Raw genomic sequence first — 268,742 nt, 5'->3', positions numbered from 1 at the left:
CCGCGGCTGCAGGTTCACGCGGGTCCCTGTAGCAGCACGGAAAGCCGCTCGGCGATAGCAGAGGGCGCCAGAGGCAGCTGCGAGCTGCTGCGGGGTAGCGCGGGCTGCCTTTGGGTTCGTGCCCCTCGGAGGGTTGCAGGTGGTCTTCACTTGGCACGACGAGGCGTAAACTGTGGTGTTCTGTCAGCTCGGTGGAGCTTGTTTCAACGCGTTTTCTGCAAAGCGAAAAACGGGCAGGACCACCTTTTTGTTGAACAAATCACAGGACCCCCAGCAGTGCCAGTGGCAGGGCCTTCCGGAGGTCTCCAGACGAACATCCTGCTCAGAGCAAGGCTATTGCCAGCAGTAGGTGAAGTCAGCTGGGGTTTTGTTCTGCTGAGCCTTGAAAGCTGCCCAGCATGGGGATCTCCACCTCCCTGGTGCCCTGTCCCACATTCCTGAGGAAGGAGTTTCCTCACATCCATCATCAAACCAGTAGAAGTGGCTGGGCAAGCAGGTCTGGGCACCATCCAACATCCCTCAAAGTTACATGTGTTTCTTATGAGTGGTGAGTCCACCAGCCTGGAAAGAAACCTTGGAGCTGCCCTGTAACCCTGTCTCAGCCAGCAGCGGTGATGGTGGGAGGGTTCAGTGTTGTCCTTTGGTATGAACAGTGACAGCAAGTACTGACCTTGCTGTTCCCCTGGCCGCTGCAGGCACCTTGCTCACGGCTGACTGGAGAGGGCTCAGTGGGCATCAGTGACTCACGGGGTAAGCAAGACTGACAGCTGACCACGCAAAATCCTGCCGGCGGACTGGCAGACGTGCACGTGTCTGGTTAGCCCTGTGAGCCTCAGAGTGTGTCAGGGACACTGGGTGACACTCAAGTGTTTTTCAAGTGCAATAAATAACTCCTGCCAGTAGCCCTTAATGCTACTATTTAATAATAATGTTTATTTTGTCTCACGAAAGAAAAGGCACTGCAAGGAGAAGTGAACCTACATTCTTCTCATTGGTTAAAACTACTTCCCAACACACACGTGCAGCACTCCCACTTCCCTCAGCCCTCGTGGTCTGCTGATTTCAGCGGCCTCCAGTGCTGCTTGGTGGGTTGCCAAAGGGCTGGTCTGTGGAGCTGGGCTCTTGTCCAGCGTGTTTGGATGCTCCTTCGATGTTCATTCAATTGCTGCTCACAGGTACTCTTCCAGACCAATATGCCAGCTGTGGCCTTTGAAGCAGTGTACCGTGTCCCATCCTTTGACCTCCGACAACACCGCTGTTCCTTAGTCTCAAGACTGGCACTCTTCTGTGAGATCAGACGCTGCATGTGGCTGTTCCTCTTGGTTTGTGTTGAGGCTTGGACAAGCTGGACCTCACCAGATGCATATTTTGTCAGGTGATCCCACGGACTATAGCTGTTCAATGCTACATGCAAGCAAGCGCACATGCTTTTTTATTACTGGCCGTGGTGAAAAACAGCAGGGCATGGTCTCGGTTTGTGATGCTGTGCTGAGAGAGCAGAAACAGGAAGAGAATGCCCAGGAAGTATGGCTGTTGCCATCAGTGGGAGAGTCTGCACTAGTCTTTAAAAACTGAAATAGACAGCAATCTCTGGGAGCAATCTTGAATCTGGACAAATCTACCTTGCTTTGGGAGAAAGGAGTTTCCTTTTTCTGGCAAGACAAGGAGTGGACTTCAGGTCTCTCTTTCTTTGCCCTTCCCAAGTGGCTTCCACTAACCACCTGAAAGCTCCTTTGCAAGATGGGCATCACTTTCACCATGAGGAAGGTCAAGGAGAAAGAGTTATCCTGCAGTCAAGGTGCATGACCAGGGACATCTGCCTCCTCTTTATTGTTCACTGTTTCTCAGTTCTTTCTGACACCTTCTGCAAGTCAGTCCAATAATCACTTTGTGCTTTGGTTAAACCTGACGTTGTGAGCATCAGGATGACCACACTGGTGTCCATGACACTAATGCCATCACTGCTGATATTCTCAGTCAACGTTCAACTAAGAACCAGCTCCTAAGTTGCCTTCTTCAATGAGCAAACCCCGCTTTCGAAGCCTCCAGGCTCTCCAGGCATCTTTTATGGATCAGTTAGCAAAAGGCAACCAGGCAATGTGACTCTCAGCAGACAATCCATTCTTCAGAACTTGCAGGTCGGTTCAGAGTTTCCATGTTTCACTGCTATCAACAAATACCTGGACTTGTGCTAGTAAAATATGTCTTTCCTTTCTTGCAGCTTTGAACTGGGCACTTGTAGGGAAAGTTCCCTGTGGTGCGTTGAGAATCAGATCTCAATTGTGACTCAAGGTAGAGTCAATTTTATTTCCCATGACACTATTATGTAAGTTGCATCTTAAATTTAGCAAGCAATAGCAAAAGAATTTACAGTACAAACATAAGAGGGTAAGGAAGTATCTCAACACATTTTTCCACAGGTCCGTTGTAGCACCCTACCATGAATGCTTGCTATGTTTTGTGTGAGTGGTATAAAAACATTGCCTTTTTTTCTGTGGGACCACTGTCTTGCTCACACTCAACACGGCTCTGGAAGTAGAGCGGGGCTTTGTGATGAAAGAAGCCTCTGTTGCAGCCAGGGGTCGTTTGCACTCTGCACACACGCAAGCATGCAATCATGTGTGTATGAGTAAATATAGGTATATAAATCTGAGTACATAAGGGCACACCTATTTTTGGTATAGACGTAAGATATGTTATTGAACTCATGAATGAGGACATAGAAACACAGGGCTGAAAGGAAAAATGCATACACGCACGTCCTTAGGCAAAGTCTGGCTGTGCACTCTACACATCAGCCCTTTCCAGCTTTTCACCGTTGCAATCTCCACCCCAGTCCAACCTGTGAAGGGTCCTTGGAGATCTCACTTTACCAGTCATACCCGAATCAACTTCTAGCTCCCTGGCTTCACTGTGGTGGTGATGTTGTTTTTTGGGGAAGCTAATTTTTAGCCTTTTTCTCCCACAAAAAAAACGCTGCGTAACTATACTGCTTTGCTGCACATGAATACATCTGTCCATCCACCATGCCTAATGACTTATAAGTCTGATTTTAATCAAACTTGGCAGTCGGAAGAGATCATAAACATGCAAAATACTTGCTGAAACAATCCATCGGGGTGCAACAGAGTGAAAGTTCACTGGTAATGTGGCAAGACATTTGTAGCTAGGCATCAAAGTACAAGGGGGCAGAGGAAGGTTCTCAATGAGCATGGCAGGATCCAGGAAAAGATGTGAGCATGTGCCAAATGGGGGTTTACGAATCCTGCAGCTCACGGAAGGATTTGTTTCAGTGTGATTTATCTTTCCAGGTCCATGCTGCGGTCAGTGTTTTAGCCATGGGGGTAGCACCAAGTGCTGCCACGGGGCAACCACTCCTCGCCTGAAGAGCAGTGTGTGGTCATCACCAGCAGTGCAGGGCTGTGTCCACATGGAAAGGCCCTGTCCGCTGGTCCACAGCAAAACATGGCCCCTCTGAGTGCGTGGCCTTGTGGAGTTGAAGGCGGCTGGGGCAACGGGGATGCAGGAGCTGGTCTAGCCCTTCTGAGTATCTCTGTGTCAAGCCTCACGAGCCCTTTTCTGGCCAGGGAGGGCACAGAGAAGCACAGCCTCCCACAGCAGCAGCTCTCCTTCCAGCTTACCCCAAGCTCACCATGCATCAAGTCAAGTTGTTGCCTTCTCCAGGGAGAGTGGGAGTCTGGGATTGTCACCCCGCTCTTCAGTGTGGTTGCAGCAGCCCTGAGCATCCCTGGGGGCAGGAGCAAGCCCCGCACGTGTGGGCAGCCTCGGATGGCACTGGGGTGAAGCCCACAGCCCTGGGTTGCTCACAAGAGCAAAAAACCACGCAGCACACCTCCTCAGGGCATGGAAGCGGTGCCTGGGATGAACACGGCTCGGGCAAGAAGCAGGCAAGGTGAGAGGCAGGAAGGTAAGGTCGGGGTGTGGGGAAGGGTGGGATGAAGAGGGCCGGTGGGCAGCAGTGGGTGTTGGCAGGGCCATGCACCCCGCGCTAGTGGGGTGCGTGGGGTGCCCCGGATCACAAGTGCCCTCTGCTGGTACCATGCACCCCGAGAGCCGGTGACAGACCCCGCGCGTGCCTGCACGCTGCGCACTCCAGCCCTGCGCCGTGCTGTGCAGCTGCGCTCTTGGGGTAATGTAGTGCAGCTCCCTCAATAGAAACGCTGCTTTCAGGAGTGCCAGCGGGACACATGTGTGCTCCCTCTGCAGCGGTGTGGGATGGGGGGGACCCTCTTTGAGGTCATCACTCCCTTCAAGGCATGCAAAACCCCAGGGATGTCCCCAGTGCAGTCTCTCTCCCCCCGTCTCTCCCTCCCTCTGGGGCATGCTGAGGGGGTGGGTGGGCGAGCATCACCGGTGCGCAGCACCGCACCAGCCAGGCACATTCTTCTGTTTTTTGCCAGTGCCGTTGTGGCATCAGCAGTGTGGAGCTTCACATTTCTGCAGGGAAGGGGCCAGAAGCAAGGGCATTGCTCCGTGCTGAAGGTGGGTCACCCTGCCGCAGAGCCATGAGGCCAAGTGTCCCAGCATGGCCCTCTGCTCTCAGGATCCTGCTCTGCGAGGCCACAGCTTGCTGCTGTGGGGGCTGCAGAGCTCTTCCACCAAGGCACTGGTTTAGGACAAGGGTTAGGAAGAGCTGACTTCAGCCGGCAGGATGGGTAGCAGGCAAGGCAGGCAGACAGCAGCGGAACAAGTGAAGAGAGGCAGAAAGCTCTGGAGATCCAATAGCAACATCCAGCTGCCCTTTGCTGAAAGCCCAGAAGAGTCAAGTCAGAGACAGCACTGTCTTGTGGGAAGAAGTCTCATGAGAGACCAGACAGCAAGATTTCTCTACAGTGTGCAATGCTCATCACTTGACATAAAGGCTTGAAACTGGTCCAGCTTGGCAGATTGCAAGACTCACATTTGACGTCATCTTACAAACCTGTAAGTCTTTTTGCACAGTTCGTCTTTAATTCCTGCTACCAAGAGTGAATCAGTTTTGTGGGGTGGCTTTGCACAGTGCAGCAATTTGGGAAAGGTGCGAAGCAGCCCTGAAATAGCGTGTGCTGACATAGACCAGCTCCTGCTAACCTCCTTGCCTCCTGAATGGTGCCAGCGGGTCCTGCTGCAGGCTGAGGGTGGCCCATACTTGTGACAGGAAAGGTGCATGATCCTGTATCTCCCTACCAGGCTTGTGGGGCTGATTGCCCCTTTTGTTTCAGTTGTAGCCAGTCCTGTGGCAAATGCACGTGTGCCTCTTTTTAACTGGATGGTGCTGAGCTGTGTCTCACGTCTCAGGTCCTATTTCGTGTGGTCACCTTGGCGGAGAAGTGAGGATAATCCTCTGCAAGAGGCCTGTCAGAGTACAGGGAGGTGCCTGCAAAGCTTCAGTTGTGTGTGGGTTGAGGAGCACAGGAGAAAAAAATAACTTCATGTACTTCATGTACAGAGAAACTCATCACCAGGCAAGAAGCTGTATTCTACCTGCAGTTACATTCATCTAAGTGAAGAGAAACTTCCACCATTTCTTAGTTGCAGTCTTTGACATTTTTAACCTGAATGGTTCCTTTATCTGTTTTGGAGTTTTTGTTATAGCTAGACATCGTGGCTCAGCCCAAGGTATGGTGCCAGAACAGCATCTGTCCAGAGGTGCCAGGACCTGGCTGGGCCCTTGAACAGTGTATTTTCCAGAGCAGAATCTGGGATGAAGGTTACGCACAAAGATGTGGTTTGGTGCCAGTGTTGAGCTCATTTTGCCTGACAGGTTCACAAACTTTGCATTCTGGCTACTCAAAAGTAAGCTGCTTGCAGTGCTTCTAGTTCTGCTCTGATCTGCCAGCACAGATGTATGTGGCCATAGTGTGAGAGTAAAAAATAAAGCAAAGGTGTGAGTTAACTGAGGATATTGCTATCTCAACATAAACGCCATGTCTCAGAGAGAACTTTGCCCTGCAAACGGCAAAGTTCACTCTGCAACTTTTAAGAGGAATAGAAACCAAAAGCTACAGGAATGTGCTGGAAGAAACAGGATGGGTTTCACTGGGGGTGATGGTGCCCTTCTGTTCCATGATATTTGTTGTGGCTCCCTCCCGGTGTTGATTTGTACATACCTGTGTAGTTAATAGGTCATTTGGAAAAAATGATACCTGTATAGCAGGTGGGCTCTGAAGTCAGAAGTAGCAGGCAACCTCAAGGACACATAGTTCTCCTTTTAGTATCTGCAGTTAAGACTTCCTTCTTCCTTCTCTGGCAATTTAGCTAAAGGGAAAGTGCTGAGCCGTGTGCGTGCCTGCACTTTCACTGTATAAACAGCGCACTGGAGAGCATTCCATTCCTTGAATTTTCTTCAGGTGGGTGCTGCACCCCTGGACGTGTAGAAGGAAGTTGAGACAAGTGTGAATGTTACCAGCAGTGATGTGGAAAGTTGGCCAGGCGTGACTGGGTGACCCTGCTGCCGAAGATCCACGCAAATGCAGTGTCGCTGAACAACATGCCCTCGATGCACAGAGAAAAAAAAAGACTTCTCTGATTCTGTTACATTGCATCCCTCTTTACATTAATTCATTCTGGGGTAGCTTCGGGGGCTTTAGCGACTGGCAGGCTGGGAAGACCAGGCCTTTGCTGCAGAAGCCAAGGGACCTCCTCCGCAATACTTGCCAAGAGCAGCTGTCACTTTGAAGGGGAGAGCTGGCACATGTGCTACCCGTTTTCCTCCAGCATGGTGCTAAGTGCAGGATGATGACAGCATTCAGTCCTACACAAGATGGAATCAGCAACACTGAGAAAGAAGAAGGTATGAAAGACTGAGGCCTAGCAGAGGTTTGTTCATCCAGAAACAAACTCCAGAAAGAGACTCTGAAATCTGATTTTTTGGTAAATTACAGTGAGTGCAAGTTCCCAGATAAACAAGAGTGAATACTGGTATGCTTGGGACGGCCAATATACCTACCCCGGCTGCCAGCATCCAGGTTAACTGTGTCAGCTCAGTGGGAGGGCACAGTCCTGCGGCTGTCCCATCCTGGCTAGCTCAGAGCTCTGCCCATCCAGGACCAGGAACACAGCCTCATCCCCTCCCTGACACCAGCACAGTGGCTTGTTTTACCCCATGCTGAGCATATACTGGGCAAAAAGTAAATCCGTGGTTTTCTGCTGTTTTGTCTGCTGCACTGAGGATCTGGAGATCCATCCCTCATGTGGGAGCACGTGGGAAAAGGAAAGGTCAGCACCATCCTTAAGCTGCCAAGGAGCTGCAGGGCATTTGCAGACTGCAGGTGCATTCAGAGAGTCTCTTGCAGTCCAGAGTCACGAACCGGCAGAGGCAAACCCATGGGAGAGGAGAGGCAGGTGTCCTCAGATTGGGGCGAGCTGCTGCAATTCCTGCCCAGATACAGTGACTCCAGCTGGCAGCTGAAGCAGGGGGAAAGGGTGTTCAATGAATGCTCTCCACAGCCTGATGCACCTCCGGGGTCCGGCGCACAGCCTGGCTTGGTGGGAAGCTCTGATCTTCTCCAGGTCGATGCCACCTTGTCCCTGTCCCCTTTGCTGGTGGGAGTGTCAGCAGGCAGGAGGAGTCATCCATGTACTCACCCTGTGTCACCAGGAAATTTTGAATCACCAAGGAAGTAATGAGCGTTACTCACTGCCTGCCACGTGGGAGTATTTACCCATAGTAATAAAGAAAGGAGGGAGGCAGCCGAAGGTGTGGTCTGGATCCAGAAAGTCTGGCGAAACTGCCGGGAAGTGGTGATGGCTGATCCTTGCCCCAATTACGCAGGGAGACCTCCTCAGATGTGAGGTTTTGGCTTCCCTGTGTATCCAAAGGAAAACCTCTGGTCACCTGCATCACCACATTCTTTGCATGTAAAGGGGAAGAAATGAATCAGTCCTTCTTCCTCCTACTCATGGGGAGACCTCAGGGTGAGCGGAGAGGCAGAATGGAGACTATCATCATCTCTGTAAAACCCATCTGGAGGCAGGGAGGGAGCTAAGGATGAAAATGAGTGTGGTACTTGCCCTCCTCTTTTTGACTTGCCCCCTCGTGCAATGGGAGGATAGACTGCTTGGGCTTGGGCTGCACGAGCAAGGCAGCGCTCTGTTCCCGGGGTACTGCGGTGTTTGTGGGTCCCCAGCATTTGCTGGTATGCAAAAGCCCTGGGAGGAGCAGCAGAACAGGAGTTAAAATATCAGTGCGAGCACAGCAAGCTGGGAGGCTGAGAATGGCCGTGAAATCCAGGAAAGGCAACAGATAACAGCAAGGAACTGGCAGGTGCTGGGTGGAGGAGTGACGACACCAAGGCCACACCACAGATAAGGCCACCAGGCAGACATGGAGCAAGAGCGATGTGATGCAATCCAGCTTGGCCTCCTGCCATCGGTGCCCAGCCAGATGGAAAGCCTGCAAACAGCGCCGCGGTCACCCGGGAGGCAATGACGTGATAAGGGCTCACGATGCGACGAGTGATCCCGGGTGGGTGGTGGACACGGGTGGGTGGGTGCCAGTGAGCTTGTGGGAACAGGCACAAAGGCAGGGGCAACAACACGAGGGAAAAAGCATGACATTGGTTTTGGAAGTAGAAGTCTCCTTCCACATTGTTGCCATCTCCAGAAGAGTTTCTCTGCCTTGCTAGCAGTGAGACTAAGCCTCCGTCTCTGCAGGTGAGCCTGGGACCTTCACACCTGCCCGTCCTGCCCTTCTTGAAGGGCTGCAGCTGGCAGGGTGTGGGGAGGAGGCAGCTGAGCCAGGACCCTCGCTCCTGCCCCAGGAGAAGCTGGAGGGGAGTCTAAGGGCAGTGCCAGATAAAGGGGATGAGAAGCAGCTCCCCCATGTGCTGCTGTACTGCTGGGAGCCCAGGACCCACTGGGAACAGGAGAAGAGTGCCTCTCTTCATGATACCTGCAGCACGGAAGAGGAAAACAGAGGCTCAAATGCGTGACTGTCTCAGACGTAGCTGGAGCTGCATGGCCAACGTGAGGGCGAGCAGCCACCAGAAAACCTCCTGTCCCACCCAAGGAAGAATTTCCCCACCTCTTCTTTGATGGGGGACAGCAGGCAGGACTTTCATCAGGGGCTGCAAGCCTGTGCTTGAGAAAAAAGCAGGAAAAGACAAAATCAGTTTGCAAGAGGTGATTTCCCCTTTGTCATCTATCTCTTCATGTGTCATTTTAATGTGCTCTGTGAAGGCAGCAGCATTTCAATACCACTGAGGAACCAGGTGGAGGAAGATCAAGCTTCATATTGGCCAACAGCTTTTCCCCAGCAGCGCACGCCCAGCTGCCTCCAGCACAGAGGGGACGCAGAAGTTTCTTGCCACCCTCCATCCGAGGAGAGTGACCTGGAGCACACAACATATCCCAGCTGCACAGCCCCAGCCCGTTGCTCCTGCACTGCTGCTGGCATGACCTGAAGAGCCAGGCCATGCTCGGGACCGGCAGCACAGCATAGTTCTCTGCAGTGGCAGCACCAGTGGCATTATGATCAGCATGTGGGTGTTTTTTTTGGTAGTAAAAATATTGAAGAAGACCATAAGGGCCCATGATAGCTCTCATCCAGGGCTGTGCTGACTGTCAGTGTGGGAGCAGCTTGCAGGAGGTGGCCCCATGATGTCCACCTAGTTGAGTGGTGGCTGGGACCAGATTTGCAAGGTAGGCACCTAAGGAAATACATCCGTGTGTGCTGGAGAGTGACAGCCGCTGTATCTCCAGGACCCAGCGTGCTGGTGGCAGGGCCCTCCAGGGCTTGCCCACCAAACCTTGTGCACAGCAGGGCTTGGTCAGGGCATCCGCGGCTTTGTACATGGCCCACTGAGGATGGAGATCTCCCACTTCCTTGCTGGTCTGGGTTGCTCACCCTCTGGGGCAAGGTTTCTTTCCTAACTCCCGACTTGAACATCTCAGGACTGCAGTTTGTGCCTGTTGCTTTTTATTCTGCCATCTGGCACTACTAAGAAGAGGTTGGCTTCATCAACTGCCCTTCCAGCAGTTGTAGGCTGCTATCAGATCCCCCTTTGGCCTCCCCTGTACTAGACTAAACAAGTCCAACAGGCCCCCATGTGCCTCAGGAGCAACTGCTAATGCAGTTAAATATTTACTTTAGTTGAGGGATTTCCAAAGTGGAATAATAATAAAAGCCAAAGGTTATTGAACTGTGTAAACTCCATAAAGAGGGAATATAAAACATGGGCACAGCCGCCTCGGCAGACGGGAGGAATAGTTCTGCAAGGGGGACCTTGAATCAGTCACCTTCCCCCTTCCCAAAACCCAGTCACAGACCTGCCGAGTTGGGTGGAAGGACCACCCAAGGGCAAGGATGGAAGGAGCCCCGTGCAGGACCCATAACCCTCTGGCCACGAGGGATACTCACCAAGCTGTTCCCTCTTGTCTCAGCCGGTTGGGTCCAGCGTGTACCTTCCTAAGCCTCAGGTGAGACTGTGGGGAAGAAATGTCCTGATCACAGTCATGACCAGATCCTCAGCAAGTGCAAGTGTGCATGCTCTGAGTGTCTGGAGCTCTCCCAGCCTGCTGGTGGTTTCTGTAGGGCATCTACACTGACTGCCCCTTGCACACACAGCACCTCCTACCCGCTCCCAGGGTGAAGGAGGCCCTCTGTCACTTCTCACCCAGACTTCATCTTGGCAAGTCTGTCCCAAAGGAGGTTTTGGTCACCACTGGTCTTCAGCTGTGACACCAGCTTTTCACCAGTGGTCCTATTTTCCATCCTTCACCCTTCACCAATTGATATTGATTCACCAGTGGAAGGTGGGGACAGATGTGGAAAATTCAGCTTCTCAGAAAGAGGCGGGGAGGATGCTTACATAGAAAGACTGATTGCAAGCATCCAGTCTTGTATGCGAAGTAGCTGGCATCTTCTGAGGTGGTGATGTCTGCTGAGAAGTCCTTTACTGAAGACCTGGTGCCTCTTACCACTGAGGATCCTCTTTAGCCGCTCTGTCCCCTCCCTGCTGTATGTGCCACCTCTGCATATTTAAACTTTAGAAGAGGAGGCTCCAAGGTGACCTTATTGCAGTCTACAACTACCTGAAGGGAGGTTGTAGTGAAGTGGGAGTTGGCCTCTTCTCCCGGGCAACTAGCGATAGGACAAGAGGGCGCAGCCTCAAGCTTCGCCAGGGGAGGTTCAGGTTGGACATCAGGAAGAATTTCTTTTCAGAAGGGGTTATTAGACATTGGAATGGGCTGCCCAGGGAGGTGGTGGAGTCACCATCTCTGGATGTGTTTAAGAAAAGACTGGACATGGCACTTAGTGCCATGGTCTAGGTGACAGGGTGGTGTAAGGGCAACGGTTGGACTCGATGATCCCTGAGGTCTCTTCCAACCTGGTTGATTCTGTGATTCTGTGAAACTGGGTATCCACGCACACAGTCCCCTTCCATCACACTGAATCTTATGATAAAGATCATTTTGCTCTGTCAATCTCAGCTGCAACCATTAATGTGATCAACCTGGTGAGCAGAGCAAGGTATTAAACCACCCGTGATGATGGGCAGAGGAGCACAGGCAGCAGCTCCCTGCTCCTACTTAGCCAAATTTCATTCCCTCCAGGCCCTCTGCACCCTCATCCTGTCCCATCCCACCCAGCAATGCAGTGGGCTTGCCAGAGCATGACGGCAAGCCTCCTGTGTGTTTGAGATCCCCCTCCTGGAGTCCTGTGTGTCAGCCAGCTGAGAATCCGGCTGGCCGGGTCTCATGGGATAAAGCTCAGGCCACAGTGCAGCCACCCAAATCAGCCTGAATTTCCTGGCTTTTCCACATGAAGTCTCACAAGCCAAATGGAGATACCTGCCACGTACGAAGAATGGCAGCTGCAATGCTGGAGGCCTGGTTTGGACAAGATAAACCTGGAGGTAAGCTGGCTGGGTTGCATGGAGAAGAGCAGCATGGCCCAGCCCAGACTACACTGCAAAGGGATCGTAAAGCAGCCTCCAGGGCCAGCACCTGGAGCTAGCAGGTGGCACTGGGAGGATTTATCAGGTGCATGAGAGCGCCCAAGTGATCCCTTTGGGTGCACAGTCCAGCTGCTCCCAGTGCAGATCAAACGCTGCTCAAAATGCTGCGTTTCCCAGTGCCGCCGAGATAAGCCGGTGCCTTCCCCTATAAAGGCAGCCACGAGAGGAGCAAGGTGCATGTGTGTGCACCTGAACCTGCCATGCCTGCGAGGGAGCTGGTGGTGGTGGTGGTGGCGGCACTGGTGACTCTTGTTGCTGCTGGGGGTAAGTCTACTCTGCTGCTGGCAGCCAGCTCTTTGGTGGCTGGTCGGGAAACACAGAGGGACCAAAAATGGGTGGGAAGGCAGAAAGACCCAGAAACTCCAGTACGGAGAGGAGGGAAGGAGGGCAAGCAAACACAGCAGCAATGTGGTGGGGAAGAAGGACTGGAGCAAACACACCATGCCTTATTAGCAGTTTGGGGCAAGGGTTACGGGCTGGTTTATTGGCCATATTGCACTTGGGAGAGGGATGGGAGAGGGGACAGCCTGTGATGCGAATGGGAACCGAGATCTGGGGGGACAGCACATACACTGGGGTGGCAGCTACTGTTGTTTCTGCCTCCATGAAGATCTGCAAGCCTTTGCAAGAGCACTACATGCTCAGCATGTTCAGGTGGGAAGCAGCTGTTTGTAGGCTCTGGAAAACCAGTGCTACCTAGGTGCACGTAGTGGTGGAACTGCAGCAGCCTGTGTGCAAGCCCTCATGCTCCCAGGACACTTGTGCACCACGCAGACTGGCTGTGATCTGTTGCTACTGCTTTGCCTGACTGCAGAAAGGGAACCCACCAAATGCAGCTCTCCCTGGGGAATGACTGTTGTCTGGCTGTGCAGCGTCACACAGCCTCAGCCCTCCACAGGTACCTCATGTCCCCATGCAGCACTGCATGGGTTCAGGTTTCCCAGGATGTGTTGGATGATCTATGGAGCTCCTGGTCCAGAGACTGGGAGAGAAGGCTGTCAGGAGAGGGGTTAGGATGTGGGAACAGGCATTCACAGCTTTGTCTGAGCCAGCTCAGCTGCGGATGGAGGCTGTGCACTGTGCTGCTGGAAGGGTAGAGGATGGCATGCAGCAAACTGATCTCCCCTCACAAAACCCACACAGCTGTTCCAGGTCCTGAGTGGGCCCTGCACAACCCTGCCTTCCCTTTGGTTTGGACATGACCTTCTGTCGATGCCTCATGCTCCTGCCACCAGTCACAGGTGTGCCACACTGATGGGTCTCTGCTCTGTTTCAGGGGCAGAGCTGAATGAAGGGAATGGCCTGAGAAAGGTAAGAGGTTTCTGGTTTTACTTGTTCATGACCTGAGACAGGATTTAGTGCCTGGCATGCCTAGGAGAAAGGCTGTTCCTAGCAATCATCCCCAGCCTTATGGGTACTGGTGCTCCAGCATCAAACCCGCATCAAAGCCCAAGCTGTGAGTCCCACTGAGGGATGCTTTCCTGCTCTGTGTGCACGTCCTGCCCTGTCTGGGGCAGAGAGAACCAGGTCGCCAGTGGCACTTGCTCCTGCCGTGGTGCTGTGGAAGGAAGACACGAGTGCTGCTGGCACTGAAGCGTGTGCTGCGGTTTCTCCCTTCCAGCCAGTGTGTGGAGACATGGTCGAGCTGCAGGCCTGCCCCCTCCTGCACTTGCCTGTCTGTGGGACTGATGGGAACACCTACGCCAATGAATGCCAGCTCTGTGTGCAGCAAATGTAAGTTCATGCCCTTGGCAGAGACCTCCAGGGGCTCTAATTTTGGCTGTCTGAAACCAGGCTTGTGTCAAATACCATCATTCAGGCTCCCCCTTTCCCGGGGAAAGCCACGGCAGATGGGAAGCACACGCGTTCCTGCTAGCAAAGTGGAAGAGGAATTTTTCATGTCAGTTGAGCTGGGCGCTGGGCTGTGAAGCCTGTGAGATTCACCCTCCTGCGCTGGCAGTGCCCGCGGATAGGTGGAGGCATGCACCCAGCCCTTGCCTGCAGGTCCCTGCCTCATCCTTGGCACCATGTTTAGTGACTACTGTGCGGCTGCAGGCCGAGGGATTTAGCTCATTGTGTTGGCAGGGGACTAATCCCACAGAAGAGATGAATATTCATCCATTGGATTAGCTTGCTAAATCAGACCACTCTGTGGCTGCATGATCAGCAGATCCAAAAGGTGAGGTCAGCAGTCTGTGGCCAGGAGACCCTCCAACACGAGTGCCTGCAAGCTGGCAACAAAACAGATGCTCTGTAGAGGATGGGGAAGGTCTCACCGTCTGTGCTGCCTGCAATTAGAGAAGGGAGAGTTGAACTTAGATGGGCAAAATGTTGCTAGTCTGGGCAGTCAAATAGCACCACTAAGTCCTTCAAAGAGACCTCTGTGAATGCAGATGCCCAGTTATGTGCCTTACGGCTTTTTTGGCAGAGTTTCAAGCCAAAGGTACTGCCAGAAACTTGAGAACTAGGACAACAGGGACCTCATGAGAAGCACAAGGGTTGCTTTGGGACAGTGATTTGGTCCCGGTTGGGAAGTGACTGTCTGAGCAGGGGATCCTGCTGGGAAGGGACCGAGGGTGAAGATGAGGTTGAACACAACTCAGCAATGAACTTGCATGGCAAATAATACAAACTGTGTTCTGGGCTGCAGGAGGAGAGGGATGACCAGCTTGTCAAGGGAAGCTGCAAGGAGGTGTGAAGGAGCTGCGTCTGGCTAGTCTGGGGACAGAGAGGCTTGGGGGGATCTAGCAGCAGCCTACGGTTGCAAATGGCATGAAGCCACACTCTTTGTGGTAGCAGGTGATGCAACACAGGGAAACAGCCACAAGCAGCAGCCCCAAAGGGTACAGGCTGGACATGGGGGAAATCCCTTCCCCAGGATGGGGAGGTAAAGGGGGTCTCCATCCTTGGGGAGGTGGTGGTTAGAGCTCAGACAGAGCCACGGCCACCATAACCTCACACTGGGGACAGCCCTGCTGTGAGCAGGTTGGACTGGAGACCCAGCATCAGTGCTGCATGCCCAGGGAGGGGACATCTGTGGACCAGGATGGCTTGCAGTCACCTCAGCTTTTTAGACTGGAAAATGAGCAAGCCAATTTTATAATAGTCAGCTCCATTCCATGGGCTGGACAGGAGCCAAGGTATGACTTGGGGAGGATTTTTTTGAGCTCTTACTCTTTTTTTTCCTACGTTATTCTAGGAAAACCAGGCAAGACATCCAGATTTTGAAAGACGGGGAGTGTCAAGCTATCTGAGCTTTCTGGTAGCTTTCCTGAGCCTAAAAACAGGTGATTAATTGATCCTGGGTGCTCTGTGCTGATGGCACATTTAAGGTAGCAATGGTGAATAAAATGATATGCACAATCACATTTCAACAGCACTTTTTTATGTAAGGCTGAGGAAAAACAGCACAAGCCCGTTTCCACAAAGGGCTACTAAAAGCGTACAGTCAAAGCATTCATTTCAAATCCACATCACATACTAGGGCTCTGCACTGTGAGTATTATTTCACCCACGTTCCTGTGAGAAAGGCCACGTGGGAGTAGCAAGAAACACACAGATCCTGGTGAAGAAGGTGCTGAACAAGTGCAGCGTTTTGCTGTAGGAAGCAATTTAGCAAAGGGAAAATAAAGTTTCTTCAGCGTGGGAGAAGATCACTCCCTGGCTCGCTAGTCAACAGCACCGCTTCCAAAGCTAATGTAAATTGCAAACAGTGTCATCTGCACTTCACATATTAGATGTTATTCAGGTTTTTATTCAAGAGCCTTTCACAACCGGAATCAGCCCAGATAATACACGGGGGCATGGAAAGAGCCAGAGCGGAGACCCTGAACGCAAGGGACACTGGATATCTGCTCCAGCACTTGAGAGCAACCTCCAAACTGAACTAATTACCCAGAAATGCTCTCTGGGAACTGCAGATTCCCAACCAGTTGCCAAATGTCAGGTCTAGGTTGCTTGTGGTGTCAGGGCCATCTTTGGGACTGTGGCAGGGCACAGTCCAACCAAGGTAACAGTGTAAGTGTGCATCAGCAGTCCTTGGGGCTGCCTCTGCTCTTTCACCTCCCACTTCTACCAGATGGGACACAACCCACCTTTCACAAGATACCTGTATCGAGGTTGTACAACTTGGGTATGCAAGGGGCTCCCTTTGCTCGCAGCTGCAGAGATCAGAGGGCACTGGCTAATCCAGGACTTGCCTCCTGAGTTCAGTTCAGTCCTGCACCACATGTTGTATTCCTACAGAATGACCGGTTGAGATTTCTGATCAGCTTTAGCAAAAAGTGCTTCAGTGTGAACTGAAACCCTCCAAGGACAGGCCTGTGCTCACCCATGCTGCTCTGACTTGCTACTATACTCACACGACTTATTCACAGGTGTCTGGGGAAGGGTCCGTGGTGCACCATACAGTCAAGAGAGCTCCCTGAAGTCAGTGACCACCCTGCAAGTCTGCAAGCTGTGCCAGCATCATGGCTACTGTTCTTGGCCAGCTGGCCATGTAATCCATCCCCACACACCTCTTCCAGTTCTGCACCTTCCTGGAAGCACGAAGTGGGACACCACAGCACCGTAATGCATGAGAAGGCCATTCCTGCTAGATTTAATGCTGCAGCTGGAAATAGTATTGAGGAGCATAAAACAGCCATGCTTGGTCAGATGGGAGATCCACCTGACCTAGCATCCACCATTTTCTGGCCCAGAGGAAGCTGCTGTCATTAAAAGATTTTCTCTCATTAAAAGCCCTTCCCCAGGCTGAAAAGTCCTAGCCCAGCTAGTTGCTCATACTGTCCGCCTCTGTTTTGCTTCCCTGGACCCTTTCCACTTCTGCAGAGGAAGGGACACATCTTGCCTACCTGCCCACTGCTGCTGCTATTACACCATCTGCTCATTTGTCCCTGGGCTCTGCAAGCCCATGTGCCCCCTTCCAGTCCTCATGTAGTGAGGGAGAGGTGGTCTGGCTGCGTGTTGCTCTCTGCATTGCCAGTCCTTCTATGCAGACCTTCAGATGGTGTCTCCCCTGCACTGTAGGGAAGGGTTTTGGTGGGGTTATCACCCTCAAAACAATTCTGTGGTGAACAACACAAATGCACTGCTCATCTGCCCCGTGGAGCTTTGCTCCTGCCAAACCAGCCGCAGGCAGGATGTATTTGGGCAGCTCTGTCCCAGTCCTCTGCCAGGGCTGAGGGGAATCACAGAATCGTCTTGTTTGGAAAGGACCTTTAAGATCATGAAGTCCAACCATTAACTTAACACTACCAAGTCAACCACTAAACAATATCTCTAAGCACCACATCTACTCGTCTTTTAAATCCCTCCAGGGATGGTGACTCCACCGCTTCCCTGGGCAGCCTGTTCCAATGCTTGACAACTTTTTTGGGGAAGAAATTTTTCCTGATATCCAATCTAAACCTCCCCTGGCACAACTTGAGGCCATTTCCTCTCATTCTATCACTTGTTACCTGGGAGAAAAGACCAACACCCTCCTCGCTACAACCTCCTTTCAGGTAGTTGTAGAGAGCAATAAGGTCTCCCCTCAGCCTCATTTTCTCCAGGCTAAACAATCCCAGTTCCCTCAGCCGCTCCTCATAAGACTTGTTCTCCAGACCCTTCATCAGCTTCGTTGCCCTTCTCTAGACTCGCTCCAGCATCTCAGTGTCTTTCTTGTAGTGAGGGGCCCAAAATTGAACACAGGATTCAAGGTGCAGCCTCCCCAGTGTTGAGTACAGGCGGACGATCCCTGCCCTAGTCCTGCTGGCCACACTATTGCTGATACAAGCCAGGATGCCGTTGGCCTTCTTGGCCACCTGGGCACACTGCTGGCTCATGTTCAGCTGGCTGTCGATCAGTACCCCCAGGTCCTTTTCCGCTAGGCCACTTTCCAGCCACTCTTCCCCCAGCCTGTAGCACTGCATGGGGTTGTTGTGCCCCAAGTGCAGGACCCGGCATTTGGCCTTGTTGAATCTCATACAGCTGGCCTCGGCCCATTGATCCAGCCTGTCCAGATCCCTCTGCAGAACCTTCCTACCCTCCAGCAGGTCAACATTCCCGCTCAACTTAGTGTCATCTGCAAACTTACTGAGGGTGCACTCGATCCCCTCGTCCAGATCATTGATAAAGATGTTAAAGAGAACTGGCCCCAACACTGAGCCCTGGGGAACACCACTTGTAACCGGCCACCAACTGGATTTAACTCCATTCACCACAGCTCTTTGTGCCCGGCCATCCAGCCAGTTTTTTTACTCACTGAAGTGTATGCCCATCCAAGCCATGAGCAGCCAGTTTCTCCAGGAGAATGCTGTGGGATACTGTGTCAAAGGCTTTACTGAAGTCCAGGTAGACAACATCCACAGCCTTTCCCTCATCCAGTAAGCGGCTCATCTTGTCATAGAAGGAGATCAGGTTAGTCAAGCAGGACCTGCCTTTCATAAACCCATGTTGACTGGAAGGTTACTCCAGCATAGCACGGTGCATAACCGGGACCCGTTCTCCTCCCGGAGTGGGGGCCCTAGTATCTCAGCCCCATAGAGTGACTCGAGCAGTGCAGGCAGAGTCGCTGCAGCCCGTCACTGCATTATCTCCTGAGAGCCATGTCTATTTATTTGCAGAGGCTAGGAAAAAAAAACACAGACAATTCATGGGCTCTTCTGAAGAGGGAAACCACATGCCTCCAGCATGATGTGGAGTGTTTATCCAGAAACTGCAGAGCTAAAGCACACACTTGAGGGCCAGACATGCCAGGTCAAAGTGTGGGCAGCCCCAGGACAAGGTCAGGGTTGACTCTACATGCAGCGAATTCAGAGATACCGCCCTTCCTGGGGACTGGTGGATTTACCGGTTTACTTCACACGGCTCAAGAGTGAACGTCAGGCCGAGGGGAGGCGAAGGGAGTGATTTAAGGCCACGACAGACCTCAGGGGCTGGTGTTGGACAGCTGGATCCAACCTGGTGCAGAGCGCCTGACTCTGAAGCCTGGCAGATCTGTGTTTGGCAAGGTCAGGCAAGACTCGGGAGGGAGTTAGTGGACAGCAAGACACCTGCAATGCACTGGTCTGTGGCAGGGGGTATGCATGTGGATTTGCAATTTTGTATATAGTTTTGCCTGTTGAATTTATCCATCTGTTTCCCACCGTCACGCTTCCATCAAGGCAGAGGGAGGAAGGGATTATCTGCTTTCACAGGCACCATAGTTCATCACACAGAGCTGCTGGCAGTCCTGCTCCCAGAGAAGCATGTTGCAACCAGGCAAGTTGCCCCCAAACCTGCCTCAAGTCAGGAAGTGAATGACAAGCCTGGAAATTGCTTCTCTGTTGTTGTCATGCAAGATAAAACTGGAAGAAGAGCCCTGACACCCTGCTAGAGTGACAGCAGCATAGCTGCCCCAGCTGCCCATGCTGAACCCCCCCCAGATAACCTTGGGTTCAGGGCTGCGTCCATGACTGCAGGGAGGGATAGGCAGGTCTCTGGATATTGCCTTGCAGTAGCAATGCCAGATGGGGGTAAACAGAGATACCACTGAGACTCGTAAAGAACTTTGACTTATACGTAGATCCAAAGCCTGGTGTTGCTGTGTCTGCAGTGACAGCAGTCCCAACAGTGCCAGGAGACAGGCCCGGTATCAGGATCCAGCTCTAGGTTCAGCTGTCCTTTGGACAAAGCGTTCCTAGGGATTTTGTGTAGTGAAAGCCATGTAGGGGACTGGCACGAAGAGATGTACCCAGGGTTGGAGGAGTTCCACTACTGAGCAGCTCCAGTGACACTCCAGGATTCTGTGACACTGGAGCTGCTCAGGTTGCTGGACACCTGGTTGAGCTCCTCCAGGTCCTCATCTAGGAAACTAGATGCATCAGGGAAGGTGGCCCAGGGACAGCTGAACAGAAATGTGGAGAGAAAGGGGAGGGAAGCAGGACCTGGCACACTGTAGTGTTCAGCTGCAACAGTTCATGCAACCGAGACTGGCCAGAAAGTTTAACTTACTTGCACAAATTCATCCATAGCAAAGGGGATGCAGCTTTGGCCACATCTGCTAGAGAGCTCTGCTGGAGAAGAAGAGCCTGCTGTGTTGCTGGTGCTGGCGGGGGATCGGGAGGCAACACCGGGCTCTGAAATGAGCCCAGTGGTCCTGGCATTGTGAGCTAGTCTCTGCCTCTCAGTCCCTCCACTTCAGAGCAGAGACAACTCAACATCAGGTGGTGGAGTCTGTAATTTCCACACCGTTATCCATCACCAAAGCCTTCCCATGGGATAATAAAACAACTTCCTTGGGATTTAAAGTAATTCATACACAAGAGCCAAATCTTTACAGGGATTTCATTCCTGAGGGATGCAAGTGCAGGCTCTGTAAGATTTTAAAGCCCATCTATTCCATTAAGCACCACTAAAGACTCTGAGGGGACTGTGACTCTTTCTTTTACAAACATTCTTTACAATTTTTTTTGTTTTTACCCAGCTAGAAGATGGCTGGAATGGAGGAACATTCACAGTTCCAGCTGTGCAGTGTCATATGGCAGTGTTTTGCTGAGTCAAGAGTGATTTATCAGACCTCACCAGGCTCTGGAGTGACTGAGTAGATGGGGGGGTGTGAGAAGCTGCATTAGCCACAGCCTGAGCACACACTCAGTTCCCATGCAGCACTGAAACACACAGGGATTTCCAGCCTTTCTTACATGTTTCATATCACCTGCAAGCAGCCCAGAATACGTCAAGCTCTTTGCAAGAGTTTTTCCAGATGTGATGTCCCCCTATGGCCAGCCATATAGAATCTTAGAATAGAATCATTTAGGTTGGAAAAGACCCTAAGATCATCAAGTCCAACCGTTAACTTAGGACTGCCAAGTCCACCACTAAACCATGTCCCTAAGCACCACATCTACACATGTTTTGAATCCCTCCAGGGATGGTGACTCCACCGCTTCCCTGGGCAGCCTGTTCCAATGCTTAATAACCCTTTCAGTGAACAAATTTTTCCTAATATCCAATCTAAACCTCCCCTGGCACAAATTGAGGCCATTTCCTCTTGTCCTATCACTTGTTACTTGGGAGAAGAGACTGACACCTGCCTTGCTACAACCTCTTCAAGTAGTTGTAGAGAGTGATAAGGTCTCCCCTCAGCCTCCTTCTCTCCAGACTAAACACCCCCAGTTCCCTCAGCCTCTCCTTATAAGACTTGTGCTCTAGACCCTGCACCAGCTTTGTTGCCCTTCTTTGGACTCGCTCCAGCACCTCAATGTCTTTCTTATAGTGAGGGGCCCAAAACTGAACACAGTGTTCGAGGTGTGATATGTTTTCCTCCTCCTCAAGCACTGTCTTTGCATGGTAGACCATTCTGCAAGATACAGTTTTCAGGATGTCTGCATGAGGCAGGGTCACACAGTGCTGGAACATGGACACCCTGACCAGCATGGGAGACCTTGCCTTCACTTGTGACTGAGCTACAAGAAAGTCCCCTGTGAATGACTTGGAAGCCTCACATCTCTTTATGCCATCCATGCTCCTGGCCCACCCTTTCATATCAGAGCCTTCCCATATCTGCTCTGCTGCCACCACCCTGCTGCTTCTTTTGGGGCTGTTAAACATGCCCCACCTCTCTGGAGGTACCATGTAATCTGCAGTGGACACAGAGGAGGAGCCCTAGAGTGAAGTGGTAACTCAAGGGATAAGCAGAAAGGGTGCAGAGATGACCACAGACCCCCAGGTTATGTCTTAAGAAACCCACATGCACGAAATTTCAAACTCTGGAGCTTCCAGAAACCTAGAAGAGAGAACCTGCAGAGAGCAAAGGCTGTACATTAAAAAAAAAAAGCCTGGCAAAGACTGGAGGCAGGCCAGATCTGCTCACCCCTGAGGAGTTGCTCTGCTCCAGGGCAAGTCTTGGGACTGCACAAGGAGGTGGGATCATACCTGTCATGAAAGGTGGGCAATTCCCAGAGGACCTGGGGGTAGACACATTGTTGGGTGCTTCTATCAACCTTGGAGCCACTTTGAATTCATTGCAGGGGGCAGTTAGGGGCACTAGCACCCCACCAGAGCATAAGCAGTTAAGTATCTCATTGAGAAAAGTTCTGGTAAAAGCTGAATCCCAAATACTCTTGCACTGAGTGTGTTAGAAACTGGCCAAAGTGGTGACATGTCCCTGCTCCAGCAGAATTGTTATGCACAGGTATAATCTTAAGCTTTTCTGTGCTATCCCAGCATGAGAAACTCTGAAGGCAGTTTGCAGAGGAGGCCAGGATTCCCACCCCATCTCATTTGCAGGAAACTGAGGCATGCTGACCTGGGGGCCTGGCCATGCAGACCACAGAGCAGGGAGCAGGATCTCAGGATTGAAGCCATTGTACCAAGCAGAAGCTTCCCCTTTGCAGCCATACTGGCCCTGAAGATGGTCCTACAGAGGCTGCATGAGCCTGCATGCTGTGCAGGTCTGGGGCTGCGATGGGCAACAGGGAGCAAGGAGCAACCACTAAAGGATATCCTCCTGCGGGAGCAAGGGACCAGCTGGGTCTTCCCACTGGTTTTACTGGGGCTGCCCATTGCCATCCTGCTTCATGAGGGAAGTGCTTTGCACATACCCTTGATACAGCAGGTCCACTGGACCAACGAGTCATTGGTACGTCCCCAACACACACAGGCCGTTGGCTGGAGTCCCAATATGGATTCATTATTCTCTCCGGATTACCCAGGAAGGTGGTGCAGTTCTTGGACAGGTCACATGAATTTGGCAGTCTCCACCCTTGGGGGTTTCCAAAGCACGTGATGCCACAGCTGCCCTGACCTCATGCAGCAAACCGTCCTGCTGTGAGGGGGACTGGAGTGGAGACAGAGGTCCCTTCCCACCAACACTGCTGTGGTCCTGTGCAAACACCTTTCAAACAGCATACGTCCCGTTTCAGACCTCGCGAGGGGCCCTCAAGGGCTAAAAACACCTCCCTGCATCTCACTCTGAAACCAGCAGCGAGGCAGTTCCGCATCCTGCTCTGCCACGCAGCTTCTCTCTACTATAAAGGAGGGCATCTGAGTCACAGTTTAGCAGCAGTGAGTGTAAATTTCCTGTATCTGAAGTGGAATTATTTGCTATATAAAAGCACTAACATGTTTTTAATCCACACAGTAGATCCTGGGCAGAGACTCGCACACCTTTGCACTCTGATAAGGAGAATATTGGTGGCCTGGCCAGATAAGAGCTTTTGGGTGGGCAGTCCGCATTTTTTTCAAGCTCTCATTATGCTGCACCAGTATCTCCAGATGCCGTTCCCAGGAAACTTTAAAACTGCAAAGAGCAATGGAGAGTTTAGGCAAAGACCACGCTTATTCGGACTCTTCCCTGCCACCCTCTGCCACCCGTGAGGAGTATGCTGTGCCAGGTAATGGTGAGACCACTCCTAACTTGAGTTTTCAGAGAGAGGAGAGAATGATCTTTGTCACCAGCAGTTTGTAAAAAAGGAGTTAATAATTACCAGTGTATGCTTGGGGGATGGAGGATGTACATTTAACTGCAAATATATGTGGCTTTTTCTGTGTTGTGTTTCAGATCACAAAGGCAGAAGCACCTATAAAGGCTTTTCAACTCAGACAAGTCCCTCAGGCAGCATCAATATATTGTCTGTTTGCAGACTGGCAATACTGTCTCATTGTTCTCTTAGCTTGATGGATTTTTTTTCCCTTTCATTTCATCTTTGTATCTCTGTGTCCTCTGCTAAATAATTTTTCACCAGGATGCAGATGTTTTACCGTGATGTTTCCTGCCTAGTGCTAGCAGGTGACAGCTTTGGAGCAGCTGTGGGAGGGCTCTGTTGGACTGGTTAAAAGTGCGTGAGAGGTGTTCGCTACCTGTGCAAAACAATTTGCTTGGAGTGGGTTGGGAAGGGCACTCATTGCAAGCAGCTAAAAATGCTTTTATGGCTCACAAGACGTTTTGAAAGGGAAAGAATTTTATCTTGGCTGCAAAGGGATGTGCAAGGGATTATGTGCTTCAGCAGTTAAACTGAAGTCCTGTGCAGATCCTGCTACTGCAACTTGTAACCTCGTCTTCCCAGGCAGCTCCCTGCCTTTTGCTATGTGGATGCAGAGTCATCTCCCGCCGGCTGTGCCCTGCTTCCTCTGACACTGCTTCATGTCGGGGAACAGCCTCCCGTTTGGGGAACATCTACTTGGCTGTACATTGTGCAGTCCAAGTGCAGTGTTTTTCATCTCAGAGGCTGACACCATCTCTGGTCATGCTGAGATGCCCCTGCCGTGACTGAGATGATACTCTGGCACTGTTGTTGTGTGTGGCCTTCACATCTGTATTGCATCCTGCTGTGTGTGCCCCTTCTCTTTGGTCTGGTTAGGCTGGAATTCTTCACTGAAAGGGTTGTCAAGCATTGGAACAGGCTGACCAGGGAAGTGGTGGAGTCACTAGCCCTGGAGGGATTTAAAAGACGTGTAGATGTGGTGCTTAGGGACATGGTTTAGTGGTGAAGTTGGCAGTGCTAGGTTAATGGTTGGACTCAATGATCTTAAAGGTCCTTTCCAACCAAAATGATTCTATGATTCTGTGATTCTATGAATTCAAGAGAGGAGCTCTCTCCTCCTGTATGGCTCTACTGTGCATAGACCAAAGGGGGCTCCTGGAACTACTGTACAAAAAACAGCAGTAAAAGAACAGAAAAACTAACAGGCAACAACAGAAAATAGGATTATTTTTTATTTTGTTGTTGTGATGGTGGCTGTTGTTATTATTAGACAGCACTTGGAATACCATGCCCAGATTTGGGCAACTCAGCACAGGAAAGACAAAGGCATGCTGGGATGAGTCCAGGGCAGGGCCACCAGGACTGCTAAAGGCTGGAGCAAATCACATACATGGATAGGCAGAGGAAACCAGGCTTGTTCAGCCAGAAGAAAAGGCTGACAAGGAGATCCTCTGCCTAACAGGTGTTACAGAGAAGGGAGAGCCAGACTCTTTTTAGGGGTGCACAGGGAAAGGACAGGAGGCACCAGGTCTGCATTGCAAACATGGCTGGATAGAAAGCAAAAAAAAATTAACAGTGAGAGTGGTGCAGAGACCAGAGAGGTGGGCTTTGAGGTATTCCCAACTTCTCTGGACAAGGTCCTGGACAGCCTGATGTAATTTTAAAGTTGGCCCTGATTTGATGTGGACATTGGAACAGAGACCAAAAGAGATCCTTTCCAAGCCAAGTTTCTGCAAGATTATTATTAATTACCAGAAGTGTCTTGTGGAAAGATCTACTTTGGGTATAGGTTGTCTCCTGCTGTCAGTTTTGCTTTTTTTCTGTCCTGGACTACGGTTTTTCTTGTGTTCAACAGACATCTGGATACAAGAGCTGAAGTCCCAGCTCAGCCTTGGAAGTCTCACCTTGTCAGTTCTCCCAGCTGGACAAGGGAATGACAAAATGATCATTCTTCACTGATGTGACTTAATACTTTAGTGTGAGCTGAGGCTCTTTGTGGAAGGAGCTGGATCTAATTACATCTGGAAGGAGCAGGTCACAGTTTTGCTTTTTCATTGTATGGGTTTTGTTGAAACTATGAAAATCAGCGCTTTTGTGACCTCTTTGGTGTATACATGGGAAGAGTCTCCTCTCTCTCCAGGCCCCAGGGAAGCAGTGTTGTTCCTGAACAATGCCGTTTGTCTCAAGGGAGCGGTCTCGTGCTACTAGATCTAAGCCAGGTCTTTAATACTACAGGCTGGAGTCCAAGCTAGAAAACTCAGGGCTGACTGGATAAGAAACTGCAAGACATATTGCCAGAGTGTCAGGGATATTGTCTGTTAGGACAAAGACATGGAGAAGGAAGTTCAGTGCTGGCTTCAGTTAAGTTCAGGAATTCATTTGCCCATGTGCAGATGGCTGAGATGTCTTTGCCTCAGGAAGCCATTTGGAGCCCTTTGCAGCCAGTGAAATGGGCACAACTTACCTTGGCCTAAGAAGGCATTGCACTGGGTGACTGGGACCCGGAGGGTGCCCCTTTATCCTGGTGGCTGTAGGTAACCTGCACATCTTGCCCAAATGGTAAAGTCAGTATTGGAGCTTTCTCACATGAGTCAGTCTGTCTTCAGCCCTGCCATGGCCTTCTTCATAGCTGCAGACCAGCTTGGGGCTGCTTGTGTGGTCTTTGGGACCAGTCTCCTCACTCACAGCAGTATACTAGCCCTGTTCTGGTCTCTGGTTGGGCCACCAGCCAAACACACATGAACATCTGTGCATGGGAAAGCCTGTGCCTGATGGCTCACCCCCTCACCCCCACAGACCTATTCCTCTGTTGTAGGGCTGGCTGTTCTGCAGGGCAAGGCTTTCTCCTTAGTTAGTTAGTTAGTTAGTTAGTTAGACGAGCATCTTAATCGCAGAGGTGGCCAGTTGCAGCTATCTGGGGAAAAGGGTAACAACAGAGCAAACATGAAGAATTATCTTGCAGCCTGCAGTGACATCTGGCCAAGGGATTTCATGGTGTCCTTATAGCATGGGAAGCCTGCCCCGTGCTTCCATCAGGCCCCAGGTCTCTACAGTGGTGAGTAGGTTGGACAAGGGCCACCCCAAGGCTGCAGCAGCAGGAAGAAAATCTCAGCTAGAAATTTAAAGTAACTTTCAGCACAGGAGCCTGGGAGCTTTGGGGTGTCATCGGAACCTACCCACTGAGCCTGAGCTGGAAGTACAGTGCCCAAGCAGTTTCGTATCAAGACACGCTTCATGACAAAAAGAGCATGGCCTCTTGCATTAGTGCTCTGTCACCAGGCAGGGAGGGATCAAATTGTCTCTTAGCCAGGATGTCATGTTAGCACTCAATTTGTGCTTGTAGATGTCATCATCACCCGCCGCTTGAGAGACCGGGAGCTGCTCCGGAAAAGAAAAGCAGAAGCCCAGGAGAAAGATTCAGTTCAGTGGGTTCTGAGGTAAATCTTGCTTATGCTGTGGAGTTGTTTTCTTGGTGCACCTAACCTGAGCCCAGGCATGGCAGCCCAGCTCCTCCATCTTTGCACAAGGACAGAGCCAAGATGGGCTCCATCAGTCTTCAGGTGGGAAAGGTGACCTGCAGCTGGTAGCTACTGAAGGTCTAGGCAGGTGTTGGGCAGCAGAGATGGATGAGGGGTGGGTTATGTAGGTGGTGGGTTGGGTGGCAAGCAGTCCTCAACCACAGCGTGGGGTTGGGGGAAAATTTGGTGCCCAAGCTCCCACCCCACAGTGTGGCCACAGGAGGCTACTGTGTGGGGCTGGGGAGGAGGGCTGCAGAAGTACAGCTTCTGCTGGGATGGAAAGGGTCACCATCACAGCTGGGAGCCTGGCAAAGCAGCCTCGGGACAGGAGGGAAAGTCCTCCATCCGATGTCCAACTCCTCATCCCTGTGAAATCCCCTGGCAGGGAGCAGGAGAAGAGCAAACGGCAAAGGAGAGGCAGAGGAGCCAGGCGAGGACGGGGCCGCCAGCCAGCAGTGGAGCCCATCCTGGAGCCAGAGCTGGAGCCGGACCCCCAGCCCAACCCACAGGGGACTGAGCCAGCACCCCCTGAGCTGGCACCACCTGAGCTGGTGCATCAAGAACAGCTGCCCATGCTGACCATCCAGGACCTGGGCAGTGGGATGCAACTGGGAGTGGCGGAGGGAGAGCTGGCAGCAAGGAGCCAGGATCCCGTGGGTGAGCTGCTGGAAAGCCACTGGCCCAGTGGGGGCTTGGGAGGCAGTGCAGTGCTGCCTCTTGAGGACTGTCAGCCAAGGTTGCTCCCCTTATCAACAACCAGCCTGCAGCATCATTAGGGCATGGGTCCCTACCCCACCAAACGTGACCTGGGTGGCTGTGAAAGGGGGTGGAATGTGTGTTGAGGCTTTGAGGGCAGATACTGCTCTCCAAGTCATGGGGAGTGATAAAAAGCCCACTGCTGTCAGTCAAGTCGTTGGCATGGGGTCTGTAGTCCATGGTCCTAAATGGCTCCTTGTCCTATGGACACCTCTGTGGCTCTGCCAAGAGCCAGGTTACGGCAGGGATGCTGTGGAGAGAAGATGCGATCTCTTGAGGCCAGAGTCAGTCAGGGAGACCCGAATCCCAGACACCCTCTGTCCACAGTCCACCCAGTTTCAGGGCTGACACTGGCAGGGGAGAGGCAAAGGTGGGCACTAGGGGGAGGGGGGGTGTCTGCAGGGGATTACACCTTTGGGACCTGCCAGGACCAAGATATGAAGGGCACTAAACTGGTCTGAATGGCAGATTGCTGTCTGGGCTCAGGAAATCCTTTTACAGCTAACACAGCTTGGGCCAGCAGGAGTTGCTCCCAGATCTGTCTTGGGCAGAGAAGAGCACACTTACTTTAGGGGTCAATGGGCCAAGCACACAGGTTGCTTCAAAACCAGGAAAACCTAGCATCTGCTTCAGAGGAGGTGAGCATCCTCTGACCCCCGATTACTGCACTTCCAGCAATGTCTGTGTCGGGGCAGGGAAGAAGAGGCCTCTTGCTGCAAAGTGTGCAATGCTCTCGTGCCATGGAAAACAACCATTCTGCATCTTGGGGCCTGGGGCTGACCAGGGCACACCACACCAGTCCAGCTCCCAGCCCTGAGATCTTGAAATGAGCAAGCATCAGGGCTGTCTTTATTTGCCTCCTGCCTTTAAATCCGCGGGGGTTTTATCCTCTCCGGCTCCCCTCCGCAGCCCCTGGGACTGCCGTGTCCTCTGAAAAGTGGGCAGGCCACCAGGAGCTACCTAACATCACAGGTCATTGCAGGACCCTGGCCACAGGGGTTTTAGCACAGCATGGAGGGGTAACGTACGAGAGGCCCCCAATATGAAATGATCTGTCTCTTACATGCCTTATAGGTGAAGAGGAGCTGCTGAAACCAGCAGAAGCAGAAATACCAGAAGCTTTGAATAATCCTCTGGAAAATGACCACCAGGAGAATGAATACAACACACACATTCTATTTTAATTTTCTGTTTGTGGGGGGTTTTTTTTTCAAGTTTTGACTCCTGCCTGACAAACTCTGATAAGTACTTCAGAGTGATTTTGACCAGCTCCTTCCTTGTCAGCAATAAACCCCACACGCTCCTGGTCACTCCGCTTTCCTTGCTTCTTGCAGGTTATGATGAGGGGGAACGAGGTCGCTTGTCCTTTGGGAGCTGCATGTTGCCTGCGGGCTCATAAGCCCCCCTGCCCTCTCTGCCGTCAGGCTGTTTCACCTGGGTGGTGGTCCCACGGTGCTCCACCACACTGCAGTTCAAGCATCCATCCGCATTTCTGAAAGGTATTTCTGATTTGCAGAAATGCGAGTGGAGTTGTGAAGCTGAAACCCAACATGATTTTTAGCTGGCTGGAGCTGTCTGGCTGGGGCTTTTTCCTACACCCGATAGACCCTACAGCCCCTTGTGTTATTATCTTCAGCCTGAAGGTCTTTCTCACAGTCTGTTTTGCTCCCCAGTAAACATCTTGCTTTCCAAAAGCCTGTTTTGTTTTCAATTTCTGGGCAACCTCACTCCAACCTCGCTGAGCCGCCACGTTAGACAAACAAAAGATGGCTAAAAACAGCTGAGTGAGACAGGCTGAAACTTGGCTGAACCATACACTTTTGTCAGGGAAATGCCATTTGGGGCAAAGACAGGAGCCACTCTGCACAGCTACTGTGTCCCCGGCTCCCCAGATACGCACCCAGGACTTCTCCTGAAGCCAGGAGGAATGGGACACCCTCTCTCTCTACCCACATTTCAGGTGTTGTGGTCTTCTCTCCTGTGCATGGCAAGGGGAGTGGCTCTCTTACATTCCTGTAATAACCTGACACAGAGGTTCCTTCTCCTCTTGGAGTAGGGTGGAGGTCTCTATTGCCATTATCTGACTTAGCAAGGACCTGTCTCGCAGAGCACAGGGCTGGCCAGGCCCTGAGGTCACCCTCGATTGGGGGATTTCCGGATTTTTTGTGGCTCCGGAGATGTCGCTGCCGCTTTCCCACAGCCCTGCAGGCTCTGCATCTCAGCAGGTGTGTCATCTCACCAGTGACACCAGTAACACCATCTCTTCAGTGACAGGATGGACATCACTGACTCCCGCCCCCGCTTTGGTCCCAGGGACGTCACATGAGGGGCAAGCACTCACAAGCGATTAGCACAGCCTTCTCAACCCAAAATCCTGGGATGACCTCTGCAGTTACACCACCAGAAGCTTGAAAGCACCTGGTGGGTGTCAAAGCAGAAAGCTTCCAGCAGCCCTATGACCAAGCAAATGGAGCCCATTCCCCACAGGTAGCTCCTGGAAAGATGGGTCTCCCTACGCAGGTGTCCTGGCACTGTTTTGGTCTCCACAGACATCTCAGCTAACGCAAGGTTGCACTCTCCCCTTGAGTGACTGATACCAGTGGAAGCAGAGCAAGAATTCTCATCTTCTAGCATGAAAGACCCAAACCTCGTTCATAACGCCAAATACTCAAGGATTAACCAGAGTGCCTCGTGGAATACCTGCAGCACAGAGGGAGCTGTAGCTGGGGAGGATGCTGACCCCAGGCCAAGGCACTGGGCAAAGACAGCTCAGGCTGCACTGGCCTGAAGGGGAGCTGGAGGCAGGAGGCCCTGTTATGGTTGAGCACTATCACAAAAGCTGTGCTGGGGTCCTCCTGCAAGTGTGGTATCCACACCATGTTGCAACGAGGCTGGGCTGTAGGGTCTGCTGCTGCCAGGCAGGCCAGGAGACCCTTCTGCCTGGCGGAGCTCCACACGTGCCGTGGTGGAGGCCAGCACGAGCTGGTGGCTCTTTCCAGCTCTGCAACCCTCTGCAATGCTCACAGGGAAGGGGAATCAGCTGCACTGCCCACCTCCACATCTGCAGACATGTAGGCTCACCTGGTTCCCAGAGCTCTTTAGATTTTGGGGAGAAGCAAATTCTGGGAGGCTTTAGACTCATCTCACAGCCCATATCAGCCAAGAAGGGCACAAAACAACCATGTCCTCCCTCCCCTTGTGTTGAAGTGGAGCTGTAGGAGGTGGCAAAGGCCTGGCAGCATGAGGTCTCCGTGAACACAGGGCAACGCTTGCTGCTGAAACACACGTGGGCAGCAGTGCCGATCCTGCGCTGCAATGGCTGGGGATCTCCCTGTGGGCAGAGGCTCCCGGGAACCAGAGAAAGCACCTCTGTCCATCTCTGCAGAGATGCCTTTGGTGGCCACGAGGTCCTGGAGTCACTCCGGGTACCGCATGCTCTGTGTCAGGACTGCTGTCACTCTAACTGGCTTCTTCAGCAGCAGGTGAGAAAGGTGTGCCTGCAAGCAACAAATCTTATCGCAAAATAAAACCCTCCTTATCAGCACTTTCACTCACAACACACTGTTTCTTTCTCTGAAGAGAGGACAGATAACACAGCTTTGCTTAAACAGATGAGGTTCAAGTGCAAAGCCAGAAACATGGAGGTCCACATGCATCCCCGAGGTAGGTCCTGCTGTCTGAACGGAGCTGGGGACGGGCTGGCAAGGGTGGCTGTATCTAGAGGAGTGAGGCTGCTGTTTTGCAGATGTCCTTCTCCCTCCCTTCTCCCTTCCTGAGCCCCAGAGAGATGTCTTTACCTAGGGCCATTAACAGTGTCCAATAAAGGAAATTTTCACCCTCTGGGGTGACAAGTAGGGCCCAGGTCTGACATGAAGGGGAAGGTCAGAGACCTTTAACTGACTTTAGCCTTCTTGATGAAGAGCAGATGATGGGTGCAGGGAGATGGCTTCTGAGCTATAGGGCCAGCACAGGGAGCTGGGTCAGTGCTTGACACAATGTACTCCTCCTTGCTGTACTGTACCAGTGAGAGGGCTGCATGAGGCACTTCCAGGATGCTCTGACCTGCTGCGACCTGAGCCACATAGACCAAGGCAGGCATGCTGTGATATGCAGTGGGTACGAGCACTATGATTGTCTCCTCACTCCTGAGATTCAGCTTGGTGTTTGTTAACGTCAACTGGGCTGGCCTGACCATGCTGCTGTGAGCTCATCTCAGGGCCACAGGTCCTATTCTCATGTCCTGCAAAGCATGGGGAGCCATCTTGAGGGCTGACAGCCATGACAGAAGAGCTAAGAAGAGGGAAGCTGACATAATCTGCAAGAGAACCAGACCCTCCCCTCTCCACTGCCTATTACCTTTCAATATCCTTCCAGGAAACACACTTCCAGCTTTACGGGAGAAGAGAGGTGGTTTGGCTTGTGCACCATGGCTTCCCACTTCTAAAATTGCTCTTGTGAAATGGGGTCTCTGCATTTCCAGAAAGTCAAGGGTGATTTGTGGCAGGCTGTTGCTTGTGGTTGATGTTTTGAGATGGGTGGGTTTTCTGGTCCTTAGCAGAACTGAAGGCATAGCTAAGCCTGAACAGAAAGAAGTGGGCCAGCAATGTAGAGCCAGAGGCCACCAGGGATCAATGAAAAGCCATTCCACGCCCCAAGAGCCTGATCTTGCACAGATAAGAAAACTTTCTGGTTGATTTACCAATATTGACTTTAAGCAGTAACTCCTGGTGTCCGCAAATACCCACTCCCTCTTCGGCCACCATTTCCTGCTCAGAGCGTGTTAGCTCTGATCCTTCCCGTTCTGTGTTCACCATTTAAATACATACATCTCTAATACTGCCAGGGCTGCCATGGACTGCAGCTGTGTGCCCAGCTGGGCTCAGCAGTGCTCCACTGGCTGGCCTGGATCTCCTGTTTCACCAGCAAATCATGGAACTGTAGAAAAAGTTAAGTGGGAAGAGATCTCTGGAGATCTTGAATCCAACCCCTGCTCAAAGCATGGCTAACTCTGACCAGACTGCTTAGGGGTTTTCCAACCAAGTGTTGACCGTCTCCAAGTCTGGAGATCCCCCTCTCTCTGGTCCCCATATCAGGGCTGCCCCACTCTCAAGGGAAGGTTTTTCCTTATGTCCAACCAGACTTCCCCTCGTCACAGCTTTTGCTCCTTTCCCCTTGCCCCATCACGGTGCACTTCAGAGAAGACCGCCGCTCCATCTTCTCTGTAACCCTCTTTAGGACTGCAAGTTAGACTCCACGCTCGCTTTCTCTTCTGCAGGTGATCAAACCTGATTCCCTCAGCCTGTCCTATGCTCCAGCTCCCTCTTGATGGCCTCAGCTGGGCTCCCGTGTCTTTCCTGTACTGGATTACGCTAACTGGATCCAGTATTACGGATGTGGTCTCATCCACATCCTGCAGGGGGAATGGCCACTTGTCTCAGCCCTCTGGCTGAAACTCAGTCCATCTGGATGGACTTGCAGCTTTGAGCATGATGGTGCCTTTGTCTCCCTCAGGCTGCTTGAGGCTTTCACTGATGAAACACAGAAAAGGCAGAGCAAAGAAACCAGGACATAGCTTGTATGGTAAACAGGGTGGGCTGAGCTGATTCTTGTTTCAACCCTCTTCTGTACACACCATCTTCCAAGTAATTTGCAAAAGCATCAAATGTGGCTTGAGTGCAGTAACGCCCCTGGAAGTTACTGCTTGCCTGCCGACATGTTTCATTGCAGACTGAAGGTGCAGCTCCGGCACTGCGTTTCTGCAGCTGTGAGCACCGCATTCCCTGCAAGGATTAGCCGCCGATTTTCAGGTACCCAAAGCAGCAGCAGCAGCTTTGCATTTCCAGTGGCAAACACCCCGAGCAACGACCCGGAGACAGCCCTCTGTCCTTCTCCGTCCGTCCGTCCGTCCCTCGCTCCCGCGGACCCGGCGCCCCCGGCAGCGGCACGGGGCCGCGGCACGGTCCCGTAGTGCTCTCTAGCGGCAGCACCGCGGGCGCTGCACCGGCGGGCGGGGGGCGGTCCCGTGCCCCGGGGGCGGCTGCACCGGCGGGCGGGGGGCGGTTCGGTCCCGGGGGGGGCTGCACCGGCGGGCGGGGGGCGGTCCCGTCCCCCGGGGGGTCTGCCGGCTGGCGGGGGGCGGTCCCGTCCCCGAGGGGAGGGTGGGGAGGCGTGCGTGGGGTCTCCGTCCCCGGGGGACGGTGGAGTGGCGGCAGGGCTCGGTCCCTGGGCTGCGGGCGCGGTGCGAGGTGCCCCGGCTGCTGTGGGGGCTGCGGTGCCCTTCGCAGAAGTGAAGGGTGAAGTGACGTCCTGGCCCCGCGGAAAGGACGGCAGGGAGATGAGCGATTGCCCTGGTGGCTGTTAGGGTCCTGTGCGGGGTTCAGCTCGCCGTTGTCTCAGTTTGTCAACAGCGGGGATGTGGTGGCTGTTAAAGACGAGGAAGGCACCTCATTTTTATGAACGTTTTGCTCTGCGGGAGGTGCAAAGGTGAAGATTTAGTTAGTACGCTGTTAACTGTTGCACTGCTGGCAACTTTTGCATGTAGTAATGGTAAACCCTTGGCTGCACTTACGTGTTCCCTTTTCTGTCCATAGCAAGATTTTGAGTGTTACACAGGAAGGGATAGAGGCAGGAGCTAGGAAGATAACGAATTCACAGTGGCACATCTATGCCTACATCCAGCTGGCTGCTGCTTAAACAACTGGACCATGATCCATCCCACTACAGCATTCAAGCAAGGGGAATATTTGTAGAAACAAATACGGTCTTCCAGAGTCCAGCATTGAGCTGTCACTTACACAACTCAGTTTTTGAATGCACATAGCTAAATAATGTGCCATTTTGCCACGGCTCTGGGGATCCCCCACATGCTCAGATGAGATGGCCAGATCTTGATCCGCACAGTAAGATCTTCCCGTGGGCTCACTGCTTCCTGCTGCTCCCATCACAGCAGACATCTTCGCAGTTGCTATTTCTTGACTAGTCTATCCCAGACTCAGAATGATGGGTTGGGATGGGGTGGCCAGGGAGCCACTGTTTAATCGGCCAGTTCTAGGCCCAGCACTCCAATGAGCACTAACCTGATGACAGACTATGTGCTAAAACATATAGCTACAGAAGTGGTCTGAAGCCTAGGACATAGTTTGTTAACCTCAGAAGGTGACAGCCTGGACTCGTGAGCACGTTTTCCAAGTGGAAGAGGTCAACATGGGGTGCAGACCATCTCCTTGCAAGACCCTGCCACAGGTTTGCTTCACTCAGAGGGCTTCATGCACCAGGCGAGCTGCATCTCTGCCATCAGACCAAGAGCTCTGGTGCTGGCTCAGGACTGCCTCTGAACAAAAAGGCCAGAAGCTGTTTGTTAGCTCCTTTGTCAATTAAGATCTCTTTGGGTAGGTCACATCCAGACAACAGCTTTGCAAATTCCTAATTGGCTAGTAAATCTGAGCTTCCTGACATCAGAGAAAGAGAAGGGATAGCAGTGGGCTCAGTGAGCTCCTCTGAGCCCGCCCACAGCTACCAGTCCTGCTTACTCCATGGCCACTTTCAGCCAGACATCTGGCCCTGAACATACAATAACCCTATGGACTTCCAATCAGCAGAAGAGGCAAGGATACAGCCTCCTTTTCCTCTTGGCCCAAGCAGCGTGGCCAGAGTACTTCATGTTCACTACATTATTGGTCCCTATACACCCTAGGACCACCAGCTGCACCCCCTATTCAAATACTGACAGAGGTGGTGGGAGTTCAGAGTCCGGCAGCCCTGAGCTGGGGCTCCCTGCCAAGACCCCCATTCCCTCACTCCGCCTGCACAAGGAGGGGTTGGTGTGACTGCTCTAGATCAAGTAGCTCCCAGAAATAACCCCAGCTTTCAGGTACAGCTCATGCCACCATCTCCCACCTTGACTTCTTGGCCTCAGACTGAGAGAAGACATAAATTCGAACAAGAGGAGTGAGTTGAGAAATCAGCTCTGCTGTCTAGATGGTGCTTCCTATGAATCAGGGCTCCAGGCCCACACCAAGGCAAGCATGTGAAGCAACTCCTTATGCCAACATGGGCCCCTGTATCCCCATACACCAGACTCTGTACAGTCAGTCCCCCAAAGAGCATCAGCCTTCACATTAGTTCACACCCAGGCGTTGCACGAGCGGGATGTCCTCTCTGATCACTAATGCTAGCATTGCAGTTCTAGGTAAAGGATGCAGCTAAAGCCCATCTCCAGCTGCGCAGACTGGCCTCTAACTACAACTCACAAAGCTTTGGACTCCCTGCAAGGTACTCCCTCCTAGACAAATGGCAGCTGCCTCCCCTGCATACTCTTTCTCATAAATTTGATGCACTTCTTGGCCTCTTCCAAAGGCAGATAAATCATACCTGGGAGTCCCGGAGCTATTGAAGTAGACCTTCCTGTCTGCTCTTTGATAATTTAGCAGATTAAACTACCTGTTCCCATCCCATTCACAGCTCTCCAGGCAGCTTGGGCTGTCCACCCGGCACTAGCTGCAGGGGTCGCTTTCCCTCAGGAAGCTGGTCACCACCCTCTCAGCAGGAGAAGGGGCAACATCTGCCATTGTCTTAGCCATGTGCAAGCCAGACCATCGCCCTGAGGTGTGGAGTTACCCGAGTTGCCCCTGAAGGCCTGTTACACCCTCCATTAGCTACAGTTGTTGCTTGATTAATTGTTCCCACAGATGTTGCTCTTGCACAAGGTGAACACGGTGTCAGCCTGCGGAGGTCCCTTCCAATCCCTAACATTCTGTGATTCTGTGATTCTGTGATTCAGGAACTCCGTCTCTGCAGCCAAAAAACTCTGGGGTGCAGGAGGCAAGACCAAGCGTCTCTGGTGGTGCTGCCACAGGACAGGTAACATAATGCTGTCTCCAGAAGTAAAACCTTCTCCAGAAGGCCTGGCTCCACGCTGCAGCAGAGAGTCATTAATGCCAAGCATGATTCCCGTGCCCACCTCTCAGCTTGTGTTCCTATCACAGGTAGTAGCCTTGGCTTCCCTGCCTGCCCCTTTTTAGCAGAGGCATCTGGCTGGGCTGGAGCTTCATGCACTGATGTCTGGGGCACGCTTGTGGCCTGACAGGAGACCTTGAAAGCAGATTGGTGACTTGGGGGGGTTGCAGAAGTTCGATAAGCCACCTCCAGCCTGGCCTTGCTGCCCCCTCCCTCCCTCCGATGCCTTCAGCGATCCCAGCAGACCAAAAAAAGCCAAGGTAAGACAGACACAGCGAATGCAAGGAGCAGCACGTGGCGCACATCTTGCTCTGTTATCATCGCTCTCCTGGTCTCAGGAACGCAGAGGCGGCTTGAAAAACTCAGAGAGACACTTCATTACAAACAACAGGACAAAGATTTATTTCCATTACAAGTGAAGTAGAAGAGTAAATGCAAAAAATCTCCAATATGTAATAAAATGTTCTCCTAGGCTTTAACAATCCACCTCTTTCTCAAAGCCAGCGCAGGGCCTGACCCTACCAGAACTCAGGCAGAAAAGGAACCAAGAGGCTCTGTCCTTCGAGGAATGAGCACTTCCAAGGCCCTTCTCTCATTTCATCAGCACTTACTTACACTTAGTGTTTCCTACGGGGTTATAACCCAAACCTATTGGACTCATTTCCCAGAAATCAAAAGACTAGTTTGAAACTTAGACTAACTTTGCTAAAAGGAAGGCCCTCAGATATTCACAATAAAGCTTCCAGAAATCAAAATGTTCTGTATTCTGGGTGGTGCCTGAGAATTACAAGCAAAGTGCCAGCCAAAAATACATCGAGATCCAAATGTTTAACATATCCCCATGGCACAAGCATACATTGAGATCCAATCGTCTAACATATCCCCATATCCTCACAGACATGCCCAACCCCACGGCACCCTAAGGATGAGACAACCGTATCTTCCTCTGTCAGTGGTCACACAGTTGCATGAGACACCTAGCCACACGCACAGGCGCAGGACCAGCACATCCTGCTACCACAAGGTAGAGCCTGGTCAGACCTGTAATGTCCAGCGCACCCTTTGTGTCTCAGCCTGCACGACAGCTCAGAGAGGTTGCAATAGCCACAAAACCATGGCAGTGCTGGTGAGAGGGGATCTCTTGAGTATCCAGGCCTGCCACAAGCAGGAGGCTGGAGTATTGCCAGCACCAGCAGAGGGCAAGTGAAGCTTTGTCTATCTTCGTCTCGAAATCCCCAAAGGATAGAGACCCCACATAGATGTAGAGTCCCTTGAAGGGTCCATATAGCTCTTCACTGAGCACAAAACTCCTGCCCAGGGTTTCCAACTGCTTGTGGCTGAAGTTTAAGCAGTTTGTGGCCATGTGTCTCAGGTCCTTGATATAACAGGCTCACCGCTGCACCTGCTGCAGAAAGCATACTATCTAGGTATGTCTGGTTTCCCTAGCGTGTAGGTATAAAAGATTTGGAGAGAAATAAGAATAAACATCTAGACCTTATCTGCAAACAATACACAACTGAACGTTCCCAATTTGTGCCTTCTGAGTCATCAACATCTATCATGCATGTCCTCCAGACACTGAGTTTTGGTCCCTGAACTTGCTACAGATACTATCTGAGGTCAGGTGCAGCTTACACAAGACCTGTCTCACCACTGGTGACCTCTTTTTTTAGGTTGAACCTTAGAGTAGCACCAGGACTAGAGCAGGAAATAAAACCATGTTGAAATAACGGGGAGCAAGGGCCAGAAGACGTCTAGGCTCAGGAAAATGATCCAGTCCACCTTGATAACTGCTCCCACAGGAAGGAAGGAAGGCATTAAGAGGCAGGACAATTCCTCTCCCAGCTACCCGCAAACCAGAAACAGGTCAGCATCACCTGCTAGTAAAGGGACGCAGTCCAGTCCTTGCAGGCGATGAAAGCAGAGAGCCAGCAGGCAGCTGTCAGAAAACTAAGAGCTGGCACAGCAAGGTCTACAGATTCTCTTTCAGCTGGGAGGGAGAAGTTGGGAGAGGAGCTAGCATGGCTGCCAAGGAGACCTGCCCCAGGCTGAGGCAGCCAAGCCACAGGGGCAGGATCTGCTTTGTCCAGGATGGAAGCGGCTTCTGGACACGCCAGGACCAGGAAGAACATTGAAAGAGGCAATGCAGCTCTTCAGGAGGGAAAGCAAGGAAGGGAAAAATCTGACTCACCTCGCCACAGCAAAAATCTGAATGAGGCCTGCACTCGCTGCCTGTGACCCCCACTGACAGGAGCACAACCTCCTCAGCTCCGTGTACAGGCAGCAAGTTTCCTGCAGTACCACAAAAAGGTCCAGGTGGACAAGGGGCAGCAGTACCAGACCAGCCCCAGCCTCCCAGCCCACGAAGCGGCTTACCCACCACATGCCATCCTGATCGCTCCAAGAGAGGGAGGGGTGCCTTGAATCCAACACTCATCTCCTACCCCAGAGCCCCATGGAAGGCAGCCATACAGCTTCTCCTGTCCACCTACTGCAGAGGGGTTGAGCCTCTCCATCCCAGACTGTGCTGTGGGTACACCCAACCCCCTTCCTGCTCCACTCCATTTCCTCCCTCTCATGTCCCACTTGGTCACCTGGACCTTAGCACCCAGAGAAGGCAAGGAACCTGCCTTTACACAAATTTCATCCTGCTGAGGACCTCATCTGAAAAAAATCCTCCATGGAGCAGAAGCTGCAGGTGTCTTCACGGGATCAGAGCTCGTTGCAGCAGTGCGTAACAGCAGGACAAGAGACAGTAGATATGAAATGAAACTAGAGAGGTGCTGAATGGATACAAGGAGAAACTTCTCCCCCATGAGGGCAGCCAAGTTGCCCAAAGATACTGTGCTGTCTCCATCCTTGGAGGTTGTGCCTGGGCACTCACCACCTCTCCAGGCACCTTCCAGGGGTGGTGGGATCTGTTGGGAGGGATTTGCTGGAGTTTTCCCATGGATCTATTTGTCCCCTTTTTTCCATCCTAGGAAAGCTTGAAAGGGGAGCAATCAAAGATGAAAAGGTACCATGTCCTGCCTCTCTCACTTGTTTCAGGAAGGAAAGTTTTCCCCTATAGATTCTGATTTCTCTACAGACAGAGCTGGGCTGACCTTAGGATCAAAGTAATTTAGGATGTAAAGATCTCCATTGACCTCTGGACCAGGTCTCCACTCAAAGCAGGTCCAAATTCAATGTTGGATCCAACTCCAAAGACAGATCGGGTCACTCAGGTTCTGTCCAAGTTGGAAACACCTCCAAGGGCAGAGATCCCACAGCTTCGCTGGGTCCCTCTTCGAGGGGCTGAGCATGCTCACAGTAAAAGTTTTTATACTTCCAATCCCACCATTCTCCCACCTCTGCAGCACAGAGCGTGACCCCTGGAGGGATCTAACTTGCTGAGTTTGGCTGCAACCCCAGCATCTAAACCTTCCCCAGCCCTGGCCACGTTGTTGGTGCGAAGCCTGGCACTAATGCGACAGCCCTGTGTCACATCAGGGACACACCACCACGCTAGTGCCACGCATCCCGCTTTTACGGCTTTGGCTGCGTGAGGCTGCGGCAACGCTTCCTCCTGCCTGCCTCCTCCCCAGCCCCAGCAGACGTTTTGTTCTGTAAATAAAATCATCAACAGCGGAGAGATTTTTAAAAGTCAGATCTTCCCAGCTAGACCAGGGTGCACAGTCGGGTACACCGGGAGGGGGGAAACCTGCCAGGAAGCTTTGACCGCCTGTCCCAGGAAAGACAGTAGAAGAGGAAAGGGCTGTTCGCCCCATCCAGGCACTTGGGAGCCTCTAGGGCTTCTCTAACGAAAGCGGATGGGGCTGGACAGGGCCTCCCGGGGCCCCAGGGCTGGCGGCGGAGCTCCTCGCCGGGAGGCCCGGGCAGGTGACAAGACGCGGAGGCTCAGCACAAGGTCCTCCAGCATCTTCCTCTGCGGCCCTGGGTCCAGCGGCGTCGGGCGAGCCCCGCTGCCCGCTCCTCTCCCGGGCTCCGGTCCGCACCGTCGGGCTGCCCGGCCTCCCCTGGGCTGGGTCAGAGCGCCGGGACGAACCTGTCGTGGCCGCCGGGGTACGCGCCGTGCCGCGGCCCGGGATCGGCGGCGCCCAGCTGCCCTCCGGCGCCGAAGGCGTGCGGCAGCGGCGGGTAGGGCGCGGGGGAGCGGCGGCCGTAGAGCCCGGGGGGGGCGGGCGGCGAGGCGGGCAGCACGACGCGCCCCGACGGCGCGTACAGCTGCCCGGGGCCGGCCGGCGCGTAGGGCCCGGGGGCGGTGGGCAGCGGGGCGTAGGCGTGGGGCAGCGCGGCGGCGGCGCAGCCCTGCGCGGGGTACGCGGCGGCGAAGGCGCAGGAGGCGGCGGCGGGGGCCGGGGACAGGTCGGCGGCGGGCGGCGGGGCGGGCAGCGGGAAGAGGCGGCAGGGCGCGGCGGGGCGCTCGGCGAGGAAGGCCGGGTAGGTGGAGAGGTCGCTGCGCTTGAAGCGTTTCCTGCGGCGGAGGAAGGAGCCGCTCTCGAACATGTCGCGGGCGTGGGGGTCCAGCGTCCAGTAATTGCCTTTGCCGGGGCGGCCGGGCTCCCGCGGCACCTTGACGAAGCAGTCGTTGAGGGTGAGGTTGTGGCGGATGCTGTTCTGCCACTTGCGGGGGCTGTCGCGGTAGAAGGGGAAGCGCTCGGTGATGAAGCGGTAGATGCCGCCCAGCGTCAGCCGCCGCTCGGGCGCCTGCCCGATGGCCATGGCGATGAGGGCGATGTAGCTGTAGGGCGGCTTGCCCCGCTCCGCCGGACGCTTGCGCCGCCGCCGCCCGCCCCGCGCCCCCGCCGCCGCCGCCGCCGCCGCCTCCTCCCACGGCGGCGCCGCGTCCGCTTTCAGCGGCGGGGGCGGCGGCGGGGGGCCCGGCGGCAGCCGGCTCTCGGCGGTCATGCGGCCGTCGGGGCGGCCCCGAGCCGGGCCCAGCCGAGGAGGCGCAGAGCCCCGCCGCCGCGGCTTTTATGCGGCGGTGTCCGGCGGCGGCTCCGCGCCCGGGCGGCCGGCACTCCCCCTGCAACGCCCCGCGGCCCGGGAGGCGCGGGCAGGGCCGGGCGTGCCGCCGCCGCGGGGGGGGCCAGCGCCCTGCCCCGGCACCCCCTCCGCCGCCCGCCCTTCTCCCGTGGTCCCCGTCCCCAGAGCCGTCGGGGCGCGCCGGTCGCGCCGCCGTCGGGAGCGCCCAGATGCGGGGGACCAAGCGGAGCGGGGGTGTCTCCAGGGTCCCGGCACGGGCCTTTCCAGAGCCTCCCCGTACGGCTCAGTGCGTTTGGGGGCCGGTTCTGCTGGCGGCTGGTGGGGCGAGGTGAAGTGAGGGGCCACCGCGGTCGGAGGGGATGCTGCCGGTCTGCAGCACAGGGCAGCCAGCTCCGGGCAGTGTCTCATGCATGGAGCCCCACGATCCTTCACGTAGTGAAGTGGTAGAAACGAATCAACGTGCAAAAAACCCGGTGACAGATCTACGTGGGGAGAGACAGTAAGCATGGGCTTAGGCAACGCAACTTGCCTGCAGAGCTGCTAGTTAAAATACAGTCAGCTGGGGCCCTCACCTCTGGCCACCAACAGCGATTTGGCACGGAGCTGGGCTCCCATGCCCCTGCTTTACCCCTGATCTGACCTGCTTGTCCCTGATCCTTGCACCACAGGACCTTCAGGTACATGATCCTTCCATCCAGGAAGGACTCCAGGCTCTCCACGGGCTGCTGCTGGGACGTACTTACCTGCCAGCTCCCTCCCTGCTTGCTCGAATACTTGGGGCTGAGGGTCAGACCCCAGGACTGTGGGTCAGAACGAGTTCCATGAGTGCGCCCAGCTGGCAAGGAATGCTTGCCCGGGACTCGTACCCTTCTGGCACTCACCTGGAGGGCTGGGGGCCACACAGCCTCCTCACCTGCTGGCATGGTGATCCTCAGGAGCCAGAGGATAAAGGGGATGGCAGGAGGTCCTAGAGGTAGGGTGGAAAGGGTCAGCGTGTGCAGGTGTGTACAGGGATGTGTGTGCATGGGAGGGTGAGCACACACAGGTACATGGGTGTGCAAGGGCACCGGTGTGGGGTTGAGGATGTGCATGAGAGTTCTTGGGTGTGCACTGACATGCCTGTGTGCATACAAACACGTGCCAGGGTGCCCAGGTGTGTGGCTGGACCCAAGGCATGAGCGTCCACAGGTGTGCGAGGATGGATGTGGGCAGATGGGTGTGCAGAGGAACGGGTGTGCAGAGAGGTGGATGTGCATAGGTGCGCAGGTGCTTTGCATGGCTGTACAGCTCATCCTGCCCATGTCTTGGTGCCTCCTGCCAGTTCTCCCAAAACTCACCTCACCAGTGTGCTGCTGAGCCTATCTCTGTGGGAAAAGCTTTCCCAAAGCTCTCCTGTCCATTGCACAAGTGGTGTTTAAGGGAGCAAGGGAAGGTGGGAGGTGTTCATCCTAGTGAAACAGGGCTTCCTTGGGGCTTTCCAACAAAGTTGTTTCTCTGCTTGGAGAAAAATCAGAGGATATATTTGCATGCAGCAAACAAACCCCAGCCCTGGTTTCTAGCTAAATAAGGGGACCCCAGAGTCTTTGGCCACCTGCTTGTTTGTGCAGCTTCCCAGCGATCTGGGAGGTAGAAGAATAAACTGTGAAGCTAGCAGAATAAACCATGAAGTGGCACTCTCTGAGGACCCACATGTGCGGTCCCAGTAGCTGGATGCAGACGTGTGGCAGTATTTCAAATTGCATGCTGCAGAGTTTGTGCCGAAAGAAAAATCAGCCTCCCATACTGACACTCATGTTCTTGAAATACTCAAACAGTAGGCTAGTAGTATCCTGGAGGAACCAAGAAACCGACTCCTTCAGCGGGAAAGGGGAGCGGCAAAGCTGCCTCTCCTGCAATGCTCTGCCCCCTGGCTCATGGGAAGCGGTAGCTGGGGATGAATTTTCCTATCAGATTTTCCAAAGGCAGTGCAGTAGCTCAGTCACCTCTGGGGCTGTCTCTCTGCGCCATGCCAATTCCGTGCCTCCAGAGGGCAAAGTCAGATCAGGCTTTGCTTTGCCCTTGTAGAGGATGGGGAATGAAAGAGGTGTGTGCTGAGGTGGGATGGTGTGCTGAACAGCTGCTTTTGCCCTCCCTCCTGGTGATGAAAAACCTTTTCCAAGAAAGCACTTTCCTTGGCAGAGCCCAGCATGTAGGCAGAGTGAAATGGATGCCCAAACAGCATGTGCTGGCTCTTGTCTCTTCTCCTTTCCTTGTCATGTAGGTTAAGCTGTAATGCCAATATTTGTGAGTTAAGTGGGAGTTTTTTAATGTGGTGGCCTGGAGACTATCATCAATCTGACATTATCATCAGCCTATTTAAAAACATTTTCAGCTCTCCATTCTGGGAGCAGGAGTATGTCCCATTTTAAGCATTGGTGTCTCATTTGAGTACCAGTTCCCATGAGGAGGGAACTATGGGGAACCTGAAACTCAGACTCATGCAGGTGGATCTTAGACTGCAGATCTCCTCCATCAATAAATCAAAGTGGTGCCTGTTGCTGGAGCAGAAGAGTTGGTGCTTTTCAGGTTTGTGAGCATTGTGTTTTCTCTTTTTATTCAGCTGCACTGCAGGAGGGACAAAGGTAAGTAAAGTGGAAAATGCCATGCATTGATTAAACATTTGGAGTTAATAATGCAATAGAAAACGTATGATATCTACAGGAGTATAAGCCATACAACAGCTATAGCTCGGACTTTCTTCTGGTCCCTGGGACAAAGTTGAGAGTCAGCATTTTTCCTGTCTAAATTGCCAAGCTCAGATTCTGCCTACACTGCAGCCTTCAGCTGAGCAAAGTGCTCACTGATTTTGAGACCAGGCACTGTAGAGTGTACCCTGCACAAGAGCGTTGTGCCTTGGCCTCTCAAGACTGGGGTTTGTTAGTACCAGTAGGTGCCAGAGAATTACCCCAGCCAAAATCCCATCTGCTTGAATCTGCAAGAGCAATTTCCACCCATGGAAAAAATCCAGTCCTTTAGGCTTCATTCCCCACACAGTTGCTCCTGTGTTACAAACTTCACTGTTGAGATCCTCAAGAGTAAACTACTGGGAATCCCTGCTCTCTCTTAGCCCTGAGACCTGAGTGGTTTCTCCCACCTCAACCAAACCAGAGGGAAGTGGACATTAAATGTGTGGACAGCCCCTTCAGGTGCAGCACACTCATAGTTTTGGTTCCACCATCAGAGTTCCTCTCCTCTTTGAAGGGAGGAAATGTTTTGTTTTGCCTCTGTGTCCCAGGTACAGCAGAGATGTCTTTAATGTGCACCAAGTCAAGGGTTCAGCAGAGCCAAAATCCCAGATCAGATTGGCTGAACACAAATAAAGTGAGAGCACCTACCCCATGGCACAGCTTGTACCCCAAGCTCAGCTGCCTCTGCGATGGGATGGCAAGTTTTTTTTTTTATTGGCTCTGTGTTTGGTGCAAGGACTTTGCTGCTGGAAGTGTGGAGAGCATCACAGCCAGACACTCCATGACACTTTGTGACAAAGGAGCCCTACCTGCAGCTCATGATGAAGATATGAGAGGGGACCACAAGCCTGAGTCTCTTGGAACAAGACAGGTGGTGGGGACACCCTTCATTCACTTTCAGAGCATGTGTCTGCACAGAAGTGTCGGAAGTCAGTGAGCTTAAGACATCTTGCACCTGACTGGAGTTAGTGGGAGACAAAAGCAGAGAGGGATGATCGCATGGATTTTGGAAACACTTTATATCCAGAGAGTGGCGTGGGGACCAAGGTGAAACCTCTGAGGGAGAACTAATGTCCAGCTGCCACATGGAGTCCAGTCACACGGCAGAAGAGGGGCTGGAAAGCAACAGACTAGTGGGATGTGTCCATTGTACATTTGCATCAAATGTTCACATGCCTTGTCTTGTGGGAGCAAGGTTTCACTCTGCATCAGTGGCCTGTTGTTTATCCCCTGTTTTTCCAAATTAATGCTGCTTCTCATCCCCTGGTTGAGTTTTCTGTGGGAACTTGGAGCTGCAGGTGAGAAAGAATTGCTTGCTGAGAGCATCATGTGGATATAGTCAGGTTCATGAGGGAGGCTTGAGTTAGCTGTTGTGGTCATTCTTCTGTGGAAAAAAAAAAACCAACATGGTTTTAAAACAGGCTGTGTCTCAGGGCTGTGGGAGAGAAAATTTGACTGGGGCGAGAGGCATGGGGAGCCTTAGTCTCCATGCAGCATGATTCCACTTGGGCTGGTCTGGAGGGCAGCAAGAAAGGCCACCCAGCGTGCTTGTCTGACAGCCCAGCAGCTCCCCTAACTCATGGAGGGCGACCAGGATCTGCAGAGGGTCTGCTGTGACAGGTGAAGGTGCATGTGGGCAGGGCAGGCTCTCTCAGAGCAGATCATCACCTCTGCCCACTCTCTTGGGACCCCCGGCCCCACTTGTGGGGATTCGGTGTGAGTGCAGAGGGATTGGCACACGGCATGGGTGGTGTGTGGCATTGGTGCTGTGGGGTGACAATAGCCCTGAACTAGAGGGAGGGTCTGACATGGGAAGAGGCAGAGCCTCAACCTAGAGGAACCACCAGAAATGGGAGCACTGGACCACCAGGAAGCTCACGAAGGCCAGAAAAGGAAACGTGCCAGTGGTGCACTGGGGCAGGATAACCCCGTGCATCGGTCCCAGATGGGAAGTGACTGGCAAAGCTGGGGCCCTGCTGCAGAGGAGCTGGGGAACAGTATGCATGAGGCTGAACATGGGCCAGGGGTGACTCTTGCTGCGAATAAGGCACACTCTGTACTGGGTGTCATGAGGAGGAGCACGGCTTGTCATGCAAACCTAGATCTGTGCCAGCACTGCCTAAACAGCGGGTTAAACACGCAACCTTGCTGTGCAAACTGGCAACGAGAGACTCATTTAGCTGAGATACGGAGCCACAAACTGAAGCAGTAGGAAACACCACATGTGACGGAGGCAGCAAGGAGAAGACATATTCCTGGTGGAAGTGGAGTGGATCCAGCCTGAGCTGGATGGACCCTGACACATTAATTCGTCCTCCTGCTGAAGCAGTTCTTGGAGCTGGTCTGTGAGAGGATAAGCTGCCCATTCATGCCTTTGCACTGCCAGGAAATCACTGGGAGTTGAGCAGATCTGTCAGGTGCTGTTAAGAGGAGGAGCTGACTTTTTCTGGGAACATGCAAAGCAGAGTCAGGCTCTCTTCTGTAAGCTGAAAATCACTTGCTGTGCTTCTGTTTTGCAGGTGTCGTGATGTTTGCATGGGTTTTGCTCCCCTGAAGCCTGTGTGTTTCAGCATGTCATGAAAATCTTCCGGATGGGTATCTTTGGATAGCCATCAGGCTCTGTTGGCATGGAAATAAGTTCTATTTTGCCTATCAAATGTCCTGTTTGGCCAATCATTGGCCACAGTTTCGAGAGGTTTAATCCCCTCTAAGAGTGGCCTAGGTCCTTGGTGTTCACACTCCCTGTAACGAGGTTCACCTTTCTCCTCCGAGTCTTCCCTGCCACTTGCAGCCTCCCGAGGTCACTGCGGGCAGCTGTGTGCATGGCATGGTGTCAGATTTGGGTATAGTTTCCTCTATTTGTGTCCCGGTGTGATAGCAGCAGTAAGGCTGTTGCAGAAGGCAGGGGGTAGGGAAAACAGCCAGCCAAAAGAATTTCTTGTGCATGTGGGGCCACTGTCATTAGTGTTCCTTATGCCACTAACTTTGGAAGGGCAGGCAAAGGCCAAGCATGTAGGACATAGCAGTGGCTCAGATCTTGCAAGATGAACACCTCCTGCTCTTAGTTTCCCAGGTGCCCTGCTGGGATCTGTCTGGTCTGCTGGCTCACAGCTGGCATTGCTGCCATCTGATGGGAGCTCCTGCAAGGGGCTGGCAAGACCCTGAGGCTTGTGGAAGGGAAGGGTGTCTGGTCATCTGAAGCCAAATTTTGCTTGCTGGAGCACTAGTTCATCCCTCTCTGCAGCTGGTGGTGAAACCTGGTGCATCATAGCAGACGATAGGATGCAGCAGTTTAGAGAGAATTGTTTATGACTTGCTTTGGAAGCTGGGAATTTTATTTAAGAATAATTATTTAAATTAATTAATTGCCTTACTATGAACAAAATATCTCTGCAAATATCCTGCTTTACTTCAATAAGTTATTTGGGAAGAAATGTTGTTTGTTTTCTTTTTCCTTTGTTGCAGACAGAACCACATTGCCCTGGACATTGGCTTTTTATAACCAGCACTTCAGCGTGGGATGGAGAGGGGACAGGTCATTTTGGCCAAACTCTAGTGTTAGGAAATGAATTTTCCAACAGGCAGGAGAAATTTCTTGGTTGTGTTCTTTGTTGGCAATGTTCTTCATGTTGCTCCACCCAAATATGGATATTTAAAAGTCTTTAACAAATTGCAGTGGAGTTGTCCTATAATTTAGTAACCAATTTCCTCTCCCATGATGTGTTTTGCACTGTAGTCCTTGCAGAGGACTTTCCCCATAGTCACAGAGAGTAGGTCAGCCAAGGAGGGAAGCAAAGGAAAGAAAAGGTGTTGCGAGTAAGTAGATGGGAGCAGCGAAGGGAGACTGGGAACATGTGAAGCAGGGGAAAGAGAAGGAGGAGGAGGAGAAGCACCATGGAAAAGCAGGGAATGTGGAGAGGAAGCGTTGGGGCTGGAGCTGTAAGAAGATGAAGAGCCTTTGCTGGAAGACTGGTTGGGAGGTTTATTTTGTGGAAAAGATCTTTAAGGGGTAGACAAAAAAAAGCTGTGGCCACCAGAGCGTCTTCTCCTCCGGGTCTTGGCCTGGAATCAAAGACTTTCACTCTCAGCATTGCTTTGGTACAAGCAAATAAACATGAAAAGTAATGTCACAGCTTTCTATGACTGGTCTACACAGAGGACGAAAAGCTTCTAGTACTGTGAGCCGCCCTGTTGGGTTCTTTTCGTTCTTATTTTTTTCTTTAAACCAAGGAAAATCACTGATGAAACGCTATTACTGAGCATTATTAAACAAAGCAGATGTTGCCCTTCCTTCCCTGGAAACTGCATCTTTCAGCATGCTGTGCGCAACTCTACTCGATTAACAAAATAAGGTGTTTCAGTAGGTAGGTTCAGGCACCCAGCGCTTTTTTGTGTCAGGTTTCCGATGCTTTGAGGTTTTCTGGGGAAGTCCTCAGTGACAAGGCAGGTTGGAGGCAGAGCTGGGAAGCCAAGACAGCAGGTCAATGTCTGCACCGGGGGTTGCAAGGAGGGGCACAGGCACAGCTGCAGTGTGGGTCTGGGGATGGAGGCAAAAGCCCCAGCTTAAAAGTAGCTCCCAGTTAAAGCTGAGGAGCCTCACTGGGCTCTTCACTGGCCTCGGGCACAGCCAGCTGGATGCCCAGGACTGGGACTGTGCATCGAGCTGGGGCAAGGAAAAAAGTGCATAAAAAGGCATGTGCGCATGCACTAGTGTGTGTGTGTGCCTGTGCAATGAATAAAGCACTGCTGAATGGTAAATCACACCTGGCTATACGGTGAATTGTGAGTACCACTGCCATCGGTGAATTCAGATGTCAGGTAGACACTGATGAGGGATTGGTAAGACCCAGTGCTACCAACTGCTGCAATTCCATGAGTGGGGTGATGTAAATAGCCTTTATTTAGAAAAAAAAGTAAGGTGGGGATAGTTTGAGCTTATTGAGAGTGGCAGACAAAACCTGAATGCTTTTACACAGAGCTCCTGTTTTTTTCCCTCATCCTTTATGTTCTCATCGCCACTCTCTGACCCTTTAGCAATCACCATGGTAATTACCAAGTAATGCCCAATTTACAAGTACCTACAGAAATTTGCTGGAGTTTTGCTTGAGCCCGTAGCAAAATGTCTAGCCCCAGATGAGGAGACAGGTTATTTGTCCAGTTCAAAACTTTTCTTTAACAAGACTGCAAAGGCTGCGAATAGCTGGAGTCCTGCTGAAGTTAACAGTCCTGTGGGGATTTACACCAGATAAGCATCTGCCAAGCGTTTACCTGAGGCCACACATGTTTCCAAAAGTGTGTAGGTCATGGTAATCTGGATAGAAATAAAAGTTTCATGCTGCTATTAAAAATATATGCTGTACTTTGTGTATTTCCAGGGACAGCAAAAAGTTGCAGAAATCGCTCTTCATTTTAGACAGTCTGGTTTTAATTGTTCTGTGACCAGTCCGTGTTTAATGTGTGAAATCTGTGACGTGGGACAGGTTTCCCAGGGGGATGGTGGGGTCTCTGTCCTTTGGAGTTTTAAAAACTTGTCTGGTCATTGCTCTGAGCAAGGTGACCTAACTTGGGGCATAACCCTGCTTTCAGCAAAAGGCTGGACCAGAAACCTTGTAATTTCTGCAGGTTTCTCTGTTACTGTGGGAGAAACACAATTTCCAGGAGTTTCTGTCCAGTCGGCTCAAATTATGTCAATGATATAGGAAAATGACCCATGGACACAAGCAAAATGACTTCTCAAAATGCCAGGTGCTCAGATCTTATTCCTCCAGCTGGGTCTGATAATTTTGTTTATGCAGTTTGGATCTTCATATGCAAATCACAGATTTGCCACCATGCTGGACCATTATCAGGAAACAGATCTTCCAGAAGTTTTTTAAACAATCACTTCCAGGATCATGTTTTGGACAGGGAAAGGGAAAGAGAGCGGCATCTTCTTGAGACCTTCAAGTTTCCCTCCTCTGTATTCCACTGCAAGACAATGCAATTTTGCTATGTGAGAGTGTCTTTATTCAAAAAACAAAGTGGTGCTGTGCTGTGCAGAGGGCTTGGTTGCCCCAGTAAGATGGGGTGGTCCTTGCTGGTTCGGTGTAAATAGCTGAGCACTGGAGGTAATTTCTTTCAGTCACTTGTTACACAGCTTTATTGAATGGGGAGTGTCAATTTTTTCTCCTCAGAACTAGTCTGGGCAACGCTGACAGAGGAGTTGAAAAATAAGAGCTAATCCTACAGGAATGACTCATTCTGGCATAGGATTTGCAGAGCGGGATGAGAAGTTCAGGTAAAACAAAGGGAAATGGAGGCCGTAGTAAAACTCTGTGGTTTGGAGCACGACAGTTTAACTGCTATGGAGTCAAAGTTGGAAACCCCCTCCCAACAAATTGCTGTACTCAAAACCTTGGCAATGTCTAGAGCAAGTCAATATTGGAGCACACTTGTTCCAGAAACAGAGGCTCTTTCCCATGGGAGCTGTAGATTGGATTGCTAATTACCATGGGACTGGAAAACAATTATTATTATTATTATTATTTTTAATTAAACACAAATAAAACAATGGCTGTCCCTTTAAAGTTTGACTTTGAAATATTTTCTGCATTTTTTAGCAGGGGTTACACTGGCCAAGTCCAAACAGAGCAGCATTGGAGGTCTGACAAAGATTTAAGGTTATTTGCAACCAGACTTCTCTAGCAAAGGCAACATGGTAGTTGGGGTGAAAGCACAAGCCCAGCCTAAATATCTGGGCTGGAGAAAGGGAGATTGGATTTCTTGAAGCTATAGTAGACATAGAAATAATTTTTCTCTGCATCCTATGGCAAGTCTTTTAACTACTTTAACTTGCTTTCTTCACCTGAAATCTTTGCAGAGACATCCAACTCATCACAAGAGTAGTAGCTCAAGAGAGCTCCCCTCCAGAGCATGGATTAGAGAAGTTCATTTTTCCATTATTATTTAAAACATTTCACCTTGTCAGATAAAGATGTTGGTAATAGCAAAAAGCAAAAGCATCACAGAGTCATGGAGAAGAGGGCACTTTTCCATCCCAGCCTTTCCCACACCTGTTTATTAATAGAGCTGTGGCACTTGCAGAAAAGTCGTGCTCAGATGAGGCGATCACTTTAAAAAGTTCATGTGCTACAAGGCATAAAACACTAAGAAGTTTTAAAGGAAGTTATTTCTGAAATGGCCAGAACATTAGCAGAAGTGCTGCAGCCTTTTGGTAGATGCAGGTCTTGTTCTGCAAGCCAGGAGGGGAGAAAACCAGTTGGCCTTCATGGACGAGCTGAGATGCGGTCGATCTCTTGGTGCTTACAGCTGGCAGGCGGTGAAGCGCTGGAGTCCCTGCGGCAGGTCTTCTGCAGAGACAACTGGTGTCTTGCCGCTCTTCAGACTTTGCTGTGGGCAGATTTGAGCTGCAAAGGAGTCTCCAGCAGCAACAAATGGGACAGGGCTTGCTGGAGCTGTAAGACTACCCAGGACTTGGTGGGCACCTCCTCAGGTCCCTTATGGGGCTCAGGCCAGTCAAGGCCAGTGCAGGCTGTGTCTGCCGCCTCCAGCCAGGCTGGCAAAGCTCGGGGCTGCCGTGCATACTGGCACATTCCCCCGCGGATTAGCCCTGCACGGAGTGTGGAGCTGGAGGCATGTCCTCCTGGTGCAACCTGAAACCAGTGAAAAACTGGGTGGGTCGTGGCCACTCTGGCTGCACCATGACCCCTTGGTCCTGGGTTGGGGCTGTGTCATGGGGGACGCTCTCTGGGTGCCCGGACACCTGAGGGACCTGGACCGGGGTGGTGGCCTTGCATGCTGTGTGGCTGGGCTGGAAGGAGCATCCCCCAAGAGCGAGGGACCCAGGGTGAGGGCATTGCCTGCCGGCTTGGGTTCGTCTGCTGGTACATTCTGACGATGGCTGTGGCACCGAGGCTCGGACAGTTGGTTATGGGGAAATGCATTTTCATTTCAACACCCTGGGGCTTGAGGGTCCTCTCCCCTCCTTGCTACATCCAGCTGCTTGGCACAGCTGTCAGTGTAGACGCTGACCTAGCTATGGTGCCCTTATCAGTGCGGCATCAAGAGGTGTGTGCTGCTGCGTGCCCTTTCCTACAACACCCCTTGGGCAAAGAGGGTCGTCGCTATGGCCAGGAAAGCAATGTTAGCTCATGTTGCTGTTTTAAGGACAGCTAGCAAGTCCAAACTAAAACTCAGTCAATGTCTGATGCTCATCTCAACTTCTTCCATCACAGAGTTCAGCCTCTCCCCACAGTGCTCATTCCGGGGACTGACCACAGCTGGCTTTCTGATCCCAAACCTTCTCCTAGCCCAGGCACTGTGCAGCTTGGATGGCAGTCAGACGGTGCTGCCTCACCTCTCTGCTGAGTGACGGGTGCTTTGGCACTGCGTGAGTCTCCGGCACCGTGGCTGGGTGTGGAGGGGAGCGTGCCTCGTGGGGCTGCTGTGCACAAAGCCGGTTTCTGATGAGCTCACGGTGGGGTCAGCGCCAGAACGAGAGCAAACGGAGCATAAAGAGGGTTTGTACCCACATGCTGTCTTGATGCAACCCGTATTTGGTAACTGGGATTTAGTTCCCGATCAAATTCCTGCCTCCTTGTAGGGGCAGCAGCCACATGCGATAGCTGAAGGCGTTTGGCCTGGTCCAGCTACCACACAATATCTTCTTGGGCAGCAGCTGCTTTGGGGTTTGCCGCTGCTCCCTGTCTGGAGGAGCTGCCAGACCCCACTGCGATGACCGGGGATCCTTTCCCTTACAGGCAGTTCAGCAGGCACATTTCCAGCAGCACCCAGCTTTGCGAGTGGCTGTCTGGCAGATAGCTTGTCCCACTGCGTGAAGCAGAGACGTAGGAGTTAGTCCAGCACTAAATATGCTGGGAGCCTCAGGCTTGGAGCTTACTTGTCCTCCTGCTTGATGGAACCCGATGAGATCTGTCTCAGCTGCCCAGCTCCTGTCTGGGCAGCTAAACACCAAGGCAGAGTCCCAGCTAACAGTCTGGAGACCCCATGAGATGGAAAGCCGCACATCCAGCTCATGATCTGGCTGAGAACATCTCCAGCTCTTTTTTCACTACAGACCTGGGGGCAGGTGAGCCTTCGGAGCTGTTCAGCAGGAGATGGGAAAGGAAGGAAGGAAGATCTGAAGGCACCACAGAAAAGCCACAGCAGACCCAGGGAGTGCCATTTCCATTGTGAGTTGATAGGAGGAATAAAGCATGGTCCTTCTGCCTTCCCTGTAACACAGGACAACAGCTGTTGCTCGAATTTGGAGTACCTACCACCACAGGTGGCCCTGGGACCTGCCGGTGACAGGAGCTGCTGGACTGAACTGCCTCCTGACATCCCCCTAGCCTGCCAAGAACTGCCAAAGAGAAGTGGAGGCTTCCTCATACTGATGTGCAGAACAAACCCTGGTAGGGCTGGGGGCATGGCCACAGAGAGGCTGAAGCAAGGGTGCGAGCTGATCTCAGCCACATCTTCCAGGGCAGAGCATTGCTCTTTTGCTCTGCCCTCATTCCTTTACCATTAAGAAATGGTTCTGCAGCAAAAGCATGGCATCGCCTTCCCTGCTTCACCCTACCTTCCCACTCCCAGGAATGAACAAACCAGCAGTGGCTATGGGATTGGGATGAACGGTTTTCCACCTCCTGCATCATATGCCCCAGGAAGGCTGAAACCTGTACATTTTCATCTGAGACCCTCAGCCGATTCCTGGCATTGTCCTGGGCACATATTCCCTCTGCTCAGCTCCTGTTTCCTCTCTGGGAAACAGGGATAATGGTATTCTGTGTCCTTCCCCAGCAAGGTCTGGCATGTTTGGCAGGTACTGGGTAGGAAACATCTGAATCCAAACCTCAGCACTGACTCATTACCACTCAGGCCCTTAAAATGTTCCCGCACAGCGGACTTTTCTCCCAGAACCTTTCCCAGCCTTCTAGGCATTGAGCATAGATGGCACAGTGCCGGAGCAAGACACTGTGCCTTTCCTAAATGATGCCTGAGGTTCTTCTCCAGTTTTTTGGTTTTCATCATATTCCATTTCTTTGATTTTTGTTTGTTTGTTTGTTTGTTTTGGAAGCCTAAAGGGCTTTCAGGAGGGGTCACTTAGGGAGAGAGGCAGCAGAAAGACAGACATTTCTTTCTGGTTTTATTCTGAGTCAGAGTAGGAGGTTTGGTGTACAGATTTACAAAAGGACTTGGGATCTAAGTCTGCTGCCCAAAGGCCTCTCTTGGCCCACTGATGAAGGCACCTGAAGCTCATAGGCATGCCACTTCTCCTGGGCTGTATCTATACTACTGTGCAGGGCAGCTGTTGGTCAGGTGGAGAGCAATTTACAGCTGCTTGCAGAACTGGAGCTGAGCTGGGAAAGATGTTCTGCTCCCAGTGCTCAGAGCAAGTTCTCTGGGGGTGCCTGGCACTGGCAGCCCCCAGCCCTCCCTGCCTGAGCCTGCAGGGATGAGAATGGGAAGACTCTCAGGCTCCTGGCCCTGTGGGTGGACTGTAGATAGGATGGCTGTCAGGTCCTGTGACCCCTGGGGTCTGAGTGGACCCAGGGCACAGAGGGGTGGATTAGCAGCAGCACAGGGAAGTACACACCCCTACATGCAAGGATGAGCCCAGCAACTTGTTCAGCTCTTGGCATGGAGCAGGGGTGAGGGACAGCAGCTAGCACTGCTCTGGACACTCACTGACCATGGTGGCAGTGGTGGCAGGTGCCAGGTCCCTTAAGGGGCTGTTAGGGGTACAGGAGTGGCTCTCCTGGATCGCCCAGCATCATCTTCCTGACCAGCACAAGTGTCCATTGCAGAGGACCAAGAGCCAGGCCATCCCACTACAGGCTGTGCTACATGCTGCTCTGGGGCTGGAGGAGCCCCAGTCTCCAACCAAAATAACACAGGATTCTGAGAGGGTCACCTGGCAGTCTCAGTGGCCCTGCCAGAAAGGGTCCATTGTGCCCATCCTGCTCCAAGGACTTCTGGAGTGCTGTTACATGAAACAGCCGATGCATAAAATGCGTAAACACTCCTCTGAGCAGGAGCACAAGTGGTGCTGACCCTCGGTCCCTCTTTCTGGCCCACTGATCTTTAAATAGGTTAGCCTTAGCAAAAAGGGTTCAGGCACCTCCTCCCCATGCCCTCCCACTCATGGGGCAGTGTGTAGCCTGGAGGAGCAGGAATTGCTCTTCAGAGGGAGGAGGTGTGAGCCCTCAGGATCTCCCTCAGGCATAGAAGGGGTCAGCATGGGGAGCCCAGCTCACCAAGCACTGGGCTTGGGAGGGAGAGTGCTCTGCATTTAGGAGGCAGAGCAAAGGTGCCCTCAGGAGAGCGGGGCATGGTGTCCATGTGGCAGGATGCAGGTTCCCATGGCAGACAAGCTCCCAGTGCTCCCCATTGCCCAGAAGAGACTGGATCCACTCTTGTCTGCTCACACCATGATGGGACAAAGGTCCAGCATGCACCTCAAGCACAAGGTGACTTAGCAGCTGCAGGAAGAAAAGCCTGGTTTTGGGGCTGGGTTGGACTCTGACAGGGGAGTGTATTCATAGATCAACACCTGAGCGTCCTCGCTGTCTTCATGCTTCATTGCCAGCAGGCTGCTGAGTAACTTCTGGGTAACAAGAAACAATATTCCCCAAATGCAGCCCTGCAGTGATTCATCAGAATAATCCATATCTTCATCTTTCAAAAGCTTTAGTCATTTCTATGAAGAAACAACTTCCTGCTGGCTGGATAGGCGGCTACCCAACACAAACTGCAGATACTGAAAGAGAAGAGCCTGTGATCCATTAGTTGGCTAAGGGCTATTCTTCAGCCCGAGAGACAGGATAATCCTAGGTGGGAACATCCGCAAAAGGGTCAGCTGTTAGAGGCTTTTAAGTGCCTTTACTTTGGTATCTAGAGACCTGCTGGGAATCTGAACCCTATGGAAGACCTCCAGTGACCTCTTTCACAAGTCTTGGGGGTAGGTTTCTAAATCACTGAGGCACGTCTTAAGTCTTCACTCTCTGATTTCTCTGTCACTGGGCTTTCAAACAATTGCATCCTTGTCACACATTTGTCAAAGAGAAAGGGGGAGATGAAGAAAGAAATTTCAATAGTCTCAGGGTTTTGCTTACAGCTGCGTTAAAGCTGAATAGCACACGGAGGCAGAAGGGATATCCTGAACAATGTCTGGTTTCCAGGCAGAATCCGTTTCCCATGACAGTGCCTTTCTGAAGCAGGAATGCCAGCAAGAAGCAAAACTTGTTAAAGTAGTAAAGGAAGAGGTCTCTATTGTGTCCTGCGTGACAGAATAATCCTCCCTCAAGAACAGACTGATGTCGTTTTCCCTCCCATCTGTGAATTTTGGCTTCAGCCAACTTTTGTGATTTTCACAAAGTATAAAATTAAAGTTTCTAAGCCTTAAAAGCAACCCAGCCATCCCTGCAGACAAGTCCACGGCTGTGGATTCAGTTTTCCTTTACGGACTCTAAAATGTCTGACCGCATCAAGCTGAAATAGGGTTCCCTGATAGGAGATATACTTGACAAAAAGAAACGTTTTCCATGTGTCCGTCTGTTCCACCAGCTAAACATCATTCTCCTTTTTCAATGCTTTGTTCACAGGTTATCATTCTCCTCCTGATTTCTCTTTAAAACTTTCCTCTCTGAAGTACCTGTGAAAACCTGCAGACAATAATTTGGACTTATCACGTGAGTAATGCTGTCTCATTGCTGTCTCCCTGTCTCCAGCTCCTTGTGCCCTGTCCTTGTTCCACCTTTCTCTTCAGTGTTTTTACCCTGGACAGAGGTGTCTCATCAAACAGCTCAGCCTCTTAAGTGTTGTATTAATAATTAATCACAAGCGTTATCCGTATTGTCAACATCTCTATACAGGAGCTGAACACACCACATAAAAGTGAAACAAGGCCTTAGCAGGGAAATATGACTGTTTCTTTCCCCCGTTTTCGTTCAAAGAGCTACTGACGGTCATGTCCTTTCCACTTATCTTGTTTTTGTAGGCACGTAATTCCAGCAACACTCATCACAACCAGGTTGACCCCAGAAGCAGCCCCAGGAGGGCTCACCAGTGAGTGCAGCACTTGAAGCTCAGTGTGGACACCATTCAGGGCTTCTCCTTCCCACCCAGAAGCAGACCATGAATGCAGTTTTGGAAGCTCTTGTGAGCTCTGAGGAGCCATAGAGCCTCTGGCTGCAGGCTTTTCATGAACACCGTCCACAGGACCAGGTCAGCCAGAGTGCTGGATGGCACCGGGCAAACCAGAGTCCCAGACGAAGTGATGCCCAAGCATCCCATGCTGCCACAGTCCATCAGGCAATCTTGGGGCCAAGGCAAGAGAGGTAACAGGCTTTTGCTGCCGCTGCTGAGGTGTACCAACAGACTCTGCAAAGGCAGGGCACTGAGCAACCTGTTTAAGCTTTGAGGTTAGCAGAAGGTTGGACCAGACACCTCTGGTGGTTACTTCCAATGTAAATCTTCCTGTGATTTGGTGACAAAAAATCTTAACAGGACCAGCAAGCAGCTGCTTGAATGCTCTGTCTGCACATTTGGGTTCTTTTGACTCAAAATATGGCATTTTCTTGGTGGCAGATGATGCTTTCCTACCAGTGGAAGCAGGCATGGCAGCTTTTCTTCATGCAGTCCAGCAATTCACTCCTCCTCTACAGTGCCAGGTTCACCCCTGACATGGCTCCTGTCCTTAGCCAGTTGGTTTCTCCTCCGGGCTCACAGGTGTTCCCCTCTCCTGCTGCAACCACCATCAGCCGCCTGTCAGCCACTGCTGCAACTGCCTGAAGAAAACCAACTGCAGGTAAAAGGCCCTCTCTGAGCACACCCACCGGGATCCCTACGGGCTCCGGGCAAAACCCATTTGTTGTGTTTTGACTGGAATAAATATGAAATACTTGCTGTCTGTGTTGGCGAGCAGCAATCTCTTGAGAAGGCAAACACTGAGAGCATTATAAAAGCAGACCAGTAAGAGAGAAGTTGCTATTTATACTATGACTGTGATTCTGCTATTAAAGGAAAACCAGTTTATTTTTTCTGGGGATGGAGAAAATCCTAGTGACGAGTCTGGTACTGCTCTTAAACAGTCTTCTCTGAAGTGGAGCATCTCTCCAGGTCCCCGACCGCAGGCGAAAGGACACCCATAGGCGAGGCCCACCTGGTGGGATCCATGCTCTCAGCTCAACAGATTGCATAAAGGACCCCCAAAGACAGGGATTTTTAACTTCATGCACCCAGGGCAAGCCCAAGCCCTGGGACACCAGCCACCACAGAGGAGAGGGTGTCAGAGAGAGCCCTGGGACCTGGCCAGGATCATGTGTGGTTCCTGCCCAGGGACCGTTGGGCAGGTGGGTGCTTCTGATGTCCTCACATTCCTGTCTTGTGAGATCAGGTCAGGGATCTGGTGAAGCAGCCTGGTAAATTTGGAAGGAAGCTACCATGTCAAACACCAGTGCCAGTACTGGTGGGACCTTTGCTTTGATGGTAAATGCTATTTACCATCTAGCTAGATTTGGCTCTGGCACTGAAGGCTTAAGTGACTTCTTACAGCCTTTGCACACAAGCAAAACAACTCCTCCTTAACTTGCACAGCTACACGTCTCCAAAGCTGATGACAGCTCTGCACTGTTTACTTAGAGATTTCTTGCATTTTTGAGACAGAAGTCTGTCAGCAAGGAATCAGACCATGGATCACTCAGGTACTAGTTCGTCAGTAATTTAATTATGTAGCCTTAAGATTCAGACAGCCTCTTTTTGAAAGATTTGCCCTAGCTGAAGCAGATGGGTTTGGTGAAGTAGTACTGTACTGCACTCGAACCCTGTCCATACAGTTTCACATATAGTGATGCTCCTACACACACCCCTTCATTGCACACAGGAACACCGTGATGGCAGACAAGCAGGGTCAGCACCATGGCTGGAGACACACAGTTTGGCCAGTAAAGGTGTGCTTTGGTGGTGAACCCTAATTATTTCTTGAATTTGATCCAAACTGACAAATAGGTTTAATTGAAAAGAGGGGAGTAAAAGTTCCTGAAAGCAGAAACAACGCATTTTGACATTTTCCAAATGGCCTCCCTTGCTTTCTAGTTTCATAAGGAGCTTTCAGTTTGAAATGCACCTTGAACTGTATTTTCTTATGTCCTGGTTTGGCCCAAACCAGGCCAATTAGTCTTAGAGAAACCAAGGTCACTGCTAAATTCCTCACTGCTTATGAGTGAAGAGCCGAAGGGGGCTCGCACCTGCAGGGAGGAGCAGACAGGGCAGGTGGCCCAGAATTGACCAACAAGGTATTCCATCCCATACATGTCATTCTCACTTTCCTATTTATCACTAACCCACTGCCTCCTGGAGGTGGGGCCCAGGAGGGAGGGGCCCTCCTGTCTCCCACTGATTGGTACCAGCTTTGCCAATTCTCCAGTTAAAAGCCTGCAGGTGTGATGGCAGGGGAGCTATTGCATTTTCCCCTCTGCCCATGCTGGGGAGAGCTACTACATTTTCCCCTCTGCCTGTGCTGGGGGGAGGTACTGCCTTTTCCCCTCTGCCTGTACTGGGGGGAGCAACTCTGCCTGAGGAGGATTTCCAAGCTCTTGATCTTGGTTTTGTACATATTTGTATATATTTGGTTATTTCTATTATTATTGTTATTATATTCTTTTTCATTATTATAGTTTATTAAAACTGTTTTAACTTTCCAACCCATAAGTCTCTCTCCCTTTTCCCTTTCCCTTTCCCTTGGGGGGGGGGGGGAGAGGGTTAACAGAGAGCATCTGCCACCTGGTTAATAGCTGGCCCAGCTTTAAACCATGACAGATTTATTGGTGCCCAACGTGGGGCTCGAGAGAAGCTCCAACAGGTTACTCTGATAAGTTGAATCCTGGCTCTGGTGGGAGGAGACCTGGAGAGCTCAGCTGAGAGAATATCAGATTTCTTCCTTTGAGATTTACCAGGAGTTGGAAAGTTAAAACAGATAGTGAAGATGGTGATGTCATTTTTGAATGCTGTGTTATCTCATCTTTTTATGGAGTTTCTTTCACAATTGAGTATTGCAATGATGCCTTACCTGCTGTGGGCACTGTGTTATTGCTTGCTTCTTATGAATGTTTACATGCAGTTTAGCAGTGGGCGCTGGTCGAAATGTATTGTTTTGGTATGGGGTTTGATACTGATTTATGCTGTGATAAACTGGGCAGTTAATATTCCGATCTCTTATCTCTATGACACAATGATGGGCAGCTTTAATCGCGAATCAGTAGCAGCGACTTCATCTGCACGCTCCAGGCGTCCTTTAGCTGATTCTGTTAATGATTACACTTCCAGTTTTACTTTGGGAAATAGTACCTTCTCCTTTTCTGCCAAGCTGATTCCACCAGATTTTGCGAAATTAGGATGGTGCTGTCTAGGTGGCATGTTTTTATTTTTGGTTGTCCTGAATGTGTTTCTGATGTGGGATAAGATTAAATATCGGTGCAGGGACAGTTGTAGGTGTTATGCAGCCACCTCAGATCCTACAGTGTGTACTGCCGCTACAGCCACTAAACCCACTAACACCTCGGCAGCCTGTACCACAGCTGCTACACCCCCCAAGATGGCCACTGCAGCTACTCAGACTCTCAGCACTCCCACGACAGCCACTGCATCTACTCAAGACTCCAGCATCTATCGAATCTGTACCAATTGCTCCTGTAACCAGGAAGAAATACCAAAAGAAATCAGCTCGTGAAGAGAAGGATGATGACTCAGAGCCTTCTAAGGCAGAGCCATCATATGACCCAGGTGAGGGCCCTTCTCAGGCAGAGTTAGGGCCTGACACAGATGGGGGTTTCCTTGATCGTCTTTTTAAAGCAGACCCATCACAGAAGAAAGGTCCTTCTAAAGCAGAACTATCACAAGAGGAGGACTCGGACGTAGAGATAACCTACCACTCTTTATCCCTGAAGGACCTGAGAAATATAAGGAAAGACTTCAGCCGTTATGATGGTGAGCCTATTATTACCTGGTTGCTCCGATGCTGGGATAATGGGGCAGACAGCATGCAATTGGATGGCAGAGAAGCCAGACAGTTGGGAACCCTGTCCAGAGATGGTGGTATTGATAAGGCGCTCGCAAGAAAGTCAAACACTATCAGTCTCTGGAGGCGACTCTTATCAGCTGTAAAGAGCAGGTATCCCTATAAAGATGATGTTATGAGCCACCTAAGCAAATGGACCACTATAGAAAAAGGTATTAACTACCTTAGAGAACTGGCTGTGCAAGAGATCATTTATAGACACCCTGTAGACATTGTAGATCCTGTAGATCCTGATGAAGTGGAATGCAACCGATCCATGTTCCGGAAGGTTGTGAAGAATGCTCCACCGACATACACCCATACATTGTCAATATTAGTCTGGCGAGAAGATGCTATGGCACGATCTAGTGTGGGCGAAATGGCTAACTGTATGCGACAGTATGAAGATAGTATTTCTTCCCCACTGCAGGCACGCATCTCGGCTGTGGAAAAACTGACTAAGGAGAACAAGGACTCATTTAAACAACTGTCAGACAAACTGTCCATGATCGAGAATAAACTTGACTCTCTACCTACACAGGCGCGCGTTGCAGCCGTTAAGAGAAAACGTTCTCCTACAGGACCAGCTCAAAGGAAACGGAACACATCACGAGGTGTCCTGTGGTTTGCCCTGCGTGGTTATGGGGAGGACATGAGCAGATGGCATGGACAACCTACCAGTACCCTACAGGCACGAGTACGTGAGTTGCAAGCTAAAAGAAATACCAGAGAGAATTTTTCTAGAAGGATGGCTGCTCCAGTTACCAGTGAGCAGGACCGCAGCCAGGGTAGATGGGCTTCAAATTCCTTTTTCCCAAGTGTGAATAGGAGAAATGAAGGTCCAGTCCCTGTGAGCAGCACGAATCCATTTCTTAATTAGGGGGGCCCTGCCTCCAGCCAGGTGGAGGAGAGGGACAACCGAGTTTATTGGACTGTGTGGATTCGATGGCCTGGCACATTAAAACCACAAAGGTATCGAGCCCTGGTAGACACTGGTGCACAGTGCACCCTAATGCCATCGGATCATAAAGGGACAGAATCTATCAGTATTTCAGGAGTAACAGCAGGATCTCAAGTGTTATCTGTATTGGAGGCCAAAGTGAGCCTAACTAAAAATGAATGGAAAAAGCACCCCATTGTGACTGGCGCAGAAGCTCCGTGCATCCTTGGCATAGACTACCTCAAGAGAGGGTATTTTAAGGACCCAAAAGGGTACAGATGGGCCTTTGGTATAGCAGCTGTAGAGACTGAGGACATTAAACAGCTGTCTACCTTGCCTGGCCTCTCAGAGGATCCTTCTGTTGTGGGGTTGCTGAAGGTTGAAGAACAACAGGTGCCAATTGCTACTACCACGGTGCACCGACGACAATATCGTACCAATCGAGACTCCCTGATCCCCATTCATAAACTGATTAGACAATTAGAAAATCAAGGAGTGATTGGCAAGACTCGCTCACCCTTTAATAGTCCTATATGGCCAGTGCAAAAGTCTGATGGAGAATGGAGATTAACTGTGGACTATCGTGGCCTAAATGAAGTGACGCCACCGCTGAGTGCTGCTGTGCCAGACATGCTAGAACTTCAATACGAACTGGAGTCAAAGGCAGCCAAGTGGTATGCCACCATAGACATTGCTAATGCATTTTTCTCTATTCCTTTGGCACCAAAGTGCAGGCCACAGTTTGCTTTTACCTGGAGAGGTATCCAGTACACCTGGAATCGACTGCCCCAGGGGTGGAAACACAGTCCTACTATTTGCCATGGACTGATCCAGACTGCACTAGAAAAGGGTGGAGCTCCAGAACATTTGCAATACATTGATGACATCATTGTGTGGGGAGATACAGCAGCAGAAGTTTTTGACAAAGGGGAGAAAATAATCCAAATTCTTCTGAAAGATGGTTTTGCCATAAAAAGAAGCAAGGTCAAGGGACCTGCCCGGGAGATCCAGTTTTTAGGGATTAAATGGCAAGATGGGCGTCACCAGATCCCAATAGAGGTGATCAACAAAATAACAGCTATGTCCCCACCAACTAACAAAAAGGAAACACAAGCCGCCTTAGGTGTTGTGGGTTTCTGGAGAATGCATATTCCAGATTACAGCCAGATTGTACGCCCTCTTTATCAAGTGACCAGAAAGAAGAATGATTTTCAGTGGGGCCCTGAACAACGACAGGCTTTTGAACAGATTAAACAAGAGATTGTGCATGCAGTAGCCCTTGGACCAGTCCGTACGGGACAAGATGTTAAAAATGTGCTCTACACCTCAGCTGGGGACAATGGTCCTACCTGGAGCCTCTGGCAGAAAGTACCAGGGGAGACTCGAGGTCGACCCCTAGGATTTTGGAGTCGAGGATACAAGGGCTCCGAGGCCAATTACACTCCAACTGAAAAAGAGATACTGGCAGCATATGAAGGAGTTAGAGCTGCTTCAGAGGTAATTGGTACTGAAGCACAACTTCTCCTGGCACCTCGATTACCAGTACTAGGCTGGATGTTCAAGGGTAAGGTTCCCACTACCCATCATGCAACTGATGCGACGTGGAGTAAATGGATTGCATTAATTACACAGAGGGCTCGAATAGGAAATCCTAATCGCCCAGGAATCTTAGAAGTGATCATGGACTGGCCAGATGGCAAAGACTTCGGAATGCCACCAGAAAAGGAGGTGACACGTGCTGAAGAAGCCCCACCATATAATGAACTACCAGAGGATGAGAAGCAGTATGCCCTGTTCACCGATGGATCCTGCCGTCTTGTAGGAAAGCATCGGAAGTGGAAAGCTGCTGTATGGAGTCCCATACGACGAGTCACAGAAGCCACAGAAGGACAAGGTGAATCAAGTCAATTTGCAGAAGTAAAAGCCATCCAGCTGGCTTTAGACATTGCTAAACGAGAAAAGTGGCCAAGGCTGTATCTTTATACTGACTCATGGATGGTGGCAAATGCCTTGTGGGGGTGGTTAAAGCAGTGGAAGCGAAGCAACTGGCAGCGCAAAGGGAAACCTATTTGGGCTGCTGAATTGTGGCAAGATATTGCTGCTCAGCTAGAGGAACTAGTCGTGAAGGTACGTCATGTAGATGCTCACATACCTAAAAGTCGGGCAACTGAGGAACATCGAAACAACCAACAAGCAGATCAAGCTGCTAAAGTGTTCCAAATAGATTTGGACTGGGAACATAAAGGTGAACTATTTTTAGCTCGGTGGGCTCATGACACTTCAGGTCATCAAGGGAGAGACGCAACATACAGATGGGCTCATGACCGAGGGGTGGACTTAACCATGGACTCTATTGCACAGGTTATCCATGATTGTGAAACATGCGCCGCAATTAAGCAAGCCAAACGGTTAAAACCTTTGTGGTATGGGGGGCGGTGGTTGAAATATAAATATGGGGAGGCCTGGCAAATTGACTATATCACACTCCCTCAAACCCGCCAGGGTAAACGCTATGTGCTTACCATGGTGGAGGCGACCACCGGATGGTTGGAAACATACTCCGTGCCCCATGCCACTGCCCGGAACACTATTCTGGGCCTTGAAAAGCAAATCTTGTGGCGACACGGCACGCCAGAGAGAATTGAGTCGGACAATGGGACTCATTTCAAAAACAGTCTCATAGACAACTGGGCCAAAGAGCATGGCATTGAATGGGTATATCACATCCCCTATCATGCACCAGCCTCTGGGAAAATTGAACGGTATAATGGGCTGTTAAAAACTACCCTGAAAGCAATGGGGGGTGGAACCTTTAAAAACTGGGATAAGCATCTGGCACAAGCTACCTGGTTAGTTAACACCAGGGGATCTATCAATCGAGCTGGCCCTGCTCAGTCAGACCTTCTACATACAGTAGAAGGAGATAAAGTCCCGGTGGTGCATGAAAGGAATCTATTGGGAAAAACTGTCTGGATTCTTCCTGTAACGGGCAAAGGTAAACCCATTCGTGGGATTGCTTTTGCTCAGGGACCTGGATGTACTTGGTGGGTGATGTTGCAAGATGGTGAAGTCCGATGTGTCCCTGAAGGTGATCTGATTCTGGGTGAGAATACTTAATTCTGAACTGTATGTTGTTACTGCATAAGTGTCTTTCAGGTTAAGACAGTGGTGATGAGACCGGTACTAGCTTCATCAAGTGGCGTCCAGTAACCTCCTCGAGTCTGACATCTTTAACCTGCAACCCGTGGGCACGAACCATGACGAAAGAGAGACTGCTAGCCAGAGAGACTGCTGAGAGACTGCTAGCCAGATGGAAACCCACAATCCTGAACCAAATGAACTTAATGAACTTTTTGTATAGAGAAGAATCATAAACTAGTGATATGTGAATATATATTTGAAAATGAAAAGGTAGTGGTGATCTGAGTATGACGTGAATGGTATGGAATAAGGGGTGGAATGTCCTGGTTTGGCCCAAACCAGGCCAATTAGTCTTAGAGAAACCAAGGTCACTGCTAAATTCCTCACTGCTTATGAGTGAAGAGCCGAAGGGGGCTCGCACCTGCAGGGAGGAGCAGACAGGGCAGGTGACCCAAGATTGACCAACGAGGTATTCCATCCCATACATGTCATTCTCACTTTCCTATTTATCACTAACCCACTGCCTCCTGGAGGTGGGGCCCAGGAGGGAGGGGCCCTCCTGTCTCCCACTGATTGGTACCAGCTTTGCCAATTCTCCAGTTAAAAGCCTGCAGGTGTGATGGCAGGGAGCTACTGCATTTTCCCCTCTGCCCATGCTGGGGAGAGCTACTACATTTTCCCCTCTGCCTGTGCTGGGGGGAGGTACTGCCTTTTCCCCTCTGCCTGTACTGGGGGGAGCAACTCTGCCTGAGGAGGATTTCCAAGCTCTTGATCTTGGTTTTGTACATATTTGTATATATTTGGTTATTTCTATTATTATTGTTATTATATTCTTTTTCATTATTATAGTTTATTAAAACTGTTTTAACTTTCCAACCCATAAGTCTCTCTCCCTTTTCCCTTTCCCTTTCCCTTGGCGGGGGGGGGGAGAGGGTTAACAGAGAGCATCTGCCACCTGGTTAATAGCTGGCCCAGCTTTAAACCATGACATCTTAAATGACTGAAAACCTTCTAAAAGGAAGAAAGAGGGAGGTTTCCCTCTGGTTCAGGTGAAGTGGAACAAATGCTCTGGCTCACCCGCTGCCATGCACGGTCAGAAACTTGCCCTCCCTGGGTGTTTGCATGCTGTGAACAAGTCTTCTTTTCATGGGGAGGATGGAGCTCAGGGGAAGCGGGGTGATGGGCACACCACCTCTCAGGCAGGGTCTTGTAGAAATCGTTCTTCAAAAACCCTTTAATTACTAATTACTTTAAAGTGTGGAAGGATGCAGTTTCTGATTACAATCCCACGACCATTGTAATGTTGTTACAAGTGGGCTGGTCTATCGCTACTGAAGAGCCAAAGCATGATCCTCTCTTAATTAGAGCGGCACAGAGAGGACCACCTGCTCTCATGGCTACCTGTGACCCTTTAACTCTCCCAGCCATTGCTCCCCTGTGGGCTGCTCAGGTGGTTTCACTGAGTCCTTCTTATGCATTTCAGCAAGTCCCCACTCTCCAAGAATTGCTGACAGCCTTGCATCCTCCATGCGTAGGAGGTGTGGCACAACACCATGTGTTTGCATAGGTACCACTCTGCTTCTGCCTCTGTCATCAGCTGTAAACTTCACCAGAAACAGCATCTTCTAGATCTTCCGCTGCTTTACTTTGGAGCAATGTGCTGAAAACAGATGCCTGCTGGATCCGTGTCAGGAATAGTCAGAAATAGAACTTTGCACAGAGAGTTATTTTTTATCAGTTGCCTGCTTTTTAATCCATGTGACAAGCGCATCACAGATCTTCAAGGGATACTAATTAGGCACCTAAAATGAGATTAAGTGGAAGATGCCGGCAAAGCCATTCGACTGCTATAATTACCATCCTCCTGTTTATGCTGTGCTTTTAGCTGGAGTTTGGGCAGGAATGGTGAGAGTCCAGGATCACTCATGGGTGTACGTTAGCGTGAGTCACATTTCCCCGGTTTCCTGCACGGCTGCTGCAGATTTCAGATGGAAGGCAGGCAGAAAGGGGAGAAAGCTTAGCACTGCTTCCTCCAACCCAGGATCTCTTCTACACTTGGGATGTTTCAGCATTTTTGGGGTGGCTCATACATCATTGGGTTGTTGTAGGTCTTCACACAGGCTTTGCAGCAGTATGAAATCTACAGTTTCTGCAGTTTCTTTGCAAAGGATGGGGAACCCATAGCCCTCTGAGGAGTATGCAGTGGGAATAACCTCAGGTAGCACTTGCTTGGCTCAGTCTATGTGAGCGAAATGTCATGCATCATGATATAAGAGATACCAAATACCATTTTCTTAATAGAGTTAGCTCACTCTGACAAATATGTCGGGTGATATGACAGAGTGATGAGATGGAGAATGGGGTACTGAGACTTAATTATAGATTTCATGCTAAGACACAGTTCAGTTTAAAAGGAGATCGGGTCATAGTGTATGGATATAGTCCCCATGCTGCCATCCCAAAGGCATTGTGTGGGTGCAAAGCAATGGGATGTAGTTTGGGAGGCAGTTCCTAAAATCAGTGGACTTAACAGCACTTAGGAGAACAGCACAAGACTGGTGCCAGGCTTCACCTGGGCCTTGTTAGACCTGGATTTAACAGATGCAAGAGTCCTCAAAATTGGTCCGGTAAAGTTTGCAACTGGAAAGAGAGGCCTCGACTGGAAAACCTGAGACGTCTGACAGCCTTTTCAAAAGAGCAAAAGTATGTGAGCAAGCAGAAGGGATGACTGCACAGGCATGGGTGTGTGTGCATAAATTTTCCATTTTCAGAAGGACTGTTGGCAAAGGCTTTCTGGGCTTTAAAAGGAGAGAGGCCCAAAAGTTCAGATGACGTATGCTGGAGAGAAGAGGAAGGAGCTGGTGGGCAAGCCTCAAGCACAGGCAGTGTATTTAGCTTGTCATCGTCGTTTCTGGGGCATTTCTGTTACGAGGGGAGAAATCTTGGAAAGCAGAAGGAGCTTGTGCTTGTGATAACATACAACGGTGCAAGCCAGCTAGATGTACTGAAGTACTTCCAGGTGGGTCACCACCCTAACCTTTGCCTTGGGTGCAAAGACCCTAAATTAAAAAAAACAAAATAAATGAAACCATCTGTTCAATGCACACTTTGTAGCAAGGGTTACGGTGTGTGCCACTGTGCTGAGAGAGCTGAAGAAGAGAAACTGGCAGCAAATCTGCGATGACTAGCCAGAGCAGCAACCTGGGAAGCGACGGCATCCTGCCCTGAGGAGTCCAGGGAAGCAGGCAAGGAGAACTTGGGTGTTATTAAACTTCAGGAGAGGACTTGTTACTCATCGTGTCCTGCCTCTCTGTAGTCTATCTCCTTTGTCTCTTCTGGGACATGGTGCCGTAAAGACTTTTGAGTTTAATTTCCCTAAGCCTCTGAGTGAAGGCTGAAGCCAGCATACATTAACTGTCAAAAAATCTGACCTTTGTTGGTGTCACTGCAGTGTCAAGAGCAAGCACAGAGATGCCAGCTGCTGGGTGCTCCACGCACAAGGGCTGGGGACACCAGCTCACTTGAGCAAGGCACTGGGTGCCTGAGAGTCATCTACCAGGACAGGCTCTGCTGCAAGACAGCAGGTGCTGAGCCTCCCTGGTGAGGTCTCCAGACGTCCCATTCTCCACCTCCAGCACTGTTGTACCTCCTGTGTCTGTCACCCCCAGGAAAACACAAAATGATCCCCAAACTACTTCCAGTTTCTGTCTCATGGTGCTGAGATCAGAACATGGTTCAGCTTAATGTCCTGCAGCTTTGCCTGGCTTGTCTTCCTAGGAAAGGGGGAGGATGGGTCTAGGAAAGGCTCAGAGGGAAGGGGAGAAACCCATCACTTTGGCAAGAGGGAAGCTTCTCTCAAAAATGGAAAGTCCTTTGTTAAAAGGTGGGAAACTTCGGAGACGTGGTTTTTTTTTGTTGAAAAATAGTTGAGAAATTTTGTGCAGGAATTGTTAACAAACATTTACGGTTGAAAGACAAATGTTTAAAGACTAAGAAAAAAAAGAAGAGAACTTCCACTGAAAAACCTGAAGCTCGAATGCAGACTTACACACCCACGGAGAGCTGCTTCCCGGTGGGCAGAGCAAGCTGCAACCAGGTACTGCCATCCTGATGGAGCTGTGCTCCACAGTGCACAGGAACCACTTGCACACACGTCTGTGTGGGGGGATTCTTGCATGAGCCATTCCTCCAGCTTGCTGGTGACTCACAGGCACACAAGACAGATGTAGTGAGAAATATGCTGCCGGTGACAGCCCCATTTACCTCCAGACCATCTCCATAAACCTCCAGAGCCTACCTATGCCATCCCAGCCATGCTTGGAGAGCTCCCACTTCCTTTTGTCTGCTTGCCTCCATCCTTCCTGAGGTGTATGGTGATGGCACCACTGGCCTGTCTGCTGCTAAAGCCCCATCCCTTCCACATCTGGTCCCCATGGGTCCTTCTGGGAAAGAGGACTTCACACAGTTCCCTCTTGAGGAGAGGTAGGGCAAGCCTGGCCGCCCACAAGCTCCTCTCACACCACATAAATCCAGGAGGGGCTTGCCTCTGCTCTGAAGCAGTCTGTGGGATCAAGACCTTTTCAAATAGTGGAGGAACACAAGCACATGCCTACCACAAGGTTTTCCATTCAGCCAGTTAGCTTGGACAACAACTTCTACCTGTGTTTTCTGCAGTAAAGCCAAAACCTGCTGGGGCTTTCTGATTTTCATTTTCCCTTGTCATCCCCATGCAGCCCTTAGTGCAGCATCCCACTGTAAGCTTAGCAGATCCTTCCCAAGTCTATTGACACTTCCAGTCGATCCGTACTCAGCAACTTCATCACTGCCTTTCCCACTCTGCAGAGCCCCCATCTGTCCCTAGTTTCCTTGTGTCCTTCATGCCTCAGCTGAGGTCTTATCCATATGCTATTTTGGCCATGGCATGGCCGTTCCTCCAAAGATCTGTGACGTGACAGGCTTCACTCTGCAGAAACCAAACACCACTAGCATTCATGACACAAGTGTTTTACACATGGCCATCAGGCACATCTGGTAAAAGGTTTAGCTTTGCTTTCTGAGGACTGTTTAAGAGTCTCCAGGGGGACAGTAGCTGGGAAGGACAGCAAAGGAGGGGCTTTTCCTTCAAAACACAGTGTTGGACACATTTCTTCTCAGTATGAGGCATGAGCTCACCTACATCCCTACATCTCCCTATAGCCCAGGCTCTATCCTCATATATATAGTACAATGTATTGCTGTTGAAGCTTATGGGATTGAGAGAGGTCTCAGAAGGATCACTGGGGAGCTTCTTGAAGAATCGCAGAAAGATTTACATCTGATGGTCTTCAGCCTGACCCCCTGCTCAAAGCAGGGCTCATCAAAGCTAGGTCAGGTTGCCCAGGGTCTTGTCCTGTCTGTCTGGAGAATCTCCAAGGACAGAGATCTCACCACCTCTCTGGTGCCTGTCCCAGACCTGCACCACTGTTTTGGAGGAATTTTTTCCATACATGCAACCCAAATTTTCCCTGTTGCAACCTGTGCCCATTGCCTCTTGTCCTTCCCCTGTGGACCCGTGAGAAGAGTCTGTCCCTCTTCTCTGTAACCCTGTGAGGCAGTGGATGATGGCAGCTAGGTACCCCCTTGGGCTTCTTTTCTCCAGGCTGAACAAGCCCAGCGCCCTTCTTGTCCACCCCTTACTCTTTACTAAGTTGCGCATCAAAGTATTTTGCATCAAAGTATTTTCTTTTTTTTTTGCCACCACTTCCTTGTATAGCATTCTCCTAAACGTCTCTCCTGTCATAGGCTGTTCAAGATTTGGTAGCCCAAAAGGACCAGTTCTGACCACCTTCAACAAGAAAGTGAATCATGCTAGCAGCCCAGAGAACCAGCCAACACCCTGTCATCAAGATCAGAAGAGATGTGCTCCAGAGAAGTGCTAATCGCAAGAGAAAGCCCATTTAATCTCCCTGTTAGATCTCTTCTCTGCTCCTTTATTTCTGTCCTTCCCACACTCCTCTTGCTGGTGCTTAGCTCCAAAGAGCTGCACTGCTCTTAGGGCAGCAGCAGGCTGCCTTACCTCCTCAAGAACACTTTGTCCCCGGCAGATCCTCTTTCCCATCTCCACTTGGGTGAGCTGTTGAGTGGTTAAGTGTGGATTCAAGCCTCCTTCTCATAGCTCTGCTAGACAGGCATTTCACTGACATGGTTGTGCATCGTGCCAGAGAGGAGTAGGCCCTTGAGTTGGTTGCAGCGGTGGAGCGTGCAGACCTCAGGGACCTCTCCTTTCTACTGTGCTTGATTAAAAAATGTGCTGTGGCCTCAAGCACCCACAACTCACATCTGTGACATAGAATCATAGAATGGTTTCGGTTGGAAGGGACCTTAAAGATCATCTAGTTCCAAGCCCCCTGCCACGGGCAGGGACACCTTTCCACTAGACCAGGTTGCTCAAAGCCCCATCCAGCCCGGCCTTAAACACTGCCAGGGAGGGGGCATCCACAACTTCTCTGGGCAACCTGTTCCAGTGTCTCACCACCCTCACAGGAAAGAATTTCTTCCTAACATCTAATCTAAATCTACCCTCTTTCAGTTTAAAATCGTTACCCTTTGTCCTGACACTACATGCCCTTGTAAAAAGCCCCTCTCCTGCTTTCCTGCAGGCCCCCTGCAGGTACTGCAAGGCTGCTAGAAGGTCTCCCCAGAGCCTTCTCTTCTCCAGGCTGAATAACCTCAACTCTCTCAGCCTGTCTTCACAGGAGAGGTGCTCCAGCCCTCTGATCATCTTCGTGGCCCTCCTCTGGACTTGCTCCAACAGGTCCATGTCCTTCTTATGTTGGGGGCCCCAGAGCTGGACGCAGTGCTCCAGATGGGGTCTCACAAGCATGGAGTAAAGGGGCAGAATCCCCTCCCTTGACCTGCTGGCCATGCTTCTTTTGATGCAGCCCAGGATATGGCTGGCCTTCTGGGCTGCAAGCGCAAATTGCCAGCTCATGTTGAGCTTCTCATCAACCATCACCCCCAAGTCCTTCTCCTCAGGGCTGCTCTCAATCCATTCTCCACCCACCCTGTATTTGTGCTTGGGATTGCCCCGACCTTATTGCAGTCTACAACTACCTGAAGGGAGGTTGTAGTGAAGTGGGAGTCGGCCTCTTCTCCCGGGCAACTAGCGATAGGACAAGAGGACACAGCCTCAAGCTTCACCAGGGGAGGTTCAGGTTGGACATTAGGAAGAATTTCTTTTCAGAAAGGGTTATTAGACATTGGAATGGGCTGCCCAGGGAGGTGGTGGAGTCACCATCTCTGGATGTGTTTAAGAAAAGACTGGACATGGCACTTAGTGCCATGGTCTAGTTGACATGGTGGTGTCAGGGCAACAGTTGGACTCGATGATCCCTGAGGTCTCTTCCAACCTGGCTGATTCTGTGATTCTGTGATTCTGTGATGCACATGCAGGACCTTGCACTTGGCCTTGTTGAACTTCATGCAGTTCGCACAGGCCCAGCTCTCAAGCCTGTCAAGGTCCCTCTGGGTGGCATGCCTTCCCTCCAGCGTGTCGACCACACCACACATCTTGGTGTCATCGGCAAACTTGCTGAGGCCGCACTCAATCCCACTGTCCATGTTGCTGACAAAGATGTTAAACAGGACTGGTCCCAATACCAACCCCTGAGGAACGCCACTCGTCACTGGTGTCCACTTGGACATCGAGCCATTGACAGTAACTCTTTTTGAGTGCGACCATCCAGCAAATTCTTTATCCACTGAGCGGTCTATGCGTCAAGTCCATGTCTCTCCAATTTAGAGACAAGGATGTCGCACGGGACAGTGTCAAATGGTTTGCACAAGTCCAGGTAGATGACATCAGTCGCTCTGCCCCTATCCACCAGTGCTGTAACCCTATCGTAGAAGGCCACCAAATTTGTCAGGTACGATTTGCCCTTAGTGAAGCCATGTTGGCTGTCACCAATCACCTCCTTGATTTCCATGTGCCTCAGTATAGTTTCCAGGAGGATCTGCTCCATGATCTTGCCAGGCACAGAGGTGAGACTGGCTGGCCTGTAGTTCCCCAGGTCTTCCTTTTTTCCCTTCTTGAAGATGGGGGTTATGTTTCCCCTTTTCCAGTCAGTGGGAACTTCACCAGACTGCCACGACTTCTCAAAAATGATGGATACTGACTCAGCAACTTCATCTGCCAGTTCTCTCAGGACCCATGGATACACTTCATCAGGTCCCATGGACTTATGCACCTTCAGGTTCCTTAGATGGTCTCGAACCTGACCTTCTACAGTGGGCGGTTCTTCATCCTCCCAGTCCCTGCCTTTGGCTTCTGTGACTTGGGTGGTGAGGCTAGAGCACTTACCGGTGAAGACTGAGACAAAAAAAGTCATTGAATACCTCAGCCTTCTCCATATCCCAGGTAACCAGGTCTCCCGTTTCCTTCTGGAGAGGGCCCACATTTTCCCTCATCTTCCTTTTATCACTGAAGCATTTCGTGTTGCCCTTGACGTCCCTGGCCAGATTTAATTCTATCAGGGTTTTAGCTTTCCTAACCTGGTCCCTGGCTGCTCAGACATTTTCCCTGTATTCCTCCCAGGCTACCTGCCCTTGCTTCCACCCTCTGTGGGCTTCCTTCTTGTGCCTGAGTTTATCCAGAAGCTCCTTGTTCATCCATGCAGGCCTCCTGGCGTTTTTGCCTGCCTCCCTCTTTGTCGGGATGCATTGCTCCTGAGCCTGGAGGAGGTGATCCTTGAACACTAACCAGCTTTCTTGGGCCCCTCTTCCCTCCAGGGCTTTGTCCCAAGGGACTATCCCAAGCAGGTCCCTGAAGAGGCCAAAGTCTGCTCTCCTGAAGGCCAGGGTAGTGAGCTGGCAGCACACTCTCCTTGCTGCCTTACGGATCTTGAACTCCACCATTTCATGGTCACTGCAGCCAAGGCTGCCCTTGAGCTTCATGTCCCCCACCAGCCCCTCCTTGTTGGTGAGAACGAGGTCCAGCATGGCACCTCTCCTTGTCGGCTCCTCTGTCACTTGGAGAAGGAAGTTGTCATCCACGCATTCCAGGAACCTCTTGGATTGCTTGTGCCCAGCTGTGTTGTCCTTCCAACAGATGTCAGGGTGGTTGAAGTCCCCCATGAGGACCAGGGCCTGTGAACGTGCAGCTACATCTATCTGTCTGTAGAGGGCCTCATCCGCTTGGTCTTCCTGGGTCAGGTGGCCTGTAGCAGACACCCACTATAATGACTCCCGTCCCTGCCCGCCCTTTCATCCTGATCCATAACCTTTCCGTCAGCTCCTCCTCCATCCCCAGACAGAGCTCCATGAACTCAAACTGATCATTGACATAGAGTGCAACACCCCCTCCTTGTCTCCCCTGCCTGTCCTTCCTAAAAAGCCTGTATCCCTCCATTCTAACGCTCCAGTCATCAGAGCTATCCTACCACATCTCCATGATGCCAATAAGGTTGTAGCCTTGCAGGTATGCACACATCTTAGAAGGCAATGAGAGACACAGCTCTTTCTGAGCCAGTAAAGTCAGTCACAGAACAACTGTTAAGACTGTTTGTCTGGAGCTACTTTTCCATGATGAACCACAAAATATAACCTAGTTAGTCAATGGGAGGATTTAGCTGGTTTTGATGCTTGAGAGCAATTCCAGTTTCTGCTGAAATCATTGGAACTCCCACTGTCACCTGGACCAGGCCTCCAAAGCCTGTGGTTCTCCATGCTAAGATGCTATAACAAACCATCCCGATGCATCCTGGTAGCTTGGCTACCAGGCCACTAAATGTTGCTTGCCAAAAAGTTCCAGGTACCTGCTGGTGCTACTCTCATATCCAAAAGCCACCAGACACAACAGTAGAAAAACCTGAGAAAGACATTTTTGTGTAAAAGCCTACCCTTTCTCATCACTTTGGGATTTCTAGGCAGGTCACATTTTGTGTTGTTTGATTGTCCAAGGAAAGAAAAGCACTGAACGTTCAGTGATTAGATCTAATGTGATGAATGAGATTTTGGGGATGCTGGGATAAACTGAATAGGGAGGCAGAAATGTTCTGCAGCATGTTGCAGGTGTCCAAGATGGGCAGCTGCAGCAGGTTTCTTGGACGTGCTGCAGAGAAGGTGATGCAGGACTACAGCGCACTGCAGAGGGACACAGCTTTTCTGAGTTCCCTGTGTTTCCTCGCCTCTGTCCTCCTTTCTGTGCTTTTTGTTTTGTGACTGCAGGAAAGACGCTTTCTTTGAGGAGGCCTTGAAAACACAGAAGCATGGATCTTTCTAAACTTTCCAGTTAAATATTTACTGTCCTAGACAGAAAACGCTTCATTCATCAATTGTCTGAATGCCCCCGCCTGGAAAAGAAGCACAGAGCCCCAGAGATCCTTCAGCAAACAAATTCCTTCTCATTACCGACTCCATGGGCATGACTGCTCTCAGGAAACTTGAAAGTCGAGCTACTCAGAAGTGCTGCCCATACATGTTTACCTTGGACTCCAGCTTCCCTCTTCAGACTAAATCAGGTACTTTTTGACTGATTTGCCTAAACAAGTGCAGCTGAGGAGCGCGCACTGGAGCATTCCAGGGGGGTCGGCCATGCTAGCCCCATGTTTCTGAAACGCAGTGCTGTGGGATTCCTGTAAACTCCAGGTTAACCAGCAACACCCGCATGCTCCTCAGCACCGCACACAGGTATCATAAACGCTGTTGTATTGGTTTTTAGGTGTACTTCACCTTACTCTTACACCCTGCTTCAGGCTTGTCCTTTTACATGAAGCACAGCTGACATCTGCAAAAAGATACTTTAACCCAAGATGAGGCTGCGGGCTGCCCTGTCTGTGGAAGCAGGTATTTAACACCCTTCAAACTTCAGCTGCTTCTCTCTGAGAGGCCGTCAGGTTAAGCTGGAAGTCGCAAAGGTGGCTGTGAAGTGCAAACTGTTTCCCCTGCAGCCTGGACTGGTCCTGTCAGAGCTTCCTGGGAAGGAGCAAGACCCCGTGGTGTTCTGCAGAGCTCTGGTCACGATCCCCCGAGCATAACAAATAGGCTGAAAGATGCAGCATTCAGCAGGAGTAAATAACTTTGCCGTGTGCTGGGTGGAGCACGTGGCTGCAGTGTGGTGAGCTTATTTAAACTATAATATTGAGTGCGAGAGCTGAAATCAGCGCGTTAGGTTAAAACCATCCATACCCCAGTGACTGAACCTGTGAGCAGTGAATGCGCTGTGATGAGCATAAAGAGCTTCGTGAATAAACAGTTTCACTGAAATTTCAAAGACTGATACCAAATGTTTTTCTCTCTTAGCAATTCAGTATATTTCGACCCTCAGATACTATGTGGTATGAATGTATTTCAGAGTGTCACAGAGAGAGCCCCTGCATTCTTTTGCTGAAATGGTAATGCGGATTCATACCTGATACTGTGCTGTTGGCATGGCTGGAGTAGCCATCGGGAGAGATGTGGCCCACAGATTTTGTAGCATTGCTCAGTAGTCATTGTCTGAAGCTTGCACCTATACGGGAAAGCCTCAGATACGTGGCAATACTGCAAGCAAATAGCTGTTTGCCTGAGCTGGACAGGTTTCTGTGTGGCTGAGCAGTACTTGGAGCCAGAGTGTCATGACCCCAGTAGTCAATGCTCGTTAAAGGAAGGTGTGCAAGACCATTTTGTCAGGAAAAAGAAGTAAAGAAAAAAGAGAAAAAGACAAACGAATAAAAGAGAGAAGAGGACATGCATAACAGAAATGTAGCGTGCTTTATCTACAGAGTTGTTCGGTACTGACATGGAAAGAGCCCAGGCTTTCAGTCAAAGCTGATGCTCAAGTCCCAGGATAAAATCCTGCCTCTAAGCTTCCTCTAACCTAGCCAGAGTCCAGAGGGCCATCGCCAGCTGACCACAAGGTCCCACGCTGCCCACACTCCTGCTGCTTAACACCTTGCATGGCAAACAGCACCTCTTTCCTGTGCGGGCTCACGCTGTTCCCTCTTTCAGTCTCACATGGGAGTGGACACATGCTATGGCATCATCACGGGGAACAACTCTAGTCAGTACTGACAGAGTGGTACAGCCATATGAGCATTAAAATATCATCAGAAGAGCATTTGTCTTTGGAGGACAGCTGCAGTTCCTGTGTATACATCAGGGGTGGAGGCAAACATCGCTTGTTGGCAGATTTGAGAGACATCAGTGCAAGGCCATGGAGATGGTCAGTGGGGCTGAAGCACCTGATGTATTGAGGAGAGATGGAGGGACCCCGGCTTCGTCATCCTGGAGAAGAGATGTCTCAGGGAAGACCTAATTGCAGATGTCCACTGTCTCACAGGTGGTTGCCAACCTCCTCTCAGAAGTACACAGGGATGTCCTGTCTTAAAACGTCTTTTGTCCCTTGTCGTAAGGGATGAAAGGGACACATTGCAGCATGGGAAATACTGGTTGCACATAAGGAGAAAAACTCCTTCCCATGAAAGTATTGCAGCCCTGGGACAGGATCAAGAGAGGTGGTGGGATTTCTAGTGTTAGACATGTTCAAAACTTAGCTGGACAATGCCCTATCTGACCAACCTGACCCCGCTTTGAAGTAAGTTGAGCTTGGAGAGGGGGGTTGGAGCGAAGACCTCCTGATGTGCCTCCCCACCTGAATGTTTCCGTGATTCTGTGCACAAAGCCTGCAGCTCCCAGTCATGTGTTAATAATGTCTTAAAAATTAATTTCTGAGTAATCCTGAGGATTATTTATGTGACCCTGGGGCTTACTCACATGAGTACCAAGTGTAAGACTTGCTCTTAATTGAAGAGCTAAATGTAAATCAGCAGCCCAACATGATTATTCAGCCTGCAGATGGGCACGCATGCTTTCCACCCATTCCTTCTCAGATGTTGCTCTGATACAGCATTTTCTCCAACATTGTATAGCTATGTAGGAGAATGAATCAAATAGGCAGGCAATTATCCATATGTTCCTGGTAGGAAAAAAGGTCATTTGCCAAACCCAAACTACCATTTTTTAGTGTCTTCAGGTCTATTTGCAGTGTGTGTTTCAGTTTTGTTTCACTTCTGTCAGGTTAGAGAAGTGCTAGAAATGAAGTTTTACACCCTTGACCTCCTGTTGATCTCTGTATAATCAGAATGTGTGGAGGCACCCACAGGAATCCCAAGTTCACCTTTACCAAGGACTCAGTGCTTTTTGATTTCTTGGGAGTGGGTCTTCTCAGCACCTCTGCAACCGGTTGATCTGCCTCAGCTCATACAGAGCAGGAAAGCCACTTTAATTTTAAGCAAAGCTGGTTTCACTTGCTCTTACTCATTCACATTTCCCCTACCCCCTCACACCTATGTGTTCACAGGCACGGAGAGGTGTGTACCCAAGCAATCTAGCCAGGATCACTTGGGATGACACAGTGGATAGGGGACACCAGGTATCAAGTTCTCATAGAGCCTCCTGGGCCCCTCTTGATTGGTGATGGTAAGCTGGTTTTGGGGCAGGTCTTGTATACTCTCTAGGATCCAGGGGTTACTACAGGGTGATAGTTTTGCCTCAGAAGTCTAGTTACTTCAGCATCGTTTCTCCTTGGTTTGGGTTTCTTGAGGTATCAGAAAGAGGAAAGGTACAAGTGTGTTCTGGGACCTTGTGGCCATCCTCCTGTTGTCAGAGCATATGGTCTCCTGTTGGTAAGTCACCACCTAATCTCAGCATAGGCCTCCTGGGCATTGCACAAGAAGTTGCATTCAGTCAAAACAAATTCTGCATCTCAACTTTAGTCATGCTACAGCATTCCTGTGAAATGTAATTAAAGGAGCTCAGAAAAATTTAGATTGGAAGGCAGCTCTGGAGGTCCATAGTCCAACCACCTGCTCCAAGCAGGGCTATACCACAAAGCTATATGAGGTTATCTCCAAGGATGGAGATCCCACCACCTCTCTGGGCCCTGTCCCAGAGCTGCACCATGCTTGCGGGGAAGTTTTATTCCTGTTTTCTCAAAACTTCTCTTGGACTGGATGTCCCAAAATTGGACTTAATTCTGGATACCGCCTGATGAGTGCCATGCAGCAGTGCAGAAGCCCTTCCCTCCACTGACTTGCAAGGACCACCCAGACCCTGGTCAGCCACCAAGGCCACAGGGTCCCTAGCTGATGCCTGTGTCCCTTGCTGTCCACCACAACCGCAGACCTGCTCTCCAGACCATGGGTCTCATCCTGCACCACTGCTGGGCTCCTCTCAGCCAGCAGCAGGACACATCATTTGCCCAGGCTCTGCTCCAGGAGGTTCCTGGTAGCCCATTTCTGCAGCCCACTGAGGCCTCTCTGAAGGGCTGCGCTCCCCTCCAGCTGCTCCCCCAGTGTGGTACTATCCCCAGTGCCCTACATACCCTCTTCTAGGTTGTTGCTAAAGATGTTAAAAAATATTGGCCTGGTAATGACCCCTGAGAAATGGCACCTGTAAGTGTCTGCCAGCTCCACTTTGACTGATGGACTGCTATCCTTGAACCTCACGGTCCATCCAGTTTTCCACCCATTTTGCAGTTCACCGGTGACATTCATAATTTCATCAGTTTAGCTACAAAAGTAATGCTCAAAAACTCAAAACCAACTCTTGCAAAAAGATTTCCCTTTCTAGAACATCATCGTTTGCAAACAGAAACTTTTCTTTTTTATCAACTTGATGCTTTGGTGTTGGCCCAACCTGGGAATCAGCATGACAGTATTGTGCCTGCTGTTCTGAATACCCTGCTATTGTAACAAAGAACACCCACTCATAATTTCATACTGGCACCAGCAAAAAGGTTTTGTCATATGTGGAAAGTAGCAGGGAAATCCATCTCTTGTAAACCCCTAGAGTTAGAAAGTTCATGTATTGTTGACCAGACAATAAAACAGATAGCACGAAGGAAATGGACTGACGCTGCCTTGTAAACATAGTTTCACTAATTAGAAAAAAGGAACATTGATGCTTTTATTATCTCAGGACAAAAAGTGAGCTACTGGAATGAGTTACATGCAGCAAAGAAACCTGGCTTTATCCGTAGGTTCGGCGTGCTTTAATCTGACGTCCTGACAAAGCTGTATGGTGAGTAATACCTAGAGTATGCCTGACAAAGCTCTGCAGCCAAAGCACAACTCTACCTGTCACTCCAAAAAGGCCCAAATGAATAGCAGCACGCTAATCCCTAGGGCACCACATCGCCTGCAGCATCTGGCTGTTTCAGTAGGGAGCAAATGTTGCTTCCTTTCAGATTACTACAGGTGTGGAGCTCACGCACAAGGCAGACAAACATGCAGTTGCTCTTTGCTTGGGGTTTGCTAAAGATCTGGTGTGGAAACTAACATGCTCAAACTCCCAGGGCACTTGCAGTTCACTGCCCACTGTAGAGTTTCAGAACAAAAATCTTTCTCGGTATGACCCCATACCTCCATGCATTTCAAAGTTTGTTTTGCCATGATGAAGTATTAGGTGGCAAATTTAGACAGTCTTTCTCTGCACATTTCTCTAAAAGCTTAGGTTTCAGTGCTTTGCTGGCTTTTTAGGGAAGAACAGTATACTGACAAACCCATGAGTAGCTCATATAACTAGTGAACACCATAAGTTATTAGATCTGAACCAAGAAATGCCTCTTCCAAGTGAGATATATGAAAACTTTGATTTTACTTCACAGGAAATATATCCAGAATTGTTCTTACAGCACAATAAAAGTTAAGAGAAGAGGTTAGCTCTGTACCTGGTTCTTTCTGTAGGTCATCATCAAGTTCATAGCAGTGCTTACTGTGTGGGGGACCCTCTCGATCAGCATTTCAGGGAATCCCTCACAGAAGACCCTGAGAAGACCCAGCACCACCTTCCTCCTGGAGAGGTCCTTCAACTGGGCTTTTTCTATCAGTTTCTCACTTCCGCCAATTTTATTTCCTTAACTAGCTGTTAGCACTGTGTGAGCTACGTGAATAGCTAGGAAGCTCTGCTAGTAGCTAAAGGCTGTGGATTTCACCTATTTTAAAAGACAAACACATTTAATCATACCTAGAATAACTCCACTGCAAACTAAACAACAAATACAAGCTCTTGCCTGTGGGAACTCTCTGAGTTATGTCACCATAGATACAGCACTGTTGTACCATTCTCACAGCTGAGAAAAGAACCACACTTTAACTTTGAAAAAGTGTTCACAGACAGATGAAATGAAACAATTGGCTCAGTCACTGCCTGGGTACAACAGATTGCAAATCCATGGGACAGCGACAGCTGCTGGGAGCTTTCCTGTAACTGCTCTCAGAAAAAAAAGTCATTTTAGTGCGGAGTCAACTTTGGATATCTGCTTCTTCCATGGCCTGGAATGGCAGAACCTGGATTTGTTTGGGTCATTTACTTACTGTCATGTACAGGACAGAAGGAAAAAGGTGTCTCAGGCACATATTTCAAATGGAGTCGTTTTTACTACCAAATCAATTAAGTGTACATGCTATCACAGGGCAAAACATTTCAGGGAAAAAGGATGAGGCAGGAGCATTGCACCTGCCATCAGGATGGGCCTCCTGACTTGCTTTCCTCCCCAGCCAACCCCACATCTCAGGTGTAAAAAACTTTGTATCATGCTTTTGGGGTCACAGATTTGAGCTCTGCTGGTTCAGATCCCAGAGGTGTGAGAGGTGTCAAGTTAAGGGTCAGCTGCAGGACACAGACCTTGAGCAGCTTACCCCTACTAAACCAAAAGGCCTCTCTGTTGAATACTTATTTAGTAGATCTGAGACAGCAGGGCACAAAGGCTTTACTGGTCAGAAGCTGCATTTCGAACTCCACCCTGAAACCAGAACCACGCTATGGTGTCATGTGCATGCAGAAAAATACCCAGCTTAGCAAGGAGCTGCCATATCCTGCCCTAACTTCAACTTTCAGGCTGATTTAAGGTGGAGCTCATGTGGAGTGACTGTGATGTTGAATCTCCAGGTGATAACTGCACTGCTGCTGAAAAGCAGCGTCAGCATCTAAAGGCTGTGGCTGTGGTCTGCTGGCCAGTAGGAAGGAGAAGAAAGTCCCACTGGACTCATGGCTACTCAGTCCCCCAGGAACAGCAAGGAACACAGCTCCTTCACCTGGAGAGAGCTGCAGCTGCAAATGAAAACACCTCTTGGCTACGAAGCAGATATGCTTTATCCCCATCTTCCAGGAACCATCCAACATCCCTTGTGTCGCAGCTGGATTAAGCTTTGACTCCTTTCTCTCTTCTAGGCCCCACACTTATCCATGTGCAGGGAAGAGCACTGAACTGCCCTGCCTGTGCTTGGCAGCTGTGGTAGAGCTTGGCACTGCTGGTAGACAGGAGACAGCGCACGCCATGCAGGGAGAGAAGTGCAGTTGTGAGGGGACGGAGGCGGTGGCAGCCTGGGGCTGCTGCACAGTAACTCCCTGTCCTAACAAGCTCCCCCAAACAGAGATCCCAACAGCTCTTCCACCCAGGAAGAGACGTGGCAAGTCTTTCCATTATTGGCCCCTTGCAGACCAGTGGGCTGCAGGTCCTGCTGGTTTTGGCTGAGATGTGGGCTCTCCCACATGCCTGGTGACTAGAAGCATGGAATCCCATCTCGGGCATTCCAAAGCAGAAGATACAAAAGCATAGCTCGCTGCCCTTAGTGATCCTGTGTGTGTGAGCTGCTACCAGGGAAGTGATTCATGCAAAAGTGGCCAGAGATCGTAGAGGAGTCCAGATCCCAGCCAGATCCTGCACTTGAGCTGTGATAACTTTTGGGGGTACATTAAGCATACCACATTCAACAGGTTTAATTTTTGTGGTGGAAATATCTCTTTTGCTTATCTTTGGAAGCATTCCTCTCCCCTCCCCTGCATTCTGAAGGCTTGGGTTTCAGGTTCCCATCTATCAGAACAGAAAATAGCAGGACATGCCCTATCATGTCCTGGACACCCTAAGCCAAAAACAAGGGAGCTGCACCCTTTTCCCCTCATCCAGATTCTATCTATCTTTTATATGCACTTAAACTGTGCACATAAAACTTTATCACGCCCAAACCATTTCCGAAGCAATGAGCAGTCACATTAACTATTAGAATTTTGAAGGACTGTAATTCCAGGGCAATTTTACCACTCCCTCTGACAGTCTTTTTTATTTGTGATATTTTATATGTCTCATAAACAAAACAGCCCAGAACATATCAATCAAATTATCAGCATAGAGAGGATTACTTAGGCAGGCACTTACAATTTGCTCTGCACTCCCGGTGAGTCCAGAACAGCAGGTAGCCCATCTTACTCTGTAACACGCTTAACACTGATGGGAAAACTGTAGTACCTTTCTGGTGCATCTATAACTCACTTCTCCTATTAAGTTAGAGATGCATAAAATAACAGATATTTAAGTTAGATATGCATTTGAAAAAAAACACCTTGGAGTAACTAAACCCATTCTTCATGTAAACTCCAAACTTTGAGCTGAAATGGTGTTTTCCCTTGAGCAGTTTTCAGGACAGTATGCTAATATGGTTTGTGAGCCCAGAAGTTTTACTCCTTCATGTTTTTTTCTGCCAGAGAATTGTTTTATTTTGGTGTATCATGGGCCATTCCTTAAAATGAGCAATAACTTTGAGGCTCAGCACTTCTGGAAAGGCTGCTTTGGGTGCACACACACTGAGGATCTCAAGCACCAGGAGATTCAGTCCTTCCTGAATCTTGCAACCACAATGCAAAAGGGCCAGGTGAGTAACTCCAGGAGCTAAATGATTGTAACCAAACAGGTGGAATTTAGCTTTTGCCTGCCTATGTGTCTCCTCAGGCATAGAGATGTGAGCACTTTCACAGCAATGAAATAAAGCTGACAAAAAAATTCACAAAGATCTAGTGATTATTGAATAGTTACAGGCATGAGCCAAGCATTACCTTCCTCTCTGTCTCCAGGTAAAATTTAATACAAAAACCACAGTGAATATTTTCTTAGAACATGCCTGCAATGTTGCTAGACACAAGTGTCATACCCCAGAGACAGAGGCATGTTCCTGGTTTGAGAAGTAATCTTCAGGTCCTGAAGAGCCCACAAGGCTCTGCTGAGGTCCATCTAATAATAACATCAGAGTATTATCACCAGACCACTATGGCAGAAAGGCATGAGAAGAGAAATTTCTTGACCCTGTAGCAAACATAATCTTTGGGATAAGCCTTATGGGTTTTTGATGGTGGTCTGGGATGTCCAGTCCAAACAGCAGCAAGGTTTTCCTTAACGTGCAGAATGCAACATGCAAAACTCAGAGCAAGAAGCGTCAAAGAACAGTCCATGACTCCCCTCTCCCTTTCACCTTTGCCTTTCTCAGTAAGAGATCAGGGTTGCAGGTCAGCCCCTTTCCTGATGAACTCCTGATAACTTCATGTGCTGCGTCACCAGCAGCGCATTTCTGTTCCTACCCCACGGGGATTTCTGCACCTGGGGAAGGACAGGGATGACCTTGATGGTTACAGCCTGAGCATGACTGCAGGCAGGATCACTTGCAATGATGTCTTCTCACATGTCTCCTTGTGTGCTGGTGCACCTTTCATGAGTTGAGTGACTCTCAGTGGGCCTCAGTTCATTTTAGCACCTAACCACCAAAACGTGCTACAGCGTTGTGGCAGCCAGCACATGGGGGGTGTGCTGCCACAAGCTCTGTTGGATTTATCAGAGCCTTACATTGCTCCACACTCTTCTAAAAAACCCTGCTTCCATAGACATAGGATTATATGAGGATCTCAGCTTTCAACTGAACAATAGCAGCAATGGTGGTAGGGAAAATATGTGACACTTGAACCCAAAGGTTTGGGGAAAAAGGAATTTAACTTCCATTATTCATTAAAAATTCACTATTATAAGACAACACCTTGCCTTTCATAGATACTTCATAATACTTCATAGAGGCAACACTGGGCATAACGCCACAATCAGATATGGCTGTGTATGTATTACACTACAAAGTGAAGACACACACATCCAATTTAACTACAAGCAATTACATTATATATAACTGGCCACTCTGAAGGGAAGATACATAGAGCTGGAGTTCACCCTAGATGCCTTTGCTGCTTATTTCTGAAGCCTGCCTATGTAGAAATGAACTACCCTGAACACACAAGCACAGCTTGACATGACTGTCTTATGGGCATCTGATCTGTTCCCAGCATTTTAAAGCCATTCAGAGATACAATGCACTGTCAAAGCACAAGGAAGCAAAAGAATCAACTTGTTAGATATTCTTAATACATGAGCTCCTGGGATTTCAGCCATTCCTGAAATCTGTTTAACAAGAACAGATGAGTAATCTGCTATTCTGACTACAAAAAGCTTGAAAATAACCCAGAAGTCATTCGTTTCCAAAAGGTGAAAAAAAGCTGCTCCTAAACTCCACCTGCTTTGTGCAATCCTGGAAAAAACCTTGATTGCGAAGAAATACACATCAACTTTAATACTGGAGTGCTCAGCAAGATCACTTCCAATCACCTCTGGGGAAATGCAAACTTGCTTTGCAGAGTACAGAATTCAGTCAGCTAGCAGCTTACAGGAGCAGCTTCTGGTTTTGGAGGATCACAAGTGACGAGTCAAATCTCTTAGCTATTTCTGTTAGAAAATAAATAATTTTCTGCATTTAAAAAAATCTTTCTGGTGGATGGAGGGGAGCAGGAAGGCTGTACAAGAGACTTGATCCTTTTTGGTTTGTTTTTTTTTGTTTCTGCTCATGTTAACAACATCTCACTTCTCAGAGACAGATGAATCTTCTGGAACCTTGTCTCTTCCTTGCCTTGTACTGCTACAGAAACAGGAGCAAACGAACAGAAATCTGTATGAGAAGACAAGACCCATGTACAAAGGCTGTTTTAACCTCTTCAACAACCCTTTTGTTACAACGTAGTGAAGCAAAAAAATAGTTTTTCCTAGACATAGGTTGAAGAGGCAGCTATGTCCATGTAAAACCTGTGCCGTAAACAAAATCCCTGATGCTGGTATGGCATCTGTTGCTTTAACAGAGGACTGACTACACAACTGCTTGGGGTACTCCACAGCCTCAAGTGCATTCCTCCAAGGAAGACCAGCCCAACTGAAAGCTGGGATCAGACTCCAGTGTGCTGGACCATCGTGCCTATAAAGAGACGGACAACTTGACTGCGTACGCAAAATGTGTATCCCACAGTACAGCAGCTAAAAGCAGTGGGAAACAGAAAAATGTAGGTGCAGCTATTTCTTCCCCACAACCTTTCCTAATTAAGTCTAAAAATGTCTGTAAGGCGAGCCCTGCCCCATCTTTCTGAAACCAGTAACTACATGTGCTTGTCAAAAGTACTTCTTGCACTCTGTTCTGTAAATAAATGCCAGCTAGAAATCGCAAGAACATAGAGTGAAATGATGTAAATATCAAATAATACAAAGCCTTTAAGGAACGTTTCCAAACACAGGGACAGTGGAAGTATGTCAGGCATACTGTACTTCCACAGAGGATTTCTAAAACCGGTATTAGTTCATGTAAGAGTCTGTAGGATGGAATACATGAATTGGGCAAGCAATATAGCCCTGTGCATCTAGAGGTGCGTACAGAACTCTCAAAATGCGTAAAGCAAATAATGAGAGCTCTGAGCCAGCTTCGTGCTACTGTACCTGAGCATAATCCACTGTCCCAAACTCATCTAGACAGTTTCCAGCAGCTGAAGTCATACACTGTGAAGATGTGCCATCACTTTCCTTTCTGCACAACTTCTACAGACCCAGCAACAAAAGATGATGTCAGCACGTCTTGAAAACTGGCTAGCACAAAGCATACCCAAACCTTGCACAGAGCGACTGTGCCCCTCTGCTCAGCACATCTAGAGTTTTGAGACAAGTTTTGGTTTTCCCAAGACAGGAGGGATGTTGACAAACTGAAGAGTTCAAACACAGGATCACAGAGATGTCCCGGGTATGGGAGTGCAGGACATTATGAGAAGAAGTGGAAGGAACTGGGCTTGTTCAGCCTGAAGAAGTCAAGGCTCCAGTGGGATCTATTTGCAGTCAGCAACTGCCTACTTGAGCAAGACAAAAGACAGAGATAGACTCTTCTCTGAGGTGCAAGAGGAAATGGCAAGAGACAACAGGCATGGGTTGCAACAGTAGAAATTCTGGTTGGATATAAGGAAAAAATTCCTTCCCATCAGTGGTGCAGACAAGGCCCAGATAAGAGGAGGTGAGACCTCTGTCCTGGGAGATATTCCAGACTTGACAGGACAAGGACCCGAGCAACCTGGCCTAGCTTTAGTGAGCCCTGCTTTGAGCAGGGGGTTGGACCAGGGCCCTCCACGTGTTCCTCTTCTAATCTATAATTTTCCATTATTTTTACGACCCGTAGGTGTGGATTTGACCCTTGTTCAGTTTGGGGATATAGGGAGGCTTTCAGCATTTCTGAGCTTCATAGCCTTTGGAGTAATTGAAACAGGGCTTGTTTTACACAGGTCTGTGAACTCAGCTGGGGTCTGAGCATCCCTTGTGAGCCACCTCTTGCTCAGCCACCATCACTGTTTGCCATGAGGCTTTCAGAGCCAGAATTTAAAGAGCAATTCTGGACATGAGATACAAGTTTAAAAGACCTCAGCTCACTCTTTCCACAAACAGCACTAAAAAAACTAAGTTGTTTTCCCTCCTCTAATCTCTCCTTAGCTCCAGTCCCTACCTTCTGTGGTGGCCCTCTGCATCTCAGTCTGCCACCAGACCCAGAGCCTCTCCTGAGCCACCCTGGCAGCAGGCTCAGCCAGGACAGGGACACAGACCCTCGCACTGCCTCTCACCCCATCCCTCCCAGCCCCTCCTCCAGCCTCCTTGCTGCAGGGTGTCCCCTAACGAACCCGAGCTGCGGAGCTGGTTTGGGCTGCCCAGGGAGCAACGGCATCCGGGAGAGGGGAGCTGGTGCTGGGGAGACCGTATTTCTCCTAGTCTTTGTGGTCCATGCCTTCCCTCAGGCCTTTCCTTTCCCTCAACCCCACTCATGTATTTCCATGCCCTCCTGCAGCAGAGGTACCCCCCTATGCTGTTTTCCAAAAAACAAAGCAGCAACCCATCCTTCAGCTTGTTAAGCTTGTTAACCCACTTAACAGCACCGCTAAAAGGGGATCAAAAATGAAGGTCTGGAAGGGAAATACCTCTTCCACTTGTTTGTAACAGAAGTTTTTTCAACTAAAACATCAGGCACGTGCTAGTCCCACTCTTCCTTGTTTAATACAAAGCAAAGAGTTGGAACAAGACGGTACGATATGCTGCAGGAGGCTCGGGGGCACAGCCACTGTCCAGAAAGGTTTGGTTTCACAGGCGTGTTTCTTGGACTTGAAACATTACTAGTATTCTAGATGGGTTGACAAAGCAAACAAGCACAATTGCTCCATAGGCAGTCAGTACGGATGCTGAAAGCAGAGTCCCTTTGCCCATCCCTTCCCCGGACAGCTAGTGCCTTCCCGCAACGTTCCCAGCACAGAGCTCGTCTAACACGTTAGTTTGTATGAAGAGTTCAGCCAAATGAACTGTGAAGCAATGAGACAGGCAGAAATGAAGCAAGTACAAACCATGCCCCCAGAAGCGATCAGACAGGTTGAGAACTGTCTGCTTCTCCTTCATGGACGCCGTGATGAAGACCTGGCTGCACCAGCACTACAGAAGGACTCTCATGAATGCTTTTTTCACCAGCAGTAGAGAGCAGAATAGCAAAGATATATCCTCCTTGGCCCTTCTTCTCCCTTGCTGGCCCAAGCTCCCTCTCTCTTTGGTTTCCAGCTCCACTCTCTTTGCTGGGCACAGCTGAAAAGCATCTCTGCCTGCCTGAGCAGCCAGATGGCACCTGCCCTGGGCCAGTGCTGCACGGTGCCATTCCTGCTGTTTAAAGGGTTTTCGGGTCCCTGCAGCAGGACTGGCAATACAGACAAGCCTGTTCTTACTATCATTAACTTACCCTTAAGTTTCCTGCTTATCCCCAAGAGCTGGGGCACATGGCAGAAGAGCTAAAGCTGGGAGCTGGATCATTTGTGTGGCCCATCTACAGAAAGCACCAAAGCTGTGCTTACCTGGGCAAGGGCATGGACTGCACATTGGTGTAGGTCTGTTCCCCACAGCCCTGGCAGGAACATGTCCTATCTCCTGGATGATGCTGACTGCAGGGCACCCCTCCAAGTGACACGGGACCTAAATATGTATAGAGACATGTACCGTCTGCTTAGCCAGCGTTGCTGCTCAAGAACTTGGGGCTGGCTTCAGTCAGTGGAATGAAGGGTGAAGGAAAAAGGTACCCAAGGCCCAGGAGTGCAGGTAGTCTGGTGGGACACCTCTGTGATTGGGACCTTGGGTGTGCTTGAACTTGGCCTGTCTTTGGAGGGATGCAGGTAAGGGATAGTCACAGGAGTTTCACAAAGGATCCAGGACCATTCCACATCTTGGAGGCCAAACAGTGCAGCTCTACCTATGTCTGCCTGGTTACATCCCCTTTTCCCTCCACCACACTGGATGGCCATGTCCAGGCTGCGCATGGGGAGCGCTCCCAGGACTGGGCATTGTTTAGGAGTGTCTGAGCCAAAGCAGTGGCAAGGACAGTGAGAAACACTGAACAGAAATGATGGCAGTGTGCTCCGGCCAGCACCCAGGTCTTGTTTCACTGACCAGTGCAGACATACCTTGGTGTTCCTGTCTTGACAAAGCCAGTGCACCTTCCTGTCTATCTTCTTCCTCAGCAGCGCTATATGCCACAGCGTAAAACATCCATACCCCAAAGACTGGGGCTTCCTCTCCCTTCCTCCAGCCCAGTAATCTCCACAGACTAAAAAAAGCTGGCAGAGCTGCTACAACACACGGTCAGATAGATATCCACACAGATGCAGAGGTTGTATGAATATCTCCCTGCACCAGACAGCTCTCCTCCACCCCTGGGAGTCTGGATGCTACCTACCCCAGTGTTTCCTCTCATGGCATGTGTTTCAATTGCTGCCAGGAGAAGCAGTTTTATCCTGCCAGGACTTTGAAAGGAGGTTCATCTCCAATGACTCCTTGAACAAGAAAACAACCTGATTCCCTCAGTGAGCATGTGTTTGCTGCAAGGAATAACAGGGGAGCACAAAACCTCTGTCCATCTTCTGTGTTTGTTAAAACCCTTTCTTGGGTATGCAGCCAGAGGAAGAAGCTCTCATACATATGAGATCCCCAGCAGGATTTTATGGAAGTTAAAGGAATGCACAGAGATGGTATTGAGGTGAAGATTTGGGTCATCAAGCAGAACTGGGAGATGGGGAAGGACAGCTGCCATGGGATTTAAGGCCAAAGCAGCATGCAGGTCATGTAGTCCCTTATCACAGGTGATGCAGATTTCATGGCGTTACACAGCTGCCCATTATTGTATGTGCATCTAAAGCACCACCGTAACTGTTGTGCCTTGAACCATGGGGATGGCTCATGGGCAAGGAGACCAGGAACACTAGTTTGAAAAAATGGTTTGCAAAAATCCACTCTTTGCTGCTCTCTTGGCTACTCTTAAAGCAGCCTTTTTGCTTTTCAGACGTATTTTATGACTTTGAAGGAGAAAATATTTCAACTGCAAGAGAGGATAATTCTGTAAAAATCACAGGGCATCTCACTAGCATATCATTCCTACTAGAAAATTACAGGCTACTGTTTCACCTGTTCTTCTGCTGCCCCCCCCGAGTGCCCGTTGCTTACTTTAGGACAGCCACATCTACACAAAAAGCAGCTCTTGTCCAGCACTGGGCTGCCACAACACCCACACAATAAGCTTCTGAGATCTGGGCTGTTGCCAGCAAAAATGGGGGCTGACTCCTGGGCCAAATCCAGACCCATGTATTTACAAATATTTAATAAATGCTGAAAGCAGACAGAAAATGCTGCCAGCCTTCCCCCATCTACAATCCTGAGTGCTTCTCAGCCTGAGCTGAGCTTTAATGCTCCTCTCCACAAACACACACACACACACGTCTCCCATAGCTATTTCCTCTGCAGAAGGCAACTCAGAAAATAAAATAGCTCCATTTCTTCCAGGCATGTCTAAGAAGCCGTTTTCTAATAGCAAAACCAGCAGGTTCAGCTGCTTTAATAACTGTGGTATTAGCTTGACCTGAATTGCTTTCAGGGCTTGAGAATTCTGCTGTGACCCTCACACACGAAACTGCTTGCAGGGGGAATGACTCCAGCGTTACCTGCTGTGGGGCCTCCAGGGTCCATTGCAAGTCACTGCAAGAACTCTCTTCTCCTGCCAGATGTTTCTCCAGCAGCCTCACTTCATGGGTCACATCATCTCTGAAAGTTTCTTGTACTTTCCAGTCTTCCTAGTCCCATTGTAGAGTAACTCTTGTGGGTGCCTCTGCCTTACAGGCCATCACTGAAATGCCCTATCTCATCTCAACATCTGGACCTCACAAAGCCATTTTCCACACACAGGATAGGTCCAGATTCTGAAACTGGCCCCAGCAACAGTTATGGAAAACATCTCCACATCTCCTGATTATGTCTGTGGGGCAGTCATGGTACAATCTGTGTTAACCTCCCAGTGGCAAATGAGTGAGAGTAGTTTTCAGATGCCACCTTGAAACAGTACCTGTTGACCATTCTGGACAGGAAAGAAAAGAGGGGAATGGAATAAAAGGAGCAGTTTTTCTTCAAAAGTGCTCTCTTAAGAATACAGTTCTTGTCCTCAGGGCAGGGGAAGGGACTGTCTCTGTTTTCAAACACATCTTGGCAGGCAGCAAATTAGGCAACATGGAAATGGCTATAACACCACTGGGACCTTTACTGAAGATGCCTAAAGGACCAGGGCCTGGACAATGGAGAAGGTGACAGTGATGCTGGTAAAATCTTGTCCAGGTCATCATTTTTGCCTACATCACTGAGAAGCCTTCAGACAACCAGAGAAAACATTAGATAAACAACCAGCAACTGGCCAATTCTCTCCTCCTTGCTAAACATATCCAAACACCTCCTTTTAAGTCTCCTCTTTCATATGCCTCTTACAATGCCACTGGAGTAATATTTAACCTTTATCTCCCTGGCTCGGAAAGGAGATGCAAGAACTGGAAAAGGACAGAAACATATTGGGAGAATGATGAGGAGCAAGGAAGAATTTCTTCATCAGCGAACTACATCAAGACACATCAGTCTGGAAAAGAGATGACCAGAGTGAAAGCAGATCCCACCAGTAGTTAGAGGCAAGGAGAAGGTCAATAGGGAATAACTGCTCATGTGTCTGTCAGTACAAGAACAAAGAGGCAACAAATGAAACTAGCAGATGGCAGCTTCACACTCAGCCAGAGGAGGTATTTCTTCTTACCATACACAATCCAGCTGTGTGACACATTACTGTTAGTTATTGTAGATCCAGCAGTTTTGCCTGGCTCAAAAACCCACACGACAAATTCATAGAAGTGGATGGACAAAGTTAAGGCAGAACAGAAAAGCCACCAAATCCATTATTGCTGTGGTCAGGAGGAATATACCCTGATCCAGCAAACTGGGCCAAACTGTAATGCTGAGTGAGGAGGAGCACGAGACCCCCTCCTGAGGCAGCCAACTGTGGCGAATCATTCACAGAGAATTATACCTCCCCCTTGCCTCACCTCATCCCCACACATCATTAAATCATTACTATCATCATTAAAAACTGGCCACAGTGACTTCCAATCAGCAGGTTGCCTCATGCCATCTAAAGAAAATGTGCCCTGCCTTCATGCTGCCTGTTGCCAGCTCCTGACTTGGAGATTAATGTATTCTTAACCATGTTAAAGAGATGTTCTTGGCTGAAGCCATTCTGCAAAACATAATGACTTGTACAAAGGAAAGTTTCCTTAGTGTGGAAAGGAGGCAGCAGAGGGGGATCCTAATTACAGTCTCCAACTGCCTGAAGAGCATTAAAGAGAAGACAGACAGAGCCAGACTGTTCTCAGAGGTGCACAGTGACAGGTCAGGAGGCCCGGGGGCACAAGTTGCAAGAGAGGTTGGATGCAAGGAGAAAACTCTTTCCCGTGACAGCAGTGCAGCCCTGGGACAGGCACGAGACAGGTGGTGGGATCTCTATCCTTGAAGATACTGATCACTCAAACAGAGGGCCTGAGCCACCTGACCTCGCGTTGTGTTAAGCCTTGCTGGGTGCACAGGTTTGGACTAGAAACTTCCAGAGATGGCTTCTGACATAAATCTTTGACAGATTCTGGGAACCATATTCCATCCAGTGTGACCAGCCTTACAAGCCAGGGCTGATCATCCATGTTTAATCAAACATGTAAGTGTTTTTGACAGAGGAACAACAACCTCCATGCGCGATTGAGACACCAACCCACAGACTTCTTGGGTGGTTCGGTGCTCAGCCGTCAGCTCTCTGACTCATACAGTAGCTCTGCACTGCTGCCTGCCCTGCAGTACTGGAGAGGATTTGTGTGAGGGAGGAGCTGTACCTGGCACACACGCTGAAGCACCTTCAGCCACTTTTCTGACTATCTCATTGAAGGATTATCTGTAATAGCAATTCCCACGTATCTCACAGATGTCGCCTTGTCCATAGCAAGAATAGGAAGCCGTCAAGAGTCATCATTAGGATCCTGCATGCAGCAGCCTTCACATGGTGCCCTCTGGGGAGCACTTGAAGGTTTTAAAGAAAATAGAAGCAATCTCTTTTGTTTCTAATTACTCTTTAAACAAAAGTATCACCTACCAGCTCTACCCAAGCTCAGTGCCCCGTTGAGCCAGGTACACCAGGCTCTACAGCACCTCTCTAGCCCCGAGGCACTGTTGTCCAGACAGAAAAGGTGGGAACAGGCAACGACACTATGCCTGTTGTCCTGCATGGAATCAAGTGGACACTGGGAAGTGGTTCCCGTTACCCCTACAGGAGAAAAACAGGCAGCTCCTGTGATTCAGCTCCTTCCTAAGACACAGAGTCCAAATCATCTTTAGCAGTCTCCCATGGACCTCAGTTAACATCACAGACAGTTTAAAGGGCCAGCTTAGATGAGAAGCCTGAATTTTTGCATGGCTGCAAGAGATGATGAAAATCATGGCTCAGACACTTGATGGAGCTAACAAAGGAGGTATGGTACTTACATGAGAGCTCAGATCTGCAGTCTTAGCTAAATTCCTTGATGAAAATTCCCTCTACTCTTTCAGTAATAACAATATTATTTTTCTCTTTCTCTCTCTCCCCCTTCTGTCTGTAATTTTCTCTTCCTGGTGGAAGGGCAAAGAAGCACAAATTATTGCAACACTGACAAGAGATGAATAGCATCTTCTGTCACTAACAGCAAACCTTAAGAAGCAGAACACACATCTGACAGAGCTTTGCAGAAGCTGGAGATGCTATCCATGTGCTTGTTTACTGACTGAAAAGATAAGCATGAAAGCAATTCAAAGCATGTACCTCTTTTTTGTCTCACTTATTTCTCCAGTTTCTGGCACATCTCAGGTGTTTACTAAGCAAATTCACAATTGTTTAGCACTGAATGCACTGAGATGGGCCAGATCTAACTACTCAGGCAGGCAAACTCTAATGCCTTGTCCCTTTTGCAACCAAGGGCCTCAAATTACTTGCTCTTTTTATGCAGCTGGAGGGCTCAGAAATGATAAAACCTGACCCAGCAATGTGCAGACGGCAGCCTTACAACGGTGGTCAAATGTTGTTATCTTGTGAAAGAATCTTTACACATTGTGGCTGGAGCCAAAATGCCTCAAACAGAAGTCTGACACAGTTTTTTTCATCCCGAATCAGACTCTCAGTTGGGGTAATGACATAATAATCACTAACACTTTTGTATAAGGCTCCCATATTTCTACCAGATGATGTCTAAACGCATACATGTTGTGCAACAGTTGCATAGTGAGCACTACATATGCATGCTGGATTTACTGAGCACACACAGAGGGTGATTTTACGGGTGTGCCCAGGACACCCAGGACTGTTTGAGCACAGGCAGGTTGACCACAGAAATCATCGACCAAGGTTTTGAAGCTTTCAGGTGATTTTGGATTGACTGATTGTACACAGAAAAAATAGGTGCACACACATGTTGTGGTTGCCATTCAGGATGCCTGGATATTGACCATGCATTTGGAGACATTTATTGCTGCGTTACACAGCACTACTCTTTGAATAGACTACCAGACACTTACAAATACTGGAAAAACAGCCCGGATTCTTTTTTTTTTAGCCTGGACAAAATTTCTGCATAGGAAAAAGGAGACTTGCTCAGGAATCCTGGTTCTAGAGCCCAGATACTCCCCAGATGCTCAGGTCTCCAAAATTTAAGAAAGGCTACGCTTATTTAGCTTATCCTGAGTGGTTCTCCTCCTCCTTAGCTGGACTACACACTGCTAATCAACTAGAGCTAGAGTATGAAGAGAGACAAACAATGCATGAAAATCCACCAGGGAGCCATTTTCTATAGAAGACAATTTTAATGTAAGGATTCCAAGTCCTTTAAGATCCTGTGAGCCAGCAGGAGGACACTTGGAGCAGACTCTGTTTAATTAATGAATTCCTTGCTTCTGATCGGTGTCCAGAGATTTTTACTAGAACTAGAACAGAGATTTTTACTAGAACTGCGCTCCTAATCTTTTATGTCATCTTGTAACATCTTCCTAGCAGCTGCCTTCACTGGTGGTGCTAGATACTCTAATACTAGACACTCCTAATAGAGAGTTCAATGAAGAGGTTATCATTGGGGGCTGGAGGACACTGTAACATGTGCTCATGACTTACACATGACTTTTGTGCTGACTGAAAGTCATATTAAGTACAGAGGAGTATACCACTGTTCACTCTGGGGAGTGCACAGAAAGGATGCACTTTTCTTAGGTGTTTGCCTTAAAGACCTGTATTTTTAATCATTAGTAAGAAAGTCTAGGAAATACTCTTCGACAAACTGAAATGGACAGAAAGGGCTGAAATGGACAGAAAGTACCAATTTCAGTGAATGGAGTAGTTACTCATTTTGGAGTAGTGTCAGGTCAGCAGGGGCACCTCCAACATGGCAGAGCAACTCCATGCTGCTAGCCCTAGCACAGACATGGCCGTTCCCAGCAGAGGCAGCCCGGTGCTGCTGGAGGCCCCTTATAAGGATGGGACAGAGCCTTCACGGCACTGCCATGATGGGTGGCAGTCCCAGCATGCAGACAAGCCCCTGGACTTCTGACTCCAGAGTGCCATAGCTGTGGTTTGGGTTAATTCAACAGTACAGCAGCTTTCGTCTCAGTTGCAGTGCCTCTCAGGGCTGCCTCCTTTCAGTTTCAGAGAAAGAGAAAAAAAGAACCAGCCAGAAGCTGGCTGCTTCATTCAAAACTGCACAGTGTGACTTACAGCGGGAGTAAAGCTCATCAGCTTCAGCTTCTACAGAGGCAAAATTCCCTCCTCTAGTCTTGATGCTCTTTTGTCAGCAGCACGAACACACAGAAAACTGAACGTTGCTACCATTATTTGCATCTATTGTTCTATAAACGACAGATTCAGAGGAACAGGATTTGAAAAAATAAAAAGGAAACAACCCAAAGGTCTGTCAATTGTGTAAAAAGCATTCCTGCACTGCAGGGTGGGTGGTCTGCTTGGAAGTTGTTATGGTGTCAGCACAAACTGGCACAAAAGATTAGTCATGTGTGTGCAAATACAGCAGTCTGATCATGGTGTTTGGAACCAGGTTAGCCAAGTGGCTTACCTGTGTATTGAATCATGTTTAACACATGGACTTCACTAACTGGCAGTCAAGTGGGAAGTGACGCTCTACCATTGCATCTACTCCCTGTTAGGAATGTAAGCAGCATTTTAAAACCAAGAATAAATCACTAACACGATGGAAAGCAAAACCAAGTCTTTTTGCAGAAGGTCGTCCAGTACAAAAACTTGACTGCTTTATTTGCAGTATCAAACACTGAAATTATTTTTCTTTTTGGAAAAGAACTATTGCTTTTTGTATCAAATATGAAACATTTTAATATGTACTTCGTAGGTGTGAGACTTGTAACTAAAGTAAATGAAAATTCTTGCTATTCTTACAGCTGTGTTTGTGTAAAAAACCAATGCATTAAAGTGAAGCTGCGCAACTGAAGATACTCTCTGGCTTAGTCTCAACTTAGAGGAAAGTGTATTTGGGTGGGGATTATACAATCAAAAATATGGCTAGTTTCAAACAACTTAGCAAGATTCCACTTATTACGAATTCACTTAAATTTTTGTAGTGTTAAAATTAGTTGTCTCATTAGCTCTGCGGATGAAAAGTCCAACGGCACTCGTGGAACAGTAACAAGAGCACCCTCTTGTGGTCATTATCACAGATATTAATTAAACCTTTTTAAGTAAGCCGTTAGTGTATCTGCTTTCTCATGCAAACAGGGTACCCAGAAAGTTTACTAGAATATGGAAGGGAATACAGTGTATGTTATTCATGCTATATCAGTCAAACAGACACAACTGCAAGGTTTTATCTTGTTCATTCATCAAAAATGCTATGCATCTAATAAAAATATTTTAACACTTTCTGTAGCTTGGGGCTCAATAATTCTTTTATTTGCAGTTTTCAAAATGGTCAAGGAAACCCACAGGAAGGACACAAAAAAATGACAGAGCAGTGAGCTTGGTCTCCATACCAGAGACCTTAGTAGAAACTATAACAGAGAATGGAATTAATGTACAGCTGCATAAAGATGATCTGTTGAGAAGAAAGCAATGTAGCCACTGTGAAAGGGAGTCACGATTTACTAATCTCTACAGATCCGTTGCAGTTCTCTGAAGCAATACAGAACATGTAGACTTCTCATTTAAACATAACTTTTTAAAGACGCCTAAGTATAGAATTTACTATAAGATAATATAGAAATTAGAATCCGATAATCATTAAACATAAAAGCAGAATCAGAACGTAAGTACTAGGTTGGAATGTATGACTAACCTATGGCAGCTTCAGTCAAGTTAGCTTTAGTTAAACTAAGCAGGAGTAAAAGCATCAAAAACTGTCAAGTTAAGGGATGGATTGAGTCTTTCCAGAAGAAAAAGATTAGGAAGAATAGCTTGAATGCCAAGTAGCCAGCAAGCATGCTTTGTCTGCATTTGATTTCCAAACACACCTTCTAGACAGGTGCCACAGCACAAGCATATGCCATACCATATTAGTATCACACTGGTCTTCATTTAATCATTGTGTTGTGTGATTAAGTTAGTAAGTAAAGTCCTCGTTATCTGCTACCATGAAAGCATACTACTTACAGGGTGGGTCCTCTGGGATTTGCCACCTAAACCTGTGAGTCAAGGGAACTGATGTCCTGCGTGAGGAACTTTGCAACCAGGATTCTGCCTAAGTTAAGATCATTTTATGTTGTATAGAAGTTTGCTGCAGTGTGTAATTCTGAGCAATCACTTTGGGAAAGGTAAGAAGTGGCAAGAAAGTAAGTTTCACAGTATCAAGTGAATTAATGAAATGATGAAAGAAAAATAAAAGGAAAGTATTTAAATTATCAGGGTACTAGGGCAGAAGCTGAGGTTGTACATCACAGCACTGAAATGTTGCAGAAGACCACCCCTATGGACAACAGGAGGGACAGACTCAGAAAATAAAGAAATTGGGATAAAGCATTCCAGTGCTTTTGAATGTACCATGAGAAATTACATTGCTCAGAGAAGAGAAAAAAACCCAAAACTGGAAAAACAAGAAGTGAAAAAATGTGACTTGAGGAAGATCCAGACTTTGACAGATCAAAATCCAAGCTGGTTGAGTTTAACACTAACCACGCTGACACACCCTAGAGACAGAGCACATCCAGACTCATGAAAAAGTAACACATCCCTCCCAGCGTGGGGCTGCACCACTGGTGTATCAGCTGCAATGGCTCGTGGCTGCATGTGTCAGGTCTCCAACCAGAGAACAGACAGATGCCAGACAGAGGTGAGGATGCTTTCACTCAATGGTGAACCTTTTCACAGCCTCCAAATTCAAACAGGATGCTGAAAACAGGGAGCCTTTGACCTCTGTTGTAATCAAAACTCTGGCTGAGCAAAAACCAAAGAAGTGCACTCTCCTGCAACAAAAGTGCCCTGTCACTAACTAGATCCCAAATCTGGTCAGGAAGAGAAATATATTTATCTCTATTAACCCTTTTCCTTCGTCCCAGAAGGGGAAGGAAAAAAGGGAGAGAGACTTACGAGTTGGAAAGTTAAAACAGTGTTAATAAACATCAAGAAAGAGTATAATAATAATAATGGCAATAATGAAATATATACGAATACCTACAAAACCAAGATCGAGCTCCCCTGATGATGATCGTGTCACCACTGGCACTGCAGGGCAGGCTCCGGGAAGGCCCAGGCTGGGCCTGGCGACGGTCGAGAGCTGGATTCAGGGATGCACGGATCGGGATCGGGGGCAGCAGGAAAACGGACAGAGTCCTCTTCAGACACCGGCCATAGCAGAAGAGAGCGAGACCCTCGTGATCCCCCCCTTTATACTGAGAATGACGTGTGTGGGATGGAATACCTTCGTTGGTCAATTTTGGGTCACCTGCCCTGTCCGCTCCTCCCTGGAGGTGGTGACTCTTCTATGGCCTTTCTCTTGTGGACAATGAGGAATTTAGCAGTGACCTTGGTTCCTCTAGGAATAAGTATAAGCAAGAGCCTCTCTGCATACCATTCCCACTGTTACCTCAGCGATAACTATAAACTTCGAGCGTTATCAGTCCTGGAAGCAGACACTGTCTGCACAACATGCAGTGAGTTTCAGAAAGTGCAGTTACTTAGAAGAAACTTAGCTGAAAGGGAAAATCTCTGAAAGGAAAATTGATTCTGGTCTAGTCCAAACCAGGACACACGCTCTTCAGAAAAAGGGTTCTAAAAAGGGTTCTAGCTAATGGCAAAGTTCAGCTTACCTATACCACAAAGAAAACCAATTCTGAAAGACAGCAAACCAATCTCAAAAATAAGTGGGTAGGGGATCTGGCCTTACCTTGCTGCTGCTATGCAAAAGTTTGATTTGAACAGATTAATCAGGAACATAAAGATGAAGGGGAAGTAACACAGGAATGTAGTATATGTCTCAAACCTGTAAGAAAGAAGTTAGGGGCATCAGGAACTCTTTTAATTTTCCTTCACTTATGAACAGTTCCAACTGATTCAGGAGTATTAAAACCTTTAGAACCCATTATTCCCTGTTCCAAGACAGAAATCAATTAATGTTGCATGTTAAATTGCTATGGTCACCACTACTCTTTCTGGCCAAGCAAAGCCAAAAGGTATAATACATTGAATGATATAAAGCAGAAATTTGAAGAATTTCTTTTTAAATACTTACATTCTCAATCTCCTTAAATACTTCAGGAAGAGCAGAATTTTACCCTTTTCTCCAGAATGCTCAGCCTTTCACCATCCATACGGCTAGATCTCGTGTCTCAGAGATTAGTATAATAGACGATGTACTGATTTTCTGTCTCAGAAATGCCTGAGATCCTCTTAATAGAAAGAAAAAGTGACTAAAGCATTAGGCAAAATTTCTTAATGTTTCTAAGTTGCTACAGGAAAGGTTCTTGCATGGATTAAATAACAGGCCAGATAGGAATATTGAGAGGGGGAGAAAAATCTGCCAATACACACATCCCTTTTATGTGATATGCGAATATCCCTACACATGACAAGCCTTGCACATTTAGAAATAAAACAAAAAAATCTGAAGAGTTTGACTTCATTACAGTTGAGATAGGTCTTCAAACCTATTTCCATAGCATCTTCTCTGCCAGCCGTTAGTGGGGCAAGAAAAACCTCCCAGTACCTTAGTTTCAGAAAAAAATACATAGTTTCCTACTTTCCTACAATATGTTTAGTCTTTGTGTTGAAGATATCAAATCGTCAAAGGCTGTTATGCCGCAGTTACAGAACATGCTTGTTGTTTTGCCACAGTTTCCCATTCTTTATGTGCATAGAAGAGAAAGATTATTTTCCTGGTAAAACAGTGAAAGAGGATTTCTCTTTCTGGATTGCCAATCAACAACAAAAGTGTGCAGTCAGCTTTGTGGCGATCTCTGGAACAGTAAAAAGCAGCATTTTTTCATCATGCCTTGACATTTTGCTGTTCACAGATGTGAAACCAGTGTTTTCTATTGATATTAAAAGCAAACATATTAAAGTCCTATTCAGTAAAAGTAATAAAACAGAAGAGTCATGTACAATGCTAGCAAATAAAAGAGATTTACATTGTAATTTCACATTCTGTCATCTCCTGTAACAAGAAAATAATAACAAACTTGCGTTAAGATCTCCTGTCAGGGAGGAATGCCAATTTTTACCTTTAAACATTTGCACTTCAATTCTTGCCTACCTGTTCTTTTCAGATCTGTTGCTCAAGCATTCAACACTTTACGTGTTTCTTCCATTATCTATCTGTTCAACCAAGATTATACACATCAATTGGGAGATGATAAATGGAGCGTGAAGACAGGTCACATTACTATGAAAATCCCCTCCTACAGGTAGTGATCAAATGAGAAAATCTCACACAGAGATGACAAACTTAATTTGCTCTGCGTGTCCCGTTCTGTCCAACAGGATGATTCACTGCGTATCTCTGATCCATGAGCTATGTCATACGTGAATTCAGAAAGAGAATATACAAATCCAAGCAGGTGCACTCTCCGGTTTTAACAAGTTGCCTTCGTTTTTCGTAGGTCACGTGCTTCTTTTTCACCAAGAAGACAGTAATACTTTGCCATTTATTTATTTAAGGTAATGTAAGAAATGGGTGTATCAAACTAAAAACCTGATGGAAATGTAATCACAAAGGGCATGGTATTTTTTGCCTTACATCCCTAAGGATGCAATTGAACTGTTCTCTCCCATTAAAGCATTTGAAATCATTGGACAAAATCCAATGCCTTAGTCATGCTAAGAGGCAGCAGCCAACAGCCTGTGTGTATTGGCTGGTCAGTTGCTGGCTACAGAATTCAAATGTGGCTAAAATTGATGCTACCACTGGAACCATCAAACAGCGGGAGATGGAGAGGGAGAGGGAGAAGGGGAGAGCAGTAAAAAGATTTTTCTCCACAGACACTCCCTTCAAAAGACAAACCCACAGAAAAGTAAGATTTCATTAGATCTGTTTCTCATGGAAGAAATATTTTTATTGAGGGAGGACAAAAAGATGGTTTAGTTTTAGGTATGAAACTGCAATGCAACTGTATGCAGATTGCTATTAAGACTTTGTGGACACAGAGAAATGAGCATACCATGAGGCAAAATGGAAATATACAGCAGCTGCTCTACAAGTTACTGTTGGTATAGATGAACATTCAATCTGGTTTGAAAGGCCCCATCACACAGGCTAACTTGCTATTACACGGCTCCAGGTGTTTAAGTACCAGTTACAGCATGATTCTCTGTGAACACAGAGAAAGAGGTGTACTGCCCGAATGAAGAACCCGTTCAGTCCAACATCGTGTTTCCACCACAGGCAAACAACAAGGGAAGAGGAAAAGTCACAGAAGGCAGAGGCAGGGACTGGAAGGATGAAGCAGCGCCCACAGCAGGAGAAGATCAGGTTCGAGACCATCTAAGGAACCTGAAGGTGCACAAGTCCATGGAACCTGATGAAGTGTATCCACAGGTCCTGAGGGAGGTGGCAGATGAAGTTGCTGAGTCAGTATCCATCATTTTTGAGAAGTCGTGGCAGTCTGGTGAAGTTCCCACTGACTGGAAAAGGGGAAACATAACCCCCATCTTCAAGAAGGGAAAAAAGGAAGACCTGGGGAACTACAGGCCAGTCAGTCTCACCTCTGTGCCTGGCAAGATCATGGAGTAGATACTCCTGGAAACTATACTGAGGCACAAGGAAATCAAGGAGGTGATTGGTGACAGCCAACATGGCTTCACTAAGGGCAAATCATGCCTGACAATTTTGGTGGCCTTCTACGACAGGGTTACAGCGCTGGTGGATAGGGGAAGAGAGACTGATGTCATCTACCTGGACTTGTGCAAACCATTTGACACTGTCCTGCATGACATCCTTGTCTCTAAATTGGAAAGACATAGACTTGACGGATGGACCACTTGGTGGATAAAGAATTTGCTGGATGGTCACATTCAAAAATAGTTACTGTCAATGGCTCGATGTCCAAGTGGACACCAGTGACGAGTGGCGTTCCTCAGGGGTTGGTATTGGGACCAGTCCTGTTTAACATCTTTGTCAGCAACATGGACAGTGGGATTGAGTGCGGCCTCAGCAAGTTTGCCGATGACACCAAGATGTGTGGTGTGGTCGACACGCTGGAGGGAAGGCATGCCACCCAGAGGGACCTTGACAGGCTTGAGAGCTGGGCCTGTGCGAACTGCATGAAGTTCAACAAGGCCAAGTGCAAGGTCCTGCATGTGGGTCAGGGCAATCCCAAGCACAAATACAGGCTGGGTGGAGAATGGATTGAGAGCAGCCCTGAGGAGAAGGACTTGGGGGTGATGGTTGATGAGAAGCTCAACATGAGCCGGCAATGTGTGCTTGCAGCCCAGGCCAACCATATCCTGGGCTGCATCAAAAGCAGTGTGGCCAGCAGGTTGAGGGAGGTGATTCTGCCCCTCTGCTCCGCTCTCGTGAGACCCCACGTGGAGCACTGCATCCAGCTCTGGGGCTCCCAACATTAGAAGGACATGGAGCTGTTGGAGCGAGTCCAGAGGAGGGCCACGAAGATGATCAGAGGGCTGGAGCACCACTCCTATGAAGACAGGCTGAGAGAGTTGGGGCTGTTCAGCCTGGAGAAGAGAAGGCTCTGGGGAGACCTTCTAGCAGCCTTCCAGTACCTGAAGGGGACTACAGGAAAGCAGGAGAGGGGCTTTTTACAAGGGCATGTTGTGATAGGACAAGGGGGAACAGTTTTAAACTGAAAGAGGGTGGATTTAGATTAGATATTAGGAGGCAATTCTTTACTGTGAGGGTAGTGAGACACTGGCACAGGTTGCCCAGAGAAGCTGTGGCTGCCCCCTCCCTGGCAGTGTTCAAGGCCAGGCTGGATGGGGCTTTGAGCAACGTGGTCTAGGTGTCCCTTCCTGTGGCAGGGGGATTGGAACTAGATGATCTTTAAGGTCCCTTTCAACCCAAACCATTCTATGACTCTACAAAAAACAGAGCAAATGTATGATACCTCCTCTGCAACACTCCTACAGCCTCCAACTGCTTTCAGCTCTGGGGGTTTCCTGAGCTTCAGGGGGTGGTTGTTCACTAACTCTCAACAGAGCCCTCTTCAGATAATTGGCCAATCTCCCCTGCACCCCAGAGAAACACCTTGTACCCAGTGGGCCATTCAGAAAGGCACTGGACACATCCACCGCCATGTTCACTGTACAAAGAACCATCTCCTCTTGTTTAAAGTCTGGCTCCTGCTACCGCAAATCTGATGGTTTGTACCCAAAAAGTCAATTGCAATCCACCCTCTCCAAGTTACTTAGGATGTGACAGGCCTCAGGCATATCCTCCCTAAGCAATTTCTTTCAAGTGAGAACTCCAAGCCTACTCAATTGTTCCTTTCAAGGGACATGAAGCCAGACAGCCGAGCATCCTTCTTGTCCTTTTCCAGGTCCAGTATTTCCTTTCTGAGAAACAGGAATCACAACTGGGCACGGCGTTTACGGTGCGAGCTCGCCACAGATTTGTGGAGTGCCATAAATATGTTCTCTGTTTCTTTCCTTAAAACATGCCTTGCTTTTCCAAACACCAAGCTGGTGTTTATGCAGGCCACACAAACTCAAAGCCTCACTCCTGAGTGGCAGCAACCAATTCAGATATTGCTATCGTTTATGTAAAGTTAGGACTAGGTTTCCACACATACATCATCTTTCATTTATCTGCCCTGGATTTAATCTACTTTTTTACGGCCTAGTCACCCACAATTCTTTACAGATGACCCTCACCCCTGCTAACTTAAAAAAGTTTTGTATAGTCAGCAAGCATTCTCATCTTGCTGCTCACCTTTTTCTCCAAGGGAGCTATGAGCTGTTGAGCACTGCTTAGCTGCCTCCCTGCACTCAGCTACCCTCTGATGCTGTTCTCTGTGGCTATTAAATAATGCATATCTACACTCGCCAATTAGTGACAGCTACTTTTTAATACCAGTAGCGAGGTAATATCAAGTATTACTTGGCATACAGCACCTGAAGAACTATCTAAACCACATACCATTATGATTATTAACTCATGTCCACCCATTAAGCCATGTGTATTTAATATTAAACATGAGTATTATCACATGACCAGAGGAGTGCATATGAGATAGTTTGTAACTTTCTTGTAACTTGCTAATGCATAACTATTAGTTCTATTACCTTTTCATGACCATGCAAATTAGAAGCACTGTATTTGATTCATTCTGGTCAGAAGCAGAGCTGGGGAGAATATTCTGCTGTGATTGCCCAGTCAGACTGACCCTGAGAAAAACAAAAAAACCCTCTAGTATACATTTCTAAAACAGTTTCACTTAATAAAGCACTAGCTGCATTGCATGGATAGTTGCGGCTCACAGCCAATTTTTTTGAGTGCCTTGCCTCTGAATTTGCTTTTGTTTATATCTTCTGATTTCCTTTTAATCCTAATTCCAGTTTTGTTGCATAATAACAACGTCCTTCTGCCCTTAAAACCCTTACACAGGGTCCCAAACTTGACTTCACTTTAATGCAGTTTTGGTTTGTGAATGATACAGAACTATTTGTTAGTTCCCAAGCACAACTCAAAAGTTCACTCTTCGCTACATTTCTACTCTTACAGAATAAGGGAGAAAAGAGCGACACCAGAATAAAATAAGGAATCCAAACATACCTGTGTTTGCTTTTCAGGCAAACGTTTCCAAGTCATCTAGTACATGCTTTGCTTCTAACTACTTTTATTTTACTTACTTGTTATTTTACTTACTTGTAATGTATTTGGTAATCTCTTTGTAACTCCACCGTAAGTGCAAAGGAGAGAGTAATGAGGCTGGAGAAATGTATGCTCGTACTGTACCATTTCATAAGCTGCTTCCTGTAGGCCAGGATTACAATTTATATTTTCATCTACTAAATACCTTGTGCTATGGACCCTTCTCTTTGACTGTGAAAGGTATTTGGACATGTTCATTGTGGCACTTTTCCAACTTTATACAAACACTGAAAAGCAATCTTGCTGAAAGCGGACAGTTAAGTATAGCTTGGCTATTAATTTTTAAGGAAGAGGTTCTGTGATCTGTGACAAAGAAGTAGTTTAATTGACGGGAGGAACTACCTACCACTCATGCAAATATTTGAACCACTTAAAATGTCTTTATCTGCGTTTAAAACACACAAAAAAAAACCCCAAAAAACCTCCCAGAAGCAGGATGTTTTCACAGCATTCACAGCACACTCTGCTGGCTGTTGCTGAAAGTTAATACTAAGCATGGACGACAAGCGAAAAAGAAATAAAATGGGGTTTTTTGGCACAGCAGAAACACAGCCTATGCAGGTAATTACTGTGGGTAGTTGGGACTGGGACGGAGAGGCACTAGGGATCTACTCTGAGGGCAGCAGGGAACGGTTGGCAGGAAATTAATTTAGTTTCACCGAAGAGAGAGACCTTTGGGGAGGAAGACCCCCTTTCTGTGCTGTAAGGTCATACCGATATGGCACGGAGGCAGGGAGCAAACATCTGCACCAACGTCTTCATTTCCTTGCTTCAAGGACAGGGCAGACACGGCCTGGTGGACAAGCAAGGATCACTGGCTATTCAGCATTAAGCTGGCTTTATATGAAAGTGGCTTAGAGCCACATTTGCATGACAAAGCCATTTACGTGTATCTCATCAATAAGGACGGCTACGGCTCCATTTATTCTCCCTGTGCTCTTGCTCGTGGATCACGCGCAACCATTAAAGGTAGCAACGGGGATTTTGGTCAGGGAGCCATCAGTCCCGGCTTGGATCACCCAGGGCTGTGGACAGCCACGGTACCAGTACAGCCACGGCACCAGAGCGGCCATGCTGCTGGTGAAGTGTCTTTTTTGGGAAGGAAAACGTGGTGGAGGCTGTTCTGGCAGGCCCACCGCCGTGGGGCACCACAGACTACCCCGGCTCGGCGAAAGCTGGCTGACACCCCCCACCCCCTCCGCGGAGCAGCATGGCGCTGCCCTTTTCGGGAGGAGGAAAGGTCCGGGCCGCCCTCAGGGCACACGGACCCGCCGCAGGCCGCCGACCCGGCGCTGGCTGTGGCTCCCCGTCGGCGGGCGTTACAACATGGACGCCCGGCGGGCCCGGGGCCGCCGCACACCAGCGCTGGGGTCACCGTCTCACAGCTCACGGCCCGGCCGGTGCCCGGGACAAAAGGGGTGTTCGCTGGTGACGCTGCGCAGGAATCCCTGCCGGGCCGGGGGGGGGCGGTGGGTTTGGTTTTTTTTTTTTTCACAGGGTTGCTCAAGTCTGAGGCGGCGGTTGGTGCAGAAAGCGCTGGAAACGGCGCGCGCGGAAATCGCAGGGTCATCGGCTCCCCTCCCCCACCTCGCCCCACTGGAATCCCCAGCCCCCACCCCCGGCCTACCCCCACCCCCTCCACCCAGGGCCGGGCCCCCCCGGGCCGGGCAGCACCCCTCGCCCCCCCCGTGGCCAGTCGCCACGCAGGCCGCAGCCCCCGCCCCGCCAGGCCCCGCGCGCCCCCTCCCCCACCCCCGCACCCCCCACCCCTCCCGTTTCCCGGCACACCCCGCGCGGCGGAGGGGCGGAGCCCGGCGTGGCGGTGCGGGGAGGCGAGGCGGCGGCTGCCGCGCCTGCGCGGGGGGGCCTCGCCCCTTTCGCCCCCACCCCCGCCTCCCTCTCTGCGCAGGCGCAGTGCGGCGGCGGCTGGGCGAGGGGAAGGGCGAGTCGCCGCTGCCGGAGCGGGGGGGATCCGCGGGGCTCCGCTGCTTCGCCGCCGCCATGGCGGGCGCGGCCCCGGCGCATGAAGAGGAGGATGCGGCCGCAGCGGGCGAGCGGCCGCCCCTCTCGGCGGCGGCGCTGGCGAAGATCGAGCGGAACCGGCAGCGGGCGCTGGCACTGCGGCAGGCGCGGCTGGCGGCCCGGCCCTACCCTGCCGCAGGTCGGATGGCGGCAGCGGACGGGCCCGGCCTGGCCGGGCGGCTCCCCGCGCCCTTTTTTTTTTCCTTCTCGGGGATTTTGGGGGTTGGGGGGGGGGGGGTCGCCGCGCCGCCGTTGGGCGCGAGGCGGCGGGGAGGGGGAGCGGGAGCGGGAAGGGCGGGCGGGGGAGGGGGGGGGGAAGCCGCGGCGCGCGAGGGCCCCCCTCCCCCCACATGGGGGGGAGGGGGGCCCGCGCGCGCGCGCGCGCAGCGGCCCCCCCGCCTTGCGCTGCGGAGCGCCCCCTGGCGGCGGCGGCTCCCGCCGCGGCGCTTAACGCGGCGTCTCGTTTGTCTTCTGCAGGCGGCGTGCGGGCGCGGGCCCCCCCCAAGGTCGTGGACACCGGAGGGGGCTTCTTCCTGGAGGAGGAGGAGGAGGAGGAGGAAGAGCCCGGCGCCGCCGAGAAAATCGTGCATCCGCCCGGTAACACAAGAAAAAACGACCCCCCAAAAAAATCGCCGGGGCGGGAGCCGTTTTAGGAAAGCGGCGGCCGGGGCGCGGGGAGGAGGCGGCGCCGTGTGCGGAGCTGGCGGGGGAGGGCAGGAAGGCGCGGAGGCGACCGCGAGCCGGTCCGGGCTGAGCCGCAGGGCGGGATGGGCGCCTTTTTTTTTTTTTTCCCGGGCTTTTTTTTCTCTCCTTTCTTCCTCCTCCACCTTCCCCTCCCCCCCTCCCCCTTTTTTTCCCCTCCCCTCTTCCTCCTAACGCGTGTTCGGGATGTGCTCCTCCATTTCTGGCGCGGCCGATTCTTTCAGCATTAAAGCGGCTCGCAAATACGCGGTAATTAAAAATGAAGAATTTTAAGCCTCGGAAGTGGGACACAGACAGTGCCCTTGGGTATCGCATTTTTTTTCCTTTCTCCGGTAAAAGTTATTTTCTCTTATTTCTTTCGGGAATTTGCATTTTAAGACGAAAATAAGTGCAAATCTGCGCGTTTTCGTCGGTTTGTGGTATTTTGAGGTTTATGCCACAATCAGAGCACTGCTGCAGTGCCAGCTTTTATCGTTACAAAACGTGCTGACGCCAAGTTGCCGATCGTTCGGTGGGGGGTTTCGACATATTGATTTAGGTGATTCTCCCTCCAAAAAGCAAATGGAGAAGTAAGGATCCCAAAATAGATGCACTTTCTTTTCTGTGATTGCCTTTGTCTTGCTTTGTTCTGCTCTGAATCGGCTGCAGGGCTGTTGGTGCAGTGTATCTCTTTGTTAGAAATCACCACCAGATTAAGAGAGTAAACAACTAGTAGCCCTAGTTCTTTTGAAGGGCTAACATTTAACAATAAATTAAGTAGATCTGGGATGCCTTTGCACTGGAGGTATTTTTGCTGTGTAATTCATAATGTCGTTGTCTTAATAAAATGTCTTTACGTTCGGCAGTACGGCCTTAAATGATGAAATGTGATGTAAGAGCATGACTATGTGAAGTACTGAGCTTCTCACTGCCGCTAGTAGGACTGAATTGGCATAAAATGTCGTCTTTGCTAGACCGAGTCTGCTATAAATGCAAACGCAATTAAAAATGTATAGTGCTGCATGTCATGCATTAATCTTCTGTTTCAGGTATTGTTAATATTCTGCAGCGTGACCTCACTTTCAGCTCATGCAACTGTATAAAAATGTTAATTTTCTGCTAGAATTACAATGTTATTGTTAAAGGAATGTTCCTTATAGCTTCGGTTACCTGAATAAGTGTTTCTTGGTGTCCCATGGAACATACAGCGGATGACGATGACACTGGAGGTGATCTACCCGTCGAGGATGCATCCAGAAGTGATGGCTGGCACTGGGATGAGTCTGGGCTTGGAGCAGTGCTGAGAGGGCTTGGGGAGAGGATTGTAGTGGAGCTCCATCCCCATTCCACTCCTAGCAGCTCTCTGGCCATCCACCTCCATTTCTGCCAGCTGAAACGAACCTTGCCAACCGCCCCAGGCCTCCGTTAAGCTTGTTCAGGGAGAGGCAGGTGTGGCTGAGCTAGGAAAAAAACTGGAGCAGAGCTGAGAGGACTATGATGCCAGTGCAGCTCCCGTACTGCTTCCTGCTCTAGCCACACTCTTCGAACTGCATCCCCTTCTCTGCTTCCTCCTGTTCCTGCCTGCACATCCTCTGTAAATCAGGATGTATTCTGGAGGGCCGGAACGGAGGAAGCTGTAGGGGGGGATATGAAGCACTTTATGGGGAAATGTGAAGAATTTTTTTTTTTTTTTTTTAAACAATGGCTAAGTCGAAACGTCTGCATTTGAATGTTGAAATCAAATACTTAACACGGGGAACCTTCCGGCAAGAACAGAAATGTATCAGCAGAGATGGGATTGCGTGATAATCGGTTTGAATTTGTACTGTATCTTTCTGGAAAACTTTATAGAGGAGTGAAACTAGTCTGTAACAAATACTATAAGAACCATAATACAAATTTTAGTAAAATTGCCTGTTACACCAATTCCAGATGCTTGTTTTTAATACGGTAGTTCCTTAAAAAATTTCTTTCCATTAGCACCTGTACTAGAATTTGACTATCTCATCTGTGGAGACTGTGGCAAAGAATTCATGGATTCCTACCTTATGCAGCACTTTGACTGGGCAACATGTGATAATTGCAGGTATTACAAATAATCAGGAGAGGGAAGTGTTATTTTTATGTAAAGACTGCTGGCTATAATTCGGTTAATTACGGTCATTCTGTGTAATTAAAAAGGCTGTCAGCAAAGACATTTTTCAGTAACTTTAATACTGAAAAAGTAAATGGAAATTGACTGATACGCTGTATTTTCCGTTACGGAAGTGAAGAACAGCAGCATTGTCTCATCAGCATGGCTTAGGATAGGGGACAGCAGTAGATTTTTAACGTAACATGGAAATGATGTCTTGAGAGCAGTTCGTGTGTTTGTCAGCGTGGAAACTGATGTCTGGTTGCAGAGTAGAGCTATTGGGAAAAAAGTGATAGAACACAATATCTCCTTTCGGAGGTAGAGCAGGGATTAGGAGAGTGTTGGCTGTCCTAGTGAGCTAACCTGAGTGAAGTTAGTACTTTGCTCAGCACGTGTGGGCTGGGTGCATGGCAGCCGAAGGGCAGAAACCTCGTGGGAGGTTGCAGCTTGACCTGCAGGTAAGCAGGAGTTTGACCTCGAGCAGAAGGCAGTCTCTGCGCTCATATCTTTAGCAGAGAGAAAATGCTCCAAAAGCCATCAAGATAACTGGGGCAATGAAACCAGCTGAAGCAGGCAACCCCCACGAGTGCAAGAATGAATGGGTGAATGGCTGAAAAAAACTCACAGCTAGAAGTTTGTTCTGAGAGCTCCCCTGCTTACTACAGGGAGCAGTCAGGGGGGTCCACATGGTGTGGGCAGTCTGCAGTCATTTGAGACAAAGTGCTGTCTCTTGAAGTTAAGATGGGTGGAAAAGGGATGTTTGGGAGAGGGCTCAGAGCCTTAGGAGCTGTTTTCCTTCAGACTAAGTAGCTCTTGTAGCTGAATGTTCAGAGACGCCTTGGCGCATTAGCTTCTACAGTGAACTTTGAGTTCTGGTAAAGCTACATTTACAGCAGTGCTTCCTTGATGACTGTTGCTACCACTTACTGTTTGGCACATTGTTCCAGCTCAAGCAATTCAAGTTAGACTTCAGTCAGGATTGCGTCAGTGTAATTTATTTCATTAACTCACAAATGCTGCTGAGGGTACAGTTTTTCATTGTCTGGTAAAAGAATCTTTTAAGGTCTTTATTTTACGGTTCTTCTGCCTGCTGTCTTGCATTTAGAAACAAGTGCTCTGCCTGTGGCTAATCTGTTTCTGGGATCTAGGAGCATATGGAGTGTGTATGGTCTCAGGTGGTCTGAGCTGTCTCACATTACACATTCTTTCTCTCTTGACCATGTGTCAGGCTTGTACTTCTGTCCTTGAGTTGCATCTGGGTTAGGTGAATACCTAAAATTATTCATACTACTTCTAAGTTTAAGTTACTCCCTCTTATAACAAATTAGAAGAACAGCCCTTCTGGAAAAACAGGCTTCTCAGCCTATGTTTGCTCAAATGGGAGAATTTTAAAACTTATTTCAGTAAACCTGTCCTGGAGTTTAGAGCTAGACTGTTGGAATCCAAAGTTACTTGCATACATAAAAACTGAGGATGAGGGCTGCCTGTATTTCAGGAATGTTAGAAGTGATGGGAACTGAGATGTTAATAATGTGGTTTTCAGGTGTAGCTTTCTCATCATTATTTTACATCTTCCAGAGATCCTGAAGATAAACATAAGCTTGTAACAAGGACAGAAGCAAAAGAAGAGTATCTTCTTAAAGACTGTGACTTAGACAAGAGGGAACCAGTGCTCAGATTCATTGTGAAGAAAAACCCTCATAATTCACGGTGGGGTGACATGAAGCTTTATTTAAAACTACAGGTATAGAAACTGTTAGCATATTTCAGACCTCTTTTTACCTTTGTAGAACTTTGGTAGCCAAAATGTGTAACTTTGGTTCTGATTTCTGAATGATTTTGTCAAAGCCACATATATTATGCATAGTTTGTGTAATTTTTTTGTGTAGTAAAAGAGCTGTGGTCCAAATTAGTGAAAACGGTCTGTATTTGAGAGCATTTTAAAGGTGCTCATGGATCACAGCCTCAGTGGTTTGCACAATTACAGGTCGTGAAGTGTGTGGCCTTTCTGTGCTAATCTGAAATGCGTGGGGCAGCTGCAGCTGCCAGTGGCCCTTTGTAGCTGTGACCTCGTGTTTGCAGCTCTGCCCTCGGAGGCAGCAGGAAAGGGAAGTAGATTTTCCAGGGCTCTTGTCCTTTCTTGTTTGCTACTTCTATAGGAATGTTGCTGCTTTAGTTGAATATGCACAAATTTAGAGGTGGGTTTGAGTTTCCTGAGTAAGTTACATCTAGCTGATGGTAAAAATCCATGTTGCCTCTTACTGTGGAATCAGTTCTGTGTCTGTGGGTCAAGAGCAAAGAGATGGATGGGAGGCAGGGGCAAGATGGGTTGAGTTGTGTATGTGTAGGGAAAAAATCAAATTTGTGAGTTAGAGTAGTTTATTTTTATCGTTTCAGGGGAAAAAGAAACACATTTATGTCCATCCTGTAGGTAATCAAGCGTTCTCTTGAAGTCTGGGGTAGTGAAGAATCATTGCAAGAAGCAAAGGAGCTCCGCCGTGACAGCAGAGAGAAGATGAAACAGAAGAAGTTTGATAAGAAAGTTAAAGGTAAAGGGCTAAACTTACATACTGCAGTACCTGAAGTACAGTACAGTTCTGTTTGAATTTGTTTCTGCATCTGATTAAGGTATTTAGAAATAATTTTCAGTGTGGCAAAATGGAGGTTTTCCAGAGCTGTGTGGGTAAGCCTGGAGCAGTCCAGTCTTACCTCATAGCTGACTATTTTGGGCAGAAGGTTGGACCGGTGATCTGAGGTCCCTTCCAACCTGAATTACCCTGTTGTCCTATGGACATGATGTAAGTGACAGAAATCAGTTAACGACGGTTCATTATGGTTTTTTTGTGAAATTTTTTTGTGTGACCCAGAGTGTGCCATAGATTGTTCTGTTACTCTTCCTGACTTGCAGAGAATATGGATTTTTGTGGCAGTGGGTTATAATTTTGTCATACATAAGCCTTCAGGTGGAGTAACTGATGGTAGAAAATGGGCTTTTCCCCCTGTTCACAGTATTCCCAGCTGCTGTTTTTACTGCTCACTATCCTTGTTTTTTCCTGATAAATCAGGAGAGTATTAACTGGGTAGAACTCTTGAAAAATACTTTCAGCACAGATGTGCTGATAATTTTAAAAAAGACCGCACGTTTGTGTCTTTGCAAGCACTGTGGCTTACCACAGCTGTCGGTGCTGCTCGCAGCATCCATGCTTCGCTTCGGGTTGGCATTCACAGAGGCTGGAAGCTCAAGCTGGCTGCGCTAGTGGTGTCTGGAGGAGACAGAACGTGAGACTGAGCAAATAACCCCTGTCCTGACCATTGGTGTCGGGGGCACAGAAGGACTGGCAGCAGACTGTTGCCAAGGTGCCAGAGTTCAGTGCAAGTACAGGCCTTAATGTGACAGAAGTTTGCAGCCTGAATGGCTCGGCTCAGCACGTGACTCTACGTTCTGCTCTTCAGTATGCTTGCCACCCACTTGCAATAATATCTTGGGCTCCGCTGCCAGCCTGCACTCTCCTGCAAACCCACTGAGTTCACTGCGGCTGCTGCAGAGGAAACTCCCATTAGTGGGCATAAAGCTTAGAGAATGCCAAGTCATTTGGGAGGCTTACTGTGACCTGAATGAAGAGTACTCTCTCTTGGTCGCGTAAAACAATGAGGCGTTTTATAAAAACTTTTCCCGTGCATTCCACCAACCCCTTTTGGATACCCTTGAATGGTTTCGTGTAAAAAAAGGCAGTGGGCAACACGTACTTAGTGCAGATGGAAAACCTCCTGTGGGACCTCATGTTGGTGTAGTTCCTAGCCTTTAAAATATGCAAATGAGGTGAAGATTGCAAAGCAAGTCAGAGCTTGTTCTTGCACTACAAGATTCTCACCCAAAATTTGTGGAAGACAGGCAAGCAGATTGTAATCTGTAGTCCTCAAAAAGGTGGTTAGCTTGAGTTTCATTAACCATTACTTAAGATTTATTAAGATGTTAAACTTTTGTTATGTTTCTCATCAGAACTCCGCCGTGCCGTGAGGAGTAGTTTGTGGAAGAAACAAACTAGTATCCATGAACATGAGTATGGACCAGAAGAAAACATTGATGAAGACACATATAAAAAGACATGTACTGTATGTGGCCATGAATTAACTTATGAGAAGATGTAATGTTAATCTTTTTTTTTTTAATGTCATTATCTTTTTAATGGTATTTTGTATTAAAGTCAAATAAATGCTAATTATGAACAAGCTATTGCCAGATTCTGTGAAGAATGATGTTCCTCAGTTGGAAGAGGCTCTGTACAAAACAATAAGCTTTGGCTTTTAAGCTGGATCTTAGGGTAGAATATAACACATTTTTAACAGTTCAATAAATTGTCACCTTGTAGACCAAAAGAAAGTTGGTACCATTATACTTCATACACTGATGAAATTGTGGTGAACTTCCCACTACTAGCCTGCTTCCTTTAGAGGAGGAAGGCTCCATATTTTGCCCTAAGTGTTGTCTGGTTTCCAGTTACGGTTACTGGTCGTGGGTGGGCAGAGGGCAGCTGGCCAAGAAAGCACCTCCTCTGGGAGCTGGAGACCATTTCATGTGGCAGGTTCTCCTGCTTGGATTTGGAGATGACTCCATTAAAGGAGAACTCTCTCTCAAAAGGAAAGCCGTTTGCTCTCAGGGAGGTCTGACACATCTCCACTGTGTTTCATAGGGAAGAGTCATCTTAAGAGTATTCTCTACTGCTTTTTTTTTTTTCTCAAGGTTTTTGGGCCAGAGACCAAGGTGACTCTTACAAGTAAAACTTCACCCTTTTCATTTACAAATTTGTGACAAATACCTGTCCCTGGGGGAGGGAGTAGCATTCCAAGGTAGATCTCTCTTAAGTGCCAAATGAGGTTTCCTTTCAGTAGAGAGTAGATTCACCTTCCAATGCAAATTTCTCATGTCAGATCTTTGGTTCCTGGCTGTTGTGGAATGCTTGTGGAAGTGGCCTAAGTGAAGGAACACGCTCTAGGCAGCAGCTCTGTTTGTGCAGGTCTCTGTGAAGTCTCTGGGAGCCTGGGCCACTGTGGCTGGGCAGAACTGAAACGTTACAGGAGTGGAGGTGTCTGTGAGGGCGGACGATGGCTCTGCTAAGAGGCCCTCACTTCTCCAACGCTCTCCCGTCCGTGGTCTGCAGCCCCCTGTGACCTGCCTTCCCACCAAGCACAAAGGACTTGGGCCCTGCAAAGCCTAGGAAAGCAGCAAATGGGGGTAGCTGGAGAGCAGGAGCTTTTGGAGGTAGTCCTCCACATCATGGTTCCATGACCAGGTGTTGTCTCAGGTCCCCAAACTCCTCTCCAGGGCAGCTGGGTGGTGCGCACTGGCTGCTGAATCACTTACCTGTAGGCAGGCTGCAGCAAGCACCACCGGCCCAGCCCTGCCTCGCCTCCTACAGCAGCACCGCCCAGGAGACAGGAGGTGGGACGGGAGACGGAGACTTTCCACATCAGCAGCCTCCTGGCCCCTAGCAGCACGCATGCTCGCTTCACATGGCTGCGCAGGTTGGGGAAGCTTGTTGGATCAGCCGGTAGCGCAACGAGGGGAAGGCCTGTGTGTTAGTCAGGGTATCAGCAACAGCGCCAGGGAAACAAACCTGCTCCAAACCCAACTGCGTTTAACACCAGTGTAACCCTGCCATGACTGCTTTGCTTCAGTGGCCCCCAAAAGAGGTAGGACAAACACTCGCAGCAGCAACCTGCTTCACCTTCATTTATTTTTGTCTTTAATTGTGCATTTTTTTCCAACACCACCACATTTCTACAGTGCCTTTACACCACCCACCACCTCATGCTTCAGCAGTTCCAAGTTTCTCCAGTTAGCTGCTGGTATCACTACGCAAGCGTCTTGTTCTTTTTCCTACAGCTCCAACCGGTTTCCCAGTCATGTCAGGCATATGCCACTGGACCTACAAAGAGCGGAAAGTGTCCCAACAGACTCAAGACATAATCAAAGCCCATGCTCACCACGGAAGTCAAATCAGTTTTGAAAGACATTGCTATTTGGTTTTAATCACAGGATTACGCTCAGGCATTCGCAACTGGATCCCCAGCACTCGTATTTGTCAAGGCTCAGAGGAAGTTACAGGTTTGCAAGTTTTAACTGCATTATCAGTTTTACAGAAGTCACATTTACAGTCAGATCCCCACCATTAGTTAACATCAGAACTCTGATACTGATCTGAGCCAGTGAAAAAACTATTAAACCCCAATTAAAACCTCTATAGTATTAAATGTTTCTTTAAAAACAAACAACTATTTGATTACTCAAGAACATTAACAAAGATTTGAAGCAAAGTCTGTGCATGACTGACAAAACCCTTGCATAAAGCAAATTTACAACCATTAACAGTATACCCTGAAAGAATGGAGGGATCAATCAAACCAGAAAGGGTAAGCAGAGAAAGCAAAAGGAACAGATCTAAGTCTACGAGGATATATGGGATTGCTACAGGCCACAGAGGAACCGAAGTCAACACTCAAAGTAGAAAGTTCCACTTTTCACCCTCCTCGCTTGATCAGGAGGTCAATTGGTCAATGTATGGATGAAATGCATTACTAGGTATAACACTTGAAAAATAATTCGTACAGGAACAAAACTACTCAAAGCTTGTCACTTTTAAGCCTAAACTGAATAGCACTGGGTATGAAATTCTTTAAACATTCATCTGCAAAATGAAGAGACCCTAAACAGCTTGGAAATACACTGCGCACTGACAGACCTGAGCACCTAGGGCAGAGTCTTTGCCTTTTGTCACTGCTTACCATAATACACACCACTCTGGTTTGGCCCTTATGTACGTAATGTTTACGTAACTCAAAACTAAGGCTACTCTATTTTCAGGTTGTGTTTTCCCAGTCTAAGTCTCCTGTGAGAGATCACTTAATTTAGCATTGAAATGCTTTCTTAAGACATGGGAGCCACATGCTGTTGTCACGTTTTAAAGCAAGGGAGGGGTCGCAGATGCAGCCACCACAAAGCAGTTGTTACTAAGCCAGATGAGGTGAGGGCATTTGGTTCATGCACTGTCACTACCAGAAAGATTTCTGGCATCGCTGCAGGCCTGCAGGTCCAGCCCAGCGCAAGTTTGGCAGCCCAACTAGTCACAGGGTGAAATAAAGGAACAAGTGGAATGCTGCCCTGCCCTCTCTCCCCTGGCACCTGGGGCTGGAGTTCCCAACACCCAGGTAAGGCTTGCAGTACGGAAGTCTACAGTTTGTTCCACTCCAGCTCTTGCTTACTGTCTTCTGTTCACCAGTGAAGACTGCTGCCAGGAGCAGTTCATGATTCTTCGACCACACTGCAAAAAGGATTGCGTTTCTCAGCAGCTGTCCATGAAGTTCCTCTATGGATTGTTTATAGCTACCATAATGAGACACTAGGCAATACATTTAAAAAAATGTATTTCAATTGTATTACAACCATGTTCTTTCAAACTGAAAATCTAGCTGGCTTGGTAATAAACAAACCCATATGCTCTATACTACTTTGAAAGCTTAACTCAAGTGTTTCACATGCCCAAAGTGAAGACACTCTTCCTGTGCCATGTTAGAGAGCTTACCACACTGCTCACCGAGAAGGTGCATCCCCTTTCATACTCACAAAACACTATGAACTGTTTCTCATTTCTGCAATTCCTTTGATTTAAGGGCCAGGCAGAGGTAACAAATTCTACTGTTTGGGTTTTTTTTTTTTGTCCTTTTTTGCCTGGTTTTTATTTTTATATAAATAACGGGAAAAACAAAAACAGCATCATGAAGTCAAGAGTCACACCAAATGAAAAGACAACAAAAAGAATTCATACTTTACTTCATGTCTATCCCCTATCAGTCATATCTTGTAAGGCTTATGATGCTTACACAGTTTGCTGTTGCCTAGAGTACTGTATTGTTTTACATAGTAGCACATGAAAGCACGTTTTAGTCAAAAATTTCTTCCATCCCCATGTCAAGTTTTCCCATTAAAAAAGAAAAAATTAAATTCAGTAAAGTCCTGCAGACAAGACTGCCCGCGAAGAATCCTCAGGCCTGCAGAGCACAGAACTGCTGAAACACAGCCAGTATGTGGTGGTCCAGTTCAGCTGTAAACAGGAGGTTCTCCAGGGTCACCATGTACTGCTGGATTATCTGGTGATGCTGGCAAAAAAACCCACAAACTTTTATTGTTTTCATTTATCTTTATATAAAAACAGGCAGAGAAGTCAAGACGTGTAAGAATCACAGGTCAAATGTTTTCATCAAAATAGTTAAGCACATCTCACTTTCACAACACAGTAGTCACTGACAAGAAAAGCGTAATGCAGAGCCACTGCTGATTGCAAGAAGCAAGCACGTGCTGAAATCCTGTCTTGGGAGGCACTGTGCTCCCTGTAGCTCTTCACTCCTGGACCTTGAATTGTGTGCGGGATACCATGCAACTGCAGAGACATCCTAGAAGGATCACGGTATTTGCTGTCATCTGAAGCCACATTTACTACTAGGGAAGGGTTCAGCCCAGGAGAGAATTATACCACCACTCTCACTCTTCCAACAGATCTTCTGCTTGCACAGGTACGATATTCTATTACTATCAATTTCATTCAGCCACCTGTGCTTGTAACCTGATTTAATACAGAGTCAAGAATTTGCAAATGGTTTTTAATAGATACTTATGCATCTTATTAAAAGGAGTTCTGCAATATTTTAATCCGCTTATTTAAAAGACATCTATTTTAGTATTCTTGTTTGCTCACAACTTTCCCCTTACTATAAACACACAGTTAAGAGGAGCTCAGCGAAATTCCTAATCACATCTCAGTATCTTTTTGCAGAATGCTCAGTGTGGGAATTACTCAAGGCCCAGTCACTCCACCAGTCTGAGGCAGAGATGCGGGCAGAACCAGCTACCACCTAGCCCCACACAAGCCTTCAGAGAAGATGCGCTGCTGCCACCTACTGCCATTCCCCTGGAGTGCTCAGTTGTCCAGCCACAAAACTCCTCTCTCCAGCACGTCCCTGCCCACAGCCTTCCAAACTGAGAAATGAAACTTACCTGCAGGAAGATCTGCTGCAATCTCTCTATACAGCTCTTGTACCAAGGTGTAAATACATCAATTCCACCAGTCTCACAGCGCACTAAGTGCTCAGTTAACAACATAATGAAACGCTGCAGGAGAGGAAAAAAAAAATACTTATTCAGTCTGGTCAAATGAAAGCAGGATCCTAACCTCAGCTAAGAGGATCCGGGGGACAGAAGCTTTGAAAAGCAATGTGAGAATAATTGTTTTGCTTGGCAAACTCCGAATTTAGTAAGCAAATAAAATCCAGTTGCCTTCTGGTTCTTCAGGAAACTGTATGCTAGCAGAATTCTGCTCCTGAGCACTTGAAACTGAGGAGATCCTGCTCAGAAGCAGTCTTTGCAGGGGGATGATCTGGATTGACTCTGACCCATAGTAAACCCATCAACCCCTTCCCATATTCCTATTCTAAGAAGATGCCTGAGATAAAAGTGACACTGTGTCCTGGTTTGGCCGAAACCAGGCCGATTTTCCTTTCAGTGATTTTCCCTTTCAGCTAAGTCTCCTCTAAGTAACTGCACTTTCTGAAACTAACTACATGTTTTGCAGACAGTGTCTGCTTCCAGGACTGATAACGCTTGAAGTTTGTAGTTATCGCTGAGGCACCGGTAGGGATGTTGTGCAGAAAGGCTCTTGCTGTACTTTTTCTTAGAGAAACCAAGGTCACTGCTGAATTCCTCACTGCTTACAAGTGAAAAGCCGAAGAGGGGTCGCAGCTGCAGGGGGGAGCAGACAGGGCAGGTGACCCAAAATTGACCAACGAGGGTATTCCATCCCATACACGTCATTCTCGGTATAAAGCGGGGGGATCACGAGGGTCTTGCTCGCTCTTGCTTTCTGCTATGGCCGGTGTCCAAGGAGGACTCCGACTGTTTTCCTGCTGCCCCCGATCCCGATCCGTGCATCCCTGAATCCAGCTCTCGACCGTCGCTGGGCCCAGCCTGGGCCTTCCCGGAGCCTGCCCTGCAGTGCCGGTGGGGACGTTGCCGACATCGGGGGAGCTCGATCTTGGTTTTGTATATATATTTGATTATTCCAATATTATTATTATACTCTTTTTCATTATTATAGGTTTATTAAAACTGTTTTTCCAACCCGTAAGTCTCTCTCCCTTTTCCCTTTCCCTTTCCCTTCGGGTGGGGGGGGAGGGTTAACAGAGAGCGTCTGCTGCAGGTTTAATCGCCAGCCCAGCTTTAAACCGTGACACACTGAAAGCTTATAAATCCAGTAACTTTAAAACCTGAAAGTGAGAAGAGACTTTGCCCATCATTACCTGGAATATAACAAGGAAGAGATTCTTTTGCTCGCTCTGGGCTGACTCTACTTTCTCCTGCAAGCGCTCTATCTGCTCTTCTAGTGGTCCATCTTCCCGATCGCTGCTTCGGTCGTCGTCATCGTCATCATCATCACTGTCTCGCTGTAAGTGACAACATCACAAGACTAACTAGCAACCTGGCTACCTGTGGATACTGTTAACGCCCTCTGGTTCCACATGTGAAAAGGTCTGCAGAGCAACCGAAGAGCAGCAACTGAAGCTGCTCTGTAGCTTGGTAAGTATTGTATTCTGAAGGACATCTACTTTGAATATAATTCAGGAAAGATATTTGGAAGGAAAAATGACAATATGAGAAATCCCTGGGGGAGGGGGAAATCAAGATTTCAGAGAAACCAGAGCAAGCTTAAAGATTTACTAGACCTTTATTTAGCAGAAATGCAGTAATATGTAATATCCCTGCTGACTTTATTGTTACCAGATAATGAACAGCTTTTTAAAAAAAAAATCTGGCATAGATTTTTTAAATTGTGTCTACTGCAGCAGAGCAGGTAATTCATTCAATGAACAGTTCTAAAAATCTCAGGGCTCCAAAAAAATAAAGCACTTTGTGCAAGAACTCAGATGAATCATAGAATCATAGAATGGTTTGGGTTGGAAGGGACCTTAAAGATCATCCAGTTGCAAGCCCCCTGCCACAGTCAGGGACACCTTTCCCCTAGACCAGGCTGCTCAAAGCCCCATACAGCCTGGCCTTGAACACTGCCAGGGAGGGGGCATCCACAACTTCTCTGGGCAACCTGTGACGGTGTCTCACCACCCTCACAGTTAAGAATTTCTTCCTAATATCTAATCTAAATCTACCCTCTTTCAGTTTAAAACCATTCCCCCTCATCCTGTCACTACTATCCATCTGGTTAGCACAAAAGGAAGAGTAGAGACTGTAGCCTGTGGTGTTAAAGTGGGGACTCCCTATATTTACGATCAAAAGGGATACTCTCAGACTGGAGAGGGTCAGCATGGAAACCAAACTACTAACTAGGAACATGGCACATTCGCAGTGCCTTGAAAACAAAACAACACAACAAAAAACCCCACAAAATACACATAGGTACCAGACTTAGGAGCTCAGGTAACAGTGTCTTACACAGACTACAAGGGGAGGAAAGGCAGAATCTGATGAATTATGATACATTCAAATACAGATATTGCTTCCATCTCATAGGATTGTTTCTGTGCAAAAATATCCATAAATTAGAAGCTCAAAACTTCAAATATTTGTAAGAGGAGCTCGTGCAACTTGTGACAAATATAGGGCCATGTGTTAACTTACCTACTGCATAGCAAATGAAACCATCAGAAGACAGTTACAGCAATGAATCAGCATAAAGCATAAAAAAGACTTACCAGAGCGAGAATTTAATTTTATTATCTCTATAGGAACTTGCTTTTTCCCCATCTACAGAGGTTTCCTGAACTCAAAACACTAAAGGACCAACAAGACCTAAGAGAAAGCATGTAAGCCTTGGACTCATTCCATAGTAAGGCAATCCACTTCATGCTGGGGACATCAGAACTTGACGGCTTACTTCCTCTGAAAGGAATGGTCATGCAGCAGAGCAACAGCCTGCAGAACTACTCACTGTTGCATACAAATGTTTCTTCCTGGCACAACAGTAATTTAAAGCACTCAATAATAAAGAGCTACAGCAAGAGACAAGCACAGAAATGAAAACACTAGTACATTTGTTTAGAGATGCCAGAGAAGCTCTTTGCCTCACAGTAAGATCAATGACTGCATCTACATCTTCAGTAATCACGGGCATTTATTAACTGCTGATAATGCAGATTGAGGATGCAAGCAACAAGGATGGCTGTTGCTGGGAGTGAAGGAAACAAGATGAAGGGGCTGGGATGAACAGACATCAGCAAACTGTGAGGTATTAGTGATCTCTCAACAGAAACTTCTGGAAAAATGACTGACTTGTGCAGGTTTCTTCAAAACCCATCAGCAGCCTCTGTGCCACATGCCAGATTCTGACTTTAACTTTATCCAAAGTTTTGGAGTTAGCCAAGGGTTTTATGCAGGTAATCATGCTCACAGACTACATACAAACACGTAAATTCTCTCTTGCTCTTTGCACCTCTCAGCATGTCTATAAACTGACTTCATTCTATCACAACTAAGTACTGCATTTGGCCAAGCTTCCTTGGCCCCCATCTTTTGCAGCTGCCACAGAAGACCCTCTTTCACCCCATTTTATGGTCCGACTTGGGACAACAGAACTCAACAGCAGCTGCTTGCTCATCAGTTTGTTGTATATAGTAACCCCGCTCATGCAAAGGCATTCAGAAAAAGAAGCTGGAAGAAGGAAGTGACAGATGCCAGTGTCAGAATCCAGCAGCATCCATCAGAAGAACGGTAACAGCCAACTTTTCAATAGCAAATAGCTGTTTCCGTGCACTTCTGCATGGAAGCCACAAGAGTAGTCTTTAACAGAACTTACTATAAATAATTTGTAACTGTTCTTATTGTTATTTAATAAGGTAATTGGAATCCAGATTCGAAGGCAAGTGGAAGACATGCTTGTATTGGAAGGGAAACTTGTGAGAGCGAGCTTGAACAGAGCAAATACATATGAATTCCCTTAAAAGATTTTACTGAATTCTTAGGTCATAGCTACCATTAGAAAGGTAGACTGAGAACACGCATCCAGTTTTTGATGTCTTAGTGCTACAGATGACCACATATCTGCAGACATGCTTCCTGATAAACATATTTATTCAGTCCTTCCCAAAACCAATTGAGCCTCAGTCTGACAGCACACACGTTTGTATAACTGAGCTTAAAACAATTAAAAATTACGAATTACTCACTCTTTTGTGCTGCCTGGCCAATCTTGCCTTAGTCTCCTCCAGTTCTTTGTGAATCTTCAGAACATGCTTATTCATCTTACGAATTGTGGAATGCAAGATCTCCCAGATATAAAACCTAGGAAAGACACAAAGCTCAAAACACTATGTTACACACTACTCCAAGATAGAAAACTAAATGTAGCTTCTTATAGAAAACTGTATTTATCTGGGGGAATTTAAAAAACTTGGTATCATCTAAGACATCTATTAGAGTGAGCAAGCACTTGGCATATAAGAAAGCATACCTGTAACATAAGAAAGCTTAAAAACCATTTCTTTCCTATTTTTTGCAGTACACTTCCAAATCAGTATTGTATTTCATAGACACACTGCAAGACTACGAACATCAAATTGACTTCTCAGACCAAAGACTTCTCCCATCCTCAATAAGCCATGTATCAATGGCGATACAAGTTACATACCTCAACCAAAGACCAGGACCACACTAAGCTAGCAGTTATAGAACACACAGCAACAGACTTTGTCAAGAAAGTTCTAGTGTTGTTTTGCTTTGGCAGGCTTAGAGACAACTTGCAAAATGACATGCTAGCAACATTCTTGCACTGTCATGTAAACATTCATACCCCAACTCAGAAAGAAAAATGCTAAAGTACGTATTTTGTAGAAGGAGCAAAAGCTTAATTGTACCTTTTTCTTCTACTACTTGGTTTTCAGAGATTAAACTATGTACTGGCCACTTAAAATAGTGATTCAGAGACAAATAACAACCCAAGACAAATTCTTGTTACCTAGTAAAATCATGTGCAAGCTCTGAAGAGAAGATCCAGTTTGCTACTGCAGCACAGTCAACAATTTGTGTCCGAATCATCTTGTCCACAAGCACGGCAATCATCTATATTTTGTGAAAGACACGATAGCCATTCAAATAAGAAAAGGGCTTGCACACACAATCTGTGTAAAGAGTTTCAGCCTCAGATAAAACCAGACATGGTTTGATGCAACTCTACATTAGTGATATTACTGGGTAATTTCAAATACTTTAGGAAGCTGGGTAGTCTAGCCTAAAACTCTCAAATTAGGGGATCTGTATCAATTACATAAAGTGTTCTGATTTTGTTTAACAACCTTTTCTACTTCTTGTGAAAGTGATGCATCACTCTGTTAACATACATACTTCCATACAAAAGCAAAAAATACAAGCATCATAGTTGGAAATGAGGCCTTAGAGACACAAGTCCTAGTATTTGACATCGAAGTACTCAAACCAGGGCATATATACCTGCCAGATCACTGTAACGGAGGAGCTACTGCTAGCCTACTCTCCTTGAACTGCAACAGTCTTCAAACATGACAGTAACCTCTTCTCTACAGGACCTATTCATCATAGGACAGAGCCAGCGCTGTGTAGTCAATGGAAGCGCTTACTTGCTACAGGCACTGCCATGATTCTGGGGGGGTTGCAAGCAATCTAGCCAGCAACTGCAGAGAGGAGTTACTGACTAAAGCAGTTGCAAGCTGTTCAGAAAAAAAGGCTTATCTTAGTTACTCATGTGCTTGAATGCCACAATATCTAAGAACCACAGCCTGCACTGTATTTATCCTTACAACCACCCATTGTCAAATAAGGAAGTGTAACAACGCTCCTTTTAAGGAAGGAAAATTAAAATAATTGAATGAATCAAACAGAAGACTCAGCACTCAACTTTCAAGTCCCAGGATAGCATCCTATGCTCTATTTGTCTTTCGGTATTGCCAGGAAGAATTTCTGATTACTTAGCCTGATCTTCCAAGAAACACAGACCTAGGATTTTGGGAAAACATTTGATCTCAATGTTAAGGTTTCTCTTTATGAAGTCACCACCACAACCTCACTTAACAGGTCCAGGGACTACCGACTCCTACTGCTAAATCACTATCTGCAGCATAGATCACTCATTAGCACTATATGCCTTGCAAATACTGCTGATAGTCTGAACCAAATCAGATGTGGGAGTAGGGTGAGCAGCATGAAAACAGACTCTGGACAAGTGTCCTGCTGTCCAGGCACTGTTTCTCCTGTGTGCCAGGGAGGCTGTGGACTCAGAAAAGAAAGTGCTTGACCAGAACCAAAGACTGAACTGTAATAAATGCAAGAAAGAAAAATTTAAGTTCCATGATCAAGTAGAACAGCAGACCCTCGTAACTTTTGCACTTGGTATTTTTTAAACAAATCTTGATCCATTCATAAAAAAAATCTAACATGACTGTTTAGTCTGGTTTTGAAGCCTCCATCTCAGTTTGGTCATGCTGCAATACAAAGGAACGAAGAGGAAGAGGATACAGATATTAGATTGCAGTAACGTAATTTCTTCTGATCCAGTTAAATGGCAGTAAGAAGTAGGTCAGACTGTAACAGTCACATTTTCAAGGTCAGTAATTCAGGTAGGAAGTTTAATATATTTTTTAAGTCTTGCTTTTTAAAATGTTTTTATTGCACTTAGAACAGAGGTGACATCTTCCATACATATCTTCTAGGTGCTCAGTTTTTCCCTTAAGGAATGGACCACAGGTCCAGTAGCAGATGCAAGGATTACCCCTTGTTCTCAGTGGCATGGCTTCTGAAAGTCTGGCCTATGCAGCTGTGAGGTACTTTCAAGCAAGGTACTATGAGTCCACTTTCAAGCACAATGAAGTGCAACACAAACACACCAATGACGAATATGTGAAATAATTAATGCAGGCAAATTCAGCTTGAGTTCCTTATCAATTTCTATTTATAGAATGACAGCTGAGGGAGAAAACAACTGCTGTGAAGAAACTGAACAGCTTAAACAACTGAGGCATTTTTCATAGGTCTTTTAGGGTGTTATTTCCTCTGGCTCAAGAATGAGCATAATGATGGCACTGTCAGACTGATCTGTTCTGAACAGCCACTGACTGCAGCTCTACTCACTCCACCCACACACAACAGCGACTCCAACATGAGCTTTGTGGAATAACTATGGCTTTCATTAGCAACTGAAAAAAAAGAAGCCCTAAAAACCCCCAGGTTTCCACATTTCTAAGAATGTGGCCTGCTTCTGATATGAGATCTACATCTTATTTCAATTTACATATCTACACTGTTTTCCAATTTTGAACAGAAATATGATTTTAGCAAAAGTCACCCTCTTGTATGACAAATGGCATAGTATGAATCTGAGTCAGAATAATAGCCCTTGCCCTCCGACAATGAACTCTGAGGAATAAGTGGCCTCCCTAATGGTATATATTTTATGTCCAGCCTTCATTTTAGTCACTAGTAACAACAGTAAATACAATTGGAACTTTCCTTCAAGTAAAATGACAATAGACAAGTATATAAAGCAAACTGTAATTTTTTTTATTAAATATGACCTCTGTTAGTTGAAAGTCACAAAGATACTTCACATTGCAACCTCTCACCTGTGGATGATTCTTCCAAACCTCATATACAACCCTCAGAACATGGAGTTTCCCCTCATCACTTTCAGCAAGCGTTTTGAAGACTTCATGAAACCTTTTAATAGATGTAAGTAGTCAGTGGAGGGGTTGGGATCAGGTCAAAAGAGCAGCAGATACAAGGCAAGTGGTTTAGATTGGCCAAAAGCAAATTTTGTGACTATCTGCAGCAATTCTTGAACAACTATTCCCTGGAAAATACAACCATCCTGAGCTAAAAATAGGCTACAAACACATGACATCTCCTAAAAGTAACTTAAATCTTAGTGGTGAACCTACTCCCTGAAGCTGGGCTACGTTTCTCATACTCTTAAAAGCAGGAGGCACTTTCATGCCTCGTCTGCTTATCTACACACAGCTGGAGCAAAATTTGCTGCCTTTTGAGCCTTAGACCTTCCTCTTGATATATGTTTCCATAACTTCTTTAGACACTTATCCAATCTGCCTCTTTTTGACGGAAACGCTGCTAAAAGCCCCTATTTTAGCAGAGTTACGCTGACTGCTACGCAGGGTTCACAACCCAGCTTATTGTAATATAACTATAAAGCATTAAGAGGCTCTTTTTGATCTCATGGCTGCCACTGTTGGTGTGCAGCAGTGAAAATACCATAGCTCTAAGTGTTCATATCACCCTGCCTCTTGTACTACTGATTGCAGATTACTACCTACAGCTTCTTATCAACATTGAATCTATAAAGCTCCCAGGTGCACGTTTTTGTAACAGCTTTATATATCTTTAAGGACAGATAGAAAAATAACTCATTAAGATGCATGTGACTACCTTTCATGTATCAAGATCACTTAAGAGCAACTGCAAAGCACACAAGATTAAAAATTAGCTATTTTATCTCATTTTGCTAAAAAAGGTGCAGTAAATTCTTTAAAAGTTAAAGCATATCTTTAAGGGATGCACTCTAAAGTATTTTAGAATGGATTTTACTGTGCTTTCATAGATTAAATAAGTTTACAGCAGACCCTTTGAAGTTTCATGTTTTCTTTTTCTTTCTTCATTTTTATACAGATGTAACTGTTCTAGAGTCATAGTCATAGCACAAGATATTGCAATGGCAGCTACCCAGTCATTCAAATGTAAGGAGAAACTCTTGTTCCTCACAACAATGAGCAAATGAGTAATTCTAAAATGGAGTAATGTTCCAAACCTGTCTCATTTGTTTGATTTACATCACATGGCTGTAACGTACAAATTTCTGTTAATTCCTTTCACATATATAACCTAGCATTTACACTACCATTCCTTCAGTAAGTAGGGTCACTAGTTCTCCTAATCATATTGCATTGTGGAGCACCTAAAACATTGCTGAAGCTTGCAGTCCAGTTCTTTTATCATGCATTTCACTGTCAGAATTAAACAGTTCTGTAAGCCCCAAAGTAATGCACATATTACACTTACTTTGCCAGGGCACTGAAGGAGTGGCTGAAAGACTTTGCAGCTAGATGGAGCAGAGTCTGAACAAAGACTTCTATTTTCAGAGGGTTGAAGGTAAATCCTTCATCTGCAAGTTATTTAAAGTTGAAACTGTAAGTACTTCAAGTAGAGCACATAAGCTACTCATAAAACTGCAGACATAACTTATGGGTTTAACTCATTTCACAAAAGAGTTTCATCAACAGGGTTTTGTAAGGCTGAGCAGGGAGCTAGTGAAGACTTTCCAAAACGTGCAGATCTTCAGGCTCACATTTTGCCATGGAGAAAACGTGCAGAAAGAATTCCAAGTCAGTGAAGAAGCTATCAGAGACACACCCACCCTACCAACGTGTAACAGCAGCAGCAAAAGACAGCAAAGGAAACTGCAGAGTTATGCATTAAGCTGAACACCTGGCAGACCAGAAAGAAAGGAGAGCAGATGAGGAGAGGGGAAGGTAAGGATGATTAGGGTACAGAGGTTGGCTATTTATGACATGGGAGAAGGGTCCAGCAATTGTGCATAGCAAATATGGGTACTAGGGGTGAATGGTGCCAAGTCACCTCCTGCAGCTGCAGCTACCTGCAGCTGTAGACAGGCAGGAGGAAAGAGCACTCAGTGTGTGATGCCTAAAGCAAATCAGGCAACACAACAGTGGATTCCTGGGAAAACAACAGATCATTGCTGCTCTCTGCTTGTGTAATAGAACACTTGCAAACATTACAGAAATACTGAAGCCATCCCCACTGTAAAGATCACTTCCTAATTCTCTGTCCCGCACTTCTCCTTACCCCCTAAAACACACAGGCTTTAGGAATCAATGCTGTCTGTGGCTGCAAAGCTGAAAAGAAAGTGAGTGGAGTCCCATTGTAAGTTTGTATCTATGGCAGATTACAGCCAGGATGCTGGCTATCTTATCTGCTGTGGGACTGCACTGAGGGGAGGGAAGCTCTCAGACAGGGCACAAGCATTGAATCTCAGGGTTGAGGACAACAGCACGAACTGCACTCTGTGACTGAAGGCAAAGGAAATGTTAAATTCTTTCATGGTACCTCTGTCCATCATCACAAGAAAACACATCTCAAGTACCAGGTTACCTCTGTTAAGAAACAGGCCTGCCTCTGCATGCAAGATGTTTACAACCAACCCTAATAATGCTGTATTATTCTCATTTACTCATAAATTGAAACCAACTATTAGAAGGAAAAGCATACAGTTCTGTTAACCACCACACCCACAGCTCCAAAGGAGGTCAGATCAGTCTACACACAAAAGACATTACAGCCTGCCAAAGCCCAACAGCATATATCTTACCATCATCATCATCCTGGTTTGGATTAGGCACATCTTTTAAAATGCTGAAGATTTCATCATTACTGGCCTTATTTTTAATTGCGATTGTTAAACAGAGTGCCACAGTATATCCAGGAAGAGACCCTAGACAAAAGCAAAAAGGTCAAAAATATACAGAAGGCAAGTGAGTATTTTTAATATCAGTTTGCCTCTCAGAGAAACAATTACACTTCCCAGCTATACCTAAAACTAGCTGTTTCCAACATCATTGTCCTCACCACGATTCCATAAAACTGCTCAACATGTTTCCTGGTCTTCACATTAAATTAAAAACTTACAGTAGAACCTTTAGAGCTGAGGTGAGGTAATTACTCTCCTGTCTAAAGCTCTACTTCAGCTTCCACCAACTTCCTAAAAATACAATATATCCTTGTTTTTCTCACTGTATCTTTGATGATGATACTTTTACACTTAGGATTGTCTTTATGCTGAGTAATAAAAGGAATAACAAGGTATCTCTACCTCAGTCCTCACATCATCTGCTACCTCTGTACGATTCATTAAACCAACTTTACTGGTAAAATCTTCTACTGTTTCATGAAGTTCTAAAAAAATAAACCCACATTATGACTCCACATGCTGACTTTTGCACAGTATTGTGCCCAAACAGGGGAAATAGATGAATTTTCCAATTTTAGACTTCTGGCAAACAATGCTGCACAACAAAACCACCTCAGCAAGAGCAACGTCATGTATCTGGATTTTCTTTTCTTCACAAAGTAACAAAGACGATTATATTACAGAGATCCAGGCTTAATATATATTAATTGCTCATGTGAAGCATATTTACCCATATGAAAATGATGTGTATTTATTTCAGCTGTATTCTTCTTTATGAAGACAACTGATATCACAGTCAATCTAGTGTGCTTCCTTGCTCTGAAACACTATTTTCTTCAACTCGACCCCTCAGTAACTTTAATACTTACTATTGCTTTCATCTCCATATTTGTAAATGCACACTGGATTAGCAGGACTGAGGACAGAAAAACTTGCAGGAACAATGTCTATTATGCGCTGATGGTAGGAGAGTCTGGAAATAATGAGTTTCACAGCAGTAGAATTAAAATGGGAGTAACACCAGGACTAGTTCTAAAGTGACTGCTTTATAATGGTTTTCCTGTCTTTTAACTTTCATAGAACAAAAATCAGGATGTTTATACAACAGAATGGTAGTTTCTGCTGGGTAGTAAGAGCTAAGTAAACCAAACTTAGTAGCAAATGCTTTCTATTTGAACTCTTTGATGGCAGAGTTTCATCCTCGTACAATTAACTTAGCTTGTGAAAAGATTTAGAGGCGGCCTGGTAGAATGCTTTATGCAAAAGCCTAAGATGCGCTGCAGGAAACTTATAAGAAGTTGGTATCCAAAGCAGAAAAAAATATTAAACTGGATGTCTTCATTTTACTTTCCAGCTCATTTCACTCCCACAAAGGCTTAAATTTTGCTAGCAGAGATTTCAGTGAAATGAAGAGTGCCATAGAAAAATTGCATTTGTTTTGCAGCACAATACTTTCACACTTCCTATACTGAATTCACCCAAAAACGGCTGAATGTTTTCATGTACAATGCTGAATAACATAGGCTTTTTGAACATTTTGCTGTTTCTCCTCGTATATCCCTCTATCTCAACACTTGTAAGTCCAGCCCTGATTGTGTACTCTTGGGTTTGGGGCTTTTGCTTGTTTGTTTGGAGGGTTGGTTGTTTGTTTTAAGGTCAACAAACATCAGAGGCACCTAGAATAAAGATTAGATTCTCAGTTTTTAGTATAACTATTGACCAGTTCCCTCCATTTCCGTGAATGCTGAATACTTTCCAGGAATATTGCCTAAACTCTGTATTTTCCCATGCCTATGGTGAAGCATGTCTTTTTGTAAACACAGGTGTGCATACCTGGGACAGACAGCTCACTACCATCTGCTCCACCTGTTTCTCCCTCTCTCTTAGTAGTGTCCTAAGTGTCCTACAACAGGTAAACCAGATTAAAATCATACAAACAACAGACTCGTCTCTTAACTGAAACTGAATTGTTAAGAACAGACGTGCTTAAGACAAGAGTCAAGTTAAAAGGAATCTGACAGTATCCAGAAGCAAAGATCAAACTGTGCTGTGAATGCAATGAACAAAAGATCTTACTTACCGCATGCACTTTTCCAAAACCTCTCTCACAAATTTGGGTTTGGGCTTTTCAAGGTCCTGAGTAAGACAATCTGACCTATCAAAGGACAGAATGCAATAGCTTTTAGCAAAAGAATTTGTGCTTTAGTCTCTTTTTGGCTTTGTCTAATAGGTACAAAATGATCATGGTCTAAGGACAACTGGAGAGCTTGACACTTAGTTTTACAGTGTAGGCAATTTTAAGACAATGAGTTAAGTTTATCACCATTTCCTTATTGGCCATTAGCATTCTTGGAATCTCATCTCTGTGTGATACATTTTCAAGTAGCTTCCCTTCCCCCACCAGACAAAAAATAATATGTGCTTACGGTTAGGTGGCATTCCCTTTCCTTAGGAAAGGAACCTTGTGTGATTTCATAGTCTGTTCCTCCCTCACAGGAATTTTTGCACTTCTGGCTGATTTCAAACACATTTCAGACAAAGAAAAGTCTCAAATACAATCACTTGCAAGATTTGTGAAAAATGGCAGCTTGTGAGAGAAACTAACAGAAGTATTGCAAGGAACATCCAGGCAAATAAAAAGCAGCTCTTTGAAGGCTGCTGCCTGGTCAGTCAACATGGATGTACGCTAGGAGAGCCAGCAAGCACTTAACTCCACATGAGGACCACACAAGAAACTTAAGTAAAGCCACAAAAACATATCACAAGAAGGGCTGCACCTCTCTCCACAAGAACACTTGGGCAGATCAGCTATGGAAAGCATGTACAATAGGCAGGCTGTGGAAGTTACTGTAGGGAGGACTTAACCCCGAGCTGATCTCTCTTGCTACACGGGTGCCTGGAATGGAAAGCTCAGGGGAACGTGTGGTTAGACACCGATGGAGTCCAGGGAGCTCCTGCTAGAGATGTGAATTAAAGATCTGGCATGGTAAGAACGGATGGCAGGGCCAGCTCTGATGAAACTAGGGCACTAGGATTTGGCAGGAGGGAAACAGATCACAAGGTCTCAAGGATAAAGTTTATAATGAAAGGTTTACAGTAGGACAGACAGCAAGATTACAGAATGAATAGAGGATACAAAGAGTGAGGGCAAACCATTAAAAGTAAGCTGAGGAGTCATTTTGGAAAATTTGCTAGCAACTGACTGAGGGTGCAGGACAAAATAAAGAAATCACGTTTCTATTTCCCCTGTTTAGGGAACACTTTTACTGGCTTGAGGTTTATCACAAAGTACACTAGGGACAATACAATGACTAAAGAGATTATCAAGATAATCTACCACTGAGTGGTGGTGAACAGATTAAGAAAGATCTCTGAAGAGCTGGAGTAAAGCAATTAACAGGGCCACTGTGCTGTGACACTTCCTGGGTAAGTTTAAAATTTTAAAGTTTTTACAGTTATCAGGTTCGAAATCTAAAAGAGAGAAACTTACCAATCTTCCCAGCTCCAGCGGAACTGGAAGTTGCTCAGGTGGTGAGAAAACCAGTTAATAAATCTTTATTAAAAGAAAAAGAAAGCTCTGTTAAATGCCAGAAGTGCAGGAAAACTTTCAGTTGAGGTTTTCGTATAAATGCATTCTACTTTTCAAAGCGAAGCTTAAACTCTATAAAGCTATTACAGCATTAAACAGGCATTTATGTTGACAGACACAAAAGACTGAGTTCGGAGAATCAGAAAGAAGCTTTTATGGACAAATAGCCTGTCATGCTAACAATTTAAATGTAAACTTACTGTGAATATGCAACTTTCACGTTTTTGATGAGTAATTAACAGCTCTCCTACACAATGCAGTCTTCAAAGGGCAAAATCACCACCACTCTCCTCCTCTGGATGGCACACAGACCATTAACTCCACTTCCAACTCACCTCCCAGACCACTAGGGAGCAGGCATAGTACCAGGTAACGGAGCACTACGCAACTATCAACAGCTTTGAGCATGGAAAAGTTGTCACCAATCTTAACTGTCCTGTACAGACAGCTAGACTTGTGACCTCTGCGGGAGTGTTTCTGGGAAGGAGAGACAAGCAGTCAGTCCTCCACCTGCTCTTTAGATTGCTCAAACACAGAGCCCACAAAACATTTTGAACAGCACCAAGAAGTTCTAATAAGGATTTCTGACTACTCTTTCCATAGTCTCTTCATTTCTTCTGTACGTTGGATATTGAGGAATAGTTTCCATTGTCTCCAAAACACTTTTACCTGTCCACACATGTTGTATTCATTGTATCCAAACGCATGTAGAGCATTTCTGTGGCTTGTGCAAGCTGAAAGTTTCTTATTAAGGTTAACAGAAAAGCACTAGATAAGTCAGATGTTACTCCTTTCAGTTTTTGAGCAGAATGTCATCAACTTTTTGTACTGAAAGCTCCCTGGGTCTACTCCAAAATCAGGTAAATCACAGTAAATCCAGTGGAAAAAATGAAGCATATAGTGAGTTCAACCGTCTAATCTTAGTCTGTTTTTATTCCATTATTGCAATGAGACTATTGTCTTCTTGCGTAGAACGCCAGAATTCGCATCATGCGACAAGCAGAAGTGCACTCATGTGAACAGACATCAACCTCCTTATGGAGTATTTCTGTAATCTCACCAGTCTAGCTTCACGGGCTGCTGTTGATGCTTATCCACAAACAATCTTTCATCATCACTGAAGGCTTGAGAAAGTATGTCTACGCTGACTTTACCCAACAAGGGCTTTATCCTTCTTACAGTGTCCCTGTTAACACTAAAATCTTTCTGCATGGACATCCGCCCAATTCTAGAAATAGACTTAGCTCTAATCATTGACATTATGTCATTTGCAAACGAGTGGTTATCGTGAAGTAGAATTAAAATTTGGGTGTGAAATTACCAGGGGATAGATATCTGTTAACCGTCCTCCATTCTCAGAGTCTGTAGCTTGATCTAAAACGATGATCTAACATGATCTAAAATGGCAGCAAAGTAGGGGCAACATAATAGCCAGAATTAGCTGGGAGTCATGCCTCCTTCCTCAGCATTTAGCCACCCTGTCTGAGCTGACAGATGACTACTGACCTTTTGAATGCTCCTAGTGGGAGCACTGAGTGGGAACTCAGGCAAGATCCTTTAAATCACCTGCTACACTTCCTACTAAAAAAAAAAAAGTAGGAGCACTCACACAGCTGTTAGAACAAAAGATCAGGTCTATCACTTCCTTTCCTTCTCAGCCTTTAATGTGTCTGTGACCATGACACACATTGTCTAGACCTAAACAGGCTGCAATGACAAACAAGAGTATTGTTATTTTATCTCCTCACCAAGACAGCACTTCTTGGGAAGGTCAGAGGAAGTAGAATCATAGAATGGGTTCAGTTGGATGGGACCTTAAAGATCATCTAGTTCCAACCCCCCTGCCACAGGCAGGGACACCTTTCCTCTAGACCACATTGCTCAAAGCCTCATCCAATCTGGCCTTAAACACTGCCAGGGAGGGGGCAGCCACAGCTTCTCTGGGCAACCTGTGCCTGTGTCTCACCACCCTCACAGTAAAGAATTTCTTCCCAATATCTAATCTAAATCTACCCTCTTTCAGTTTAAAACCATTCCCCCTCGTCCTATCACTTCATGCCCTTGTAAAAAGTCCCTCTCCCGCTTTCCTGTAGGCCCCCTTCAGGTACTGGAAGGCTGCTAGAAGGTCTCCCTAGTGCCTTCTCTTCTCCAGGCTGAACAGCCCCAACTCTCTCATGTCTTCATAGGAGAGGTGCTCCAGCCCCCTGATCATCTTCATGGCCCTCCTCTGGACTCGCTCCAACAGTACTAGAACATTGTCCAGAAAGCTGAACAATTGCCCACTTGGCAAACATAGACCTGTGCTAAGTGGGCTGTGCTATTCTTTCATGAGAGTGTTACAGGCAAAGTTTCATGCAGCTGCTGCAAAATATTGATACTGCCAGTATTTATTGCTATCCCATCATCTACAGAACAAACAAAATAAAGACTGCATTTTATAAATACTCTCCAGCAGTGCAGAAAGGATACAACTTGTGGTAAAGAGCCAGGCTGAAGTTTGCACAGTTCAATTAGGAGCGTTGTATACATGACTTCAATGTGTGGTGGAGATGGAAGTTGAAACAATTCTGCAAATATTACCTGCAGGAGAGGAAGGCACAAAATCAGAGCACAGTCCAACATGGCCTGCACAACCCTCAGCTTTGCAATAGTGGCCATCAATGTTAAACAATTACATACCCCAAAAGGCCCATATTATTCTGTCAAATGCATGTTCTGGGAAAAAGAGAGAGAACTTACAAAGGTAGTGGTAACCCTACACTGTACTGATACAGTCCACTCTAACTGCCCTTATTTCATACGAACACAACACCAGCATTATACATCTGCTATGTCTAACAAATACACCATGTAACTGTAGAAATGGGCATAGTTATGATACGACCTACTGCAGTGCTACCACATGATCTGAGAAAAGCAGAAATCTGATGCTATTAAATAATAAATATAGATATTAAATATATTAAATGAAGCCTAAGCATTTAGTATGAAAGACTATTTGCATTACAATTACATTTATATCTTTTCCACAGTGTCCTCTTTTCTCCTATACAAAAACTTACATAAATAAAGGCACAACTTTCAACTGAAAATTACAACCAGCATTTCATACAACAGAAGAATATGCTCAGTACCCCTTGGCAGAGGATCCTTCTAAGAAAACTGAAAACAATCCTGCAGTTAGCATTTGTGGTTTTATTTTCAAGTTTGCCTATAGTAACAGCATGTCAATCTTTAAGGGCTACGAAGATCATCATTGTACAACATTCATCTCTGAGTTTCTGTTTATTTTGCGTGCCATTCTCAACTAGATTTAAATTACATCAAAGGAATCAGGAAACTTTGATTCATTATGGTTGGTCAATTTCCTCTTTAGCTTTAAACTTCTGAATAAACATGGAAGAACTGAAGCTTAAATGAGGAAGCTTTAGAAAAATCTTCTTACTAGTCTAAGAAATCAACATCCCTTTACAGACTCCGCAAACCGCACATGAAAACACATTGACTAGAACCTGTTATTCTAAGGAAGGACTTGAAAGCATCAAGAGACTTTAAGGAGCTGGAGAACTTTTCTGTGAGAGTATAAATTGGAGATACTGTTAAGACAGATATGGCAAAAAGGTAGGGGGGACCGTGTTAGGTAGAAAACTGCTCCTTTCCTCAAGATAGGAAATAACAATTGGATCAGTCATTATCTGCTTGAGATACTGCATAAAACTGTATTACTGATATTCACCACATGTTCATTATCAAACATTCAGACTGAGTGTTTCAAACTGGCATACCATACTTTGTGAAAATAACGAGGCCACAAGTAAGATCAGGACACTGATGATCTGAATGTCCGAACTCTCTCGAGTGTAAGTTGCACCAAAAGCTGTAGGAGCACAACAGGGTATAGCAGTCCAACAAGGCAGTGATACTGCCCAGACATTCTCTGTTCACAGCTACCAGAAATATCCACATACGCATCCGTAAGAAGCTACCGAGAGAAAGGCGACGCGTTTCAGTGTTTTGCACGGATTCCAAGCAGCGTAAGCACTTTGTGCTCGGCCTGACAAACTACAACGTGGAGCCTTAGGACCTCAGAAGTAAGCATACTTGGGAAGGTACTGACAATCACTTTCAGGCTACATTTATTTCTGCCTAACTGTTATGTTCCGAACCTTAAATAACAATTTCCTTTACTTGTTTAACTATTATTTCTACAGTTCTGTGACTTACTGAAAAAGTTAGTGAAATTTCACAGATTAAACTGTTACTGAAAGCAACATATCACCAACTTGACTGTTAAGAGAGACCTTACAATGGAGCAGTAGTAAGCAGAATGAACAGAAGCCTGAAAAAAGCATGCTAAGCCTTAAAAAATCTGGAGCTTCATTAAAAGTAAGCATAGACAAGTAATGAAGTTAATATTCTAAAATAACTCAAAATTGCAAAAAAAATGAAATTATTACAGTAATAGTCAAATAATTACTACACCAATGTTGCACTTCTTTCCAGTAATTTCATCTATGCAAACCTTTGCTATTTTCACATCTGACAAGTTTCTGAATGAAAGAATTTCCAAGGCCTTTAGGTAACTTATTTCATCAGGAATTGCAGTTACTATTTGTTGGCATTAATGTGCAGCTCCATATAAAGCACACAGCCATATAGCCATGTACAGCACCTGAAGTTACTGAAGATACTTCGATGTTAAGGCAGAAAATCATTGTTAATTTTAAGATTCCTCTATTCCGAATTCAGAGATTTTTCTTACATTTAAATGGAGTTTCTTATATTTCAATTTGTGTCCATTTCCTCTTTTAGTTTTTAAAAGAATTAATTAAAATATAAGTGACTCAAATGTAGCCATCTCTTAGACTGCATGATACATAAGAAGCATCACATGTAAAACTTTAAAAGCTTGAGAAATGCCACAACCTGGATTACTACTGCACTAAGAAATTTTAGTACTTGACCAAAGCTCCCATGCACCAAGTTAAAATGACAACAAAAAGCATAAAACTAACACTCAACTGTATATAACCTGCTCATGTAAAAGACAGTGGTTGAATTCAGCAAGGTTCTGGTTGACTCCCAAATCGAACTGTAATTTAATGAAACTAACTGGGATGTGTTACTCGTGAAATAACGGGGCTACAAAAGAGGTTATCTATAAAATCCATACCTCTACTATGTGGTAGTTCAAGGGGATCTTGTTATTTCCTGGATAGCTCAACAGCTGTGCAGCACTGCAAAACCACAGATACATTTCGTTCAGAACACAACGCAGCAAATGTGATGTAAAGATCAAGTAACAAAGTTAGAGAAAATTCTTAATTCTGGTCAAGAGTTCACACAAAAGCCAGCACAAACAAATCAACAATCTTTCCAAAGTCTGTCCATCAAACCATAGAACACTTAAAACAGAAACAGCACAAGAACACACCAGCATTGCCTGAACTATGATTTGTAATGATGTATTTTATCTCCATGTAGTTATATCACTTGAACACTATGCTGCTACGCAAAATAGTTTTGCATAAATACTCGTGGTGATCTGTAATTCTGGCATGCATATATGAAAAGGACAAAAAACCCCAAACAACAGATGTTCAGAATGACTTGAAAGTACAGTTAAGCTGATGGGTTACATAAGCAGCTCTCAAGCTTCAAATGCTTCATCTTTTAATCAGCTCATTATCACCTATCATTATTACAAAGCAAACAACTGCTACTTCCTTGATTTTATTTCTACCTCTCTGGCAAATCTTGTATCTCCCTCTAGGCTTTTACTTTCCTCTGAGAATTAACAAAGGCCATCCCAGTAACTGCAACAACTCTGAATTTCTAGTTTCTGCTGAATCAAACAGCTGCAACCAAAAAACTTTATCACATGCCATCACCAAAAACATTGTTTCGGCCCATTTTTTGCATACTATACAAAGTTGAGTGGTTTTCATTTCGAAGCATGACACTGCCAATTACCTGTGGCAAACCATCTCGGTTATCAATTACCCACATCAGATATTGCTCAGGCAGACACAAAGAAAAGTGCCCTGACTGCTTCCTGGCACAGCTGAATTCAAACTAATGAAATCTGCTGGCCCTGCAATGACTCCCCAGAGTGAGCTCAATTATCTCTTCCATGTAATCCCAAAGAGAAGGATGCAACAAGGAGAAGCAGAAAGCAGAATTTCATAAACGCCAGTGCGCAGTCAGCTGCAGATGAACCAGCTCAAGGCTCACTGTGTCCCAGCAAATCAGCTGCTTCAAAGCTCCACGAAGCATAACACAACCACACTCTCCTCAGTGCTCTCACGAAGAATAAGGTGCATCTGCGTATTTTTTTTGCAGTGCATCCTGTATTATCAAGGAATTCCCTTCCCAAGGAGCCACTGTCCCCCTGCATCATATAGACTCCATTACCCGGATATTACAGACCCACAGTATTCCAGGCAACAGTTTTAACATAGTTAAATGTACTAAATCAAGTTTCATCAAATGCTTTAGAAAAAGTTTAATCTTGAGCTCTTGTCTAACCAGTGCAGGGCTCTGCATGTTCCTGATGGCACTGAAGCCACGGTAGCATATAAAAAGTGCCAGGGCCCCATAATGCTAAGCTCTTCCTACCAAGTCTTTCTCTCTTTCCAGTGGGATTTGATGATGCAGTGAAGGTTCTCTTCTATTACAAATCGTTCAACAGAGTGGCTGCCAGGCATAACAGGGCCCTGGTAAGAAAGAATTAAGACTCATGAAAGATCACTGCTAATGAAGTGGTACTACACGTAGCAAGCTATCACACATATATTTACAGGTGGAAAAAATAGTCCAACTTCCACATAAACACAGTGAGGTCTCAGCTGCCCTGTATCTTTCAGGACCGAGAAGCTGGTGTGACCACACAGACCTCAGATTGATGTTTAAAACAAAACGAATACTAGGACTCATTAAAAAAAGAAATGGGAACAAAATTAGAGAACATGATTGTAACTTCATGGAGCATCCACTTTTTCCTTTGCTCTGTGGAGCCATCAGGCAGGCTATCACCACGCAGCCTGGAAAAAAAATCACAGTTGAGCTGGAATATAATAAAGAAATAAAGCCAGGAATGGGCAGGATACATTGGAAAGAATACACAGTCACGGTCTTGTTCACTGCGAAAACCAGGGGGCCAATAAATGAAGGTAAAAGGCAACAGAGTCAAAGCAACGGGAGGTATAAAAGCACCTGGGGAAAGCAGTATATATTCTTTTCCTATTCCTATACACTTTTGTCTATATATCTGCTGTTGACCAATGATGGAGGCAGACTGTTGAGACAGATGGATCTTTCACCCACTCCAGTTAAGCACTCCTTTGTTCCACAATATGCATCAACAAATTTTAACATATGAATAAACGACAGTCTTTAAACATTACAAAAAAAAAACTAGCCTGGAAAAATATTCAAGTCACCAACTTTATGGAAGGAAAGTCTAACTCTGTGAATATAGCTTTACTAGAGACATTAGAGAATTCAATCAACATTGCCATTCTAAACGAAAGCATCACAACATCTCACTCCCTACATTCTGCTCCTCACAAATTTGCTTTGTACAGCAACTTGGTCACTTAATTAATTTCTGCAGAAGTACCAAAGCAGAACTGCTGCTGGCCTTCAAACCACTATCCTGGGAGAGGGGACATCACATTTTGACCAATATTGCCCTGGGAACCTAACGGTGAAATCTGCTCACCATCCCCCACAGCAATCACATACCTCAGGGTCATCTGTGTAGTCAAACATCCTAAAAATAACCCTTGGCATCGGGTACACTGAATCTTCGGTGTGAGGTGGAGGAGTGAACGGAGGCAGATTGTGTTGCAGCGCTTCACAAAGAATGCTGTCAAAAGCCAAGTAGGGCCTCAGAATGTGTCTTTCTTGCCAACGGTCTTTTTTCAACTTCTGAATCTGAGACCAAAGGCAGTCTAAATACTGAAGGAAAAAGGTGAGAAACATCAGATGCGCTGAATCTCGTTACAAAGCTGGCAGCTCCCTGAACTATCAGAAATATATTTCTTAAATTTCATATTCCATTCAGAAAAAAGTTTCTTAAACTGCCGATTCAGTAAACCAAGAAATAATTTAAGAATTCTAAACCCCAGAGCTGCTCCTAATTCCACACAACATTGTGTCAGTAAAATGTAATCGCTGGCAGGTTTTAAACACCAACAGGCAGCCCAGGAGTCTAAGCATGATGGCCATTCTTTGAATCTGCCAGTGAAACTACAGCAGTGAACATTACTTCAGTCACTGCTCATTGGTGGTATGAAAACAGACATAATATCAACATCAAAATTGGAAAGACATTCTGTAGGACTGCCATGCTGTTCCCAGAGCAAGCAAAACTACCAGCTACTGCATATTCAAGACAAATACAATACTATCAAATATTAAATACCTTTGCCATGGTTTTCAACACAATTGTGAGTCCTAGCATTCTCCCAGAGATGGCACAGACACCTGTGCCACTGACAATAGTCTTGCTTTGTTTAATTACTCTCTTGCTAAAAGCAGTCCAAGAACTCTGTAGGCCTGTGGTCTTACTGAACACAAGTTTCAAGTTATAACTGGTGCAAGAAATGTCTTTACACAGAAGTGCTTTGCATTTACTGAAATTATCACACTACAAAATGGGAACAAAACTAGTAATAACACTAGTAATAACTAGTGAACAGTTATGTTTGCAGTACTCTCGGTAACACATGGTCTCAAACGCACTCCACTAATCTCACCTCTATTGAACTAAATAAGGAAATTCAAATATTGGGCAGGCAGAATATTCACATTGACAAATCAATCATAATCAGACAATCTCTCTAAATTGTGATTAATGAGACAATTGTTAAGACTGTGATTTAATCAGAACAGTGAATAAAATGTAAGAGGGCCATGTTCCAAACTTCCCAGAAGATCAATTTAGATCTTACTTTCCAACTAAGTTCATCCTCAAACTTAGGGGAAAGAAAAAACCCCAGGAATACCCGAAAAGGCAAATTCCATCCTCAACTAGCCAGATGCCACCTCTCCCCTCCAGTATTTTTGGCTTAATTGTGAAAGATGGCACGATAACTGCTGCATACAGTTTCTACATACTTGTTTAGCACTTCCTAGAGCTGAGAAAGGAAAGCCACTACAAAGGTTTCTTTCTTGCAGAGGGAAAACATTAAGGGATAAGCAAGGAATTACATTCTGCTTCTCACAATGTTCCTTTTAACATGAAGCCTTGTACCTGCAATTCCAAAACAAACACTACAATTCACAATCTTTCCTCACTTCGTAACATTTCCTCAGGGGCCTGTCAGCAAATAACAAAACACTCTCCTACTCACTCTATATAATCATATATTTAGGCCCAAGACTTAGAAGACAATTCCTCACGTAGAACTTGTTAGAATTAATGGCAAACAGGACACAATTCAAAGCATTAATACTTCTAGAGGTGCCTTTTAATTTCATGATAAAAGAACACCTTAGTAAAAAACTGCTTTTCAAACTTTATGTAAGAATACAATGTAAAGAGCACTCACCTCTTCTTGTGGATGTGGCTTATCAGCAGTCCAAACCTGTAGCATGGGTACATGAATCTTCTGGCGTTGTCTGTTTACACAGGAAAGAAAACCTGACCTTTAAAAGACTAATTTAGGGGAGCAATTTTTTTCTTACTGCAAATGTACTATTATTTGATCTCTTCAGCTGATGAAGTCTACAGTATATAAAAACCAGGTCTGTGATTACTTAAAATCTCTGTTATCTTATATTGACAACAATGTTAACTTGAAGCACCTAGACAGAAAGCAGTCACACTGCAGAACACGAACGCAACAACATCTCAGTATTCACAGCATGCTTACACCTGCAGCTGCTCGTGCATAAGCAGACAAGACCTTCAACATACCCTAGAACTAGACAAGACAATATAACTTTTCAAATTCAAAAATCTGTTCTATTTTCAGGGCTTTTTTTCCCCCCCCACAGAATGGTTCGGACCTAAGACTTCAGAATAGTTTTAAGTGAGCAATAATCAAAGCTATTAATCCATACTTGAATAGATACTGATAAGAGTATTTTTAACCCGTTACAACTTACTTCAAATAGCTTTCCGTCTGAGACAAGAGACGATCCATTTCAGCATCCTTTTTCTCATATAACTCCTTTCCAACCCAAGGCAAAGATGACAGAAATGCAAACATATACCAGTCACATCGTACCTATGGGAAAGAGACATACTGAAATCTACATATACAAGTAAGCTCCAAAAGATTTTTGTATACACACCCCATTTTAACTGAAATTAAAACACCAGCAAAGCTATTATTTTGGGAGGATGTAAGGACCAGCAGTTAAAGACTGGATTGGCAAGCCATGAAAAAATACATTCTTGCTTGAAATGCATCATTTTTAACTTGAACCGTGGCGAGCAGACTTAAAATATGGTATCATTTTCACAGACTTTCTGCAGAATATTGATATAGCAGAGCAAGCCGGGCACTATGCATTTGCCAAAGTAAAGTAAAATGAATTCACTTCAGCTACCTCACTATAAAGGACCACACTTTCTTACTGCATGCATGTATTTTCTAATTGCCACAGGCTCCTTTTACGCTAAGGAAACTGCACGTGACAGTCCATTTAGTTTGCTATCTCTAAAACTTCCCTGTTCTAAGCATAAGCACAGAAGCAATGGCACAGAAAAATAGTGAAAACAGCACTAAAGGAGCCTACAGATCTTTTGCTTACTTGGGGTACGTCTTCCTCCTGTGTCACACTCACAAAGTTCTCAAACATAGCTACCATCGAAGGCGCAGCTATTACATGACAATTCACAAGATCAGACAGAAAACGAACCTAAAAATGACAAAAAAAATGTCTTAAATGAATGCTTTTTAAACTGACTGCATAGGAACAAATAAACATTACTTAAATGACTAAAACAAACCATCAATAAACGTACAATATTCAGTACTACGAAGGCAGAAATACTGCACACTGTACAGATGCATCTTTCAACCCTGGAAAACAAGTACCATAAGTGCTGCCTAATGTATCGTTCATTATAATGTCTGTAGTCTGCTTCCCTGCAGTAACGTTGCAAGGATAATATTTCCAATTAAGGAAGGGTGCGAATGCCAGTATGCATTCAAATACGTGCAAACTGCTACGACAGGAAAAACCCTTGTGCTTCTACCTACTCTAAATGGTATCAGATCACGAAAATTACAGAAGTGGAAGGAAAACAACTTCTAAAAAGCTGAAGATGGATTGAACCAGTGCTTCATGAGTCCAGATGTGCATCAAGAAACAGCAGTGCTGAATCTGTATGCCACCATACACAATTATTTTCTGTAATTATTTATTCATAAATACAGATAGTTACACAGAGAGAGCCTACGTAAAAACTGCTGGCATCTTCACATTTCAGAAAAGTGACAGACTGATCGCGTGCTGGGAATCAAATGGCCTTATTTGCTGGGGAAGAAAAAATCTCCACAGCAGGACTATATCCTTGATTTGGCTGCACTCAGGTAAGAATTCCTGATTGACAAAAATGGGAATATAAGTAGAAAACATCTGGGGCAGAGCAGTTCCCCCCCCCCCCCCCTTTTTTTTTTTTCTCTCCCCTCTCTTTTGATTTGTATCCTGCCTTCAAACTTAAACAATGCCCTAGTAGGACTTAAGCTCTCCCAGTATCACCACTATCTTAACAGACAACAAAGGCTGAAATTCTAGAAATTAAAATCTTGCATGTTTTTTCTTAAAGTCTCATTTTTTCTTAAGGGCACGTTCACAAAAAGCAGTCCAAAAAAACAACATAGGTATTTTGATCTGAAGGCAGATCGTTGGGAAGAAGTCTTGGGAAAGCAATTTGGGCTAAGCAGACAGTTCAGTACTCAAAGAGCAACTGCAACAGAGAAAAGTACCAAACTCTTACTTTCCAGATATTCATTGCTCTGAACAGTCTTTGACAAGTCTTTGACAAAGCTAAGGAAAGATTTCCACTGCCATTCCCTTAGTTGTTACTCTCACAAGTCATTTGTACACGAGGGTGACCAGAGGTGGTGAACCTGAAGCCAAGGGACAGCACATTCCTAACAAGGCTTTTACTAGCAAAAGTGTCCCACAATTGAACAGTAGCCTCTTGACAAAATACACTGAAATACTAGAATCTTAGTTTGCACCAATGGGCTTCAAAAGCAGCTAGGGAGCTGGCACTGGACTTCTAAATCAGACACCATTGAAGTCCTAATATCTTTTTGCAGACAAAACCTGTAAGCAGCAAGAGCTGAGCAAATGGTTTCAAAGACAGACAGCACTTGAAACTGCCTGCTTGATCATCATCCCTCATTAGCAGAATGAAAACACAGGCCTGGTAACAGCCACCAAAAATAGCTTTTAAGAACCAGACTGTTCATTTTCTTTTCAGTTTTTTTTCCCCATGAGAGCCACAAGAAGATCATACACCTCTGAACACAACAAATGTGCATGACTTTCATCTATCTTTTACATTTTACTGTAGAACAGGTAGTGGGGGAGCACCTCTGTTTACTGCAAATTAATTTGCCACTGGGAAAATCTGCAGTTGGAGGTCAATTTTGCAACTGTAGTATGATTTCTCTCCCCTGAGGAAGGAAATACTTCTCACATAACACATATTTCCTCTTGGTATATCTACAGAGCACTGCACATTGATGCCAGTAGAGACTGCAATACACACTGAAAGGCACAGCTCTTCTGGAACAAAAAGGTAAAAGAAGGAAGAGAAAAAAAAAGATGAGGAAAAATGTAAAACAAACAAACACAAAAACACTTACTAAATGCACAGCTTCATTATACATATTGACTTTCAGACATTCTTTAAGCTGACGAATCATGGCTTCCACAAATTCCCCACCAAAATTGTAGTTCCTGGCATTCAGCAACCCGACTAGTGTCGTGTAAACAGTAAGCTTTTCTGGTAACAGACGTGCACTGACACAGAAAAAGAAACATGGTGTTAGCTGTTTATTCATCATGTGCCAATTGGAAACTCCATATCATCTTAGAATCTGCTTATTGTAAGTCAAACTTGTCTCACGAGGAAATAAGAAAAAGCGTGATCTTACAGTTCTATCCCATGGTTAATATTTTACAATCTTTTTTTTTTTTTAACTACAGTCATTTAGAAAGGCAGCTGCCACTTTCAAGTACATTTAAGGTATTTGCTTTTTATTTGCATCTAATTGCTGAGTATTCCATAAGGTTGGCCAAATAATGTAAGTAATAGAATTTATGCAAGGATGTAAGAAGTTGTTTTAAGTTCATAATTTAGAAATAATTTTATTATACAGCATCAGCAAGATTACACAAGAGGCATACACATTTTATGCTATTAATATTGATTCCAAGTTTCTCAAGTCAAACTGATTTTAAGCACAGCATAGGGAAGGCTAGCTCCTACTGTAAAGAATTAATTTCCCTCAACCATTTTTGTATGCATGTAAGGTAACCCTATACTTTCAGAAGTGTCTTAGTGCTATAGGAAAAAAACATACTATTTGCCTTGTATTAACAAACACTGCCACAAAATAAATTTAAGGTACCTGCAAAACCTTAGCACAGGCTAGGGCTGGAACACTGTCGCTCTTCACCACACCTCTCCTTCAAACTTCTTACCTACTGCAGACCCTGAACAACCCCTCCCTCAGACACCACTCAGTGACCCCGACACAGGGCACTTCTGCTCCTGCACTTTGCTAGGGAGAGGAAGGATAGCTGCCAGCCACGGGAGAGCCTGCTTTCAGCCCTTTGCGTTCCCAGATCCCCTCCTCTAGCAGATGGGCTTACGAAGACAAGAGCATGTCGTTGCCAGAGAAGAGGAACAGGGAATGAGAAAACAGCACAGATAATAAGACTAAATAAGTGTGAGCAGCCAGTAGCTTTGGTGCTCTGAAGCATTTCATTAGGAAATGGGATATTGCCCAGCATCACTGTGTTCTCATTGCTCCTGAAGAGCAGCTCTGAGGCTTCTTCTATCTGCTTTGTGCCTTTGTACACATTTCAAGTCAAAGTAATGTAAAGAGGTATTTTCCTTGAATTATAACTAGTACGCAATAAGCTTATTCCTCTCATTGGTTTGTAGTAGAACAAACTCTACACTATAACGGCACTCAGGAACTAAAGCCATTCTTGGCATTTAAGCTACCTTAAACACTTAAACTTATGCACAGAGAAGAAAGCACCTCCCAGATTCCCAGAGCTCCTGCATACATACACAGTACATAGTATTCTTAGTATCTTGCTTTTGTAATTTGGCAGATCAGCTTCCAAAACACCAGCTAGGCCCTCCAAGTTGCTCTCCAAAGATGAATTACTCTAAAACAAAAAATAAAAAAAAAAAACTTTCATCATCAACCAGGCAACAGAACCAGCCCCTGACTCTCACGTGGAAGATGAGGAAGTTGGGTGAGAGCATTCTTTTATGTCACCTCCTTTTTCAGAGCAACGATTCAGTTGTTAGCAGCAAAGAACTGCTCTCACATGCCTGAAAGAAGCAGCAGCTACTCCTCAGAAGAGCTGCTCCCGATCACCCACCTCCCCCGTAAGGACCTCCAGTGCTCCCCTGGGATGCAAGGCCTAACAATGCCTCAGGAACATCTTGGTAAGGCAACTGAGCCTTGATTAATGAAACGAAACACCTTTGCAACTTGTTTTTCAGTGTACTATCATTTTTGTCCTTATCCTTTTATTCCCCTTTCTATTACCCTAATATCCTGTCAGGACTTGAAATTGCGCCACAGGCAGACCCAAGTTAACTCCTCCACGTCCTTGGCAATCTGGAACCAGCAGCAACATCCGCAGACACAAACTGGTAACTGTTCACTGGCTGTTTATCATTGCTTGGAAAATACAACACTACTGTTCAAGGACTTGCCCGTTTTAGCACGTGGTTTTGCAAAATCTGATAACTTTCCAACTATCTCATCAAAAAAAAAATATTTTCTTTTTGGGTGATTACTACAGACGAACCGCTAACACATAAAAAGGGAGAACCCCAAAACTTTAACTTTCTCGAGCCGCCGCCCCGGCCCCGTCCGGGAGGCGGCCCGCCTACCTTCTCTCCCACCCTGCAGATCAGCGACTCGAGCCTCTCCTCGATCTCCGACGGCTCAGACGTCCTCCGCCTCTTGTGGGGCTGCCCTGCTCCAACACACCGAGCACACCGTTACCGCCAAAGAGCCCCCCCGCCTCGGCCGCCCTCCAGCCCGCCCAAACCTCCATCCCGCGGCAGGACGGTACGGTCCGGCCCGGCCTGCACCGCCCCCGCCACCTCGGTGGGTGCGGGGGGGCGGCCGGCAGGAGGGCTGCCGCGGCGCTTACCGTCGCTGTCATCGCTGTGCCGCCGCCGCGACATGGCGGAAGGCGGGGAGAGGAGCGGCGAGGAGCGACGGGCCGGAACGCCTGGCGCGGGCCAGAGGAGAGCGCGGTCCTTCCACCGCCTGCTTCCGGCCCGTCACGCTTCTGCTTCCGGAGCAAAAGGGCGCGCGGCGCGGCGCCGCTCTGCTCACAGCTCTATCATGTGCGCGCCGGTCCGGAGGACTTCCGGGTCAGCGGGGCCGGGCGGTGCGGAGAGGAGGGGGGAGGCGGGGAGGGACCGGCGCGAAGGGGAAACCGGAGGTTGCCTGGGGGACGGGTTGCCGCCCCCCGCCCCGCCCGGACGCCTGAGGCGGAGATGGTGCCCGGCGAGGCCCCGCCGCCCGGCCCGGGGTCGCCGCGGGGCAGCGCCGCGGCCGAGGCGGTCGCCGCCAGGAAGCAGCGCGCCCTGGCCCGGAGGAAGGTGGGTCGGTGCCGGGCGCCCGGGTGTGCGGCCCGCGGGTCGAGGGGAGGGGGGCCGGCCTGTGTGGGCTCGCTGCGGGGCCACGGCGGACCTCGGGGTCGGTCTCCCGGCCCGGGGAGGGTGGTGGGGGCGTGGTCCCGGGCGGCAGCGCCGGTAACGGGTATCGCCTGCGGTGCGTTTCAGGCCTTCTCCCTGTTCGTCAAAGCGAAGGAGGTGCCGGCCGCGGTCCAGTGTGCCGCCGGCGGAGAGGGCGTGCGGTGGTGGTGCTGCCGGCAGGCGTTCGAAGAGCTCTCCGGCATTCACAGGCATGTGGCTCTGCAGCACGGCGGAGACGTCGGGCAGCCGGCCGGGCTGGCTGCAAAGCAGGCAGATGCAGAAGCAAGCCCCTGGAGCGGCCCGGATCCTGCGGGCAGCGCAGACGGACTAAGTGGGCACACTTGTAGCAGTCCCGAGATCTTCTGCACGCTCCCAGACACGAGCGGTACTAGGTACAATGATCTGACAAGGTAAGAAAGTTCCCTCAGTGGTTTGGAGGACCAGGAGTGGGGTGTTGGCCTGCTTACGGTTTACATCATCTTCTGCCAGTACTGCTTTTTGTTTTCACAGAATCACAGAATGTTAGGGATTGGAAGGGACCTCGAAAGATCATCTAGTCCAACCCCCTGCCGGAGCAGGATTGCCTAGACCATATCACACAGGAACGCGTCCAGGCGGGTTTTGAATGTCTCCAGAGAAGGAGACTCCACAACCTCTCTGGGCAGCCTGTTCCAGTGTTCGGTCACCCTCACCGTAAAGAAGTTTTTCCTCATATTTAAGTGGAACCTCCTGTGTTCCAGCTTGCACCCATTGCCCCTTGTCCTGTCAAGGGATGTCACCGAGAAGAGCCTGGCTCCATCCTCATGACACTTGCCCGTTACATAATTATAAACATTAATGAGGTCACCCCTCAGTCTCCTCTTCTCTAAGCTAAAGAGACCCAGCTCCCTCAGCCTCTCCTCATAAGAGAGATGTTCCACTCCCTTAATCATCTTCGTGGCTCTGCGCTGGACTCTCTCTAGCAGTTCCCTGTCCTTCTTGAACTGAGGGGCCCAGAAATGGACACAATATTCCAGATGCGGCCTCACCAGGGCAGAGTAGAGGGGGAGGAGAACCTCTCTTGACCTGCTAACCACACCCCTTCTAATACAGCCCAGGATGCCATTGGCCTTCTTGGCCACAAGGGCACACTGCTGGCTCATGGTCATCCTGCTGTCCACTAGGACCCCCAGGTCCCTTTCCCCTACACTGCTCTCCAACAGCTCTGCCCCCAACTTGTACTGGTACATGGGGTTGTTCTTGCCCAGATGCAGGACTCTACACTTGCCCTTGTTATATTTCATTAAATTTCTCCCCGCCCAACTCTCCAGCCTGTCCAGGTCTCTCTGAATGGCTGCGCAGCCTTCCTGTGTGTCAGCCACTCCTCCCAGTTTTGTGTCATCAGCGAACTTGCTGACAGTGCACTCTTATTCCCTCATCCAAGTCATTAATGAATATATTGAATAGAACTGGTCCCAGTACCGACCCTTGCGGGACTCCGCTAGACACAGGCCTCCAACTGGACTCTGTCCCATTGACCACCACTCTCTGGCTTCTTTCCTTCAGCCAGTTCACAATCCACCTCACTACCCGATCATCCAGACCACACTTCCTCAGTTTAGCTGCGAGGATGCTGTGGGAGACAGTGTCAAACGCTTTACTGATATGGAGATAGACCACATCCACAGCTTTACCATCATCTATCCACCGGGTAACATCCTCATAAAAGGCTATCAAGTTGGTTAAGCATGACTTTCCCTTGGTGAAGCCATGCTGAGTGCCCCTAATGATCCCCCTATCCTTGATGTGCCTAGAGACAGCACCAAGGACAAGTTGTTCCATCACCTTTCCGGGGATGGAGGTGAGGCTGACCGGTCTATAGTTACCCGGGTCCTCCTTCTTGCCCTTTTTGAAGACTGGAGTGACATTCGCTTTCCTCCAGTCCTCAGGCACCTCTCCCGTTGCCCACGACTTAGCAAAGATGATGGAGAGTGGCCTAGCAATGACTTCCTCCAGCTCCCTCAGCACCCGCGGGTGCATCCCATCAGGGCCCATGGATTTATGGACGTCCAGGTTGCTTAATTGGTCCCTGACCCAGCCCTCATCTACCAAGACAGATTCCTCCTCTATCCTGACTTCTTCTGGGGCCTCAGGGGTCCGGGGCTCCTCAGGACAGCCTCCAGCAGTATAGACAGAGGCAAAGAAGGCATTCAGTAACTCCGCCTTCTTTTTATCCTCTGTCTCCAGGGCCCCCACCTCATTCATCAGTGGGCCTACATTGCCTCTAGTGTTGGCTTTACCTGCAATGTATTTGAAGAAGCCCTTTCTGTTGTCCTTGACCTCTCTTGCAAGGTTTAATTCCAAGGAGGCCTTAGCTTTCCTAGTTGCCTCCCTACATCCTCTGACAACAGACTTATATTCCTCCCAAGTGGCCAGCCCCTCCTTCCATGATCTGTACACCCTCTTCTTCCACTTGAGTTTGCCCAGCAGTTCCCTGTTTAACCATGCAGGTCTCCTGGTACCCTTCCTTGACTTCCTACCTGTTGGGATGCTCTGATCTTGAGCTCGGAAGAAGCAGTCCTTGAATGCTAACCAACTATCTTGGGCCCCCTTACCTTCTAGTACCCTGTCCCATGGGATTTCCCCTAGCAATTGCTTGAAAAGGCCAAAGTTGGCCCTCCTGAAGTCCAGGGTTGTGATTCTGCTAGCTATTCTGTTCCTGCCACATGAGATCCTGAACTCTACCATCTCATGGTCACTACAACCAAGGCTGCCCTCAACCTTCACCTCTTCAACCAGACCCTCCTTGTTAGTGAGGATAAGATCCAGCAGCGCTCCTCTCCTAGTTGGCTCATCCACCATTTGCATCAGAAAGTTATCATCAATGCACTGGAGGAACCTCCTGGACTGAGGATGGCTGGCTGAGTAGGCCTCCCAGCCAATATCAGGGTAGTTGAAATCCCCCACAACAACCAGGCCCTGTAATTGCGAGACTGCTCTCAGCTGCCTGTAGAAGGCCTCATCACCCTCCTCATCCTGATCCGGTGGCCTGTAATAGACACCCACAACAGTATCACCCCTGCCAGCCTGCCCCTTAATTTGCACCCACAAACTCTCAACTCGCTCCTGATCCGCCCCTGGACAGAACTCTACATTCTAGCTGCTCACTCACATAAAGAGCAACTCCACCACCTCTCCTTAGTGGCCTGTCTTTCCTGAACAGGACATAGCCATCCATGACCACATTCCAGTCATGCGAGGCGTCCCACCAAGTCTCTGTGATTGCCACTAGATCATAACCCCCCGACCGAACACGGATTTCCAACTCCTCCTGTTTATTCCCCATGCTGCGTGCATTGGTGTACAGGCATTTCAGGGAGCGAGCTGAGCACACCGATTTCACCCTAGGGGGATGGGAGGCCTCCTGGTCTACCTCAACACTAGAGCGTTGCCCCAGTGGCGCAAGCCCAGCTACTACCCCATCCCCCTTCGAATCTAGTTTAAAGCTCTCCAAATTAGCCCTGCTAATTCCTGTCCCAGAACCCTCTTGCCCCTACAACATAAACCTTTCCCATGTATTACAGTCACGCCTGGTGTCTTATAAAACCAGCCATTATCAAAGAACCCAAAGCCCTGCCTGTAGCACCAGTCTCGTAGCCAGGCATTAATAGAGAGAATCCTACTATTCCATCCCACGTCATCACCTGAAAATGGAAGGAGGGAGGAGAAAACAACTTGTGCCCCAGACTCTTTCACCAACCGTCCTAGGGCCTTGTAGTCTTTCTTCATCCCCCTCAGACTACGGGATGCAGCTTCTTCCCCACCTGTCTGGAAGATCAGCAGGGGGTAGTAGTCTGTGGCCTTCACCAGGTTGGGGAGTTGCCTGGTGATATCCCTGATTCAGGCTCCAGGCAGGCTGCAGACCTCCCTGTGATGGGGGTCAGCTCTGGATATTGGGCCCTCAGATCCCTTTAGGAAGGAGTCTCCAACCACTAAAACTCTTCTCTTCTTCCTTGTGGAGGAGGTAGCTATATGCCTGTCAGGTTTTTCTGACTGTGGTGGGACCTCTGATATAGGTTGCCTCTCCACCACATCCCCATTGGACCGGCTGTATTCCACTAGGGCTTCATATCTATTTCTCAGAGGCACCTGTGGAGGCGAGGTAGGTAAGGAGGGCACTCGCCTTTTGCCACGGCCATAGACTTGCCTCCACTCACTCCTCTCCTCTAGGTTATTGTTTTCCACCTGAGAGGGGCAGAGTACAGGGGTCCCTCGATCCTGGGAGCTCTCTGGCAGGTGCTCCCATTTTTGTTGCAGGGAAGGCAGAGCCTGGCTCCACCAGTCTATCTCCATTTCAGCCTCCCGAATGCTCCTAAGCCTTTCTACTTCGGCTTGAAGCCTTTCAACCTGGCTTTGCAGCTGTGCCACTCGGCCGAGCAGATCATCTACCTGCTCACAGCGCACACAGCTCCGTGACGCCACAGAGACGCTGTAGCATTCCCTGCAGCCTGTGACCTGCACCATCGCCTCCTTCCGTGGGAGCTCTGTCTGGGTTCCCACATCCATTTTGGTCTTCTTCCGCCGGGTAGATACCATTGTTCTTTCACTGAGCTGGGAAATACCTGTTGGTGACGCCCCTGGTTCACAGCTCCTTGGCACCTTCCTCGCCTTGTGCACTGGGAGGGAGTCAGCGCCCTCCCCAACATGCTGCAAACTTCTGCGGCCTCTCCTGCCCTGGGACACACACAGTCATTGCTGACTCACACAGTCACTGCTGACTCCCCCTCTCCCCTCTGGGCAGGGACTAGTCCCTGTCCTCCAGGAGGCTTTTTATCACCCAATCAATCACCACCCCCAATCAACAGGGGCTGGTGCGTTTAAATCGCCCGCGGTGCCTCCGGCTACGCCCCCTCCTCTCCTGATTCGTTGCCGGGAACCTCCGGGTTCGGGGTGGGGCGGAAGCAGCTCGGGGCTGATGCTCCAGGGGGGCCAAGAGTACGAAAACCGCCTGGTTACAGCCCGATGTCGCCCTCGCCCCCAGCACTAACCTCAAGTCGCTGTCGCTGCTGCCGCCACTGTCCATGTCCATGCCGCCGCTGTTTTCATGAAGTTCAGTCAAGTGACTTTTTAAAATAGAAAGAGTCTTCCCTGATATTCTGTTAGGTCTTCAGATACCTTCCTGAGATACTTTAGATTAACAGGTGTAGGTACGCTCCAGGAGTCACTTGGTTTATTTAAATTCCTTTCACAGCTGCTCACACCTGTACAAAACATGCAAATTACCAGTGTGTTGATAAAGAATCAGATGTGGTAATAAAGAAGTAGATTTACTACAATTTTCTTTGATGGTAAAGGTGGGAACCTGGGAGGATTGCACTGTCAGAGCTGTATCATTCCGCGTTGTTAAAGCAGGCCTGTACAGGTGTTACTCGATGCCTTACATCTATAAGTAAGGAAGGACTGGAGCAGAAAAGAGCAGAACCGCAGGGTATGCTCTGTGCAGATCCCTCTTCTCTGGTCATTTAAGTACTTTAAGGGCTCATTAGTTATGAATAAGTGAGAGAGTATTCATTAGTTATGAATAAGAGAGGCTGGAGGGCCTCTCCTATGAAGACAGGCTGAGACAGTTGGGACTGTTCAGCCTGGAGAAGAGAAGGCTCTGGGGAGACCTTCTAGCAGCCTTCCAGTACCTGAAGGGGGCCTACAGGAAAGCGGGAGAGGGGCTTTTTATAAGAGCATGTAGTGACAGGACAAGGGGTAACAGTTTTAAACTGAAAGAGGGTGGATTTAGATTAGATATTAGGAAGAAATTCTTTCCTGTGAGGGTGATGAGACACTGGCACAGGTTGCCCAGAGAAGCTGTGGCTGCCCCCTCCCTGGCAGTGTTTAAGGCCAGGCTGGACAAGCCTTTGAGCAACCTGGTCTAGTGGAAGGTGTCCCTGCCTGTGGCAGGGGGGTTGGAACTGGATGAACTTTAAGGTCCCTTCCAACCCAAACCATTCTATGATTCTATAAGTAGGTTCACAGAAATGTTTCTGACTGCAAGAGAGTTTGGCTTGTGCTGCTCACCATGCAGGCACACAGTCTCACTGAAAATTTTGGCTTTTTAAATTTAGATAGCTCAAGCACTTGAATTTTCAGTGTGCCAGTTTGTCAAGTTAAGCATTTAATGGGACACTTGTGTGCACAGAAAACAGCAGTTCTTGCATCTTGTGTGTTGGGAGAAACTTGACTAGAGCACACTGTAGGCCGCTGGCAGAGATGTTCCATGCAGCAGAGAGGAGTTCATCTTGTAACCAGTCCCAAGAACTAGGAATGTGGGAGCTTTTTTTAGTTCATATTCTTCCTCTTTGAAATAAATCAAACCCAGCAGTGCTAATCCCTACAAAGTTTGTTTGTTGTTTTGTTTTTCTCCCCGCATCTGGTAGAAGAAAATTGTCTGCTTTTTGAATGGTTACTGCTAATAGTATATTTTTGTGCTTTCAACCCTAACATCCTTTTCCTATTTGTTCATCTTTGCCATGCTACGGACAGCAAGGTGGGAGAAGTACTTCTATATTACTGTTACTGTGAGGTGAAGGATCCAGAGAAACTCTGTGCTTGGCAAAAGGCTCTGTGCCAGCATCTGCATCTCACTGGCAAGGTAAGGTTTTAAGCAACAGTTGTATTCTTAACAAAAAAAATCTTCTTCGCTTAGTGAAAGACGATGGAGCATGTGGAGAACCAAGTGTTTTGCACCAGAAAGTGCTAGTCTGTTATGATCCCATTAAGAAAGGCACTCAGACTCTGTAAAGTATCATTTAAAATGCTATTTAAGAGCTGATGCTAAAAAGAAAAATAAAATAATACTGATAATCTTATATCCCTTTCAGTGCTAGGATCCCTGAGTTGTGCAGCATTGAGCAAGACTGTGATCCTTATGCAGCGTGCTGTGCAGACCCTGTCCTTGCAAGGGTTACTCCATTTCCATCATTCAAACTGTTACAGGTTTTTTTTTTACAGGAAAACAAGTCTTTTCATTACTCCTGCTGTCAAACAGAAAGGATATTCACATGAGAACTTCTTGATGCACTTTCAGATAAAGGCAAGGACATGAGGTGGCATAATTACTGGTATCAATAGGGAGCTGCATGCAGGTGTCTGTTAGGATTATCAGGCTGGGTTTGACCTGCAGCTAAAGCATACGTGCAGCACAGCACAGCCAGAAGGCCAAGCTGGAGGTGCAGTGCTGTGCAGCATGGGTCTGGGCTTGCTCCAGTTAACTGTTAATGTGTATCACCAACTCCTCAATGCGCACTGATTTGTCAGAAACACTACAGCAAGCTGTAATCCATACTGTAAGGCGTGAGACGAGAGCAACTGACAGCTCTGACCACCCCGTAGGATAGCAGTGCTCATTCCTGTGCAGAGTCTTTGTTCTTTTCATTCCTGGCAGGCTAGACCAAGGAGGTGAGTTGGCTCATCTAGCTGGCCTCTTGACACTGTGGGCAAAGGTGAATTTTAGCCTCACAAAGCTGATGTTCCTAGGCTGTCTGTGGGGAGAAGGATTTTTCAAGAGGGCAACTCAGAGCAGGAGACTACTTTTACCTTTGACTTGTCTCCCTGAGTAGCTTCTTTTTCTCTGCCGATGGTAGGCACCTTCCCTGTTCTACGTCAGGTCTGGGGGTGAAATGTCCTAAATGCATTCACTTCTTTTTGTTTTGCTCAGTTATCTTGTCTGGTGTTTGGTATTTTTATCTTTTTTTTTCCATCTCCAAGACAGGTACAGCATTTGCCTGCTCAACCAATTGGTTTCTTCCTCACCTCTTATATTAATTCTTTTTTTTTTTTCCCCCACCACTTCAGAGTTTTTGTTCATTTGTCAGTGCTGGAGATAAAGTGACTCACACTGAAATTTAATATTACATGCAATATTATGCATATTCACATTTTCCTTTTAGCTGTGTGAGTCATTGGGCACAATCCCATTGTTCTTCCAGAGGCAGACTTCAGTGGGAATTTTAATGCTGACTGCAGGATTTGCCTGTTAACCAGTTAGCATTTCTCTGTTTATTGCACAAACTTTTCTGACTGTCTTGATGTCATTCTTTTGAAATGGCTCAAAAGTGATTATTGGGTTTTTATTCCTATTTTATTTACTGTCTTCTTTATGTTCAGCTTCAGTATAGCCATCTTTTTCTTCCTCCCTGAGCAGTTTCTTTTCTGAGCATACTTCTGTGTCTGCCTTTTGTCACCCAGTCATGTTTTGCTAATTTCACTGTGATCTGTTTTTGCTGTTTGTAAGCCTTAGCCCCAGCTTCTCCTCTTGCCTTCTAGGTACGAGTTGCTTCAGAAGGGATTAATGGGACTGTTGGTGGAAGCAAAGTAGCTACCAATCTCTACATTGAAGTTATGCTTTCCCAGCCTCTGTTCAAAGACATTTTGTGTCAAGAGGATTTCAAGGTATGAAAAAATAATTTCTACATAGACGTTGTTAATGTAGGACATTAAATTTTTGAGCAATAAGCACATTGCTTCTTGATAGTATTACTTCTGCTGTAGCAGTTCTGCTCTCCCAGCACTGATCTAAGCCAAGGGTTCCTAACCTTACTTTGTTTAGATATCTCTGCCGGTTTTCACCAGCAGTAGCAGTTATCATGAGCAGTGATAGCAGCTGCTGCAAGCTTTGGCAGCTATGGGTGCAGCTGCAGAGCCCCTTATGCAGGTGAATGAGGGAGTGTGCTTCAGCCCTGCCATTCTTCAACAAGCGTTTACTCCAACGTGGCTGCCAAAACCAAGCCATCGCGACGTACGACATTCCCGAGCAAACTATTCCCACACCCTCCTCTTCACCCTGATTTGAGATCCTTGCCTAGAAGCCTACTGGTTTAGGTTCATGCAGGCTTTGGTGTGCATACAGGTACACTGTCAGTTCCATGAATTGGATGTCTTCTAGAGAAAATACACAGGCAGAGTCAAGAGGTTTCTCCCTACTCCAGTTAATGCCTGACCGGAGGGAGAGTGAGGTGCTAACTTCTGCTTGAGCCTGAGCATATGTGCTGATTGCTGGCTTCAGATGGTGATGGCAGCTGTGGCTGGCACCATATGACATTCTGGTAGACTTTTGCTGCCCAAGCACTGTAGGTACTGGTTTCTCTGTGAGGAAGGAAAGCTGCTGCTTTTATAGTATTTTTATTTTCCACACAGTTTTATTTGCAGGGGTATTTTTTCCATAAATAACTAGATCAAAAGAGTTAGTGAGACTTGTGAAACTCAAATCCCATGTAGAGCTGCAGTGCTGCTTCAGTCTTCTTAGCTTTTTAACTGTCTGTTGTGCTTGGCTGAATTTCAAGAGTAAATGTGACCTGTTAGTTACAGTCATGTGTAGATGTGAAAGCAGAACAGGGATGGAATTTTACCTTGACCTTGGCAAAACCTCCAACCCTGCATGATGTCTGCAAGCATCAACATTCGTCTGTTAGTACATGATCGTATTTTCTGTCTCACAGTTCCTCTTCATGCTGTATACCTGAATAAGTGGAGGTTTCAGGTCCCTGTGCCATGAAGACATGAGCACAGAGGAGTGAAAATTGCGCTTGGGGCTGTGAAAATATTCAGTGGCCGCTGTAGTTGCTGCAGGCTGATTTCCGTGATAGCTGGGACAGTGCTGCACAGCACTGCACTTTTGTTTGAGTGTTCACGTGCTTGATAGGCCATGTTTGAGGCTCAGCCCTGCAGAAATTCTCACCTCCTGTCACCTGCAGTGGGGGTGCCTACCAAAAACGGCTTGCTGAGACCTCCGAAGGGGAGATCCTGTGCTTGAGTTTGGGGGGGCGGGGCTTGTCAGACTCCACTGTTAACGAATCTTTGGCCTGGGTGACCTCCCATACATCTCGTTCACACCCATGAACCACTAAAGTTCCCATCGCACGTGCTGTGGCTGGAGGCCTAGCTGTGCTTGTGTTGGGGATCAGAGGGGCTGAAGAGAACTGCAGGGCCCAGATGTGTGAACATGATCCTTTACCAGAGGAGGTTATGTGATATTCCTGTCAGAGTCAGCATGCTGTGTAGGAGCCTTGACTTTCTCATGATAGATGCTAGTGACATTGTTTCTGACTAAGATCGGTTCTCCTTCCCGCTCCTTGGTAACTCCGCATCTTATGCTGAATGGTGCCTGTCTCACCTGCAGAGTAGTTATTGGGCCCGAGACACCTGTCTGCCAGGTTATGGTCAGGGTCTACTGCCTAAACCTCAGGATTTAAAGTGTGGACTTCAGCAGGAGAGACATTTCTTTCCCTCAGCCACCAAGACACTTTCATATTCTAGTGAGTTGTACAAATTAAAACAAGTGGGTAATTTTAATCTTCACACCTGGCAAACCTGGTGGGTTGTTTTTGTGTTTAATTTTGTAGAGCAGTGCAGGAGGAGCTCACTGTTTCCCAGACCTTCGAGTTGGAGTATTCAAAGAAATTGTACCTATGGGCATTGATCCAAAGATTCTGTCTTATAAAGAAACTGGTAAGTTGATTTAATGAAAAATAAAGCCTCTCACCCAAGTGAGAGGTAAGTGAAGAATAAAGTACCTTCACCAAAAACATTTCCTTCTGCACAGTGGCCAGAACACAGGAGAAGCAGATATGGAAATTGACTTCTTACTGGTAGTCAAAATTTACTGGTGCATGGAATTTGCTGGCCCAGGTTTTGGTATGCTAAGTGTTTAGCTGCCTCAGAAAACTTTAGAATTAACTTTCTGTTTTGTGGGAAACAGCAGTAGTTCAAATGACATCAAGCAGTTACCTCATTTTGGGGTAGGGATATACTTTGTGCTTTAGTCAGGAGTAAGTCATTGGACATCTGCTAAAGGCAGATGTAAGGTGAAACTATGTATGATGGTTAGGAAGGACATTTCAATGCATTAATATATTTATATTTGTTCTAAATATTCTGTGGGTGCTTTGAGACTGCTCAGAAATTATACCATATAAAGAGCTCCAGTGCTCTTTTGTTGTGGTTAGCTTGCAGTAGGAACCAAACTGTATAGGAAGAGCTTTCCATGGAGTCTTCCTGTGGATCCAGTGGATTCTGGTGCTGTGGATGCTGAGAGCTTTTTTTTAGAAAATGCTAGAATCCCACTGAAGCTTGCAGTTGAGTATATACATGTTTCTATGTTAGGGACTGCTGACTTGGCTTTACTTGTGTTGAAGTTAGCAGCCATACTCCTGCCTTTTACAGTAAAGCAGAGCCAGGTTATGCATCAGGTTCATGCCCCTCCCCTAACACAGGCTGCATTTGTTTTCTGCTACCTATAGCTGCTTAGTATGGATTATGCCCAATAAGATGTTACTGGCTATGCATCTGCTATGAGGACATTACGTAGGTGGTAAGCAGGAGCACAGCAAATAGCAATTAACAGAGCAGTCTGGGGCTTTATTTTCCACCAAGAGGTTTTATTGGTGGTAAATTTCTACAGCATCTTTTTGTGGTTTTGGCAGAGGATTATTTTTTTTCCCCCATTTTTTGGCAGTTTGTGAAATGTATGTTTGGATATTTCTTTCCCTTTTTTTCCTTTTTCCTCCTATTTCACAGTGTTTTGTGGAGATGGTTCCCATTACTCTGGCAGGTTGCTTGTAGGGTTATTTTTTAATAAGGGATTTTGCGGGCGGTGGAGGGGAGGTTTTTTATTTTTTCAGTAGGTTGGGAGTGCTAAGTCCTGAGCAACCTGAAAGCTGAGAAACTTCATGTAAATTGAAGTTGTACTGAAAGTAATACATGCTTATGGAAATTTTCCATTTTTATCAACAGAGTTTCAATGAAAAAAATGAATTTCTGTGTGCTTCTGTGCCTCCAGATGTAATGAAAGATGAGCAGAGGGAAGGGAAACATTTTTCTCTCTTTTACAACTGTAAGAGTTGCCAGGGGGACATAACAAAGATCATAGAGACAGGAGCCTGTCTACTGCTTCTTTTGACATGTGGAACAGCGTTGTGTTTTCTTTCATTTGCCAATAGGAAGCCAAACACGGATAAACTTGCCTGGTTGAGTTGGGATGAAAAGTCTGTGAACCACAACAGAAATTTTTTGTTTGGAAATCTGAGGAGAATCTGGATCAGTGAGATTATATGTGACATTGTTTTGTAGTTCTGCTTCTCACTTTTCTTTTTTTTCCCTTTTTTTTCCTTTTTTTCTTTTTTTTTTCTTTTTTTTTTTTGTTAAAGGAATCCATTTATCCCCTCAGGAATTTCATAGAGAAGTAGAACAGTATTTGTCTCAGGCCAGTCAAGGACAAAGCGATACCATCTTGCTGGACTGTAGGAACTTCTATGAAAGTAAAATAGTAAGTGTTGTTTGCCTGCTTCTTGCAGTGTGTTACAGGTGCTGGGGGGAAGCATTTCACATTGTGAGGGTGTAACCTTACTGGAAGAAGAGATTCCATATTCCAGATTGACTGCAATATGTACAAAGTTCAGTTTAGTCATTAATATTAGACAGAAGCAGCAGAGGACCTGCTCAGCGACGTGGCATGGAGCCTGCCCGGCTAACTGCTTATACAGCTTGGGGCAGGAAGAAGTCAGAGTGGTCCATACAACATTAGCAGTGAATACCATGTAGTTTGGAGTAAAAGTAGCATAATTTGTAAGGATGTTTTCCAGCATTTTTGACTTGTACCATATGTCAAAAAGAATAGGGTCATCCTGCTGTCACACCCACCAACCCTCTTGCATTGTTGTGGCTCATCCTCTCTCTGACAGTTCTGTTCTGCTTAGCTCCCTCTTTTATGTTTGGATGAGGAGACATGCTGTGCCCAGAATCCTCTTACAGATTTTAACAGGTATTTTGATGCATAAATGCAAGCTGAGGAACTGCTAAAGCAGCTGCCGTGAGATGAGTGTTCTGGCCCAAAGGTTTGTTACTTCCTCTAGTTCGAGGAACAGACCTCACCATGTACGACTGCTTGTAACCAGTTGCATGGCCATCTGTTGTTATTGCAGGGACGTTTCCAGGGCTGTCTGGCTCCAGATATCAGGAAGTTCAGCTATTTTCCCAGCTACGTAGATGAAAACCTGGAGCTTTTTAAAGACAAGCGTGTCCTGATGTACTGCACAGGAGGGATTCGTTGTGAAAGAGGCTCTGCTTACCTACGGAGCAAGGTGAGATGTCATTCAGAGGGCAGAAGTGTCAGGGAGTTGAGACTGCTTTAAGGGCAGCTGTCTTTTTCTTTTGCTGATAAATTCTTACTGAGCACAAACTGCTCAATGAGCAGGTGGGGAGATAATTGTCTCTGACGCACACTTGCCTCATGCTGTCTGTCAAGGACGTGGGTAGTTTAATGCAGCTCAGGATGATCTGCATGGACTAGTGTCACAGCAGTGCTTGCTCTGTGAAAATGATTATATAACCCATTTGTTGAGGTATTTGTAAGTCTGCTCTGGCCATTGTAGCGGTGGTTTAGGAGCACTTGAGAGCATTCTGCAGTGTTTCCACAAACTCTGTGGTCATTACTGCACAGCTTGAGCATCTCAGAGCAGTGAAAATCAGCCAGTCAGTGCTTTCCCAGTGTTGTGGAATTAAATCTAGCACACTGCATTGTTCTAATTGTGCTTTCCATCCTACTCTTCTCCTGGATCCTTCCCTCAAGGAGCAAGGGAGCAGTACATATATATGTTCTCGAGATTTAAACCTTGCTTTGCTTCTCTGCTGCACCAGTGTGAACCCTGAGAAATTCTGCTCCTGCTAACAACTCACTACATAAAAACAGAATAAGCAGCGGTTCACAGAGGCTCAAAAGCTTTTGATCTGTGAAGCAGCAAACCTCCTCATCTGAGGTTACCAGCCTTTTATGACTGTAACATTAAATGCACATTTGGGTTCATGTCAACAAGCCAGCGTTGTGGCGCTGCCCAGTAATCCCTGGTGGCACAGCCTAAGGTTGTGGGTGCACATGGTGCCATCTCATGGTCACTGAGAAGCTGCTGCTTTTTGTTGACCTGATTTACAACATTCGCTTTGGGAACTCTGGCATCCCACCACTGCTGTTGTCTCCTTCAGCTTTTCTGCTAATATGCTTTAAACAGGCAGTGTGCAGAGAGGTTTACCAGCTAAAAGGTGGAATTCACAAGTACCTGGAAGAGTTTCCAGATGGATTCTACAGGGGGAAGCTGTTTGTGTTTGATGATCGTTACGCCATTTGTTCCAATGAAGATATCATCTCAGGTAGGACTAGATAATGTAAGTGCAGAAGGCTGGGAAGCTATTGCAATTGTTTCCACAGAGGTGTGCAGGATAGGGGCAGCCAAACTGGTCTGTGTAGTTCTTCCTCATACTCGCTTTGATCTTTTAGAGCCGTCACTTTTGATGATGATCATCAACTCTACATGGCTTTAACACATAAAACAGAAATGAGAGAAAAGAACAGTAAACAGAGTTCCCTAAAACTGGAGCAGTAAAAGGAAATATTCCCTGCAGAGCAGCTGCTGTTAGGAGCCATCTGCAGCTATGGAGATACATGTCAAGCATGACTGCTGTTGTTACCTACTTGTTGCCCACAGTGCTGATCAGACTGTGGCTGGCCAAGTGACCAAAGCATTAAATAGTTCTCCTGCTGTCAGCTGTTCTCCGCTCCAGTAATCTCGCAGAACATCAGCACAGACTGACAGGCATTGGGAGAGTGGTGGCGCTAAGCTCTACAGCACTTTGTTATTTTCATGCTTTAAAAGTTTCTGCAGCCTGTAGAATTTCAGTGATCTCCAGTTGACGTTGTTAAGAACATTGCCTGGTCTTCTGGCTGGGGTCGGCTCTTCAGATATTGCAAATGAAATATCTGTTTTCTTCTTCTCAGTTGCCAGGTACAAATAGATGGAGTTTGGCTCTAGCCCTTTTTAGGAAGAAGTGCTTGTTTTTCTCTGAGTGGGTAACTTTGAGCACAACCTCCCATTCCTTCTCTGCAATTACCATGTACATCTTGAAGGTGCCTGGTTTGGTGTAGAAACAGAACACTTCCCTACAGAAGTTTCAAGGGGAAGTGTTGGGGTAGGCACCTTCTTGATGGTACAGCTGAACGGGGCTGTAGCTTTACAGTTAAAGGGTCAAAGCCTGTCTGATGTTGTGGCAGGACTCTACCAGGACTGCAAATGACACGCCTTCTGCACAAGCCATTGGTTTTAGGTGGAAGGAAGTCCCATGGCACCCCCTTTCCCAGCAGGCAACATTCCTGCATACTGGCTTAGTTACCACCAGCATATCTTTCTTCTTCTCTTGGCAGCAAGAATCTTTTAAATCTGTCTAATCGGAACTAGAGGAAGCACTAAGCACTTTTTCCTTTTCCTGAGAGACAGCTGTCCTAAGTTTTTTTACATCAAAATCAGAAGTCTAAAAATTAACTAGTTTCTAGAAGATCAAGATAAAGGAGGAATTAAAAACCTGGAAGACAATAGATAGCCATTTAAATGAGAGATTGCAGCTTCCTGGTGCCACGGAGAACCCTCTGCAAGTGGGACAGATGGGGCAATGTGGGTGTTAACTTTTTCTTTTCCTCCTCCTTCCAGCATGCAGATACTGTGGGACACTGTGGGACCAGTATAAACTTTGTTCCAGCCAGCACTGCCGGCAGCTTGTCCTGACATGTCCAAGTTGTTGCAACAAAGGTCTTACAGCTTGCTGTCCTGTTTGTCAAGAGAAAGAGCTCGAGGTGACTTCAAGGGCTTCAGGAGAGACGCTTAAGGAGGAATGTGCATGTACAAAGAGACGGCCAAGGGTACCTATTGAACATGTCTCGCAAAGGATGCTGGACACAGGAAAAGATTAAGCTGTTTCATTAGTTAATCTGACACATGCTAATGTGAAGGGCTTCTATAACCAGATCCCTGTCTGTTCAGTTCGGTTTGGAAATCATAAAAATGTGTTGGCCTGGAAAGTCTTGTTCATACGCTGCCTTTAAGCCTAGAGTATGCCCTGAAAACCATCCATTACTTGACTGTCAATTACCAGAGTGCCCAGCCCATCACCAGCTCTACAGGATTCCTCTCCTTGGGGACAGTCTTGTAGCGTGGCCTCTACCATGGGGATTTTGGAGCAGAGCATGTGCGATGGGACACAGCTGCTCACAATTCCGAAGAAACTGGAGGGACATAAGAACAATTCCATTCTTTTCCTCCTGCATGGAGGTGGATCTGTCCAGCCTCGCCATTGATCGTACATTTGCTTCAATAGCTAGTGCTAGGGTGTGAAAACAACAGATGTATCAGTTGGGTGTGGGTACGTGACCAGATAACAGCTGAAGATATTTTCCATGTTACATGCCATCTGCCTGTGTCTCTTGCTTCATACCAGTGAGAAGCAAGGGGTAGTTACCTGAAGTCACTGACTTGACTCCTGTGTAAAACTGGCACAAGGACTCCTCTTGTAACTGGAGCAAAGGCCCACAGATACGGTCTGCCCAGCCGTACTTGTTGTGTGTGACCTGTAGGATGAACAGCAAAAGTAATCCTTATTCCAGTGCTCTGTCTCCCCAGGAACTGTTGTTTCGCTCAACTTGTCAGGACATGAAATACCCAGGCCTCAGCTCTGCCTGCACTAGAAAAAAACAACGGCTTGAAGCATGTTGAAACTGAGATGCACAGAGAGGGGAGCACAGAGACTTAAATACCAGCATTGGAAGTAATGCTGACGTGTGTGCATAAATGTCAGCAACAGCTATAAGGAGATTGCAAAAACCTTTATCCAAGTGAAATAATTCCAGATTTGGGGAGCATTTGTGCTTTGCAAACATGGGTTGTGTTTTTCAAAAGCTGTGGGATGTTTATGTGACTTCCGGCTCCTATTAGTGGTGAAATTGCCTTTGAATTTGAAGGGATCCACAGCATATGAGCTCAAAATACTTCTCTGCCTGCTTCTTTGTGTGCCTGATGCTGTAGAATGTACAGAAGGGTTTCATTAATAGTGTAGGAGATGTGTCTTGACTGAAAAATGTCTTCGAAACTTACTGTTGTTCTTGGTACTAAATAGTAGTTAGTCATTAGGAAATCAAAATCACTTACTGGTTTGTTGGGGATTTTTACTGGCAACTGCTTTTAAAAGCAAGAAAACAGTTTACTCAGGTTTCTGCAGTTGCTTAATGACAGTTAGGGCAATGTTATTTTCATATAGATGATTGTAACTTTCTCCCATAGTGCTATGAGTTCAGCAAGGCCTCATTGTTGACTTGACTAGCAACTTAAAGACATGGGCATTGGTTCCATTAAGGCCAGGGCAAGCATTTCTTCTTACTTCCAGTATTGCTACCATGAAATCAATGGTTCAGCAACTGTCTCTATGACCGTTCCTTTCATGAAGCAAAACTTTTGAAACTTAGGAATCTCCTTTGAGAATCTTTCCAGGATGGTATTTAATAGTAAATCTGTGCACAATCCATACTGGAGGAGAAATTGGAAAATCCTCATTAGTAGACATCTTCAGCAGAAGTCTAAGCAGTACCCATGGTCCCCTGGCATCTTGCCTCCCAAGCTTTGCTGGCCAGTTAACCTCTGTGCTTTTGACGACTGGAAGATTCGTGGAAAAACACGCAAGCTCTACTTGCAGGCCTGGTCTAGAGCACTGATGGGAGTGCCCTGACTTGCATATTATACTCTCTCTTTTCTTCCTGTATTAGGTTAAAAAGAACACAATTTTATAATTCAGTCTATCAGCAAGTTTGGAACACTGTAATCTATTTGGAAGGCTGTTTCTGTATCACTTATCAGTACAGAATGGCAACAACTACATTTTATATATAAACTTCTGAAACTCCTATGATGATAAATAACCTTTAGTGCTTCCACTGTAATTTTTAAAGTACTGCACAAACACACTTCACTTGTTATGTTGGAGGTGCTTAATTCTGCAGAGGTGCTAGCTGTCTGCCACGTGGTAGACCTGGCTACAAGGTACAATTCTCCTGAGGGCTCCAGGCAGCTGGAGATCCTACCTGAAAGGCAGAGGGGAGCCATGGGGCCTCTTCTGGTCCATGCTGCGCTAAGGCAAGGGAGGAGGAGAAGGGTTTGAGATGTACAGATGGCGGCTCATAAAGCCAGGTTTCCTCTGCTGCAGAGAGGGGAGAGGGGGATAAGAGACATCCTTAGCCTCCCTCTTGCAAGTTAGCCCATGAGCAGCTTCTGTGTCTGGCTTCTGGCTTAGTTTTGTCAGATGAATACAAGTAAGGTAATGCCTGAGACAAGGCACATTAGCTGCAGGAGAGGTGAGAGTTCAGCAGGATTGGCTGTGACTACCAGATGCTGCAGTCAGCAGATAGCTTTTTTCCCCTTTTCCTGGAGAGCTGCTAGGACAAACAGTGATCGATTTGCTCCTAAATATCATCATTTTGTAGCTCCATTGCTGCACAGCTTGATGCCTTTCACCACAAAGCATGCTGCCTCTCAGCACAGCCTGTCTCTGCTGTACAGCTCTCAACTCTCACATGCATCTTTCAGCAAAGCAACTCTGTAAGGATCAACTGAGGACCCTGGAGTGATCCTGCTAGCTTAATATACAATTGGGCTGCATGGTTAATTTGGATGCTGCTACAGTGAAACATAGGGCAAAGTTCTTGCTTTTTTTTCCCCTTTTTTTTTTCCTTTTTTTTTTAAGGGCTATTTTTTTTCTTTCAGGAAAAAGTGCTGTTGTAGTAGCCATGGTAGTGCTCCCTGCTCTGCAGATGCATCTCCTTGCATGTCTGGGTTTCTTAGCACCGTCAGGATTTCCCAGGATAAGATGCATTTATGCTCTTCTGAAGCCAATGGAAGAGCCGAGCCCATACCATCCAAATCTGACTGGATGGCTCAGCTGAAACTATGTGGCTCCGGTTTGATGATTTAGTTGATCATTTTGAAGTCTTTGCAGTGCATATGGAAGAAAGAGGCTGTCTGCCAGTTTCTTTTTTTTAAAAAAATATGTTTTCAAGTATTTTTCTTCTGCATTCTTTTAATTTTGTGATATGGAGCTTGCAGGGTTGGGGGAAGAAGCTATAGTGTAGCATGTTATTTGACACCACTGGCACATTTATTAAGATTTGAAGAGCAACAAATATAGTATTTCTCTGCTTCGTTGGTCAGAGCTAAATCGTGTGGTATTTGCGCATAAGCTCTGAAGAAATCTGTGGGACTTTTGCTGGGATGTATGTAAAAGGCTGCAAAACTCAACTTCACTCTTAACAGATGTGTACAGACAGATTTCTAACAAGTGAGAACATTTTCTAGGACACGTTGTCATCAGACCAAGAATAAGGCTTCAGTACAGCAACGCTTCTGCCAGGAGACTCTTCCTACCGAGCAGGATTCCACCCATGTTAATAGCGGGAGTCTCGGGTGGGATAGTGCTGGGTCCAATCCACTGCAAGCTTGTGGGGAATCCTTCCCCGGCTGGATGATGGGTGGTAGGCTGTCTGACAAAAAGCTGTCAGACTGTATGCAGTGAAAGTTCAGAGTTGGAGTATTTCACTTAACAGCTTTTGTAGGGCACAATATTTATTGTTGCATTTATGCAGACATTAGGGATGGCAGTAAAAGAAACAATCCCTAGCAGAACAAGATTTAATTAATGGTCATCTAGACAAAACAGCAAAGAGAGAAATCAACCTGTTTCCAGTGAATATCTGGACACACACTTTTGACATTAGGAAACTGAAGGAGTGGGGATTAGATGAGGACTCTGGTTTGCTAATTAGTTTGGCTGTCTCTGTGGGGTTAGGATTTGCATCACATCTCTAAAGGTGACAGTTTTCTTCAGCCATGCATAGGAATGAAGGATATTAACCCATCCTAAACTGCTCAGTTTTTGAGACTGTTTTATAATTGGTGGCCTTAAGCTCCATTTAATCAGGGGATGGAGATCAATTTTTTTCTAAGAAACACTAGGATGCATTTGAAACAGCATCTCCAACTAACTGATTCAGCAAATGTCGGTAAAAAATTGTAATTCACAGTTCTTGAAATTAGCCATGTTTACAGGTAGTAGAAGTGCTTGTTAAACTAGTTGCTCCTCTATCATTAGTTGAAATCAATTTGGCAAAAAAAAATAAAGTATTTTTTTAATACTTCTACAATTTGTGTGGAACAATTGTATCTTTCACTCATGCATACCACAGCCTAACTGTATGAATCACCGTGCACGAAGTCTATAGAAAAATTAGGTCCCAGGTTAATTAAGAGTCACTTTTACACTGGGATGTACTCTAAACTGAGATTGCATAAAATTGGCAGATTGTTACTGGCTTGAACAGTTTCCAGCTCTACAGAAAACATCAACAGTCCTACTGGATAAAATCTTCAGCTACAGCCACTAGTTAATTTAAACTGTTAGTGCATGAAACAGAACCGAGGCACCACAAATACTCTTGTCAAGGCACTTATTGCCTTTAGATTTCCACAGTGTAGCACAGATCACCGGGAATGACCTCTGTAGCCAGGAGCTACACTCCAGTTCTGCACTTGGGAAAAATAGGCCCGTTGAACTCTGCAAGTCTTCTCTTCCTCACTGAAAAAGAAGAGGGAGAGGAGTCAGTCATGGCAAGGCGAAGATGTGGATGGCAGGCTTTGGCTTACCCGCTGTGGAAAGGAGCTGAGACACATACTTTCTGCCAGGAAAGAAACAGGGATAGCATCGGCTTCTGCATTCCTGCTTTAAGCAGCAGGCACAGGCGTACAGTTTAAAATCAAGGAAGGTGAGATGAGATTTCTGTCCCTATGAATTTTTAAGGCCAGAAGCTACTTTCAGCCTTACCTCCCTTATTCTACAGTCAATTATATTTCACAGTTGTTTGTCTTTGTAATCTGACTTTGGCCAAAGCATCATCTGATGCTGACTGATGTAAAGACAGCAGGATATGGATGCCACAGTTTTTCCTTTGCTAGTTTTCTAAATTGCCATTTCAAATTAAAAATAAATAAATAAATACTATCTCATTTCTTATCTTAAGCCTCTAGCCACCAGCCCTCTGATCACGGTTAACATGGTCAAAGCAGTCTCCTACCTACTTTTAAAGTTGATTTACAGCTCTGACAGCTACACTCATGCCTTCTGAAATGTGTGCAAGGAAAAAAAAAAAGGTATAGAGAGGATGCAGAAGTTAGTTAGCTCATGAGAATGAATGTAAAAGCCTTCACAGTTGGTTCATACAAAGCATCTTAGAGAACAGAAGCTATCGCACCAAAACGAAGTTCTGGTAGCATCAGGTGATGGTAGGCAACAGCACTGGAGTGGAGCACAAGCAGAGAGCTATTGCTGACAGGGAGGAAAATAAATTTTTTCTATACTTATGTTGTCCAGGTGTAGAGCTGAGATGCTATTGCCAGAGACCATCACACCAATGAATACGAGCTGCAAATGAACCAAATCAGACAAAAACGCAGATCTTAATGGTCAAAAAAAGGCAAACGCGCTACTGTTACATGGAAGGCAAAGTTGTGAATTCCTCCTCTTACAGTAGGAACAATTACAACACTAGATCCAAATCTTCCACCTGATTACTCTGAATGCCAGGTGCTGCATGGTCATTAAAAACCTTGCTGTGTTCCAAAGGACAGAAAATAGCGAGCCTTCCCTGGTGCAGCTCTCTAGTGAGCAGGAATGCAGCCACAGGCAGAATAAATACACAGTGAACCACAATACTGAGTGTTCTGTGTGGTTCCTGAAGAACTGGCACATACCTCTATGTTTGGCCGTGCTTCCTAGGAGCACGGTACTTGCTGAAGCAAGACTGATTTTTTTTTTTTTAAATTTTATTTTTATTTTTAAAACACAACATACTTACCATCTGTCAAAATCTGACAGCCACTTAAAGCTGTTTTCCTGTGGCTCTTAAACCTGAAGCTGATTCCTGAAGGGACAGAAGACCCTGTCTGTGGTGAACCATATGCCAATTACAATACGTGGTTCCAGTTTTCCAGCATTTCTTCACGGCTGGCATTTATACGTTAGGTCTTTCCTCAGATCCCGCCTGTTAGCCTTTGCCTTCTAGATGTGTCTGGCAGAACCCAGCAGCACTAGTGGTGGGGCAGGTGTCCGTGGGAGCCTCTAGCCCAACCTCCGGCTTGCAGCAGGGCTCTGCCTAGCGCTGGGTCAGGGCAGCCGCTGGCTCTGTCCCTCTGAGTCTTGCAAACCCCCACCCTCCCGGGGAAGGAGGTCTTCTCAATGTAAAAAAAAAAAAGGACAATCTGCAAACTTCTGCTTATTCCTCCCAGGTATGTCTGCCACTGCTGAAAAGGACTTTGGCGCTGTCATGTTTGTCACCACCCTGCCTATGCAGTTAGGAGCTGTTGGGTACAGCGTGGCTGGTACATTGGCTGCATTCAGTCCTGCTCTGCGGGACTGATTTCCAGTGCTCTACAGCAGCTTGTAGCCAGGCAATGGAAACCCTCTGCTGCATGCGTCGGCTGAAATGGCAGTTTGCAGACTTGCCCACATTTTGCTTCACAAGCACTTCTGATCATTTCATTGAGATATAAAGATAACTCAAAGCCATGTGGCTTCCCACCTCTCCCTAGAAACACTTCCAATTTGTTTTGCTGAAGGGCATGGGCCAAGTCCCACTGCCTTCAAAGTTCAACTCTACTACTTTTCATCTCCTTGTTAAACTGGGAATGAAGCTGGAGGAAGACAAGCAATTGGCAGGAATCACAAGTGCTGGCAGCTCACAACCCATGTGCCATACGCTCCCTCACGCGCCGTACCGAAACACATTAGCAGCTCTTGCTCCTTCCCATTGAGACCCACTGCTACTGCCAAAAATGCTGCCTCTTCTGGGCGTTTTAGCTGCCCCGTGTCTCCAGGTCTGGACCATGGCCCACTGCCTGGCCAACAGCAGCTGCATTAGGGAGCTGGTAGGTGAAGGCTGCTTTCCTCCTTGAGTGACAAGTCATCATCAGGCCCTTCAAGAGGTGGTTTCTAATTCACATACATCCACCAGAGCCTTCAAGTGAGCAGTTCTGCCCTTCTCCCACCAGGAATTGCCCACAGACAAAGGGAGAGACCTTCTCCTGATCCCTGGCTTGCAGCCAGCCCAACTCACCTAGGTCATTGTTATTCATCATGGCATTGGAGGCCCGGAGCCGGGGACCTTGCTGAGTGAAATGATATCCGAACTTCAGCAGGGAGGTGTTTTTTTCCAACATGTTCGCAATTTCCATTTCTACTTTGTTGCCCAAGGGCTGGCTCTTTTGAAAACAGAAAACAGAAAAGCAAGCTGGTCAGGTCAGAGAGTGATTGAGAGCAAGTACTTAATCTGCCACCTCCACCCCTTCCCTCCTTCTTTGGACCTGTTGATCCATTTGGCATTTCTGACTTGGAGCTGTTGAAACAAACTGCTGGCCTGTTTCTGGTACAACCAAGTGCCTCCAACTCCGCCAGCAGTCATTCCCACAAATCCTTGTGCCCAAAGACACTATTTCTTGGACAGATTTGCAGTTAAGAGACATCTGGAGAAACTATGATTTTGAACTCCCAGTGACCTGTCCTTGAACTCCCCATAGCTCAGCTGCTTCACCACCACCCCATGGGTTTCTGGTGGAGCTAAACTTGTCACAGCACCTGTACCACTGCACACTCTGGAGCTCTCCTTCTCTTTCCCTTGCACTGTAGCAAAAAGTTTAGTTTTACTAAACAGACATTGTTATTTAAGCCCCACCTCAAGAGCTCAGAGCAAGGCGTGATATTGGACAAGCGCATCACTGCTCTCCAGGGCAGCACCAGGAACATGGAAAGCTGCTTGCACTGCCACAGCCTTTGTTAATTACTGTAGGAGGTAGCAGATACTGCCCAGGAACTGCAGCAGAAACAAGGGGCTGAAAACTCTCCAAAGCAACCTGGCTGTGGCAGCAGGCTGCTACCCTCCGCCGTGACCAGCTACTCAAATTTCCCACAACCGGGACACGTTCACTTGATCAGAGCTCCCGCTCATGCACACCATACCTGGTTGTCAATGCGCAGCTCTACAAGCGATGTGTTGCCCTGGAGTGCTTCGACAACAGCCAGGATCCCTGATCCAGAAATGAAGTTGGATTCCACGTTCAGGCTCTTCAGTGTGTTATTGACCTTCAGCATTTCTGCCAGTGCCTGTGGGCAGAGGTGGGTGGGAAGAGTTGGCAGTCAGACAAGCAGGGGCAGAGCACCCCACAGCAGCAGGGGTTCCACTCCCCTCGCCTCCAGAGGACACCGGGAGGACCCTGTGTGCCGAGTGGTTTCACTGCCACCAGATGGGGCTCTGTGTTGTGGGGTAAAGGGGGTTCCGCCCTGTTGCAGGGGGATTCTTGAACATGAGCATGCTGGAGGCCACAGTAAAACCTTGTACAGACAAGTGCTTAGGGCCACCCCCAAAAGGCGACAGTCCACACCTGCTGGTGCCCCATGACAGCTTCATCTGTCCCTCTTCTAAAGCCAGCACGGTGATGGCAGGATTGCTGGCCAGCGTCAGCCCTGCCTCTTGCCTGAGCGGCTCCCTGCCTGCACTGCTCCTTCTGCGTGGGGCTGAGATGCTTCCCATCACAGCAAGCACAGAGAGCAGCGTCTGTCTTGAACAACAAGGGATCCTTCATGTCCAAGACGTCCTCCCAAGCAGTATCATAACCATATTAATCACTTTCGCTTCCCTCAGCTGGTAAGAGCAGAAGTGGGCTGGCACGTTCCCAACCCCTCCGACCTGATCTGCTGCATGGGAGAACCCGTCTACATCATGGAACAGAAGGACCAGAAGGTGATGCCCAAGTGGCAGGGCTGACCTGCACCCACTCACACAGCACTTGGCTCTGCAGTTCCTCTAGCCCTGCACAGTGCCTCACGGGCCCTCAAACTCTGCCACTGCTGCCTCACAGGCTTCTTCCCCAGTCCAAAGTGCCTGAAATAATCTGAGGGCTGTACTCATCCTCCAAAAAGAAGCTTTTTCTAACAGGAGACTGGTGTGCACATATGCGCACGGAGGTACATAGGGGTGGCCTGGGTGAAGAAGAGCAAAAATCGGCTGCAGTGGTGCTGGAGGAGTGTGCAAGGATGCAGCCTGGAAGGCAGCCCAAGGGCCAGGCAGAACGCTCAGGACCTCTTTGCATCCCCACTGATACTTAAGACTGTTCACAGCAGACAGAAAGACGCTTTATCACCCACAGAGGCCATGCATACGAAATGCGAGTCCTGCTTCTGCAAAGGTCTGCACAAAGGAATATATGGAAGAGAGCTGGAGGAGGTGTGTGCAAGGGGAGGGACGGGTGTGCACACAGCAGCGTACAGCTTTGTACCAACAGAAACAAACGGGGCAGCCCTGATGTAGGATAAATTGAGAGAGACAAAGTGCTTTTACACAATGCCACTAGGAAGTCAGTTCTTGTCTCCATCTCCTTTTCTGCGACATCCTCGAGGATGAATACAAGACCGAATGGGATTAAAAGATTGTGTCCTGAAATCTCCGCAGCTGAAAAAGGACCGAAGCCTGTCTGTCGCTGGCTTTCACTAGCACTCCTGAAACTGAAACACCTGCACCACACGTGAGAGGTGCAGAATGTGCCAAACACGACATGAGGTGCAAAAGCAGTCAGTCAGTAACTCCAAAAATACCTTTCCCAAGAACAGCTCCTGTCACAACTTCATGGTGATGAGCTGAGAGTACTTACGAAAGCAACAGGATCATTGCTCCGTGTCCCAACTATACTGAACTTCTTCACGTAGGTGTTATTTTTCAGCGCTTCTGCAAAAGCTTTTAAAGTTGGTATGGGAATATTCTGTGAAAAGAAATGGAGGAAACCTGTGTTAGGCCATCATCTGTATGAAAGAATATGCAATACATTTAAATGATACTTTAAATTTCTCAGTCAAGGTCAAATCACCAAATGCACTGTAGTAATTTAGGAAGGGGTCAATAAATGTTTTTACAAGTTCTCTTGCTATAATCAGCGTGGCCTAAAGAGCACTGCAATGTCTTTATCCTGTTTCCCACTCTGCTGATAGGTCACTGCCGTGATTTGAAGCTACAATGTCTCTGCTGTTTAATTTAATTGCCCAGAAACTCAGCCAGTTATGAATGCAGGTGTTGTGGGGATGTATGTAACTAGGATCCATAAGCCTACAAAGCGCTGCTCCTGTGCTTTTTAATGTGAATGACAGCGCTGAGCAACATTCATGGCATGTTCAGGAAAATTTCCACTTACAGGGCCTGATCCAGAAAGACCTGAAACGATCTCCTTGTAGTACAAACCACAGAACACCTCTGACTGCTTTATACCACATCTTTCAGGCTAACATTTGCCGTGCTAGGTCTCAGCCCAGAAAATAAATCCAGGCTGCTTATTCTGATTTCCTATTTGATAAAATGAGTATTTATCAGGCACTTTAGACACCCTTTTCAGATGGACAAATTTTCACCTGTCTAAAATTTTAAGCAGTATCCTCAACTTGAACTTCTTGCCACACCATTTGGATCTCACCCACGTGGAATCATCTATAGTCACAGCCATCTGCAGAGCCATAACACAGAGCCCAGCAGCTTACCATCTCCACCACCACTCCTGAGTTCTCCAAACTGTGTCCCAAAGTCCTGAGTCCAACACACAAAAAAAGTGCCTGCCTGCCAGATCCTTAGGCTGGTGTCCTCAAGTGACATTCAGGGTCACTAGCCAGAGTAAAATACGTGAAAGTAAAAACCTTTTTGTTATCGAAAGGTGCAGGTGGCATGGCACAAGTGTTTTTAATGTGCCTGTGAAGTTAACTACGTTCTTGCTATTTGAATGTGTCATCATTCAACAGACGACATGGGATGAGCGTCCTGGAGTCAGGGAGAACAGATGGAACTGTGGGGTTTTTAGTATGTGTATGTGTCCCAGAGGCAACATAAGAAGTGGTGTTGTGTCCTCATTTGCTTCTACAAGAACTGAAGGAGTCCCACAGAAGGGATGGGTGGGAGATGGACAGGGCTACCTGCAAGAAGGGAGGTTTCTTCATATTTTCATGGCAAGTGTCAGCATTATGAAGCCTTTTTCCTCCCACTTATCTTACATAAAACATACGTTTTATCTTACATAAACAGCTCCTCCACCGAATGTGCCTGACTAAACCTAGAACACCTTTAACCAGACAAGCTGGAGACAGGTCTCCCAAACTACCCTCAACACAGCTCTGCTCTTCCAGGCATCTACAGGAGTCCTTCTGCTACCGTCCCCACACCATTGTCCCACAGCAGGTAACAACCCCTGTTGCCCAAAATGGAGATAGGAAGCACTGATGTTTCTTGTCTGGCTACACGCAGTGTTATGGTATTACTCTGTGCAGCAAAACAGACTTAGTCTCTGTCTTCTGTGTATCAAACGTTTGGTGCTGTTATTAAGAGAGGAGAGTAGAAAGGAGCAAATACCATAATATTGTTAAGGTTGACTTCCTCAAGGTCAGGATCATTGCTTTGTATTCGTTTCAGAGTTTCCTCCACATCCGTTGAGTTCGGTTCCTCATCAGGAACTGGTTTGTACTGTGTGGGCTTAATCACACCTGCAAGTGAAAAGAAAGACACATGAAACCGAAAGCACCCTGAGCAGCAGGGTGTGTGTTCTCTTTGGGTGTGTTTCTCTTCTTCCAGAAGCAGTGTTGGAAGAGGGAAGCATGACCTGACAAACAGACACAAGATGAAAGGCCCCACAAGTGCTCCGCAGCTCCACCTATGCTCACGTGCATCCAGAAATGCTGCCCGGCCCTGAGGCCAACCAGCACAGGACAGCTGGTGCCTGCTGCTGTGTGCTCTCAGGGTCCAAAACTGGGTGATGGAGGGCACCCTGCCTGCGTCGGGCTGTTCCCTGGGCTGTGCTACCTCCCAGATGGCGCCCGGGCTGCAGCTGAGACCTTGCACAGGGCAAGGATGCACTGGAGAGGGCCCCAGCAATCACAGGCTGCTCTGACATTCACGGCTCCAACCTTCAGCCTAAAAATAATTCCCACTTTGGCTCTGCTAGCAGCTTCAAAGCCAAACACTGCAGCGTGCTAACACCCTAAATCACTTACTGTTGAGCCCTTCTTTGTTCACGATGGTGCTGCTCCCCAGTGCCTCATAGTACTGCTGGTTACTCATCAAGGTGTGCATGCCAAGGATGGCTACGAAAAAATAAAAGGAGAACACAACTTGAGTTATTGCAAGCTCCAAAGCCAGAAAAAGACACATACATGCTGTGCTGCCCGGGATGGGGGTCCGTAGCACACTACCTTTCCCTGCGCAAGCACAGAACAACATACAAATGTGGGACTAAGCCCCCTGGCTGTCATAAATACACAACAGGGCTTCAATTTGCTCCTTTGTTCATTCCAATGCAGCATGATTCATAGGAGAAGAGGAACATCATATTGCAGACAACAAACAGACAAACAGCCAAGGCTTCCCAGTGGCCGACTTGATTCAGCATCACACAAAAATAGCGAGGGGAAGACAATAAAACGCAAAAAAAAATGCCATTGGTAGGATTCAATCTAAGGAGTCCAGTCCAGCAGAAGCCTGTACATCCTCATCACCCTTGCTCACCTGGGCATGTGCCGCACGCTGCGACAGTCCAGTTTTTGAGATGAGCTGTGCCCCTCGCAGAACCAAACCGACCCCTCAAACAGCAACATACGAGGTGACTGTCGCCCGAAGCGTGGCAACGCACGTCATGTTTGCACCCAACAACAAGCCAGGAGGTGATGGTGGTGTGCTCTGAATTGATCTTTGTACACTTGAAAGTTGACACCGTGAAAAGCTAAAGCTCTGCTGTCTCGGTTGAAATGCAGAAAGTGATGGTATGAACAAAATTCAAAGACTGTAAGCCCAAAAGCCAAACTTCTGCCAATTCGTGTATGTCAGGCTCATGACTGCAAAACCAGTATGCAAATGCACACTGGAACGTGCCCAGGTGGACCTACTGACATTCTTGCCAGCTGCAAATGAGCAGTGGGAAGCCAATGGCTTAGAAACACTTGGGCACAGATTCTGTTCATAAAAATAACCCTGCTACTCACAGAAAATTCATGTTTGAAAATAAACTGTTTTTTTAATCAACTGTAAAAAAAATAACTATATGACTTTCTAAAGAAAAATGCAGACATGTCAATACTTGTCATGAACAGACACATTTAAACAAATCTTGACCTCCAGATGGGCACAGTGGTTAAAAGAAATAAAGGGAAAATCTCTCCCTAACATTCAAGCATGCCACCACAAAGACACTTTGCTTTCCCATGAGCTGCTCCTCTTATGCTTGGTTGGCACCAGTCCATCACCGTTTGCTCATTGCTTTGGCCAAGAAGGCTGGGAGTTGCAGCAGAAGGCTATCCCTGAGGGCCATCATGGGAACGGCATCTGTTACGGTGACAGCTCACCGTGACTCCAGGTTCACGTGAATGGTATCTGTTACGGTGACAGCTCACCGTGACTCCAGGTCTGGGCTGCACGGGCAGGACAGCCTGCAGCAAAGGGCGTCAGTGAACACCACCATCCACTTCCCCACACCCTGCCCCAGCACAACCCTAGCTGGATTGCACAGAGCCAAGCAGTCTCCGTCAGAAAGTCTGAGTGAGGTTGGGCACTTTGAGTTTGCTTGTTTGTATTTTAGCCGGCCCTCTTCTCTGCTGTGTTCTCACAGCTGAAATTTTCAGGAGTGCTGCACAGCTCAGAAAAGTGATTTGCAGGCCTAGCATTTTGGGGACACACATACAGCCCAATCATAGGTTACTCTGACAATGAAATCTCTCCACCAGCCAGGACAGTAGATGTCTGGACAGCAGACAGAGGGAAGGATCTGCTGTTATGACCACGTGGGGTTCTTGGGGGCTAGAGTTTGTGCTTGTAGACAAGAGGGACCTGCTCTTCCTAAGTCTGGTGCTTACTGTGTATTACCCAAAAGAACTCAAGCAGAATGAAGGCATTCCATTTCTGCCTCCTCCAGCTGAGCAAAGGCATGGGGGCCCTTCCAGGACTTGTTGGGAGCCACCCACAAGAGCTATCCTACTGGCCTTGCCAAGGAAGGGATCCAATACACCATGGCTGACAACGAGCCCTGCTAAAGAGGCAGGAGCTGTCTCACAGCCTCAGCAAACTTGGAAAAGCAATGCTGTCACTGTCAATATTGAGATTTCAGCACAGCTTGTATCACATCAGTTCTCCTGCTGCCACCTCAAGTGTATTCTCCCAACAAATGCAGAACAAGCTGCCCCGAACAGCATTTCTCTGTGAAAATAATTGCTGCACAGATCTGGAGCTTAGAAAGGCAGGTTTTATAGGACAGGGCTTTATAGGACTCTAGAAGTATGGTAAAAAAGCAAAACACTGAGATGCAATGCTTGGCCAGGTTACATACGTTGGAAGCCTTAACGCAGAAACACATTTCTAACCCAGAATATGATATTATTATGTAGAAGACGTCTAGTTGGTGTGGTTATTCTACAGGCTATCTTACAGACTTCTAGCAAGGAGGATACTGCTAGGGAGTATGGAAGACTGAAGAAGACAGAATTGGAAGCAGCAGCCAGTAGCACTGAAATATTCATTGACTGCTAGATCAGCAGGGGACATGCGAGCTCGGTAAAGCACCAAGGGGGTGTTCATACGTTCCTTTGGCCAAGGCATATCCCACCCCAGTCACACAGCTGAGTCCACACTACTGGCTTCAGCAAGATACCAATATTGTCATCTCTCAAGTCGCAGAGCAAGGAGGCTTGCAGGGGGTCGCCTCCACTCAGACAACACTCCCTGCAAAGCAGCAATGGGAGACTGCTTCAACTTAGGCACAAACCCTTCAGATGGGGACCACACGGGTACTTCTTGGTTTGCATGGGGCTTATTTAGCCTGGTGAAGAGCACGCTGTCGGGGCTCGAACAGCACCTGCAGTCGCTCTGTCACCCCCTCCAGCTCGCTATGCATTCCAACCTGCTTCTCAGTCGTCGTGAAGTACACTGACCTTTTAATGCTGGATTCCCCCATCCCTGAGCCAACACTCACAAAACAGACTGACTGCACAAATCCCAAGAAATCCGTAGCTTTAAAATGTGTTGAAAAACTCTTTAACAAACAGCAGCCCTGAGCATCCATTGAAAGACTGCTCTAACCTAACACCTCCTTTAATAGGGTGCACAAGAAATCCACATTCTCACTGGGTCTGTTTGATTGTTTCCTAGAGGTTTGGCTTGAAGAAAGCGGTGCTCTTGAAGGTGACAGGCTGCAATTTGCAAGATTCAGTGGCAAAGACAGGAGAGATCAAACACCACACGCTCTTCCCTTGATAAAACCTTCTTCTTCCTCCTCAGCTTTGGCCCATGCTCCTGATTAAATCATATGAGCGGAAAGTAACTTTAAATATACACTTCTTTTTTACCAAAGACATAAATCTTGTCAAAACTGACAGCAGGCAGATAAACAGCAAAAGGCTCAATAGCTCATTTCCCACAGAAGAACAAACACAAAGAAACTAGTAGTCAAACAACTAGAACCCCCGATTCACATGTAACTATTTTACCAGCAATGTCGCAGAGCTCTGCATCAGAGGCATTAGCAAGGGCTTCCTCCAGTTCCGGCTCCAGAGTCACACTTTCCAAAACAGGATCCATCGGCTTCTGCTTGGGGATCCACGCTTTTCCTACAGATGCAAAGTGAGGTCACTCTCAGTATAGCTATAGCACCTGTTTCACAACCAGCCGCGCAGATGCATTTCCGTGGGGTGAGATTTGCACGGTGGAAAGGACAGAGAGGGCACAAGGACCTAGTGAAAAGTAGACACTGAATCCCTTCCCATTAGCTCGGTCCGAGTCCTGGTGCCTTCTTTGAAGGCTGCATAAAAGGGATGGAGACCTGACAGCACTCCCATGGACCAAGAGAGGCCAGTGGCCTGGATCCAGCACTGTGCAGGATCAGTCCTGCCACCGAGACAGCTCCTGCTGCTAACTCCAAGTGCACGGTGGCATGGCACATGGCACATTAGTCAAAAGAGGGTAGAAAGGAGGTGGTGGAGGGGGTCTGGCAGCAGGCAGGGATAGCAGTCGGTTGTCCAGCAAGCACATGGGATGCGAGGAGGAGCAGGCTTGGGGCAGCTGGTCTGGCTCAACGTTGCTGCAGAGGACAGTAGGGAAGCGGGGAGAGACACAGGCCATGCCAAATGGAGACCTCTGTGCTCTATCTCCCGGGACAGCACCAGACCAAGCAACAGGCCTTTCCCCTACAAGTCAGAGGTGCAAAGCAACAGGTACAGCTGGTAATGCAAAGCTGCCATCTCAGCCACCTGCTTGTGGCCTCTTCCTAACGGGGGATGCCCACATGGACAAGGGGCTGTGCAGCAAGCGACGCAGCTCCAGCCCAGCTCTGAATGCCATGGGCTCCCTGGCATTCCCCCATCCCATTGCCCAGGACGATCACCAGGCAAGCCATGACCCTTTCTCTGCTGGAGCTGGCTGTGTGCCAGGGAGGCATGGGGCAGGGGACAGGGAGGTTGATGGCAGTGCATGGCTGCTCCCAGCTCCTACCTGCTCACACTGCCAATGGGCGGGCAGATCTCTTTGCGGAGGCTGCATGGGTCAGGTCTGAGGTTTCAAAACAAGGCACCTACTGCGACCGCCCCTGACACCAAAGAAAAGAGAGAGGCTCTCGGTGTTCTAACGCACCATGGCAGGGAGCAGTCTGGTGGGTAAACCCAGTGCTGCCGTGGGACGGGAGGAGGAGGGATCCCAGACCATTTGGGAGCTGTCCCCTCCCCTGAAATAGTCCAGGATCACTGCAGAGAGATAGCGAATGCAAAGCTCTCAGCCTGGCATGCCAGCCAGGACTATTTTTGTCCCCCCTCTGAAACTGGAGTCAGCAGCACTGAAGGGGAGAAACAAAGATCCTGCTGCTCAGGGATGTGCAGAAGCAGAAGCAGCTAAATTTAGCCTCAAGGAAGAAGCAACTGCGCTCCAGGCTCCCCCGGTACGAAATGGAGGCTGCCATAAACAGCCTTTCGCAAAGTCCCATCTCCTGCCTGGCGCTGCTGCCCTGACAAGGAGGGCGTGAATCTGCCTCCCGGGACACAGCTGCTCTCGCAAAAATAGGCCGTGTCACGTGTGCCTGCGCAGCCAGGCACCTTCTGGGTGCTCTGCAGCAAAATGTCTGGGGAGGGCTGGTCCCCTCAGCTCTGCCTTGGTGCTGAGACCCAGAACCATTGTCCCACTGGACACATGGCTCGGCAAACTGTACAGACCCTCTGGGTGGGTCAGCAGAGAACAGGAGAAACAGGGCAAACTTAATTCTGCCGTCACACGGTAGCTCCTTGTGACATCTCAGTGTCATCGAAACTTCTGGATTTAATTTTAGAAAGTTTCACATCTCAGTCATGCTTTATTACAAGTTTGAACTTTAAATTAAATGATGCATGCAAATACAGCATGTGTGCACAGACCAACTCCTACACTGTCAAGCAGCACGGCCAAGGAGAGCACCAAACTAGTAAATCACCCTCCGAACTGCAAACGTGGCGAAGTATTTCCAGCTCCGCCACAACTATGAATATGTGATTTACCATCTCTGGCTCACAGTCAATGTAAGTAGCGTCTTCACTCAACAGCGTGTTACAAGTGAAAATATGTTTACTGTGTTTGAGATAGCATCAGATTGAAATATTATTAGCTCAGACCAGAAGCTGAAGACTCAAATTGCCTGAGATACCTCCCTCTCCTGCAGAGCACTGCTACTACCTGCTAGGCTGGCCAGGCAGGTAGCCAGCGCTGGGCTGGGGTATTCTTGAAGTTGCTAAATAGCTCTTCCTGATAGGACTCAATTTACTCTTTTCATTCATGTCTTTCAAGGAGAACTCTTTTTTTTTTTGCTAAAAATCACAGAATCACAGAATCACAGAATGTTAGGGATTGGAAGGGACCTCGAAAGATCATCTAGTCCAACCCCCTGCCGGAGCAGGATTGCCTAGACCATATCACACAGGAATGCGTCCAGGCGGGTTTTGAATGTCTCCAGAGAAGGAGACTCCACAACCTCTCTGGGCAGCCTGTTCCAGTGTTCGGTCACCCTCACCGTAAAGAAGTTTTTCCTCATATTTATGTGGAACCTCCTGTGTTCCAGCTTGCACCCATTGCCCCTTGTCCTGTCAAGGGATGTCACTGAGAAGAGCCTGGCTTCATCCTCTTGACACTTGCCCTTTCCATATTTATAAACATTAATGAGGTCACCCCTCAGTCTCCTCTTCTCCAAGCTAAAGAGACCCAGCTCCCTCAGCCTCTCCTCATAAGGGAGATGTTCCACTCCCTTCATCATCTTCGTGGCTCTGCGCTGGACTCTCTCTAGCAGTTCCCTGTCCTTCTTGAACTGAGGGGCCCAGAACTGGACACAATATTCCAGATGCAGCCTCACCAGGGCAGAGTAGAGGGGGAGGAGAACCTCTCTTGACCTGCTGACCACACCCCTTCTAATACACCCCAGGATGCCATTGGCCTTCTTGGCCACAAGGGCACACTGCTGGCTCATGGTCATCCTGCTGTCCACTAGGACCCCCAGGTCCCTTTCCCCTACGCTGCTCTCCAACAGCTCTGCCCCCAACTTGTACTGGTACATGGGGTTGTTCTTGCCCAGATGCAGGACTCTACACTTGCCCTTGTTATATTTCATTAAATTTCTCCCCGCCCAACTCTCCAGCCTGTCCAGGTCTCTCTGAATGGCTGCGCAGCCTTCCGGTGTGTCAGCCACTCCTCCCAGTTTTGTGTCATCAGCGAACTTGCTGACAGTGCACTCTATTCCCTCATCCAAGTCATTAATGAATATATTGAATAGAACTGGTCCCAGTACCGACCCTTGAGGGACTCCGCTAGACACAGGCCTCCAACTGGACTCTGTCCCATTGACCATCACTCTCTGGCTTCTTTCCTTCAGCCAGTTCACAATCCACCTCACTACCCGATCATCCAGACCACACTTCCTCAGTTTAGCTGCGAGGATGCTGTGGGAGACCGTGTCAAACGCTTTACTGAAATCGAGATAGACCACATCCACAGCTTTACCATCATCTATCCACCGGGTAACATCCTCATAAAAGGCTATCAAGTTGGTTGAGCATGACTTCCCGTTGGTGAAGCCATGCTGAGTGCCCCTAATGATCCCCCTATCCTTGATGTGCCTAGAGACAGCACTAAGAACAAGTTGTTCCATCACCTTTCCGGGGATGGAGGTGAGGCTGACCGGTCTATAGTTACCCGGGTCCTCCTTCCTGCCCTTTTTGAAGACTGGAGTGACATTCGCTTTCCTCCAGTCCTCAGGCACCTCTCCCGTTGCCCACGACTTAGCAAAGATGATGGAGAGTGGCCTAGCAATGACTTCCGCCAGCTCCCTCAGCACCCACGGATGCATCCCATCAGGGCCCATGGATTTATGGACGTCCAGATTGCTTAATTGGTCCCTGACCCAGCCCTCATCTACCAAGACAGATTCCTCCTCTATCCTGACTTCTTCTGAGGCCTCAGGGGTCCGGGGCTCCTCAGGACAGCCTCCAACAGTATAGATAGAGGCAAAGAAGGCATTCAGTAACTCCGCCTTCTTTTTATCCTCTGTCTCCAGGACCCCCACCTCATTCATCAGTGGGCCTACATTGCCTCTAGTGTTGGCTTTACCTGCAATGTATTTGAAGAAGCCCTTTCTGTTGTCCTTGACCTCTCTTGCAAGGTTTAATTCCAAGGAGGCCTTAGCTTTCCTAGTTGCCTCCCTACATCCTCTGACAACAGACTTATATTCCTCCCAAGTGGCCAGCCCCTCCTTCCACAATCTGCACACCCTCTTCTTCCACTTGAGTTTGCCCAGCAGTTCCCTGTTCAACCATGCAGGTCTCCTGGTACCCTTCCTTGACTTCCTACCTGTTGGGATGCTCTGATCTTGAGCTCGGAAGAAGCAGTCCTTGAATGCTAACCAACTATCTTGGGTCCCCCTACCTTCTAGTACCCTGTCCCATGGGATTTCCCCTAGCAATTGCTTGAAAAGGCCAAAGTTGGCCCTCCTGAAGTTCAGGGTTGTGATTCTGCTAGCTATTCTGTTCCTGCCACATGAGATCCTGAACTCTACCATCTCATGGTCACTACAACCAAGGCTGCCCTCAACCTTCACCTCTTCAACCAGACCCTCCTTGTTAGTGAGGATCAGATCCAGCAGCGCTCCTCTCCTAGTTGGCTCATCCACCATTTGCATCAGAAAGTTATCATCAACACACTGGAGGAACCTCCTGGACTGAGGATGGTTGGCTGAGTAGGCCTCCCAGCAAATATCAGGGTAGTTGAAATCCCCCACGACAACCAGGCCCTGTAATTGCGAGACTCAAATACAACCTCAAGTTTTATTAAATGGACAGATTTAACACAAGCTCTTTCTCAGAGAGGAACATGGATCAGTAAGGAGGCAGCTTTGAGAAAGACCTCAGTTGGGAAACATGCTCACATGCCCACATTTTCATGCGCTCCTTTTTTGATATGGAGCAACCAATAGTCCAAACAGACTACAACCAGATCTGCTGCTGCAGGGGGACCATGGTACAGATGGAGACACAACAGCAGAAAAAAAGCTGCTGAGAAGCTCCTGGAACCCAGAAGCAAGGACCGACCACACCACATCCCATGTCACATGATGTTCAGGTGCTAATGGGAGAAGGAAGGTCCTTTGGATAATGGGACATGTGCCAAGAGAACAGGAAAAGATGCGAGAAGGAGAGGAAAGAGAAGAGGCAGAGCATACCCCTTGCTCACAGGCTCCAGGGCCATGCAGAGGATGGCTGCAGGAGCCGCTGCAGGGTATGGTGCAGGAAGACAAAAACACGCAAGCTGCAGGAGGCTGGGGTTGTCGAGAGGTGATGAAGACTAGATGGAACTGTTGGGGTCATCACAGCTGAGGGGAGCTGTGGAGTTTCTCTATACCAAGATGAAGCTCAGAGTGTAGGGACGGAGCATGAAAGGCAATGGTGGAAGACAGAGCACAGCTTGCAGAGCTCACAGGAGGACAGGGCAGAGGAGGAACAAGATAGGACAGAAGACGATGTCTTCCCCAGAGCTTGATACAGCTGCAGTGGGATGGGGATGGAAAGAGGCTGCACAGTGGTACAGCCTCTGCCCATCACTTAACAACATACCAGGTGGTACCCAAATCAGCAAGTGCATGGACCTCTTGGGCACACCTCAGTTTATTAGCCAGCCTGGGCTGGGGCTAGACAGCAGGGAGAACAGATCCACCACTCCAATGGGGTCAAAATGAAGTTTGTGCTTAGCAACATGGGTCAGACACAACCCTTCCGCTGTGCACCCACTGTGCCTTCACCGTGACTCACTCAGCATGGCGTAACGGATGACCATACCTCTCTTTTCACCTGTGAAAGGAACCAAGTCTTCTCTGTCTTTAACATCCTTCGCCTGCTTTTCTAGGTGGGCCATGAGTTCCTCCCTTTTGAATGGGCCGGTTGGTGGCTTTTGTGTCTGATCCCGCTGCCTGAGCCCCGCTGGCAGCAATGCGTTCTAGGCATGGAGGGGAGAAACACAGGTTATCTCTGCAGGCCACAATCCCCATCCATCAAACGCTCTCCTCTCTCCACTTTCCTCGTTGCACTGCCTTTCTTCCACATTGCTGGACAATTTGCTTCTCCTTGTGTCAAAGGTTATCTTCATCCAACCCCACTGAATCCCACATTATCTAAGACATATGATGCTCCCTCCCTCCTCCAATTTCAAATGCTGACTCCACTACAAGATCTCCATGCTGCCAAGTGGATGCTTCTCTACAACAGCAGCTCCAGCCCTTTCTCTGTGGGCTCTCAGCCATCACCTCCTGCTCCCCCTGGCCTCTTCCCACACCCTCACCATTTCTGCTGCCTCTTCGCAACAGTTGCAGCGCCAGAACCGAGCTGCAAAACTCAACTGATCTTCTCCCTCTATGTGTCTGTCCAAGTGCCCGCACACCACACGTGTCCCAAAAAGAATCAGTTCAGGGAAATCCCATGGTCTTTCACAGACAGACTAAAGAGCCATGGTGGTCTCTTCTGCCTTTCATGATCCATCACAAAACTACAGGCAGGGTCTTGCGGAAAAGGTCACTCCATTGCAGAACAAAACTCCTGCAAACCTCAGCCCTTTTTTCAAACTGCCTCCTTGTTATACAGTCACATTAGCCACCATGGGAAGTTGCTTTGTGCCCGACACATACGGCACATAAGCACCTGCTTATATTTAAATATAGAACAGCCTTAATGCAGTAAGACTATTCCCAGATTTGACACTAAGCATGTTCTTTAAAGCTTTGCTGGATAGAAGTCAACATTTACTTTTTAAGACATCCAAGGTGATTTTGAACAACATGCTGATTTTTCCATGCCTGCCTAATAAAAGTAATTCATTAAAATTCAAATCTGTACCAGTGAAAAGCTTGGGAAGGAAAATGACTAATAGGAAGCAATTAGACTCAGGCAACCTTGGAGGGCAACGGAGGAGAACTGTGCTAAGGCAGAAGCAGGGAGGCGTAGGAAACGGCTTGCTTCCTCAGGCTCCATGCTGTGAGAGGTGACTGTGCAATCTTCATGCTTTAAATCCTGTACTCAGGCTACACCTGTACTGGTAGATGTTTGCAATTATTTTTTTTTTAATTAAATTTAAAATTTTTAAAATTTTATTTACCTTACCATTCACAGAATGCTGCCTGACTCTGTGTCTTCTGAGGCAGCTGTAACCAGCCCATCAGCCCATATGCTTAGTCCCAGGAGCTAGCCTGCCACCTCTTAATTGTTTTTCTGTGTTGCAATTAAAAACACTGATGATGCAATCTACACTGCCCATCATTTTCCCCAGAAACACTAACTGCATGTTGCATTTCTCACTTGGCAGTGCCCAGCCTCATCATCTAATGCTGCCATAACCCAGAGTCCTGCCAGTTGGCTCTGCACATCCCCTGCTAAGGCCACAGGACAACGGTGCCTCCAAAAAGCTTTCATTGCTTGGCACCAGCAGGCCCAGCATTTGCATACGCGCAGCTCTTGCTGATGTTGGGAGGTTGCTAAAAAAGCAGTTGTCCCATTTTGCAAAACTCTGGGATTTGGATTTCTGCCTAAATGGAGGAAAATAGAGACCATTTGAAGTTTGCTACCAAAAAAACCCCAAACCCCAAAACATTCCCTCCAAGGTGGCCTGATCAGAAGCAGAGATGCAGTTTACGCAGGTTTACTGCCCTGCACATCACAGTGCTCGTCACACCGCAGCACGCACACAGGGCAAGGGAAGGGAACATCGCAGAAACAAAGCCCCACGTGTAGCCCATGCTTGTGATGACAAAGCTGCTTCTGCTCACCTGCGGCCAGTCCCTTCCACCCTTGCACTGAGCACAGGCTCTGCAAAGGTCCCACTTAAATACACATTACTAATGCAGCCCGTTCCCCCACAACTACTGAGATTTACCACCAGCAAATCTTGTGTAAGAATGACTTACATCGGGATCCAGCTCTTCCAGTTCATTCTCTAACTTCCTGAGCTCCTCCTCTGTCAGAGCTCCAAGGATCTTGTCCTCATCCAGGTCTCGGTATTTTTCTAGCTCCTTTCTGTAAGACATCTTAGAGGAGCGTCGTGAACCTCACTTCTATGCCGAAACAGGACCTGAAATGAAAACAAGAAGCGTAATACTGAACACATGAAACACGACACAGCAGCCTGGCTGGCTGGGGAAGGCCAAATACCACAGAGTTGCAGAAGATTTATGCTTAAAGCATGGCTGACTTCAAAGCCAGGTCAAATTGCTCAGGGCCCCCCCTGCCCATATCCTACATGCAAGTAACAGCCCATGGTCATGAGAGCGGCACAACTTCAGTAGCACGTTGCCCCATCACGGACTTACAGGGCAGCACGGAGGAAGTACTTTCTACAGGACCCTGGCTGGAGACATCTTTCTCCGAGCAATGCTAGATGTTAACGAAGCGTCCTAAGCATTTATTTCCCTGAAGGACAATAAACCACAAATCATAAACTTGGCAGCTCTCATGCCCTTACTAGCCCACAGTAACACCTCCTTGCAGATGGGACTCCAGATAATGTTGTCACCAGGTGGGAAAACAGATTTGTAGCATCACTGAGTACCTCCGCAAGGCTGCAGTGCGTAGCACTCCTTCCCATGTTTTAAAGCCACGAGGACATCAGGAAGTATTATCCACTGGTGTTCAGGAGGCTGCTGGTTAAATGTGCTGTCTAGTGACCCACCTTCCCTGAGACAACACGTGTTCGCACTGCTGCAAGCTAAGCAGCTGACCTGAGTGTTACTGCACGTCTAAACCCACCCTTCAAGAAGAGGAGTGGCAGTAATGTACTAAATGACCTATCCAGATAATCCCCGCTGACCCAGGGTTTGTCCTATGTCTCCTAATATAAAACGCCATACACAATCGCACGCACGTATCTGGACCTCTGCCAGCTCTAAAAGACTGTAGCAGACCTTCTGTGAAGGTCAGCTTGTCTAAAGTATGCAGGTGGGTTAAAAATACACTCACTACAACACACAAGAGTGTATCCAACTCTGCTTTTTTGCTGAAAGTTTCCTTCTGTTCCATAGCACTGTCTGTGTATTTACATTTTCTTGGCTCTATTCTTGCAGAGAATATTGAACTCTAGATAATTTAAAGTGACTTTTCCTACAGTTTAAAAAAGTTTTGCTGTTGTCTCCAGTGGCATTTACATTAAAATAACAGCAAAGCCTGTGCGTTTTTCAAGGAGCCAAACACCTTTTGAGTTTCTATAAATGGCCTCTTTTCAGCTTCTGTGGAGTGGCAGAGCCCTACCCTGAGTCACATCTCTCCAGCTTTGCCCATCCTCTCAGGGTAGATCATGCTCTTATGATCACTCTTCATTAGCAGAGAAGTCTCTTTATACAACTTACAACACAGCTGCTGTTCCAGATAGGAGAATTATCTTTAGCTTGGTCACAAAAGGGCACATTAACGCACACATGGCTCAACAGCAAGCCCTTAAATTTAGAGCCGTCATCTGGTCAGACATTTTTTTTCCCGCTGGTGTGATGGCAATTCCCGCATCACTCACATTCCTGCCACTCGCCACTTAGGAGGTGGAGCACAAGGAGACAGAGGAACAGCCCCCCAGGCTCCCACAGCCGGAAGCTGAGAGGGTGAAAACCAGCTTTTCGGTGAGCTGGTTTGCTCCACGCGGTGACAGTCAACCTGCAGGCACCAGGGCCGAGGGCAGCGGGAGGGTGAAGGAGGAAGCACGGGCTGTGGGGCTTGGTGGGTTTGGCTACTCTTGACAATCTTAAAGGACCTTCCCAACCAAAATGATTCCACGATTCTAAGCGAGGTGGTGTGGACCCCAGCACTCCTGCGCTTTCCCAGGCCCCTGCGGCAGGCAGTGCAAGGCACCTCAAGCCACGAGGCTGATATGCAGCAGCCACGCAACCGTGAACCAGTCAGGCAAGGAGCCACGTCCAGCAGCTCAGTCCCAGTAAGGCTGCCCTTCTGGTCAGCACAGAGAAAAGCAGAACCTTTATCATGTGGGTCGGGGCAATCCCAAGCACAAATACAGGCTGGGCGGAGAATGGATTGAGAGCAGCCCTGAGGAGAAGGACTTGGGGGCGATGGTTGATGAGAAGCTCAACATGAGCTGTCAATGTGCACTGGCAGCCCAGAAGGCCAACTGTATCCTGGGCTGCATCAAAAGCAGTGTGGCCAGCAGGCTGAGGGAGGTGATTCTGCCTCTCTACTCCACTCTCGTGAGACCCCACTTGGAGCACTGCGTCCAGCTCTGGGGCTCCCAACATAAGAAGGGCATGGAGCTGTTGGAGCGAGTCAAGAGGAGGGCCACGAAGATGATCAGAGGGCTGGAGCACCTCTCCTATGCAGACAGGCTGAGAGAATTGGGGCTGTTCAGCCTGGAGAAAAGAAGGCTCCGGGGAGACCTTCTAGCAGCCTTCCAGTACCTGAAGGGGACTACAGGAATGTGGGAGAGGGGCTTTTTACAAGAGCATGGAGTGACAGGATGAGGGGTAATGGTTTTAAACTGAAAGAGGGTAGATTTAGATTAGATATTAGGAAGAAATTCTTTACCATGAGGGTGATGAGACACTGGCACAGGTTGCCCAGAGAAGCTGTGGATGCCCCCTCCCTGGCAGTGTTTAAGGCCAGGCTGGACAAGGCTTTGAGCAACCTGGTCTAGTGGAAAGGTGTCCCTGCCCGTGGCAGAGGGGTTGGAACTAGATGATCTTTAAGGTCCCTTCCAACCCAAACCATTCTATGATTCTATGATTCTATCACAATCACCCATGAACAAACGCTTGTTGTTACAGCAATTATTATTACTCTGATGCGGGAGATCCTAGAAAAGCAGCCTGGACCCAGATCTGGAGATGTGCTGTGCCACTGCAACTTAGATTGAAGTGCATGAACCACGACTAGCCTGTTTTTCACATTCAATTTTTAGTTTTGACTGTTCTGCCGCAGAAGGAGCTGGAGCTAAGAGCAGGCAGGAATGCAGAGGATAAACCATCCCAAGCTGCTAAATTCTGTAATGGCTTAAAATACCAACACCTGCCACGCACATGGCAATCTCCATGGGGACAACTACTCCCAGAGGCAGCCACAGCCCCTTCCCAGCAATCAGGGGCAGCCTGCAAGTGGCAGCTCGACTGGGACCAGAGCGCAGGCTCCGACGGGCTGACCTTGTCTCCTCTGGCCAGAAGGACGGAGGCTGTCAGCACCGAGAGGCGAAAGGCAGGACGGACCTCGGATGTCAGCGCGCCCAGGCAACGCTTTTGGAAAACGCTCCGGGTTTCAAAGCATCTTGCAGAGAGACGAAGCTGGGGCTGCATATAGCAAAAGTCCCTGAGGGCTGAGGCCAGGTGCAGAGCCCGCTGAAACACAGCTGAAATCCCCGCGGGGAGGATTTCGTTTGCTGCGTACCCCAAGCAGAGCTGCGGGGAGGGGGACAGTGCCCTCACAGCCTCGTCGGTGCAATGACGACAACTCGTGCAGCTCCCACGGAGAGCACATCAGGAGCATGAGCCGTGCCCGTGGCACCAGGACGTTTTGTACCGCTCCCCTGCCCACCCAACGAGCTGTGTGGGTTTAGCGTCGCATCCTCCAGCACAGCCTCCAGGACCAGGACGTCCACTGGCTTATCTCCACATCCCAGGCCCCTTCTACTCTATCTCGCTAATGAGTGCTGGGAGAAAAAGCAAACAGCCCGTCTGCTGTAAATGGCAAGAGGGCTCTGTGCTGCCAAAAATAAGAAAGCAGGTAAATTCTGCCTAAGCATCATTGTTTTCGTTGATACAACGTGCTGAAACACCCACTGCCACAAACAGCTCTCCCTGACACATGCTAGGGTTCAAGCATGGTTTAAAACAGGTCCCCCACACACCTGCGCTCCAAAGAAATAACAAGATCCTCCAGCACAACTGCAATATTATATTCAAATTTTAAATCCACACACTTCTGGATGTTCAGGAAAGAGTTAACCCTCATTCACCACAAATCTGCTCCATCAAGTCTATTCTCAATGCCTTCCTAAGTGGCAGCTTCGATTTCCTGCTATTTTTTATTAAACTTGCTAATATACTTTTTATTCAATCAACAAAGGCAACTTCACAACAAAACGTACATGTAATACACAGAAGCTGCACAGGACTGATGCTATTACAACTTTAAGTCCTCTAAAAATTGAAATTCATATCAGCTATCAAGATAGCAAGATATTAGGTCTCATTGTCCAAAGTATTCACCAGCCACATGAGAAGACAGCCCAAACACTGACACTTGGTAAGTCTGAGGAGCACACACGCTAGTATGCGTGAAGACCAATAAAAAGGTTCAAGGAGAAAAATGAAGTTGGATGGGAGATGAACATACACCATAGGTAATCTACAGGGAAGACTGTTCCTATCATGAATGTAGGAAAACAAAACAAAACAAAAAAGGCAACATTTGTGATTATGAGGGGGATGGAATAGTTTGTTTCTGAAGGGTCAGAAAGAACCACTGAACAAACAAATGGATGCTGTAGAACAAGTGAAAACGAAAAGCATCCTATACGACACTGGAAATAGTCCTTTCACTGCCCTGCACCAGTATGGCTCCCCTGCAGCACTGTGCCTTTTTTGGGGCACTGAAACATGACAGCAGCACCGACCTCCACGCCAGGAATCTGCAGAGACCTGGGGAACACGGCCCACATGGGACCACAGTGTCCCATCCCCGGCAGAGAGCAGGCACAGGGATGTGGTCATACTCCTCAGATTGGCGAGCAGGGGGGGGCAGGAGCAGGGCAGCAATGGGCTCAGGCTGCAACGGGCTGCTCGGGGAGGCTGCGGAGCAGCACAGGCATCGCCGCGTCAGAGGATCTGCAGGATCATGCCTCAATGCTCTGACAAGCCCAGGAAAAAGAACAAACGGGAAAGCAGAACCAGGTAAAGCGACAGAAACAGCAGCGAGCAAGACAAATTCCAAGAAAACACAAAAATGTCATAGAGAAAACACAGAGCCTGATTTCCCCTGCGTGCCGTGACGCTGCATGAGGGCAGTCCTGCTCGTGCGGAGAAGCCCAGCCTCTGACTGCACAACCTCCCATGCGCTCCACCACGCCGACAGCAGGAAGCTATGGAAAGCCCTTTTCTTTTCATACACACACGAGGAGAAAGAGCAACTAACCTCAGCGAAAGTAACAGGGCTTTTCGGTGATAAGTTCTGTTATCGGCCCAGGCCGAGCCCGATTTCAGAGTCCTGCGGCAGGCTGCAGCAGGCGGCTGTCGCTCCCACGGCCCCGGGGTCTGCAGCACGCCGCAGGTTTGGTGCATCCCCAGTCACCAGCCACGCCGAATCACCAGCAAAAGGCAGAGGATGGGAACTCTGTGTACCCTGCCCCGGCTGAAGAAATGAACATCCACACCGTCCCAGCAAACAACCCTCAAATCTACTGGGAAACTTTTTCAGTGCTTTGAAATAAGAATGCAGACCAAGGGCTTCGTTTCTGAGATAAGGAGGCAGCCAACAAGCATCACCAGCATAGATATTGATGGTTCTTGGAAAAACTGCCAAGTCTGAAGGCAGAAGGCTATTCAGGATGAAAGCTGGTTTTAAGCAGCACCAGAAGCAGGAGTTGACCTTCTGAGGAATAGCTTGGGTCAAGAACAGTTTCTATTTGACTCATGCAGGGTTTTGATTTATGAGATTTTTTAACAGCTGAAGTATAAACCTGAGTCAAAGTTCAGAGCTATTATTTTTGCAGTATAAAAATAACAATACACACCTCAAGTGACCATTTCCTATAAACTCAAGAGAAGTTAAGCACCTTCCGTGAATACATTTAGACCTCAGTGAATCACCCAGGTGTAAATCCAAGACGCACACTGTGCAGATGAGAGGAGCAAATCAGCTCCAGCTGGTTTCTTAAATGAAGACTGTATTTTTATGTGGCCTCTCAGACCTCTAATAAACCTTAAAGCCATTAGCCAACTTTAATGAAATCTCATACAGGACTCAAACCCTAATTCCTTGTCAAGCTGCCCATGCGTGCAAAGGGTCCATCAGCGCAGGTGTAACATGAAGCAAGGCCAGGCATCTCCTTCGGCTGACAGCCAGGGAATGAGGGAGAGAGCTGGGGCATTTGCAGGGAAGTCTAGAGGAAGGGGGTGTACCAGAAGCACTTGAAGAAGGGTGAGCTGTTACAAGTGGTAGAACTGGAGCAGACGCAGTGGGGATGTAGGGAGGAAGGACATCTATCCACCAAAAAGTGACTCTCTGCTGGTCCTGCAGCTCATGGGACAGCTTGCTAACCCTGGGCTTGCATCCCAGCATACTCAGGTGCTGGTGTGCAACAGCCTGACTCCACAGCCAGTTTCCAGAAGGGATCAACAAATTAGAGCCAGATCCAGTAACAACAGAGGGAAAGATGCGTATCAGCTCCTTCTGAGACCACATCTATAAACGTGAGTCTATGCAAATTTTGCAAAACCCAGTAGCAAAGCAGAGCAGAGCACAGGAGGAGCTGGATCCATCCCCAGTGTCATCACACAGCTTTACGCATCCAAAGTCTGGATCGCTGGGTGCCTCTTGTCACTAGTTACCCTGGTCACGAGAGAGGCAAATGCAGTGTGCTGGTACACGAATGCTCTCCTCCCAGCACACAGGTACAAACAGCACACATGGAGCCAGCAGTCCCTGCTCTGGCAGACGCAACCAGAGCCCAGCAGTGGCCTTGGAGATGACTGTGTGCCCCACATCTGCATTACAGGCAGTCAGATGTTTGCCCTGTTTCAAGTGAACATCATTCTCGCTAAATGTCGAGTCTTTGGCTTGGAGAAATGAAAGGAGGATAAATATCTAAAGCCAGTCCTTTTAAGGGAACCATCTCCTGCATGTTTTTGGTAGAATTTTTTTTAGGGTGATCTCATTTTCTCAGCCAGAGAGGAAAGCACCTTTTTAACAAGCCATAAACAGAGACCCAGGCTACAGTGTCAAGCACTGTTGATCTGCTTGGGCTCTGCATCACCACCTTGAATGTACAAGATATTGAAACATCTCGTTAAAGCTACAAGAGACTTCCTATAGACTCTGCAGTGGACTTGCAGTCCAAGCTGTGCTAGAAAGCATCTAGCCAGGAGGCCCACATCGGTGGGTATTCCCCTCCGCTTAGCACTGCTGAGGCTGCAGCTGGATGCTGCATCCAGTTTGATGCCCCCCAGTAGAAGACAACTCTTGGCAAGCTGAAGAGACTCCAGTGCAGGGCCATCAGGATGGGCAGGAGGCTGTGACACAGAAGATGCAAGCAGAAGTAGAGGGAACTGGACTTCTTCAGCCTGGAGAGGAGAAGGCTGCAGTGGGATCTAATCACAGTCAGTCATCCACTGCCTAAAGGGAAAGGATTTCCAGAGAAGGCAGAACCAGGCTTTCCTCAGAGGTGCACAGCAGAAGGACAGGGGGCAGTGGGAACAAGCTGTGGCAAGATAAATTCTAACTAACTGGACATCAGGGGAAAATTTCTTGCTGCAAGAGTGGTGCAGCCCTTGGACAGGGACCAGAGAGATGGTGGGATCTCCATCCTCGGATATCCGATGCTCAACTGGACAATGCCCTGGGCAACCTGATACAGCTCTGGGGCTAGGCCTGCTCAAAGGAGGGCACTGGGAACTTCCAGAGGTCCCTTCCCATCTAAACTTTCTATGACTTGGTCTCAGAAGAATGCGCAGGTCTGTCCAACTGTCCAGGTTGCTCCCCTGAATGCCAGGAGGTTACACAGGATGGGAACTGGGCTCCAAGCGGATCCTCTACATTTCACAAAAACTTTTTGTTTTCTGCACTCAATTTATTCAGCTGGAGCAAAGTCCTCACTGCTGTGATTCAAGTTTGAATTCTGGTTCTGGTTCAACACAAGGGGTTTAGCTGCCTTCCCCTGAAACGAACTGTTAAACCACCATGAGCTCAGACATGGTTGAAGGTCACCTTGGCTAAACCCCTTGCTTCTGCAGCATGAGAGTGAGCCACTCAGCCTCCAGGAGACCATCACAGCATCTTGCTTTGCAGTTTTCTCATGCTGAGAAGCCCTTGTGCAGCTTGCAGAGTAGCCAAGCATCATCTTGAACAATTCTCAGTAAAATAGAGCATACAAAGTAGTTGATGTCCCCAGCCCCTGCTCAGTGAGCAGTGCCCATCAGACATATCTTCATCCCTTAGCCTTCTCACAGCAGAGCTGGGCAGTGCCAGTACATTCATGTCCTGGATGAAAAGAGTGGACAAAGAAAAGAACAGGGGATACTCCAGACAGTGAGAAGCTCTGTCATGTCGGATGCAGAAAGCAGAGCTCAGCACACACCCTCACTGCTCCAAGGCAAGCCAGCCATCAACTAGAAAGACTGAGCCCCTGTCAGCCTCTCTGCAAGAGGCTCATGCCTAATAAAATCCAAACAGGAATCTGCTGTCCCTCCAGGAAACTCAGACTTCTCCAAGGAAGATCTGTATTTCCGCTGGTTTTATAAAAATCTCACAACCAGAAGCTGTTAACCCAAGACACACTGAGGTTCGTGTTCGCCTTAGTAAAATATTTGAAAAGAAACATCTGGAAGGAGGCATTTTGGATCTATCAAAGCATACTGTGACTTCTGCCTCTCTAAACAACATGCTGACCATGCAAAACACATAACACTATCTGAAGTTATCATCACCACCCAGAACCCTACAGCAATGAAGTTCAATACGCCATACACTTACTGATGATGCTGCTTCATTCCTATGGGGATCCTCATGCCAGACCTGACGTTCCCATCCTTGCACTTGACAGCTCCACAGCAAATGGCCTGTTGTCCGAGGTCACGCATGTACTAGGGAAAGCTCCCTGTGCTGAACCAAAGTAACCTCTCCCTTCATCCACTGGTGCTGAGGGAAGTCTTATGCTGGTTGCACTCTCCTAGACCTTCCTCTCTCCTTGCATGCCAGGAGGTGCAGCTCACCCAGATCCTAACCCAATACTCAGAAACTGCCTGTACCTCCTGGCCCTCCTCTCCTCAAGACTCCTGCAGCCTGCAAGCCACACAACTCAATACTGGTTCTTACCAAGTGGTCTTTCTTATCAGAGCCATCCAGCAAATAGCCTGGATGTTTGGCGACCAGGCAACACGTAACGGGGTCAAACTCTGCCAAAGCCCGAAGACAAACTATCCCAGCTGTATCTCACCCTTTGCTTATTTTTAAGGCACACACTTCACAGAAGCACAGATTCAACTAGGCTGGAAGAGACCCCTGGGATCATCGAGTCCAACCTCTGACCTAACACCACTGTGTCAACTAGACCATGGCACTAAGTGCCACATCCAGTCTTTTCTTAAACACCTCCAGGGATGGTGACTCCACCACCTCCCTGGGTAGCCCATTCCAATGCCTAATGACCCTTTCTGTGAAGAAATTTTTCCTAATGTCTAACCTGAACCTCCCCTGGCACAGCTTGAGGCTATGTCCTCTAGTCCTGTCACTAGTTGGCTGGGAGAAGAAGCTGACCCCCACCGCACTACAACCTCCTTTCAGGTAGTTGTAGAGAACGATAAGGTCTCAGCCTCAGCCTCCTTTTCTCCAGGCTAAACAATCCTAGTTCCCCCTAGCCGCTCTAGACCCTTCACCAGCTTTGTTGCCCTCCTCTGGACTCGCTCCAGCACCTCAACGTCTTTCTTGAAGGGAGGGGCTCAGAACTGGACACAGTACACGAGGTGCAGCCTCACCAGTGCCAAGTACAGGGGGACAATCACTTCCCTAGTCCTGCTGGCCACACTATCTGATAAAAGCCAGGATGCTGTTGGCCTTCTTGGCCACCTGGGCACACTGCTGGCTCATGTTTAGCCAGCTGTCGATCAGCACCCCCAGGTCTCTTTCCGCCGGGCCGCTTTCTAACCACTCTTCCCCCAGCCTGTAGCGCTGCATGGGGTTGTTGTGGCCAAAGTGTAAGACCCGGCACTTGTTCTTGTTGAACCTCACGCTGTTGGTCTTGGCCCATCTATCTAACCTCTCCAGATCCCTCTGTAGGTCTTCCTACCCTCCAGCAGATCGACACTCCCACCCAGCTTGGTGTCATCTGCAAATTTACTGAGGGTGCACTCAATCCCTACGTCTAGATCATCTATAAAGATATTGAACATCACCGGCCCCAGAACTGAGCCCTGGGGAACACCGCTAGTGACCAGACGCCAACTGGATGCAGTACCATTCAGCACCACTCTCTGGGCCCAGGCATCCAGCCAGTTCTTAACCCAGCGAAGAGTGCACTTGTTCAAGGCGTGGGCTGCCAGCTTATCCAGGAGAATGCTGTGGGAGACAGTATCAAAGGCTTTGCTGAAGTCCAAGTATACTACATGCACAGCCTTTCCCTCTTCCACTAGGTGGGTCACCTGGTCATAAAAAGAGATCAGGTTGGTCAGGCAGGACCTGCCTTTCCTAAACCCGTGCTGACTGGGCCTGATCCCCTGGTTGTCCTCTAGGTGCTGTGTAATCGCACTCAAGATGATCTGTTCCATGACCTTCCCCGGCACCGAGGTCAGGCTGACAGGCCTGTAGTTCCCAGGAGCCTCCTTCTGGCCCTTCTTGTGGATGGACATCACATTGGCCAGCCTCCAGTCACCTGGGACCTCCCCGGTTAGCCAGGACTGATAATAATGGAGAGCAGCTGACCAAGCTCTTCCACCAGCGCTCTCAGTACCCTTGGGTGGATACCGTCCGGTCCCGTACACTTGTGAGGGTCCAAGTGGCACAGCAAGTCGCTAACTACTTTCTCCTGAATTACAGGGGGTCTATTCTGCTCCATGTCTCTGTCTACTGGCTCAGCGGGGCAGTTGCCCTGAGGATAATCGGTCTTACTGTGAAAGACTGAGGCAAAAAAGGTGTTAAGCACCTCAGCCTTCTCCTCATCCCTGGTCACAATGTTCCCCCCCGCATCCAATAAGGAATGGAGATATTCCCTTGATCTCCTTTTGTCATTTATGTATTTACAAAAACACTTTTTATTATCTTTTACTGCAGTGGTCAGACTGAGTTCCAGTCGAGCTTTTGCCTTTCTAATTTTCCTTCTCCATGACCTAACCACATTCTTGTACTCTTCCTGAGTTGCCTGCCCCTTTTTCCAAAGATCATAAACCTTCTTTTTTCCCCTAAGTTCCTGCGAAAGCCCCCTGTTCAACCAAGCCAGAATTCTTCCCCCACGGCTCGTCTGTTGGCTCATGGGGATGGCCTGCTCCTGCGCCTTTAAGATTTCTTTCTTAAAGCATGTCCAGTTTTCCTGGACCCCTTTGTTATCAAGAACTATTTCCCATGAGACTCTCTGAACCAGTGTCCTAAATAGGCCGAAGTCCGCCCTCTGGAAGTCCAAGGTAGAGGTTTTGTTGACCCCCGTCCTTCTTTCCCCAAGAATCGAAAACTCCATCATTTCGTGGTTGGTATGCCCAAGACAGCCTCCAACCACCACATTTCCCACCAGACCTTCTCTGTTTGTAAACAGCAGGTCTAGCGGGGCACCTCCCCTGGTGGGCTCACTAACCAGTTATGCTAGGAAGTTATCTTCCACACACTCCAGGAACCTCCTAGACTGCCTCTTTTCCGCTGAGTTGAGTTTCCAGCAGACAGCCGGCAAATTAAAGTCTCCTATTAGAACAAGGGCTATCGATCGTGAAATATCAGCCAGCTGCTTGTAGAATAGCTCACCTGCCTCTTCATCCTGGTTGGGTGGTCTATAACAGACTCCCACCAGGATATCTGCCTTGCTGGCCTTCCCCCTGATTCTTACCCATAGGCACTCAACCTTACCATCACTATCCTTAAGCTCTATACAATCAAAACACCCCCTAATGTAAAGGGCCACCCCACCACCTCTCTTTCCTCTCCTGGCCCTTCTGAAAAGCTTGTAGCCATCCATTACAGCACTCCAGTCATGTGAGTCATCCCACCACGTTTCTGTGATGTAAACACCATTATGTGTTCTCCTATTTGGGGTGAGGTTCTCTCATGCACCTGGCATGTACTTAATTGCTTAATTACTAATCCCTATGAAAAGAGCGTGGGCACACTTGAGTCATTAAGTGACACCGTGCGCTAAGTTCCTGCTCTGTAACTTGTACCCTTCCACTTCCACCTTCCACTTAGAAACTTCACAGCTGGCACAATCTCCTCTGAAAAGGCATGCTGGGTTTCTTGCCTGAACTTCTGTTAGTCCTCAGATGGACTCCTGCTTCTCTGGCACGCTCGAGGTGCAGGGAGCAGCTGAACCTGATGGATGCCACATGAACACGGGAGCAGAAAGGCTCCTGTCTTGCACTGAGCAGTGCCTTGGACCCTTCGACAGCCCATGGCGATGTCCTGTAAAAGAGAAGCCCAGCCAGATTGCCCAGAGCAAAGCACAGCATGCCGTTAGTAACACACATATGTCTGCATATTCCTGATCCCACCCCACGGCCAGTGCGGTTGAAGCAGAGGATGTGAAACTGAAATGCACCATCAAGGTGCACCCAGTAAGCCCTGACAGGTTGATGCTTAATGAACAAAGGAGCAAAACGAGTGCTGTTCCAGCAGCAATGAGCACGTGGTGTATGCTGTGCACCAAACCCAAGTGAGACTTTTCACAGAGGTGGGACCCTCACACGGTCCTCCAATGCCTGAAGAAACAAAGATATCACCTCCAGCTGGGAGAGCTACTAAATGGCACAGTGCTGGAACAGGGCAGAGCTCTGGGGAGGCATCGCTGTAGCCTTCTTTCCGTGCTTCTCCCAGGGCGTCTGCTACTGGTTGCTGCCAGCTAGAGTATCCTGGGTTGGACAGACTTTGGTCCGACCCAGGATAGCCTCTAATACGTGTTTATCTCACTCACCATGAAGGAGTAGGAAGAACTCCCTCCCAGGAGGGTGATGCAGCTCTGGGACAGGGCACCAGGGAGGTGGGGTCTCCATCTTTGGGGGTTTCTAGACATAGGCCACATGAAGTCACAACCTCCTTGGTTGAGAAGAGATCTGCTGTGAGCTGGGGATGGACTAGAGAACCGCCAAGCCACCGGCAGTGCTGAGGTCCTGTGACAAAAACCATGTGGCCATCTAGCAACATGGAGCCATGGAACACAATTTTTATCTCCTGTTTCTTCCAAGAGTCTGGTAATTTTACAAAGTAAACACCTTTTGACTAGAAGTCCCTGCCTGGTATAAAGAAGTGAAGACAGATGACAGATTTGCTCATGATTTGCAAATGGGTGTCAACTACAGAGGAAAAAAACAGAAAGCAGATCCCAGCCTCCTCCCCTTGAGCTGTGCTGGGCTTTCACAAAAACTCCACAAGCCTGGAAAACAGTGAAGCAGCAAACAGGAAAGTAAAACAATTTATCTGCAAACATTACATTCAGTAGCACATCGCTCTGGGGGATGGAGTTACACATATAGCAACAGGGGACAGACCCTTCTTACAAAAGGATCATTCAGGATCTCTGGAAAAGATAAAACAAATTGGGTGAATGAAAGTAAAACATGGGCAAAGGAAATCAGTAATGAGCTAGACCAGGCTGTCTCCACATCTGTTTGACCTTCCCAAATACACCAAGCAGGAGGGGAGGCAGCAACATATTCTCAAAATTATGCAAAAACATATTATCTGGAGAAAAGCCAGCAGACCATCACAGCTGAGAAATGTGTGGAGAAAAGAACAAGACAAATCAGGCTGGAAAACAAAGAAATGCTGAGGGGGGGGGGGGGGGGGGGGGGTGGTGGGAGGAGCCCTGACAGGAGGAAAACAGCGACCTTGAAATGAGCAGCAGTGAGCATATGATGGAGCGTGCTTGTTGGAACCCGCAAACGCATGTACACTAGGGCTACAGGTACAGAGGCTGTCAACAGACAACAGTGCAGACCCTTCTACACCACTGCAAAAGGCATTCGGCCCTGGGCACCATGGTACCAGCAAGACAGTGCTTGGCTTTAATGCTGTCTCTGATGACAAGAGGAATTCATTCTACACTACTGCCTGAGCTAGCGGGTCACTCATGAGGGAGGGATTTTATATACACTTAAAAATAACCTCAGCCACATGGCTGAGCACCTTTCTGGCTCAAGGCCCAATACCCAAGGCACGACATAAAGCAACTAAGAGAGAGGACCTCTGCCTAGGGGTAAGGCAGCCAGCCCAGAAACGGGGCAATGGGCAATGGGTTCTGCCCAACAAATCATCCAGGACCATTTCAAAAGCAAAGCAGATACATGAGCACATCAGGACGGCACATGAGTGAAGGCAGAAGCTGCATCCAGCTGAGTGAAGGAAAATTATCGTTGAGATAGGCAACGCCTTTCAAGCAAGGCAGTGACCAACTCAAGCCGGACAAAGTATGGCCATGGAAAATACATCACAAAGACTCAGGGAATCTTCCCCCCGCCCCTGCTACTTTCTACTCTTCCCGTACAAAAGCAACGTGGCTTGCTACGGATCCACCCCTGGAGAACCATTTCCTAGCCGAGCTCCCAGGATTACAAACGCAACAGCAGTAAAGAAGAACCACCAGCGCCCCCCGCAACCCGCTGCCCCCCCGCCAGCACCTCCCGGCGCTGCCCCGCCGTCCCCGGGAGCGATCGCCGCGCTCTGCCGAGGACATGCGGAGCGCCGCCGGCTGCCGCCTGCCCCACGGCGGGGGACAGCCGCCCCGCAGCCCGGCGCAGGCTCCGATCCTCCGCGCACGGCCCCCGGCAGGCAGCAGGCAGGCAGGCAGGCGGCAGGCAGGCAGGCGGCAGGCAGGCAGGCAGGCAGGCAACAGGCAGGCTCCCCTGCGCGCTGCCGGGCGCACGCAGCGCGCAGGCGGCCGCTATTTCTGTCGAGCCGGTGCCGTCCGGTGCCGGCCAAATATTCTGCCCAGATAAGGGCCGGGCCGGGCCGGGCCCTCCGCCCGCTTACCGTACCCGCGAGCCGAGCCGAGCCGAGCCGAGCCCGGGCGGCGCGACCTGCCCGCGCCGTCTCCGCCGCTGCGAGGGGCGGGGGTCCGGCCCCAGCCCCGGCCCGGCCGTCACTCAGCGGGGGCCGGCCCCGTCGCCCCTCCCGGCCGGGAACTGCTGTGCCCGAGTCCCGGGTTTGGTCCGTCCTTACCCTCCGCCCGCAGCCGGGACGGCCAATCTGCAGCGTCCGTGCCCAGGGCACGGCGGGCGCTGCGGGGACGGCGGAGCTGCGCGGAGCAGCCAGGGCAGCGTTTGCTTCCCGAGGGTCTCTCCTGCCTTTAACGATTTAGGGAGGCTGCCGCCTGCCTTTCGCCCCGTGGCAGCTTCCTTCAGAGCTCCGAGCCAGGGGACCCAGGTCACCGCGAAGCCCCCCGAGGCAGCGGCTGGAAAACCTCTTTCCCCGGGAGCAGTGGTGCAGCCCTGGGACGGGGCAAGCAGGGGGTCTCCAGGCTCAGCCGCCCCAGGTCAGGGCCGCCCTGACCTCCGGCTGGGGGTGGTCCTGCTACCAGTGCTGCTGGGGTTCTGCGGCTGCAAGCCTGGCACTTCATTAAAGCTGCTTCACCACAAATGCCCTCTGTATAAATGCATCTACTAATTCCATGTCTTATTTTACTGCCTGACAATTTCTCCCGTGTATCCAGTGACAGCCACCTCCTAGAGCAGCTCCAAGTCTGCCATCAGCCCAGAGAGCTGCCTTCCAGCCTCGTGGTGTCAACAGTTTTAGTAACAACTGCCAAATCTCCTTTCCCCTGTCTCACCTTTGAGTCACCGTAAAGTCCCATGGATTTGTCCTATAATCTTTTTTAACAAATCTCCCACTACGTATCAGCCCCTAGTTCCTCCTTACCTCTGCTGTCTGGTCTCCACCAGCAGCCACAAGCCAAGAGTGGAGAGGGCCCCAGGTGTATCACAGGAGGGCAGTCCACCTGAACGCTTCTCCAGCCCCACACTTCCCAGGCCTCGCTGGGATAGGATAAACAGAAAAGAGGTGGTTTGAAAGTGCTTATTGTTCACAGCCTGGGGAAAGTAAGAGATGTGCTTTGTTTTTTTAATTATTACAGTGTCATCTGTTCTCCCTAGGTAATGAATGCTCATTTTCCACTTTATAAAATCCACAATGATCCACAAAACATGTCTAACAATGCTGCATTCCCTTTTCTGACTGGAAAGTTATCGTGGGTGGGGTCCCAAGAACTACATACTGCATCTCCACATCCCAAAGGAGGGTCAGCTGGGCTTCTGCAGACACATCCTACCTGTTTTGGGCATTTATAATGAAACTGGAGTTCTAGTGGATTTCCAGGCTTTCCCCCTCTCTTTAGAACATTGCCTAACACCTGACCTAAACTCACTTTTCTGCAGTTCAAGCCCTTATATGTGTCCTGTTTTCCCTACATATAAAAACAGATGCTTTATCAGTGAAAACTTTTGAAAGTCTTCTCCTCCTTAGCCTTCTCCTATCCAGACTAACTACAAATCCTTCTATTTAAGCCAGGTTTTCTAGACTTACTTTGTTCTTGCTTTCATCTGGATTCTCTGTAACTAATCCACATCTTTCTTGCAGGACAGTGCCCAGAACTGCGTGCAGGATTACTGTGGAGGCCTTTCTAATAGCAGTCAGAATGGAAAGATAGTGTGAAACAGTAACTCTACCACCTGCTCGATTCAGACACATGCCATGGAAGCACCCCTCGTGAGGTGTCACGCATTCATGAAAGCAGAGGAACCATTCACAACAAACCCCAAACACAGACTGCTGAAAAACTGAAGCTAAAAACCACGCAGCATTCTGTGTGAATTAACAACCTACACAGAGCAGGCCGGTCTAACGACTCCTAGGGACAGCAGACTAACTACTAATTACACTACTTCATGGATCAGGAACTTCAACAAATGCAGAGTGTTCAACATTTTGTACAGCCAACACCTTCTGCATGTTTTTCAAAGCCAGAGCACAAAATGTACTCAAATAGCACTAGCAGGTCAGTTAGCTAATGTTTCAGAGAATCTTACAGGCTGCTCAGTGGGATAAAAAAGTAACATTAAAAGGAGGTGTAAAATCATAGCTTGGCAACTGAATTCACAGACAGCATAAGAAGACAGTAGGTAAGTAACTGAGTAACAGCAGAATACCTGTAGCGTAATGGACTAGTAATGGAGCTACGTAAGACAGGGCTGGTACTGTATAGTGGGCATGAAGACAGGGAGACATCTCAATGCAGCCTCTGATACGGCCTGTGAACTGAAGACAGCATTGTGTTAATAACTTTGGGTTGGGTGTACACTCAACGCATGCATAAAATGATTCACCGCAAGGAGAGCGGTGCTCTTGGGTGTGCTGATCAGTTAGACTGCACCTTGTTTTACCAATACATAAAGCAGCCTATGTGAACTCCAGTAATGAGCTGTGCAAATGCATGACTGTATGAATATCGTCCTTGCTTCTGATCTGGGCTTTTTAGACTCTGGAACAGCCATTAACAACCAAAGAGAGGGTGAGGCATACTCCAGGAGCAGACAACAAGCTCAAAAAGCATCTTGAGTCTCTTGAACATCTGCCAGGCTCTTTCCCCTAATACTCCAAGTGCAGAGTCCCAAAGCCTGCGCCATCAGTTCACAGGTACAGAGCAACAACCAGCCAACAGCAGATCCCCAGGCCTCGCAGGATGCAAACACATCATGGGCATTTCTCACACAATCAGACAAACTTCAAAACAGTTCCAGCAAAACGCCCTATGCTATTACAATTATCAATTAAGAAGCCATCAAACTTTGCAAGATTGTGGATGAAGGTGGCATCTCCTCTTAAGACACAGAGGAAAACTCTGTCTTCAGGAGCTCAGGAAAGTGCTCGTCTCATTTTAATGACCCGCACCATTCAGATTTTCAGGCTCAGAAGCAGTCCTACACAGAAGGAAACTTTTGCATGAAGTTTATCCTGCAGCATTTCATCATCACATTGATTCTCTCATCCTGCATTCTTCACCTTCTCTGCAGTGGCAGCTGAGGGAGGGATTAATATGGAAAAATATTAGTATCTCAGGCATTAACATAACATAACTTCTCTCTCAACAAGTACACTTAAGAGTCTTACCTCAGCATACTTAAAAATGGACAGGACCATGTTAACTAGCAATTTGCATTAGCCCACTCTCTTCATAAGGGCTCTGCTATACCCTGTGTACAGTCCAGGCAGAGAGACACCACACTTCCAAGAGTACTCCTTGCTGCTTCACTCAGGCCTTCTCCAGAACGACACCAGAATTGTAAGAAGAGGGTGCAATTGTAAGTCTTACATGCTTAAACAGCTTGCTTCCTCAGAATATTTGCATGCATTTTCTTTCTCCCATCCTAATGTTATATATACACTGCACCTTTCCAAGTCATGGTTCCCTTTCTGTCCAGTCTCCTTTACCCATGCAGACAGCATGCTGCCAGAATTTCTTAGCCCAGCTCGTGTATTACTAGAAAGATTATAAAGCTATGCACAAGCAGAAAAATTCCTTCTGCTGGCATTAACTGTGTAAAGCTTCAATACTGTGCTTAACAATCTTAAGGAACTATGGCAAGCAGACTCAAATCTAGGCAGCAGACTAGGAAATACAATTGCGCCTACAGGTCCTCTAAATATTTCTAAGGCCAAAAATGGAGCAGGCTCTAAAGTAGGCCAAAAATACTGTGTTCAGAGGACTTCAAGCACTGATCCGCATGCTTATAGAATATTGCTTGCTCCTGTCTCCAGGGAACAGCAGTCCTTGAAAGTTTCTCAGAAGCATACATGAAAACGAGGTATCAAAGAGGGAAAGGAATGCCTTGAATTTAGCAACCATTCGGGAGGCAGTGGGGTGAGGCGGGGAGCGGAGAATTCAGAAAAGTGGTATCATGGCTAAAGAACAGCAAGGAGACTAGGAAGCACGCAAAGTGCATAGCCTTCTGGGAAAGTTAAGCCTCACAAATGCAGTGTCCTAAACAAGGCACTTTCAACTATTCAACTCTTATGAAGTTAAGGAAGGGGCAAACCCCCACCAATAATGACACTAAATTCAGACTGCTTCCATGTCTTCCAAGTAATAAAAATGCTAGTTAAAGGGAGGAGTATCCAGTAATGGCTCTGAGTAATGGCTATGAGATAAAAAGCCCCCCAGAATTAGGCAAAGATCACAAGAACAGAAGTCAACATTGTTTTATTGATAAATAACTCTAATATTTTCACCCAAACATTCTAGTATTACAGTGGTAAACAAAGTGCAAATTTTCAGAAAAGTCAACTGAAGTCAACAGAACCCAAACTTGTTAAACAAACCCTTTTCACAGAACACAGATTGTTCAATTTTATCCCCTTCATGTGTTCAAGGCCATGTAGTAGTTATATTTCTCTTCAAAGCCTGTTACTTATTTTATTGCTAAAGAATCTGAGCTGCTACATTTCAGAAGCGGCGATTAATCATCCTTTGAAAATTCCACAAGACTCTGAGACACGAAATCGTGAATCCATATATCAGTATCTGGAAGAGATGTGTCCACAAGAAAAGTCACTATTTTTCGATCCCAAGAGTAAGTGCTTTCATTAACTGCCTGTATCTGTGCCACCAAAGGTTTCTTCTCCACAAGATTCCGAAACACTATTGATGCCTCTTCTGACCACTGCTGGCTTTTCACTCCTAGGACAAATGTAAAGCAAAACAGAAGGTCGTTTACAGACTAGACCAATCTGATGATTAAGTTTATAAAGAAGGGAGAGGAGTTTAAACACTTGAGAAAACAGCTGTTCAAATGCTAGTGAATGCAGCTTAACTCTAGAAAAGAAACACAAGCTCACACATCTCCCACACAAACAAGCTTAATTATTACAGAGATTAGGACATTTATTTTTTTCTTGAAGTCTAAAGATATGGACAAGTTTGCAGAAGTGAAAGGCAAATGCACTGACTCACCAAATAATTAGAAATATATCACCTGCCATGCATGATCAAGGCATATTAGGAAACATGACAAAAAGGAAACTCAAGATCCTTTCAAAACAAACTATTTCTTTGTCTTCTGCCTGAGGTTGCTGAAATTATTTGTCCTGTCAGCCTTGCTTTAGATTAGGTTTTCTTCATCTCAAAGCAGCATCAGCTACTAAAACATCTGCCAAACCTTCAAGTCCCAAACTAGATCTGCAGAGCACAGAAATGAAGAGAAATGCTGCCTAAATGCCTCAACTGCTGCTGGTTATTTTTGAGAGCAGCATCCACAAAGTCAAGTCTGCTCAGGGAGGTAATGCTAGAACAGGTTTTTGAATATGGCTGTAATCCACCAAGAAAGAAGTGGCTCCTGCAGACTTGGAGTTGAGTCTCCCCAGACCACTGCTGGTGTACAGCATCTAGACACAAGGAGCTCAAATATCGTGCATGAATACCCAAAGAACAACTTATGGACAAAAGAAGCGAAACAGCAAAGTGACAACACTTTGCTTTTACTATGAGCAGTAGCATGCTGCTGATAGGACAGGACAACACAGGAACACAGCTCCTTGCAAGTTACAGAAGGAATGAGAAGTCAACAGTTCATCAACAGTTAAGAAAGGGTAATTAATGCTAAGAAAGGCTGGTAGGGAAGCACATGGAATTTTACATGGAATTAGACCAAAGACTGAGAGGTAGCAGACATGAAAAAAAGAGAGAAAAAAGTGGAAGAATAACAAGACAATAGTTACCAGTCTTCTGGGCTTAGCTGGTCTGTTTTGACAATACGAAGCAGCTCAGAGGCCAGCTTAACTAGCTACTTGGGATTCTGTGAAGCAGGAAAATTGGATGACTTGCAGGCTTGCTCCACTGGATCCTGTACTACTCCAGTGGATAGACCCAGCTAGAAATCAGCTTCATTTCAGCACTGCACTCTTAGGACCCCAGCCTATCAGTAACACATCCATCGTCACTAGTTTAAAGCAACCCCCAAGGTCACACTGAGGCTTTGCAGGAAAGCAGATCCACAGAAGGCAACCAAGGATCAGAGCACCAACGCTGTGGTCTGTCATTTCAAACAAGCATATTCTGTAACTGAAGACTAGACTAGTGCTGACCAAACAGCAGCAGAAAGCACCAACTGAATAAGAGACACATACATCTGAAAGCAATGCAGAAATGCAAGAAAAATTTGGAAAAGGAAAGAAAAGACAGCAAGGAGAGATCAAGTTTTATTTTTTTAATGCTATCAGATGTATGCACGCTTTTTATGCCCCATATTCTCAAGGAAATTAATCTTACTTAAGTCTGTTGAAAGCCCCCACCCCACTTAACGGAGTTTTTTTGTTTGTTTGTTTGAGAACACCCATATATTCCAGGCAACTTTGGATTCCAAATATGCACTGGAAAACGGTAAATTACAAGAGGGGCAAGATCTATAACAAAAACTTCTCCAGAAACTCAGCATGTAGTTCCTAACTTTATGTAGATTAGGATAATCAGAACATAAGTTCTTATCAACAGATATATCATAACTTTCACACTTCATAATGGGTTATGTTTAAGGATCCAAAAACCATTTAGTTTTGATTTTCCTGTGGCCTTTCCATATTAGACATCACACACGTTAAATGATAAATATTTACGACAATGAAAAGCAGCTGCCGGGAAAGTTCAAGCAATCTTCAGTTTTATACATGGTAACTAAAAGTGCTGCATTAAAATAAACAAACAAATAATAAAACACAACCATCACCACCTATGTCAAGAAGAAAAACAGTGCTACTTTGATGACATAAACATGCATGCATTAAGCATGTTTTTGCAAGCAGGTACATGCTTACTTTAGCAAAAAAACAATTACATCACTAGCCTTTGGCTTTGTCCACTTTACATTTCTGTTCATTTGGTATCCCCACTGATGTAAGACAAAAAAAATGTTAAATGCTTGCTACCTACCTGCAAGCTGAGCTGTTATAGCTTGGAAAGGTAGTTTTCTAAATGAATCCACGAGTGGCTGTACTTTCTCTATGCTGACAAACTCATGTTTACCATAGTCCAGCTCATATACTGACAAAAACCCATTTCTAAGAATTCCTTTTATTATGACCCTGTACCACCTAAAAAGGGAGAGAACAAGAACAGACAGTTTGAAGTCGTATTCACACACTGTCAAGGCATCACAAAAATAATACACGACCAAAAGATCCTAACCAACATGTCTCAGACTTCCCAGATCTGGTATTACCTGAAGAGATGTCAACTCTTCCAACTACAACCTGGAAGCGTGAAGAGACTGCAACCTCATTTAATCCCTTAATCTCTCAAATATCGTTGGACATCTGCCACCTTGTTAACGATGCAAACAAAGCAGAACTAGGCTTGCCTTCAAACATTTTGTTTTTAATTTAAGTATCTACTTACTGATTTTCAATTTTAGCTGCATACAGCTTGTTTTTTTCAATGTTCACAGGTTTCTCTTCTGCCCTACTGTAGTACAAGATCATTTCTTCCATTAGGGCTTCCAGATTATGTAGCTCTTTCCAAGGCTGGACAATAAAGTGACCTGGATGGCAGGCCACTGAGACATAGACATCCATGAGCTCACCAGTCTTTGACAAGGGCAGAGGTGGAGGCATATCAGTGGTAGACACGGCACTGCTGGGTTCTCTGGCTGAATCAGAGAAACTCTTCTCTAGCCTTCCACTAGTTAACCGTAGAGCTGAAACAGCGTCACTTGTCACTTTTGTGGAGCTAGTCCCACCGTGTGTAACACTCAAGAAAACATCTTTCTGATGCTTCCACAAGTCTGCATTTTTGATCTGTCGATTGATGCTACGATCTATGTCTGGGAAATTCTCTGGAGCAAACAAGTAAACATGTGCAATTCCCTTTGAACCATCGTGTTTAACCACCTTGGAAAACAAAATACAGTTTAACTTCCAGTTAGTAACTATTAAATGCACATCTGATTTTGTACAGAAGACTAAAGCCTTTTAACAGAAAAGCAGCAACAGTTCATTGCATCCTATACGCACGGAAATATTTTCAAGGTTCTCTCAAATATGTTATTGAAGTTGTTGGATAGCAAGCAACTCACAGAAGCTAAAAAGAGCATTTGCAGCTATTCCACTAATGTAAAGCAAACACAAAGCTTCAATTGAGTTTTGTTCTGCCCAACAGGTTCAATCTCAGTACTGCATGTACAAGTCTAGTTTTCAGGAGAACAGTAGCCAGTGTCCATACAGATCTAAACAGTAACGCTATTAAATATTAACACTTCATCCTTCAAAATTCTCTTGCTGTCATTATGGGAGATGAAGCCTAGTAAATTAAGGATGGGAAAAAAATAAAGATGAAAAATGCTTCCAGGTTTGTATCATGCATAACTTTCAAGCACCAACATAAAAATATTTCCTATTTAACATCAGATATGCCAGCATTATTGATAGTAAAGAACTGAAATTTTAATTTGACAAAGGATATAACATTTCTTTACAGATTGTTCTTTTGATTTTCCTAGCCAGGAATAAAGATTTTCCACAATTAAAACATACATCTGTTGTCTACTATTTAATAAAGCAAAAATTAGTATCAAACTCAAGCTGTCTTGGAAGAGGATGTTTAGAAAAGCCAAATGCAGCAGTCTCAAGTCCCAGACTAGAGGAGTACATTTTAGCTATACAGTCTCCAGCGTTAAAGCAAGCAAAAAGGGAAAGCTCCAAAACACTTTTTCAAAGTGCTGTGACAGTATCTGGAATCAGATTTTTAAGAGGAAATTAGCTTTGTTCAGTCTGTAGCTAGTAACAGATTTCCTTCAGAAGAGTGTTTTCAGTTAATTAAACTGGCCAAGATACATTGCAAGCAGAAATAATTTTATCTCCTACATAACAGAAATTCTAAGTATACAATAGCATATACTAAATCACACTGGATTAGACAAAGAAAACAAAAAATAAAGCTGCTTTCCAAGACAAGAAGGAGAAAAAGCTATGCTCACAAGAGGCACAAAAATAATTTAAGATTAACTCAACAGTTGTATCTTTTTATGTGGTGAAACATGAACAACTGTGTGTCTCTCTTACCAGTTGGTAAAATAACTCTAGCTGCATATTTGGACTGGGATAGCAAAATGTGAAAGGCTAAAGTGAAAGCTGCTAAATTCGTCAGGGGAAAGGAGAAGCTTCTAACAGGCTCAAGCAACTAAGCTTTATGCCAAATGTCCTGGAAAAGGATCCTAAGAAAAGGATTTTGCATAGAATTTATGTCCAAGAGTGGCTACAAACTTTTAAACTTCTATAACAAAACTCAATTTGATGCGTGGTTAAGCTTCTAGAGTTTTTCTTTCAATGCTTTTTCCACATGCCTTGGATTTCAAGTCACATAGGCATCTTGACTATTTACCTTCATGCTAAATTCAGGACAGTTCATTACAGTGTCTCTCAGCCACAATACCGCATCTGGAGTCCACATGCCAGTGTTAGGAGGCAGATCGGCTAGGCAGCATTTTATAGCCTAAGAACAGAATTAAGTATACAAGGTATAATTTAGTAATACAGAAACTAGTCCACAAGTTCCTATTTACAGAAGCTTCATTAATACTGACAGATTCAATAATGTACGACAAACAGAAAAAGCCAGAGGAACATGCAAAACTACTACCATTACACATACACAACATCCTGTCAATACATAGGACTACATCATGATTTATTTGAGGCATAGATCCACAATGAAATACACTCCAATGCTGAATGCTATTAAACAATACAAAATTTCATTACATAAGCCTAGAAGCAGCAGCACTACAAACACTGCTAAGAGATCTAGCATAGGTTAGCTTTAACATGTCTTTATACCTGCGGAGGTATTGCAATTACTTCTCTCAGGAACTGTGGTGGAATTTCTCTAAGCTCTGATACTTTTACAGCTGCAACTGTTCCAGTATCCATGAACTGCACATCAAGTGCCCGTCTAGTGTGAATAATTCTTATCTGGAGGAAGAAAGCAAGAGCATCACTTTGAGGTTAAAAACACATCACTGACACATACACTATAACAAGTTTCACAGAAACTAAGGATTCAGATTTAGCTGAACAAAGAAGAGCCATTTCTATTTGGGAAAACTGTAGCTGTTCTTTGAATACTTCTTACCTCTACACGTGCCCATTTTCCCTTGGAAGGAAACAAGCAGATTTTGCCACAGAAAGGTAGTGATACATTAAGTTCAGATGTTGGCTGCAAATATAAAAACAGAAGTTAAAAAGCATGGAGCTATTACTAACTGGCACTCAACTAACCATTTCAAAAGCCACACATGGAATTAACAGTTCCGAGAAGCAAAAACTCTGTTTCACACATAAAGTCTCTTTCCAGCCTCAGAAGCATTTCTTATCACGTTGTTTTAAGCTTCCTCAATTGGTAAAGCTTTAATTCCAAGCTGTGTACCTTACAGGGAAGCAGAGAGAATATAAAGTGCCAGGGGAAAAAAGCCACATTTGGAAACACAGAATATGAAATCACTGACCATCACTTCAATGTTCTGAAAATCAAGAGCATTTTAGAGCTGTGACAGACAACTGAGGAAGTTCCTACCTTATTTTCTAGAACATATCATTTGTTGAGATATTTAACAAATCAAATTTACTACTGACTCAAATGGAAGTCTCATGGGGGTGACATTCGCCACGATGATCCTAAACAACATAATAAGACAATGGCTACACTATAAGAAGCATGAAGAAACTCCATTGGAAGACCCATCAGCATCTTAGTTTGTTTAAATTCTCAGGCAAAATAAAACCCCTCAAGATAAGCTGCAAAGTCAAGATTGCTTCTTTTACCCCCATATACAGATTTATATTAAAAGATACTGAATGGCAAGGGCTCTCTTTCATAGCAACAAGAACCTAACACACACTCTGTCCAGAAAACCCGAACTTCTGCAATACCTGTCTGGCTGCCTTTGTGTTGCTAAACCTTTCAGGGTTCCAAATGCTTTCCTTCTGTGTTTAGCTTGCTTGAAACTGAACCTTGATAACTGAGACATGTTCAATATAAAGTATTTCCAGATGGTGTGTGTTCCACCACAGGTCTAAAGCTCAACTTCTACACCTAAAAACACCTTGACAGAGTAGTTTCACAAGCAGCAGTTCTAACAGGACCTTCAAGGATCTACATTTCATGGTTTGATTCTCTAAGGCTCTGGTGAACATTGAACAAATTAGATTCTCTTAAGATTTCTTCTCTTTTGTATGAATTCTCTTGAGTCTAGTAAGAGTTGTTGCATGTGTCTGTAAACGGCCGGTGGAACGTCAGACTTCTCTGCCACATGCCTATTTTAAAGCAACTTAAGATTTTTGCAAATGCCTCCTATACATCACTTATAGTTGAAATTAGCCACAACATCCAAAAGCTAAGCATACAAGGACAAGATATGTAGCAGATCAGATCAAAGCCATGGAATCTCCAAGGAAGCCAGGCTAGAAAGAACAAACCTTGGTTACACTGCTTTTATTGTCACTTTACACTGTGTGCTGTGGGCCAAGCTGTTTACGCACCTCAACTCCACCATGTAAGTAAAACTTCCACAAAAAAAATATGGCAGTATCTCCACAGGCTTTATACCTATCTGATGCAATTTCCATTGGAAGCTTCCCATTATAAGCCATATTGTTACTGTTCTAATTATTCACGGAAAGTCATAAGTAGTTACCAAAACCTTAGAGACACCTTGTGAACAAGAAAGTATCAAAAGACACTTTTCACGCTGAAGGATGCACCCCAAAAAACTAGGAAGAGAATTTATAGCCTTTTTGAACAGTCTGTGGCTACCTCAGAAACTTGAACTTAAGTGCAAGCAAAATGATTGGTACACTCTGAAGAAAGGCTACAGGACTTCACTTCTCTCAGCATAGAATTTACCTTGTAATGGAAGTAGTCTTCTATTTTCTGCAAGATTTCACAAAGTCTGGACAAGCCTTTAGATGGCACTTGGCAATACAGGCTTCCATCAGAGAAAACACTGGTTACTCTGACATTTGTATACAGAGCATCTACCTGCAACGGTTAAGATTTTGACAGGAAAAGGGGAAAAAAACACACGCATAAACTTAGCAAATTTCTGAGTACTGTTTTTAGTCCATCCAAGACCTTAGCAGTCAATGAGTCTTAATGAATTAAGAAGGAAACAGGAAAATGGTACCTGTAGGTGCAGTTCAAGGGACTTGTCATACAATGCCTTCAGACAAGTAGCATTGATGTTGATATCGTCTTCTCCGGAAGTGTCATATAGAACAAGAAGAGGAATGTCACTCTTTTCCAGGATTTCCACAGCAAGTATCTTGGAGCATGTCTGCGATTCCACAGTCTTTACTAGGACAGGATCATCACAGAAGATTTCCAGTCCTGTAAGACACACCATATTTTTTATGTATCACTGCATTCAAAAGGAAAAATAATAATCAGGTCTGTGCTTGCAACAGGAATCTTTCCAAGAATCAGGATGTAGTGGAAAGTTGTACTGCACGTCTACTTGCATTCTGCTTAATTTCCACCTTTTTAACCACAGAAAGCCATCTTCGGGGCTGAAGGGGGCAAGAAAAGATTCTCTTCAGAAAGAGTCGAGGCAAATGTGTAGAGAAAAAAGGAATGTATCCAAGTATTAAAAGAACAAACTAATTAAAAAAAGCTCATTCATAACAATTTTATATATTAAAAATAAAATATTTTTTAAAAGTTAGAAATGCCTATCAGTTTTAGGAAGGTAAATAATTTCCAGCAGAATCTAGGAAGTCTGCAATTGTTCAAGTACTGAACGGGCATGGATCACTTTAAAATAAATAAATAGGATCATATTTAGGAATATTGCTCAACCTGGCCACAACAGATGTGCCTCGCTGGTGGAAAAAGGAGTTGTGCTAGTACATTGCTTCACACAACAACAAGCGTTTCCTTGTATTTCTTTAGGCTCGCATATATTGAAGGGACAAAGACATCCAAGCTAAGTGCATAGATGTCTAATCTAGAGCTAAGATCTCTTACAGAGATACTGGATATCAAGGTCTTCTGATATCAAGGTTTCTTTATAAAACTCCCCTTCACATCCTTCCTTCCTTCTTTTCCTTGTTTCCATGCCCACCTGTGTCTGCTTAGACTAGCAGTCTTGGATAAAATCTAACATACACAGAGTTACTACAAGCAAGGATCAAAACTCCCAGACTGAGACACTTCATAAATTGTGCAACAGCAAACTGTATAGTCAACACTGGCTTTCTCTTACCTGCCAGTTTACATTTTGCAGCTTGAAATGGAAGCGAATGAAACTGTTTCTGTAGCTTGTACACACTGTTGCTTTCAACAAACTCACTGAAGCCATGATCAACATAACATACCTGATAATGGAAAAAGGAATAAAAGCATAAGATGATGAATGTCACTGTAAATATGTTTCCCTGAGTCCAGGCAAAATGTATCCAGTTACCACATTCTCTGTGCAGCCACGGACAAATCACTTTTCACTAATTTAGTACTATATAATGCCATTAATCTCATGTTTATTTCACTGCTTGAATGTTAAGAGTTTTCAGGGAAGATTTTTTTCTTCTCAAGATCTCTGTAAAACCATCCTCTCCAACTCTTCCACAGAATCTCAACTCTTAATAGAATCAATGCTGGAAGGACTCAGCACACACCACCTCATACCACATGAAGAAAGGTAATAAAGCAGCAATTTTTATTTGTGAAGTTTTGAAAGTGTTGAAAAGTCAAATACCACTTAACTGTCATTCTATGTTTTGCCTTTTGTTTTTACAGCATTAAGAGAATAATTTTGATTTATGCTTATAGTAACTTTGATACAAATACTACAGTCAGTGCAGGAAACCAGTAGGGAAACTGCTGACTGGCAGCAAATAATTGCAGCTGAAGTGAGAGAAAGGCGGCTTTGACAGGGCTTTTTACAACTTTTTTCTGAACTCTATCATGCAAAATGTCTGCACGCCACACATTGAAAAGGGAGTCTGAACATTGTGTCAGAGGATAATCAGCAAATGCTGTAATAAAACAGTAGCCGCCTTTTCGCTGATAGCTCTAGCTAGAGAAAAATTAGAGGCAAGCTTGCTACCAATGTCCTTGCCTCTTCTCAAAACCCAACAATCTTTCACAAAACTGAATTTTGACACACTGCTCCAAGTTCCAGCTGAAGGGTATCCCACTAACTTTCAGAAAAACTTAAGTTCTAATCCATGTGCTATTTAAATATTTATGAAATGGATGAACTTTAGAAGTATGTTAAGCAAACCAGGGTAAAAAGTCACCTAAACTGGGGGAAAAAACAAAAAATAAAAAGGTGTCATTAGTTTTTGACTAGGGAAGAAATAACTGAGAAGTTTGAAACTTTTTTTACAGTTCTATCATATGTTCTAGTTTCATTGCAGATAGCAAGAAGAGTCTGCTTGGCCCAGGAAAAGTTTAAAACAGGAGTTAAATAATCTCAAGGGGGTTTAAGTAAAATGCATAATACATATAACTCCCAGAATACCAGATCTGCCTGGAAGGGAATACAACACAGAATCACAGAATCACAGAATGTTAGGGATTGGAAGGGACCTTGAAAGATCATCTAGTCCTATCCCCCTACCGGAGCAGGATTGCCTAGACCATATCACACAGGAACGCGTCCAGGCGGGTTTTGAATGTCTCCAGAGAAGGAGACTCCACAACCTCTCTGGGCAGCCTGTTCCAGTGTTCGGTCACCCTCACCGTAAAGAAGTTTTTCCTCATATTTATGTGGAACCTCCTGTGTTCCAGCTTGCACCCATTGCCCCTTGTCCTGTCAAGGGATGTCACTGAGAAGAGCCTGGCTCCATCCTCATGACACTTGCCCTTTACATATTTATAAACATTAATGAGGTCACCCCTCAGTCTCCTCTTCTCTAAGCTAAAGAGACCCAGCTCCCTCAGCCTCTCCTCATAAGGGAGATGTTCCACTCCCTTAATCATCTTCGTGGCTCTGCGCTGGACTCTCTCTAGCAGTTCCCTGTCCTTCTTGAACTGAGGGGCCCAGAAATGGACACAATACTCCAGATGCGGCCTCACCAGGGCAGAGTAGAGGGGGAGGAGAACCTCTCTTGACCTGCTGACCACACCCCTTCTAATACACCCCAGGATGCCATTGGCCTTCTTGGCCACAAGGGCACACTGCTGGCTCATGGTCATCCTGCTGTCCACTAGGACCCCCAGGTCCCTTTCCCCTACGCTGCTCTCCAACAGCTCTGTCCCCAACTTGTACTGGTACATGGGGTTGTTCTTGCCCAGATGCAGGACTCTACACTTGCCCTTGTTATATTTCATTAAATTTCTCCCCGCCCAACTCTCCAGCCTGTCCAGGTCTCTCTGAATGGCTGCGCAGCCTTCCGGTGTGTCAGCCACTCCTCCCAGTTTTGTGTCATCAGCGAACTTGCTGACAGTGCACTCTATTCCCTCATCCAAGTCATTAATGAATATATTGAATAGTACTGGTCCCAGTACCGACCCTTGCGGGACTCCGCTAGACACAGACCTCCAACTGGACTCTGTCCCATTGATCACAAGTATATTCTTGATCACAAGTATATTCATTGATCACAAGTATATTCTTCTCATTGTCTTGCTATTTAGTGCATGTAATAGATACTTCAGTACAAGACTTCAAACAAGATCTATCAGCAAGTGAATTTTGTTCTTCCCTTTCCCTTCCTCTGTCCCACTCCAAATAGTGCTACTATACCCATTTCTCCTATCAAAGGTACATTTTCAGTACAGAAGAGCTATAGGGATCAGCACCAGATAAAACCTAAAACAAAACCCTAAAACTCAAACTCTTTATGGAAAAACACCTGAAAGGCCACTTATTTTTGGCAACACATAACTTCAAAAAGTCTTAATTTCTCACATAACTGAAACCAGAAGTACTTCAGGGCAAGAAAGGAGAGAATGCTAGTGCAGCATATTTAGGAACTGACTGTGTATCTAAAAAACAAGATTGTTTCAAGTCTTTCCCCAAGTGCCAAAAGAAGTAATTGCTTGCCTTTATTCTGTTGTCTTCTAGAGAAATTATCCGAGCACGCAACCAGGCATCTTCTTCAGCGTGTACTGCAACAAGTTGCCCAACACTCAGAGATCGAGCCGGTGACACTGTAGTATTTTGACTATAGTATGCTTTCATGTCATCTTCCATTTGTTCCTGGGCAGAAGAATAATCTTTGCCCACATACCTACAGTATTTTACAAAAAAAACACCACAAGAGTTAGGATGCAACTTCAAAAAGCTGAAAAAAACCTAAGAACATTTATATGCATATATGAATATAAGTATATTACAGATATATACATTTTCTAAGCACATCAGTTTCCAAACTCTTTTGCTGTTAACAGGACTATAGAAAAGTAACTGACATAAAATTTAGTACTTTTGTTGACAGCTAAATGTAGTCCAGCAGTATACAATCTAACATGCTCAACTAGATTTTTTAGTAAGAGCTCTTACTTGATTATTACAATCATGTAGAGCAACTTGACCACAAAAGCAGAGTAGTATCTGGGACCAAGTATAAAAGAGAACTAATACATAATTTCTGAAGTTACTCTGTCATTAACAAATACCAGCTTAACCACGTTTTCACTAAAGTTGATCACAAACAAGGCATCTAAAATAACTTTACAAATCAGCTGTCAAACCATGTGCTATTTACTCTCGACCTTCAGAACAATGCTGATACTAAGCTGCTGACCTAATGGTTCATACTGAAGCAGTTTGTGCTGCATAGATGTTCTTTAATAAAGTATATAAACTTACTGAAAACTCCAAATGGGAAGTTCTGAATGCTTCAGAAACAAGTCAGATTAGAGCAGACAAAAGGAAAACTTATTCCCAAATTTGTATTAGTAGCTACTGTTTTAACTTGTTCATAGAGTTCACTAATACTGATAATTTCTACCACACAGTTTAGATTATCATCCTGTAAAAACCTAGGTTTATTCTGAAGGTCCGCTATATGCCCAGGATTAGTGCAGATACTGTACTATGAGATACTGTTCTATCTTTGTTATAAAGATTCAGTTAAATCTAATCACACTCCAGAGAACCCTCATTTTCCTAAACACAGCCTGCTACCTCACCATCCAAATACATATTGTTTTTCAGAATGACAGCCATTTTGTTTCTATGTAAGCACTCATTGACTTCATAATGGACATGGAGTGGGGTGACAGTCAAGTATGTGCTACTTAAAAGTTTATTTCTCAGCATTTGTTTCATAAAGATACTTAACAGACAGTGGGAGTATCTTAACAGAAAGTAGAAGAATCTTTCAGAATTTCCTGCCTCACTCGTTATTTTCTGGTTGTCCTGGTTTCATTGGGATTTTGTTTCAGTTGTGGCCAGCCATGGTGATCAAGGCCCTCAGCAGTTAAATCCAGGGCAGCTGACCCAGGCTGGCCCACAGGTGTATTCTGTATCATTGACATCAAGCTCACTATAAAAGAGAGTGTTTGGTGGGAAGAGGTGGGGCCTTTTTTTGCTCTCCTTGCCTTTCCTCCCTTCTCCTTATTCTTCATTGTGATTGCTGGAGTAACTTGCTAGTGATCTGTGGGTAAGTATACTTTTGTCTGTTTTGTGTTGTTATTTATATTGATTTCTTCATTTCATTAAAATCTGGTTAACTTCAATGTACAAGTCTCCCTCCTTTTCCCAATTCCCTTCCTCATTTGGGGAAGGGACACTGGGTGAGAGAAAAATTGCTATTGTTTAGCCCTGGATGCGGGCTAAATGAAGACACTGGTAATAGGTGAGCATCATAGTTTTGGCTGCTCAAAGTCACCTGAAAAATTATTTTTCAGATTCTTTAGAAAAGAATCTTGGAAAGTAACCTCAAAAAAGTGTGTTAGAGACTAATCTATGTGCAGGTGGCCAGACACTGCAAGTGTGCATTCAGCACCATTCTTAGTTCCAACTGGAACCAATTCACATGTCAAGTAAAGCTTGCTGCTTCATTGTGAAAGGAACAGAGGGGTATGCCTCCATAGTCAAACAGGCTAAAAATTTTGTTTATTCAAAAAGGTAAAAGAAGAGGGGGGAAAAAAAGCATCTGAGCTGTAGCACAGAAACTCAAGATAGTTGAGAATAAAAGGTGATAGTTCATTATTTCTTGTGAGAATTCAAATATAGTACCTAGCGTATCATCTCTGCCTTCAATCACACTGTTGTAGATGTATAGCAAATATCTAGGAGTGTTTCTATCACCTCACTTTCATTCTGACTACATCAGAATTCTTACAGAATTGTACCATGTCTCAAAATTGAAATAGCACCAAACCTTCCAGCTTTGTCTTAATTAGTACTGCAATTGAAAGGTTTCAGTCAAACACTTAGCCCCATACCAAGAAAATAAAGAGATCTTGCTCCATCCCTAAGACAGAAAGAGGAATCTTGATTTTATTGATCCTGCAAAAATCAACATCAACCAATAGCCACTACACAGTTATTGTGTAGATCAGGACAAAGTGACTGTTAGTACATGTTTGGGAAAGGTGAGTCCTTGCATTCTTTCCTTCCTATATGTCTACATTAACGTTTTCTTGTCATGGCAAAAAACTGTTCCCTTCAGGGTGAGTTTCATTTTGAAGATAAATGACCTTGCCTATGAGATACATGGATAATCCTAAGTAGTCATTTCAGTATCCAGGGCCAAGAAACCACTAATCACCATCATGTACCTACACAGAGCTAACAAATTCAGAAACTTTAATATTGTCCAAGAACTATGGTCCAAAATTTGGGAACTGCTGCTTTAGAGAAATTTTAACATAATCACTCTCAGCTCATCAGTGTCATGTGGTAGTTTAATCAATGGGACTTCAAGCATTCCCCCAAATAATTAGTGGAAACATCCTTAAAATAACAGATTAGAAAGCCAAGATTCGTTACTTCACTTATACAGCAAGTTATCAATGCTGCCAGAATTAAAAGGTGTACAGCAAGAAGGAGTAAGTTTTGCAGAGTTAAGTCCCACCTTCATAGCAAGCTGGAAGTGAGAGACAGATAATTGGTTCCTGCTCTTCCCAATACAAAACATGCAATATTCATCGTGTCTAACTGTATCAGTATCTCTACGTACAGATTACATGTCTTAAATTGGCTGTCTTTCCTGGTACTACTAATCTTAATCACCTTTCATGTCTTAGACTAAATTCAAACAGATCTCTCACACTAACAACCTAAACCATAAAGCCTTTCTTTTCTTTGATGTAACTCTTCCTCCTGTGATTTCTTTTTTTAAGCCTAGGCTCACTCACAAATTTCAGCTGTGTCTTCTTCACTAAAATGATTGACTTGTCCAGCCGGAGCTAGTACAAATGTATGGATGAAGAATCTTGCCTTAAATTATGCTTTGTGGTAAGACCAGTATATAAACTAAACGTGTAAGCAATGTACAAAAAAGCTTATCTCAGAAAAAGCACAATATAGGAATGGTGGTAGCAGCTAAAACAAAGATGGCAACATTCTCAAATGAGAATTTCTTTCATAACCCCCAAGTATGGGGATTTTCACTACGTATTATCAGCCATTAAGATTCCATGACTTCAGGGAACTAAAATGGTGGACTGACACATAAAGTTCAAGGGTGAGTATTCCAATATATTACTGATAGCCAGAGAGAAAACAAAGACACCTACACTTCAGCCTTAAGGCTAGTGTGTTGAATATTGCCAACCAGGAATGAGGAACAGGGTATTAGTTTCATAGTGAAAGGTTCTGTAAGTAAACTGCACACGTACTTATTTGACCACAATCAGGACTTCTGTGAATGACTGAAACTATTTAATGAAAACTGAAACTGCAGAAACTAGTGTGGAAAAAACAGCTGTCAATATAGTATACTACCACACAGTTGCTCTATTCATCCTTTGAAGTGACATATAAAACTTTTTAAGATTAGGCTCAACTTGAAATAATTTTCAAAATGAAATATCCTTTATAAAAAGTGTTTGATTGTTTGCTTTTTTTTTTAAAGTTTTAAAGAACTGTTAGGATTTATGTGTTATCCCAACAATGAAGTATAGAAAGCTTATCATGGTATCTCCTGAAACAGTACAATAACATATATGTAAGATAGTGTAAGAACTGGATTGTAGTGGCTATCCCCTAAGGCTGGGCTGATTAGCAGCCAAATGAAGAAGCACTAGTAGTTTATTGTTGGGTGGAAGCTCATCTGTTCCCAAAAGCGAAAACTGCAGTGTAATCCGAACACACTCAAGTCACAGTTAGTAGTAAGTCAGTTATACAAGTAAAAAATACTTATTAAAAAGTATTGCAGCAATATCTGAATACTACTACGTGTTTTAGTATGGTTATTTTAAAAAGTCTTCCAATGGCAAGTCAAATCTGCTTTGATTCTCAGACAAGCTAATGATAGAACTGACAAGCTCATCACAGAAAGTTTCAGAAAATTTCCATTTAAGCACACGAACACCAGGATTCTTAGGTTTCATTATCAAAGTAAGTAAATAACAAAGTCCTGCAACCTCCTGTTCATCTGTTCTCTTATGGCAGACCTGCACAATATGAATATGTGAATTTATAAATAAAGCAAAAAAAGATAGATTCTGAAATACAAACTTGCCTAATTAGGACCTCATTAGTGTTTTTCAGTTCTAACACCATGACGGACACAGATCCTTCTGATGGAACGATTAGAGGAGGAACAGTTATGTTCTCTGTATATTGGTCCTTGGATTCTTCATGCTGTTGTTCAGCTGTGGCCTTCGCACCATCATGCCTCTGGACTTTCTCAGTGACATTCAGATTTTCATCAATGCATCTCTGGGGTTTAGCATAAAGGATGGCCTTTCTGGGGACTTCAGATACATAGTCCACTATACATACATCTGAGAGCAACTCTAGATTATTTAGAATGTCTTCTGGAAATTTTACTTGGTAGGTATCTTGGTACACTTTGGGAAGCGCATTAGCCCAAAGACCACTGGAATACTTCAGCAAGATGTTAACAACTTTCTGCTTGAAGTCACTACTAAGTGGTGCAAGTGTGGTCTCGATATTTGGTTTTAACAAAGGGTCTACTTTTAAAGAAGTAACATTCTGAGATTCCTTTTCTTGCTCTGTATCACTTTTTGCTATCGGTGGTATTTTCTTAGCAGGATAAAGAAGCCCATCCATCTGATCACCCCTGTGTACTTTCTCCACCTTGCAAAACAAAAAGTAACATCAATAATCAGTTGTATCTCTAAGTCTAAATCATTTTGACAATTACATTCTTATAACATGCATTTTACACAGACTTTTAAGTGGACATCCACAGGGAACGAAGCTAGGGGCAGTTACCTCTGTATTTCTTGTAAAGCTTCCTCCTCCATTTTGAAGGATACCGAACACATATGACTATACCATTACAGGGCAAATATCTAATCTACGCAATACAACTTAGACTTGTTTCCAAAGTATAGTCTCTCTTTTCTCCTGCAAGGACCAGAAGATTATGTCACACTCCACAAGCTTTGGTCTTTTGCACATTAGCCCCCCCAATCTTCCACACAGGTAAGCACATAACAAACCAAAGTTTCTGTCTCAGTTTACTGAGGGAAAGGAGATTTGACTGTATACTTCAGAAATAAGAGGACACCTGTCAGACAGTGTTGTAGAGGCTATCTGCTGTCACACTCAGGGAATTACTTTTTCTTTAAAAAAGTTCTGAAATTAAGGAAGAAATTTCTGGATCATAATACATTTCGTAATAAATTTGATAAGGCCATTTTAAACCATGCCCCCAGCCTCCCTCCAGACGCAGATGTTTTGCCAATCTGTATGTTTCTACCCTTTGCTAAGTTCAATAATAAGCATCACATGGTTTGAAGTCTCAGCCTTGAAAGCACTATTTAAGAACTGTAAAAACAAACTCACGATATAATATCCATTTCCTTTCAACTTAGATCAACCTAACCGTAGCTTAGCAGGAGTTTCTATGTAGAATTGAGATAACAAAGCTCTCAGTGTTTTCACGTTGGTCTCAAAGCAAGAACAACTCATGCAGTAAAGAAAGTTATTAAGGTCTATGTAGCTCCACCTTCATGTTCCTTCCTCATCAGCTTCCTGGGTCCATATCACACCAAAGTCCTTTTCAGAGGCAGATCAATGAACAAAACATTGAGTAGTTGAATTACTTTGCTGCTACTCAGAGGTAGCATTTTCCTTTATGATATTGATATCCACACCCCTCAGAACTTTATAAACTTTGCTAAAGTCATTATTTGCTGTACTGTCTTAGCAACATATAATGGAAGCATACCAAAGAAGACTTTAAGTAAGTATTATCTTACATAACAAGAATAATACATGTCACTCATTATCAAGATAACATTAACAAGACGAGAACATTTAGTTACAATACATTGAAAAAAATGAAAAAAATGGCCATTACTGTGCCAAGAACTATGTATTTTCTCCTATGTGCACCTCTTCACACTTAGCCCAAATTGCCACATGACCATCTGAGTTGAGAGAGTCGGCAAAACCACCTGAGGGTTACCACATAAGTGCATTTACATACACTTGCTGTGCGTTACATTGTCTATAGACTGCTGCAAAAGCAAGCAATCAAATGGCTCTTGGGAATAGGTCTTGGTCAACTTCCACAAACACTAGCATTCATGATGGCATGTCTGAATCCTTCTTTATCAGTGAAAAACAAAGTAGTTATATTTTCTGTAAGAATAAGACATAAGAAGGCAAACAAACCTATCTAACAACCCTCAGCTCCCAGAATTCATGCGAATGAGTCCACAAGCTTTAAGACTCGAGTCTTCCCAAGTAGGCTCACTAAACCAAGGAGACATTCCCTCTTAACTGGGAGGAGGGGAGAAGTAGTGTCCCATAGACATCCATTCACTCAAGAATATATATCTACTATAGGATAAAATATAAACAAATCATATAAAGGACTTCAATGTACCAGTGGTATATTCACCAAGTTCTTAAGCATCTCTGCTAGTCAGCTTGACCTAAGAGATGACAAAACACGTCTGGCCATGCGACCTAGAAGGACCAAAGATGTCTTCAATGATTCATGACAGGAAGAACCTACGTTTGTACCCTCTTGTATCACGGATCTTATTGTGCCTCTTGAACCTCAGGAGAAAAAAGGAGTTTGGTTAAAAAAAAACAAACAGAAACTTATCAAAGCCTTGCAAGGGCTTTGATACAAAGTCAAGAGACCAAAGTATATCAAGTGGCCCACAGAAAAAAACAGGGCACACCGCTTTGGCAGGTAATGACATCCTAGATACAGAGGAATTGATAAGGATGTCCCAGGTGTCCATGCACAAGATTGAAGAATCTGTTTAAATGACCAGCCAAGGAAACTTTTAGCTCCAGAAAATACTTGGCATTATCAGCACAACAAGCTGTTTGAACCGGCTGTGTTAGAAGGTATGGTAGTTCATCCTGAAAGAAGCTGTATGGAGAGGTCTACCTTTATGCACCCTTTCTCTTAGCTAGCTCTTCTTAACTAGGTGCTGCAACAGAGATGAATAAATTTTAGCTGACAGGACTATTAAACCTTACACACTAAAGACCAGCAACAGACTAAAGAGAGAAGATCCTTAGAGACCTTTAAGCCTCTTAACTCCAATAATAGCTCTTAGGTTTTCTAGGCATTGAAGCTCTGTTTTGAAGAGACTGTAGATGCTGACTGAACAAACTATTCCGAGAGAGAAAACCGCTATTCCGTAAGTTTCAGTTTACTTCAGTACAAATAAGCTCAGGTGGACATCATTAGGCTACTATTTCTATCATAGAAGTTAATGTTCAAAATGCAACATAGACTCCTCCAGACAGTGCTATGGCCAGGACACCTTCAAGGACGCACAACACTACAGAAACTTTTAAATATAAGCAAACTGCTTCACTTGTGAGCAGCACTTCAAAACAGCCACCCTTTCTTTAGCACAAATATCTCAACTTGGTTTCCAGTTGAGTTTATAGATTTGCCTGCAAGGTACTTCCCATTAGTATGGCTGGCAGGCTTGCTCTGCAATCACAACACGCCTGCTGTCACCTCTCCGTTAGAGAGCACTAAGCAGAGTCAACAGCTGTCAGAATGTATTATCAGGGCAACAGAGACTGAAGCCATTCTACACAGAAGAAAAAGAAAAACATGTTTGTCCTGGGCCTGAGTAACAGAGCGAGCTCTTAAAAATTAAAATCTGGAGCTCAAAATAATAAGCTTCAAATGAAAAAAATACTCTCAAGATAAATACTGACACTGCAACTGAGTAAGTCAAGTGGCATGCAAAAGAAGAGCAAGTCCACTCCTTTTGACATACACGTATACAGGGGATGAAGGCAGACATGCTCCTGTGTATGTTGCTAAGATAAAAGCTTTGCATATGTGTGCTTGACAGCATGAAAGTAAACCTAATATATATAATCAAAAGAAAGGATCCACTTTGCAATGCCAGAATGACCAAGATAACACCAAGTCTTGTTTAACTGTGTGTACAGTGATGATCAAAGAGCAGATACACTGGCAAACTCCTAGAGCATCAATACCTTCCAGGAAGGACGTGGAGAAAACACCTCCTTGAAATGAGTTTCTAGTCAGAGAAAGTGTCCTTCACTTTCAAGGTTACATTCACAACTAGCATACACAGCTATTTTCTCCTATTGTTCTGCAAGGTGGGGAAAGGAAACCCGCAGTGGAAGTTGGCATTTAATGTCAATAACAGAGTCTCATCACATGTGGCAAACAGGAAAAGTCTGGCTCCTTGATTCTTGGTATCAAACAGGTCCTCAAAGACTGCTCTAAAACACACTGATCAGAACTATCACCCTGATTCAGTGAGAATAATCCATCAGAAGTGTGATGCATAAATACTTTCAGATCCTATTTAAATATGCAACACAGAAGCCACTACCATGGTATACATACCATAGACTGCATACAGACACATTTTGCTGACAGGCACCTTAGACAAAGGCTTCAGTGTGAAGGCAGCTCTCATCTTTTTGACTTTCTTCAACAGTACATGAAGTTCAACTCCCAGCAAGCTGGAGCTTAAAGCAGTGAGGAAGGTATTGCTAACCTTGATCAGCAGTGCCTCACATCCATACATTTGGCTGGCTGTGTCTTTTCTCTGTCAGAGGCAGCCAGTACAACTCCAGGTCCCACTGTTTTTGCCAGTCATGCTACAGTACAGCTCTCCTCATGCAATGCTGAGATGCTGCTTCAACATTAACACTCCACTCCTCCCTGCTCTTCCAAGTAGCTGCCTCTGAAAGCAACAGAGTTTAAGCTTCCAAGCTGTTGAATATGCAGGCAAAGTAACTAGTTTTGGGGCAAAACCAGACTTGTGCAATTTTCTTGAAAGGCTGAAGATCCCTACTGTGCAGGGTGGCATCAGACACAGTAAAGAGCTTTTCCTTACAAGGCTGTGGAAGCCTCTTACATCACCCAGTTATAGCTTATCCTTGGGACTCACTCCAGCTTTTACAGCTTCTAGTCCAATATGCAATCAATTGTTTTGCATGGGAAGCTACGATATCTAACTTCTTACCCTAAATGCTGAAAGGACACATTACAAGGCTTGTCTTCAGCCAAACCCCTTGTCAAGTGGGAAGCTGGAACAGGACTGGAACATGTTGCACAGAAAGGTTGTAGAGTGTCTGTTGTTAAAAGATGATGGATACAGCCCTGGGCGAACTGCTCATGGTGACCCTGCTTGAGCAGAGGAGTTGCCTTAAGATCATTTCAAGAGGTCCCTTCCAATCCCAGTGACTCAGTGATTCTGTTAAATGTTTACACAATATTAGAAGAACTGGCTCAGTTCTGCATTTCAGTTGAATTTCAGTTATCAAGATGTAAGAACTACCTTCGAAAACAACAGGCCTCTCACAATGCTAGGGAAGGCAAAGTAATTTTGAAAGGTTTTTGATTTAATAGCCATTTCAGCCACTAAGCCTGACAGGTATGTCAGTTTCCTTAAGAGGGTCCAGAAAAGATCACTTATGATACTCAGACTGGCAATGACAACAATAAATTTTGGTGGATTCTTCACAGCAAATACAGAAGATACTTTCAGCCCTTCAACTGAAGTGAAAATTTTCAGATGCTACAATGACTCTCAAACCTTTCTATTTCTGGTAGTCACGACTTCTGTACTTAACTGAAATGTTAAAATACAAGTCATACTGGACATATTTCTATATTTTCTTTTATAGTTAGACTAAAGTATTCTTATTGCCAAGACAATCTCTTGTTCAGGTTCAGCTAGTGCTTAGGGCTGGGGTGGTAAGATCTGCAAAATTCAGGAGTGTCTTTAGGTTGCCCCCTTCTGACCATCCTCCTTGCCCTCACAGTTCAATAATTTGCACATCACAGTGAAGGTAATTATTCTCCACAGCTCCTCATCCTTTTGAGACTGACTTCTGAAAACACAGTTACAAGTGAAACTCTGTGATGCAGTAAGCCAGCTAAGCTAATCTAACAACTCTGTACTGTTGAGGGCTGCCCTTATTCCTCATATCCTTACGCTAGCACCGAGGATCAGCAGACACCTTTGTCAGCAGTTCTTTTCGGTTGTACGAAGTTTCACCTCATAATGCAACGAAGTCTTTCTAAAGGGTCAGAGAATTGCAAGATTTAACATACATGGAATTACAATGGTATATGAAGCAGGAACAAGGAAAAATGCTGTCAAATGGAGTCTGACTTCATTTGGTGGCTCATCATGTTGTCTAAGCACTCATCAGTAAGACTGAGCTTCCAGGAACATTGAGTTACAGCCTGTTCTAGCACTGTGTTTGGGCAGCAAAGTTACTCTGGATCTTGTGTCCTCAACTAGTTCATTTCCACACGTACTATGACACCATTTTCTCAGTGAGGCTGACACCAACTGTATTTTGCCCTGTGCTGTACTATATACAACACATCTAGTTAAATTTCAGGCAGAACATGTCTTCTGTTCACTGAATTAAATTCTGAATGGCTAGTGGCTCTGGGTCTAGTACTGAGATACCCACTAAAGCAAACTGTCAGACCAAACACTGGTTTCTTCAACAAGCATGGTAAAAGAAAGCTATCATAATGCTAGAGCTCATCTGCAGGAGACAGTTCGTAGGGCTTGTGTAAAACTGTGCAAGATTTCATTCGTACATACTACCAGCCATGACAGCCTGCTCCATTGTCTCCTCCATGTGCAAAGTACATTCCAGCTCATAAGAACCCGCTATCACGTATAATTAGAGCTGACCTTTTTATTCTCTCAAGTCCATTTCTCTGTTTGCAATGATGACTTTTGCTTCACGCAGCTTAGCTGTGGTAAATTCCTTCCTTGAGACTAAAAACCTGACAGAACCAAAGTTGCTCAAAGAATACAATTGCTTACTATGGCAATCCTCCACTTCTCTGAGTGGACCTGTTTAATTCACTCTGAACACTACAGTAAAAACTCTGCAGCCAGATGCAGTAGTATGCAGTACCCAGTTCGTTAAGGGAGGGGATACCACCCAGGAACAGAGATTCAGAAAACAGCAGCTCTAATACTGTTTTTGTCAGCCTGCTTACCAGCTGATCTTGCCACCTTCTTAAGCCTTTAGTTTCAATTTCTGCAAAGAGTCACAACTTTTATAAAATGTAAGATGAAGAATATTTTGAGAACTAGACACTCTTAAAAAAAATCCTACCTGTCAACTAGGCAACATACACAAGTCCCATTCTTGCCCAAAAATATCTTCTACCTTCCTGTTTGTAATGACAAACTTCAACTTGTAATGACTACTTTAAAAAAACAAACAAACCCCCCAAAACCAACAAAAAAACCCAACAAACACACAAAACCCAATAAACAAAAACCATGTCAATTTTTCCCTTCTTTTTTCTGATTTTTTTCCAATTAGGTATCTTCAAGAAGACAGACAGCCTTTGGGACCTACCCAGCACCATCCCAGATATTCAAGAGATGAAGCAAAGAACATTAAGCTTTCCTTTGCTGTCTAAAACATCCTCCTCGGGAAAAATAGCCAGGCAAATGTTCTCCAGTCTGAGGAGCATTTTCACACACTATCAGCCAACACAATACCACAGTGCTTAAGCACACTAAAGAATATGCTCAAGTATTAAATCTTCTTTAGCCATATGCTAATCAAAAAGCAGTAAGACAACTGACTGAGGAATGGTAGGTTACTGGAGATAAAACTAGCCTCTGATGACATCAGATTAATGGTTAAACTGATAGGTAGCCAGAGCCAGTAGGATGTTTTACAAAAAAGAACATCTTTGTTCTAGAACTGTTGAAAAGCAAGTATATCTCTTCCAGCTCAACTGGAATTTCCAAATACAGAATAGTAGTGTTATTCTTCTACCAGCTCTTTAAGAAACCAGACAGAAAGTCTCAGTGTCCTGGTCTGGCCTAAACCAGGCCAAGTTTCCTTTCAGTGATTTTCCCTTTCAGCTAAGTCTCTTCTAAGTAACTGCACTTTCTGAAACTCAGTGCATGTTGTGCAGACAGTGTCTGCTTCCAGGGCTGGTAACGCTCGAAGTTTGTAGTTATCGCTGAGGCGCCGGTAGGGATGTTATGCAGAAAGGCTCTTGCTGTACTTGTTCTTAGAGAAACCAAGGTCACTGCTAAATTCCTCACTGCTTACGAACGAAGAGCCGTAGAAGAGTCACACCTGCACGGAGGAGCGGACAGGGCAGGTGACCCAAAATTGACCAACGAAGGTATTCCATCCCACACACGTCATTCTCAGTATAAAGGGGGGGATCACGGGGGTCTCACTCTCTTCTGCTATGGCCGGTGTCCGAAGAGGACTCTGTCCGTTTTCCTGCTGTCCCCGATCCCAATCCATGCATCCCTGAATCCAGCTCTCAACTGCCGCTGGGCCCAGCCTGGGCCTTCCCAGAGCCTGCTCTGCAGTGCCGGTGGGGACGTGACCAACATCGGGGGAGCTCAATCTTGGTTTTGTATATATTTGTATATATTTATATATATATTTGATTATTATAATATTATTATTATACTCTTTTTCATTATTATAGTTTATTAAAACTGTTTTAACTTTCCAACCCGGAAGTCTCTCTCCCTTTTCCCTTTCCCTTTCCCTTCGGGGCGGGGGGGGGGTTAACAGAGAGCATCTGCCACAGGTTTAATAGCTGGCCCAGCTTTAAACCGTGACAGATTTATTGGCGCCCAACGTGGGGCTCGAGAGAAGCTCCAACAGGGTGCTCTGATAAGTCGAATCCCAGCTCTGGCAGGAGGAGACCCGGAGAGCTCAGCTGAGAGAGTATTAGATTTCTTCCTTTGAGATTTACGAGGGGTTGGAAATTAAAACAGAAAGCTAAGATGGTAATGTCACTTTTCAACAGCGTGTTATCTCATCTCATTATACAGTTTCTTTCACAGCTGAGTATTGCAGTGCTGCCTTACCTGCTGTATGCAGCATATTATTGCTTGCTTCTTATGAATGTTTACATGTGGTTTAACAGTGGGCGCTGCTTGAAACGTTTCATTTTGCTATGGGGTTTGTCACATGTTTATGTTGTGGGAAACTGGGCAGTTACTATTCCATTCTCTTATCTCTATGACACAGTGATGGGCAGCTTTAATTGCGAATCGGTAGCAGAGACTTCATCTGCGCACTCTGGGCGTCCTTTAGCTGATTCTGTTAATGATTACACTTCCAATTTTACTTCAGGAAATAGTACCTTCCCCTTTTTGCCAAGCTGATTCCACTAGATTCTGCGAAATTCAGGTGGGGCATGTTTTTATTTTCGGGTGTCCTGAATGTTTTTCGGTTTATGATGTGGTATAAGATGAAATGTCAGTGCAGGGACAGCTGTAGGTGTTATGCTGCCGCTACAGCCACTAAATCCACTCGAACCCCAGCACCTACCTGATCTGTACCAACCGCCCCTGTAATCAGGAAGAAACACCAAAAGAAATCAGCTCGTGAAGAGAAGGATGATGACTCAGAGCCTTCTAAGGCAGAGCCATCATGTGACCCAGGTGAGGGCCCTTCTCAGGCAGAGTCAGGGCCCAACACAGATGGGGGTTTCCTTGATCGTCTTTTTAAAGCAGACCCATCACACAAGAAAGGTCCTTCTAAAGCAGAACTATCACAGGAGGACTCGGACGTAGAGATAACCTACCACTCCTTATCCCTGAAGGACCTGAGAAATATAAGGAAAGACTTCAGCCGTTATGACGGTGAGCCTATTATTACCTGGTTGCTCCGATGCTGGGATGATGGGGCGGATAGCATGGAAATGGATGGTAGAGAAGCCAGACAGTTGGGAACCCTGTCCAGAGATGCTGGTATTGATAAGGCACTTGCAAGAAGGTCAAACACTATCAGTCTCTGGAGGCGACTCTTGTCAGCTGTAAAGAGCAGGTATCCCTACAAAGATGATGTTATGAGCCACCTAAGCAAATGGACCACTATAGGAAAAGGTATTAACTACCTTAGAGAACTAGCTGTGCAAGAGATCATTTATAGACACACACGGGAAATTGTAGATCCTGTAAATCCTGATGAAGTGGAATGCAACCGATCCATGTTCCGGAAGGTTGTGAAGAGTGCTCCACCAACACATACCCATACATTGTCAATATTAGTCTGGGGAGAAGATGCTATGGCACGACCTAGTGTGGGCGAAATAGCTAACTGTATGTGACAGTGTGAAGATAGTATTTCTTCCCCACTGCAGGCCCGTGTCTCGGCTGTGGGAAAACTGATTAAGGAAAACCAGGACTCATTTAAACAACTGTCAGACAAACTGTCCAGGATCGAGAATAAACTTGACTCTCTACCTACACAGGCCCATGTTGCAGCCTTTAGGAGGAAATGCCTTCCTACAGGACCGGCTCAAAGGAAACGGAACACGTCACGAGGTATCCTGTGGTTTACCCTGCGTGATTATGGGGAGGACATGAGCAGATGGCATGGACAACCTACCAGTACCCTACAGGCACGAGTACGTGAGTTGCAAGCTAAAAGAAATACCAGAGAGAATTTTCCTAGGAGGATGGCTGCTCCAGTTACCAGTGAGCAGGACTCCAGTCACGGTAGATGGGCCTCAGATCCCTATTTCCCAAATGTGAATAGGAAAGCAGCACGAATCCATTCCTTAATTAGAGGGGCCCTGCCTCCAGCCAGGTGGAGGAGAGGAACAACTGAGTTTATTGGAATGTGTGGATTCGATGGCCTGGCACATTAAAACCACAAAGGTATCTCAATACCTTTAAATACAAAGGTATCTCTCAACAGGTAAACACTGGTGCACAGTGCACCCTAATGCCATCGAATCATAAAGGGACAGAATCTGTCAGTATTGTGGGAGTAACAGGGGGATCTCAAGAGTTATCTGTATTGGAGGCCGAAGTGAGCCTAACTGAAAATGAATGGAAAAAGCACCCCATTGTGACTGGCCCAGATGCTCCATGCACCCTTGGCATAGACTACCTTAAGAGAGGGTATTTTAAGGACCCAAAAGGGTATAGATGGGCCTTTGGTATAGCAGCTGTAGAGACTGAGGACATTAAACAGCTGTCTACCTTGCCTGGCCTCTCAGAGGATCCTTCTGTTGTGGGGTTGCTGAAAGTTGAAGAACAGGTGCCAATTGCTACTACCACGGTGCACCGATGACAATATCGCACCAATCGAGACTCCCTGATTCCCATTCATAAACTGATTAGACAATTAGAAAATCAAGGAGTGATTGGCAAGACTCGCTCACCCTTTAATAGTCCTATATGGCCAGTGCGAAAGTCTGATGGAGAATGGAGATTAACTGTGGATTATCGTGGCCTAAATGAAGTTATGCTACCGCTGAGTGATGCTGTGCCAGACACGATAGAACTTCAATACGAGCTGGTGTCAAAGGCAGTCAAGTGGTATGCCACCATAGACATTGCTAATGCATTTTTCTCTATTCCCTTTGGAACAAAAGTGCAGGCCACAGTTTGCTTTTACCAGGAGAGGTATCCAGTATACCTGGAATCGACTCCCCCAGGGGTGGAAGCACAGCCCTACTGGTCCTATGGACTGATCCAGACTGCACTAGAAAAGGGTGGAGCTCCAGAACATTTGCAATACATTGATGACATCATTGTATGGGGTGATACAGCAGCAGAAGTTTTTGACAAAGGGGAGAAAATTATCCAAATTCTTCTGAAAGACGGTTTTGCCATAAAAAGAGGCAAAGTCCAGGGACCTGCCCGGGAGATTCAGTTTTTAGGGATTAAATGGCAAGATGGGCGTCGCCAGATCCCAATAGAGGTGATCAACAAAATAACAGCTATGTCCCCACCAACTAACAAAAAGGAAACACAAGCCTTCTTAGGCGTTGTGGGTTTCTGGAGAATACATATTCCAGATTACAGCCAGATAGTACGCCCTCTTTATCAAGTGACGAGAAAGAAAAATGATTTTCAGTGAGGCCCTGAACAACGACAGGCTTTTGAACAGATTAAACAAGAGATTGTGCATGCAGTAGCCCTTGGACCAGTCCGTACAAGACAAGATGTTAAAAATGTGCTCTACACCTCAGCTGGGGACAATGGTCCTACCTGGAGCCTCTGGCAGAAAGTGCCAGGGGAGACTCGAGGTCGACCCCTAGGATTTTGGAGTCGAGGATACAAGGGTTCCAAGGCCAATTACACCCCAACTGAAAAAGAGATACTGGCAGCATATGAAGGAGCTAGAGCTGCTTCAGAGGTAATCAGTACTGAAGCACAGCTTCTCCTGGCACCTCCATTACCAGTACTAGGCTGGATGTTCAAGGGTAAGGTTCCTACTGCCCATCATGCAACCGATGCTACATGGAGTAAATGGATTGCATAATTACACAGTGGGCTCGAATAGGAAACCCTAATCGCCCAGGAATCTTAGAAGTGATCATGGACTGGCCAGAAGGCAAAGACTTCGGAATGCCACCAGAAAAGGAGGTGATACGTGCTGAAGAAGCCCCACCATATAATGAACTACCAGAGGATGAGAAGCAGTATGCCCTGTTCACCGATGGATCCTGCCATCTTGTAGGAAAGCATCAGAAGTGGAAAGCTGCTGTATGGAGTCCTATACGACGAGTCACAGAAGCCACAGAAGGACAAGGTGAATCGAGTCAATTCGCAGAGGTAAAAGCCATATCACATCCCCTATCATGCACCAGCCTCTGGGAAAGTTGAACGATACAATGGGCTGTTAAAAACTACCCTGAAAGCAATGGGGGGGTGGAACCTTTAAAAACTGGGATAAGCATCTGGCACAAGCTACCTGGCTAGTTAACACCAGGGGGGTCTATCAACCGAGCTGGCCCTGCTCAGTCGGACCTTTTACATACAGTAGAAGGGGATAAAGTCCCTGTGGTGCATGAAAGGAATCTGTTGGGAAAAACTGTCTGGGTTCTTCCTGCTACAGGCAAAGGTAAACCCATTCGTGGGATTGCTTTTGCTCAGGGACCTGGATGTACTTGGTGGGTGATGCTGCAGGATGGTGAAGTCCGATGTGTCCCTGAAGGTGATCTGATCTTGGGTGAGAATACTTAATTCTGAACTGCATGATGTTAATTGCTGCATAATACTAAGTGTTCACAAGTGTCTTTCAGGTTGAGACAGTGGTGATGAGACTGGAGCTAGCTTCATCAAGTGGCGTCCAGTAACCTCCTCGAGACTGACATCTTTAACCTGCAACCCATGGGCACGAACTGTGACAAAGCTCATACCATCTCTCCTGCCCTGAGAGACTGCTAGCCAGATGGAAACCCACAATCCTGAACTAAATGAACTTAACGAACTTTTTGTATGGAGATGAATCATAAACTAGTGATATCTGTATATATTTGAAAATGAAAAGGTAGTGGTGATCTGAGTATGACATGAATGGTATGGAATAAGGGGCGGAATGTCCTGGTTTGGCCTAAACCAGGCCAAGTTTCCTTTCAGTGATTTTTACTTTCAGCTAAGTTTCTTCTAAGTAATTGCACTTTCTGAAACTCAGTGCATGTTGTGCAGACAGTGTCTGCTTCTAGGACTGATAACGCTCAAAGTTTGTAGTTATCACTGAGGCACCGGTAGGGATGTTGTGCAGAAAGGCTCTTGCTGTACTTATTCCTAGAGGAACCAAGGTCACTGCTAAATTCCTCACTGCTTATGAGTGAAGAGCCACAGGGGGGTCGCACCTGCAGGGAGGAGCGGACAGGACAGGTGACCCAAAATTGACCAACGAAGGTATTCCACCCCATACACGTCATTCTCGGTATAAAGCAGGGGGATCATGAGGGTCTCGCTCTCTTTCTGCTATGGCCGGTGTCCGAAGAGGACTCTGTCCATTTTCCTGCTGCCCCCAATCCTGATCCATCCTTGAATCCAGTTCCCGTCCATGCAGTGCCGGGGGTGACGTGGCTGACATGGGGGGAGCTCGATCTTGGTTTTGTATATATTTGTATATATTTGATTATTCCAATATTATTATTATACCCTTTTTCATTATTATAGTTTATTAAAACTGTTTTAACTTTCCAACCCAGAAGTCTCTCTCCCTTTTCCCTTTCCCTTCGGGGGGGGAAGGGTTAACAGAGAGCATCTGCCACAGGTTTAATAGCTGGCCCAGCTTTAAACTGTGACACTAAGCTACAAGAAAACTCTAGAAGCAAGTCTAGAAGCATGCATCCTTTCTTTCTACCAATTAAAAGGTAGCTGCCTACTATTCACTCTTTCTTTTCCTCTAACTGCAAGAGTGAATTTGGGAAGACAAGTTGAGAAAAAGATGATAGAAGACAGCTTCACCTGACAAACAACACAGGGGACTGACATACTTCGTCATCTTCTCAGGTTGGTGTATGAGCATGAAAAAATGCCACTACTATAATGAAGCCAGCACCAAGACTGGCTAGAAAGGATCAGCTGTGGAATAATTACATACAGGTAGGCTGAATCAGTGCATTAGAAGATTGTACTGGGTCACAACAAAGATGTTCCTAGCCTGACATCCTCTTTGACAACAGCAGGTGCCTAGGAAAAAGCATATGGGATAATGAATGTAGCGATACCTCTTCCTCCCATTCTGGATACTGCATAGTTCAGGCATTATCAGTTAGTGAGAGTTTCTTTGGAATGAAGTAGTTCATGATGACTGAGGCCAGGGATCACCCATTCATCAGTCAATGTACCCAGTTGCTTCTGAATTCAAGATGATGATTATTCCCCATTTACCTTCTCCAGGTCTGTTATTATTTTATAGCCCATATCTCCCATCTTTCCCCACCTAAATCATCTAACTTAATTGTTGCTCGTACAGAATCCATTACTTATCTTTACTCATTACCCTTCTGAATCACCATTTCAGTCTGCTTGATCTCTCAGTGAGTTTTTGTTTGTGTATTTTCTGGGTGGAGATGGAAGGAGCACATCTGATTTTGACGTGCTTACACAACACCTCAGTGGTACAGTGTTTGCTATTTTGTTCTCTATTCATGAGAACAGAGACCAGATCATCTTTTCAGGGAAGTCTGCTGCCTCCCTGGGGCCCAAATTAGAGATGTCACAAGATACTGAATAGCTTACTACAGCTTTCAGACTATTATCACTCCTGCTCTTTCGTGTGGGTACTAATGATGTTGCAACAAAAAGTCTAAGGTCAATCAAAAGAGATTTCAGCGCCCTGGGAAGAATCCTACCATGACTTCCTGCCTTTCTGAAGGTCAACCATTTCAGCCTTGTTACATTTCCAATCTTTTAAGCAATTATACATCCCTGCAAGGACCTTCCCTAATGTCCAAGGACTGCCTAGTTCCTAAAAGCTTTTGGAAAAGAACTCTGGAAATTGACGTAAATGTTTTGAGAAAAGATGTAGGAATTTAGTCTTCTCTTGAACTGCCATATCTGAATCGCCATATCCGTAATCACTCACAGAGTTCAAGTAATTGAGGAGAGCTGAGCATGTGCAAGGAAAAAATCTTTAAAACATACATACCACTCGGTAAGCTGGCTTACAATTAGACTGCAAAGGGAACCACCAGACATGTTGCCAGTATCCAAAGTAAATTTATTATTACTTTTGGGTTATTTGTGACTTCAAAAAAAAAAACCAAAACACACCCAAACTTGTTTGTTTACAAGTCTGCATCCCTCTCACTCATACCTTTGCGGTAATGTTTTCTCTCCCTCAGAGGTTCAGCTGCCTGCATCCCAAGGCTAAGTCCAAACACAGCAGAGCAACATAACTTTGGCTTAGAATTCTAAAAAAATTTCTAAGTTGTGAGAAAGACTTGTGAGAAAAATCTGTAGAAAGATAAGACATGAGACAGGGGTGGCATGGCTAAAATAGGGATTGTAACTGATCAAAGATGCACGACAAAGTAATTCACCAAACAGAAAGGTGTAAGATTCTGATACAAAAAAATGAAGGTGGGAGAGTCGCCACCAGCCATCACTTTTTTCAAAGCACTAGCCTTACTGGAACTGGAAGCACACAATTCAGCAACACTGCAGATCCAATCAATAGAGCTGTGTAAGCCAGACTCTTCTTCTCCTGACTGAAGCCTGTCTGGACAGTAAAGACTTTTTGGGTATCATATAAGGGTAGTGAGCATATTTATTCTCAGCCCAATTGCTCATTAAGGCTTGGCTATAATCTATGAGTGCTAGCCAATACATAATTACTTTGTATTTTTGCATTTACCTGTGCAAAATACATTGCTACAAGCAAGATGCTCAAGCAAGTCAACCTAAAGTAGGGAGCTAACAGACCAATGGAGAACAAGGTCAGCCTCAATCCTTTGCAGTAGGTCCTTTCACCTGAAAGTTGAAGACTGAAAACAAGACTGTCAACCTGCAAATTATAGTGATTTTTGGAGACTTCAGCTCACTGGATAGGAAAAGTTTCCATTAGTAGTGCTCGTAACCTAAACACGGAAATGACCATTTCTCAGAAGTCAAAAAAGAAATCCCTTCCTTTAATAGAAAAGTTTAGGGAGGTGAGAAGTGACACCGTCCACAGCAGTGTCCTCAAATGATGAACTTGGAGATGCTGAAAGCGTATTACAAGGTTTATTGCCTGCTGGTTTGTAACTATGCTACTACTGATCAGTATGCATTCAATAAGAGTGTGTGCCGTCTCTTTGCGAAGGTACCGAGAGAAACAGCAGGTATTTTTTGCGTTCTTCTGAGGCCAGCAGACACTCCCAGTGTTGGGTACCCAACAAGGCAGAAATAATTCAGAAATGAGTCATGGAAGCATCTTTACTGTTACTGAAGAGTACAGTCTGCCCTCTCACATTTCAAAGGATCTACAGAGCAGTACACCTGCAGACAACTTGTTTGCACCAGGACTAAACACTGATGATATTCAAGAGATGTATGGTAGTCTTCATATGAGAAGGCCTGGGTCTCAGTTCAAACTTCTCCATGTCAGAGCCATGACTATGGTTTACATAAGTCAGGAAACCGAGATGGGCTTTACAGGCTCTCTAATTGCTCTCTACAATAAGACTGACTATGACAAGACAACTTGATAGTTCTGATTGCTGTTGTACTGTGCCTGCTGTATTAAGTGCTTCCACAGGTCTAACGACTGCTTACTTACGCTAAAATGACTTTATTTGCTTGCTAGAAAGAAGAGATATACCCAACAGATAACAAGCAAATGGACAATGAACACAGACCAAAGACCCTGGATGAACAATAACCTTTTGTGTGGAACATTAGCTAAGTAAAAGATGTAAATTTGCTGCATGAATTAAGTAACTCAGAACTAACAGCTGGCTCTATGGGTAACACAGGAACCAACCATGAACCATCAAAACAAACTTGCTGTCTGCGTACGTTACTGATGTCTGTAGTAATAAGATGTGACAAATGCATTTTATATATGTTAGAATACCATACACAAATGCAAATGTTATGATTCCTGAAGAGCAAGTATCTAATCTCAGTGAAACTTTTTTTTTTTGCATTTAAAGTTATTACATGAGAAAATACTTAGCAGTATGTACCTGAAAAGTCACTTGAAGCAGACAGATATTCTCATTACTTCAACACTTTTTTAGTGCCACAGTTTGACAGATGTTGATGAAGTTGAAAATGTTCATAGGTATGACTTGCCTGTTATAGTAAAGCTAAATAAAGCCTTAATGCAAAGTTGCATTATACCCTAAATGAACCATGGGTACAATGAAGAGATAAAAGCACAGCAGTTGAAGACCCTCAACCCAGTGGTGATGGCAACTCACGTGGCAGACCTGTAAGTGGAGGCTCAGCCTGATACCAGCTCCTAATATGAAGGACAAAGACACCCGTAACAGACATTGCGGGTGGGTAGGGGGTGTGAGCAGGAAGGGGTTGAGCTGTAATCTCTCTCCCCAACATTATCACACTTCACTGTCACCTATTATTGCATCATAATCCTAACTTACACAGCAAAATTCTGTAACTTTGACTTCAGATCCGAGAAAGATCTGTGGAAAAGTCTATACAAAGATAGTAACTACAGATAGACCTAAGACTGTTCACACAGGATTTGCTGGTACCTTACAGATTTAAGAGGAGATAAACCCGCCAACATGGAAGAGCATAAAATGCAACAGGAAAAACAATGTGGCATGGAGAGCAAGTGTCACCAACTGCTGTTGGGGTTGTCAGTGTCGGAGTCAGTTAAAGGTGGCAACTCAACAACCCGGAGCACTTGCTCCAGGAGGCCACAGAGACTGACTTTTCTTCTAGGCCAGCCAACAGTGATTCAGGCATTGTTTCAAAGGCATTGTTACAATTTGTGGGGGGTTCCTCTTCCTTTTTTTTCTTTTTTTTTTTTTTTTTTCTTCACTGCTACACATTGTGAAAGGAAACACAGGACTACATAAAATAACATTTGGCAAATGAACACTCAGAAATCTGTAGAGTACTGGCATCTTGCACAAAAATGACATTCAATACTTACTGTGCACACATGAGGCCAGTTCTCAAGCTGACGGAGCACTGTTGTGCTAAGCTCCTCCCAGTACATTTCCCGGTAGATCTGTGGCATCTTTGACACCCAGACACCACTGCTGCTCTTGCTCAGAATCTCCTTAATGCGACTTTGAACTTCATTGACATGAGCAGCAGAAGGGCCAGAGGCAACAGTATGTGTCTCCGCAGAGGATGTATTTAAGTTATCTGATAAACAAAAATACAGTCTTCAAGTAAACGTAGCCTTATCAGCAGAGAGAAAGACAGATGATTACCCACCTACATAAAAATTAAACATGGGTTTCCATGGCTCTTTCCAATAGAAAGTGACTGAAACAGCCACACTTGGGTAGGGGAGCCACATTTTAGAGTTGGTGTTATGCTGAGAGAAACCTCAGACATTTAGTAACTGGCCTGATGCTGAATTTTCAATCATTGTAGCTATTTTCTTAAGAAGTTGCTAAAAGTTTCTTCTGAATGGATCCTGGAAGAGGTTACAGAACTCTCAGCGGCACTGTTGCTGAGAGGCTGCACTCAGGCAGTGCCACAGGAGGGACACAAGATAATTTCTTTACGAGTACAAATACAACAACAAAGTTACAGCAAAACACTCAAGGATGTTCTTCTGAATTCAGACAGATGTACAATGCGGACCAATGGTTTGCCTTTCATTCTAAGATATGTCCTGAGGAAAAGCCTTTCTGTTCTATTGCATCCAAGGAAGCCCTCCAGCGAAGCAGGGAAAGAGGCAGCAACTGTCCAGCTACTTTGGACAGTTTCATACACTGTGTGTAGGAGCATGGCAGTCATTATCCCAGTTGGAGGTTCACATCACTAGCTTGCCTGCTCCCTCACCTCTACTCCTCTCCTCCTTTTGGAGGGGTGTATTTGTTACCAGATCTGAAGCTTCACAAATCAGCCTGACAGGTCTCAAAGAAAGCAGCCATCATTCGACAAGCCTATCAACTGCACAACTGCTAGGTGCCAGGCACGCAGAAGGGTATTTTCTGGATCTGCTCACACCAGCTTTGTGACTGTCTTTGACACTTTCTACACAAGGATTCTCCTAGAAGACAGAGGGGCAGACAAGTAATCACACAATTTTCCCTAGCACCATGAAATCAGCGAGAAGGTTCACTCACACAGAACATGGTTTCTCAGCCAAACCTATCTTTATTCAAAACAAGTACTAAGATGGGTTTTTCTGAAGATGACACCCAATCTAATGTGAGTCATCGACAAAAATTTCTGTAATGGGCAAACATACCATTTGAATCTATGGAAGAGCTTCTGGACAGGCGAACTTGCAACTCCTTTTGAAACCGTGGTGGGACAGTTAGTCTCTTCTCAGGCCTAAAATTGAAAAGAAAATTGTTTCAAATGATTCTCTTGGCTCTGAACAGCATTCCATTTGCTTCCAAGACCTATACATAAAATAAAATGTATTTCACACACTTCTAGCAGGCCCCTTGCACTAGATTATTACTCACAATGTCCTGGCTTGGAAGACAACCTGATCAGCAGTAACAAGACAGATCAACAGGTGGTTTCTATTTTTTTCTTATTATCCTGATGATTGTGAGAAACAAAACACACAGTAAAGACATCAGCAGAAGGAAAGCATCTAGGCCTAAAATAGCTGATGGTCTTACATTTGATATGTTCAGCCTCATTGTTTGGTCTTTTATCTGGATGGCGTCTCAGTCTTGCTGTTGAACATCATTATGCTCACCTTCTTGACAGCCTCGTTAGAGTGTCCTGAAAGCATCTGGCTTCAGAATTGTCATGGTTTAGGCTCACATGGCTGCTCGCTCACTCCTCCCTCCGGGTGGGATGGGGAGGAGAAAATATAAGGAAAGGCTTGTGGGTCAAGACAAGGGCAGGGAGGGATCACTCACCAATTATGGTCACGGGCAAAATAGACTCAACTTGGGGAAAAGAATCAATTTAATTTGTTACCAGTGAACTCAGAGCAGGATAATGAGACACAAACCCAAATCTTAAAAATACCTTCCTCCCACCCCTCCCTTCTTCCTGGACTCAAGTTACTTCACTCCCAAATTCTCCACCTCCCCCCCTCCAGTGGCACAAGAGGATGGGGAATGGGGGTTGCAGTCAGTTCATCACACGTTGCCTCTGTCACTCCTTCCTCCTCAGAGGGAGGACTCCTCACACTCTTCCCCTGCTCCAGCGTGGTGTCCCTCCCACAGGAGATAATCCTCCATGAACTTCTCCAACATGAGTCCTTCCCACGGGCTGCAGTTCTTCATGAACTGCTCCGGCATGGGTCCGTTCTGCAGGGTGTAGTCCTTCAGGGACAGACTGCTCCAGCATATGCTTCTCATGGAGTCATGCCCTTCTTCAGGCACAGCTACCTGCTCCAGTGTGAGGTCCTCTATGGGCTGCAGGGGGACAGCCTGACATCTCATCACAGGCTGAAGGGGAATCTCTGCTTTGGGGCACCTCTTCCCTCTCCTTCACTGACCTTGGTGTCTGCATAGGTGTTTCTCGCATATCCCACTCCTCTCTCTGCTGCACATCTTCTAGCAGTCTTTTTCCCTCCTTAAATATGTTATCACAGAGGTGCTACCACTGTTGCTGATTGGCTTGGCCTTGGCCAGTGGCAGGTCAGTCTTGGGAGCCAGGAAAGCTTCTAGCAGTTTCTCACAGGAGCCACCCCTGTAGCCCTGTCCTGGTTTGGCCTAAACCAGGCCAAGTTTCCTTTCAGTGATTTTTACTTTCAACTAAGTCTCCTCTAAGTAACTGCACTTTCTGAAACTCACTGCGTGTTTTGCAGACAGTGTCTGCTTCTAGGACTGATAACGCTCAAAGTTTGTAGTTATCACTGAGGCACCGGTAGGGATGTTATGCAGAAAGGCTCTTGCTGTACTTATTCTTAGAGAAACCAAGGTCACTGCTAAATTCCTCACTGCTTATGAGTGAAGAGCCACAGGGGGGTCGCACCTGCAGGGAGGAGCGGACAGGGCAGGTGACCCAAAATTGACCAACGAAGGTATTCCATCCCACACACGTCATTCTCAGTATAAAGGGGGGGATCACGAGGGTCTCGCTCTCTTTCTGCTATGGCCGGTGTCCGAAGAGGACTCTGTCCATTTTCCTGCTGCCCCTGATCCCGATCCGTGCATCCCTGAATCCAGCTCTCGACCGTCGCTGGGCCCAGCCTGGGCCTTCTCGGAGCCTGCCCTGCAGTGCCGGTGGGGACGTGGCTGACTTCAGGGGAACTCGATCTTGGTTTTGTATATATATTTGTATATATTTGTATATATATTTGATTATTTCTATTATTATTATTATACTCTTTTTCATTGTTATAGTTTATTAAAACTGTTTTAACTTTCCAACCCAGAAGTCTCTCTCCCTTTTCCCTTTCCCTTTGCGGGGGGCAGGGGGGGGTAACAGAGAGCATCTGCCACAGGTTTAATAGCCAGCCCAGCTTTAAACCGTGACAAGCCCCTATCCTGCTATCAAGTCCCACCACACAGACCCAACACAAGGAGTCAGGGGAACACCTAAAAGTACACAGGAACTCAAGGTCTTTGTACGGACGCTGTTGCTACACTTGTTCAAGAGATTCCTCTCTGAAGTGCTCTCCCACAGAAAGGACACAAATGTCACGCTTGCGGGTGTCCTTCTGAGGCCCCTCAGAGAGCAGCAGCTCATACTGGGATCACATGCAGCACAGAGAGGTCCTGTCAGTGAAGAGGTCACAGCGCTGTGTAGCTCACTAAGACTGTTTTGGAAAAAATCAGCTGTGGAATAATTACATACACTGCAAGCAAAAGGGAACAAAAGTTGGAGAAAAAGAGTTCGAAGACCAGGACCAAGCACCTCCCAAAGACACACACCCACAGAAGAACTACAGTGGAGAAGTCAGGGTGGCAATGCACCAAAACAGCTCTCCACAGAAACATGGCAGGTTGCTGGGAACACCAGGCATCTCCAAAGCACAGCAGCCACCGCACAGGCACTGAGCAGGCTCTGCAGATGGCCTCTGACCAAGGGGCCAGTAAGACGACTGGCCACCTCTGGAGTTCAGGGACAATTATGAAGGAAACCACAAACTTCACCAGCTGCAGAAACACCAAGGGGTATTTTCCCAGCTTCACTTGGACTCTCAGAAGGCAGGATAGGGGTCAAGTATGATGCTGAGGCTAGCAGCAACAGGAAGTCGAGACTAGCACAGTATTAAGGTAGCCCTATGTGCCTTCACACTGACCTTTAATCAGAGCAGCTCCACATGTCAGAAAGAGGCCTCCCACATGCACACCTCTTCTAAACAGTATCTCACAAAATTTAACATGAAGTTGTTTCCCTCACTTTTTTGCTGTCCCCATAAGATGAAACTATTGTTCCTCCATCAGCAATGGGGTGTCACTTGTACCAAAAATAACAATTCTGTTCTGGGTCATGTCCCACAGCATTAGTATTGAGGACAGCCACTGCCCAGCACAGCATTTTCCAAAGCAGGAAAGGCATGCCCAGTAAGCGCTGAGCAGCAGATCAACTACAAGCACATTTATGAAACACAAGTGGGACGAGACTCAGAAAGTACAAAGGCGAAGTCACCCACTTGAAACCCAAACATGCATTCACATCTTACACTTGTTGGGTATTTGAAAAGACTCTTCCAACACTCCACCTACATCACATGAACACCCTCTACCTTCTGGGCACAGCTCAGATGTCCACACAAAGCAGCAGCACAGTCTCTTCTTAGAAGGTGTGCTGTGACTGGCCATGCGCACCCTACAAGGAACCCAGGATCCCACTTATCTATACATATATTTACCAGTATGGACGACTCCAAGCTGGACAGATACTCAAGGAAAAAACGTCCCCTTAAGGGATGCAGACTCAAAAGCAATTACCAGCACTGCTAGGCAGCCAGCAAAACAATCCCATGAGCTAGCCACATGGGTAACAGAGACTGTCCTGCTACTGCTGCCTACCAGTAGGAATCCTTAGCTCTGTTCTTGTCCTCAGTGCCACACACCATTGCTACTACCTTACGCCACACATCAGGTGACACGGATGACATGAGTGCAGGGTAAGCCAGCAGGAAGTGCAGCAAAGTTTCAGTGAGGAAGACTGCAGATGTTCCCCTCTCGAGCCATGCCATCTGGAACACCTTGGAAAGGAACCTGACACCAAGGACTGATGATTCCGTTACGCTGCATGTGAATGCATGTGAAAGCAAACTGGATTTGGGATCCTCTCAGTAATAAGAGACTTCATGTAGTATCTTCCTGTCCTTCCTGCTGTGGTTCAACAGCTTCCCATGGAACAAAGTGGTACCAACATCGCTTTGAGCCCAGTCATCATCAGCTTCGAGTCCTGCAGTCAGACAAGGATCCTGTGACGTGCTGCTTGCTCACACAGACCAAAGACGGGATGGAACACAACCAGACAGCGGCAGGGCCAACACACTTCTCCCCAGCATACAGGTATGGGCAACTCAGGTGCCTGCAAGGCCTCATGTTCTTCAGCTGCTAGAAACCGCTCCCAGCAAGAGGCCTCCTAGCACACCAGCAATAAGAGAACAGATGACCAGCCCGGCTCTTCACAAATGCCTGACCAGCCATACAGCCCTGCCAAGCTCCCGTGCATAGCGGTAGTCGAGCAGCCAGCTACGTTTCACTCCCACAGACCACTGTTTCAGAGTGAAGGGAAGGCATGCCCTTCCCTGCCTACCACCTTACCTTGGTAAGGCCCATGCCATCCAACCCTGCTATTCGGCCCTTGAACAGTGCTCTCTCAGCAAGGGCGACAGGTGGCAGCCAGCAGCGAATGCTGCCTGCTGGTCCAAGAAAGGGGGTCACCAAGCATCTCAACTTGTTCTCATCCATGCCATTGCTTTGCACCTTCAAGGATCTCTGCATTTAGCCTTACAAGCAAGGTCTCTCCCAACTTCTGTGGCTTGAAGGTCCACAGCAACTCGCTGTCCTGGTTTGGCCTAAACCAGGCCGATTTTCCTTTCAGTGATTTTTACTTTCAGCTAAGTCTCCTCTAAGTAACTGCACTTTCTGAAACTAACTGCATGTTTTTGCAGACAGTGTCTGCTTCCAGGACTGATAACGCTCGAAGTTTGTAGTTATCACTGAGGCACCGGTAGGGATGTTGTGCAGAAAGGCTCTTGCTGTACTTATTCTTGAGAGAAACCAAGGTCACTGCTGAATTCCTCATTGCTTACGAGTGAAGAGCCGAAGGGGGGTCGCAGCTGCAGCGGGGAGCAGACAGGGCAGGTGACCCAAAATTGACCAACGAGGGTATTCCATCCCATACACGTCATTCTCGGTATAAAGTGGGGGGATCACGAGGGTCTCGCTCTCTTTCTGCTATGGCCGGTGTCCAGGGAGGACCCCGTCTGTTTTCCTGCTGCCCCCGATCCCGATCCGTGCGTTCCTGAATCCAGCTCTCGACCATCGCTAGGCCCAGGCTGGGCCTTCCCGGAGCCTGCCCTGCAGTGCCGGTGGTGACGTGGCTGACTTCAGGGGAGCTCAATCTTGGTTTTGTATATATATTTGTATATATTTGATTATTTTTATTATTATTATTATACTTTTTTTTTTTTTTCATTATTATAGTTTATTAAAACTGTTTTAATTTTCCAACCCGGAAGTCTCTCTCCCTTTTCCCTTTCCCTTTCCCTCTGGGGGGAGGGGGGGGGATAACAGAGGGCATCTGCCGCACGTTTAATCGCCAGCCCAGCTTTAAACCGTGACACTCGCTCATGACATGAACTTGCTGAATGATTGCTGCTATAAAGAGACAGCCTCTCTGCCATGGTTTAAAGCTGGGCTGGATATTAAACTGATGGCAGATGCTTTCTATTAACTCTTTTCTCCCCCCAGAAGGGGAAGGAAAAGAGAAAAGGGAGATAGACTTACCGCTTGGAAAGTTAAAATAGTTTTAAAAAACAGTAACAATGAAAATAATAACGGAAATAATAATAATAATGGAAATAATTAAACATATACAAAACCATGATCGAGCTCCCCCGATTATGATTATGTCACCCCTGACACTTTAGGGCAGGCTCTGGGAAGTGCCTGACTGGACTCAGAGACAGACGGGAGCTGGATTCAGGAACGCACGGATTGGGATCAAGGGCAGAAGAAAAATGGACAGAGTCCACTTCGGATGCTGGCCGTAGGACAAGAGAGCACAACCCTCGTGATCCCTCAGCTTTATACTGATAATGATGTCTATGGGATGGAATACTTCGTTGATCAATTTTGGGTCATCTGTCCTGTCCACTCCTCCCCAGAGGTGCGACCCTTCTGCAGCTCTTAACTTGTAGATAGTGAGGAATTTAGCAGTGACCTTGGTTTCTATAGGAGTAAGTACAAGCAAGAGCCTTTCCGCTTACCGTTCCTACCGGTGCCTCAGCGATAACTATAAACTTCGAGCGTTATCAGTCCTGGAAGCAGACACTGTCTGCACAACATGCAGTGAGTTTCAGAAAGTGCAGTTACTAAGAAGAAACTTAGCTGAAAGGGAAAATCTGTGAAAGGAAAATTGGTTCTGTCCTAGGCCAAACCAGGACACTCTCAGACCCTGCAACAGTGTCTGCAAGAAGGCCTGGGAAGGCAGCAGGAAGCAACCTGGCACAAGTGCAGCTACCTTCAGCACCTCCCACTTGTCATCTGGGTGTAACAGAATGGGGAGGAGAAACAGCCTGTTCCCCTTCCACCCAAGACTACGCAGCGGCAAGGCCCAGAAGCTGTGGTCATGAAAATCTCTCAGCAAAACACCATGGAGCGCTAGAGTGGTGGGACACAGACTTTCGTGGCCACAAGGGAACTGTCCTTTGCAGCCTCACTGTGGGGCTTCAAAGCATGATGCTGGGTGGAGCACCAAGAGCAGTCAGCACCCAGACAAAGCCTGTCACTGGGAGGACATCCTGCCAAGGCAAGTAACACAGATCTGCCATAGCAGGACATGCTCAAAAGAGAAGGAGAAATCAAAGACCCTTAAGTGTAATCCTGAGAGCACAGATGTGCTCTGCTGCTGCTTCGGTAAACGGAGGGGCAGGGCGTCAGGGCAGGTGTCAGAAAACACACCCAGAGAAACTGCACACGGATGGTGCCTCACCCCAGCCTGGGAAGCAGGGCAGAGACAAGCCCTGTCACCTTCAGGACTTCCCTCAGTCAACCTGTGCTGTGAATGCTCAGCCACTCTGAGGTAAGGGCTGGCACTGCTGCTGGAACGGTGCCCTCGAGTCTGCGCCAGCTAACTATGAAGCTCGTGTGAGCCCAGGATTGCTGGGGATGTTGCTCACACCTCTGCTCACTTGTACAATCTTTTGAGGTCAGGACCTCCCAGCTCAAAGCTGCTTTCCCTCTTGCAGTTCCTAAAGCACAAAGCTACAGCAGCTCTCAGGGCACAAAACATCCCCAGCAGGATGGACATCAGCCATGGATCTTGCCAGTCCTGCTTCAAACTGGCCAAGCTGAAACGAGTTAATCCAGTCACATGGGCCACTACACAACCTTGCCTTAAACCACAATATGATCCTCTTCTCCACAAATCCTTCCTCTAATATGTCCCCAAGCTAACAGGGCAGCATTTGGACCCTTTGCAACAGCACAAGATCCAAGTAGGGTAAGAACAGACACCAGAAAAAAAAGCAGAACACTGTTACCTGAAAGGAGCTCAGGTGAACCTGCCAGAGAGGAACAAAGATGATAACACAAGATGGAGCACACTCCATTAGAAGAGCCAGAATAGGGCTGACATCTACCTGATTTTATTTCAAGTACTAGAAAACATGTTCTGGCCCCCAGCAACTAACCTGGAGAGAGCTGTAAGTGCTCTTGTGGCTCTGCCTGTCCCAGGACAAAGGACATCTGCCTTTGAGGAAAGTGCCACTTCAAAAAATCCAACTCCTCTGCACATGCAGAAAAGGAAAGGCCTGTGCAGACCTGCTCCCACATTTTTCTCTCATGGCAGGATAGCTTGGCCCTTCTCTCCTCTGTGCAGCAGCCTCCATGGCAAAACAGAGCACAGAGCTGGTGACACATTTCTCTCCACTGAAGCTCCACCCAGCTTGCTTCAGAGCAGAAAGAGTGCTGACGAGTGCTCTGAGCACATCTTCATCTCCCCCTCTGGCACCCAGACCCTGACACACACGGGACTCACGCAGGCGCCTGGGGCAGGACGCGCATGCTTTCTGTGGGTCTTCCAGAAAGAGCAGGCACCACGGCAGGATTAGGCTGCCGCTCTGCTCCGTGCCACTTCACAGCTACGCCGCCCTGGAAGCGGCACACCACTGCCATTTCCATTCAACGCAGGGCTGACTTCTAACCCACCCTGGTGACCTGCAGAGGATTACCACCACAATCACCGCTCCGGCGGACTTAGCACAGCCACAATGAGGGAACAGCAAACACTTTCTCGCCACCATCAGCTGATGGCCCAGAGCGGCCAAAAACAACATAGAAAGAGAAATGATGGGGCAGCACTCGGGTAAGCCGCTGGGATTAGGGAGGCTCAAAGCGGGCTGAAAACCAGCATGTACCGCTAACCCAGCAAAACCGCAGCTCCAGCCCTCATCTCAGGACACCCAAACACGGGCAGGCAGCTGCTGGCTCCGAGCACGCCCAGAAGGGCCACAAACATGGACGCTGCAACGGAGAAGCCAGGCAAGAGGGAAAGAGCAGCCACCTGCAGACAACCATGGCCCTCAGCACGCAGCACCGCCTGTCACCTACGCACAAACCTCCTGCTTGCTATTGTGCTGGCCACAACAGCTCCCTCCTGCGCCTGGGAAACAGCGACATCCCCACGCACCCTTGATGTGACAACTTGGGCCACATTTCTCCCCACAAGGCATGGGAGCAGGCCAGGAGCATGGGGTAGCTGCAGCAGCACCCACAAAGGCAAACGGTCACCCATCTCTCTCCTGGCTACCGACCCACATTCAAACTTCACCTTCTGCAGGAGCAGCAGCCTGGATTCCCATGTCCCACAATGCACTGCCGGCATGGCAGCATCCGTGGGCCCACCACACTTCGTTTCACCTCGCTCACACGCGCACACACGTGCACACACTGACCTGTTTACCACAGTGACGTGCCTCTGCATGGGAATCTCTTTAGATGGTCCACTCCCAGCGGCTGGAGGCAAGGCAGACCGAGCACTCTCCGTAGTGGGTTTCACCACTCCGCATGCCGCTCCTCTGCCTCGTGGCGGGCGAGGAACAGGCCTCTTGCTGCCTTCTTCTGCCACACTCAAAGACCTGGGCTGTCGCAAAGTTCCTTTGGGCTTTCCTGAGGAGTTTGCAGATGTAGCCGTGAGTAGCGCTCTCCTCCACCCAACCCAAAGACACTTCAAGCACAGCAGACTAACTCCCTCCAGGGAGTCCACGCTTTTCCAAAAGACAGATGCTCTCCGCCACACTCATGGGTCTCTTTGCTACAGCATCATGGCTCGCACCCAAGGACTTACAAACCACAATCCACCAGCACCACACTGCAGCAGGGAAAGAGACAGAAGACCCATCTCTCCTTACACTCTTGGAAAAGCCATGCACCTTGAGGAGCCACAACAGGTCACGTCTCAGCTGAAGCCCACGGTCAGGCTGCCCTTCACCACCCAATGGCAGCAGCAGCTGCCAGAGATGTAGCACATGCAGCCTAACTCCACCTCCTTGGCCACCTCCTGCACTACCACCCAAACGGTTTCTTCTTTACCCTGCCTTGCAAGCACCCTCCTCCCAAACTCCCACCACACAGCAGATGTTACCAAACAATCCCTGCAGAGGAACACGCCACACTGGCCTCCAGGCCACGCTGGGACAAACAAGCTCGTGGTCATTTCACTGTTTACCTGCTGGCTGTATCACACCAATTTTGGTTGGCTCAAACACTTCTGAGGGGTATCACTGAGTAAGACAGTGAACCAACGTGTGTTAATGATCACTGTCAGTTAACTGGCATATGAGTCACCAGTTCAGCTCCGCAACTAGAGGGTGGACTGTCAGCATGGTTGCAGATCACGAAGGACAAACCCTTTGTTACAGACAAGAACAGGGGAATACAAACAAACTGCGAGACCCGCTGTTGCTCCAAGCTGCCACCTCACAAGCAGATGGGCCTTGCCTGGGCCTGATCCTGGGATACCACACTGACAGCAACACAGCAGCATGGCAGTGAGGGAAAGCTGACCCACAGGCTCTGGGAAAACACTGCTGCAGCAGCTTACGCAAAAGGCAGAGGTACAAAGGGCAGACCCAGGGCATCATCAATGTTGTGGCACCAGGGCACTTGCAGCAGCAACAGAAGCTGCCAAAGCAGCCACAGCTGGTGCTGCTGGAGCTACTTCTCACTGCGAGGGCACAGCTCATCCCTGCCACTCTACAATGGGCTGAGCTCGGCCTCAAAGAATGAGCAGGCTCACTGCCACACTTCTTGCCCACACCTCAACCCCGTTTCTCACAGAAGCACGGGCAGATGGAAGTGAAGCTTCCTCACTGATTATGGCTTGCAAGAACAAGCACCCTTCTCAGCAACACTCCCTGCTCCCAGGAACTCTTCACCAGGACCACGCAACTCATGGCCATTAGTGACACACCCTCACAGCCAAGACTTTTGCTCCAGCAGCTACACAGTTCTTTCACAAAGGGCCTCTTTCACAAAGGCAGGCCCTTCACAGCTGCCCGGGGCTTACCTGCTAACGTGACTGGAGACGTATTCTTCAGCCTCATCTGGCAATTCACTTGCCGTCCCATTTTCCTCTTGGAACTCCTCTGCCGGGCCACCAGTTGAGCAATTGGCACAGTCTCACTGCAAGCCACAGCATGGCAAATGACCTGGTTGGAGTAGGAAGGGGACAGGGCGGGAAACAGTCAGTGAGGCCCAAGCTCATCCACAGCCCTCAGAAGGATTTGCAACCATTTCCATGCTGGTAACTGCTGGGTCATGCAGGCCTGCAGGCAGTTCAGGAAAGGCTTCAGCAGCAGACACAGACCTTGGAGACCCCCCTCTCCTTTCACAGTGCACCTCAGAAATCAGCAAAGCAGACAGCTAGAGCGTCTCCATCACCTTCCTGCATTAGGTTTGGCCCACCAGGGAACAGCCTGGTTCCTCACTCCCATCCTACAGGCCAACCATCTCACTTTAAAACACTGGTAAGCCATGGGCTTCCAGCTTGCCCTCACTCCTCCTGCAAAGGCTTATCAGCGGCTCTGGCACCATGCTGACCCCATGGCGCTGGGCTGCCTTTGCCCCACTTACCAAAGAAACAGTATGGCCACCGTGGCTACACAGATCGCCCTGCAGGCACTGGGCTGGCCCCAAACAACAGCCTGGCCTCAGGCAAGCCCATGGCCACCTCCCTGTCCTCCTGCTGCCACAGGCCATGGCAATGGCCTCCTGCTGCCACCTCCCTGGCAATGCTGCCACAGGCCATCCCTTGAATGGATGCAGGAACCCTGCTTCGGCAAGCCCCCAAACCACATGCCTAGCATGCACTTTGTGTCACAGACAAGATGCAAGCCCAAACTTTTGGGCCATTCAGCTGCTAAGAGCCTGCAAAGGCAGCTGGATAAGTACTCCTCCAGGGCTCCACAAGGACACAGGCAGCCACCCAAAAAGCACTGAATGGAAAATGAGAATCTGTGGTCTCAGGGGCTCTCTCCATGGGTCTCAGCCATGCTCTGTGGTGGTAGTACAGGCTAAAAAGGGGGCTCTCACGCACAGCACCGCTACCCTCATAACCGTGGCCCCCTACAAGCATGGGGGGTTTAAAGTTCAGCACAGGAGAAACTCATGGGCCTGACCAGCACCTCCGAAATTTAGCAAACAGCAGCAAAAAACTTCTCAACCACTCTGGACAGCTTGTTCCAGTGTTTAGCCACCCTCGCTGTAAAAAAGTGGGTTTTTAATCTTTAAATGGAATTACCTGTATTTCACTTTGCTGTTGTCTCTTGTCTGTTCACTGTATACCACTGAGAACTGCAGATGGAGCCTGGCTCCATGTTTTTTTACTCCCTCCAACAGGTATTAATACACATGGATAAGATCCCCCAAGCTTTCTCTTCTCCAGAATGAACAGCCTCAGCTCTCTGAACCCTTCATCAAAGATGTTCTAGCTCCTTCACCATCTTCACGGCCATTCACTGAACTTGCTTCAGTGTGCCCATGTCTTTCTTGTTCTGGAGAGCGTGGGACTGGACGCAGGTTCCCAGATGTGGTCTCAGTAGGGCTGAGTAGAGTGGAATAATTACCTCCATCAGCGTGCTGGCAACACTCTTCCTAATGCAACCCACTATGCTGTTGGTCTCCTTTGCTGCAATGGCACATTGCTGCTCACTGTGAACTTTGTGTCCACCAGAAGCCCCAGGAATTTCTTTGCCAAGCTACTTTCCAGCTGGTGTGCCCCCAGACTGTACAGGTGTATGGGGTTATTCTTCCCCACGTGCAGGACTTGGCATTTCCCTGCACTGAACTTCATAGGGTTCCTGTTGTTCCATTTCTCCAGCTTGTTGAGGTCCCTCTGAATGGCAGCACAACTGTTTGCTCTATCAGTCCCTCCTACCATCTACAGACGCACTGAGGATGACCTCAGTCCCATCATCTAGGTCATTCATGGACATGTTAGACAGCATTTCCCCAGCATCGACCCCTGGAGCACGCCACTGGTGACTAGCCTCCTGACGGGTTTTGTGCCACTGCTATGGGAGAGACTTTCAAAAACCTTACTAAAATTCAGATGAACCACATCCAATGCTCTCCCCTCATCTGCCTAACCAGTCACCTCATTTTGCAAGGGTATTAGTTTGGCCACACAGGATTTTCACTTCATAAATCCACACTGACTGCTCCTACTTGCCTTCTTGTCTTTCACACGTCTGGAACAGCTTTCAGGATTAGTTGCTCAATCACCTTCACAGAGATCGAGGTCAGGCTGATCAGTCTGCAGTTCCTCAGATCCTCCTTCTCACCCTTTCTGAAGGTAAGGGTGATACTTGCTTTCTTCCTAAGGAACCTCCCACAAACCACCATTACCTTTCCAAGATAACTGAGAATAATCAAGAGTGGTCTTGCAACAACATCAGCCAGCTCCCTCAGCACCCGTGGGCGCACTGGAACAGACCCATGGACTTGTGCACACACAGTTTATTTAAATGTTCCCCAGCCTAACCCTCCCTCATTGAGGGTAAGTCTTCCTTGCCCTGCACTTCCCCACTGGTCTCAGGAGCCTTGGGATTGCTGACGGCTGGTCTTACCAGTAAAGACCAAGGCAAAGAAGGCAATCAGCCTTCTCCATGTCCTTTAAGACCAGGTCCCCATCGCCATTCCTCAGCAGACCCACATTTTCCCTAGTCATCCTTCTGCTGATGATGTACTTGTAGAAACCTTTCTTGCTGCCCTTCATGTCCCTTGCCAGAATCAGCTCCATATGGGCTTTAGATTTCCTAAGCCCATCCCTGCATGTTTTCACAGTGTCTCTATATTCCTTCCACTTCACCCAATTCTGTTTCTGCCTCTTGTGCGCATGCTTTTAATGGCAGAGTTAAGTCAGGAGCTTCTTGCTCATCCATGCGTGCCTCCTGCAACCTTGCTTTTAAAATAGTCACTTAAATAAGAGAGAAACTTTGTCATACAGTGGACTGTAACAGTCTGAGTGTTAACGCATCTGTGTGAAAGGTGAACCTGAAATCCTTAACTCCTCACCCTTTCAGAGATGCCTGTGCAGCAACCTGTGCTCCATGGTTTGAGCACAGATTTAATAAGGCTTTAGTGAAATGAAACACAGCAAAGGGTTGTAGCTCTTCATTTGCTGCACCTTCTTTCTGCTGTTGTTTTTCTGCTCTTCCTGTATTTTCTCCTGTTGTCTGTACAGTTAATCAGGTACTTCAAGGACTTTCTTTGGAAGGATGCTGTCAGAACTGGCAGTGCTTTGGGAGTTGTTCTGAAGGTGACAGCACTCTGTCTTGGTTTTCAAGTTGTTGAACTCGCCAATAATAAATGCAGTCTTTCTTAACTCCATGTATGCTTGTTTGGGCAGTGTCTCTATATTCCTCCCAGGTCGTTTCTCTCTGCTCCCACCTCATGCACATTTCCTTTTAACAGTAGAGTTAAGTCAGGAGCTCCTTGTTCAGGTGGCTCCTGCCACCTTCGCTTTTTTCGCCCAGTTGTTGGGATGGACCATTCTTGAGATTGGACGAGGCAATCCTTGAAAATCCACTACCTCTCCTGGACCACTCTTCTCTCCAGGACTGTATCCCATGCGAGTCTTCCAAGTATATTCCTGAAGAGGCCAAAGTCTGCTCTCCTGAAGTCCTGTCTTGTTGATTCTGCTATTTGCTTTATTCTCCTCCTTTCAGGCTCCTGAACTCCACCAGCTCATGGTCACTGCAGCCAGGGCTGTTCCCAGCCTTTGTATCCCAAACCAGTTCTTCCTTGTTTGTAAGAACTGGGTCCAGTAGAGCATTTCCCTCATCAGCTCATCACTTGTGTCATGATGTTGTCCTGCTCTGTTCTCAAGATCTCAACATAAAAGATTTTCTGTTCATACACAGTTTATCATAGTTCCATAAATGTATGTTTTCACATCTTTGATATATTTCAGGTTTTTCCTGTCACTAATGTCTTAAGTTATTTTCAGCATTTTCCTCCCTTATTTTCACATCATAGTGACTTTAACTTTAGTGAAAACAACTGTTTGAGTTCGAATGAATTCAGATGTAAAAAGAGATGGAGTGGATGAATTCACTTGCAGCAGAGAAAAGCCATCTTGAAATTCCTCTTTTTGGAGGGGCCTAGTTATTTGAGCAAAAGTCAAAGTTTTCTTACAGAAAGGTGCAACTAAACACGAAGCAAAGCAAAGCAGGGTTCCTTGAAATGACACAACCACCTGTTGCAGGTGCACAGAATTTCAATTTGAGTCCCCTTGCAGTGTATTCTGTATACTGAATTTAATTCTCATCCTGTGTGGAAACTTAAGAACTTACCTATCGCGTGAAGGAATAATTGTCAGCGTTCATCTTTCCTATATACAAGAAGGCTAAATAAGTGTTCAGTAGTAAAAGCAACAGGGATATCATTGCCTTCCCAACAGAACTAGTCTGTTCACCCATGCAATATTCATCTCACACAAATCCTTTAAGGAGCACGTCACATGTAGCACTGAGATCAATTTGTATTATTTACTGCCCACTTTATAGGACTGCTTGTTGAATGTATTTCTTGTGGTGTGTCTTGGACAGCTGCCCTAGCAGTAAGGAAAGTCCTTTTAGGGCTACCTAGCCTGCAGCCAGGATCATCAGCTGCTAATAGAGCTCTGCATGTGCAAGTGTGTCTTGCTTTCTTGCCCCACTGTCCCCAAAGGAATTAAAGGAAGAGGCAAGGGTCTTGAGGCAGCCTTTCTGGAGGTCAGAGCACTCCCAGAGCTAGGAACAGAGATCGGCTGACTGCGTGCTCTTGCAGTAAACTTGTGTGGACTCTGAGCTACGGCCTCACCTTATAATGGAGCTTAAATATTCTGGAGAGATGTGAAAGAGAGCAAAGCATTATACCGAAGTGCTGTCCGGGCCTCGTATCAGGAAAGCATGTGGGGGCAGTCCCAGGTAGTTACTAGCCCACACAAGTGCATAATCACATTTGCCACCCTCTGCTCAATGTCTGCCCAGGGGACACTCTGGACAGCAGCAACAGGAGGGTCAAACAGCAACGTAGGCTCAGTCTTTGTGTGTCTCCTGCCTCCCAGGTGTTTGCAGGGTGCTTCCTCTCAGTTGTTCCAGTCGTGCAGAGCATAGTGGGCACTCCTAAACCAAAGCAAGTCCTCCTCAACTACCTCAAGACTCCTGTTTAGTAGCTTTCTCCTTTCCCATCTCCTAAAGCCACATTTCACTCTCTCCTCACAGCTGCCCCAAAGAAGATACTGCCTCTAGTGCTATCAAAGAGTTCACAAGGCTCTTAGCACACATCGTATTAGAGGATAAGCAAGGCTCTCAAGGGAATGGGAGGATACCAGACTACACCCTGCAAGGCCCTAGTTAGAAACAGAGGGCTATCTGTCAAAGCCATCATGAGGAAGCATTATATTGCAGCATCACAAATGTTCCCACAGGTACCTCCATTCATGTTACTGATGTAGCTGCAGCCAGTGCAGGCTTGGAGCAAGTAAAAAAGAACCCCAAACTTGGATACCTGCTGCAAAAGGGCAAATCCTGACAGTTGTAAAAATGCAGGAAGGGAACCTCTTGCTTAAAAACAGCCACATTTCCAGATATCATCACAAAACCCAGGACATCTCTCATCACATTCTTCACAGCTAACGAGGAAGACCTAGTTCTGAGTTGCCAGATGCCATCCCAATCCAGCTGAGCCAATAAGGGAGTTCAGCCTTAAATTCTGTCTCCAGACCTGCTGTGACAGCCATACACTGTGCCAAACATCTGCCAGCTTTCTTCTCTCCCTCAGTCTACACAGACTTAACGAACCCAGACGTGGCTCCAACGAGGGAAAGGCTTCAAGCTCTCCACTCAAACAGATCATCTGCAAGTCATGCAGCTACACCAACCACCAAGAGAACGCTTTCTGACTCAAAACCAGGAATGCCACACTATTGGACAAGAAGGCTTGTGGCCCTGGCAAGCTGCTTCCAAGCTGACAGTCACCATGAGACACAGGCTAGTGCAACAAGGCCAAGGAATAAGGGAAAACTCTCCCACCACACTAATATTCTCTGCTGAGTTCTGCTCCACCTTCTCCTTGACCTCTGCACTGACTCCTTGTCCCTTGCACACTTGCTAAGCTGAGGTGTTACAACTCTTGCATCAAGGCACCTCACTTGCATTGGCTCTTCCCCACCTTGGCAAGCCTTTACAGTCCTGCGACACTGTAACCCATGACAAACAAGAGTGCTAAGTCCAAAGCAAGCACTGTCAGGCTTATAAGCAACACCATCCACAACAGTTTCGCTGTAGGAAAACGATGATTCTAAACCCCACCCTGATCAAGACACACACACACAAGTTAACGTTCTTTACGGTCCCAGGACAACCTGTCAATATTCGCTCCAGAGTTAGAAATGCTGAGACAGGGACCAGAGCTCCACAGTCACACAAACTATCTTTCCAGCCAGAACTCCTGTTTCTGGCAAAATGGCCTGCAACCTTCCACCTTTTGCAAACACAACTTCCTGGTCTGCATGCAGAGGCAGGACAATAAGGGGCACCTGGTCTATGCCACAGCTTCCACTTCTCCCAGCACTAGTGTACCACACACATGCTACAGTACTTTTCTCAGAAATCCACAGCACAAGCAGAGGTAAAGTTATGAACCACGCACACTTTACAACCACAAAAGCTGCTTCCAAACTGTAACTGATTCTTACCTCTCCCATTTTGTTCCCTTCCATTCTGACCACTCCTGGGATGCTCTCCAAGTAGCCTTCCAGTGTGCCATGTCCTAGGTGCCTGAAGGGAATCCACTCACCAGTCAGAGATTTGTATTCACCCTGAAGCTCTGACAAAGGTATGCCATTTTTAAAGGGATGAAGAACAGCTCGCAGTGTTTTTGCAGTAAGTTCAGCCTCCTGCATCTTCACCTATACCCCCTCCACCCCAAAAGAAAAAAAAAAAGCATTTTTACACACACAGGCTAAAATAGTAAAAATACCAGCTTTTACTATTCAATCTCCCTCCCCAAACAAGCAAGGATTCAGCAGCTCAGTGGCTCATCTTTGGAGACTTTGATACTTCAGGGTAGACTTGTAGGGGCCTGGTCCTGCCAGCCAAGCAGAGGGTGGTATGAAACACACGGGGCATGACATTGTCGAAAAAAGCAGCTGAAGGAGCACAGCAGCCCCTGTGCATGGGCTGGCCCTGCCAGACAATCACCACATAACACATGGCCAGAAGAGGGGCAAGGCTGCCAGGCAACTTGCCCATGTCACTGCCTGCAGGGCCGGGACTTCCACCAGAAGCGGGGCAGGGACCCGCTGCCCCCCACCTTGGCACCCCGTGCTCCCTCCACTTGTGCCCCACAGAGACACCGAGTAGCTCACGGCTGCTCCTCCCTCATGAGAACCCATATCCCCACACCAATGCCCATGGGGTGCGAGTCAGCTCCACCACAGAAACCACATGCAACCGGGCCATGCCACATCTTACCACAGGCGCACGACGCCTCAACTCCACAGATGCCTCTTCACAGAGAAAACACAACAGAAGCGACACCCACTCCCTGCAAGCCGGGGGCTGCACACAGCAGCAGTGCCACAGAGCCAGCACCAACACCGTGCAGCACTAACACTGTTTCTACCTTCCTGCACCCAAGTTCATGACAGTCCAACTCAGGTGCTGGCCAGGGAGACAGAGCATTAACTCCTATTCTTCACTGTTCCTTCAACAGTTTTACTTCACACACACAGCACTTTACTAACCTCACTCTGTCTCTGTGTGTGTACACGTGTATTTACCCACACACCTACACCTACACAGACAGCACTGCGCACACACGTGTTTACACATGCACGGGTCCTCACCCCAGCAACTCCTGCCCTTGCATGTCCAGTGTGTTTCATTGACTGGGCCTGGAACAACTGCTACACAGTTACCTTCACAGCACCCCTGCTCAGCTATGGGCCACAGCGTTACTGCACCCAGGAGGAGGAGCACACGTTGAACATGTGCCCTTGAACACCTCCTTCGAAGAGTGAGAGGAGGTGCTGGTCACCTGCCAGAATGAGAAGATCCAGGAAGCTCTCCTCTGGACTCACTCAGTGTCATGGGGACATCATGTATTGGACAAATGCGTAAGTCTCCACTTGGTATTAAAGCTTCAATCGTATAAAAAAACAAACCCTCAAACACTGAGAAGTGCACCAAAAATGCAGCTTTGTCTGCAATTTTGCTTCAAGTCACATACATACAAGGTATATGGAAAAGTCAATGAGAAGCATTTTTGGTGCCTTTTTCTCTACGCTCTCTCTTAACTAATATACCCAAATTCTTATTTCATTAATATGGGTCTTGAAAATCCTCTTACGTGAACTACCTGAGTTTAACTCACTGCTCAAGAAAAATTAATGCAATATCCATTACAGCTGGGCAGGGTGATGAGGAAGAAAGTTTACAATAACCTGGGAAGGCAGTTTCAAAAGTTGGTTCAAAAGAGTAAACTTCAACTAAAAAAGAAAGGGGAAAGGGAGGTGAGGGGGATGACATCAAGCCATCATCATATAGCTGTGTAGTATACCAATACTAAAGAGCTGAGTTAGATCAGAACTTGCAAACAGGATACCATAAAATATATCCTCCTAAATTATATTATGAGGAGCAGTCAGGAGGACAATTCACTTAGCTAAACAAGATGACAGATACTAAGGTACAAAGGTTAAACTGAATGCAGTCTTCAACTCACACCTGAACGATGTTCCCATTCCTGCAGCTAGCAATAACGCAGCAGACTTGCACTGCAGTAATGCTGACAATAACACACTCATACATTAGCAGAAAGCTATACAGCTCAGAGTGGCTTCTGAAGTTTTTTTTAAAATTCTTTTTTGTGGTCAGCTACTGTAACGTTAGGTCATTTAACAGTTATGACATTCACCCAGAGGGCTCACGGCATCCAGACGGGAGCACACTTCCTTGGAACCACAGCCCGAGGAGCCTCTATCAGTAAGTCAGCGCACATCATTCAAACCAGCCTTCCCCGGCATCTGAACAGAAACTTCTTTCAGTGTGCTTAAAGCAGATTACCAGCCTCCAGTTGCAAAACAGTCTCCCTGCTGCAGATTATTACTCAGCCTAACAAAAAAAAAAAGGAAGTGAGGGTAGTTTTCCTGCTGAGAAGGATGAACTCCCTAGTAGCCCTACTTTTAAAAGACTACAAACACAGCCCTGCGGAACGCAAGTCTCCTCTGAAGGCACAAAGTAGCCACTAACGCGCTGAAGTCGGGACACTTTCGCTGTCACAACGGAGCCACTGAGGAGAAGCAGCCTCCCGCCGACAGGCAGAGCCTGGCCCTCCACGCTGCCTCTCCCCCCCGCCCGGGAGGGCTCAACGCCCGGCGGGGCTCCACTGCTGCCTTACCACGACCTCACCCCAGGGGCTCTCAGACACCAGCCAAAGCCGCTCCCGCCGGTGCCGCCGCTGCCGCCGCTGCCGCCGCGGGCCGGGCCGTGCCGAGCCGGGGCCGGGGCCGGGCCGAGCGCCGTCGCCTCCCTGCGAGGGGACGGCGCAGCAACAGCGCCCGATGCCCTCGCGCCGAGTGGCGGCCGCGCGACCCCACCCAGCCCCGCCCGCTGGCGCCCCAGCGCCGCCAGCCGCACCGCCCCGGGACGCCCCGCGCGCATGCGCCGGAACGCCTCGCCACGCCTCCGCTCCGCCCGGCCAACCCGCGGCGCATGCGCGCCACCCGCCGTCTCCCGCCCTCCCAAAAGGGCCACGTGGCCCACCTGCGGGGGGCGCTCCCTGCGGCGGCGGGAGCCATCTTGGGGCTGTGTCGGGGCCGGCGTTGCTGGCAGGGCGGGGGCCTCCCGCTGCGCCCGTGCCGCCTCGGGTCCCCGTGCCCTTTTGCCGTGGGGCCGGGGAGGCCTCAGTCCTGTTACAAGGCAGCAGCTAGAGTTGCCTTCTTGAGGGAGAGGCTGAGGAATGTCGGTCAAGTGCGTCTCTTCTGCAGAGAGCGCAGGTTTTAAATTCATTCACTTAATTGCCTCAATTTCTGAGTAGTGAAAATGTCACTGAATTTAATTCTGTAGCTGGATCTCCCTGTTGGCACCAGTACAAAACCAGTGTACAGGTGCACTTTCCACCAAGGAGGGGCTGGGAGCTGGTGGGTGCCCGGGTGTGCCCTGGGCCTTGCCTGCACTGCCTGGGGCCCGCGGCACCCTCTCAGCGGGTCTGTGCCCACCCAGCATGGACCCAGGCAGCTGCTGAGCTCCAGATGCCACATGCCTGTGTGGGCACCTCGAGCAACGATGCATACTTGAAACCTTTAGATCCCACAGGTTTGGCTTTGGTTGTGTCTTCCAGTGTTCCAAACACATGGCCAATTAGTGCCGCATGCAGAGGGGCAGAAGATGGTCACCAGCTGTATGCCATCAGGCCCCGTGAAGTCTGTTGCCTGCTGCTAGCGATGGAGAGCCCCTCACCATCCTGCCATCAGGGGCCCCTGCCACCCTGCAGCTCACCTGCAGCAGCATTCCCTTCTCTGCAGATGTCATCCACTTCTAAGAGCCAGAATGGAGGCAACATCAGGTCAAGGTACATGATGGTGGATCTGTGGAGGGCTGCCAAAGCCAAGCCAGAGTCTGGCCCCTCAGAGGGAGACTGCAGGGGCCCATGCTGGGGTGGAGGTGGAGATGCTGAACCTCACCTGGAGTGTGCCTGCAAAGGGCTCCCAATGATGCCTACCACCAAGACTTGGTGACAGCCTTCTTCTGCCACAACCATGACAGCCTCCAGGGGCTGCTTCACGTCAGAGTCCAGTATTCTCTGACCAGGCTTTTTTAGATACTCCACATATGGAGGGTCCAATGTTTAATACAAAGTTTACACATTTGAGGCTATTTGCATTTACAAGGTTTTCCATTTAGTGGGGCGATACAGAAATCACAGTATAAATACACATTACATTTTGCAGACTATTGCATTTCCAGTATGCTGTGGAATCACAATATAGTTGTGACTGTCATTACTGGACTCTAGAATATGCTCATTGTCACAACACTGTCTGTCCCTAATTGCCAGGAAGGGATATGTGGGTTGCAGCCAGCTGAAGCCTGGAGCTCTCTCTTTAGAGGTCCTTTGTTCATTGTTTTTGACATTTTTGTACTTATCATTGGGATGAGCCACATATATGCTCCCTGTGCTGGTCTGCTTGAGTTTATTGCTGTGGAGTCTGCAATGTGAAGTCTGTGTCCCATCTCTTCCCACTTCATGCCTGTACTCCAGAGTGCTGCTTGCTGTAACTTCTCAAGGCCTTCAGTATCTCTCAAGACCTTCGGTACCACTCCAGGCCTGTATTTCTCTCACGACATCATTGTGCTAGTGCTGCAAATATCTCATTCAACATAGAACAAGTGCTTCCAACTATTCTCTGTACAAAATTATGGTCACACTGGAAAAAGATAAGGAAAAATAAAACAAATAGCCATATCAACCTTATAACTTTAGCTGCCACAGCTGAAACAAGTAAAACAAAATTTCAGGCATGCCAAGAAAAGTGCACACAGAGCAACCTTCACAGCCCTGAGCCTGAGGCCTTGTAAACTCAGTACAGAGTTGAGCCATTACTTGTTTTGTTAAGTGCTTCATGTAACTCACATAAAACACAAAACTATTATACTTACTGAATTACTATGACAAGGTGTAGAGCCAAGCTGAGAACTCATGCAGCTAAAGAGACCTGTCCAACAGGCACCATGATGGGGAGCATATTTCCTCCCTCCTCACCCTCTAGGTCTGGCGGAGCGAGCCATACGTACAATGGAACTTGAAGGTACAGCCACTGTGGAGTGAGATTCTTCTGTCAGGACATGTAGCTTGGCTCCTCGGGCTCGCCTCAGAGTTGGTGGTGTTTGTGCTGCTCCAGCTCTTAGTCGTAGGTGGAGTCACAGCAGGCAAAGTCCCACGCTGAGGGAACGACATGGCTCTACAGAAAAGTGTAAAACAATGTGCCAAATATCTGTTAACAGTTACCTGTGTAAAAAAAAAAAAAAAATATATATATATATATAAAAAATGCATGCACAAGCTGTATTATTTTAAGAGTAAGTATACCCCTAAAGCTATTTAGGGGTATGCTGTTCTTCTTCAAGTCTGCATTTCTTTAAGTCAGGGACAGGCAGTTGTTATACAACTGTTCTTTATGCTTAGCTGATTCAGCCAGTCTGTCTGAAACAAAGACATCCTCTGGTTCCCTTTGGTATTGAAATGAGTTTGGCTTCTTTTGCAACAGTTGTGGTCAATCACTTCATTATTGTCCCTAAGCCTCAAGGACATGGAGCCTCTCCTTAACCCCTCAGAGCACGCCTCCTCTGCATGAGTGTGGTGGGGGGCAAAGGGGTCCTTGAACCAGTCACAGCCCCATAACTGCAGCAGGAACTGAGAGCCTCTTTGGAGCCCACTAGATACTAGCAACTCTCCTGAAGCTTGCTGTCTTGATGAACATGAGGAGATAGAACCTGGACAGCCAGACCACTGCAGGGGACATACAACTGCTTCTTTATGAGTCGCACCAAGCAGCTCCTCCATGACCTTATCAGCTTTGCCCAGTCCTCATGGAGCATGGATGCCTACAACTGCATGTGGCTGCCACACTCCTTGGCAAGCATTAAGGAAGTCCTTGGCCTCTCTGAGCCTGGCAGCTGCCACAGTGGTGGCCACACCTCCAGCATGAGCCCCAAGTCCATCCTGGACCAGTAGCCCTCAGGTCCCTGGGCACAAGGAGCATCCCAGCACTTCATACGCCATCACCCATGAGGTCTCTGCAGCATCATGGTCTCCCCAGCAGCTGTGGGGAGGCTCTGATGATGGAGCAAGTCTAGCGTGTCCATGTGTCCAGCTGGAGCCCTGGCAAAGCCAGTAGAGTCTCCTTGCCATGCTCCTCCTGATGAAGACCAGCCGGAGCTGCTCTAGCTGCTCCCCCACTGCCCCTGGAAGGAGATGGAGCCATGAGGGAGGCCAAGGGAAAACATGGCTGGTTGCTGTGCTGGGGGCTGCAGGCAGTGCTTGCCTGGAGTCCCCAGCTGCCCAGGAGGAGGAAGACAAGCAGCTCTAAGGCTTGTTCCCACCATGGCAAGAGGTGGCTGTGACTCCAGCACAGGGAGGGAATGTGGGATGAAAGCCATAGTGCCAGCGAGATGGTCAGAAACCAGAGACAGGAGCAGGCAGAGAAGCCAAAGAAAAGGGCAGAGGAAGAGGTCAGGATACTGGCAAGTCACAAAAAAGCCAAAGAGGCTTTGAAAATTGTGAGAGAGGCCAGCAAGTCCCAATGCTGCAGAAGGAATACAGCAAGAGTACCTGAAGGAACAAAGACAGAAGGAACTAAGCAGAAAGAACAGTGCCCAGAGGAAGACCAGAAGGTGGAAGTGAGGGAACACACTGATGGGTATCTAACACAGGGCACGGGGTCAGGAACAGAAGACAGAGAGGCCTGTGTGCAGGAAAGAGTGAAGGAGCACCCATTGCCTTGTTTCCCCAGACAGTGAGAGGTCTGTCTCTTGCACCCCAAAAACTTCCTT

The 268,742-nt window shown here is 47.1% G+C and overlaps 8 protein-coding genes across 10 annotated transcripts; 4 read left to right on the top strand and 4 right to left on the bottom strand.

Annotated features, from left to right (window-relative positions):
- The first annotated feature begins 12,160 nt into the window (after positions 1 to 12,160).
- SPINK4 (serine peptidase inhibitor Kazal type 4) lies at positions 12,161 to 15,214 on the top strand. Its single transcript, XM_068423986.1, has 4 exons — positions 12,161 to 12,224; positions 13,237 to 13,271; positions 13,582 to 13,694; positions 15,160 to 15,214. The coding sequence occupies exons 1-4, from the start codon at positions 12,161 to 12,163 to the stop codon at positions 15,212 to 15,214; spliced, it is 267 nt and encodes an 88-aa protein (XP_068280087.1).
- Positions 15,215 to 23,190: 7,976 nt separating this feature from the next.
- On the top strand, positions 23,191 to 29,375 carry HEMGN (hemogen). Its single transcript, XM_068423729.1, has 4 exons — positions 23,191 to 23,317; positions 26,751 to 26,844; positions 27,311 to 27,582; positions 28,756 to 29,375. The coding sequence occupies exons 1-4, from the start codon at positions 23,236 to 23,238 to the stop codon at positions 28,863 to 28,865; spliced, it is 558 nt and encodes a 185-aa protein (XP_068279830.1). The 5' UTR covers positions 23,191 to 23,235; the 3' UTR covers positions 28,866 to 29,375.
- Positions 29,376 to 40,662: 11,287 nt separating this feature from the next.
- On the bottom strand, positions 40,663 to 41,544 carry FOXE1 (forkhead box E1). The gene has a single exon (XM_068423893.1). The coding sequence runs from the start codon at positions 41,542 to 41,544 to the stop codon at positions 40,663 to 40,665; it is 882 nt and encodes a 293-aa protein (XP_068279994.1).
- A 66,709-nt stretch (positions 41,545 to 108,253) lies between these two features.
- On the top strand, positions 108,254 to 115,391 carry XPA (XPA, DNA damage recognition and repair factor). The gene is made up of 6 exons (XM_068422740.1): positions 108,254 to 108,485; positions 108,824 to 108,943; positions 111,008 to 111,113; positions 112,740 to 112,905; positions 113,593 to 113,710; positions 115,162 to 115,391. The coding sequence occupies exons 1-6, from the start codon at positions 108,326 to 108,328 to the stop codon at positions 115,308 to 115,310; spliced, it is 819 nt and encodes a 272-aa protein (XP_068278841.1). The 5' UTR covers positions 108,254 to 108,325; the 3' UTR covers positions 115,311 to 115,391.
- A 3,581-nt stretch (positions 115,392 to 118,972) lies between these two features.
- NCBP1 (nuclear cap binding protein subunit 1) lies at positions 118,973 to 149,779 on the bottom strand. 2 transcript variants are annotated; one of them, XM_068422471.1, is made up of 23 exons: positions 149,655 to 149,779; positions 149,389 to 149,474; positions 148,549 to 148,649; positions 147,110 to 147,266; positions 145,038 to 145,145; positions 144,387 to 144,508; positions 143,828 to 143,897; positions 142,017 to 142,232; positions 140,889 to 140,986; positions 139,444 to 139,507; positions 136,740 to 136,850; positions 134,940 to 135,004; positions 134,172 to 134,234; positions 132,762 to 132,836; positions 131,551 to 131,654; positions 130,583 to 130,705; positions 129,256 to 129,358; positions 127,809 to 127,902; positions 125,174 to 125,277; positions 124,386 to 124,500; positions 121,509 to 121,652; positions 120,211 to 120,324; positions 118,973 to 119,315 (listed from the first exon to the last, which is right to left on the bottom strand). In XM_068422471.1, the coding sequence occupies exons 1-23, from the start codon at positions 149,686 to 149,688 to the stop codon at positions 119,202 to 119,204; spliced, it is 2,385 nt and encodes a 794-aa protein (XP_068278572.1). In that variant the 5' UTR covers positions 149,689 to 149,779; the 3' UTR covers positions 118,973 to 119,201. The 2 variants fall into 2 exon arrangements, with proteins under 2 accessions (XP_068278572.1, XP_068278573.1); XM_068422472.1 differs by lacking the exon at positions 118,973 to 119,315 and adding an exon at positions 119,720 to 119,779.
- Positions 149,780 to 149,945: 166 nt separating this feature from the next.
- TSTD2 (thiosulfate sulfurtransferase like domain containing 2) lies at positions 149,946 to 170,236 on the top strand. The gene is made up of 9 exons (XM_068422058.1): positions 149,946 to 150,111; positions 150,295 to 150,617; positions 156,721 to 156,829; positions 158,503 to 158,628; positions 160,578 to 160,683; positions 162,381 to 162,499; positions 163,155 to 163,313; positions 164,238 to 164,376; positions 165,708 to 170,236. The coding sequence occupies exons 1-9, from the start codon at positions 150,007 to 150,009 to the stop codon at positions 165,965 to 165,967; spliced, it is 1,446 nt and encodes a 481-aa protein (XP_068278159.1). The 5' UTR covers positions 149,946 to 150,006; the 3' UTR covers positions 165,968 to 170,236.
- Positions 169,641 to 204,652, bottom strand: TMOD1 (tropomodulin 1). 2 transcript variants are annotated; one of them, XM_068422060.1, is made up of 10 exons: positions 204,546 to 204,652; positions 189,594 to 189,757; positions 187,480 to 187,636; positions 181,636 to 181,755; positions 178,159 to 178,248; positions 177,521 to 177,651; positions 175,788 to 175,895; positions 174,100 to 174,243; positions 173,201 to 173,345; positions 169,641 to 170,667 (listed from the first exon to the last, which is right to left on the bottom strand). In XM_068422060.1, exons 2-10 carry the CDS (start codon positions 189,711 to 189,713, stop codon positions 170,603 to 170,605), a joined length of 1,080 nt encoding a protein of 359 aa, XP_068278161.1. In that variant the 5' UTR covers positions 189,714 to 189,757; positions 204,546 to 204,652; the 3' UTR covers positions 169,641 to 170,602. The 2 variants fall into 2 exon arrangements, with proteins under 2 accessions (XP_068278161.1, XP_068278162.1); XM_068422061.1 differs by having other exon boundaries at positions 204,541 to 204,645.
- Positions 204,653 to 208,783: 4,131 nt separating this feature from the next.
- TDRD7 (tudor domain containing 7) lies at positions 208,784 to 262,105 on the bottom strand. Its single transcript, XM_068422654.1, has 16 exons — positions 261,884 to 262,105; positions 255,209 to 255,350; positions 253,596 to 253,809; positions 244,785 to 244,870; positions 243,507 to 243,724; positions 225,187 to 225,767; positions 220,593 to 220,779; positions 217,806 to 217,917; positions 216,729 to 216,931; positions 216,449 to 216,583; positions 214,679 to 214,762; positions 214,384 to 214,518; positions 213,929 to 214,039; positions 211,949 to 212,439; positions 211,484 to 211,644; positions 208,784 to 209,239 (listed from the first exon to the last, which is right to left on the bottom strand). Exons 1-16 carry the CDS (start codon positions 262,088 to 262,090, stop codon positions 209,019 to 209,021), a joined length of 3,288 nt encoding a protein of 1,095 aa, XP_068278755.1. The 5' UTR covers positions 262,091 to 262,105; the 3' UTR covers positions 208,784 to 209,018.
- Positions 262,106 to 268,742: the final 6,637 nt, after the last annotated feature.

Source organism: Nyctibius grandis, chromosome Z (genome assembly GCF_013368605.1).
Source record: "Nyctibius grandis isolate bNycGra1 chromosome Z, bNycGra1.pri, whole genome shotgun sequence".
Lineage (NCBI taxonomy): Eukaryota > Metazoa > Chordata > Aves > Nyctibiiformes > Nyctibiidae > Nyctibius > Nyctibius grandis.
Note: the sequence above shows the minus strand (reverse complement) of the source record. Positions and strands in the feature narration are given on the sequence as shown.

Excerpts from the sequence above, each read along its gene's own strand:
- TSTD2 (XM_068422058.1), top strand. The coding sequence starts at position 150,007 with ATGGTGCCCGGCGAGGCCCCGCCGCCCGGCCCGGGGTCGCCGCGGGGC. Across the intron at positions 150,618-156,720 it reads AGGTACAATGATCTGACAAG|CAAGGTGGGAGAAGTACTTC; the intron begins GTAAGAAAGTTC and ends TGCTACGGACAG. Across the intron at positions 158,629-160,577 it reads TGTGTCAAGAGGATTTCAAG|AGCAGTGCAGGAGGAGCTCA; the intron begins GTATGAAAAAAT and ends TTAATTTTGTAG.
- XPA (XM_068422740.1), top strand. The coding sequence starts at position 108,326 with ATGGCGGGCGCGGCCCCGGCGCATGAAGAGGAGGATGCGGCCGCAGCG. Across the intron at positions 108,944-111,007 it reads GAAAATCGTGCATCCGCCCG|CACCTGTACTAGAATTTGAC; the intron begins GTAACACAAGAA and ends TCTTTCCATTAG. Across the intron at positions 111,114-112,739 it reads GCAACATGTGATAATTGCAG|AGATCCTGAAGATAAACATA; the intron begins GTATTACAAATA and ends TACATCTTCCAG.
- TMOD1 (XM_068422060.1), bottom strand. The coding sequence starts at position 189,713 with ATGTCTTACAGAAAGGAGCTAGAAAAATACCGAGACCTGGATGAGGAC. Across the intron at positions 181,756-187,479 it reads TTTCACAGGTGAAAAGAGAG|GAAAAGCGTGGATCCCCAAG; the intron begins GTATGGTCATCC and ends TTGCATCTGTAG. Across the intron at positions 174,244-175,787 it reads GCAATGATCCTGTTGCTTTC|GCACTGGCAGAAATGCTGAA; the intron begins GTAAGTACTCTC and ends CTCTGCCCACAG.
- SPINK4 (XM_068423986.1), top strand. The coding sequence starts at position 12,161 with ATGCCTGCGAGGGAGCTGGTGGTGGTGGTGGTGGCGGCACTGGTGACT. Across the intron at positions 12,225-13,236 it reads GACTCTTGTTGCTGCTGGGG|GGGCAGAGCTGAATGAAGGG; the intron begins GTAAGTCTACTC and ends GCTCTGTTTCAG. Across the intron at positions 13,272-13,581 it reads AAGGGAATGGCCTGAGAAAG|CCAGTGTGTGGAGACATGGT; the intron begins GTAAGAGGTTTC and ends TCTCCCTTCCAG.
- TDRD7 (XM_068422654.1), bottom strand. The coding sequence starts at position 262,090 with ATGCAGGAGGCTGAACTTACTGCAAAAACACTGCGAGCTGTTCTTCAT. Across the intron at positions 244,871-253,595 it reads CACGTCACTGTGGTAAACAG|GCCTGAGAAGAGACTAACTG; the intron begins GTCAGTGTGTGC and ends TTTCAATTTTAG. Across the intron at positions 214,040-214,383 it reads TAATTGCAATACCTCCGCAG|GCTATAAAATGCTGCCTAGC; the intron begins GTATAAAGACAT and ends TTCTGTTCTTAG.
- HEMGN (XM_068423729.1), top strand. The coding sequence starts at position 23,236 with ATGGAGAGTTTAGGCAAAGACCACGCTTATTCGGACTCTTCCCTGCCA. Across the intron at positions 26,845-27,310 it reads TCAGTTCAGTGGGTTCTGAG|GGAGCAGGAGAAGAGCAAAC; the intron begins GTAAATCTTGCT and ends ATCCCCTGGCAG. Across the intron at positions 27,583-28,755 it reads AAGGAGCCAGGATCCCGTGG|GTGAAGAGGAGCTGCTGAAA; the intron begins GTGAGCTGCTGG and ends CATGCCTTATAG.
- FOXE1 (XM_068423893.1), bottom strand. The coding sequence starts at position 41,544 with ATGACCGCCGAGAGCCGGCTGCCGCCGGGCCCCCCGCCGCCGCCCCCG.
- NCBP1 (XM_068422471.1), bottom strand. The coding sequence starts at position 149,688 with ATGTCGCGGCGGCGGCACAGCGATGACAGCGACG. Across the intron at positions 145,146-147,109 it reads ATAATGAAGCTGTGCATTTA|GTTCGTTTTCTGTCTGATCT; the intron begins GTAAGTGTTTTT and ends TGTCATTTTTAG. Across the intron at positions 136,851-139,443 it reads TGAACTACCACATAGTAGAG|GTAATATTTGCAGAATTGTT; the intron begins GTATGGATTTTA and ends CCTCTCCTGCAG.